This window comes from Paramisgurnus dabryanus, chromosome 1 (genome assembly GCF_030506205.2).
Source record: "Paramisgurnus dabryanus chromosome 1, PD_genome_1.1, whole genome shotgun sequence".
NCBI classification, from domain to species: Eukaryota; Metazoa; Chordata; class Actinopteri; order Cypriniformes; family Cobitidae; genus Paramisgurnus; species Paramisgurnus dabryanus.
Genome location: NC_133337.1, coordinates 55280253 through 55568610, shown reverse-complemented (window position 1 = coordinate 55568610; position 288358 = coordinate 55280253). Strand labels below are relative to the sequence as shown.

General features: G+C 38.2%; 1 protein-coding gene and 3 long non-coding RNA genes across 6 annotated transcripts; 2 read left to right on the top strand and 2 right to left on the bottom strand.

Moving 5' to 3' along the window:
• The first annotated feature begins 22445 nt into the window (after window positions 1-22445).
• Window positions 22446-23938, top strand: LOC141283017 (uncharacterized). Its single transcript, XR_012337975.1, has 2 exons — window positions 22446-22692; window positions 23156-23938. It is a non-coding gene; the product is annotated as an uncharacterized lncRNA (long non-coding RNA).
• A 17318-nt stretch (window positions 23939-41256) lies between these two features.
• On the bottom strand, window positions 41257-46017 carry LOC135720612 (uncharacterized). 2 transcript variants are annotated; one of them, XR_010521318.2, is made up of 5 exons: window positions 45875-46017; window positions 43136-43208; window positions 42647-42771; window positions 42387-42544; window positions 41257-41787 (listed from the first exon to the last, which is right to left on the bottom strand). It is a non-coding gene; the product is annotated as an uncharacterized lncRNA (long non-coding RNA). The 2 variants fall into 2 exon arrangements; XR_010521317.1 differs by lacking the exons at window positions 43136-43208; window positions 45875-46017 and having other exon boundaries at window positions 42647-42849.
• A 7890-nt stretch (window positions 46018-53907) lies between these two features.
• ca10a (carbonic anhydrase Xa) lies at window positions 53908-272653 on the top strand. Its single transcript, XM_065242389.1, has 10 exons — window positions 53908-54083; window positions 54521-54908; window positions 77066-77140; window positions 139847-139989; window positions 239595-239780; window positions 257540-257635; window positions 261571-261643; window positions 265954-266108; window positions 266341-266515; window positions 270577-272653. The coding sequence occupies exons 2-10, from the start codon at window positions 54848-54850 to the stop codon at window positions 270597-270599; spliced, it is 987 nt and encodes a 328-aa protein (XP_065098461.1). The 5' UTR covers window positions 53908-54083; window positions 54521-54847; the 3' UTR covers window positions 270600-272653.
• LOC135720337 (uncharacterized) lies at window positions 67359-70016 on the bottom strand. Of its 2 annotated transcripts, XR_010521268.2 has the most exons (5): window positions 68911-70016; window positions 68482-68579; window positions 68256-68341; window positions 68061-68175; window positions 67359-67922 (listed from the first exon to the last, which is right to left on the bottom strand). It is a non-coding gene; the product is annotated as an uncharacterized lncRNA (long non-coding RNA). The 2 variants fall into 2 exon arrangements; XR_010521269.2 differs by lacking the exon at window positions 68482-68579.
• Window positions 272654-288358: the final 15705 nt, after the last annotated feature.

Genomic DNA, 288358 nt, shown 5'->3' with positions numbered 1-288358 from the left:
GTTGCATTGCACTCTAGGGACGTATACTGTATGGTGAGAACCATTACTTTGAGCTTATTTTGCTAAGCCCAGCACTTTTGCACTTTTTTGATTTAGGAAGAAGGCTTTTCCAGCTGAGTCTTGGTTCCTTAAAAGATTTCTCCTTCATCTTCTCAAACATCATAGGGAGTTTTTTAATGCCACGGCCGCATTTGGTTTGCTCCTGGGGGATTCATAAGACACAGTTCTTTGTAAAGCTGTTTCAGAACAATATATATTGTAAAAAGCACAATACAAACAAATTAATTTAATTCACCTGTAATCCTCTGCTAGGGCTGTGCAGGTACGGTAACATACTTTAATGTGAATGGCCTGTTATCTGGACCATGGAGGGTTAAATTTGTTTCTCGCATGACTGCACCACGAGGACCGGCAGATGAGCCATGCGCTAAAATCTTGAACTCAACAGGGCAATATGTCTTATCCTCTCTGTGCACACCTGCAAGTGAACCTCTTCCTCATTATTTAAACTGTCAAGATCAACCCCGAAAGTTCTGCACTGTATCGGTGAGGAAGGAACAAAATTTCATCACACCACAGTGGCACTGACCTCATTTTCTTTTTATACAGTACATCACTATACACAATAAACCTACAACTACTGCAAAGGCTTTTTCACGATCCACCACGGATGCTTTCCCACACAGAAAGCTTTAATCAGATATAACCCCATAAGAAAATGAGATCTCTTTAATACAGTATATTTCTCCTAGACATCAAAAAGATCAGACGAGATCTCAACAATGTCAGAAATCCAGCTAAGATCTGCCAGAGGTCAGTGTTTTTAATATGTTTCAATATGAACATATCTAACATATAGTATTACATTTACCCAATTTTATACTGTACATTCAATGTTCATTTACACCTCCATACTCTTAAAGGGGTCATATGATGTTGCTTTTGTGAACATTATTTTGTGTATTTGGTGTAATGCAATGTGTTTATGCGGTTTATGGTTAAAAAAAATACATTATTTTCCATATACCAAATATCAGAAGTGCTTTTATTGCCAGATATGTTTTACACATACAAGGAATTTGTTTTGGGGAGAGAAGCTACCACAGCACAAACTGAATGACAGTGACAAGGCACAGATAATAAAAATAACAAAGAATACAAAAAATAAATACAGAATAAGTAAATCAGAAATAATAGTTGTATAAATATTAAAAAATACACAAATTACAAACAGACATTGTTGCTCCTCTATGCCCTGCCTTTCTAAAACCCGTCAATTTGTACAAAGCTCATCGTTCTGAAAAGTCTGGCCCACTTTGATTGGCCAGCTACCAAGTGCATTGTCATTGGCTGAATACTTCAAGCGTGAGATGGAAATGTTAAAGGAATAGTCTACCCTTTTGCCATATTAAACTATGTTATTACCTCAACTTAGGCGAATTAATACATATCTATCTTTTTTCAATGCGTGCACTGTACAGCGGGTCGTGAATGTGTTAGCATTTAGCCTAGCCCCATTCATTCCTACAGTATGGTACCAAACAGGGAAGCCACCAAACACTTCCGTGAGACTGTTAAAGACTGTTACATGAGGAGTTATACCAGTAAGTATGGTGCCACAAAATAAAAGTTTTTTTTGTACCATAGGAATGAATAGGGCTAGGCTAAATGCTAACACATTCACAACGCGCTGTACAGTGCACGCATTGAAAAAAGATAGATATGTATTAATTCGCCTAAGTTGAGGTAATAACATAGTTTAATATGGCAAAAGGGTAGACTATTCCTTAAGCTGTTATCCATATGTGAAATATTAGCTCCCAAAGCCACCTCCTGACATACACTGCGTCCCAAACCCCCTACTTCCATACTATATAGTAGGCAAAGAGTAAGAGAAGTAGTGCTTTTCGCCTACTATATAGTATGGAAGTAGGCGGTTTGGGACGCAGGGATAGTTCACAACGCGACCTCCTGGCGTAGTTGCCAAGGTGCAGCGTGAACGTACAAACAAGGAAAATAAATTGATGAAAAAAGTCGTTTTGGTTTTTTTTGGCACACAATGGTGTTCTCGTCGCTTCATAATATTCTGATTGAACCACTGATGGCACATGTCTTTCTTTCTTTTCTGGGCTTGAATAGTGTCGTTTATACAGCAGTCCCAAGCTTCCTGGTTTTCATAAAAAATATCTAAAAAATGTATCCCAAAAATGATTGAACTTACAAGTTTGGAATGACATGGGGGTTAGTGATTTAGGATAAAATTATTTATTTTGGAGGCAACTACCCCTTTAATTTTAACTTTCATTTGATTTGTATTCTACATTACTTTTAATTATTACTGCTGTTTAATCTTATGTTGATGCTGTATTGTCTTCACAAGTAGATATGGGTTTCTACTGGTCGCCATCTCAATGTTCTGAAACAGTAAATTTCCACTGTCTGTTTTTCGTATAATAAAACCTGCTAAATCTGCTTCTAGTCAGACGAAGTCAGACAGACCATCGAGAATGCAACTAAGATTGTTCAATAAACCATCTTTATTCTATTTAACATCACTTTGTCTCCTGCCTGCTGTTCTTCCCATCCATCTCTGGATCTACATTGTGGTGTTAACTCACAACAAAGTTGACTATCTTTGAATAATGGACTGCATTATTTTTCTCTGACATAAGAGAGATCTAGTGAGCTAGCCCTACTGGAAAAACCAGCATACCAGCAAAATCAGCATATGTTGTGTTTTGGTGCTGGTTTGCAAGTAAACACCAGCTAAACCAGCACAAACCCAGCACCAGCATTAGCACCAGCTAAACAGCACCAAACAAGCACTTGCACCAGCATCCCATGCTGGTGACCACAAGCTAAACCAGCATAATTCCCATGCTGGTCCATGCTAGTTTGATGCTGTTTTTTCAGCAGGGAGATCTAAAGTTGGATTTGTGGTATCTAAGATTTTTTTGGACGTTGCCATAGTTGGATCTATCAGTACCGTACCCGAATATGTTTGACTTTCAAAGTATGGTATGTTTGAATATAGGCAGGTATGCTGTTTTTTTTCAGCAGGGTATGCTTAATCGTACTCTGGTAGGCTTACAGAAGTGGTCTCTGGTACAGTTCAGTTTGGTTCAGGGCAGGGCGCAACAGTACGAGCGATAATTGTGCCAGTGTCATTGCCTCCCAAATGACCCAGAATGCTGCGCTGGGAAACCGATTGATTTATGACATTAAATAACCGTGCAAGGACAATCACAATCTGGTATGGTTCAGTACAGTTAAGTACAGTGTGAGTGCGCCTTAAGACTTCCATATAGATCCATTACACCACTATTTTCATGCATCTTAATGGATTTGTAAACGTATTATTATTTATTAGTATTTCAGAACACATCTGTTAACCTGTCATTGCATTCGTTTGCATACAGTATAGGACTTTTTTTTTCTAAAATACCAACAAGGCTCTTATCGACCCCAAAACAACAAGTCTGTAAAAAGAGATATGCTGTTATAAATCAGTCCAAAAACAGACCCCAGAGCAGTAGGAAGTTTGTCATCTTTAACGCCAAGTCTTTTTTAATACTACATCAAGACCCATAAGTTCCTATTTGCTTTCAGGACAAATATTTACTACCTGGACCGTACAACAAAAGGGTAGCCAATATGGGTCTATTTCATCAGAAGATACCACCTCTGCCAGAATCTCCATCTATGACTCCGATGTCACCTCTGATTGATGGCGAGCACTTAGTGGTCCCACAAGGGGCCTTTGAACACCTGAGAGCAGTGATGTGGCTAGACAAGACCGATGCCTCGTCCAAGCGGATGGATTGACCGCTCAGCTTGCGACATCTTTAACGACACCAAGAAAAGCACAGGGGTGCTTGATTTCACCAGGGGAGTAAAGAAAATATGCCCCCTTGATATCTTTTTGGTTTCCATCAGGGCTATCAGCTCCTTTCCGTCAGTGGTAAGATAACACTTGCCGATGGCTCTGATTTAGCGGGGAGCGTTGGTGCATTGATTTACATCTCTTGTCTGTAAAGCATCCATTAATGCATGAGAGACGCATTATCTACACGTCTGCGTAGCGGACAAGAGCAGGAAATAAGATGTCTTCACGCCTTTTCCTCACGCTTTTTTCCACCTCCGTATTTAATCTCAAAAAACTGCCGGGCCGAGGAAGACCGCCTAGAATATCAACAAGAAACTTGGTAACCTTTTCACGACCCACCCATAATGAGTTTTAACTCGCATCTGTCATAGATTTTGTTGACAGTGACAAATCTGAGAGGTGCACGCTGGGAAGAATTCCAAGCAGCCCGGAGAGGCTGCAAAACGTCCGTGTTTACGCATGGGGTAACTATTATGATTCTCGTGCTTTGGGAAATTCTGGTTATGCCTCCACGCCCGCGCTCTCGGGCTGACGAGATGGCAGGACGAAATGGTTTTTTGACACTTTTTGTGTGAAGTAAGTGAATCGGTCGTGGCTCGGAGTGCCGTATATTAGACTCAGTGGCGAGACAGCAGCGTGTTCCAAGTCATGTTTTTGACAGATGCCGCATTAGCATGATCAGACTGGTCTGGCCAAAGCATCCGCCCTGTCGTACTGGGCACTAGCTTTCCTGTTTGAATGCATAAGTACAATATAAAGCTGGAGAACAACTTGAATAACTGAATACAGGGGCCAGAGTCTTGCTTCATGGCCAAGAAGATGTGACGAACACAGGTCGGGTGAATTATTTAACAACATATTCAATATTACAGTGTTTCTTGACTTTTTAATCTTTTGTTTCTCTTAGCATTGAAGAGTGGCAGTACCTCTTCATCAACACCTGTACTCAGTAATGTACCATATACTTATTCTACTGGCATTTTTAGGTCAGGGTCAATTTATTTTCTCAGTTCAATTTAGTTATTTTAGGGTACTCTTTTTGTGTTTAACAAAGGAAAATTTAAATCTTTCTACACGGTTTCCCCACGCTCCCAACCCCTTTTTGGGAATTGCTTTCGTCTCTGTAGACATCAACTATATTGCCATAATATTGTTGAATTGATCCCCCCAAGATTTTTCCCAAAAGTATTGAATGTTCAGAAAATTGGACACCTGGAATACATGAAGTGAATTTGCTGTTATTGTTCATAAAGCTTAATGGAGTTTTGCTTTATCTAACACCACCCTCTGTTTGTCTTTCATCAGCATTCGTGGCAAAGGCCATTTTCACTCACGATGCTGGTGGTGGCTCTCACTGATGCTCTCTCTATTGTACACTTGTTGTCTTAGAGTCTTTTAAGAGCCCATTTCCACTTAAATTCCCAGTGAAGATAGCAATCTGCAATGTTCCAAGGTGTTAACCCCAGCACCTCTCTTAAACCACGAGTACATGCGCTACAGTCACTTACAGTGTTTATCTAAAATGCAATCACACTCCACCCACAAACACATACTATGTCACAGAGTTTCAATAAATGGGCTATTGTTGCCCAAAATCAATAGTAACTTACAAGCAAGCAAGCAAGCTTAGGGTCAGCAGAAGGCTAACAGAATTTACAGTATAAGGAAAGTTTCTCAGCAAATGAAAATTTTGAATGCGTGTGTGTCAGAGATCAGGGTGAAATTACAAAGTGAAAAGAGTGTGCATCACAATGAAACGCCAAGTGCATTGCCTCCTCTGTCTGCTGGAGAGTATTGGAGGCATTGGTGTGTGATCAGAATTGGTTATTTTGAATGAAATAAATATTCAGAAGGGTCCTGAATATGAAAGTAATGCTTTTATACTGACAAAGATAATTCCTACCAATCACAATAATCATGCTGGTGTTATGACCAACCAAGTTTTAGTCCCAATTTGGGGTTTCAAATACTATTCTCCTTTTTTTGCATCCTGTCTCTTTACTAACCTGTTTTTTTTTTAACTAGATGCTGCTTCATTAGTTATGAAAATATAAGTTTTAAACTTATTTAGATAAGTTAAGTGTGTTTTTAATAGTTTGTGTTTTATTTATTTATTCTTAACGCCATTCCAGCATCTATGGCTGTATTCATGTTCAGCGCAGTAAGTCTATACACAAGTAAATCCACACATGTTGATCTGTTAACTTTAAAAATTGGTCAAAAAGGGTGGAGCCCAGCCGTTGGGTTAAATTTAAATTAAATGTTTATATTTGACCCAACAATAGCTTAAAATTACCCAGCATTTTTGGTTAAAACAAACAGCGTTGGGTCAAAAAAAGGGTGGAGCCCAGCCGTTGGGTTAAATTAACCCCAAAAATGTTTATATTTGACCCAACAATTTCTTAAAATTACCCAGCATTTTTGGTTGAAACAAACAGCGTTGGGTCAAAAAAAGGGTGGAGCCCAGCCGTTGGGTTAAATTAACCCCAAAAATGTTTATATTTGACCCAACAATAGCTTAAAATTACCCAGCATTTTTGGTTGAAACAAACAGCGTTGGGTCAAAAAAAGGGTGGAGCCCAGCCGTTGGGTTAAATTAACCCAAAAATGTTTATATTTGACCGAACAATATCTTAAAATTTGCCAGCATTTTTGGTTGAAACAAACAGCGTTGGGTCAAAAAAAGGGTGGAGCCCAGCCGTTGGGTTAAATTAACCCCAAAAATGTTTATATTTGACCCAACAATTTCTTAAAATTACCCAGCATTTTTGGTTGAAACAAACAGCGTTGGGTCAAAAAAAGGGTGGAGCCCAGCCGTTGGGTTAAATTAACCCCAAAAATGTTTATATTTGACCCAACAATAGCTTAAAATTACCCAGCATTTTTGGTTGAAACAAACAGCGTTGGGTCAAAAAAAGGGTGGAGCCCAGCCGTTGGGTTAAATTAACCCCAAAAATGTTTATATTTGACCCAACAATATCTTAAAATTACCCAGCATTTTTGGTTGAAACAAACAGCGTTGGGTCAAAAAAAGGGTGGAGCCCAGCCGTTGGGTTAAATTAACCCCAAAAATGTTTATATTTGACCCAACAATAGCTTAAAATTACCCAGCATTTTTGGTTGAAACAAACAACGTTGAGTCAAAAAAGGGTGGAGCCCAGCCGTTGGGTTAAATTAACCCCAAAAATGTTTATATTTGACCCAACAATAGCTTAAAATTACCCAGCATTTTTGGTTGAAACAAACAACGTTGAGTCAAAAAAGGGTGGAGCCCAGTCGTTGGGTTAAATTAACCCCCAAAATGTTGATATTTGACCCCAAAATAGCTTAAAATTACCCAGCATTTTTGGTTGAAACAAACAGCGTTTGGTCAAAAAAAAGATGGAGCCCGGCCGTTGGGTTAAATTAACCCCCAAAATGTTGATATTTGACCCAAAAATTGCTTAAAATTACACAGCATTTTTGGTTGAAACAAACAGCGTTGGGTCAAAAAAAGGTGGAGCCCAGCCGTTGGGGTAAATTAACCCCCAAATGTTGATATTTGACCCAAAAATTGCTTAAAATTACCCAGCATTTTTGGTTGAAACAAACAGCGTTGGGTCAAAAAAAGGGTGGAGCCCAGCTGTTGGGTTAAATTTGACCCCCAAAATGTTGATATTTGACCCAAAAATAGCTTAAAATTACCCAGCATTTTTGGTTGAGACAAACAGCGTTGGGTAAAAAAAAAAGGTGGAGCCCAGCCGTTGGGTTAAATTAACCCCAAAAATGTTGATATTTGGGGGTTAAAAAAAGGTGGAGCCCAGCCGTTGGCTTAAATTAACCCCAAAAACGTTTATATTTGACCCAACAATAGCTTAAAATTACCCAGCATTTTTGGTTGAAACAAACAGCATTGAGTTTTAAAAAAGGGTGGAGCCCAGCCGTTGGGTTAAATTAACCCCAAAAATGTTTATATTTGACCAAACAAATAGCTTAAAATCACCCAGCATTTTTGGTTGAAACAACCTAGCATAGGTTAACTTACAAACCAATGGATTGGGTTCGTCCCTTTTTGACCCAACGCTTTTTTTAAGCGTGTACACAAGTTAGGGGAAGGACAATTTGGCATCTCCAATTCACCAAACCCAGTGGTTCTCGCACTGGGGGCTGCGAAGGAATGTGCCGTACACAAGGGGGGCCACACGCTGAAAAAGTTTGAGAACCACTGACCTAACCTACATGTTTTTACCATGGGGAGGAAACCAGAGTACCTGGGATAAACCCACACTGACATGTAAACTTCACAGAGAAAGGCCTTCTGAACTAGCTGGGGCCCGAAAGTTTGTGTTTTAAACTAACTACAGGGGTTATGCGAAATCTGTTCCATAACAGATTTGCTTGGCTTTCGCTTCAGTTTTTTGTATGTGCTTTGTTAAAAATAGAGCTATTATACTCAAGATGCCTTCAGAAAAGCTACCAACGTTGAGCAAAATAATGTCCAGATTGATATCTAAAGGTTTTTACTTAAAAGTTTCTGACACTTTAAAACAGAACAAAACCAAAAATTAAACAACTAGTTAGCACATAGAAGGTTACTTTAAAAGTCATACAATTAGTGCTAAATATCACTTAAAGCTCGTAATCATGAGGGGAACCATTTTATTGCTATATAGCACCTATAAAGCACCTATGAAGAACCATCCGGGGGTGATATAGCACCACTATAGTACCAGATATGGTTCTATATAGCACAATATGATTCTACACAGGTGCTACATAGGTGCTATATGGCACTTAAAATGGTTCCCCTATGATTACGAGCCAGTGAACCACTTTAAGTGCTATTTAGCACTGTTTGTTTTTAGAGTGCACTGCCGTTTTTTGATTTGTCCATGTGACGTTCACCCTGAATCCTTAATTTTCAAGCAACAATTTGTCTTAACATTCAGTTCACTGTTCAGCTACAAATTTGTCCATATAGGCATACTAAAGTGGAGATCACAAGCACCAGCTATGTCAGTGCAGTAAAAGAAAGATTTTCTTTGATCTCAGTCAAAGGTGCACTTCATTACTAATCTTTCTGCTAATGAAACACAATGGATGTTTAACTGGTCTAAACCACTTGAGTGTGTTAACATCCTTCAGATCTTCCTAAACCAAAGTAAGAACAAATCAGTGTCCTCTGCCCGTCTTTCTCAAATAAATTCCACAAACAGACAAATTTCAACGGATAATGACTGTTAGAATCTATATGGTTACATATTATTGCCTTGAACTGGTTTGATAGCCTTTGTAACTCTTTTTTACCCCCTAATAATTACAGTCTGGTATTTAATCATGTCAATAGTTCTCTCACACACGCACACAATGATAAGCCTGGGGTTTTCTGGCCCTAAACAGAGCAAATGTAGATAATTTTCAAGTGCTTGGCACTTCAGACGAGCATCAGTAAGGCAGAAACTGTGAGGCAGGCGAAGATTTTATTACACATTCCTCGGATACACTGCTAAACATTTCCATAATCTTCACCTCAGAGCCGCACAGTAAACAGACTCATTTTCAATCATTTCTCGTGGCTCTATGCAAAACAGGCTGTTATGAATAAATGCATTTTAAAATTGGGGTAAAACACACACCGTACACGCAATGATGGAATTGACAGAGCTCTGTGTGGTGCAGAAGATTCTGGTGTGTACTCAATGTTAATGGGGAGCAGGCACATATGCTACTATGGCAAATATATATGGCAAATGAGGTCTAGAAAGTATATATGTGTGTGTGCGTGCGTGCGTGCGAGAGAGAGAGAGAGAGAGAGAGAGAGAGAGAGAGAGAGAGAGAGAGAGAGAGAGAGAGAGAGAGAGAGAGAGAGAGAGAGAGAGAGAGATTCCTAATGCATGTTTGTTTGCATTTAAATGTTTGGTCTGTCTAATGTTTTTACAATTTTAGTGCTTCATACATTTAAAAAAAAGCACCATATTATTCCTTTCCACCTGAAAATACACATGATTTCATATGATTACACATGATTCGGTTTTTGCTGCATAAAATCGGTCCAGACAGCCAAGCATGACATACGTGGCTGCATTTAGATTACTCATGTTTTTAGGAGATCCTCGCCTGTTGCAAAAACAAACACACTGTGGTTATCTCCCCTCCCCATTCGCAGTCTTTACATTGTAACTCTTCGGTGACAGCGAGCCTTGTTTTCCAGCATTATCACACAGGGGAGATGTTGTGAGCGTAGGCCGCGTGGTTTGGAGTGACAGAACCGGCTGCCACTCAAGATTACAGCTCAATAAAAGCGGAACACGCTATCGTTGACAACAAAACAGCTTCCTCTAAGACACGCCTCTGAAGGATTACAGTGTGCCGGAAAGCTTTCTGATGAGAGAAAAATCCGACCTCTCCAAAGTCACACTCGTGGAGACCTTAACTAGTTTGCATTATACTGTGGTCAGGAGGGCAAAAAAATTATCCAAAACAAAACAAACAAAAACTTCTTCGATTGTCTCTGGGGAACTGAGCTCTTTTCAAAAGTCACTGGGATATACTTCCGAAAATAGATATGATAATCGAAAGGCGTGTGTGTAATGAGAGGCAGTGTTTGTCAAAGAATGCTACAGATGTGCAGATTGAACACTGCGATGTCCCATAACGTCTCCGCTGTAGCAGCACAACAGGTCTTTTAACCTGTCATAGTTCATCTACTCACTAAGCTCATTCATGAATATTGTAACCAAGCAATGGAATATGACTGGGAAGTGCCCTGTGTTAAATCCCTAAGGTTTAACACACTTCTTTCACCGGTTGCACAATATCCTCAAATATCGTTTGACCTGGTGGTCAGAGAAGGACATGGCATGGTTTCTTTGGATCTCCATTAAAATTATATCATTCTCTCCACACAACCCAATCCATATTTGAACATTTCATTATAAAAGAGATTCACATTTTCGTGTAATGGATTAAATATCACTTCTTTTAATACTTACGAGATTTCCAAACAGACACAGTTAAATTCAAAGTGATCTAATGAATAGAACTGGATTATGCATGACAGCCCTCGATACTACCAAATCTACTACTTTTTATAATCCTGTACCTATGAACAGATGTTAATGTGTGCAAAATCCCCAAAACATAATCCTTGAAGAAAACCAGATTTTAGTCACAAAATGACAGGATTATATCCAATTTGTATGATTTGCAAAAATACACTACATATTTAAAAATGTCGTACTGTCAACCTCGTTTACTCAAACTGAAACCACTTTTTGATTTCTGCACGCTATACTTTGGTTATTTTTTTTAATAGGCATGCTTTTGGAATTGCAAAAGCTTCAGAGTGATTCGAATGTAGTCAGTTTGTACAAAGAAAGTGCTTTCTGGATTTACCACAAAGACATTTACACATGTGTTATAGTAACCTAACCTAAACACCACTTATGGTTTTAAACAAGAAATCCTAATTCACTTACTGTTAAACAGGCACAGCTGTTAAAAGGATGCAGATATTATCCAGCATTAATTCTCACCACTAACTGTAGTCCTATCAGGGGAAGAGAAAGCTTTGCCAACACATTTAATAATTGTTACTTTTGATTCCATGCTCTGGAAATTTTGCACTTTATGTATTGTTTCTGAACAGGAATCGTATCAGCTTGTTTAATCTAAAATTTCTCAATTTTAATAATGATAATAATAAGACAAGAGGGAAATTAGAGCTCCCCCTGACCCCGAAACCAATCAGCCAATGGGGTACAAATAGAATAATGTTAAAAAAGTCAGACCGAATGATTCAGTTTTCTTGACTGTACAGGGATTTAATTAATGAATTTGAGATGATAAAACGTTGACTACGGAGGCGCGACCTGAGGTTGGAAAATTAATCGTGCAAAAGGCGTTGAATAAAGTATTTGGTTTCTCCAGTGTGATAGGCTCCTGGTGTAAAGCTTATAATTGTATAATCACCCTGGATTCTTTGATTCTCGCAGGACTCTGCAGCTCGAGTTTGCTTGTAAATGAGTATCGATTTGTTTGTTTCGCACTTCATCTGATCCATTTGAATATTTAGGCTCTGGGATCAAACGAACATGCTTGGAATGTCTCATCATACTGGTGCCTAGGGGCTATGAATGTTTTGCCATCAAATTGGAATACAAATTTTTTGGGATATGGATTTTTTTAAAAACAAGAACAGAGCACTAATAGATAGATTTTAGGATTTCATTATGTGGTAAATAAACATATACCCCTTTGATAATAAACTAGCTGTGTCTGAATTCATTTTTAAGTGTAGACTAAAATGGCTGGGTTATTTTTTAAGCCATGTTGGGTAAATATTGGACAGAACACATCCCGGGGTACAATTGAGTTGTTTAACCCAACTTCTGGGTAATTATAACCCATGGTTGCATAACAACAACCTAACATCGGGTCATTTTTTACCCAGCATGTGTTCTGTCCAATAGTAACCCTTTATGGGATAAAATAACTAGGGCTGTAACGATTAATCGTGCAAATGCGCGTTTTCTTAATGAATGAATTTTAATGAATTACGGTGTCTCGGCACATCCCAAAGCCAGGGGGGACTCTTGTGCAGAAACAGCCTTTGTGCCACAGAAGAAGTAGCATTACAAACGCTATTCCAGGAAATGTCTGCAGGAATATTTATATCGCTGTTCTTCAAATTGTTTCAGGTATTTTCATGATAATAAAAAATATTTTGAATAATTTTGTTTAACGAGTGTTGCTTTTTTAAATGCACGTTATAAACGACTTCGAATCATAATGATTTTAGATTGATAAGGACTAGGGTGGCCATTCGTGTCAGTTTCGCCGGACACGTCCCGAACGTTTTTTTTTTGGGTGCGTTCTCCAGAAGTCGCGTTGGTCGACCGCAGATGTCACGGAGTGACTTTGAAAGGGCGGAACCAAAGTGTGGAGAGAGGTTCCGCCCGGACCGTATACACAAACATCACTCACGTCTGGGAGCTCCATGGCAACCCAAATCAGCGTGTTATGGGGAACAGGTGCTTTGTTAGTGGGACGAATGCCGATTGGATAATTTGGCGATGGAGATGCACATAAAGAGTGCATGAGAAGACATACGGAGAGAACGGCTGACTCGGGACAAATTTACTTCCGCCAAGGGCGGATTGAGAACACAGGCTACCGAAGAGTCGGATGGCCCCGGTGATCCGGCTATCGCGGACGGGCGAGCGGAAAGAGGACGGGGTCAACGAAGACAAAAGGGAGGCGCTGTTGTTCTGCAGGTCGTGTTTGGTCCGGTTGAGTCCGTGGGACGAACTGGTTGTTTGGGGTGAAGCAGAGGTGGAAAGTGAGCTGTAAGACGACTAGAATCTTGGCGTTGGAACGTGACAGAAGGACAAAAGGGGCAAATGGATATACAGGTTTGAAGATAGCAGTGTGGATAAAGACGTTATGATGTTGTGTGCTGATTGTAGGAGGTGAGAACACCCTACCTGGATTTGTTGAGAGATACGGGGCTCAAACGGACGCCATCTTGGTCCGGGCAAGGATTGGCGAAATGACTGCTTTCAGAGGAGGAAAACAAGGATTATTCAGCTGACACTGTGAGTACATCATATATGGATTTAAATTCTATTATCTTACCTGTTTGCGGAGTACTAATCCCTCATTGTGGAAGTTGTGTAACAGCGGCCCCACTGTGGGAGGGACCGGTGTGAGAGCCGAGCGATAAAGGAGGGCAACTGGAAGCGGCTGTGACGTACATTGTGGTCTGCCTGGTGTGCTGCGTTCTGGAGTTCCGGAAGGGAGGAGCCTTCGGTTGAAACCGTATGGTACAGACCTTAAGCCACTGAGTGCGTCAGTGTGGTGTGAGAAAATTGCTTTGAAGTTTGTACACTGGAGCCTTGCTTTGCAGTGCTGTGCCCCCTGTTTGTCTGTGCATACTCCGAGGCCGAGGGGTAAGCCCCGAAGAGAACGAGACGCAACGCCACTTTGGCAGGAGCCGTTTCTTTTATTATACGCCACTTACCTGTTGATACCTACCTGTAAGCCTCCACTGTAGAGAGCCATCATCTGATACCGTCTCAGTGTACTACGTACAGAACGCCACTTACTTGCTGATACCTACCTGTAAGCCCCCACCGTAGAGAGCCATCATCTGATGTCGTCTCAGTGTACTACGTACAGAACGCCACTTACCTGCTGATACCTACCTGTAAGCCCCCCCCCCCCCCCCCGTTGAGAAACGTCGCCTGAACAGGAAATGCCGAAGACCACTTACCTGTAAGCCCCCATGGAGAGACATTGCCCCCAACGATATCTACCGGCAAGCCCCCCGCCGTGATAATTAAGGACTGAGACCTTTTTTTTTTAATTTAATCCCCCCTACTTTTTCTTTTAAATATTTAATAAAAATTGTTAAATTTGAATTCTTTCTCTGTTTGGTCATTGGGGTGTTTTGGGACCTTCCCGTGGTGGAAATAGGGGGAGCGTGACCCGCGACAGCGGCGGTCCGCTTCCCCGACCTGTGACACATACGTCGTCAAGGTTTAATATTTCGGGAAAGCAACTGTTACATTTCAAGGCAAGAATGAAACTACAATGATTGTATGTCTTAAAATAAAAAAATTCTTAATTTTCTAATATATTTTAACTGAAATGTGAGAACCTAGATGATGTAGGCGGTCGAGCAACACGACTTCCGGAGAACGCACCCGAAAACATGTTCGGGACGTGTCTGGTGGAACTGGCATGAATGGCCACCCTGATAAGGACTTCCTACTGACCAAATGCTGTAGTATGCGCACAAGCTGTGCATGAAACAGAGAATCGCAGCCTTGTGATTCATAATTGATTTCAGACAGGCATTTTTAATGGGACACACGATTAATCGTTACAGCCCTAAAAATAACTCAGCCATGTTTAAAGTGTAGTATGAATATACATTTGTGGTGTTTAATGTTGGTATCCTCCAACTGACTCTAGTCTTGCCTCACAATTTATAGTATCAAGGGAAAAGTGATTAGCGAGTATACATCAGTTATATATATTGATTTTAGCAGATTTAGAAAGAAAATGTATACAATTTAATGAGCTTTAAATTTTGGGTTATGTTAGATGTACAGAGGGGTGGGTTCTTTGGTGACAGCGAATGGTAAACTGTGAGAATAGATGAGTCATTGCCAGGTGCCAGCCCAGATTAGCATCTTTCCCTGACCCAGGTGTGAATGCTCATAATTTAAATGAGAACTGATGTGGTATACTGTATTCAAAAAGACTATAGTGGTTAGATTCCCATGTTAAAGAATCAGTCAATTTAAATTCAACTAATTGTTTTTTAATATAAAGGTATTGTTATAAAATGTCTCTCTTGGTCAGACATCCAGTCTTAGATTGTGTGCATTGCAGTCATCAACTTCAGCCTTGTGCATGCAGAGGTTTTAAAATATTAAGTGTTAGGACAGTCCACATTAATAATTAAAGGATGGTATTCTAAGACAAAATGTCTGATGTGTGCAAAAGATCAAATCTGAACAGGCAGTGTACCACCACAATACTCTTGAAAACACTGGTAGAAGACATCTAAAAGTGTATACGGTTTTTATAAACCAAAAACTAATGCTCAGTCAGCGTTGATGACTACCTGAAGAGTTTGGTTGCAAAACACGATAAACGGCATTTAAAAAAAAAACTGTTACCGTCAAAATTAGTATATCGATAATTTGATAATTAGTATATGACCGTAATTCATTTTAATATATTCTTTAAACACGCACACACACACTTATTTATTTATGCTTTATATATTGTATAATTTTCATGCAACCTTTTAAGCCAACATGGAAGTGACTTAAACTGCAAATTTATAGATTGCCCCCTCACCCGTTTAAATACCCAACTTTACAGCAGAAATAAATATATTTACAATCTGGTACAAAAACTGATTTTGGTCTATATAGCTTATTTGCCCTTCATGACAACCGTGAGGGGGTGATTTTTTGTAACTCATCTGTTTAAATTATATTAAGCCTAAAAATTCTGCATAATTCAGGGTGTGGCCATTTGAATGACAGGTGAACTGCCGCTGCCGTCACTACCATCGAGCTAGGTGGGCATGGTTTCAGCAACCAGGCACCTCAGCTCCACCCATGTCCCTCCTCTTTGCCAATTTTCTGTTATCTGCAAGTGATGTGCGCTGACGGGCTGCCAAGATGGCGACGACAGGCCCCGCCAACTTTTGGCTTCAAAAATGCTCTTCACAAACCTACGGGTGACGTCATGGACATGTCCATATTTTTTTTCAGTCTACCTCTCACATCTTTAATCTTGGCACTTTTTGCTCCTACATATTTTCCACATTACAAAATAAACTTTTTGTAGATTCATTTAACACCTTTGGTTAAAATTAAGTTCAGTCATCATAAAGGGCATAATGTCTTTGTGGATTTCGAGAACAAAAATCAAGAAATACTTTCTTTGTACTGGAAATGACTGCTTGATATGTACAAATAGCTCCTGCCTCAAACCAATAAACAATGTTTTATTTCTTTTCCCATTTTACTGAGAACAAATTAGCAGTGTGTTTTGTCAAAATGAAACGGAAGTATATTTGAAAAATTGCCCTCTCTTAAATAGAAGCTTTGGTAAATAGAAATGTCACCAGGAGTTTAGAGCAGAATAAAGGTCATTTGATTGATTCCTCCCAAATCTTCTGGTCTAAAATGCATTGACGTCTTTGCAGTGTGGTATAATTGAAGGGAAGCAATTAACTGATTATGCCGAAGGCAGGACATGATTAGTCTGGAAATAATAATAGCAACCTAGAGAAACAAATATGTTCAATTTCCATTTCGCTCCCAGCAAATAATTACAGTAATGAGATTTTCTGTTGTTAAAGTCTTGTAAGGTGGAACTGAGTCAACAGGCTAGATTGAGTGAAATCAATTACTGAGCATTAGCTGGAAGCTGCATCTCTGGTGGTCAAAAGCTTTTGGTTGTCAAATTGATACTAAACTGATGCTATGGTTTTGTTTTTAGTTTCATCTTGTGTAATTGATGTTGAAAACAAGGCCTGTTTCATCTTTAGAGCGGAGGCGAGTCAGATTTTCACAAGCATTTATTGGTTTGCTTTACATTGCTATCATTATTAACCCCATGTCCTTCCAAACCTATATGGTTTACTGTGAAACAAAAAATACTTTTTTGGAGAATGTTTTTAACATGTGGCGGCCGAGGGGCGTAAATTCAAAATATGTGTTCGGAGTGTCATGTGTGTTGCTCGTGTTTTTAAAATATGTTTGTTGCGTCATGTGAACCATGTACATCATGTGTTTTGTCAAAATAAGTGCCTGCTGTACACGCGTCAAAAACCGTTCATGATAAAGAGACGCTCACGTTCACAAAATACACGCAATACACTCACTTAACATTAAACTCTGATTACACAAAGGGCCCTATTTTAACGATCAATGCGCAAGTGACTTTGTGGGCGGATCTTTGGCGCTGTTGCTATTTTCCCGGCGGGAGAAATAACTCTTGCGCCAGGCGCAAATCAATAAGGGGTTGGTCTGAAGTAGGTTCATTATTCATAGGTGTGGTTCGGGCGTAACGTCAAATAAACCAATCAGAACACTATCCAACATTCCCTTTAAACGCAAGGGCGCAAGTTCCATGGCGGGTTGCTATTATTATGACGGATTTACCAGGCGCAGGATTTGCCAGGAGCGGTTCACAGCCGAGGAGACCCACGTTCTTGTAAGAGCAGTCAAAGACAGAGAAGTTGTTTTGTTTGGGGATAGGAGAAACCCGCCCAAATCAGCGTATTTTAAACAGGCGTGAGAGGAAATAGCCACAATTGTCTCATCAGCTGGCATCCCATCGTTGCGCCAAGCGCTACAATGATGTCAGGAGACGGGGGAATCCCAAGCTTGCCAGCATAAATCGGGCACGCCGTGTTACGGGAGGTGGATCTGCCTCAGCACACAATAAATAAAAACTATCACCACAATGCTCACCACTATAATTTCCCTTATCTCATGTGTTAATATTTTTTATTATAACAAATTTTTTTGAAACTGCAAAATAGCATCAGGGATGGTTTGCGCCGCAACACGCCTCCTTTTTTGCGCTGAACCGCCCAGGGAGCACAAGTTCATTCCCTAGTTTGACGACGTGCGTCTGTGGAGGGAAAAACCCGCTGTGCGCCGGTGCAATATACGAATGATACACGCGTCACTGACAAGGTCAATTGCGCTGGGTGCAAGATAGGGCCCATAATATTATGCGAGTATCTGGCAAATGTGATTTTTTTATCATAAACCCTTTAGACGCACTTATTTTGACAAGACACATGATGCACATAGGTTCACTTGACGCGGCGAACACATATTTTGAAATGACGAACCACACACATGACGGGCTACATACATGTTGTGACGAACTTCGCATCATGCGCCCTTGAAAAAAAAGTCACCGGTCGCCACTTCAATAATAGGGAGTCCTCAAATTAAAAACAATGACTCATTATGTTGTCCCAACCAGTTTTGCTCTATATTCCAGTTGTTTTGCAGTCATATAATTGCTCTTGCGGGAGGAACATACCAAAACCTATTTATGAATAAATCAGATTTATTTTATGAACTGATTATTTTAAACTGATTCATGGTTCATTCATGGCTAATTCTCTCATGAACTTTCATGAACACGCCAAGAAGAGCTGCAGCTGTTAAACTTCTGTATACTTAACTCTTTCCCCGCCAGCGTTTTTAAAAAATGTTGCCAGCCAGCGCCAGCATTTTTCATGATTTTCACAAAAGTTTAATGCCTTCCAGAAAATGTTTTTCTTTAAATATAGAAACAAACAATATATCAGATGAAAGAACAGACCCTCTGCTTTCAAACAAAAAAAACACCTTTTCATCCTTCCTTCATCAGTTCTCCTGTAATCACCTCTCAAACATGGGTAGGTTTCTTCAAAAACACCCAATTTTGAGATAATTCCATTTTTGCGAAGGACTTTTGATAGAAATCAGATGCAGAGCGATCTTTAAAACATACACGGAGTTCTCTCTCTTTCACGTGAGGCGCTACTTCCAGTTTGTATAAGTTGCGGAAGTGCGGATAATAGCGGTATTGCGGAAAGACGGAAAATCTCGTCATTGGAGGGGAAGCGTTTTCTCTTAATTGACGAGATATATTGTCAATGGCGGCGAAAGAGTTAATTAATATCTATACTTAAATGTTTCTGTGAGGCATCTTGGACAGTCCTCATTCACTTTTGTTATGTAATAAGGAGTGCCAGAATTGAAAAAGAAATCACCTGTCCCATCCATCCATCTATCATCTGTCAGCCACCAGAACGCCCCCATTAATTTCACTCCAGACTTTTTTACCCATCATCCTCCACGCTCCCTTACCTGTTTCATGTTTGTTATCATCCTCACCTAACAGCCATCACCCTCATTATCTCCACTTCATTTTTATGTTCCTGTTCCCCTCATCCTTTGCCCGTTCTCAGTTTTATTAAGTGTGTGACGTGTCTGTTTTTCCGTTCCTAGTCTTTTAATTAAAGTTTATCATTTTGATTTATTCTCAGAGTCTCAAGTCTTTTCCATTCATATGCACTCCTAAGATATGATAAATAACTTGTCCTTATTTGTTAATCACTGTGAACAAGTGCCAGCTAAAGAACTGCAAGTAAATGGGTTTTCCTTAACATAGCATGTTATGCCCTGGCTGTTTTATTGTGTATGCTGTCTTGTTCTGTGCCGGATCTGTGTCATTATTTTGTTCTGTATACTGTAGGTGATGGTAAGTTTCGCTCTGTGTGTGTCTAACCATTGGATTGGCAGACCAATCACTGCATGCCTGCAAAGACTGCATAGCAAAGTCAACAGACCATATCATGAGATTTTGTAATGTGCATCTTTGCAATGTTTGTTGTAAATTCTGGTGCATGTTTCATTTAGCAGAGTTTGCTTTATTTCATGATCGAGCAGTTGTATTTATTTTCCTACATATAATTTGCATAGGATAATTAATGTTGTCTCCAACATTTGTCTCTAGTATTAGTTTTGTTTGTTGAATTAGCCTTTTAACACCCTAAAGTTATTGATCGATGATCTTTTGCATAAATGCATAACACCTCTAAATAAATCTGTTTACCTCTCCTAGTTGGAAGCTGGAACTCAAATTCCATTATTGCACCCTTACCCCCAAGATAAGATACAATATTATGTATCATACAACACTAAGCTTGTGATTCGTTCTGCTTTCTCCGAGTCTCACAGCACAGTCCGCAATGCTGCATTCACATCAGACACTCACGGAGGTCAGACACCAGATCTAATGGCCTATCGGAGCTCTTGGTTGACCTGACAGTGTGGGAGTCGCACATTTTTGCGAATCACACCTCTCCCTTTCACACCCTCTCATTTCCTCACCGTTAATCAGGCGGCTGACAGAGCTTGGCGATAGTGACTAATGAAATGTCACTGTGACTCTGATGGAGATGCAGACCTGGAGGAAACTGAGAGGGTGAGATGGACGCCGGTTGCATCCTCAATGCGTCGGGCATCAGCATGAAGGGTCCATCTGTTTTTCACACGTGACTCTGGTGAATAAACCCAACGCAGGACTGAAATGAGATTCATCTGCTTATGAAATCTGATAATGTTCTCATTTGCACTGTAAGTGGGTCAAGATAGTAAACGTCTTCAGTGATCATTGTTTTCAAAATAGAATTTGTGGTAATATTAAATCCAAATGGACTGGCATCACACTGTAAAAAACATCATGTGAATTTCACAGTAATTACGTGGAGCCATTGACAAGTACTTACTTTAGAATAAAACACAGTAGGTTACTTGTCAATGGCTGCCAGTTAACTACTGTGATTTTTTTCCTACATTAAGTTACTTGTCAGTTAACTACCGTGATTCTTTCCACTGTAATTTACTGGCAGCCATTTACAAGATTCTAACCAGAGATGAAATATTGTTAGCTCTTTATTTTACAGTACATGTGGTTACCTTGTACATATGTGGTAAATATGTTGTACTTATAGACAAATGTGTGGTACTTACTTTTGAGTATCTACATATTTAATTTAATTGTTTCATTATTGTACTCAGTCGTACATACTTGGTAGTTAAAGTATAATGTAACTTTAGATAAGTACTGGGTAATACCAGATCTACTACTAGTATAGTATACTGTATACTGTAACTAACAAGAAACACTACTGTACTTATGAATGTACAATATACAAGTAGTATTTAGTACTAACAAACACTACTTCACTTACAAATTGTATGTAGATGGTAAGTGTGTAGTACATACTTCCGGGTGTAAATGAATGACCAGCACATGTAGTGTATATATACTTTAACAAACGAGAAACACTACTGTACTTGTAAATTGTATATACATGGTAAGTGTGAAGTACTTACAGGCCTGTGTAAGTTAATGACAGGTACTTATAGTGTTCATATATGATAACTAATAACAAACATTGATTTTTTGATAACAACAATACATATTATTTTCTGGTCTTACTAGTTAATATTACTCACAGTGGCATATGTATACTATGCTATATCTGGTAGGTCTTACGTAATAACTTTGTAAAATGCAGCACTTTATTTTACAGTCCTGTTTCCATCCAGTTACTGTGGACATACTAGTAAAGCTACCCAGTAGGTAATGCATATAATATTCAATGCTTGGGTTTAAAGGGTACAATAAAGGACAAAGACACAAAGTACAAAATGGCACATCAGCAATGTTTGTTATTAGTTATCATATACGTACACTATAAGTGCCTTACATTAACTTACAAATTACCGTGTATATACACGGTAAGTGTGTGTGGTACATGCAGGCAAGTGTAAGTACAGTAGTGTTTATTATTAGTTATCCTACAGTATATGTACCTGTACACTATAAGTACCTGTAACCTGCACTTGCCTGTAAGTATTAAATATTATATTGTACATTCATTTGTAAGTATAGGAGTGAACCATATACCGTAATGTGTGAACCATAAACCAGGCAAACATATTGTATTATTCAGTACCAAATACACAAAATTAAACGTTGTTTTTAGCAATCTTATATGGACTATTTAAATCAATATGAGGCAAAAGTACAGAATGTCAAATTTGATTAACATTTAATTATGTTTCAGTCCATACATGCTTTACCAACAAAGAACAACAACTTTTCATCCTGACTTATGTGTATTGTCACCAAATGCAAGACTCAGACTGCAGCAACAATGAATCAAACTGATACTACACATTCTCGGCTTTTCATGTGTGAACAATTAATGCATCAGGAGGACACAGTTCATCACTTAACACTTGTGAGCCAATTGTCTCAATATGCTCACATTAGATAAAAGTATTTAAATTCAAAAGTGTTACTCCATTGGGTTGGTAAATTATGTTAAAAAAAGGTGAAAAATAAAATGTGACATTCTGTACTTCTGACTTATATTCACCTTTAATATTTAAACATTTCTTGACAAAGCAATTTTGCCTTATTGTCTTAAAACTTATGGACTTTAAACATTTATGAGAACCTATTCACCTTATTTTTCACGACAACAAGGGCGGCGCCATTTCGCTCATTTTGTCAACGTTCTTCCGGCCGCATAGACGATGAGCAGCTGAGGCAGTGACTGAAGGCGACGTTAGCTCACTCGAGCGCCTTTATGTTTCTTTCTTACCAATTTTAAGCCAACTGAGGAACACCCTTATCCCAAGTAATGGTTCGACTACGATGTTCCGGTAACTTTAAACCACGCCTGGTGTTGAAAAGGTGGCCAGTTTCAGGTAAGCTATCTTAGCTAACTTTGTGCTCGTTCGCCTAAAGTTAGATTTGTGATGTCCGTTCTACAAATACACTTAAGATCAGTAACGTTAGTTTATAAAATGCAACTATTTGAATGGTTTTAATTGTCCACCTATATTTTTATATTTACGATAGTACAACAGTATATTATAGTACATTGCATTCTTACAGTAGCCCATGTGATTCCTACAAGTTACTGAGATTTCAGATGCTAGAATGTCAGTTCATTTCTCATTCAGATATTGATAATGACCTATTAAACAACGTATTATTTAACACTGAAGGTAAAGGTTGTGTGTATAATGTTTCTGTCTCTTTTTAATGCATCTCTCTCTTACACACTGTTCTGTTTAAGTATGGGTGCCATTTATATATTAATTCTCATGATGCAAGTTTATTTTAAATACTAACATAAAACTGTTTATGGTTATATTGTTTTCACAGATGCATTGATGTTTAGTGATGCAGTGGACAACTGTGAGGATGATACAATCAACATGTTCCTAAACTGTGATGCAGAAACACAATGGGAGCATCTATCCGTCTCTGACCACAACTACACTTTAAAATCACAACTCAACCTGAAGCAACATACATCTGATATGGGAAAACAATGGTGCGGTTTCCCGGACAGGGCTTATGCTGGTCCCAGGCTAAAATGCATATTTGAGCTACAATAATTTAAAAACACCTTTTACTGACATACCTCAACATATATGAGTGCCATTGTTTTGTCACAAGATGCGCACCAGTCTTGTTTTTTTGTAGGATTTGTTTGTAAAAACTAAAATGTCCTAATATAATTAAGGCCTAGTCCTGTAAACCCTGTCCGAGAAACTGCTTCAATGTGTTGAGCTGGCACAAATGTACATATCTCTACTGAGAAACAACCATCTTTGGTTCAGCTTTACACAGGGTTGATATTGCATTCATTACACAGTCGCCAAGCACTTTACCAGTACATACACCAACAGCTTCCAGATATACGCTTGGGATCAGCTCCTGATGACTCAGATAAAGCTGTGTCTTAATTTATTGCAGGGTGGTCTTGCTTTACCTGTTGTAAAGTTACATTAAACCTTCATATGTGATCAGATGTCATGCAGTGATATTAAACATTTACAGTGTGATCAGATGTTGTGCATTTATATTAAATCTTTACAATGTGATCAGCTGTTACCTGTCATGCAGTTATATTAAACATTTACTATGTGATCAGATGTAACCTGTCATGCAGTTATATAAACCTTTACAGTGTGATCAGTTATTATCTGTAAGGAATTTCTTAAACCATATGTGAGCTTTGTAGATTCCACTTAAAAGGATTTAAGTCTCATGATTTGAAGGAATAAGTGTTGGCAAGTTTGCAAATGAATTCTATCATGGTACCACATAAAAACGAAATAGTTATTGGCCTGGCTAAGGTGCACATTTGCTATAAAAAAGACAAAATCACTGTGTAAATATTGGTAGACATACTTTTAATAATTTTCAATGCTGCTCCATCAACTCCTGACAGGACGAGGTAATTAAATAAGCCAGGTTACTTGCCGCGGCCGCTTCATATCGTCTAACCACGAGACGATTGATGGGACAATATAAGACTATCCAATCGTCGTATGAAGTTTTAACCGTGCTCCTAATTTAAAACATTTACAGCAGTAGCGATATTTGTCATTTCACTAAAGTTATAGTGAACTACAAACAATCTTCTAACCACCAAACTAACCACCGAATGCACTGTGCCATATTAGCAGCGGAAGTCGGTTGACAAAATGCGGAAGAGCGAAGAATTAAAAAGGGGCGTGGCGGAATAAGGTGAATATGAAACTTTGCAACTTCCTGTCAACTACCTGTCATTAGAGTATTAGTAGACTGTCTGCTTAATATTTGCTAATACTTTATACTCATGAACTAACCACAAATATTCTAGTAAACTGTAATTTCAATTTATTCTACTAACCCTAATCTAATTCTTTAACACTTACAGTCTACTAATAATCTAATGAGTCTCGTATGCGCACGTGTCGGCTCATGTCCGCACAACTTCCTAAGTATACTTAACCGGATATGTGCAGATTGTCTATTGCTTTTGTGTATAATGTTTATTGTGGAGTCTCCTGTCAACATTTTTGTCATGCATGCATTTTTGTACACGCCTACCGTCCATGCAGCTTCAAAACCAGGGAGCTTCTTCGATGCACCCTATGTTCCTTTACTGGATATCCCATGACCTTTTCTGAAGCTGTCCAATCGAAATCGTAAACATAATAATAGTTTTTAGTAAATCTCAATATTACTGTCTCTTTGTAACAAAATTTTAAGATTAGTTTAGGTGAGCATAGGTGTATCTTCAAATCTGCAGTTGATAAGTAAAGATAGCGCCTGTTTAAAAATTTGATGAGTTCCAGGTGATCAGTGGGTGTCAGCGCTTGTTTACCCACTGAGCACAGCCTGATCTTGGCCACTTCAATAATTTGCCGCTGGCTCTGATGTATCTGTGTTTGATGGCCAAAAACTGAGATTTTTTTTGTTTTGTGTATATCAAACTAAGACTGTTGGTCTTTGGTCTCATAAATCTATTATTTGTTTCTTTTAATTTATATTTTAAAGGAGTCATATTATAGGGCTAAAAATCACATTACTTTGTGTATTTGGTGTAATACAATGTGTTCGTGTGGTTTATGGTTAAAAAAAATAATTATTTTCCACATACCATACATTTTTTAGCACCCCTAAGTCCCGCCCATCTGAAACAGGTCGTTTGGTACAAAGTTCATCGTTGTGAGAAAGTGCGGTGTCAACTGGTGTGAACTGATTGGCCAGCTATCCAGTGCGTTGTGATTGGCTAAATACCTCAGTAAGGTAATCGGATATATGACGCTCCTTGCCAAGTTTTGGAAGATGAGCTCCCAAAACAATAATAAAAGCCACGAGATACTATCATATTTACTACTACCTTATCAACATGAGCCTGAATCAGACCCAGAAAACACGGATGGCTAAGCTAATCGATCAACTTTACCAGCGCGATGTGAGCAGAACGTAACAGATGGTAAGGTAAGGATACTAAAACATAAACCATGTTTGCATTTGTGAACGTAGAAACAACAAACAAGCACTAATCTGCACTTCTCAAATCTCGCGTTTGGATCATCATTAGGAAATGCATTAAAACACCGGCGCGTCTCTGCTCAAAACTCGTCTTTAAATCGTTACAATTGCTCCACTTTTTAGACGAAGCCTTTGTGTACATCCAGCGGTTGTACTCCGCGATGTTTAGAAAGTAATCCTCCTTAAAATGTGCAGCACACAATCGAACATTTGGGCTGTACTGTTCTGAAACAGCGTCGTAAATAAAACCTAACCACTGGTTTCTTAATATTTACTCTGTTGGAATCAGGCCCGGATTAAGAATTCGGAGGCCCCTGGGCACAATTTCTTGTAGACCCCCCAGGCACACAATCAAACTATATATATATATATTATATGGTTCTTTTTGTTAGAAACACCTCTACTTTTACAGGATTTACACGGACACATTACAGCCGGTGATCATTACCTGTAGGACAATATCAATACATGTAGATATTTTTGTTGCAAGCATGCAGGGACCAGAGACCTGCACAGGGGGCAGATACTCAAGTGAAAAAGGGCACTTCTCTTAGGTCTAATTCTTTTTTAAACAAAAGATTAAATATATTGACACAACTTCCTTATTTTAATTCCTTCACACACACCCAACTGTTTCATATTCTACAGATTTCTACAAAATACAAAATAATCAGTTCACACAAAGTTTTATCACAAGAACAGAAGACATCAAATGATACTGCCAACAATGTGCATGTTTTCTGTTCTACTAGTTTCAAATATATTTAGAATAAATGACCAAGGCCAATGCGCCAAGGAGAGGGTACAGTTTCACTAATAATGTTTTTGTTTATTTTGCACGTGGTAGTAAATCTTTTTAATTCTTTTGATGTTAAAATAACACATCTTTACACTAAACTAAAAAGGAGGGTTGCTGCTATATTGTTAATTTCACAGGAAAATGCTGCAAAAAAGTGGGGAAAAAACTACAGATAGATTGACAAAATAAAAAATAAAGCACCTGAAACTGTTTCAAAAAGTATTGAACTTTAAACTAAAACCTGTTACTATTGGCTTATCTATCTACACTTTAGAAAACGTCTTATGAGTCATGTTAGCAAGACAACAATTGTCTTTTGGATAATGAGCTGTAAAACTGAGGTACTGGTAGTTATGTCATTTGATCTCCACTGACTTCATAACAAGTCAAAAAAAACACAGCTGGAATACGACCTGTGTGAAGAGCTCCTGCCTACCTGTCTGTCTGTTGGCGATATGTGTTTCACTGTTGCGCACAGATGCAGAGGAGGAAGGGCAATCTGGGCAAATACGACAAACTTTCCCCGTCTGTCTTTGTCGCGCGCGCGTATTCCCGCGCAGCTTCCAAACCACGGACAAGCGCGGACGGCTCCGTTCGACACATACGCAGTACAAATGATTTCTTATACAAATACTTTACCAGGCTGTCAGAGCAGCACTGATTCGCGTCATTTACAGGACATTCACATATTCAGGATAAATGAAGAAAAGTAATGGATTGTCCGATAAATCAACTGTGCACTGCTGCTTTTCTCACTCATTCCGAACTTAAACTATGAAGACTACTGCCACCCACAGTCCGCTCGATTCAGCGCGGGATTATTTGCGCTTAAATAGTTAATCTAAATAATTAACAATTAGATTTTACATTTTATTTTCTCCCGTCGCTTGGGCCCTGACTGCGCGTGGGCCCCTGGGCACGTGCCCATAATGCCCATTGGATAATCCGGCCCTGGTTGGAATGCCAACCAAAGTAGTTTTGCAATGAAACAGCGTCTGCTCGACATGGCGGAAACAGCAATACTACAGCGTGATTGAAAGTTACACCCTCTATCTTTGCGTATATATGAGGACGGTGTTATGAAAATGTTCAAACCAGTATGACGTCAAACTGCATGGGCGTGTTAAACGAGCCGTTTTAGGTGGGTGTGGATGAGGCTTCACGTTTAAAGGGAATATCTCTTTGGATTTGAAACTTTAATTTTTGCAACTTTACAGATCTTTTATGTGCACAGACATCATTAAACACTTTAAAAACAAAGGAAAACATGCAATCTGGCAATATGACTCCTTTAAATTAAACATAATATTAATAACATTTGTTATTATTGTTTTGGTAGAGGTAAAGGTAAAGGTTAAATTAAATAACTTGTATGTACTTATATTGAGATTTTCTACATAATCTTAAAACTATACAGAATAATAAAGTGTTTTTCATAGTGTACTTTAACTAGTTTTTAAAAAATTAAGCAAGATGTCGTTATGCATGTTGCTTATAAATATCAGTAGTGATAACCTCCCAAGACCTGGATATGTGGACACATTTATAAACAAACATGGAAAATTACACTGCTTCATGTTCAAAGAAAAATATTTGGTTATTATATTTATTGGTTCTTCCCAGAGTCGTATAATATACGACTCTGGTTCTTCCTAACCCCAAAATAGCTGGAATAAATCTGAAAGACAAACCAAAGCTCGGGTCCTAGGAGGCTAAAGACTAATGATTGGCAAACATTTATGCATTAAGCTAACCTTTCTTAATGGCATAGGAAAGGTTTAGCAACTTGGACACTTCATTGTATGAGACAACAAACAACATGGAACTTAAACGAGTTACACTTCAAAAGAAACATTGTCTAGAATGTTTATTGTGGGTTTATTTTGAGTTGATACACTATAATCTATTCTCTGTTCTGTTCTGTCTAGACAACGCAGCGTTTTTTATAAAGACTTCAGAAACATGCTTTCAGAAAAGACGTAGGTCTGTTTATTTGAGAGTACAGATAATAAATTAGACATGCACTGCCTGTCATAGCAACTCTTCAGCTGCAATGAGAGCCGATTGTGTTTATAATGCACTTTTCAGTAAGTGCAATCACGGCAAGCTGGAGGTTTCCTGCTATTCTTGTGTTAGATGTTTGTTCCCTGGAGTAAGAAATTTGTACTGTACATTGTGTGCAAATATGAAGGCTGAGTATGCAAATGAAAATGCCTGTTATTCATGTCGATGGAGCTTTCCTCCTAACTTAAGATTATTGAGTAAATCCAACACAAAGTCTGCAAAGGATTTGTCATTTTGGTGTGTTTTGTGAAACTATCCCGATGAGATGCGTAATCGCATGTGAAGGGATGCCACAATTAATCTTAATTACATAACATACATTGTATTACACATATTACAAATCCTGTTTTGGGACACACTGGGAAAAAAGGGAGAAGAAATTAGATGGGGATTAGCATTTTATAATCTCATTAACGTTTGAAAGCGGCGGTAGTTCATGTGAATGTTTTGAACTTGCAAGGCACAAGACTATAAAGAAATGGCTGAAACAAAACCTTTCCGTACCAACACTGTGAGCTATTCTAGTTTTGTATATTTTCTGCAGCGCTTTTTGTATCTTTGAGGCTTTGGATAAATGTTACTGACTAAAACACCCACTGGTTGGCTACTAGGTTGTCTTGGCACACATTTCGTTCAGTGGGTGCATATTCTATCTGTATTTATGACCACGCATTTTCAACATGCAAATAACTGAGACAAATGAGATGATATACGTCACATTAGAGTCACTACATGTTATATTTTGAGAATCTCATAAATGTCTTCATGCTTGTGCCTAATGTGAAGACCCTATTATGTGCTGCTGTGACCTAGGAAAGCCCTCTAAGACAAGTTAATTGAGTTAGTCCATCTAGTAGATTGTGATAATAAATATGTAATGATATTTCTCCGGGGAAAGCATTAAGGCCTATCATCATACATTGGGCAGATGGCAGTCTTGGCTTGGTCAATGAGGAATGCAGATATAAATAAAGCTGGTCTATAATGCATTCTGCTTAACTAAGAAATTAGCTTGGAAAAGTGCTGGGTTCTCCGGTTTCATTTTAGAGAACATCATTAATGCCCTGAAAAATATATTTTTGGCATATTTCTTGAGTCTAAAACAACATTTTGCCTGCTTTTTTAATATCTCAATAGACTGATCAAGATTCTTATGTTCTGTGTGTGGCACCAAGCCAGTGAGGAGCATTAGATTAGCTTTCCCTCTCACATGACTCCCTGTTGAATTACTGTTTTACTGTTACACTATTTCAGTGAAGTCACATTAGAAGCAGACTTGTAAAAATCATTTCAGAAACAGTAAGACAGTTACTAATATTCATTTGATGCTGGCCAAGTTATCAATATTCATTACCAATAATTCATTGTTGTGGACAATGAAATTAAAAAGTAGTAGTTAAGTGACATGATTGTCAAGTATGGTAGCTGATACTCAAAATTTGACCTTTGCATTATCCCATCTCAGTGAGAAATGAACACTTTAACAAGGACAGCTATAATGACAGTGCCTGGGGACCAACTGGGCAAAGGGTGTTTGCTCAAGGGCACCTCAGTCGCTTCTTTCCAGCCATGAGAATCAAACCAGCAACCTTTAAGGGACAAGCCCAACTCTAACCACTAGGCCACGACTGCCTCATGGGAAGTAATCTTGCAATGTTTTTTAAAGAAATGCATTTTTTACAGGAATTCACATTTGATTATATTGGCTTAATGCCGAAGTATGGACCATTTTTTTACGCGTACCCGGTCTGTGCCTCCATACAAGTCAAATAAACAATACTTTGCAATGCTGTGCGACAGGTGACTGCTCTTCCCAAGCGACAAATGGTTTAAAAATAGGAAAAAATTGTGAAGTTACCATCTAGAAGCGGCATGATCCTGCCGATCGTCGCATACATTGACATCGCATAACGGGACGGCATCACCTTCCGGAATGCTCTTTTGTCTATATCCGATGAAAGCAACGGAGTTCCCATTTTGTCGATATAGTGACCATAGGGGCACCCTTTGCATCTTGATACTGACGCTGAAGGCGTTTGAACATGCTTCAGATTTTGACGCTTTGGGGAGTGAGAATTTGTTGGAACTATGAGGTTGAAGTGTCATGTGTGTTGTTTGTGTTTTCAAAATATGTGTTTATTGCGTAATGTGATCCATGTGCATCACATGTCTTGGTAATATCAGTGCCTGCTGCACATGCGTCGAAACCGCTGTGATAAAAGAGACGCTCACTTTCACAAAATACATGCAATACACTAACTTAACAGTAAACTACACATGAGATTATGTGAGGATCTGGCAAACGCGAGCGTCTCTTTTATCATAAACCCTTTAGACGGGTCTGCAGCAGGCACTTATTTTGACAAGACACATGATGCACATATGTTCACTTGACGCGCCAAAAACATTTTTTGAAATTACGAACACATATGACGGGCTACATACATGTTGTGACGAACTTCGCATCGTGCACTCTCGAAAAAAGAAGTCACCGGCCGTCACTGACATACAGTACACTTAAAAACAGACTATACTCCGGCATTAATTACTGTAGCGTATAGTTATCTCTGCCTACTAAACAGGGGAAGTATTTTAATATGCAAAAATGGAGCACATCACCTTAATTTTTATTACAGTTAAATTTATAAATTTCAATTTATCCAAGGCACCTTTTATGCTTAAGCTGATATTAGCATAACTGTGCCTTTAATTAGTTGATAATGTGATTTACCATCATACAGATTCCTGTACGTTAAATTGCCTGATGACTCATAAAACAAAGACGCTTTGTGTTATTTTGCATTCTAAATGAGATCAACTTGAATACCATAAAACTAAAATACACTGATAAAATGAAAGATGATATTAGAATGTACAATGAAATTGTAATTTATGGCAGGTGTTCATATTTCTTTCAGTATATTGACAAATGAATAGTCATCTCACTAATGCAAAAAGTTTGATGAGAAATGGCAGTCGGTCTTCATCTGACAAGAAGATCAGTCAAAGTGAGTCAAAACAACATTTTAAATGAGCTTAACGTTCTGGATATGATTAACAGGCTTCAGTGACATCGCCATGGGTTGTATCCAAGACACTTAACTTGCCTGATATCAAAATAATTGTATTTTGGTGGCTCCTCTATTATCTCAAGGGTTCTTGCTATTTGATAGTGGAAGAATGAAATACCAACAGTCATCTATACTGCATGTGTCTTGTTCTGAATTCCTTACGGAGGGAGATCAGGGAGTGCTTCAGCTGTGAGGTGGGTGAAACACAATCTATTTTTACATGTGAAGTGTTAGGACAATTCACACTTCGAGAAAGCAGAAGACACTTGTCGTGCGACAATATGGATGTAGAATCGGGAATGGCATTTTTATTGCGAGATGCAACATGTGTTTGAATATTTTTATATGAATGCATGCACTGTTACTTAAATAAGGACCTAAAACAGTATGTACCATTTAGGTACAGAGACAGTATACTTTTGGTACCAATATGTACCTTTTTGCTACTAATATGCACTTTTTGGTACCAATATATACCTCTAATATACTAAAATGAAATCTTTAAGTGCAGAGGTGTACTCGTTGAAAGGGTAACACCCCCGACAGCTATAGGGACCATTTATTCACATTTTTCTGACAGTGCAGTTTACATGCTAGCTCTTGGGTATTTGTACAAATTACTTCCACGGTCCTGTTAACCATAGCACATCGTTTCCGGTTCTGTATGCTCTATGCTGACATTGATTTCAGACACGAAACCTGGAGCTACCAAAGATGAGAATAGCCAATGTTCATTGGATATCAGTAAAAGCTAAAACTGAAGTCAAAGAAAATGTACTTACATTTTGATACATTATAGGTTTTGACAAAGGCGTTTTAGATATTTAGATATTCTTGAGCATCGGAAGCAAAAAAAAAGTAGTGCTCAGGCCCTCCAGGGTAAGATTTGGGGAACCCTGCCCTATTGTATTGGATAATTGTAAGCAACACATATAAAAGTCATATATCATTGGGGATCTAAAGCATGGCCCTGTGCTTTTACCCTGTGTCACCCTGCTTTAAGCCTGAATAGCTGGGACAGTCTCCCACGGTACAAGCGGTATATGAATATGCTGCATGTTGAACCTTATAGATGAGTCTCTTCTTGTAGCTCAATGCATAGAACTTTGCATTAGCACGGCTGGCAGGTTGCAACTGTGGTGCCCTTGAGCAAGGCACCTTAACCCTAATTGCTCCCCGGGTGCTGAAGGGATAGCTGAATACTGCTTTGGGTGTGTGTTTGTTCACGACTTGCAGTGCGTGTGTTCACTACTCACTGGAATGGGTTAAATGCAGAGGTCACATTTCGAGTATGCGTTGCATACCTGAAAAGCATTTTTACATTTGCAAAGGTTATGGGTTTGTTTGATTCCCATGGAAAACACATGATTTAAATGCACTGTATTCATTGAATGCACTATAAGTTGCTTTGAATAAAACTGCTAAATGCTTTTCCTGTTCCTATAGTCAAGATTCTTGTTGGTCCTTAAACAACAATTATAACAGCCAATCAGATATTAAGGTTATGTTTTATTAGGTTTAGGCAAAAGAGGTTGGTAGGGGTTTGTGCACCATTCCGAGTTCAAGTTTTTAGTTTCACAAAAGGTTCTTTGTAGTGGAAAAAGGTTCTTCAGAATTTAAAAGGGTAAGAAATAAATGGATATTTTAAAACCCTTTGACTGGATAGTTCTTTGGGAAACAATAAACATGCCTCACTCTGCAAAACCACCACCGCTGTCTTGCATTTTCCTACTAAAACCAAATACCATTGCTGAACTGCTTATTTTTTTAAACACTTACCACTATGGTTTATATTAAAGAGCTGTATTATCCCTTTTGGGGTCTTTATTAACCGTGGAAGGCCGTCTCACTTTAGAGTCCACTTTAGCAGGTCAGCGTAACTGCCTGATTCCCATTATGCCTATTCTTAAGATAATCTCTCTTATATGCTTTTGAAATATGCTGACAGTTGTGCAAAAACACCAGAAATGCTTTTGCATGAGGATTTAAAGACAAGCTTCAAATAAGTTAAACAACTGTAGAAGCTGTTGTTAATTTACAAGTAATGTTCACATATTTAAACACAAAACAAATTGTCATTGAGTGCGTTAACATTCACAGTCTTACGCCGGTTATGCTTAATAAACTGATAACACGTGGGGTCATGTAAACGCGTAAAACTGTTTTCCTTTATCGGGGAAAGCCCATAAACGGCGTAAGCAAAAACCGATCGGCACAGGTAGTTTTTTTGGCCATTACGCCGATTTCGCGTGGCATGTAAACACCTTAACCTGCTTTCTCACGGTTTTGTCCATGTGCGCATGTCTCCGCGTATGAAAGATAAACGTCACACGTGGAAGTAAGTGCAAAGTAACGAATAAAAGTCTCCGCTCGACTAAAGCAGTTGGCAGAGAAACTATGAAAATAGAAGCATATGTTACATTTACAGGTTCTGCACACACGAGAAGAGATACAACAGTACAGCTTAAGACAGATAATGTCGTTGACTTTTTGAATGACTATTGTGTACTATAGGTGGTGACGTCACTGCCTGCGAGAAAACTGATAACTCTTCAAGTCCCATGTAAACGCAGTTGTCTGCATAGCCGGCTTATTGATTTGCATGTAAACGCATGAAAACTGTTTTCTGTAATAAGCAGATTTTTGATAGTTATCCGCTTATTCTGCGCATGTAAACGTACTCATTGGCGCAATACCCTTTAAAAAGGTCCTAATGTGTAAACATTTGAGATGTTAAAGGTATAGCGGAAGATTTTTTTCCGAATTTTAAAAAAGAACCGCCCTCAACACTTTGAAAACCTGCACGAGGTCTAGCATCGCTAATCATAGCTTACATAAACTTTTACTAGCTGTGAATTTAAAGATTTCTGCAAATAGCATGCCAAACTTTACCTGTCGAGTAGAAACTTGGCGACTGAGGCATCAGTGGGAAGCCCAAAATGTGCTTTAAGCGCACGTCATTGTGTGAAATATTCTCCCAGAAACACTCTGGCCTTTCTCTTCTTGTCATACAATTTGTAGACACTTTTTCTTTTGCGACCCTCAGACATTTTGAAAAAACATGGTGAGAATGGAAACCTTAGCTCACCACACACATACACCTGAAATGCGCATGCGCAGATAGGGACGAGCACTTACAATGGCCTACATAAACATATTACCAGAATGCTTGACAACTACGAGGACCAATAGTCTTGAAATCCTCCACTATACACTGTCGGAAATAAAGGTACAAAACCTTAACTTTTCTGTCACTGGGGCTGTACCCTAAGTTACCGTTTGGTACCTTTACATGAATACAAAACAGAATACAATTTTGGGTAGATTACCGTACCTTTAGGACCTACATTATTAGAAAAAAGTCAAAATATGTACAGTTTTATACCTTTATTTCTGAGAGTGTACCTTTAATATGCACTCTTTGGTACCTATACTGTATGTACGCTTTATGGTACTACTATGAACTCTTTAAGTGCAAAGGTGTAATTTTTGAAAGGGAACTGCCCCAATATCAGCTAGGGTCCATTTTATGACAATTTTTTCTGACAGTGTGAAATGTTAAATCTCCCATGGGTAAGAATATCTTTCTGTATCTGTTGTTTGGCACATGAAGTTGCTGTGAAGTTGAATTCACTCATCCTGCTTAGAGGAATGCCACGGAAATTCTGTAGAAACGCAAAGTATTTTAGTAAAGGAACGGGGTGAATTTCTCATGTAATTGTAAAAAGACTAAAAAGAAAGTGTTTGCTAAATAATGAGTCTGTCAGATGAGGTTACAGTGACATGACATCTTGGCTCGGGGATGGAAAAGTATCCTCGTGTGAAGTTCAGAAATTGCATCTGATTATATAATTATTTATTTGTTTGTTTCTCAAGCATGAAAAAATTACTTGGCTGTTCAACAAGAAGTCTTTGTAGGATCCCAATAGCTAATAACCTTGGCACCATTAGCACCTTTTGTCAGATTGGTAAATACTTCAGGGTAATTATCAGGGCAGTATGAATTTACTCTTTTTTTTCTTTTAAGATGTCATCATCATGCCATGGTCACTGTAACATTTCATATAAATAGGGAGACATCATATAATTTCCAGATTAAAGCTAGTCTGCATGGCTAGTAAATGTTTCAATGTTTATCAAGCACCCAACCCTTGAAGATTGATATGCAACATGTTGTTTGGGGAAAAAGTCATTATGCACAACACAAGAATCTTATTTGGATAATTAACAGCATTACAAATATAGCTCAGAGAAAATTACGGCAATAAGCAGCAGGGAGAAAAAATCCTTCATTTTCTTCGCCTTCATCTATTCATCTCGCCGCCTCATTGAAAAGTGTTTGCGACTTTATATTGGTTAGTAAAGTAATTAAGACAGAGGAGTATAAGGGATCTGAGAGGGTGATGGGGTGACGGATACTACGCTGGAGTCTCCTTGCAGAATAGACCAACTCATTACGTACACGCGTCGACTCCATTGTGAGCAATTTCCATTACCACCTCCATGGATTAGAGATGCTTCGAAACATCTTGCATTGAGCGAACCATATCCATTAGTGGGCATGAAAGACTTAATGGACAACGCTTTATTCAGAGCATCTCTGTCTTACTTTATTGTGGATGACATTGACTGATGCTGGATTATATAAACTTGCATCATAGGCAGCACAGAGGAAAGTTAGTCAGCAGTGACAAAAAAATCAGACGGACTGTAAGAAAGGGAAGAAGCAGCATCAAGGCCGCCGTACTCGCATTAGTTCCGCATGCCGTCCCCGAAACATTTGCGGCAGCCGAATCAATGAAGTGCTGATACAAAAGTTTTGTAGATTTGTGGACTGCAGCCTAACAACATCTAGAGAGTGAATGAAAGAGAGTGAGAGAGAGAGAGAGAGAGAGAGAGAGAGAGAGAGAGAGACACAACTAATGCAGAGATGAGAGGAAGTATCCATCTAACGCAATCAGTCTCCCTGTTATTTTTGACACTACCACAGACTAAAAGGCTACATTAGGCAGCCTTCACCCAGTACTGGAGCCCAGATTGTGCCAGCTTTAATCAATAGAAATAGACCTGCCACTGGCAGGCAGACGTGCCTCATAAGCTTATCTGGCAGAAAGGCTGAGCTGAAATGTTAGTGTATGAAATGGAAAAAGAAAAGCGTGTCGGGTGGAGTTGTAGCGTTGAGATAATTATGAAGGATAACAAGATTCCAGTTTAAAGGCTTGTTGTGATCAAATGAGAGAGTCTCGCTATTACAGCTCTTCAAATCTGATGATAAGATAATGATACTGTGATTTTCACCTTTCATTACAATAATAAGATCATACTTTAATTTTGTAATCCATACGGGAGCATGGCGGCATTAACCTGTAGAGTAAAGTACTTATAGGCACACTCAGACATACATTTTACCTTTTAGTTTTTGCTAAGGGACAAGCATTTCTTAGCACATACACTAAAATTACAATGTAGAAACAAAGAGAAATACTATTAAAACGTTTTTGGTTCACCAAAGAACCTTATGGTAAACACGTTCTCATAAAAGACTGTACAAAACATTGACGTAGTGTCGATGACATCATCGTCATTGCCATCTTGACACTTGCTAAAACCACACCCGGCTAGCTCAACGTTAGTGACAACAGCGGCAATCCACCTGTCAATCAATTATGCAGAACTTTAAGGCTTAGGGAGCGTGCACACCAAAGCTTTTACGTTGGGCGTATGTTTTCAACTGTTTCCAATGAAAGTGCAGCGTTTTTGAACCATGCAGAAAGCCGGGAGTTGAAAAATATTTAACTTTAAGGGAAAAGCTCAGCTCGTCAATGTCAGTTCTCACACGGACATCCAGTTATAGTGGAGGAGGGGCAGAATAAACATCACAACAACCAACTGGCGCATCGTACAAGGACTGATAAATATCACAGCAACCAAAGCGCTCAGCTGAAGAAGGCTGGCAGTCGGCTGAAAAAAGCAGGCAGGCAGTGTCTGCCTGGGTTTTTCAGACGTGTTTAAAAGGTTTGGTGTGCAACCTCACTTAGTATAAATGAAAACGGATGAGTTACAAAAAAATTCACCCCCTTCACAGTGGTCATGAAGGGCAAAATTAGCTATACAGACCAAAAATACTTTTTGTACCAGGCTGTAAACATATTTATTTCTGCTGTAAAGTTGGGCATTGTAACATGGGGGATCGAAGGTAGCCAGTCTCTAGTGGCCACTCAATGAATTGCAGTTTAAGTCACTTCCGTATTGGCTTTACAATACTGTAGATATCAGAAGGTTGCCAGTTGATTACAAAGTAGCCTATACATTTTTATAAGTACATGTGTTTGAAACTATGATCTTGTGTGCTGCTAACATAATGCTCTACCACTGAGCAATTTAGGATAGACAGTAGATGAATAGTGTGGTGTAGTAGTTCAGAATAGTGTGGTGCTCAGAGTAGCTTGTAACCAGAAGGTTGCAGGTTCGAACCTGTGCTATCACAACTATGCCTGTGAACAAGGCACTTAACCCAGTGTTCCTCCAAGGGGACTTACATGTTTGTTAAGTCACTTTGAATAAAAGCATCTGTGCACACCAAAACTTTTACGCCCGCGGCCGGCGCATGTTTTCAATTGTTTCCAATGGAAGCTCTGCGTTTTTCAAATAAGCCAGCAGCTAGCGTTTTTTCCGCTCCCAGCACTGAGCGTCGAGAGTTGAAAGGGGTTGTGCACACCAAAGTGCACACCAAAACTGTTAAACGCATCTAAAAATGCTTGGAGAATGCCAAAAGCCAGCTGATTTTCAGCTGAGTGCCAGCTTTCTTTAGCTGAGCGCTTTGGTAGCTGTGATACATCAGCTGTGAGCCGGTTGGTTGTGTGGTAATGTCCCGCCCTCCTCCTCTGTAATTGGACGGCCGTGTGAGAACTGACATTGACGAGCGGAGCTTTTCACCCAAAGCGCTCAGCGCCGAGCGTGGAAAAAACGCTGAGCGCTGGTTTTCAGTGAGGAAAAAAAACGTTAGCTGCTGGCTTATTGAAAACAATTGAAAAACATGCGCCGGCAGCTGGAGTAAAAGCTTTGGTGTGCACGCCCCCAAAGAGATTAAACTTTGGGCAAAAAGCTCCGCTCGTCAATGTCAGTTCTCACACGGCCATCCAATTACAGTGGAGTAGGGCGGGACATTACCACACAACCAACCGGCTCACAACTGATGTATCGGAGCTACCAAAGCGCTCAGCGTTCTCCAGGCGTTTTCAGCCGCCGTTTAAAAGTGTTGGTGTACACAACCCCTAAGGATATGTTGTTTATTGTAGTTATTTTGATCATGGTCACATACCTAAAACAATATTAAATAGAGATTTTCAGCAAAAACAACAACAAAAAACTAACCCTTGGCTACAGTGAGTACACTGTGTTAGACTTGATGATACTAGTTCTAGTGCACTTATCTATTGCTGTTCTTTTTGCTTTGACTGCTTCTGTTGTTACCTCATTTGTAAGTTGCTTTGGTCAAAAGCATCTCCTAAATGATTAAATGTAAATGTAGCATAGTGATTTAGCATACAGTAGTGTAGGAGATCGTAAAAGTCAGATACAGTTTTATGGTCTTTAAACAAAAATATTTACTTGCAGAACCAGCATCAATTTATTATCATCGTACATCAACATGCATCACCTCCAGTGCCGCTGCTAGCCATTTTGGTGCCCTAAGCATAATTACTTTAAAATGCCCCCCACCCTGACCTTGAGAATTTTTTTTGTTTGTTTTTGCCAGTTTAACTTTTTATTACTAAACATATAACTTAATAGCAGAAAGTAAAATCTTCACAGCTTTAGTCAACAAACACTACACATTTGAAAGTGCAAACTTTTATAGAATAGCAAAATAGAAAAAAAATTCCAAACTTAAATAAAATAGCAAAATAAAAAAAAATCAATATAATTCAGACATGTTTTTCCCAAGTAAATAAATTACATTAAATAAACATCAATAAGTAAACAAGAATGCTCAATATTCTTAAATAAAACAAAGATTCAGAGAACTAAGTGTCACAGGAATGTTTGCTTCATATCATACATGGTGACATTTTATATTTTTATATATTTAACAGTCGGGAATTGTTAGCCTACCATGTGCACTGACTGCTGCTAGCGTTAATTTATACTGAGAAAGTATTAACCACCATCACGTCAAAATAAACCACAAAATAAACTACTGCTCAATATCTAAAGAAACGTAGTAAAGAAAGTAACAGCTGGCGTCAGTTATTTGTAAAATGCATATGCATAGGTAATGTTTTACAGTAAAATCTCAATTTAGCTTGCACTGAAGTTATAAATTATAACAACATAGTTTGCCAACATTAATGCCAGCACAGCAAGTTCGAGGCGCATTACGATTAGCAGCAGCTGCAGCCCATACACATTTCCCTTTATTAAGGAATGATTAAACATGATGGACTTACCTGCAAGTGATGCACGGGCATCATCCCGCAGTTTCATCTTTTTTCCGATCATGACTCCTGCTGTCTTTTCGGGGCCATTTCCAATAGTTTACTGTCTGGCCGTTTCTCAATCCGAAGGCTGCCTGCAGCCTGCGCGAGGTCGCATTTGCAGGCTGCATACGTCATCAAGCCTGGTTTATTTCAGTTAACTGAACATTACATTAGCAAGTCATAAGCATATTACAACAATTTACGATGAACTAAGAATAATAGTCAATTTTATAATCGTTAATATTACGAAATAAGAACGTTTTGATGACGTATGCAGCCTGGAAATGCGACCTCTGGAGGCTGCAGCATTCGGATTGAGAAACGGTCTCTGTCAAATTTCGTCAGGCGCCCGCGCGATCAACCTGCACAGACCATCAAAGGCTGGGGGGCATACTTTCTAAACTAGAGCAATTAAATGATCTCGTTCCCCATTTTTTGTAACATATACATGGAAAAAAGTGCCTAATAATATTTCTATAGGCTAATGAAATTCTATCAGCATTATAATTTTTTTTCATTAGGCTATTATTTTGGTGCCCTTTCAGCACCTGGTGCCCCACGCACAGCGCGTGATGCGCGTTATGGGAGCGGCGGGGCTGATCACCTCTAAAGGTGAACTGAACTATAAACAACATTGAAATCTGTTTTTTAAGTGTTTATGACCTTGTGATTTAGTACTCAATAATTTGTTGCATCAGTACCCAGCTAGCAAAAATTGCGCGGGCCGAAAGCGGAACGATTAATGCTGGAACACTCGGCCGATCCTCGGCATGAATCTAGGTCCGATTGCTCTGCGAGCGCTCGGTTTTCACGCGCCCCGAAGACACGGCCGAGCACTCAGTTTTAACGCGGCCCGATTGCGGAACCCCGAGTGAGAGGACGTAAGCTCCCCTCCAATCCTGTTCCTTATTTGGGCTTGTTTAATTGATTGATTTTATTGATTGGTTAATACTAAAATTGCTAAGCAACCATTATGCAACATTAACTGAAAATAAAACACACAAGGAAGAACAAGGATTTCACGTTTAATGCATTTTTTATTCACTTGAACACACATTCTCTCTCTCTCGTACACACAAACAGGTTTCCATGTTTTGTGGGGACATTCCATAGACGTAATGCATTTTATACCATACAAACTGTATATTTTATTCCCCTTACCTACCCCATTCCCTAAACCCAACCATCACAGAAACCCTTCTCCTACTTCACATTTACAAGAAACATCATTTTGTTTGATTTATAAGCTTGTTTCCTCATGGGGACACAAGGTCACAAAAATACTAGTATTCCTATCTTTGTGGGGACACAACGTGATAATTACCAGGTGCACACACACACACACACACACACACACACACAATCAGTTCAAATACGAATTTTCCAAAAATCAACATTTTTAAATTTAAAACATTTTAATTCATTGTCTGTCTATTGTCTGGATTCGGCCACCATCCCTGTCATATGCTAGCACCGACCACCTGGTGATGAGGAGCTCTATCTCCTTTTCTGTGTTATCTTTGGTCAGGGCATTCCGGCGGACTGCATCTGAAAAAAAAACAAAGATAGAAGAGGTCAGCATGACCATGTGATGTTACTCATAAAACCACCAAAACTTATTTTGGATGCAGGGCTCTACGCTTACATTTCTTTTTAGTTTAGGAGCACATTCAAAAATTTAGGAGCACATTCTGATCAATGACAAAATAACCTTCCCATTATAAGGAGATTTTTGACTATAAAATTTTAACCTTATTAAATTTCAAATTCATAAATTGAGTTAGAATAATAAGAGGCAATCAGGAAGAATAAGTTACCAATCAAATGAAATCAGTAGCAACACAATTCATCTTTGCACTGCAGAGGTGGCATATAACAGAAATGTGGGATTTAGTTATATTTACAGACTGTTTAATGAGGCTCAGAAGTAGCATTAATGCATTTCAATTTATGATAATGTTATGATGTTAATGTTTTAAATAGAGTTTGAGTATAGAAATACAATTATGATCAGTCTTGAAGAAAGAAAAAAATGACTAACTTTTAAGACTAGTCTTAAAGGTTTATGCAACCAGCCACTGATCGAGTCAGTCGCACTGTAGAGCCCTGGGATGTCACTTCATGCCGTTTCCAGCACTGACACTCACCCAAAACCACACTTTTCAAAGTGAGCCCTTTGAATGCAGGCTTCAGTTGACCCCACTTCAATTGATGAGTCTCGCCACGAAGAGTTTATTGTTTTTTTCAGGACCCACCCCACGGTGTCTTTAAGAGTCTTGTCTCCGACCATTCCAGGAAAAACAGTCTGAAACAAAAAGACATGTACCTTCTTAGTTATTTAAGGAATATAGCATGAGTGAAAATGAGGACTGACTTTTAGGAATGATCTGATTAAACCATAATTTACCTCACCAAATTCTTCTTCTCATCTGGATTATTTAATGTCTCCTACAAACATTGTAGCTCCTCAATAGTTGAAAGTGGGAGCCCAAAATGTGTTGGGTCTGGGGTGAAGTCTGCAACTGCTGCTCTCTAATAAAATCGAGCTGGATGAGGATCTCCTTAGCAATAGGCTTTATGCCCAGCTGCACTACTTCCTGAATTTCAGCCAGCTCCTTGTTTCCTGTCTGCCATTACTGGACAAACTGATAAATCCAGGTGTGTCTGATTATTGTTGTTGTGACTACTAAGCTGAGGCACACCTGGATTAATCAGTTTGTCCAATAATGGCAGACAGGAAACAAGGAGCTGGCTGAAGTTCAGGAAGTAGTGCAGCTGGGCGTAAAGCCTATTGCTGTAGAACACAAGAAAAAGCAGGCATAGCAGATTACTAGCAAAACATTGTACGTAGATATGTCAGAGTAAACCGAGAGAGATCACTTTGTATAATTCCTACCTGTAGGCACAGCCTCCTGAGAAGACCTGTGTTGTGTGTCATATACTTGTGTGCCATGTAAGGGTGGGGTGTGCTAAAAGAAAAGAAAAATATGTTTTAATCTCATCACATATACCAAATAGGAATAGGCAAAAAAAAGTGAAAAAAAAAAAATTAAATGTGGTCAATTCAATATCAATTCTCATCGTTTTTCTGTATTTATTTTCATTACATTATATCTGAAAAGAATTCCTGTTGAAGGAACTGTCAATGTCCCGATTGGGCCAGTGCTGCATGATCATAAAAGTTTACATTTTGCACGCATTTTTAAGCCTTGTCAATTTAAGCATTCAAGCGAAAGAGAACTTGCATGCGCTATGTGAGAAGAGCACACACTGGAAGCGCTTACAGCTGCGCGACAGCGTGCAAATTACGAAATTAATTCTAGTTCTCTCCTTGCAAATTCACACATTTTTTTAAAAAATTCCGGCCTTTGCGAGTAAACAGACGGTTATGAGAAGAAGTAGAAAAAGAATGCATTCATTGCCTATCATAATTTGATCCGTGCATTAGTCTTAAAGTGGTAGTAACCTTCACCTGTCTGTGTTTTTAAATGTTAATCAAACTACAAAAGAGGAAGTCACTCCCTGCTTTTCACTGAATAACAATTTGTAACTTTGTGCAGATTAAATAAAGGTTAATCCTAATTAGTGAAGATATGCCGTGTTATTTTACATTTGATTACTTTTTTCAATTTCTGTATCTGAAAAATACTGTTAGACCTACCGGAAATGCACAGATTTCTTCATTTGTATCTTTGTTCTATTGTACTTATATTGCGTTGCTTGCATTTAATTTTTATTAACAACTATTAACTTGTCTTTAATCTATGAAATTGATATTAGTAGTTTTAGCTGTAGTATCAAAAATAGAATTGATAATTGTTAATTTTCACTGGTATTTAAAATATTGGGTGTCATAACCTTATTACAAGAATAAATGGGTAAAAACTACAAAAACTATTTCATTCATTTATTACTTTTTTTGTGGTGGGGCCAGTGAAAATGTAATCATTGAATCGAAAATCGCAATCCAATCAATTTGAGATCTAATGTATCTGAATCGATTTGAGACATCTGAAACAATACCCAGCCCTAATACCAAAGTGATTTTTTTCTCTCCATGGGCTATCTCGCCCTTCTTACTTGAAATCCAGTTTGGCTTGATGTCTGACTTCTGCCAGCTGCTGCATGGGTTGGGGTGTCTGTAGGTGTAGCACTCAGGCTGTTGGTAATGGAGATTGAAGACCACGATGGTGGACTAAGCGCTGTGATGTTCGCTGAAAGGGGAGAAGCCCGTGGACCTACAGAATTTCTATGTGTGGGCACAGCCCCCTCACAAGACCTGTTTTGTGTGCCATGTATGGGTGGTGTGCTAAAAGAAAAGTTGTTTTAATTAGGGCTGGGTATTGGCAAGGGCCTCCCAATACGATACGTGTCACGATACATGGGTCATGATACGATACGTATCACAATACAATCAAAAATGTAAAAAATAGAGCTGAACACCTGCAGCTCTTTGAAAGCTGCAGGTGTTTTTACATTTTCTGCCATTTTCTCACTCCCTCTAACTTCTGAGACATTGGCCGAATGGCCGTATATGGCAGACAACTGGACAGTGACAACTACAGCAGCGGTGAGGAGGTCGTTTGACGCACACAGAGGGATTTGATGGTTTTTAAAATATCGACAGTAGAGATCGAAATATCGATACACTATCGATACAGCTAACTATCACGGTAGTTAGCTGTATCGATTTTTTTGCACAGCCCTAGTTTTAATCTCATCACACATATCAGTCATCAGTCAGATCATCGTCAACAAGCTTACTGTCGTTCTTAATATACCTTGCAGAAAATTAGACAACGATTTAACTGCTTTGTGTCTCAGATTAGATTTAAAATAATGCATTTGATCAGCCATTCTTACCTAAGAGCAGTGTTTATTTTAGAACAGCAAAAGCAATATTACCTGAGGAAAAAAGAAAAAAAGATTAGCATTGTACAAAACCATACATAATGTCTTATTATACTAAACCATTACAATTTCCCTTTTTTAGTCCAAGCCCAACCCAATAACCATTATGACATTACCCAACTACCAGCATAACTGCACAGTGCATAAATTAGGGTCCATCAAGACATGTTTAAATTTACACACAAATCTATAATTGTGACATTCCATACACTGGTATATATTAATCCGCGAATCACATGCGAGCCGAACCGTGGTTCGGATCAACTGCGATTTGTCACCGCACTACCAGCTAACATTTTGTTCCACTTAATTTTGTTCCAAAGAACACTATGCTTGTAAATATTAATCACGTAAATTGCATTTAATAAAAATTGCGTTCCATTATTTAACATCCCAGCTAGTCAATGCTAGCTTCGTTCGCGCCATAAAAGTTGGAGCCACTTTCATATTATCCAAAATTTGCACTACTTTTCTCAGACATGATAAATAATTTGATGTTGTCCTAATTAATAATTCTTAAATGAATTATGAATTCTTTATGTTTGTTTCACCTGGAAAAAAAGTACATGAACATGTCAAAGGAACATGAACGAATCAATAATAACCAACATGTAATCAGCAACAGTTCGAAATAGAGTTAATATATGATGTGACGGGAACTCGATTGAAACTATGCTTAGCGTGAATGTTGATGCTTTTTAAGGAAACTGAACACAAGACTTACCTCAAGTTTAACGTATGGCGTAGGATCGAAAAGGGAATGGATGATTCAGTCAGGCGTTGAGTTTTATCTCACCCGTTGTACAGACGTTACTCCAGTGATGAGCTGAGCGTGCTGACGCTTTCTGCCGTTACCGTTGAAATCGGCTTCATACTGGCAAAAGGGTCTGAGCCGAGCACCCAGTTTAAAACAGCCGCCAACGTACGGGATTCATCTTAAAATGAATTTTTTATATTTATCAGCTTACCCCTAGGTCATCCAAGATGTATGTGATTTTGTTTCTTCAGTACAACACAAATGTAGAAACTCCAACCGTTTCAGTCTGTATGCATGTGAATAGTAACAAAATCTCAGACAGTAAAAACATGCACAGACAAATCCAAATTAAACCCTGCCGCTCGTGACGACACATTGATATCCTAAGAAACGAAACGATCGGTTTGTGCGAGAAGCCGAACAGTATTTATATAATTTTTTTTTACCTCTAATACAGTACTATGCGTAGTCAAATGAGCCCGTGCACAGCACCTTCTTCTTTAGTTTTAATGGCGGGTTGCGAAGCAACTTCATAGGTGCATACCGCCACCTACGGTTTCGGGTGTCCCTGTATAGCCCTCAAGCCGTGCATCCGATACAGTAGATGGCAGTATGCAACTATGACGTTGCTTCGCAACCCGCCATTAAAACTCAAAAGAAGAAGAAGGCGCCGTATTAGAGGTATAAATTATATAATACAGTTCGGTTTCTCACAGAAACCGATCGTTTCGTGTCTTAGGACATCAACGAGCAGCAGGGTTTAATTTGGATTTGTCTGTGCATGTTTTGTTTTTTACTGTCTTTTGTTATGGACAGACTAAAACGGTTGGAGTTAAAAATCTACATTTGTGTTAAAGAAAGTCGCCTACATTGAATGGCATCCATTAAAACCATCCTTGATTTAACATAAGCCGAGTCATTTCCAAAAGTGGTCCAGATCATACAGCCAGAGCTGGGTTACCAGTTACGGCGAACATGAATCGGCCCAGTGCTTACAGCCAGAACAAAAATGAATGTGCCAGAGCGAGCTGCGGGGCACAATCGGCTCGGTTAACACACGCCGATGCCGAGTCTGAGCCGCACCTGCCGCAGGGCAGCCGAGCTCGGGCCGATTATACATGCTAGCTGGGTAGTTAATGCTAATCCCCTGGACCCATTGTGTTGACTGCATGGATAGAGGAAGATAATCTGCAATTATTATTTAATCAGTCAAAATGTTAGCAGTTTAACAGGTGTCTCGGCTTAACACTGCTTTGTGTGAGAAATAACCCAAATGAGGCCTGTAGTGAGCAATTTCTCTTTTGATCAATTAGAAAAATTGATCATTGTGCAAAGAAATATTGAAAAAAACTTACTAACTTACTATATAGTCTGAATTCATAAATAGTCAACAATTAAAGGCTCATGGAAGGGCATTTATTGCATATTGATCGATTTAAGCAGTGCGTTGTGCGTGACTGAAATTACCAAGAAAACATAAATAACATGGAACGAAGCAAACTACATCACACTTTAATGGAAAAATGAAACATAGACCATTGTGCTACTTGTTTTCCAAGACCAAATGGTGTGTGGGTGAAGTACATTTTTGTTTGTAGGTGTTGTATTTCTCTAAAAAGCTATGAGCATAGCAGTCCAACAGAGTTTAGGTAAGTTATTCCTGCAAGAAAATTGCACACAGTTTCCATGATGCCTATAGTAGGTTTTTTTATAGCGATAGCAAGCTTTCAGATGAGTATTTTTTATGTTGTTAAAGTGCACCTATTTCATTACTAAACATATTTTGTGTAGTTGGTATAATACAATGTGTTTGCGTGGTTTATGTTTAAAAACATTATTTTCCACATACCGTAACTTTTTTTAGCTAAAGATATACTGCTTCAGCTATGATTTTGTTTAAAGCTCATCGATTTGAAAAGTGCTGTGTCCCTGTTGGCAAGCTAACCTGTATGTTGTGATTGGCCTGAATACATCTCACGTCAGCCGGAAATTTGACGCTACTTACCATGTATAAAAGATTCACTCACAATGCAATGTTGACAGGAGTTAACTTACAGGCTGTGAGTCAAAGTGGGAGGAGTTATGATAATGTTGGTCTTGTCCACGTCAATATAACCAGACCCTGTTGCCTAAAGTCAGTGTGTTTGTTGTAGTCCAAGAAAAGAGATTTACTTTGGAAACGATAATTTGCGTCATAATTTACTTTGGAGTTTGAACCTTTTGCATATCATTAACATGTACTAATACACACCAAAGTAAAATCGTGAATCAGACGATAGTTGCTTTTTAAATAAAAATCCTATTCAGAAATGAATTATAACCATTCATGATCCATAATTAATTCCTTTAAACAGATGCATAAGGCAACAGAACCACTGAAACGGTTGGTTGAATTTCCGTAAATGGATAATTTTTCTTAAAGGGATAGTTCGCTTTAAAATAAAATATTCTGTCATAATTTACTCATCCTCATGTTGTTCTTAACCTGTATGAATTTTTTTTCTCTGATGATCACAGAAGAAGATATTTTGAGAAATGATGGTAAACAAACAGCAGTAAGTGATCATTGACTTCCATAGTAGGAAAAAATATTTTGGAAGTATTGTGATAAATGACTAAGAAAATATTTTGATAATTGATGGTAAGCACACAGGTGACGGTACCCATTAAATTCCATCATATTTTTTTTATTCCTACTATGGAAGTCTATGGTCACTTACACTTGTTTGTTTACCATCATTTCTCAAAATATTTTCTTTTGTGTTCACCGGAAAAAAAAATTCATACAGATTTAGAGTAAATGATGACAGAATTTTCATTTTAAAGTGAAATATCCCTTTAATATGCACTATTGAAAGGTTCAAAAGGTACAAAAGTTGTCACTGGGGTGGTACCTCAGAGGTACATATTGATACCAAAGAGTGCATATTAGCACTTCAAAGGCACATACCAAATGTATACATATCTATAACTACATGGTACATATAAGGACCTATTAAGGGTACTGCCCCAGTGAAACCAAATGTATGGACAATTCTATTTTATCTGGCAGCGTAAAAACACCATATACTTAAACTAAGCTGAAAACTCTAAATCACTATTAGTTAAATAGATTACCACTTAACCATTCGCTTTTACAGACCAGTGACGCTGTGCAGTAAAATGTAGAAATGCCTGTCAATTCAACTGTAGAATAGTGTGTGATATCCCTGAAGGAACCCAATGTTAGAAACGAAAGGTTGAAGTTTATCTGTAACACTCTCTCAGATTATTATAGTCTGACTTTATATAGTTTAACAAGTAATTTTGATATTTTTTACAATATGAAAAAGTCTTTGAAAAGAGGTTGCTGTTGAAGGATGAATCATTACTGAACCTGCAGACACTATTTACTATCACTATTAACTAGTTTCTGTATTTTTCATCATTTATGTTACTCACCAGTTCATATCGAAAGGGCTGAACATAAGATGTTAATGTTTTTGTATTTTTAATGGCTTGTGTTAAAGTTGCAGGTGTCAATGTCACATACGTCACCTACTTAGGGTCAATGTCACATACGTCACCTACTTAGGGTGACCATACGTGCCATTCTTCCCAGACGCATCCCATCCAGGATTTCGGTGCGTCTTCCAGAAGTCGTATTTTTTGACCGCATACGCCATTCAGTCAAAAACATAAGATATACAATCGTAGTTTCATTCTTACCTTAAAATGTAACGGTTGCTTTTCTGTAATAATAATAATAATCCTCTATGACGTATGCGGTCGACAAATACGACTTCTGGAAGACAAACACAAAATCCTGGACGGGATGCGTCCCGGAAGAATGGCACGGATGGTCACCCTACACCTACTGTCTGTGTACATTTATACTGTAACTCTCCCCTTTTCTGTATTAGTTTACAGTCTACTGATTGAAGACTGCCATGCTTACCATTAATGGAATAGGTTTTGATGCAACCGTTTGACATCATGTATGACATTTGTACTGTTTATAATTTCACATTCATATAGCAAATCCCAGTGTTAATCTATTATGCCATAAATGTGCATAGTCGGGGTTCCTTTTGAAGGCAGAGCAGCAAAACAATAATTGATTTTGACCTAAAAACATAAACCCATTTTACATAATACATTTTGGATTCAGGATGTGATGGCATATACTGTGTCTAACATTTGAATTTCTTAATGCATATGGGATCATTACAGTCAATCAGGGTACAGTTTTGTAGGGTTTGGTGGTGGGAGAGATAAATCAAAAGCAAATGGCTATAACCATTGCTGTGATTAAATACAATCAACCCCTGAACATCAGCCAGCCGTATAATTGAGTACCACATGCTCTACCTCTGGTTAGCATTAACTAACTCTAAAACAAAAATCACATAAAACAAATGAGCCATTTGTGTGAATGAAACAATTCCCATTAGAGCCGTTAATCTGATGGGTATTTGGGCCACTAGGGGTATTTTTAAACACAATGCAATTTGTTGATTGAAAGAATGAAGAGTCTTTATTTATTTAAAAGGATTTTCATAAACACTAGAAATATAGGGAGTGCAGAGAGGCCAAACCAACAGACTGGCCATCACTTTAAAGACTTGCAATGCAGTGTATTAAAAGTTTGATGGGAAATATATATAATTTTGCAGTTTGCACACAGAAAAACTTCTTCCCAAGCAAATGAGGTCAAGGAGTGCAATGGAGAACACAAACTTCTTGCACCTCGAGATTAATTTTCCACTTTCTCCTCAAAGAAGAACAAATTACTTTCATTATATAATTTCATTCTTAATACCTGTCAACCCAAGAGAGGTGTCCTGACAAATTCAACCTGCACTTTTATTATTGAAAGCATAACAAATAGTAACAGTGCACTATATTTTTGATTTCCAGTCTGGTCACGTACATCTTGTTTATAACTTCTCCTGCAAATAGGCTTGGTCAAATGAATGCAAATACATCCCATTATTGTGAGTAACATGGGAGATGGGAAGCTAAGAGTGAGTGACATGCAAGGTCTTGGCTTTTGCTGGGGAAGTATTAGACAAAATGAAACATGATGGAGTCATATTGAAGACTTAAGGTAAGTTTAAATAAACACAAAAAGCTAATTGTGTTTCACAAGTTCACTCGTTCCCTTGACATAAGCAAAGGAGCAGATGGGTTGGAGAAGGGGTGCCAGAAGAATAGTAAGCAGTTGTTTGCATACCTGTACCTTTATATATCACTGTGATTGGCAGGGTTATATGAAAAACACTCTTTTGTTTTCTTTGAAGCTCTTATTTATTTAATGAAAAGGATCTCTCTATCTGAGTCACCATAGGAGTTGATTCATCGCGCATGCATGCTGTGTGCTACTAATAAATAGTACATATTGCACATGGCGAAACTGGAAAATAAACATGCTTTTACAGTACATACATTGTGTTTTTTTGGACCCTGTGAATGTGTCTGCGCAGCTGGATGTATGAGGGCCCACCCATAAAATTGTGTCCCAGGCCCATAATTTCTAGTAGTGGCCCTGCTTAAGTATAACCATATTGGATAGATGTTGTGGTGCTTGGCCTTCATTTGCACTTATTACTGTTCTGCTGCTGCCACGCAATGACCATTTGCATCGGAGAGGCTGAAGTAGAAATCAAATCATTTGGCAGTCCTAATGTGTTTTGATTTGTCCATTAGCAGGCCGGCCGTTCTGCTGTTCATGCTAGCATGATCATAATTAGTGTCTTCCATTTGCATTATCCCAGTCAATTGAACCGCCAGAGCATTGATCCCATGCTGATTGACAATACCTGCAACACTTCACAACGCTGATCTGTGTTAAAAGCCAGAGTTGGTTTTTGAACTCTTGGTGCATTAAACTTGCTTGTGCATGTCGCTTTCCATTTGCAGGGCTAATGTGTCCCAGCCTTGGATCAACCTTCCAACATGAGGCTCTGTGGTGTGTTTAGAGCCCTTGATGGTGATGGGAGAATTAAGGTTGACTTTCGATCGATCAGGGCTGCTGCTTGCCCTGGCCTGCATTGTGGGGAGATACAAGCACAATAGGATTGTAACCTATCCAAACCCTTGCAGCCAAACAGCTGTTGAACTTTGAACGGTTGCCTGAACCAGCTCTTTATTTCATGATATTCTTCCTTTTTTTACAATGCCCCAGTGGCCACTGTTCAAACGATACTGTCATTCCTGAAACTTTGTAATGGGCATAGCTGTGCTTATTTTTCTTCAGGAAACACACACAAGTTAGTGAGAACATCACAGGCTTCAACTGCTTTCATAATATGGTATTTATATGTGTCTATTCTCTAAACACAATACGGCAGATTATGAGCTATAGACAATTACACTAGTGAGGTCCACTTTAAATGTTTCAAAAAGATATAATTTTGAAATAAAACGAATGCATTTTCGAAATATTTTGGTCCTCACTTGTGTACATGTATACACTTACAAATACTGCAACAAAAATAGAAAAATGTAACTGGTTGCTTTATTGTGTTTTCTTTTTGAATGTAAGACAAAATGTAAAAAGAAATATTCAGTAAATATTTAATGCCCATTTAATATCTGTGTTGGTGTTTTTATATCTATAATTTGTGCCCATATTACACTGAAAAATATAAAGTGTGGATTTACTTAAAGGGGCCATGTCACAAGTCTTTTTTTAATATGTCAAATAAATCTTTGGTGTCCCGGGTCCCAGAGCACATATGTGAATATTTAGCTCAAAATATCATATAAATCATTTATTATAGCATGTTAAAATTGCCACTTTGTAGGTCTGTGCAAAAATGTGCCGTTTTGGGTGTGTGAAAACACTGATCACAATGATGGTGGTTTGTTGATATTGAAACTCAATTGGCTGTGAATTATTTTCTCTAATGCAGATTAAGGGGTGGTTTTATTAAAATAAGAGCTCCTTATGACATCATAAGTAGAGCCAAATTTCAACGACCTATTTTTTTCACATGCTTGCAGAGTTACTGGGTTGATCTTTTTCACATTTTCTAGGTTGATAGAAGCACTGGGGACCCAATCATAGCACATAAACATGGAAAAAGTAAGATTTTGTCATGGCCCCTTTAAAAATATAGTGCATCATTTTTGCGTCCATTTTTTTTACACTGAATTTTAAGCAAGTGCATAAAATTTCAAGTAAAACTTACTTTAAAAAGTGGATGCAAAAATTATACACTATATTTTTAAGTAAATCCAGCGAATTATTTTTACAGTTTACATTATACCTTAGTTTGATTCATTCCTTATTGTATTATATTGTAATCACATACAGTAATTACATAAGCGGTTGTTATAGTGCAAGCTGCTATTAAAGAACAGACTTAAAATGTCCAAGTAACAGTCTGCACCAAAATACTTTTTTGGCATCTCTGTCATTTTAAGACTGACTTAAAGAAAGGAAAAATTTATATTTGTGCGTTTCAAATTCATTAAATTTCATGGTCTTAAAATGTTATGTTCAGATGCTCTGCATTCTCATTTCAGAGAACCATTTATACTTCCAGACTGGAAATAATGTTAGGTCATTCAAGTCTTACTTTTTATACAGATTATTTTCTTTATACAAGATACTTTAGTTTTTCCTATTCTTCTCTACCGTGTTCGTGCATTGCATAAATCAGTAAGGTAAAAAAAGAGCCTTAGAAATGTCCTAGATATTTTTACATATTTAGACCTGACAGATATATTAACAACAAGATCATTAGTAATGTTGTTTCTAATAGACTCTGTTAGAAACACTCAAATAATTTAAATGTTTTATTAACGCTCTCAATAGATGTTAAATTACCATGTGTATATATGAACAGCAGCATGATCCAATTTTTTTTGTTGCTCAAAGATGTCTCTTGGCAACCTGCCCATCTCTTGTTGCCCCGCCCATCCTTTGCTCTCTGTGGGCGCCAGCGCTCCATCCACCTGTGCTTGGGTAACGTGATCACGCAATTATTCGCGAGAGTGCGCATTTGGTTGTAGTGCTGCACGTATCCCCGGCTCAGTTGAGGCTGACGTACGGGCGTTTACCTTGAGGACCTGAATAAATCTTAAATTAATTTTTCTTTCATAAACCACTAGAATGTTGTACTGCGTTTAATTCACAGGTTGCAAGTTTTGTAGGATTTTAAACTGCCTCGGCTATCAAAAGTAACAGGTAAGATCATAACCCCCTCCACCATTTTACTTCAGACTGTTTACTGACCCGATGTGTTTTTTTTAATTCACCGTTAAAGTTGTTTGTACATTTTGTCCTGCTAAATCTGTGTCAAATGCAGGAAAGTGTTTTGAGAAAGTCATTGCTTTAAACACCGCGGATAGTTCATATACCAGTAGCAGTGTCGGTTAAACTTCCTTCTCACTAATGCCACTACACTATGAATGAAGGTGGATAAATAATGACATTTAAGTCAAGACTTAAGTGTAACGGCACGTCGTGAACACGGGAAGCACGCCCCCTTACAGCACAGCGCTCGCTTATGTGATTTGCGCGTTAAAACCTGACTGAGTTAAAACTGTTACGCGCATATTCCCGACCTTGCCCGATGCGAGGACGCGTCAAATCTTGTTCACAGTTGTGCTCACTCTTTACAGGAACAGATCAACGGAGTCCAACATCATCGTAACAGCCGCGATTCCGGAACGCGTAGGTCATTTATGGAGGCTCGTGGGACGCAAGGAAACATTTCCTAAAGTCTTCGCAATCAGGATATCAGTCCAGACCTCCCTTACTTCGGATCATAGTCTTACTTGGATTTTAGGCTGTCTGAAATGTGGCGTAATGTGCTCGAGATAAATGTGATATGTGTGTGATTTGGAGAGGATCTCGTGGAAGGTGTACAGTGGGAAAGAGCCTGGGTGGACTTATCTGCAACTGATCCCCGTTTTCTGAGCGCAATGGACCTGGAATGAAGACGAACCATGGATATAATCTGGGAAATATTTCTTATCTTTCAAACCAGTCTCATCGTTGGCACCTCAGGTAAGATGTAATATGATTTAATTCACAATAAATGACGCTTTTGATATTCTTTTGATTAATTTGCCAATGTTGAAAGTTAAAACTGTGTAACAATTGATATACAAAATAATGAATCCCAGTGATCGACATTTGTATGTTTGTCAAACTAATAATTTAATAACAATCATATTGTATGAAATGGTGCGTAAAGCAGTATCCAATTCAAGTGAGCTGAAGCATATAACAATCACATTTCCCGGAGCATACACATACAATGTGATTTATGTCCATCAATGTTTATTTTTTACTTTTTTGAATCATTTGTGAAATTTAGGTGAATATATTTTATGCACGAACACCACACTTTATACAGAGCTTGGGCTACTTGGATACTGCGCGGCTGTTTCAGTCACGGTCCGTTTGTCAATAAAATATCAGAAAACTCATTCGAGTATGCTGTGTTTTAAATAAGCGTATAAGCATCTACAATAAAGAATACATTGAATTAGTCATGGACTGTCAAATGGCTCTGATTCTGAAGTAGTACAACCCGTATCAGGTTAATAGAAACCCGAATTAAAGCACGAAGCGCAACTATTAACTGTCGACCAATGCAAATTACTATCACTTAGTCACGCTAATGCGAGCTGAATTACCGCCTAATGTCGATTGTACTGTGGGTAACTTGTCCTTTTAGACATTAGACTGCGTTAAAAATCTCATCAGCACCACATAACTTATTCAGTAGGCTGGAGTCTGAATGACTGCCAAAAGCCTTCCAAACAAGAATAAGGGATATTAAAAATGACTAAACAAATCCTTCCTCTGGTTCAACTTTTACGCGTCCTCCTGGGAGATAAATGGCACGCGTCCAGCAGCGTCGCCCACGCCAGATCTGGACATTGATTGCAACGCAGTGCGAATCGCATCCGTCTCTCTCCTGACGCACGGGACAGACAACGAACACGTCCTTGATCAGTGTGCATGGCGTGTCAAAATGATTACATTATCTGGGGAACATGTATCTACTTGACTGAATTATATAGTCCAGTGTTCTCATATATATATATATATATTTATAATAGTGATAACGCAACAGCTGTAAGACTCTGCAAGACATAGCTACATAGGAACTTTTACTTGCTGATTCTTTAAAGAATGACCTTTTATGAAGTGACACTACATATTTGGTAGAGCAATTGTGTGAGTGATTTATAGGTTTTACAGTGTTCATAAAGGAAAATGCTGGCCAGCATTTAAAATCAGAAAACCGATCAACGATCAGATTAGTTTTATCTGATTCCAAAACCCATTCTTGGCTCTTCTGATGGTTTCTCCAATGTTTTGTTATTATTCTGTAAGAAATATTATTCTCTATAGATGATGAAGAAATTGGTTTTGAATTTTATGAACCTGTTAGTAATGAATCCATTCTCATTTGGAAAATTGAGGTGTGGTAGTACAGAACGTTGTGATCATATTTTTGGATATTTAATGACAATTAATTTTTGTCTCAAAGGACACTTTACTGCATATCTGTCTCTTAAGCTATTTCTGGCTATTTCAAGCTGCATCATTGTTGCAAATTTCAAGCACAGCATTGCTATTTGGGGAGAGATGACTGTATTGGCAATGGCCTTTTATGCACTTTCAATGTTTTTCCCTGCAGTTTTCTTGATGACGTGTTTGCTGTCAGCAGTTGTATTATTTTACGACAGATGGAAGATTCTCCTGCTATTTAAATACGTTTTTACCTCTTTGTGTCTCTGGTGTAAGGAGCTTTCTGTTTCTGCATTTCTTTTAAAGGGGACAGAGAATGAGAAACCATTTTTTCCTTGTCTTTGTTGAATAATGGTAGTCTACCCACATTCACAAACATACAAAAAGTGCTATACATGCTAAACATCTCAGTCTCATAGAAATTACTCTTTTAGAAATGTCAGCCAGAAAACGGCCCAATCTGAAAAACTGATGCTTATGACATCACAGGCATCTCCCTGCCCCTCCACTTTAAAATAATTGGCTAAATTTTTTGAGTGGCAGCAAAGTCAGCCAATCAGTAATGAGATTGCAAGTTAAGCCAGTAGGGGGAGCCAAATAGGTGCAAAACCATTTGTTTAAAATCCCCCACACTAATAAAGCTATTTGAGAGAGGTTTTTAGGAAGCTTCTAAGGCATTACAGACCCAAACAAAAAATGTTTTGTCTACATGTCACATCACAGAACAAGGATAAATACCCCGTTCAATCATTCTATGTCACCTTTAATAGGATTTCAGTGGTTTGCTGTTTGTCAGGACAACATTACATGTTCCCAGAGATCAAAGGGTCCATTTTGTGCCAACCGAAGTCATGATTGGACCTTCCTCAGCTTCTGGTGTTCAGGCATTCTGGAACATCATAGATTTTAGATGACATTTGCAGAGCACATGCATTTGTTTAGTTATGGCAGTTAACATTTGCTTTGATGCAACAATGAATCCTGCAATGCAACGATCGCCTCATGAGCCAGAATCCCAAAAATCACTTTCTGTCAATGTGCATATATGTAAACATTCATGTTCTTTAGAACACATAGTGGGGCCTGAAAGTCTAAATTAAAATCTTGGATTTTAAATACTTGATGTAAGAAGCGAGCAAGAAAGATTTTTAATTGATCATTTTAATTGATCATTGGTCTTTATACAAAAGTCGGATTTTATTTCATTGAAGCACACATGATATTGGATCGTGAGGTTTTTAACTTGTGTGGAGACCATGCCAGGCATGCACGCATACATTAAAAGGAGACATACAAAGTACTAATGAATTTCGAAATTAATGTTAATTTCTCAAAACGACAATCACTCAAATCACAGCTTAACTTATAAATCATAATGAAAACAGCATTTTCACTGTTGGTCTTTAAACCCCAAATGTACAGTATTAGGTATTTAATAATAACTTATCATATTTATACTTACAGTCTTGTTCAAAATAATAGCAGTACAATGTGACTAACCAGAATAATCAAGGTTTTTAGTATATTTTTTATTGCTACGTGGCAAACAAGTTACCAGTAGGTTCAGTAGATTCTCAGAAAACAAACAAGACCCAGCATTCATGATATGCACGCTCTTAAGGCTGTGCAATTGGGCAATTAGTTGAAAGGGGTGTGTTCAAAAAAATAGCAGTGTCTACCTTTGACTGTACAAACTCAAAACTATTTTGTACAAACATTTTTTTTTTCTGGGATTTAGCAATCCTGTGAATCACTAAACTAATATTTAGTTGTATGACTACAGTTTTTTAAAACTGCTTGACATCTGTGTGGCATGGAGTCAACCAACTTGTGGCACCTCTCAGCTGTTATTCCACTCCATGATTCTTTAACAATTCATTCACATTTCTTGGTTTTGCTTCAGAAACAGCATTTTTGATATCACCCCACAAGTTCTCAATTGGATTAAGGTCTGGAGATTGGGCTGGCCACTCCATAACATTAATTTTGTTGGTTTGGAACCAAGACTTTGCCCGTTTACTAGTGTGTTTTGGGTCATTGTCTTGTTGAAACAACCATTTCAAGGGCATGTCCTATTCAGCATAGGGCAACATGACCTCTTCAAGTATTTTAACATATGCAAACTGATCCATGATCCCTGGTATGCGATAAATAGGCCCAACACCATAGTAGGAGAAACATGCCCATATCATGATGCTTGCACCTCCATGCTTCACTGTGTACTGTGGCTTGAATTCAGAGTTTGGGGGTCGTCTCACAAACTGCCTGTGGCCCTTGGACCCAAAAAGAACAATTTTACTCTCATCAGACCACAAAATGTTCCTCCATTTCTCTTTAGGCCAGTTGATGTGTTCTTTGGCAAATTGTAACCTCTTCTGCACATGCCTTTTTTTAACAGAGGGACTTTGCGGGGGATTCTTGAAAATAGATTAGCTTCACACAGACGTCTTCTAACTGTCACAGTACTTACAGGTAACTCCAGACTGTCTTTGATCATCCTGGAGGTGATCATTGGCTGAGCCTTTGCCATTCTGGTTATTCTTCTATCCATTTTGATGGTTGTCTTCCGTTTTCTTCCACGTCTCTCTGGTTTTGCTCTCCATTTTAAGGCATTGGAGATCATTTTAGCTGAACAGCCTATCATTTTTTGCACCTCTTTATAGGTTTTCCCCTCTCCAATCAACTTTTTAATCAAAGTACACTGTTCTTCTGAACAATGTCTTGAACAACCCATTTTCCTCAGCTTTCAAATGTATGTTCAACAAGTGTTGGCTTCATCCTTAAATAGGGGCCACCTGATTCACACCTGTTTCTTCACAAAATTGATGACCTCAGTGATTGAATGCCACACTGCTATTTTTTTGAACACACCCCTTTCAACTAATTCAACTAATTGCCCAATTGCACAGCCTTAAGAGCGTGCATATCATCAATGCTGGGTCTCATTTGTTTTCTGAGAATCTACTTAACCTACTGGTAACTTGTTTGCCATGTAGCAATAAAAAAATATACTAAAAACCTTGATTATTCTGGTTAGTCACATTGTACTGCTATTATTTTGAACAAGACTGTATGTCTAAACCCATTGGAGCTTATTGATTTAATGCTTTGCTAACCCATTCTTTAGGAGCATGGTCATGTATTCCGACCAATCAGCGCAAAGAGGTCTCATATGGCCGTCCCTCACCTCTGTCCTGTGAAAGTTTTTAGCAGCATCCCTTCTCCACCCCATCGCCTCACTCTCTGCTGGTTTATCTATCCCAGTTAAAGGGAGAGGGGGTACTCTGGGTTTGGGTTAATATTCTAAGCTCTGAGCCATCCCCTTGGACAGCATGCCAAATATTTCATATTTGATTATGTTAATGCGAACTTGTGAATTGTTATAGTGGGCATCTTTGTAAGTTTACCCTAAAGACTAAAGAGCAGCAGGGACATGCTGTTGTTGTGTCAAATTACTCACTACATACGACAGACTCAGTCCATCATTTTGGTGAGGACAAAACATTTTGCCACCGGTAATAATCAGACTTCGTTACATTTTTAACTCTATTTGAATGGAACTGTAAATCTATTTTGCAACAGTCAAGATCCTAATCCTTATTAATCCTTATCCAAATAAAAACATGACTCCAGTCAGCTCCTTGCATTCACAGCAGATGCGAATAAATCACGCTATTCGCGCATAGTTAAACATTTTGAGTTTAGTTGCTTTATTTGCCCATAAAATTAAGATCCGAATAGGCTCCATTTACCGGCTTTAGCTAGCTTGTAATCTCAATATGTATCTACACCGATCAGCCATTATATTATAACCACCTGCCTAATATTGTGCATGTCCCCCTTTTGCCACCAAAACACCCCTTACTCGAGGCATGGACTTCTCTCAGATCCAGCATTCACTTTTTTAGCACTTTCAGCTACAGTAGCTCGTCTGTTGAATCGGACCACACAGGCCAGCCTTCGCTCCCCACGTGCATCCGTGAGCCTTGGCCGCCCATGACCCTGTCGCTTGTTCATCGCTTTTCCTTCCATGGACCACTTTTGATGGGTACTGACCACTGCAGACCGGGAACACCCCTCAAGAGCTGCAGTTTTGGAGATGCTCTGACCCAGTTGTTTAGCCATCACACTTTGGCCCTTGTCAAAGTCACTCAGGTCCTTACGCTTGCCCATTATCCTGCATCTAACACATCAACTTTGAGTACAAGTGTTTTTCCTCAAAGTTGATGTTTTAGAAAAAGGAAAAATGGTCCGTGGTCCGATCCAACAGATGGGCTACTGTAGCTGAAATTTCTGAAAAAGTGAATGCTGGTTCTAATAAGGTCTAGTGGAGTGCATGCCTCAACGGGTCAGGGCTGTTTTGGTGGCAAAAGGGGGACCTACACAATATTAGGCAGGTGGTCATAATGTTATGGCTGATCGCTCCAATTGAGTAAAGAGCATTTTTACAACTTACCAGATTGTCCGACCTCCTCTCTCACTTCTTCCAAGCAAGATCCTTTTTATTTCTGTTTCTTTAAAAGTACAAAGATGTGTCGTACAGATCCAGGGGCCTCATTTATCAACAGTGCGTAGAAAATGTTCTATATTTGTACCTACGAATGAAATTTAGAATGTGCCTAAGTACAAAAACTTGTTCTTAAGCATCATGCTCGTGCACGTTCATGATCATTTGCATTCCGAAACGCCTCCAATGAACCATATATGGTGACAACACCTCCCGTTATAAGTCACGTGGTTGTGTTTTTCCCCTCATCGCAATAATGGCAAAGAGAGCGAAAAAGAGGAACTTTACAGACACAGAAATTGAGTTACTGGTGGATGAGGTTAATAACACATCTGTTTGGTTCACTTAGTACGGGAGGAATGACTAACAAAAGAAAACAAATCTGCATGGGAACATGTTACCAGTGAGTTTAATTCCGTTGGGTATGAGAACACTTCTAGAAATAAAAAAGTGGTTTGACATTAAATTATCAGCCAAAAAACAAAAAAACAAAAACGCGTCACAGCACACCGACGTGACAGAACTTTCCTTGGCTGCCGCATAACCAGCATCATCGGCGCAATTTGAAAACGCGCTCCCGGCGGAATGGATGATTTGCCAAGTCTTCCAATAATGCAAGATAAGCCACTGATTTAAGCATTTGACGGAGCTTTCTTATATAGGGTTAGACATTTATTTCATTAATTAACTTCAATACTGATTTGCAGTTACTTTATTAACAGTAATCATTTTTAACACCTGGGGTTGGATAATAGGCAAAGTGTTCTTTTAACGCTGGGGATGGACGGTCCTGTGTAGTATCGCTATTCTACCACTAGATGCTCTGCGTACGCATACTCCGAGGTGTGCGTATATTTACACACATTTCTACATATAAGTACAATTTGATAAATTCTACACTTTACGCACACTTCTCTTCGTACGCACGCTTGATAAATGAGGCCCCAGGTGTCCACATACAGTGACAATGATTTTGTCCTCCATTGTTGTTTCGTATGTTTGCCTCAGCTCGCTACATCATAATCACGTCACTACAAGAGCAGGCTCCTGATTGGGTAATGCAAAGCACATATCAACCAATGTCATTTTTTTCAATTTGCGCAAATCACGTCATTCCTGTCCACAGGATGTCTATCACGTCCTTGAGTTTATTTAACTTGTAAATAACTTGCCCTTAACGCTTCATTTGTGCCTGGTGTGAATGCACCACAAGTCTTGGAGAGCTACATTTTGGAGAATAATAAAATTCTCAGTCCTACTGAGGAGTTTTCTTTGTTTATTGAGAGAGAGGCATGGTGGCACTAAAACAAGAGCTAATGCACTTATTAGTGAGTTCCCAATACTGAGTAAATGTAATCTATCAATACCTAATTTCCAGGATTCTAAAGTTTTTCTGAAACTGTAGGGCTCTTGATGTGAACAGCATGTATTATGAGTACACATTTGGATATAGCCTATTAAAAAAGCAAGTTCAACTTGGGGAAAATATGAGGTAATGTTTCGTAGTAAAAAGTAAATAACTAATGTTTCTAATGTCATGCTTCTATAAATTTACTCCCATGGGCCCTCAATCCAGAGTGATTTTTTTTTTTTTATTTGCCTATGTGATAATTCTGAAGGGGATTGATTGAAACCACGCACACACATAAACATACACGCACAAGATTTACCATGTGGTAACTCATTGGAAGGCTGAAAAGGTCTGCAAAGATGCTAGATCTGTGAGTGTGGTCCTCCCTGACGGGTGGGTGTAGCTAACACTGACTGTCTGTCACATGCATTGGGAACAGCCATTTGTAAAATACCAGTCATGAATCTTGTGCCACAAATCCACAGCGGCAAGACACCGTGACATGTTTGCACTATCTCTCGGGTGCCCTGTGGCACATCAACCACACAGCGCACCTGGCCATTCTGCAGCCTGACAGCGATCTAAACTCCATCTGCGAGGAACGCCGTGCTGCTGATGGAGAAACGTTGTGTTTAATTCCTGGGTGATGCTACAACCGAAAGGCCAGAACATTAAGCGCATGAGAAAGCAGTGATAGCTTTAGTACAGAGGCTTACACTGGCTGGGTGATCCTGCACGGCCACACTGGGCAACACTGTCTCAGCCTACTAATCTGATAATCCCATGCAGATGTGTCTGTGTGTGAGTTTGCATCCATGTATGTAGACTAAGAGAAGCAGAGAGAGAGAGAGGAAGCACCAATGATTTGCAAGATTCGGTTGCTTATCCATTTCCCTTCCGGGATAAGGGGCTTATGTCACAGTTTGAATGCGTTTATGTATTATTGGAATTGCCTACGATGTTGCTCCTGATGAACCTGAAAGTGTAATATGGATACTGCCTGTTTGTGTTCCCTTTGATGAAAGTCTATGTCTGTTCCCAAGGGAAACCAATGCAATTGTTTGTTTCTGGAAAACTGATGATGTTTATATGTGGTACTAAAACTTCCAGTCCCACATTTAGTCTGTTTTGCCTTGTTGCGGAAGTCCATTTCTCAAGGGAACTTATTCTTCACATTTTTTGAATTTTATAATTTTTTTGCTGCCCAAAGCAGTGATTTGCCTGCTGCATAAGGTGAATAAAATGGCACTTTCATTGTGGTGCTGTGATCACGGAAAGGACAACAATGAACCCTCCAATATAAAATCTAAACCAGTGTTTAGCAACAAAGCATTTACTTTAGATCATAAAACATGCAATTTTATTGGCGGATTTTCGATTTTTATGTAGGTGGGACCTGCCAATAGTGATTTTGCACATTCACTTTTCTTTAATAAAAACCTTTTATTTTCATCATAAAAAATGATTAAGCATTGCACTTACACCCTAACTGCATTAAACTGCATGATCTTCTTTCCTTTGAAAGGATCTCAAAATAAAGTGCTCACAAAGGCTCATTGATATTATGTTAGATGTCCAAATATCAGTTGAATAGCCATGATAAGAAACATAGTTCGTATGACGTGTAGACAGTGCATTGTATATCTGTCATTCCATTTCATGTCTTTCAGTTTGTAAACAGAATTAAAAAGACAGTAAGTAGGATTTCCCCAATCTAGTGGTCAAATTGTATTTTGCATTCAAACGAATAGTGCTCCCTAGTGCAGGGGTAGGCAACGTCGGTCCTGGAATGCCGATGTCCTGCAGATTTTTCCTCCAACCCTGATAAAATCTCACCTGCCTGTAGTTTTCAGGTGACTCTTTAAACCTTGATTAGTTGTTCAGGTGTGCTTGATTAGAGTTGGAGGTAAACTCTGCAGGACGTCGGCACTCCAGGACCGACGTTGCCTACCCCTGCGGCCTAGCGCCTCGCTTTTCCAAATGCGTGTTGCAGTTACGGTAGCTGTTATAAACCAACTGATCTCCTTGTCCATTTCAGCTGGTTTACGTGTTCTGAACGAAAACGCATTGTGAAAAAACTACTTGCGGTAGCCTAGTGCTTTTTGTCCCTCTCTGCTTTTATAGTTTTTCAATATGGCAGAACGACATGGAAGCCTCCTTTGATTTACCCGTTTCATGTAAACAAATAGAAGAAATTCTATGCTTACAAAGAAAAGTAAGATCATTGGACACCAATGAGGACATATTTATGAATAAAGACATTGATTTCGACTAATAAAATCCTTAAAAAATACACATTGTCCCTGTAAAGGGCTGTTTTTTGAAAACTGTGCATGTGCGCAGAGCTATGAGCTTTAAGACCCTGGTGAATGCCTGGAATGAGTGACGTAGAAGGAAACTTGCAAATGAATGAAATATCTTAAAGTAAAAAAAACAGAGAACAAAAACACGACAACATAAGCAGTCTTAAGATGCAATGTACATTATTTGAAACAATAATCTGACATTAAATCGATCTGAACAGATTAATTAGTACTCATCATGCGACATCGTCCACTATATTATTGTTGAATCAACATTGTTTAAACAATGGATGTTATGGAATAAATTAATGCAGCTGTTGATTAACGGATCTGGAGCTGCTTCCACTGCAAGTGCTGTCAGTAAAAGGACCGGCACGGAATCGGAATGTCATGAGACTGACCAGCCGGGGACCAGTCCGGCCGTTCATGCGTAAAATTGGCCAATTTCGGTCTCTGACCACTCGATCAGTGCATCTCTAATCATAAACTTTCTGTTTACTGGTCCTTTATCCTTAACACTTTCTTTGTACTACATACAGTTTCCAAGTTTATATGTACAGCATGTCAGTGTTGCTGTTAAGTTTAGGACAGCACAAAATGTTGTCACATTGCAGATGTACATATCACGATATGCATTTAACAAGAGCTTTGAGAATGATTTTAACAAAAGTCTTTGTGCACATACTGCTGGTCTAAAAAGAGCGAGTACAAGGCAACCACTATATCTGCCGTTGATTTGGTGCCAAGGCAAAGAAGTACTTGAATAATATAACAGGCTTCCAAAGAGATGACCACATGCAGACTAAAAGTATAAGTAAATCAAACAATCATAGTGCCAAAGCAAAGAGGAAACCTTTAAATTGATTTTACATATACTGTAAAACAGTTACTATATTAGATACTTTATTATTTAAAAAGTTTATTACTATGCATTTGGGAGATGCTTTTATCGAAAACATCTTGCAGTGCAAGTCATATTTCAAAAAGTAATCAGGAGCCGTGCAAATCCGCAACCTTGGTGCTGCTAACGCAATACTCTACCAGTTGAGCTCCAGGAACACAAATTATTGCGCACTGCATTTTCTTTAATACTATGTATGTAGCCCTAGTCGTGTATTACTTCTAAAAAGATGATCCCATGGCTTTGAAGAACAAGCTCAGAGATCTGTTCAGAAGCTCATAGGAATGATGAAACGCATCAAAGGTTGCCAGGCTTTTTTATATTGATAAACGGTTTAGGATGCTTGATTGAGAGAGTCGAGCCCTGAAACATTATACTGGTACAGCTGGATCCATAACGTGGTGCCACAAACGGCCTGGGTGAAAGACAATTATCTCATAAGTCACTAAGCACAGCTGTTGGCAAGGTCAAGTTTCATTTATGTGCGGCATTTGTGCCTCTTTCTCTTCACCACGAGCCCCACGACTGCTTCAGTGCCACGATGAATACTAATGGCCGCCTCTGACAATTAATTTCTGATGAAGTGTTTATTTACGGCATCACCTACTTTCTCTGGGACTTGTGGAAGTGTAGGTTATTTATCACTTTTGAAATGCTCTTTGGAGTAAACCATGCGAGAATGTATGCAGTCACATTCTCTTCTGTAAAGGTCCAATGCTTTTGTGCTATTTTAAAACAACAGTGGAAACACGTTAATTTGACTGTGAAATTGATATGGTGGCAACAAAATGACTAGAATTTACATATCAGATAAAAGCAGAGGCACAGGTGAGACTCTCGACATAACATTAAATCAAACTTGCCAGGACTGAGTGATCAGTATTAAAATCAAGGTTTTAAAAGTAGCAACTTTTTAAAACCGTATTAAGATCTTTGCATACTGTAGTCCGTAATTTTCGTAGGCGTTTTTTCGTGTTCGTTATCCTACAAATTTGTCATGCACTAAGTGTGTCACGGTTTAGATTTTAAATCAAAATCAAGTCACAACATCGAATGAAAAAATGGAATCGTCGATGCTGCCACGCCCTAATGTCACGCCCGGTCTGCTTGCCAAGCGGAAAAAAAACACACTTGTTGAGTGCTGCGAGTCAACCTACTCTAACTTAGCTAGCAAAAGTCAGTCAAAAGATAGCATGGCAGATCCAGGAGACACCATGCAAGATGCTCTTTACATGGGAAACACACAACAGTGCGGCACCTGTGACAGGACCAGTCGTTTCTCTGAACTGAGATCTGTTTAAGTTTCACAACAACTTATTTCAGTTGCTTAAAAGTTTTGAAAACAGCATTTAAACATGACTTACTGGGCTATAGTCTCGTCGAATCGCGTTTTTAAGGTGCAGTGTACTGACAGATGTTCATCTGACAGGAAGTTTCATTTTATCAGGTATGTGCATGTACCATATTTTTCCACTTGCAGCACGACTAACATGGCAGGGCATCTCCGGATTCAAGGTCAGATATTATATTTCATTATAGTCTACACAGCAAAATCACTGGTGTTAAAATAACACCCAGGGTGTCAAATTTAACACTGGAAAAGTGTGTATATGTGTCCACACTACACTGTGTTAATTTAGTCAAAAGTGTAGTGTTAATTTAACAACACTCATTATATGTTAATTTAACACTCAATATTGTTAAATTTTACACTTTGTTCAACACTATTCATTGTTGTTTCCACACTACACTGGTGTTGGCACAGAAATACAGTGTTAAAAATTAACACTCCTAATTTAAAGTCAACACCGGTGTAATGTGAATTCAACAATGTTAAGTGTTAAAATACTGATTAATAGCCACTTTTGTTGCTAATGGGTTGTTTCTATAAAAGACAAATGACAAGAAATATTGCAAAACCTCTTTTTATTAAAGTACATCACATTTAATATTTACATTGATACACACAACACTTTGCATTTAATACTGCTTATTTAAATACCTCAGCTACAATTAGAAAACAGAATACAGTATGGAATAATGAAAGTTATCTTATACCACAGCGCAGTGACATGAAAACCACTTATTATAAGGTCTTTAATATATCAAATGAGAGTTTTAAAAAAATTAGCCACCCTACTCAAAACTTGAACATTAAAATACACTGCATTACCTTACTGGCAGGCAGAAATGCTTATCCTTCACAATACTAAAGATTTTTCCATAACAAAACAGACATTTCAATTCAAAAGACGTTTCATTTTTCTTAAATACGTTCCAACCTGGTATTTAGTTCTGTAGTTGTTTTACTCATGATGTAGTGGAAGGCTGCATCAGTGGTCTTCATCATGGAGGGAATGGCTTTTTGGTCCAGAATGATGCAAAAATTCTGGATGCAACTTCTGTTCCCAACGCAGTGCAGGCAGGGCTGTGCTGATTCATCCACCTCAAAGCATGGATTGATGCTCATCACCTAAGTGTTTTAAAAGAGTGTATTTGATGAATGTATTTGATGTGTATTTATGAACTTGTATGCATTTACATGGGGTGAACAATGCAAGCAAACTAACTGCTGAATAAATAACTAGAACAAAATACCAAAAAAACTTACACAGCACAATCAGTAGCTTCAGTTGCACATTGACCCTCTCCAGTCTTTCTTCCTTTCACAAATGAAGGCAAGAGGTGAATGAGCCAGGGAAGAGCTGCCACATAACTGTCCCGTCCTAGCAAAACAGAATTTAAACACCATGAGTATACAGTTAAACTTTAAAACCGTAAAAGTAGCAAACCCATGTACACTTACCATATTTAAACTCCTGTTGACCAGACAGAGGGTCATCCATATTGTTGTATGTTGGCTATTTTGCAATACATCACCTCAGCATATTTCTGCAGATTTTCAAAGACAAAAAGAGTCAAGAAAATACCAAAAAGGGTGCAGTTTTAACCGTTATTTGAATCAAAATCATCTCAGTATAATAAATCATGTTAGAGACAGTGTACAGTACAAATGTACTGTGTGTACTCACATAACTAGTTGGTAAACTCTTATCCTCCAAACTGGGTTAAGGAATAACAGTTCCACAATTCATGGGTATGCCGTATTCAAATATAGTCTGGTAGGGTCCTATCACAAAAATGATAATAAAGACTCTGAAAACTCAACATTATTTTTACATTAAAAACAGCACTCAAGACAATATGAATCTTCATTTATACATTTTCAAAATAGTAATCAATTTGATTGCTATTTAATATGACATCAATAGCAAAACGATGTATGAGAAGATAATATATTTTTATTAAAGTTGGCAGCAGGTCATGTGAGTTTCTTTCCAGATTAATAATAATAATAATAATAATAATAATATGTACAAAACTACATATACTAAAAAGATTGGTTAACTGTTCAGTTATGTCAAATAAAATGATTTATATGTATTAATATATAAACTTACCTTCTGTAATGAATTTATATAAGTATTAGCAGTCGTTTCTCATTGGGAGTCATGCATGTCAGGTCTTCTTTAATAAACTGCCCTAAAAACAGCATCTCTTCTGAATGATTTGAAGCACTCAGTGTGAACTTTCACCAAACTAGCATCTATAATGACAGAAAAAAACAAATGTTCGCCATACACGTTTTACACTTTCGTATGTATTTGCCATTTGCATCTGTCTGACATCTAGCGCCACGAAAAGCTTACAACACACAATGCATCCAATCTGTGCATACAAATGATGATATATTGAGAGGTTTTGGTCAAATTAATTGTTGGTTTGGCGATATTTCCCCTGTTTGCATACATCTTAGAAAAACACATGACGATGCGGTTGCGGTTTTCTCCGTGTTTTTCAGTAATTTGAATAATTAACCGATATCCGTGCACTCACGTGCATGTAAACGACCTCGTTAACTCACGGTATCTAGCCTATATGAATACCTTATAACGAGCATCATATGGTGAATAAACGAGCTTTCATTTAACTTAATTTCATACCTTCAATTTGTAGTGCATGTCGCGTTTTATCATGGTTCAATTCTTTCGTTCATATCTCCTGTTAAAATTATCCTTCTTGGTTTTAAACTTTTAGCTAGCAGTTTAACTATATACTAAACTAACAAGGGAACAACGTAACACAAGGTAGCTCTGATTAAACTGAACCAAATAACGAACAAAGGGGAAATAAAATGGGAAAAATATCTTATTTAGGTTTTTTGGCATATGGCTGCGTAGAGTCAGACAGAGAAATAACAGTTTAATTTAGCTAAACCATGTGAATATTATGAGACTGATTTACCTGATCTCTTCAGTCCTCCTGTGAAAGAAAATGGCGGTAAAATCCCTGACAGGATGTGTTTAGTGGAGGCGTGGCTTGATTTACACCGCTCAGAGTGAAATCTGATAACACCCTTGTTTTACACTGACACTGTCGTGAATATAACACTGGCCTAGCAATGGCAGTGTTATTTTATTACCAGATAGTGTTAAAACAGCATCAACACTGTGTATTTAACACCATCCCTGAAAATTTAACACTGGTGATTTTGCTGTGTAGTCAAAAAATGGAATAGCAACCTGTTCTTTCAAAATAAAAATAAAGTAAAAACTGAGAATCGAATCGTGACCTTAAAATTGAAAATGTAATCGAATCGAGGATTTGGAGAATCGTGCCACCCCTATTATGCACACAAACCTTGCACACAGTTTCCGCATGCATATTAATTAATTTGGTGTGGGAAAAAATGTGCAAAACATTACTAAACTAAGTCGCAGAGAAAACACATGATTTTTTAATTGATTTTTTATGATGGACAAGAGTTTGACACAACATGAGGATGTATTTATTTTTTAACGTGCCAAACATTCTAACGACTATTTCCGAGTCATTAGACATTTAAAGGTGGGGAAACTGTTAGAAAACAGAACTATAATTAGAACTCAGGGGTATTTTCAAGGTATGGTGCCTTTAATAATGATACCCTTAATAATCCTTATTAAACTGTATTTTATGATTTGGCTGTCTCTGTGCAGCCTTACCTACTTCTAAACACACTGTTATTTTAGCTGTAACTATTGCAAACTAAAAGTGGAATATTGCACACCTTGTGCCCAGATGCCAGTGTCTTGTTTTCATTGTTTTTTTGTATCAGGGGTACGATTGCATGTCCTCCCCATATGTCTCAAAGGTTCTTCCTGCAACTTTATGTGAATAACAAATGCATTGTAGTTCTTAAAGTCTCTTCCTAAAGATGCTGTTAATAAAAAGCATTTTTTTCTCATCCTCATGTATTTATATAAAATTTATTGTGCACCATTTAGATGCCATATTACCTATAACGAATGTTATTGTACATTTATCTTTTGTAAGGACAAGTGGAGGTAAATGTAGACAGATTTGGGTCTGTGTGCCCTTTTCTGTTGTGAAGCACCTCTTTGAAAGTCCTCAGCGAACTGGGGGTCTCTCATTGGGATTTTGTATGAGAAAATTAGTGTTAATTACTTTTTGATCTATTGACACTTACTCTACAGACATTCAATAGGTTTGTTACCTTAGAGCTGCAACAGCCCTCATCTATTCATTTGATTACTCGACTCTGAATAATGCATGAGCGAGTCAGCTTCTGGGAAGCTGCATCATTTGTAAAATGCTGAAAAGGCAATGCCAGCAGCGTTCAATCATCTGGATGATATTATTAAACCAATCATTTGAATCCCATTATTAAATCATAAAGTTTAAACCCTGTTGGATTTAAGTCAATGCTGTCCCTTGCAGGCAATTCACACTTAATCTGATTATGTATCATCTTGCGGTGCATAGGGCCATTGTCTACTTATTAATTGTTTGGCCCACCTTCCAATTGTGACTAGTTATTGACTGATGCAGTTGTCCAAGCTCCTGACTATGTGCCTGGTCTGTTTTCATACATCACCATCAGGGATATTGCCAGAATTAAAATCAATTGGAGGTGGGCCATAGCCACCAGACACCCAGTGTAACGGGTCGCTCTAACAAGAAGACTAAAGGCCGTGACTTTAATGTCTGTTGCCAGAGCATCTCCAGAGATTAGAGAATGAGGTTAACACAGTGCACAGCTTTTACACGCTTGGTGGTCCCTGTTGCACCTTCCCAGTTGCGGCCCATAGAGGACAGCCCTGACCACTTTTAGGGGGCTTACTGCTCTTATAGTTTTCCAAAAAATTAACAGTTTTTTATGCATCCGTTTAGGCGTTCCTTTCTGCTGATGGCTGTAAATATGTTATTGGGACATCGCCAAGCTGTGTGGCAAGTGGAATAGAATTTAGCTGGTTGCTCATACTGCTGTCATAATGAAATGTGTGATGTCTCATTTTTATGCAGCCCCGCACATTCAACCAGGACACACAAAATCCGGATTGCTGCAATTTACATTTAATCACAATGGTTTTGGTCTCTGTAAGCTTACACCCATGTATACTTACATAGAAGTCTTCAAAACTTTCATTTTAATCACAGAAAACTTAAAAGGGGAAAACGTTCTTGTCGAATCAAATCTGGAGTGCTTGTGCTTTCTGAGATGATCAATTGGAGTTATGTTCGTCTCTCCAGACTCAGTCCTGCTAATGACGACAGCTTTGAGCTGCAGGGACAGGAGCTTTGTTTTTCTCCACTGAGAAGAAGAGAGATGGTCTGATGCAGTGTTCGGCAGTGTCTGATGCTTGTCCTGGAGCTTCCACTGAAGCTCTCCTGTATTATTACTCCAGAGTCCCTCAGGAGAACATGGCTGATGAATTGTTATTGCCTCTCGCTCCATACTAACTTCTACTAGGAGATAGAGTCTGACAAAACACCTGAGAGAGAAAAAAGAGAAGATTGGTGAAGTTCTGTATTTTTTCGATGAGTTTAATGTTTGTACAGTTTCCTAGAGTGTCACTACACCTGTATTTACTATGTAACGTGTACAGTCATGGTGTAATTTGATGTTTGAGAGCTGTTTGACCTCAAAGCAAGTGTAGGCGTTTTGCTGTATTTGAAACAGTATTTGAACAGCAGTTCATTTAAATATTTGTTTTGTCGGCTGCATAAGGATTACACTTCTAAATGTCAAAACAAGTCATTTAATTGAGGAATACATATATAGTATGTTTGTCCATTTTAATCCGCCACCTACCTTTTCATTTTATATCCTCCTAGAAACCAGCAATTCATTTGTTGTCTCTGTAGTGGACATGAGTTTGAGACCTGTAAGTCAAGCACAATTTATTCAACCTGTTTAAATCATACTGTTCTGTCACAATGACATCCTGGGCCTTTTAGTTATACCATATTTGTATGGATATATTTGTACGGAGAACATAAACGTCCTTTTTAAACAATGACAATTACAATTTCAAAATTGTATGGCAACAAGGGAAGTAAGTAATACTTTTATTGCAGATTATATGTTTACTTGATAATCATCAATTGTTTTTTAACATGAGGGTCTAGACTTAAAATTTAGCAGTATTTCAAAAATGTACAATAATTCTGACCCTTTAGAAACACAACTTTTATTTTATGTCCTTTGTAGTGGACACCAGGGCTGTTTCTCAATATGCGTTCTTCAGCGATCTTGCATCCTTGTGTTCTCCCTCTACGTCATCATTAACCGTCGAAGTTTAATTCAAATTCTCAAGAACGCAAGTACAGAGGACGCATGAAAATACCTGGATGTGTTCTTGATATTGAGGATGCATCGAGTGCAGACTTGCATGTGAAATCTGGGGAGGTCAGGTGACCAACAGGAAGATCGCACACATCTTAATTCTCACAGGTGCGATCTGTGTTCTCGCATCCTTCTGAGTTCGTTCTTCCAAGGTTGCCTGGCAAGACCAATCTCCAAGAGAACGCAAATCCGTTCTTTGTGTTCTTTGAATTGAGAAACAGCCCACAACTTTGTTCTTATGATTGTTTTACTTCTTGTAATGTTTGTTTCATTTCTTGTGATGCTGATGTTTTTGAATAAAATAATTATATTAAAATATAATAACACTTTACAATAAAGTTGTATTTGTTAACATTAAAGGGGAAATATCATGAAAATCTGACTTTTTCCATGTTAAAGTGCTATAGTGCTTCTATCAACCTAAAAATGATCAACCCAGTAACTTAGTTTTGGTAAACCATTCTATGCAAGCATGTAAAAAATATGTCATTGAAATTTGCATTTTAAAGGAAGGACACACCCAAAAACGGCACATTTTTGCTCACACCTACAAAGTGGCAATTTTAACATGAAATAATAAATTATATTTATGGTATTTTGAGCTAAAACTTCACATACGTTCTCTGGGGACATCAAAGATTTATTTGACATCTTAAAAAGTATTTTGAAATGTCCCCTTTAATAAATGCATTACAACTTACATGGACCAACAATGAGCAATATAGCTTATCAGCATTTATTAATTTATTAATCTAATATTTATGCAGTTGTTCATTGTGCATTAACCAACACTTTAAAAATGGCTGGGTTATTTTTGACCCATAATGGGTTGTTATGCAACCATGGGGTATAATAACCCAGCAATTGGGTTTCTGTCCAATACTCACCCATTATGGGTCAAAAATAACCCAGCCATTTTAAGAATGAATGTTAACAAATACAACCTTATTGTAAAGTGTTACAAAATAATAAAAGAAAGCCACAGCCAGATGGGAGAATTAGGAAATATGGTGCAATATTTGCTTTAAAAGCTGGAAATTCCCGGATGCAAAGCAGAACATTTGTGTGGTGTAATAAAGGCAACATGTTCCTATGTGTCTCCAAAAAGTCAGAATGAAATATCTCATTTAAAACTCATAACCTTTAATTGCACATTATGGTAAAATGAAATTGAAAACAAAAATGAATGAAAAAATAAATGTGAAATGTGAAAATGGCAAAAACACAGAATCAAGATGGATGTAATTCAGAACACTAAAGTCTCGTTGTCCACTACAGTGGACATGTCATTAAATTAAAATAAGTGTTTTTTATTATTCTTTGCAATGTTTTCTGCATATTTACATTTTACATTATATCTTAAAGGACAAGTTCGGTATTTTAGACTTAAAGCCCTGTTTTCAGATTGTTTATGGTGAAATAGAATGGTTTTGACTGAAATTTCGACATTTGCGGGTGCCCTGAGAATTTTCGCGTGTTTGTGTTTCAGCTCAGACCTCTGCAATGGGTTTAATGGTGCACTGGAACAATCCTCCCTAAAATGCATTAAACTTTCGTTTACAAAGATGTGAAACTCACCGAGTGGTCAGGGGTGTTCACTGATATGCTCACACAAAAATCGCTGCAAAAGATGCTTTCCAACAGCTGTTTTAGCATTCGTTGTTAACTTGTGGACCTATTTTTCCAAACGCCTCACACCCGTACATTCTTCCGCTTAGAGCTTGAATAATATACACTCCAGCCCAGGTGGTGGCGCTAATCCGCCTTTGCCTATTGCAAGAATAGAAACAAAGTTCCCGGCGCGGAGTAATACCGTACCTCACAGGACATCTAATACAAGTCAATGGGCCTGGTAAAAACTACGATAAAACCTGTTGGAATGCGTCTTTTGGAGCGATTTTTGTGTGAGCATACCAGTGAACACCCCTGACCACTCGGTGAGTTTCACGTCTTTGTAAACGAAAGTTTAATGCATTTTAGGAAGGATTGTTCCAGTGCACCATTAAACCCATTGTAGAGGTCTGAGCTGAAACACAAACACGCGAAAATTCTCAGGGCAGCCGAAAATGTCGAAATTTCAGTCAAAACCATTCTATTTCACCATAAACAATCTGAAAACAGGGCTTTAAGTCTAAAATACCGAACTTGTCCTTTAAATGTAGTTAGAGCTACTGTATATTAAAAAAACTTCAAGACCAATGTTGCACAACAATACAGAACTTGTATTGTCCCAAGTGTCATTTGGGCAGATACACTTTAAAGAGGTCCTAATATGTACAATTTAGGTATATTTATGTATACATTTGGTACCAATGTGTACCTTTGAGGTAGTAATTTGCACGCTTTGGTACCAACATATGCCTATGAGCTCTGTAGGTGCTAAGGTGTACCTTTTGAAAGGGTGCCACACCAATGATAGCAAGCAATCATTTGTTAACAATTTTTCTGACATAGTCCTGCTTTCAAATGCTTAAAAAGAAGTGTTGCTCCAGCTAATTTGGCTTCATTTTTTAGTGTCTCTTCTGATGAATGGTTACTGTAGGTTGTGCTGACTCTTGTATTGTAGATGTGTATATGTAGTAGTGGGTTCAACACATTGAAGGAGCTTAGTTAATGCACACTGCAGTAATTGATTATGCATTTACAGTTGTTCTGACTTGGCCAATAAGAACTGCAATCAAATTAAATAGTAGGGACAGCATTTTTAGAGCAGATAAATGTGAGAATCTAATCTGGATTTAGTCCTTTGACAGTGTAAATGTATTAAATCTAAATGTTTATTCTGAAATTAGTTTTTTCTATTGACTTACAGTTTAATTGTGGGATGGGTTAATAATGCATATAATAAGTTAAATATGTGGAACTAGGCAGTTTTACGGTTGTATCCAACTTGAATTTCAACAGCATTAACAGCATTATAGTCGGCAAAAGTAGTGCTCAGTGAAATCATTAGCTTTAGTGTAGTGTTTGATTTTCTAGTAGAGCCCCTCAAAAAAAAAATATTTTCACCTCTGCTGCCACCCTCCACTTTTTGTGAAATTGAACTACTCTCCTGCATTACTTCTTGTCCTTGATGAAAGGATTAACCCTCCTCCATTCCATTAAAAGCCAGACCCTCCACCTTTGGCCCCACAGTCATGTTTTCCAGTGGCAGAGTAAATACAAGAAAGTTTAGGTGTAAAAATGCAATATCCTAAATCTTGCTGTGTAATTTAAGGCCATGACCTCCTCTAGCAGTAGGATCTTAACTAGGTCACTTCAATTAAAAACTACAGCTCTGTTCAATCTTGAATTTTTTGTCAGGTCTACTTAATGCATCTCCATTTAAAGGTTTGAGGAACGAAAGTTGAGGGGTTTACTTTCAGTTTTGTGCAAATACAATGTTTGCGAAAAATATATATATATTTTTAGAATGCACAATTCTACACTGTAAAACGTTTATTGTCAAATTGACAGTAACTTACTAGCAACAATTATCCAGTAGTTCCTGTATTTCAAACAACAGTAAAATTACTGTAGAAAGAATAACAGTAGTTTTTTAAGCATACTGCAAAATGAAGTACAGTATTATACTGTTATTTCTAATATCCGACATGCAGCCTTTTACTGTTATACTGGAAATTTTACTGTTATTTTTTTACAGTGTAAAATATATACTACTGTATTTTTACAATTAAATTAAATACTGTTATTTTATCGGTTGATGTTAAATATAAAGACAACAACTATATCTTTAAAAGCAGAACATTTATTGTGCAGTTTTAACTGTATATTTGTAACAATATTAACAAAAATAACAAAAAAAATTAGATTTTATACAAAGTTTTAAAAAATTAACAAAATCAGTCAGCAATCAATGTATCAAGGAAACAAAATTTATGAGCAAATTAAATAACAAATGTAATTTTCTTCTTCTGTCCCTACAGCTCAGCCAAATCTACCCAAAATCCATGAGGGATGGTGGGCTTACAAAGAAGTGGTTCAGGGGAGCTTTGTTCCAGGTAAGAATTTTACATAATTTTTAATTAAATGTGATCAGCACATGTATTGTAAGTGTTGTATTATATGCTCACACACAGATTTCACATTAGTTATAATATAAGACTAATAATATTTTCTTAATCCTTGATGTACTGTAATGAGTCTAATATTATCCATTTATAATATCTTTATTTCACTTCATTATCCAATGCATTACAACCTACAGTACCTGCACATTTAAACTGTACTAGCTTAACACATCATCTAAGGAATAATGTACATCCAGTCGTTGTTATTGCAAAACAATAAATAAGATCAGAGTGCAACAACTCAATGGATGTATAATATCCTGCTTATTACTTGCCTGCTTGGCACATGAGTAAATAACTGAAAACAAAATATTGATTCCAGAGATAACAGACCTTGGACTGTCTGACCAATCAGAATCAAGTGTTACAGCTATATACATACATTTTTACAGTTATTTATTGTATAAAATGACTATATTAACATTCAATTTATGGAGTCCTTTGAAAGGCTCAAAAGCTCAAGTAAATTTTCAGGAATATGTTCATTTTTTTATAGATCAAGCTTTCCCACACACTGTATTTGTATGTTTATTTGTGGTGGCACATCCGCCAGGGGCATGGATAAAATTGGGTAATATTAGGGAACAGAGAAATCCATATTTGCACTTCAGCTTGCAGCCATATCACCCTAGCCCAAGACAGCTTGCCCACTGAAGCTAAGCAGGGCTGAGCCTGGTCAGTACTTGGATGGGAGACCACTTGGAAAAACCAGGTTGCTGCTGGTAGTGGTGTTAGTGAGATCAGCAGGGGGGTCTGTGTGGGTCCTTACACCCCAGTATAGTGACGGGGACACTATACTGTCAAAAAAGCACCATCTTTTGAATGAGACGATAAACAAGCGGTCCTGACTCTCTGTGGTCTTTAAAAATCCCAGGATGTCCCTTGAAAAAGATTAGGGGTGTGCCCCGGCATCCTGGCCAAACTTACCCATTGCCCTACTAAGCATCGCCTTTAATTGGCTATATGACTCGGTGTGTGGTGGGTGTTCTGGCGCAATATGGCTGCCGTCGCATCATCCAGGTGGATGCTGCACATTGGTAGTGGTAAGGAGAATCCCCCTTTCATATGTAAATTGCTGCAGAAAAGCGCTATAGACAAATTCAAATATCATAAGATCGGACAAATTCAGCAAGAACCGTTCGAACAACATGGTGAATCTTACATTAGTATGACTACATTAGTTACATCATATGTTTCTGTTTTTAAATGTTCAAAACCCCAATGCTGCGTTCATACCAGCCGCGGTAGAGGCATCAAGCACGAGTGAAATCAATGTGAAGACGCGTTTACATGCGTCTGGAGGTCTTGCAGTGCGAATGAGGTGTTTAGCGCAGAGCCTTAGACGCATCTAGTTAGGCGCGTCTAGTATGCGCGAATGATGTGAATTGAAGCGCAAATTATGCGAATTGAGTGTTGCCGCGGGAAACGCGCGAGTTGAAAAATCTGAACTTTGGTGGAAAATCGTGCCGCGTTAACCAATCAGGAGCTTGCTCTGGTAGTGACATGATTACAGAAAGCGAGCGGAGTCGCAGAAGCCCCTCCCATGACCCTAGAATTTCACGCGCGGCTTTCACGTACGAATGAAGCAAGTAAACTCAAAATGTTCAACTGTCCAACTACGTGCGAATAGCACGTTTTGCCGCCTCTACCGTGTTTTGGTGTAAATCCAGAATGAGACTTCATAATCAGGTTTAAAAGTAGACTTTGAACCTTAGGTTTTCCATGTGGATTCAATGGGCACCCAGCTAAATTATTATATTTAAACAGTAGCAGACGCTTTTATCCAGAGTGATTTACAAACAAGGAACACTAGGTTATTAAGACTTCCACATCTCTGCACAACTCAAAAATAATTGCTCCGTTCCAAATCTCAGTGAGCTGTTTACAGACACAGCTTTATACAGAATCCTAGTAGTGATACAGACATGAAGCCTGCTTTACAAGGAAACTGTCTCAATTAAGCTGCACTTGTTTTGGCCAAATCACTTGTTTTCTCCACCAAGAAGGCAATCCCACGATGCACTGTGCCGAGCAGTAGGTATTCTACTGGTGTCAGGGGATTACCTTTTCTTTAGAATGGTTCATCATTTGTTTCATTTCTCTCTACGTCTCTATAAGCTTCTTTATGAGGTGTCGGCCTGGTTGAATTCTCTTGCGGTCTACAAAAGGGCATCAACATACACAACATGAGCAAGGCAGAAGTTCAGGCTCAGCGTTTATGATACCTTATTTACATTCATTGGCTTTATCTGCCCTTTTTATTGTTCTTTAGTGGATTATGGCGTTCAATGTTACGAGGGAAAGCAGGATTATAAAAGATCAAACCTGGAGAACGTTTTTTAGATCCCATGCCTCGTAGTCATAGTCACATCCTGTGGAATATCATGCTGGGCTTAGACGCACACCATCTTGAGCTGAAGAGAGGGCTGTTGGATTGACAATCTGGTTCCTGTTTATTCACCAGAGGTGTTGAAGGGACATCATGGTGAGGATGGGGCAGCTGTATGTCGATGATTGTTTAAAATTATGTGCCTTGAAAACCAAAGCGACTGTTATCTGAGAGCCCCTTAGTTCTGGTACTGTATGCTGCAGCAGTGTCAGGCAGTCTGAATGTGAGAGGCTGGATGAAATGGATGTTGACCCTGACCGCTGCTGACTGATGAGCTGGAATATGTCAAACACTCGGTTGTGCTCTTAACATGGATTTTAATATTACACACAACATACTGTTTTTTGTTGTTGTTGTTGTTGAAGAGAGATCCGTGGCTTTCTGTTTTGAAATATTGAATCCTGAAAGATCAATAGAGGGATCAAGTCGTATCTCAACAACATATAAGCTTTATTAAAAGGACGAGCACTATCACAGCTGTTGGATGGATGTATACTCTAAAAATGGCTAGGTTATTTTGGACCCATAATGGGTAAATATTGGACAGAACACATGCCCCATGCTAGGTTAAAAATTACCCAATGTTGGGTTGATGTTATGCAACCATGAGGTATAATAACCCAGCAGTTTGGTTAAAACAACCCAGAATTGGATCGATTTTAACCCAGTGGTGAGTTCTGTCCAATATTTACACATTATGGGTCAAAAAGAACCCAGACATTTTTAGAGTGTATCATAGGGTGGATTAATACTTGCACATGGCCCAAAATATATTTGCAGGTGATCCAAAAAATAATGCGGATGTATCACTGTTATTTTATTTGCTTTTTATCGGCTGTTAGGTTTCATAAAAAGAGTGTTATTACTTTAACATTCCTTTATTGTCTTTCAGAGAGCAATAACAGATCATTTTAACTTCAAAGATGTCAGCAGCATCTCTGACTTTTGCTGTTTTCAATTACTTGATTTAAAATGATTCTTTACATCAACACAGAAATATTCCCAGAAGTCCCTGCATGGCATTTGTAATGTATATTTAGGTATGTTAATTGCACACTCTCATATGGTGCATGTAAATGAAAATAGTTGTTATTCTTACATAGATGAATTCCTAATCTATTCCTATACCCAGCAAGCAATTTTTAAAGATCTTATAACCATCCAAACACAGATAAGACGTCTAGGCTAAAACAATACAAATTTTGGGCTGTCAAATTTAATAGATGTCTAACCATAGCCCAAAAATAAATGCTTACATGATGAAATATCATGCATCTCTTAAGTTATCTTGACAAAAACATGTAATCAAATTCAAGGTTATTTTGGCTTAACGTGGGTCAGTCATAGCTGGACTATATCGGGTCCATGGTTAACCTAGACGGTGAAATAACGGCTATTGCTTGACAGATATTTCATGTATTTCTTCTTATAATCCACGGCTAGCCATGCTACACGTCGGGTGGTTTTTCACCTCTACGAAGAGAACTGAAAGAAAAGGACCAGAGAGAAAGAGACACACACACTTTAAAGGGATAGTTCACCCAAAAATGACAATTCTGTCATCATTTACTCACCCTTATGTTGTTACAAACATGTATACATTTCTTTGTTCTGATGAACACAAAGGAATATATTTTGAGAAATGTTTGTAACCAAACCGTTCGTGGACCCCATTTACTTCAATAGCAGGAAAAATAGTACTATGGAAGTAAATGGGGTCCACGAACGGTTTGATTACAAACATTTCTCAAAATATATTCCTTTGTTTTCATCAGATTAACAAAATTTATATAGGTTTGTAACAACATAAAAAGCGAGTAAACAATGACAGAATTTTTATTTTTGGGTGAACTATCCCTTTAAAGAGAGACGCACAAACGCATTTCTCTCTCTCTCTCTCTCTCTCTCTCTCTCTCTCTCTCTCTCTCTCTCTCTCTCTCTCTCTCTCTCTCTCTCTCTCTCTCTCTCTCTTCTATTTTGTCTTGTGCCTCTAATTAAAGGATATGCAAAAATCATCCATTTATAACTAAATAAATGTTTACTCTGTTTGCAAGTGTAACTGTGTCACTATGGTTACCAATGTTTATAATGGTGGATACATTTCTAACTGTAATCAAACGGACTGGAACTACCTGTGCATTAAACGGTTTTAATGCACACCATCCAGCCAATCAGAATCGAGTATTTAAACAGACCATGGTATAAGTTATTGTGCTGAATGTATTAGCCTGTTTACACCTGGTATCAAGATGTTTTTGGTCGATCGAATCACAAGTGGACGACATAAAGACCCAGGTGTCTGTTTTCTAATACATTCAGAGGTATTCGAAAACACATTCGAGCGAATTGCTTTTGTGGTGTAGACCAGTGGTTCTCAAACATTTTTTGGGGTGTGGCCCCCCTTGTGTTTGGTGATCCCCACTTGTGCACTTCTTGGCCCCCCAGAGAAAATGTATGACATAAACAATGTAAAACATAAAATTTGAATTAACCATAACTTATTAAAATATACAAAGTAGTGCTGTTGGTTAGTAGCCTTATTTTTCTGAGGTTTAATTACACAGAATTCATAATAAATTAATGCATTTTATAAAATGTCATAAAGCTGGGGCCCCCCTGGCACCATCTCAGGGCCCCCCAGGGGGCAATGGACCCCATATTGAGAACCACTGGTGTAGACGCACATGTGGTTGAATGTGTTCGAGCAACCACATGAAACCGCCTACCTCCATCTACTGATCTTACTAACACACAGTGCACAGCTCTATCTTTAAACTTTCACTGATTAACTAAAGTCGCTGCACTCTGACCTTTTCATTTTTTGTCTTATTTTGCGAACTTAATAAAACTTGTACAAAATTCTTTGTAACATGTTTACTAACAACACAAGCAGTGGACCGGCATAATATTAGTTTGCATCAATTTAAAACCTCTCCAGCTCGCATTTAAACATAAGCAGAGGGACTCGCCCCCAGACCACCTGGGCAAAAGAAACAGATTAAAATACCAGGTATTAACATGAATGTGTCTCTTTTGTCTACTTGTGATCCGATTGATTTAATACCAGGTATAAACAGCCCCAATGTTTTGAATCCACTTGACAATAATAGCTGTTGAGTCAAAATGACGCATCCTTAAAAATAGCATATTATATAGCATTTTTGACCTATATATCCCAGCTGGGTTTTCATGGTTGGGTCTATTGTTTGAAGGCTTGCAATGATTTTCATTGTTGACATCTGGCCTTTAAGTAACAACCATGTTACACCCAGCTGAAACAGATTACCATGCACATATAGCTCTCTATATCAAAAGCTTTCATTTAAGTAGTAGTTAAGCTACACTAAATCAATAAAGGATGCTAATAGGCAGGTGGTTCCTGAATGTCAAGCAGTTACAAGCAGTTTAGAGATTGACACCACTGATCGAAATGTAATTAAGGACAGAGACAAATGTCTGTCGGAGCTCAACTTGAGCTGTGTCTGAAATGGTGGAATTGAACACCTCTGGTCATGTGTTTAGAAATGGCATTTTAATTGCGTATAATTGTGTATTCTCTAAGCATTTAGGTTCTCCTTGTCTATGTGTTGTACGATGTGTCAAGTCTTTTCTTGCGTCGCATATCATGCACACGGCTGGTGCAAAATCGGCAATTGTCACATCTTTCAAGACAGCCAAAACAAATTTTGTGCAATGCCAAAAATGAATCGCATTAAGCCACCTTTCCATTCCTCTGCGAGTTACAGAACAATCTCTGCACATTTGTCGGAGTCAATTCGGATCAACACAGATCTTGCAGCTGATATAGCGATTGATTTGGTTGTGAACGTCAAGGAAAGATCATAAAGTTTGATAGATATACCTGTGGGTTAAATTAAATGTTTCTGTCATTTCAAGGCGAATAGCTTGTACGCTTGTAGGTATCTTAGAATCGAGGCAATTGCATTTCATGACAGATTAGTCACAGATTTCATATAATGATGAAGGATATATCATATGACGTGTCAATTAGAAAGTTCACAGACAGATTCCCCTATATGCATACATCATTGAGCACTAAATGGTCCAATGTCTCAATTCACTTTGAAGTGAATATGCCATCAGGATATTAAAATTGTGTACCAGTCATTGCCTCTTTTGTACAACCCTAGGTAGAATTCATCCATTCTAAAATAGATTTAATAAGCAGTTTCATCAAGATGTAAGATCTTTTTAATATATACAGTACAAGTTATTCTCCAAGGAAGCAAAGTAGGAAATATTAATCATAACAGTTACACTTTTTAATTAAAACCTTAGTATTTAAACTGCAAGTAAACTGTAATTGAACACCCACCTGTGCCAAAATATATGCATGTAGTTTAATATCACTTTTTAATTCTTTCTGCACAGCCTAAAAAAAACTATAGTAGTTATTTTTGCTAAACATTTTAGTTAATGTTGTATTTATTTAATAATGCCATCCAGCAGCTATGGCTATATTCATAGTGAGAAAGGTTAATCTATGCAAGTTAAACTAGTTGATCTTTAGTTCACCTGACCTGCATGTCTTTAGACTGTGGGAGGAATATGCAAACTCACGCAGAAAGACCTCCTTCTGACCCCGTCGAGGGTCGAACTGGTGATCTAAAGTATAGCTTAGTTCTGCATAATTTGCACAATATTACACAAGCATGTAGTTATTTTTTATTTTTATTAAATACTGCACATCTGTTTAAATCCATTTCAGTCAGGACCACTTTGTCAAATGAAGATTTATTAAATGATATGCATACAATTAGTAGGCGGTATGGTTCTGTTCTGTGCGGTATGGTTCATGCCCGTCCATGCGCATGCATAAACAGAGCGGGGAGAGCAGTGACCAAAAAATAAAATCCCCCCCTCAGTATAACAGCAGAACCATTAACTCATCCTCCGCCAGCCTTTTTTTGAAAAATTGCCTGCCTGCATTAGCCTATTTGTGATTTTCACAAAAGTTTCACAAAATTCCTTCCAGGAAAATATTCTTCCAGGAAGATAAATAAACATACAAATATATCAAATAAAAGAACAGACCATCTGCTTTCAAACAAACAATAAACAAACAAAACAGGACAAAAACGTTTTTTATAAATTGGACGTGGATACAATTGGTCTAGTGGATAATCACGGTATTACAGATAAACATAACAATGCTTTTTTTCATGCAAATGTTTTCTCTTAATTGATGAGATAACTCGTCACTGGCGTGAAAAGAGGTTGGTTGTTACAGATGTCGTAACTGGACTGGTGCGCGTCAGGGCTGGACTGGGACAAAAAATTGGCCCTGGCATTTTGGCCCAGACCGGTCCACTACATAGGATCACAAATCTTTGTGCAACCTTGACTACCAAGTAGAAAAGTATAAGAGCTGACACGTGACATTACAAAAATGTTAGCGCTGTAAAAGGCTTTGCAGGTTTTAAAAATAATAGTATTAGCCAGTAAGTGCACAATGTTAACCCTTCTGACCACCTTATGATAACACTGAGACCTGATAAATGTTACAATGAAGTCGCAGTCTCGCGGCTAAGCCACGAGTCTCATTACAGTGTGTGCAGAATATTTGGACAACTTTTTTTCTGAATACCTTTTAACCAAACCACAGTTATTTTAATAACCAACATTAATTTGGTATATATCTTTTCCTTTCATCCTATTTTATGACCTTGCTGCCCGAATCAGGATTTCTTGTATAATGGTCACACCTCAATTTTGCAATTTCCATGCATGGCATACATCAAATATTGAATGTCCAGTGTGTGTGTTAAACATTTTTTTGGCCCTTTTTAAATGTAAAAGAAAATGTGCCTAATAATTCTGCACACTTGAATATAAGGTCCTTTTTGAGATGTATGATACGTCTGTATGATACTTGCTCTCCGTTTCTTGTGTCAGATCATCGCTATCTGTTTCTTGGATGGACTGTCCATCTGACACAAGAAACAGAGGGGGAGGGTTGGAGCTTGTTACAGTAAGCGATGTTTGGGCCAGCCCAGTGTCAGTATTGAAAATGAACCAATGGGCTGCTGTCCCTGCTTTATGGGCCGGTCGTTGGCCAATAAAAAAAATCATATTATATTCACCGGCCCCCAAGAACGTCGGCCCACCGGTATGCCAGATTACCAGGCCAGCTCTGGTGCGCGTCATGAACAGCTGATTATCAGCTGATGCATGCTTGACTAAAGTGACCTGCCTGAACTAACCCGATGCACTGATACGACTTTTCCCATTACCGATTCAAATGGATGCCAATCATCCAATACCGATCCTAATCCAATACTACTGTAGTTTTTTACTGCTGTATATTTATTTTTCTTTCAAATTGCACACACACACACACACACATGTTGGTGTATGTGGTTTACGGGGACATCTCCATAGACGCAATGCATTTTATACTGTCCAAACTGTTATATTCTTTTCCCCTAACCTGCCCCAATCCCTAACCCCAATGTCACAAAAACCTGTTGCCAGTCTTTAAGCTATGAAAAACTACCATTTAGTATGTTTTTTTAGCTTTTCCGTTTATGGGGACACTCTCTGTGTCCCCGTAAACCATGTTTATAGCATAATAAACATGTCATTATACACTATTCATGTCCTCTTAAACCACATAGACCAACCCCCACACACACACACACACACACACACACACACACACACACACACACACACACACACACACACACACACACACACACACACACACACACACACACACACACACACAAACAAACACACACACACACACACACACACACACACACACACACGCACACACACACACACGCACACAAACCCCAATGCTCACAGGAAACTTTCAGATATCATATTTTCAAGAAACATCAGTGTTTGATTTATAAGCTCGTTTCCCCATGGGGACCAAAATGTACCCACAAGGTCAAAACTTTACTGGTATTCCTATCTAGGTACGTTTGAGCAAATAAATAGTCTAAATATATTTTTTGCTAAAAAAACTGTCATACAAAAAAATGCTTGAATGCAGATATTGTTGGGTATGATGCGCTTAAGCATCCTGTCCTTTACACTTATGCGCATCCCAGACGCAGAATTAATGCTCTTGAAGCATACTGTACTCTCACAGGAATGTTGGCTTTACAATGGAAAGTTTATAACCGTTAAAACACAAAGAGAATATATATTTTTTGTGCTCAGCACATAGTGTATTGCATCCATCCAGTGGTGTACTGAGACTTTTATAAAATTAGATTTTTTAAATACAGTTATAGTGTGTTTGAATGACAATTTCATCCAGTTCACTTCTCTAGAGATTTAACCCAGTAGCGAGTACCACATCAGAGTTTCTGTGAACCTTAATATCTTTTCATATCTGTTTGTTCATCACATAAAGCTATTGAGTGTATTAAGATTACGTAGTGCATAAAAATTATTTATGGTGCTTTTATAATACTTTTTCCTTTTAATAGCTTTACAGTAACAACCACATGTAATGCACAGTATCATAGTTGAATAGGTCCGGTTAGTCTTATACCTGATCCAGCAAAATAAGCACACATAAACAACCTACAGTTATGCCACTCATTGAGATGCATCAAAGATGCCTAACTACTACTATCATAAACAACAGGGCTTTCTTATAGCGTCATTACAACTTGGGGCGTATATTACATGTCATGTTTTCATGTCATGTTTTAAAAATCATGTCAGACTTTTAAGTCAAAACACACACATACTGTACACCGCTATATACGGCATAGCAGAATCTCCATGGGTCATCAAGTATAAAACACAGTACAGTAATTAAAGACACAGACAATGCGACGTGAACCTTTTGTTTGTGAGGTTGAGAAACGCATCATGCTGCAGCCTTAATCTCCAGGCATGAGAGGCCTGACAACAAAAATCCTCACCGCAGCTGAATGGTAATTCATCTCATTGACAGTCATACCCGCTTTTCCTGAAGGCATGCAGGAATGCTAAGTTTGGGGAGCAAACATATCCAGAGAAGCTAATTCTCTACGCGGTGGTGAAATACATCACGCTGCAGTTCCTCTTGCGATGTGTGACAGCTGTATGTATTATGAGAGCGCCTGATGGATGGGGGTGCGGTGAGGAAGACTCTCATAACCTGCTCTTTATTTACTGTCGCTTGACTGACAGAGACGAGCACGAGGGGGGATGGAGTTGGTCGGAGACGTGTCTGAGACCGATCTTGGACTTAGAGAAACTGTAGTCGTTCCGTTCTGTCACTCAAGACTGAATGCTTGGTTATCGTCCATCAATCAGAATGGTGTCAGCAAGCTAAAGGGCTCATGGTTTGGAAACCTGATAGCTTTAAATGATGTCTGGAAGTCATGTATGAAATGTCTAAGACAGGGGTCTTCAACCTTTGTTAGGTCAGGGACTCCTTGGTGGATAGAGATAGCAGGGACTTCTTTTTCTGTATTGTATAAAACTAAGCATTGTATTTAAGGCTTGACATATGGATAGTACATATTAATGTACAGTGTTAACATGCTTTATGATGCTAACAGTGGTGAACTAAATTATTAGAAAAATCAAAAAATATTGCCTTTTTTGCTTTTTTGTAGCTTAGAGCACAACAAATATCTGATGAAGTTTAGTGCGGGAAGAACAATGAACCTTTAACTAAACTTTAGCTTCCTACTTTGAGCTTTGTTTGAACTTTTTTAGTGTATTTCATTTCTCTTCAAAAATATGTTTGAGATCAAACAATAACTGGTGAACCTCCTGCGGTACCGTCGCGGACCCCCTGTGGAAGACACCTGATCCAAGATATTCTAATATATTCTAAAGGCATAAAATTGTAGATCAGCACCTGGCACCCTAAATGCTCACAACAGACATAATTCATTTGCATACGAGAATTGGCTCCGAATGAGCGCTCATTATTGAAGATACATCTTCGCTTGATTTCACTTTCTTGGATGAACTTTCATGTCTGGTTCACAGGTGGTGGGTTCTGCTCTATTAGTATTGAGCGTTTACTACTCAGAAAATACGTCAGCATAGTCTACTTGAGATCAAACCAATTTCACTCCAGGAGGTGCCAAAAAGATAGAAGTGATTTCTAATGCCACCCTCATTTATGTATGTATGTGGATAAGTTGAAATCTCAGTGGTGCACTTCAGAATCTTGCAAATTATTTCAAAAGGTTGCCGTTCTGTATTTTTTACATGCGTTTCATTCCCGACTCTTTAAAATACGACCTTAAAGCTATAGAGATGCTATAGATGTAATGGCTTCTGTGAAGATTTTATGTAAATTCTATGGGTTAATTGTTAAAAAGACTGAAATATAGATGAAAATTTATTGATTCGTTGCATAGCTAGATGCTTGCATGTGAGGCTTTTGTTTATATTTGTTTTACATAAGGAACAATATATCAGTTTACATGCATAATTTTGCTTAACATCATAGAGAAGCATATTACAAAGTTTTTTTTTTTCTTGAATATCGTGCATAAATTGTTCTTACTACCTGATGAATATGACTAAATAATTGTCCTCAGAAAAAAATCACTCCTGTCTCTGTGACAGCTCCAGACTCTGTAAACAGAAAAAAAGTGTCAGGGGAGCGCGGCTCGTGCTTTTTATCAGAAACCCTGTCTGCCTGTCAGTCATTGTGTGCATTCATGGCTGTCTGACAGGTCTTTAGAAGGCAGGGTTTGGAAAGATGGCATGTTGTTGAAGGGATGAGGTGGTCAAATTCAATGGCTAGCAGAAGTTTCACTTTGCAGTTCCTTAAAGCTTAACAGTTACAGTGGGACCAACGGATGAGACCACTATGAAAGTCTATGTTTCAAATCTAATTTAAACCTTGAAATGTACAAAATGTAGAGGTTTGAAAATATTTAAATGTGATACGAAAAGTAATCCCAGTTAACCTACTTCGATTCGATTTCGATTCATAAGCTATCAGATCGATTTGGTTTCGATTCTCGGTTCGATTCCTATATTCTCGGACAAGTTTTTATACTCGATTCTCGATTCCACTCAATGAATATAGATTTAATACAAATACTTTATTTATAAAAAAAAGTGAACATAAGTCTACAAAGGGGTAATTAATAAAAAGACTGTATATTACACTTTTTTATTTTAAGTACACTTGGGTACATTAAAACAGAACCCATCTCTAATTTTCAAATGCATACAATTATGTTAAATACAATACAATGTTGATGCAAGATGAAAAATGTATGCTGAAAAAGTCAAAACATTCCTTAATCAGTTATATATATATATATAACTTTAATTTGAGTTAAAGTGGTCAATGTCAATTTACTTTTTGTATCCCATTTAAATATTTTCAAACCTCTACATATATTAGGGCTGGAATATCATTGCCGTAAATTCATTTCAACGACATGCAATTAACGATTTCTCTTTGAATTTCCCTAGCACGTTGTTGGAAATGCTAAAATGATTTTTATTTGTACGTTTTCTGAGAGGTGAACTGTCCTAAATGCTTAATATGCGTGTCCATCCACTTAACGCGTCTGAGATTTTGGTTTCAGTTTTAAAACATGCAGGAATTAGAAAATATAGTGCAGGACTTGCTTGATGTTAAAATAGTTTTTAATAGAGACATGAAAACAATCTTTCCAGTGCTGACTGACACATCTGAAACATGCACACAGGCACCGACCACGATTTATGTACATAGACAGAATTACAGTTTAAAATATCTGTTTTGGCAAGAATTCATGTAGATATAATCGGTTATGTCTTAAATTAATGTTTGGTTAACTGTTGGGGGAAATATCTGATGTGTAACATTACATTAGATACTTGATATAAATGTTATATTTTCTTTACAATGTATAGGTAATAAAATAAAATTAGCATTAACAAAATTGTCCCAGATGTTATCATAACTCTTTTTTACGTCAGCCAAGCTGGACATCTATTTCAAAACTAAACTACAAATGTATTTCAATCTCCTCAACATCCTCTCCGCAGTGTCCTCATCTATAACATTTGTTAGGATTTGTAGAACGAACCCAAACGCAGACAGAGGGATGTACACTGAAGACTTTTATTAATTAACAAAAACAGAAAACAAAACCCACGAGGGGGCAAAACAACATAAACAGGGTAACAATAAACAGATGGATGGTACACTAAACTGGACAAGATACAAAACTACACTAAACAATAAACTTGACTTCACACTAGATATGGAAAAACACTAGACTGGACTTAACAGCAGAACACAGTACTCACAGGTATGGAAACAAATGCACAAGCACAGGACAAGGAATACAAGAGGATTATATAAGGGAGCAAATCAAGGGGGGAACAGGTGACATGAATCAAATGATAATGGGATGATTAATGGGGAAACAAGTAGGCGGGGTCAGGAGACGAGACAGAAAGCACATGGCCTAAATAAACAAGGCCAGTGCTTTCACACAAAACAATGGTCTGTCATGATTCTGCCACAAGACTAGATTAAATAAAGGACAGGAGGGCAGAACCATGACAACATTGAATAATGACCTCAAATAAATGTAACAGAATGACTATATTTATTTACTACAAAATCCTTTCATTTGCACCAAAGCTTGCTCGCCATTTACTGCTCTGTTGGGAGTGTGAACTTTCCCTTGCAGATGGGTATCCTCATGAACCGAGTAACTAAAAAAGCTTCCATTATAATAAATCACCCCCACTGCTCAGAAAATCTTCCTGGCACATTTTAAAAAGGACAAGATGATAGCTTTGTATGAATAAAGTTATCGCTGTAACGATTGTGACAATTGAATCGAATCCTTGGGTTCAGTGTGACGGTCATGGCTAGCAGGATAATACACGGGAATAACACACAGTGAAGATGAGAATTCAGAGTTGGTATACTGTGGAGCTGAGGTAAAAACCATTGACTGTGATGCGTGTGTTATCTTGATTCTCTGCAGGTTTTATTTCTATGGTGGCTTTTGGATTGACCTTTTCTTGTCTCTGCATGGCCAAGTGGATATAACACCATTTCAATACTGTCTAAAGAAAAATCAATCCTTCTTAATTATGAGAAATTGATGGTAAAGTCATCACACGTTGTTTTTAACAAGTTGTGTATTTTTATATATCAGTCAGTCGCTTCAGCTACAAAGGCCAAACCGCTATTGGATTTACAAGTAGAAGATCAAAAGGTTTCATCTTCATTTTACTTAAGTTGTTTTGGCAATGGTATGTTGTGCAAGGCTTCACCTTCAAACACAATATTCAGAAAGTATGAAGACACAGTGCACTTTTGCAGAACACCTGCAGTGAAATCAATAGTGTTTCTGCTCTCTATATTACCTTTAACTTTAAGATTAAATTATAAAATGTGAATGATTTGTGCAGTTGACTTATCAATCTTGTTAACTTTTGCTATTCAGTTCTTTACAAACAAAAACAACTAAATTTAATAACCTATGACATGTAAATTTGTGTAACTTCCTTAAAGGTATAGCGGAAGATTTTCCCGAATTATTTAAAAGAACCGCCCCTCCCGAGAGGTAACGCCTGTTAAACGCGTGCACGTGAGAGAGAGAGATAGAGAGAGAGAGAGAGAGCATAGAGGAGCCTAGTTCTTCTCTTCACTCTGTTTACAAGTTTCTGTCAGCATGTTTACCGTGTCTGTGCGGTTCGTGACTCATGCCAGGGCTAGCATCGCTAATCATAGCTTACATCAACTTTTACTAGCAGTGATTTTAAATGGATTTCTCCAAATAGCATGACAAAATGTACCTTTCCAGTAGAAACTTCGCATGGGAAGCCCAACCTGTCCTTTTAGCTCACGCCACCAGCATATGAAATAGTCTCCCATAAACATTCTGGTCTTGTTTCTTTCTTTATAGTCCTTTCTCTTCTTGTCATACAATTCGTAGACACTTTTTCTCTTGCGACCCTCAGACATTTTGAAAAAAAAACACAGCGAGAACGCGAGCTTCAATGAATGGTTAAAACCGTAGCACAACACACATACACGTGAAAGTGCGCATGTGCAGCAAGCGAACCTAGAGGCGAGCACGTACGACGGTTATACGTCAACATATAATCAGAATGATTGACATCTGGGATGACCAATAGTCTTGATGATCCATCTTCCGCTATACCTTTAATATTTTTAACTGAAAGCACCACAGTCAAAGAATGTCTGAACCTGTTTTTTGGTATATTGATGTTTTTTATATATATTTTCAGCTTTTTAACAGATTTGAATACCATGTTGTACAAAAATGTATCTGTAGCTCAGTTGGTAGAGCATTGCATAAGCAGTGCAAAGGTTGTGGGTTCAAGGGTAACTTAATAGAGTGCCGAAGTAATGGCGTCACTTTGTAGGCTAAAACGCGGAAGTGAGTTAGCATTTTAGCACTACGGGTTCCCTCGCCCTGAAGTCTATGGGTTTTTTGAATGGGTTTTTGCTAAATCGCCTGAAATAAGGTCTGTGGTTAACAAAACCTCTAAATATTTTCACGTTTTGTTCTATGACATAAAATACACCAGTTATAATCTGCTTGTGATTTTTTTAAACTTTATTGTGCCTTAAAAACGGTGGTTGCTAACAAGTTGCTAATAGGGACTACATCCTTGGCGGGGAGTTTAGACGTCATCATGACAGGAAATCTGTCACTAGCCTTTCAGCCTCACGTTCTCAGAAGTTTACCTTTCAGTTAATATACATAACGTTAAATATTTAGTCTTTTCAAATTGTAGTTTTTCCAAATATTGTTGTACTGTGGAGAGACTGTAGTTTGACCTGTTTTGTTTTGTCCGGAGATGCAACCACAAGTCGTCGATGAAAGATGCTCGTTTACCGTCCGATGTTCCCCAGCGGAGACTGTTTGTGCCGTAAGGTAAGCTAACACAACGATGATTTCCATGTGAACACCGTATTTACTGCCTTAATGTGGCCATGCACGACCAAACTTTAATGGTGCATATTGCTCAACACGCGAATGATATGATACTTTGACGGTCAGATGGAATTAAAAAGGCTAAGTTAGCAAGAATAAACGTTTTTCATTACAAAATCAACAGCTAAAATAACTTACCTGTGTGTGTCTTTCTCTTAAAATATCTTAAAGCGTGTTTACTTTGCTGTTTAATAGATTAGATCCGCTGCAGTTTTATTAAAGGCTAACGTTACTTCGAGAAATGTGTTTAATTAAAATATTCAAAATAATACCTGGTTTATTGACTTTTTTTTCAACTTTGCTTTACCCACTAATAATAATGATTGTAGTTATTTGTAAACAGCACTAGTTAGGCATTAGATAACAATGATATTAATCTTTGTTATTTTAGTAGTAAAGTGTGATTTTTGTAATTTTAATTTGTAAAGGTGTAACTTCCATAAAACTAACACTGCTTATTTTGAATTTATCCTTAGACGAGCTGACCGGATGCCCAGTGTCCATTCTCGCATCTGCAGCTGTCATTTTCCTGCAGGGGATAAAATTTCCCCGTTTTGTTTATATCCACAAATGATGTTCCCACTGGACAAATTTTGGAAGATCATTCATACTCCCTGAGACAGGATAGTGCTGATGTGCCTAAAAATGTTCCACCACCCATTTATAAAGAGGAGGAAATGGCTACAATTTATGTTTGACAAAGATGATGAACCATCTCCGGCTGATCAAACCCTCACTATCAATTCTGAGGAACAACCAAATAAAAGCACAACTAAAGAAGAGCTGCAGTCTGGATGAAGAAGAAGAATCCAGCTTGAGATTGAGTTAGAACATTCCATAACAGAGATTCAGCTTCTCAAAGACTAACTCCAAAGGCAAACGAGTAACTGTCATGACAGGTATTCAGCCTTTTAGATGAGTGAAAGTGTGATTCGAATGGAGACAGAATTGCCAGATAGGGATACTTTCAGTGCTGTGTGTGAATATGTTGCTCATTTTGAGGATTCCATTACGTACTTTGCTGGATGGAGGAGACCCAAAGAAATCATCCTTGAGGACCTTGATTAAAATTCGCCACAACTATACACACTTGCACTTGCATTTTCCATGTGGGCATTCACATTGTGTTGCAAAAATACCTTCTTTCCCTGTAGAGACTTGTCATGTGAATTATATAGTATATAGTTTGTTTTCAGTTTACTTATTTTATGAAAATAAAGATGTTTACTACAAAACTTACTGCAATGTTTCTGTGGATCAGTGATTGGAGCATTTTGTTAACTTTTGTTTAATTCCCAGAGAACACGCTGATATCTATAGCTTGAATGCACTGTAAGTCACTTGTCTAACAAATACCAAAATTAAATGTTAAACTATTGTAACTATACACCAGTCAGCTCACAGTAATGTGAGATCAAATTTACTACACAGGCTCTCACATTGGGGCTTGTGGATTACCAGGTAAAAATATATAGAAAATGTGAACAAAATTAGTATATATGGTTTATTTAGGGAACATGTATGGTTTAATTATAATATATTGTATTTAAGCATTGATGCTATTGGACAATTCTCTTTAAATTCAACATATATAATTATATATAACTATTATATTAAATGTTTGGAATTTAACTGTGTTGTAAATAGAACACTTTATTTAACTCCTCTATCTCTCCATAGTTTTACTTAATGAGACTTGATAAACCTTGTCCCTCATGCTGGCCCTTACAATACCGGTAAGTAAACCAGCATCTAAGCTGCACTGTTATGTCCAGATTTATAGTGGTTCTCTCTCCTCGATCTATGGTTTTCTATCGTCTAAGTAAGAAAAAGTACATAAGATTGGAAATTGATACGGCAATAGCTAGGGCTTCTGAGATGTTTTTTTTTCTGGCGAATTAGCAAATGGTATGCAAACATACAATCAAACATAATACAGTGAAAGATAATCTTTAAAGTTTTTTGGGGCACAATGATCATGCATCATAACCTTAATCACAAAGAAAATAATATTAAGGTTTATATAAACTAACGAAATAATAAACTAATAAATAAATAAAACATTAACAAAAATCTCAAGGAGGCACGTGTAAACAATATTTCTAACATTTTTGGAAATAACGAATGGGCAATATTTCTCATGAAAAAGTGGATAAGTGTCCATAAACAGCGCAGATCATAATGAGCGAGCGTGTTTTTTAAATAAAGTTTGAGGAAGCTTGATGATGACGTTGATCCGCGACCGGTGCGCTGTAGTCCGTTTATAGCATACCGTTAGCATTTTATATCTGACGGCTTTATTTAGGCTTCAAAATGTATACATTTTCGTTTAACTTATAAAGATTATCTTGATAGACAAAACGTGTAAGGTTCATAACTCTTTGTTGAACACAGATCTTATTTTTTGCGATTTTCCAAAAGTCTATGGGAAAAATGAATGGCTTTTCGATCGAGGGAACCCATGCGCCGCTCACTTCCGGGTTGGCCTACAAAGTGACGTCATGACTTCGGCACTCTATTCGAGGGGTTTAAGAGCCTCTCATCGCCTCTCAACTTGCATTTCAAGGAGTTTCCCTTTCAGAAGCAAAATTTTTGGGAGGAGATTATTTAAATGATTCAAGCAACATGATTTACTAAGGTTTGTGCGTGTGTTATGATTGGTATTTGCGCCATTATTTAACGTCGAAAAAAGCATGTCTTAAATCATTCGGCGCTTGAAATGGCTGCAATTATTGATTAAAAAAAGAGGCATCACAGAGAGCAGAGAACGCGTGATACAAAGCAGAGGATTTTTAACATGTAACAGTTTATTTGGAATGCCAGAGGAACATATTATTCAAAAATATTGTTTGCCAAGCCATGTTATTTTTTTTTTGCTTTAGTAAATAAAATAGGAGTCACTAGGAGAAGTCACACAATACCAGACATTTCAAAACTTCTTGTAACCTTCATTTTTTGTCCTCAAGTTCTTTTCAGTGTACTCTGGCTTGGTTGGATTACACAACCTGAATGATCCGCAGCGATGTCCTTGCTGCTGAACTCAGGATCAGCTTTGCTTATTTGTGACCCTGAACTAATTTGCACTGCTGTTAGTAGATTGCGTTGGTTGTTATGGAAATCAGCTGCTGCATCTGTTTTATTTAATTTGTATTTTTTTAGTAAATAACCCGCAGATATTACCACTCCCATCTGTGCTTTTTAGGAATTGCGCTCTCACGCTAATTTGCCCAGTTTAGTAAATCTGGCCCTTGGGTGATTCTCACGAAAACTTGGTTTTAAAAATGTCAAGCATGAAAATGTAAAAATTGCTTTTTTTCCCACCAGACATTGAAAAACAAAGTCTGGAGTAAATGGGAACATTAATTTAAACACTTTTACTTATCATTTAACACTTTTTGTAACAATTTTAAAAAATTAGTCCTAAAAAATCTCATTACCACAACAGTCAGAAAACATCACCACTGACATATTTTTAAAATGACATGACAAACCTGAAATAACATAATTTGGAGATTCTGCACATGCATTTAAAATCAAATCTATTAATTAAATTAACATTTAATAAACATTTGTTGCGGTAATGATAATCAAAATGTCGTGTAAGCATTCTGACAAGACAATATTTCAAATTAACTGTAAAAAAAAATTCTTACCTGGTAGCCATCTTGAAGTAGCTGGTCCATGTGCTTGGTCACTCAAAATCAAACTTTATTAAAATTCTGTATGTGTGCTTAAACTGTTCTCAAAAAGTGTTGCGGAGGATGAGAACATCAGGCATGGACACATAATTTTCCTAATTTTTCTTCATTATTATTATACATGAATATTCAGTAAATATTTTTTCTGTCATCTAAAGTAATCTAATAAAACATCTGTTTATTTTTTTTTCTAAATATTTTTGTGTTAATATGATTAAATTACAACATAACGCATGTTCAAACACAGCCGGACACATTGCGGTAATGAGAATTTCAGCAGAAAATTAGATAAAATTGACAAATTATAAATTCTTATGTTGAAATCACACATTGTGCAAGGTAGAACACAGTATTGTGTTAATTCTGATGCTTTTTAATATTACTATATTACACATTTTATAGCTAAAATCATTAGTGCCGTGGTGTTTCAATGGTTTCGTGAGAATCACCCCCTTAGTGTGTTGTCTCTAAACTAACTCTAATGTGTTGTTTTTAACAAATCCGTTCTAAGAATTCTAAGTTGGAACAACATAAGGGTAAAATAATAAAATCTGACATTAAAAGGTATGTAACGCTATAAATAAAATTATGAATACATAATAAAATGCCTTCAAAATTTAATCATGGTATTTATAGGTGTTCAGTGTAAATAAACAACATGCTGTAACACAGTCTATGTTTTTCTGTTGGCGCTGCAATTTGTGATCCCTGGTCCCTGAGGCCCCCATAGTTTAATAGCTTTAAAGGGATTTTGCTTAGCTTGAAATAAAGCACAGGGCTGAACACCTTCAAAACAAACAAACAAACTCATAAACCTCCAATTCTCAGTCAAGTTTAAGTCTAGGGCAATAGTAATGACCTCACACAGTACGAAGTAAAAACAGGATGTAAGCTGGTGCCAAAACAGCACATATGGTTGCAAAGATTATACTGTTTAATGTGATTTTAATGGAGGAACATAGATGTGCGAAGGGCAAGGGCATGTAGAAGGGTCTCATAAATGGCAACACTTGGTAAATTCCGACAAATTTTGGATGAAAGAAATTCTTTTACTATGAGTTGGGATGACTTTACATAGAACCAGGCCAAACGTTTTTTAATAGGTGTCATATGATGGTTTTAAACACATGCATTATTTTGTGTATTTGGTGTAATACAACGTGGTTTAAGATTCTGTTCTAAAACAGTGTTATAAAAAAAACTAAATAATGATTTTTGGCACCCAATAAAGCACATTTGCTTTTGCAAAGAAGCACAGTGTCTCTATGACATGACGGTGGCGTTAAAGCTACAGCGATAACTGAAGCCATGGCTTCTTCCTTTGCATATATATTTTGGTGGCATTATGCAAATATTCCCAACGCATTACCTGTTCATTTTGGGGGCGTGTCTATCAAGCCGTTTTAGGCAGGTCTGCATCAGTGATCTCTTTTAGATAGAATAAATCGTTTAGTTTAAGACTTTAAGCATTGTACTTTGCAAATCATATACATGGACAAACAGCTACATAACACACTATAAAAAGAAAACATTAACCCTTTAACATAACTCCTTTAACTCTACTGTGCATGCACACCGCCAGCAACTTTACTGTTTTTCGCTAGTCTCTTTTAATGAGGTTGTTAGGAGGAGTTCCTTAATATGGTTGTCCTAAACACCTCTAAAGAAATAAGTAACTGTCCTCTCAGTAAATTAAGAAAAAACGGATGACATGAGCTGTGTCCCCATTCAAGAGCTGCGACCTTCTAAGGACGCGACCTAAGAAGGCGAGCACTCAGTCTTTGAAGGTGGGAGCCTCCGAAGTCCATGAAGAGAACTAAAATGAGATGGTCTAGCCTTCGGAGGATCCATAATTTGCCTCACCTGTTGTACGTGCCCACCACGCCTGTCAGCAGGACACAGCGGAGATGCTTCTGACTTAATAAAATAAATCCAGAAACATTTTTTTTTTTTTGAAAATATGACTCGTTGATGTAAATTAAACTAATTAATATCAAAATTTAAAAGAGTGACAATAAACTTTTTCCTGATAAATACACACTTTTTTAATGACGGTTTTAAATGTTTTTTTTCTTCATATTGACCTGTTACAGGCGCGCAATAAATATTGGGATAGCCTAGGTTGGGGGGATCCATTCGTTCTATCCTTAGTATTTTGCAACGCATTTTGAGGCTTTATTTTAAGCATCCTTCGAATTGGGACAGCCTTATAGCCTTAAGTTGCGCTGCTGTGATGCAATCGGTCTCAGAATACGTCCTTAGAAGGTCGGAGTTTTCGAATTGGGACACAGCTATAGACCAAACTACTTTACTCTCATTAGTTGTCGCTCCCAAAATTCACTTGCCATTTGAACTGTTCTTAACTTTGTTGTGTTGCTGGACGTGCCCACTGCGTGTCGCCTGAATGCCTGAAATCACAAAGCTTTCATTGAAATGAATGAGATTTTGTTGCTCCGCCGTTGCTAGTCACTGCCAGTGTGCATGCATCTAAATGTTAAACTTGAAATCCAGCAAGAGGTCAGTTCAAAATTTTTCATTCAAATGACGCCTGATCTTTTGGATAGTTCTGGATTATAAAGTAGTGAGAATATTCACTTTTATAAATAAACTATTAGACAGTAGTGAGCAAAACATTTAATTCTCGTCCATGTGCATATCACACTTTTACTGTCGCCACAATAAACAGAATGCTGTAGGCCTGGTTCAGGCCTTTGTATTTCTTCATCACTTTCCACGGCAGTCCCTGTTGATTAAATGGCGAACAACTAAGATGCTATGCATTCAGTGATCTGAAGCAAACATATTCAATGTATCTGTGTCTGTGTCTGGACAGATATTACAGTATTCTGCAGCTGTTTCACATGCTAGCCGATCCTAAAGCAATCATGAAGCGTGAAATTACTGAGTTTGATGCATCTTCTTGCGGATCTTTAACCACTGCAATAGATCTTCACAAAACATCCACAAAAAAACTGAACGACTGCCATCTATACCGGTTTCTGAACAGCCACCCATGCTAATTTAAATACAAAGTAATTTTGCAATCCTTACATGTTTACTTACCTTGGATCAGGGTCTCTCTGCTATTTATATTAGGATATCTAGTTTGCTCAGCATTTCTATATTGCCTTCAAAGTGCCTTCATGCTTTATGCCTCTATCAGAGATAAAAGGGTCTGAGCAAAACATAGTTGATAATATTGACACCACCTTTCCAAGCTGTTCGTTTTGTGGACGGTTTCGTCTTATAAAAAAAGCTCGCTTTAAAATGTCAACCTATTTTGGTGGTATTTGAGCTCAGTGAAAAGCCTAAGCTCAACAACTTGGTGAGAGTCAGCAACTACCGATTATTGTGTTTAGTTCTTTTCTCACATGCAGCATCTTTTCAGCCACCATGGGCCCTGCCCACACGTTGCTGCGTTGTTTCTCAGATCATTTCAGATTGAAATGGCCGATCTGTTTCACTGTGCAGCTTTTCTGCTAAGATAACATTTTAAAATCCCCATATGAGAGTCAACCAAAAAGGTCATGGCTATTACAATACAAGTAGAATAAAGCATACAAAGTGCATTGAAATCAGCAAAGCCTGTTGGGATAGGAGAAAAATCTAAACACATTGCTGGTGAAAGTGTGCTCTAGTTTTTGTCCATTCTCTGTGCTATATCTCATGTATTAGCATTTAAAAGAGACATGGAATGCTATCAGAACATGCCTTTTAACTGCATACCAGCAGCGTTTGATTCACTTTGGGCTTTATCTTTCCTTTTAACTGCTGCCAAACAACCAGAAGCCCCAAGAGAGGGCCAGACACATCTGCCTCTGGCTCCAGTTTAGGATACTCACTCCACATTCTAATAAGCTCTGTGCCCTTACCCAGATTTTACCGCATTATAGTGCCATAAATCTCGAATATATTCTTGTAGGACTTCAATCGAAAGATGATGATTGGAGTAAAACCCTCTCAGTATGTTTCACAGTCACAGTATATTTAGAATTAGCAAACGAAAGCTATAAAAACATTTAATCTGTGAGTGAGCTCTTTTGTGATAAAATTAGGCTGCGTTTATTTTAATCTGGATAAATTTGACTTGGCTGTTTTGGTTTCACGCTACTGATTATAAAGATTTTACAAATGTTGTTCGTACACTAAAACACCTATAATCACCTGTTGAATTTCGATTCAAAGGTATAATTGAAAATGAAAATGACTAATTGTTTTCAAGAAAAGAGCCGGGTTGCAGCACTGGCAGTATCCAAAACGTTTCCATACCTCTTCCTACTGTAATATGTAACCCAAGCTTAAAGCCCAATCCCATTTACCCCTACCCCTTAGTTTTGCATGTTCATGTGAGAGTAAGGACTATCCCAATTGGGCCTTACTCTCAAGCTGGGTTTTTAAATAAAGTGTCACATATACTGCATGCTAAAGTTCAGTGAACAGCATCTGATGTGGGATACCGTTGTGGATATAAATACCCATAATTAATTAATAATCCAGCGGGAAGTATAAGATTTGTGTAAAACATGTAACAAGAAACAGGGTTTAAAGGGATACTCCAGCCAAATATCAAAATTACTTCATGATTTACTCACCCTCAAGCAATCCGAGATACATACGTCCATTATCTTTCAGATGAGCACATTTGGAATTATTTTAGTAATGTCCAAGCTTTATAATGGTAGAACACAGGGATCAGGCAACAACTTCTGACTTTAAACCCCAAACAAGTGCATTCATTCTTCACAGAGGTGATCCATGTGGCTCCAAGGGGTTACTAAAGGACTTTTGTGGGTAATTAATGTAGTTGTGAGAACGATATTCAGATTTCAAACTTTATAAACTGGTTTAACTAGCTTCTAGTAACGGTGCCATCTTGGACTCACCTGATTTGTTTCCATGGGTATGTTGCACAGTGACTCTCGTAAATAGCCAAGATGGTGTCACCAAAAAATGACAAAAGAAATTCATTGGAAGGTTTGTACTGTAGTAAGGATGACTTAGGCTGCATTTACACTGGTGGTATAAAATCATCTGACACAGATCGGATATTGCTGCAAACTTACTGAGATCCGTTTTGAGCCACTTCCAAATGTGGATTTTTTTCTTATAGATATCTGATATCCAGACATCCAAACTGCGTCTAAACACACATATCTGATTCAGCTTGATTATCAGTTTTCAAAGTCTGATTGCGTTGACCGTCATCATTTCGCACCTGAAGTAAGAAGGGGTTACATGTGGCTGTACCTGGCTGCAAAACCAGTGCAAAATAAAGAGCATTAGAGTCAAGTATTAGGAAGGTAAGGATAACAACAACCGCAGTATTCAGGACAGAACGACTTGCCCATTTTATGAGCAACTGGAATTTTGGGGCGATAAACCTAGCTGCCGACTCCCCAAAGTTCTCGACAGTTTTTCAGAGGAAGACATGATGACAGAGAAAGACATGTGGATGATGAAAATGCCAAAGGTTATTATTAGCAATGGCCTTTACTTTAAATAAGTGATGATGATATTAACATTAGATAGCTAACACTATACCCAGTTAAGCTAGCATTCTGTCTTGGCAGGAGTTTAATGTAAACACGGACATCGGATATGAGGCATGCCTAAAGTATGTGTGAAAAAATCAAATATGGACAAAAGATCAGATCTGTGCATTAAGACTTGAAGTATAAATGAAGCCTTACTGGTGTAATTATAGTACCCCGTATGTCAGGGTCAGCTCGTGACTGCGCCCTCGAAAAAAGGAGTCACTGGCCGCCACTGTCATGTGTGGACCAGTGTTGAAATCCTGACCTAATAATTATCTTGTATATTGCCCAGTATGCATTTTTGAAGTTATGTTGTTGCTTAGTTTTCAATGGGAATACTATGGTGCTTTTCCATTGCATAGTGCCCCACAGTTTAGTTTAGTTTGGGTCATGTCAGGTCAGCTCAGCTCACTTTGGCGTGGTTAGCTTTTCCTTCGAGTTTGGTATCACTTCGTAGTGGGGGGGATTATAGGCGTGTCGTTATATTTGCGCTGCCTAGTGCCTACTGCTGTGACATCATACAAGTGAGAGCATCGTTGTATATTCCCATACATTTATTTATTTCTCAGTCGCCACAAAATTAAAATTGGCCACCACAAATAGATGTTTGCACATTGCGTTTATCACTACCTCTGTATCGCATGACAGTTTCTGTGGCGGCAGGCGACAGCGCTCCCCTGAGCCTCATTGAAGTTGCATTTAAGCATATATAATGCTGACGTGCTCGTCGCGAATGTTCCGCCACAAACTGGAAGTCTGGAAAAAAACTGTTATAGTGTCCCTGATTCTCAACCTGTGGATTTTTTTCATCGCTAAAAGGGAGTTTGGGAACTTATAGCAGAGCACAGATGACAACATGTTTGCTTGAGACACGCAAGCTAGCACTAAAGGTAAAGCTAACATTATAGCGATGACGCTGCCTGGTAGTGACGATTCTCTCAGACCAATCAGGGATCTACAGTGTTTTCGCTTCACTTTTGGTATCAGCTCGGGTCACTTGTAACCCCAACCGAGGTGGTACGAAAAAAAGTATCTGGTACCACGTACTGCACCTAATTGAAAAGCTCCCAAAAGTAAGCTGACCCGACCCAAACTAAACCAAACCGTGGGGTACTATGCAATGGAAAAGCGCCACTAGTGGTAGACATAGGAAGCAAAAGGGAGGAGAAAAAAGAATGAGTTTAAGGCTTTGAATCGAACTGAGGTCCCTCATAAATTATATGATTGTTTAATACTTTTTCCCCAGTTATTTCATGTGTTTTTCCTTAAATTTATATCTGAAGAAATTACAGTTTTTCTCAGTCGCTTTGGTACATTTCTCGAATCATACTCACAATTTGCAAAACAGTAAGTGCATTTCTCACAACAATTTGTACAAATAGCAAAACATCATGGATAACCTGCCAAAGCCACTCTTTTACTCAAAATACTTAGTTCATCTCTCAAAATTAAATATCTGTGTCAATGAACATGTCAGTGACATCAGAATATCAAGTCATTGTGTCATTGTGTACGGATAAGACAGTCAAATTGTTTAGTCATGTTGTCAATATAACAGTTTACTCTGAAGTGATGTTCTGATGTAAACTATGGCTAAAGTTTTGACGACAAGTATTGTAAATTGTAAGTTACACTTAGTATAAGTTATGTGTGAGTTTGATTGCAAGAGACTTGACAAAATTTACATTTACGCTTTTACTGTTTGTACTGTAATTCGTTGAAAGACCATGTCATTGCCATAAAGGAAGATAAAGACAGCACTGCAAGCACTGCATAGCATAAAGAGAAAAAAACAAAAGTAGAAATGTGAACATGATAGATGTCTAAAAGATGTCTAACCATAGCCCAAGAATAGATGATGCATATACTTTTAGAACATGTAAAAGAAATGAAAGCAAACACCTTGAACACACTTTGCTTACATGTTGGAATATCATACATCTTCAAGTTATTTTGGCAAAAATGGCATGTAACCAAATTCAAGGTTATTTAGGGTAGAAGTGGGTTACTCATAGCCAGACTATATTGGGTCAATAGTTAGCAGTCATTTCAACGTCTCGGTTTTTGCTTGCTGGGGACGTTTCTGTCTGTTAGAGAAAGTCAAGATTCACCTGGGAGCAATTTACCAATTCAGGACAGATTTAGAAAAAATGTCTAATGGAAATGCATAGAAATATGTTTGACCATATCCTATATTTTGACAACATGTTCAACCATTTTGCATGTAAAGACTTATACTATGAACTAATGCCTAAATGTTGTGTGGAGTGAGACTATTCAACAGAGACCCATTATAATACATTTTGATCAACATGACATAAGCAACTGATAATGTAGGAAAAAGCAGAGAATTGTACATAATCATTTGCATGGATGTACCAAAGCATTTGCAACTTGTTCAAAGAAATGAGAAACTGCTTTTTTGATGTGCACGAGTGACACAATGATGTGAGAATTGAACAAGCAGTTTTGAGAATTTCAATTCTGATCTGAGAATTGTACTAAAGCGACTGAGAAAAACTGTAATGTAGGATTAATGACTGTACTAATAATGTATTATTTGGAAGTTGTATATTTCACTATTGCAAAGATGCTGTTCTTGTGTGCTAACCACTTCATTAATAGACAGTTTTGTATTTTTCTGTCATGCTATTCCTGTATCTTTCTTGATAGTTCATAATAGACTGACTTATATTTTTCTGTCATTTTCTGTCACCATGCATGCTACGGATCAGCCTACACTTTAAAGAGATTAGGACTACGGACAGTTTCTTCCAAAATTACAGTGAAATCCTGACCAATTAAAGCTTGGCCAACCACCTCCACATTCGCCTTGCATGTACTTCAACCAGTCCGTTTTAGTCTCACCGAGCGGGACTTGCTGATCCCAAAACCGATCCATTTGCCACCGTGAACCTGCCAGTCTCCCCCACAATTACAGCTCTGCACCCTGACAGTCGCTGCATACCACCCTCTAGGCATCTGACAACCTGCTGCCTCCCACACATACATTTATAGCCCTGTCACCAAACAGCGCTGTGTAATGAGGAATATGCTTTTTCACTTGCAGCACGGATTGCTGCCCTGAGTTACGCCACATTTCTTTGTTCTACAAACTTGTAGGCCACCCGGGAGGCTGAGCTGGAGAAAGATGGTCACTTGATCTATACTGTCATGCCTGTGAATAATGCTAATCCAGACCTGGCTTTACTAGTTTGTTCTGTGTTATCGCAGGAGACATCTTTTATGTGCACGTCAAGTGTCAGTCCTGTGTAGGTTGATGTGTTTTTATAGAGGCTGGAGGTTTCGAACTTACAGAATTCAGTGCTGGAAAAGTTGACTTGTTGTAGGAATGGAAAGGACCATCACAACAAATTATTAATTTTTTTTTATCGAAGACATACATAATGCAAATGTGTATTGTTTTATATGTCTTGTTTAAAAAATACTCACAAAAATATTACTTAATATTATTATTATAATAATAATACTTAAAAACTCATCCTATTCTCCAACCCATACGATTTTCAATTTAAACCGCCAGGATTAATTGTATTTTATTACACATTACATTATTCAGTTCTTTGGGGCAAATAACGTACCCATTTATTTATTATATGATATAAACACAGAATACAAAACAGTCACAATTTTTTTTTTACGCTGGCGGGGAAAAAGTTGAGTTATTGTCTTTCTTTTGGTCTTCAACCTATTAAGTAATAACCTTTACACAAGGGCTTTTCAGATGTGCAAATTACATCCAGCACAGAATTTTTGGTTTCCTGATTTGTGCTATTCATGATTTCTTAAGCAGACTTGGGTGGTAAAACCCAGCATGTGCAAATAAATGCTTCTGTCAGCGAGCCACATATTTATTAGAAGATTTAATGCATAAATGTATAAAATAAATCATTGCTTTATAATGCAATGACATTCCAATGCGTTTAAGTGCAGATTAAGTGTCCAAATACTTTTTGGGACCCTGTATATGTGCAACATTGGAACTCGATTTAGGCAAACAGAAAGTTGAGAACTGGGGTTGCTGATAAGCAGCAGTATGTGATGAAGCTCTGCAGGACTCTTGATGTGCAGTCAGTTGGATCTGGTGATAGCAAAGTGGTCCTGGTGGCCAGTCTGCCCTGCAGTGCAATAAATTTGGTACCGTAGATAGATACTGTAGGATTACTTTCGTGAAGCTCTGGCCAATCACAGACCTGCGCTGCTGAGTCTCTGTAGCCACTGAATCGGAATAGCGCTTCTGATTCTGGAAAAGGGCGTCCTGTATGACTGCAGGGGCAATAAAGAGTAAACGACTCACTGATTGTGAAATTGCACCTTTGGGGGGTCTTGAAATTCATTCACTTTCCATCTATTCTGGGACAATAAAAGGCAATTATTTATTTCACGAGTTCACGCTCTCATCTCATCTTTGGGTAACAGTAATCAGCTATTGTAGATGTTGAGATGAAATAAAGATGAATTTAATGTGTTGCAGTGGTGCTGGAAGATTTTTATTTACAGTTATGTACATTAAGCAGACACTGTCATTTATAAGACTAAAGATCCAAACTCCTCCCAAACTTTTATTTAAAACATTAAGTGCATTTTGCGTTTATGCTGGATTTGCGTGAGGTTACAAATGATGTTAGAAATCTATAAAGTCTACATGAGTCAGATTTTCAGCACACTCTTTCCTAATGCGATCATATGTAATGTCTAACAAGAGCAAAAATATGTAGGGCAGAACTTATTTTTATCTTGTTGGTGGCTGTCGGTGCAGTGCAGGCTTTGTAAATGTTCATTCTGCAGCTTTGGCTGACAGCAAATGTATTGTGGGTAGTTTAGAAAATGGGAACAGGGTTTAGGGAGGGCAACTGTCGAAAATGTACCTCCTCACCATCTTTCAGTTTTTTGTTATGTTAGTTTAATGTAGCTTTTATGTGGCAGGTCGTTGAAGGGGCGAGAACTGATACCTGACCTGGTAGACAACAGCAAAAGAAAAGAGGAAAACCAACTTATTACACTATGATCGAATATTACAAGGTCAAGGAACATGCATCACATTAGATTGAATTAAGTAAATTTACTCAATAGTTCACCCCAAAATTAAAACCGTGTCATTATTTACTCAGCCCTATGTCATTTGAACCCCCAGTGTCTTTCTTTGTTTTACAGAACCCAAACACATTATTATATTTTAAGTTGTTTTGGGTTTTATGGTTACAATGGGAATGTATGTTGACCCAAAAGTGTTGAATAACTCAACTCGACTTGTGTCATATATTTTAAGTGTCCTGAAGATATTAACTCCTCTACTTTATTGTTGTGTATATTGCTGTTGTTCCAGTTGTTACACATTATTTAGAAGTAAAAATCCTAAAACTGCCTAAACTACAGTTTAGACACAGAGAATGTGCCTTAAAAGAGAGGCACAGGTCAAGACTGTCATTAGATATTGGATTATATTTTACTTTGCTTTTCACAAAGCTATCTGTATGCCTTAAGGAAACATACAAAACGAGTGGAGTGGAGTTAATTGTTTAACACTTTGGGGTCTTTTTGAAGTTGGAGAGGGCTGGTAATACCCACTCCCATAGTAACCAGAAAACCTCACATAACACTTTTTGAAGAATCTGTGTCTGGGTTCTAAAGAGCAAAGAAAGAAAAGAAAGATATTGGTGGGTCACCATAAGGGGTAAATAAGTTCTTGTTTTTTAATGTCTTTTACTTTTACAGTGGCACTAAACAGGCAAAAGTTTATATCTTCATTACTTTGTGTTATAAACAATGATCTGTTAAAGAACAGCACCACCGTTTTTCAATATTTTACTATGTTCTTCCCTCAACTTAGATAAATGTATACATACCTCTTTTTGTTCAATGCATGCCCTTAATCTTTGTATAGCGCGTTGTGAATCTGTTAGCACTATTCATTCATTAGGATCCAATCAGGGACGAATTTAGAAGCCACCAAACACTTCCATGTTTTCCCTATTTAAAGACTGTTACATGAGTAGTTACATGAGTAAGTATGGTGGCACAACATAAAACGTGGCAATTTTCTAAGCGGATAAAAAATGAGAAATATATTGTATGGTGGAAAAGCACTTAAAATATTATCCTAATGCATGTGATCACAGCAAAATTATACCCCAAAATACAATTTCATACCCCAATATATTAAGTGTCACCTGCTTCCGATAGGCGCTAATTTAGTAAACGCATCTGTTGGTCATATTTGGGGGAATGGACAAACACCCGTAACAATTGTTTGGTTTGGAGGATACAATAGGTTGATAATTTTGCAATTTAATTTAGTGAATGGGTGAGGCTAAAGAAAATAATATTAATGAGCTTAAATAATAAAGATGACTTTGAGGAACCAAAAATGGTTCTTCTATGGCATCGCTGTGAGGAACCTTCGAAGCACCTTTATTTTTAAAAGTGTAGTAAAATGTAAGGACTGACAGTATTTTGTCACTAAACATAATAACATCAGAATTTTTTTTTAATCCCCGATATCTTTAAAGGCACATAAGATCAGCACACGCAATGTTAAGCTGTCACGTTGTACATGTGGTTCATGTGGTAAACATGTGCCATATGGAGAGGACTTTGGATGCGTGCATACCTTTCCCCTCACCTGCTGTCTTTGTATTTATAGCAGACATTTGCCATGGTAAAATGATTACATGCTGAGATTTAAGTTTGAAGACTGCTTCAAGTTTTGCACTTTAGGATTTTTATCTAGTATTTTAGCAGACCCTTTGTTTTGCTTTTGTACGTTCCCATAATGCCTCTTTTCTTGTATAAAATAGCTTTTCTATTCTCTGAATTCTGATGCAGTCACTACAGAGTCTTGTTTACTGATCTTTATCTTCAGATTTGTTTGGCTTTGCAGTCAAAACATATATTGGTATTTCTAATCTATCTGCAGATGCATGCAAGCTTTTCAGAAGGCAAAACACAGAACCATACCAGAGTCATACCACTGTAATAAATTTCACAATTAATTTTGGATGGATGGATGGATGGATGGATAGAGTAGATAGAGTAGATAGATAGAGTATAGATAGATAGATACAGTAGATAGATAGATACAGTAGATTGATAGATACAGTAGATTGATAGATACAGTAGATAGATAGATAGATAGATAGATAGATAGATAGATAGATAGATAGATAGATAGATAGATAGATAGATAGATAGATAGATAGATAGATAGATAGATAGATAGATAGATAGATAGATAGATAGATAGATAGGGTGAACAGTAATCCAGCATTTGAAAAATCCACTAAAGCATGGACTCATATTTCTGGTGAAGTCAGACAGCTAACAGCCCTACTTAAATTGGGGGAAAGATGTGAACTAGATGCAGAGAGGCAGATGGGACAGTACGGAATCCTTGTGGATGTCATAGATGAAAGCATGAGCACTGATGTGCTGCCAAGATCTCCTCTGTAAACTCCACCAATGTGTTGAAATGTAAAAACTAGAGCATTACATATCTTGTCAGGTCACAGCAGCTTCCAGGCCTGAAATAGATGAAACAAAACAATAAAAGGGAAACCCAAATACTGTTGTACACAAGGTAGGATCATTTTAGGTCTGAATGCTTGGTTAATACTACAGATTATAGGAACTTCATTTCACCAGTTTTTCTATCAGCACGTTTGTGATGTTTTTAGTGTTTAGTGAGCTTGAATTGCGTTTAATTTGTTTAGCCTATTATATTATTGAAATAAAAAATTTCAGGTTATTGACAGCCCTAGTAAACACAAAATTGAAACGGTCTTAACTGGAAGCACTTGTCTGTGACACATTTTGAAATGGATTTGTTTTCTGTTCGGTGTCAGATGCATTGGGGATATACCACAGTAATCATTGCATCAAGGAGGCCTCAAAATGTCTAATGTCAAATGTCTTGGGAGGAGACCTGGCCTCCAAATGTGCTTTTTTGGGAGTGGAAAGTGGTTGATTGTTATTTCTCTCAAAACACCTGGATGACCCTAAAGCTGTTTGTGAAGTGTGTAATAGTGTGTGACCATGTGTGACCATGCTTGTTCATGCAGGTTCTGGTCCGCTTGTTTTTCCAGGATCTAGATGACACATCAAGCTAAATATGAGTGATGCTGCTGAGCGAGTGGTGTCAGAGGGCATCTATAATTGATTTCCAGGAAGTTGAAGTGCTGGTGCTGTTCTATTCTTTCCCAGGTTATTAATAACAGAATCTATAACATGTAAGCTGACATGAGCTTATCATAGGGTTTTGTAAGTTTTGAAAATTATGGTAATATCTCTTTATTACAAATATTTTACCAAATGCTTTTTCAGTACTACCACAATTTCTTTATGCTTAATACACTCCTGTTCATGATATTATTGCAAATTCTCTGCTTCTGATATTGTATATATTTCTAGTCTTTGAAAGGGTAATTTCCATGTAACCTGTAAGGCATGTATGGTTCAGTATCATACCTGATATTTTTTATTATAATTAACTAAGGGGCAGTTTCCCAGACAGGGTTTAGATTAATCCAGGACTATGCCTTAGTTATATTATGACATTTTAGTGTTTTTTACAAACTATACCTTACAAAAAACAATACTGGTGTGCATCTTGAGACAAAACAATAGCACTGATATACACTGTAAAAAAATTCCGTAGAAATTGCAGCTGGGTTGCCGGTAATTTACCGTAGATTTACATTGATGTTATTTACTGGCAAGAGTTTGTTCAAAGTTAAATGAACATTAAACATTTACAAGTCTTTGTCTTTACAGAGTAAAACTAAAAAAACAGCATCAAGCAAAACATTCTGGGAAACAAAATCTGAAGCAAAAAACAGAAAAAGGTTGATGATGATTTCTGGTTCCCAGAATGCTTTGCATGAGGCTGTTATTGTATAGTTTTATTCTGTAAAGATAAAGACTTGTTAATATTTAAAATTTATTTAACTTTGAACAAACTCTTGCCAGTAAATAACATAAATGTAAATCTACGGTAAATTACCGGCAACCCAGCTGCAATAACATTGTAATTTCTACGGAATTTTTTTACAGTGTATGTTAAGATATGTTAGTGCAAGATGTTTTTTACTCTTTCCCCGCCAACATTTTAATAAAAAATTTGCTACCCAGCGCCAGTATTTTTTAAATAATTTTTACAAAATATTAATACCACAAAAGAAACCACACGGTGTCAAACCTACCATATCTCGCTCCTGTCCTATCTTGCTCCTATTATATTCAACAAAGCTTTTCACACCACATGTGCACATGTAGGCCAAATAGACTCGTTTTCTGGATAATGGATATATCTCAAAATAAATCAAGAATTCTTATCAGTTGATTTTCTACCATCACAAGTTTTAAAATGTTCAGGCCACATGAATGATTATTGCAGTAACACTATAGTTATATAGGTCCATCTCTTCTAATGAACTCACAACAATATATATGTGACCAGTCACGGAAAGTAGTGACACAAGTCGGATCCGTTGTGGCCATTTGAATATAACACATTCAAGAAAGAGAATGCTGAGAAATTTGAGAAAGAAGAGTTCGCACTTTTCCTGCCTGAAGAGACAATAGGGCTCATTTACATCTCATTTAGCTAAGCCATACCGCCTGTAAAGCCGTTTTGAGTTACAGATGTTCTGGCATCATATGTAGTATTTTATGACAGAAGGCCGGATGAAAAATAAACAGAACTTTTTACCTTTGTGGGGATCACAAGTCGAATCCAGTCTGTTTCAAATGTGTGAATAATCCATTGACCATTTTTCTGCACAAATGCGTGTAATGCATGAAATATAGATTTATATTCTATTGTTTCCATCGGATTTCGCATGACCGTCTGGTAATAGAATATAATATACAATCTGAGGACTATTTACATCGTAACATGTAAGGGTATATGAGATTACACTCCGGTACGTTCCATTAAACACACAAACCCGCTTTCAAAGTTTGTATTTAAAATAAGGAGGTAGTATTATAGATAATCCAAACAGCGCCGTCGAAAACGTGAAGTCCTTTAGAGATGTTACCAATCGCTCGCTCGTTCCTCCATCAGCCAATGACTTCATGGAAAATATTGATAGACAAAACATATAGACAATTATATAAAGAGTTCAACGATCTCTGTGTAGCTTCTGTGTGTTTGGACTCATGCTGGGCTGCAAAAACTGACAGAGAGATGACATCAAAGTACCGTGAGCGCATAAAGTCAGTGACGCGGCTGACGTACGATGCGGCTGTCTGTTATTTGTTCCGCCCCAGCTTATTTTATTTTTCTTTTCTTTTGTGCGCCGGCCCGAGCTTCGTTTACAGTCTGTGGAGACGCACGCTATAAGTTTGAGTTCAGCCGGAAGAGAAGACAATGCTGAATAAAGTCGTAATTCTTGCTATTTTTGGACCAAACTGTATTTTCGATGCTTCAGCACATTCTTACTGACCAACTGATGTCACATGGACTACTTTGATGATGTTTTTATTACCTTTCTAAACATGGAAACTGTACATATATTTTCAATGAAGGGGACAGAAAGCTCTCGGACTAAATCTAATGTTAAAACATCTTAAACTGTGTTCTGAAGATGAACAGAGGTCTTCCGAGTTTAGAACGACATAAGGGTAAGTCATTAATTACATTATTTTAAGTTTTGGGCAAACTATTCTTATTTAGTAGTCACGCTGTTCCCTTTGGGGGCGGAGGCGAAAACACAAGCTTATCCAGTATGTAAATATACACACAGACAATGGGGCCCCCCGCTGCACGCTAGAATCTCCAGAAAAACAAGCTGATTTCAACCGCAAAATGTATACTTTTAAATATACATAAACTGCTATCTCAAACATGTAGAGGCTTCTTCGTGATCTCAACTAACAGATTCTGCTATAAAACGAAAATCACAAATTTTGAAAAAAAAAATTGTTTCTCATTTTCTCGAAACTTGTGCTGCCAACTTGTGTCACTGGTTTCCATGACGGGTCACATATGTATGTGTATATTATATAAAAACCTTTTATAGGATATTAAGGATTCATCAGGCAAGAACATCCACTACCATAGAGCTTTCTGTTTACTTCAATTTCTTTGAACCGTGTATTTCATTTGGATGCTTTCAACATGATTATGAATATATCAGATAGAGAATATACTTCAAAAAAAGGCATAAACAGGAAATGAACGCCGGATAGCTTGTGTGTTCCTTGGAAAAAGGTATACAGAATTTGATTTCATATTTATATACACCTTTCATTTTCTTCCAGCAGTAATATTGTCTGGGTTCATCTCCACTTTTCTACCCAGTGAATTTTTATAGCATGCAGCTGAATTGCAAGTGCGTGCCCCTGTAAAACACACTTTGTATGAATAAAGCAAGTATGATGATGTCAGACACCCGCCAAATTGCATTTTGGTGTGGCGTCACTTCAAGGCTGTGATTATTATGCCAGAGCTTTGCATTCAGGACCCAGTGCGCTGTTCAAACCTTTCATGAGATGACTATAAAATCGGCATCCAGGGACATGGGCTTCAGAAAATCAGCCCAGAATTCCTTCTTCATATTAATTATCCTTCTTTTAAATTCTGAGAGGCCAGTACAGATGATAGATCTGTATAAAGTCTTTCCTGTCCTCTGAGTACATGTGTCATTTCTCTAGGACTTCTCTTTCAATCTCTATACACTACTGTAGAGATTGGTCTCATCAGTGCATTTTAACATGTTGGGCAAATATTGTCCATATTTGGTCTTCAGTCAGCTCAGAATGTTTTATTTTACACTGAAAGGTAACTTTTTGTATAATTTTAAAGTACATAGGTGATCACAATAGGGTTGAGGCTCTAATTAATTATTTTAATGTTCTATTTAGTTATTTCATCCTATTTCTGTTTTGCTATTTATTTTAAACGTTTTGAAAAATTGTGCTGAATCAACTTCAATGCTTTCTGACTAGTAATTGTATTTATACGGTTTTTCCAATCTGGTTTTAAGTCTGTTGAGTCCGCCCTTTTGAAGGGGTTGAATGATAAAGTCCACACTGAGTCCGCCCTTTTGAAGGGGTTGAATGATATTTACCTCTCCACTGATTCCAGAGACTCTGGTTCTTATTCTTTTAGATTTATTGGTTGCTTTTGATACCATAGACCACTCCTTACTATTATCTAGATTATAGTCTTGGGTAAGTCTAAAAGCAAACGTTCTTAAATGGTTTCTGTCATACCTATCTAACAGAAAGTTTTTAGTGAAGTTGGGTAATTTGTCCTCTTCCCCTGCTCTTCTGACCTGTGACCTTCCACAAGGCTCTCTTGTAGCTCGCTTTCTATTTTTTCTTTAAATGTTACCCCTGGGCCCTATTCTACAAAAACATGGTGTGTCTTTTCATTTTTATTCAGATGACACTGAAATCTATCTACCAATCAAGAAAAACAACTCCACTGCGATCACTTCTCTTCTCCAATGTTTAGAGGAGGTTAAATTGCGGCTAGCCCAATTACTCTACTTAAATGAGGGCCGAGGTAATTGTTTTTGGTCCAAATGAGAACTGTCAGTGTTTAAGCCCTGAACTAGAAGGTTTATCCGTTTTTAGATCCTAACGGGTGCAGAACCTAGGTATCACTAGCTATGTTTACATATGTTTACTATATTTTGTCAATCCGATTGAATTTAATACGATTGAAGGTTACTACGATACTGTTTACATGCACCCTAAACATTGCAATCTGATTAAAATGTTCGTTTACATGGACATTCTATAGAATCCGAACCGGACGTCTGCGCAAGCGCACAGCCAGGGTTGCCAGATCCGCGTATCAGAACCATCCCAAAAGGACATTCAAAACTAGCCCAAAAGCATTCTAATGTCTGTCCACAGCCCAAATACCAATAACTAATGAACGAAATACTTTAATCTTTAACCCACAGAAAAAAACAACTGGTCGAAACAGTTTAAACAGTAGCTCAAATCTAAACTCGAAAAAAAGCAGAGGAGTTGGCAACGCCTCGCTGCGGACAACATCTCTCGTCAAGTTCAGGCTTTATCTCTGGATTAAAGTCAAATCGGAGTTGGAGAAAGTTGTTCTTAAGAAGTTTTCAGATATAGGTAATGAAAACACACTTTTCAAAAGTCACAATGCTATTTTATTGCTTTAAGTAGCCTAATGTTTTAAAACTGCACATAAACGTGGCAGAATGTACATCGCCGCATGACGGAAATGTGACGCTCCTTACCATGTTTGAAAGATTCACTCACAATGCAAAAAGAAGTTACAGTTCAGTTCGAAGCAGGAGTAATTATGATAATGTCGGTCTTGTCTATATCACCAATCCCAAGAAAGAAACTGTTGCCTACAATCTGTGTGTTTGTTGTAGTCCAAGAAAAGAGATTTACGTTGGAGACGATAACTCGCATCGTCGTTTACTTTGGGGTTTGTACCTTTTGCATATTGCTAACATGTACTTAAACACACTTACACACCAAGGGAAATTTAAAATCGTGAATTGGATCTTAGGTGTCCTTTAATGAAAACGTAAATATTTTTGCATAAATCACACAAAAGGAATTTGTAAGCCCTGCTAATTTTAACTCTTGTTTTACCATGAGCTGTCAAAAATGCTCCACCCTTTTGACTGGAAGCGCTCTGCAGTTTGAGCTTTCATTGTTTTGGCTGCCCAGGTATAAGGCCATAAAAATTAATATGTTTACATAATGTTCCCCGAATGATCGTCACTTAAAGCTTTACAGATTACAGATGACATCTAGATGACAAGTTTAAATACTAAGCAACTATAATACAAGCTACAAACTCTTCGCCATCTGCAGCAGTACATGCATGTAATATAGTAGCCGTGTCCTCTTTATTTTTTGTTTATTTTTACTGAAAAGTTAGAGATTGCAGATTGCTGTTAATAAATAAAAGCACTATTTCAAAAGTATTGAAGGTAAATGTAGTTTCATCTATATCCTGTAAATATTTAATTATAATCTATAGTCCTCCATCAGATAGAGAAGAGTGTGAGATGCGGGCATGTGATCAGCCACAGATCTAAATACTATTATCTCCCTTTTATCTCTTTAAACCTGCTGAATGTGAGTCACATTGCTGTGTCCTTCGTCACGCCCTGCTCATTTGGTACCGTGTCACTCTTTTTAATGAGAGCAAAAGAAAACAAAGCAGTGGGGTCCATTGAATTATTTGATTAAGTAGCTGCAGCTAATGGAGTTTCAGGACTTAAGAGCGAATGATGTATCACAGAAGACTCGTCAAAGCGTTTAATTTGCCCTGTTACCCATTTATGCATTATCACAGTCATGTACCCATGGAACTTTATTTTTATCTTTGTACAACGGCTCTTCATAGCACCATTTTTTCTTTTGGTCTTATTTGCCACTGTTGAATATGCTATGCCTGTGTGTGATGAGTATAAAGGGATGTAGTCGATCTATCTCTAAAATCCGTTTAGAAACCACACGTCTGTTTATTGCTTCTAAGCTTAAAGGAACCGTGGGGCATGTAATCAGTATTCCAATCAAGACATGAAAACAGCACTTTTTTCTTACACGCAGCTGTTTTCTTGACAAAACACACAGCAGAGCACTGCCTCACATGGACTCGAATGGTGACATATATGACAGACATTGAAATGGATGATTGAATCCCTTCCTTTTTGCCGTCAGTGAGGTCATTCGCTTAAGTTTTATTTAGATCTGCATGATTAGAGGGGCAGCTTAAAGCGATGTTTGGTGTCCGCACCGTGATTGTGGGCTTTGAAGTCTCTTTGATTTGTTTGCATCAGATTGCACAGTATTTTCTGCCATTTTGATTCTTGTTTTCTCAGAGCAATCGGGGTGGATAGATGAAACGGAACCATAAAAGGCGTAATCCATTTCGAAGCGAGTCATTTATCATAACAGTTTGCTTTTGAAAGGCGTTACTATCCCCGTAAAACCATCACGGCCTACTGTCAAAGCTGGATCTACTTCAAGAGACATCAAGAGACTGCTTTTCATAAAATGGCCTCCTCATTCGCCTACTACAGTAGGTCGAACACGCTCAAATATTAATCAGGTTTGGCATGCACGCTGATGGGTTGGAGTCTCCCTGAAAATGAAGCGCTGTACTCGTATTCCCGGCACATAGGTGCTGCCAAATGTAGCCTCGGGCAACCCTCAAGCATTCAATGCCATGAACAACTAAAGAAGGGCTTCAATAGTGATAGATTGGACATGCGCACAAAAGAAAAACAGCGGGCAACCTTGAGCCATGACTCACCTGCTTCTTATCATAGCGTGTTTCCGTATTTTTCGAACATCTCCTGGTTCAATCTGTATGGCAGCGGATGAATAATTCAAGCGATGCTCATAAAACACATCGACAGCTGCACGTGTATCACAGTTAAAGCCACAGAACAAGCCGGAGTTCGAGATTGCTTGGGAAGGGGGTCGTGATTTGAAATGTGTATATGTTGGGTACGGTGGGGTGGGGTGATGATTGTCATTTTTTGTTTCATGAGTACTTGCACATGAAAGAAAACAGAGCCTTTCCTTTGCGACTTCAGTCCACTGTTACGGTTGTCTTAACATTTTTGCATTGGAAATAAGTATGAATGACCTTGCTTTAACACATAGGTTAAACATTTATGTGTGCTTTGTAACAGATGACAATAGCAGCTTGATATGCAAGGCTTAGAGTCGGTGCTTTATCATTGGCAGTGGACGCACTTACTGTACCGCCTTTACCTGCAGTGTTGATAATACGGCTACTTTTTATTTCCATATTATGTACAGCAGAAAGGTTATGTCTCACTTTGCACTGTTTATCAAAGCGGTTTTCCATTAGTTTGGGTGACAACTACATTTCCATTTAAACTTACCAAGCCTTCATCCCAGACATTCCTTTAAAGCTGCATGTCACAAATTGAATGAAGCATGCACGTTCAAAACTAGAACAGATGCTGTTTTTACAACCATGAAAATACACAATAATGTTTGCACTTTGTAAATTAGAGCGTTATTTAAAATTCTTTCAAATATTTTATATTAAACTTCAGCTAATGTTATTTAACAATGGAAAGCTTAAAGCTGAAGCAGCTGCTGTTTTTTACAGCCAATTGATAGTTTTCTGTCACATGACCTACCGGGGGTTTGGCAGGCAAGACACAAGAGGCACCACAAGCCAGACAATTTTCCATCTTTTTCAAGCCTTGATTATTTAAATTACCTCTTCACAAAAGTACAATTTAAATATGAACAAAAACTACAAGTTTTGGGCACTTGTGATTATACACAGCACCCGAGACCATATTTTATAGTCACTTAAAACCATCAGATTAATGCTGCACTGCCATTGCTAATGCTGATGGCTGCCATTGTTTCCCCTCACTGGGGACAGAGGCACATACGTCTATGACACAATATTAATAAATTCCTCTTTTTTGGGTTTTTGTCTCTGACGGCATTCTGTAGAAGCATAGCCCAGGATTTTCTCCTTGGCAGTTAGTGCATTTTATTGCACAACAACTATTCAGTATTTAGGCTAAACTAAAAAAGTGACCCGCTTCTTAACTCTTTCACCGCCAGCGTTTTTAAAAAAAAGTTGCCAGCCAGCGCCAGCGTTTTTCATGATTTTCACAAAAGTTTAATGTCTTTCAGAAAATTTTCTTCTTCAAATATATAAACATACAATATACCAAATGAAAGAACAGACCCTCTGCTTTCAAAAAAAAAAAAAAAACGTTTCATCCTACCTTCAGTAGTTCTTTTGTAATCAGGTTTTGAATATGGGTAGGTTTCCGCAAAAACACCACATTTTGAGCAAAAAGCAGAGATAATTCCATTTTTGTGACGGACTTTTCATAGAGATCCCATTCAGAGCGATCTTTAAAATAGACACGGACATGCAGCAGCTTGCCATAGGGCAATACTTCCGGGTTTAAAAAGTTGCGGAAGGGCGCAAACTAGTGGATAATAGCGGTATTGCGGAAAAACTGAAAAACTCGTCATTGGCAGGGAAACGTTTTCTCTTGATTGACGAGATATCTCGTCAATGGCGGGGAAAGAGTTAACCTGCAGACAATGGCAGATAGCATTGTAGCACTCTCTTTCAAATTAACATTGCCACTACTGACAATCGAATTATTGATATCAAGAATTAACATTTCAACTAGTAACAACTGAAATATTGATATCAAGGGTTCACATTTTTACTAGTAAAAATTTGTAGTTTTGATTTAACTAGGGAAAATACAATTATAAATGAAGAATTTGAGTTTTTACTAGTGGAAATCCAATTCTTGATATCAAAAACATAAAATTGTTACAAGTAAAAAATTCATTTTCTGATATTAAAATTTTAATAAGTAAAAATCTAATTCTTGATATCCACAGTTGCCATTCTTACAAGAGCCCTGCACGGGCCAAAAACTCCAGCCCTAACCCGGCCCTGGCCCATAGTGTTCAAGCCCTACCCGACCCCAGCCCGACAATGCATGCAATTTTTTCAGCCCGAACCCGACCTGACCCGAGACCAATATCAATCACTTTTAAGCTCTCTCTGACGCTCTTTGATGCGTGCTCTCTCTCTCTCGGAAGCGCGTTCTCAGATGCGGGCTGTCTCTGCTACACACACAAACACACACAGACAATGAGGAGAGACGCTAAAATAACCCGAGTCCGACCCGAGCCCGGTCTGTAAAAAAAAAAAAAAAACGCCCGAGCCTGGCCCAAATCGGCTTAGCCTGCCAGGCCCCGACGGTCTTGCAGGGCTCTAATTCTTACCAGTAGAAATCTAATTCCTGATATCAAGAATTAACATTTTAACTAGTGAAAAATTGATTGCTGATATCAATAATTCATATGCTGAGAATGAATAGAAGTCAAAACGGCTTGCCAAAGTTCCTCTAAGTGCGTGACGACACATGAAAACTATCAAGGAGCACAAGGTTTAGTTCATTTAACTACACTGACTACACTGACGTCTAAATCGTAGTTTTTAAATATTACCTAAAGTAAGAGGACGGCGATGACAAATTGTTGCATTTAAAAGAAAAGGGGTGTGTAGAATTCGACTCACACTCTCTTAAATAATTGAACTGTGTGATTAGAATTAACCTTGCAGAAAGGAGTGACAGCCAGACTTTGTTGCACGGTGACATTTTATTATATTTTATTATATAATTTATATATAGTTCAAGCACTGATGATCACGGGATCAGACAATATTTCTAAATGCGTTCACAATAGCTGCTGTCAATAATTCTTAGAGCTCAAATATGCATCTGTTTGTTTCCCTGTGCCGTGACATGAAGCCCAAATTTGTCCATTTCATTTAGATTTGATTAATGTTTTCTCCTCTGGGCTCAACAGTTCCATGTATCCAGTTTCAGAGCCTTGTTTCATTTTCCTTGCAGATTGGGTGTCTTATTTATTTTTTGTTTCTGAAAGACGTGGCAGGTTTTCAATAATGGTTAGGCTGGTTAATTACAAACTACCATGTGCTTTTGGTTCGAGACAGGTATTCTTTGTCACACACTCTACAAATGACATGTTTTGCATTCGTGTTTATTTTCTTTTCATGTTTGTGACCAACATGTTTTCCATGTGCTTTGCCTTCACAACACTTGTATTTTCATGTCTATTTTTGGTTTTGAAGTAAAATCTATTCTTTGGTCTCACCCATTGACCAACTTTTTATTACCACTTGAAGTATAATAAGTTGTCCACCCACATTGCTGTAAATGCCACTCAGTGTTGTTAAAAAGGCACTGTGTTGGTTACAAAGCTGAGACATGTTGCATAAGAACCGTTGTGTGGAGATGACATTTGGTGTTTGATTCACTGTAAGGAAGCAGTTTCGTTTAGTCAATTTAAAACAGAATGACAGTTTCTTCTAGAACATGAGAGTCGACTTATTCAGTCCAGGTTTATGCCATCAGTGATTTGTTCAAGGTACAAGGTTGTCAATGTGATGGTACGTTTTAAAAAGGTCTTAAAATGTTCTATTTTGGTAGGGCTGTCTATTTGTCTGTTTGTATTTTTATTATGTGGGGAACCATTCATCCTATTAACTTCACATGTGGCGGGTATGTTGCTGCGGAGACAGTGGTGTGCAGTGTCGCATTTTGGTGCAATATGGACAAGCAACATGTTCAGAATTAATAACTACAGAATCCTGCAAGCCGGAAGCGCGCGCATCTCGCTGGCATTGCTTATATGCCCCAAGAACGGACACTGCATTAGTTATATAAAACACAGGTCTGTTAAGAGCAATACTTTTAATAATGCAGCCTATCATTTTATTTTAAAACAAACAAATCAGTCCCAAATCAAAAATTAGCTGCCCAGTACTTACACCGTAAAGGGTAAACTATTTAAATAAAAGAAGAACAAAAAATATATAAACAAAGTTCAATGAACTGTAATAAATAAAAAACATATTTTACATACTTTTACATACCTACTTTTATCCAAAAAAAGACTTACAATTGCTGTATATGTGAGAGGTCGCACACCTCTGGAGCAACTAGGGGTTAAGTGTCTTGCTCAGGGACACAATGGTGTGTCACAGTGGATTCAAACCCAGGTCTCTCCCACCAAAGGCTAGTGTCTTATCCACTGCGCCATCACCACCCCACTCTAGCATACTTTCAGTATCAAGTTTATTTACTGACCATCAGGGCATCCGATATGTTGGTGAAATTTTTGTCAGTAGAACAATAAAGAATATATTATGCCGAAACCCCAGTGTTCTGTCATATAATGTAAGTCAACGGATCCACCACTTTGAGAGCTCAAACCAGATATATCCAACAAAAAAAATGATCCTCATGACTCCTGATGACATATTGACATCTTGTGAAGCACGTCTATCTGTTTTTGCAAGAAATTTAATGTTATGGACAACATTAATCTGCCAAGCCTCTAGCCAAACATGAGCGCGATCTTTCTCTTGTGGAGTTTAGTAGCTGTTGCAAACCAACAGTGGCTGTCTCTCAGTGCCACACTACCACCTATACCAGTATGTTCCCCAACCACTGGGTTGTTACCCAGTACCGGGTTGTCGACAAGTTGCCACCAGGGCGCCAGAACGTCCTGAATAAAAACTTTTCTGTTACTTGAACTTGGGGCACGAGCCCGACCTGAGGTTCAAGCTGCCTTTAAGAACAGCAAGTCAAGTTCGTTTACTCTTAATTATTAAGACAAAATGGTCAGGCAAACTCGTTAAACAATAAAAGTAATCCGCCAAAATATGGTTTTACTCGTCTATTAAAATAAAGCCGTTATTAATTTTCCTAACGCATGGTTCTTTGAATTACATCTGTTTAAAAATTTTGCAAAGGAGGATTTTCATCATTTTGTTTGAATAGCAACTCAAGCAACCAATATGCACCTTTTTAGGAACAAAAAGTGTAATTTTTCAAAAGGTACTGGGGTGTGCGATATGATGGTATTTGATAGTAAACGATTAAATTGTCTCCACGATCCACCATTTCGGAAATATTGTTGTATCACGCCTACATCAAGTACGCGACAAGTATGCAACAAACTGAGGCGTACGTGTCCGTGAAGCTTTCTAAGTATACTCGGCTACGCGTGGATGGCCATGTTCGACACACATGCAATACAAATAATTTCTAATTCAAATTATTACTCTACCAGGCCGTAAGGGCAGCACTCATTTGCGACATTTACAGTACATAAAAAAATAAGGATACGTGAAGAAAAGTAGCCGATCCACCATTGAAAACAAAGTTTAGAACAAACATCAAGAAAACAAAGAACATGAATTAAACATTATGGTAGCGAAAATGTTTCACAGCTTTCTGTTCTTGGAATAAGTGAAAATAAAAAAGAGAAAACTATAGTGTGTGCAAATGCGGTCTATTTTCTTTATGTAATTTTTGTATTGGAGTGTCCTGTCTCAATATTTTCTTGCGTATGCGCTGCCGTAAGCATACTGTCCGTGCACTGTCCGCTCACTGTACGCGAATATTTTGTTACCTTGTTACCTGTTTTTCTATGGGTGCATGAGTATGGCTGTATTAAGGCTCAGTAATGGTAAAATAGTGCAACCAACATAAAAAAGACCAACATGAAAAATAGGCGTGATAAAAATTGTGAAATCATAATTTTCCCCTAAAACAACCGTGATTTGATATTTTGCCCATATCGCGCACCCCTTGTACACCTTTTCTGAGAGTATACCAGTTAGGTGTCTGTAATGTTATTTAGTCATAAAAAAAATGCAAAGCAAGACTCCAGAATATTTAGAATAAATTGACAGACAGATAAATCAATAAAGAAATATTGAGAGGTCATCTTCACCCAAATTGTGTCGAAATCCTGTTTAATTTTTTGGCGACTTGATGACACAAGAATCTTCTCACTGACAAGCACATGATAGATAACAGCTGGATGACTAGAGTATTATTTTCAGCTTCAATGAGAGTTTAGACTAAATCCACACTCGACTTGACAGAAATGGTTAAGAAACAGTCAAGGAAAACTAAAGTGATGGAGAAACAAGGACAGAGATGAAGAGAAACAAAACTCTGCAATAACATGCGGCAGTTCTCCAGAGGAGACGACCAGCAGATGTTGGACTTTTGTCTGTTCAAACGTTTATTTACATATTGAACGAAAGCCAGCCTGCTAGTAATTGTGTCCTGCCTCGTGCTTATCTAGTTATTATCCATATTGATATAAGGCTTATAGTTAATTACAAAGAAGTCAATACTACTAGATGAGTTTCTAACCCACTGAGATGTTCCATAAGTCAGTCCTGGCGGAAAAATCGCTAGCCTCCGTAAAGCCATAACGTTTTACGTCAAATTGGTAAATCTGGATATGGATAATTCCTTCGGTTTTTATTACAGATGGAAATTAAAGCCAGCATGCATCCGACATCTTCATGAAGATATCAATAATTCTTTGAAACCACTCAAATAGCTTTTCATTTTGTTCTGTGGCAATATTGTCAGCTCAGAAGTGCTTGAGGATAAAGCCTGTCTTCAGCATATCCTGGGGAGACCGGCATTGAAGGGCTCCTCTGAGATACAAAGCTTCCTAAACAGGCAGGCAGCAATTAGCAAGCAAGAGGAAAAGGTCCTGTGAAGTGGTCTTCTGTTGATGCGGAGAACCGAAAGAAAGCGCGGAGCCGATGGCGACCATATTGCTTTGGTGTATAGCGTTTTAGAGTGTGAATCCAAACACTTATCACCATAACAGGTTTCTTAGCTTTTTCTTCTCATTGGTATTCTGCGGTTAGTCCTCTTTGTTGCCAGGTCAGATATCCCTTTCCATTAAGAAATGACAGAAGGAGTTAAGTTGACTGACATGTTTATTGTTCTCAAGATAGACCGGCCTAATGAGACCCATCAGCTCAGTGTGCAGAGATTACACTGGCATTAGAGGACACGTCCATAGAGGTTTGGCTCTCCTCTACCTTTTTGCCTGTCCTTCCTGATCTGCCACTTTACTCCTGAAACCGTTTACCTCGGCCTTGATGGCTTTTGAAGGATTCTCGTCTCAGACGCTGATCATTACGAGGGGGCTGTTACTCTTGTGTGTGCGCTAATGCTACACCTGATAAAGCCCTGCTTTGATGAACTGCACCAATTAGCAGAGAGAGAGAGAGAGAGAGAGAGAGAGAGAGAGAGAGAGCTCAATTAGTCAGACCAAGACTTTTGTACTGTACATTTCAAAAGACCCCCCAAAATATAATTATTTCTCTCTTAAAAAATGAAATGCTTTCCAGCATTAGTTGGATATGTTTCATGTATACAAAAACCATGTATACAACGTGTGAAAGAACAGTAAGCATTACAAAGAAGTCAGATTAATGGACTTAAACTTGTCATTGTACTTAAAGGGATAGTTCCCCCAAAAATGGAAATAATGTAATTAATGACTCACCCTCATGTTGCCAAACTCGTAAGACCTCCGTTCATCTTCGTTGAACAATTTAAGGTGTTTTATATTTAGTGCGAGAGCTTGTTGACCCTTCATTGAAAATTCGGTATACTTACTGTCCATGTCCAGAAAGGGAATAAAACCATAATCAAAGTATGTGACATCAGTGGGTCAGTTGGAATGTGTTGAAGCATCGAAAAAAACATTTTGGTCCAAAAATAACAAAAATTCAAACTTTATTCAGCATTGTCTTCTCTTCCGCGTCTGTTGCGAGACTACATTTACATGACTGCAGTGATGCGGATGACGTAGGGTTGGGAACCGATAACCGGTTCTTATTCAGAACCGGTTCCGTTTTTTAAAAGGAACCGGAACCGCACGTAATTCTTAAGTTTCGGTTCTAAAAGCGGTTCTGATGCGAGGCACGTGCAAAGCGCTAATGTCTCTTACCTCATGAATATTAATTACGTTGAGCCACTGTTTATAGTCACTCGCGCAACCAAATTAACACAGCTTACCACAGAAAACACTCAGGCTGCTGATGTAAGCTTTGTATACTGCGTGTTAAACATGTCTAAAAGTCAAAAGTGTGGATTCTAGGGCTGTTGATGGTACAGTGCGACCCGCGATGCCGTGCACTTCACAAACTATGAAAAATATAAAGTACAGTCTCACCCAGCGAGATGTCTTCAAGTTCGCGTGAAAGCAAACGGACATAAGACTCAAGAGTTAATGCGCTATAAACTGATATCAGTGATGACCCGCTGGCTTGGGGGCGGAACAATGAGGTAAGATATTCTTGGTCAAGGTTGCAAAAAGTATCAATCTGCACTACCAGTATAGCAACATGCGTTTTCAGCACTGTGCAGACAATATAACCCCAAAAAGGTTCCTCACTTGAACCGTGTGTTGTTTCACGGATGAAAGTGATAAAATAAACACGCACATAGCCGCGCCGATCCCGTGGTCGCTCCGGGGCTCGAGCATCACCGACCGAAATGGCCATGCACATTATGCTCAATTGCTTCACATTTCGCATCTAAACCCACACAGAAAACGTGATCGCGCCACTTTTCTCCAAAGCGCCTGGACGCTCCTAAGCGTCTGTCGTTGCTAAGTAACCTAAGCATTGCTTGATGTTGTGACGAGCAGCCTCTGGCGAAAAGAAGTCAGCGCATATGAACACGCATGTTTGTTAAGAAACGTATATCTGATCCTCATTTACATTTTTATATTTCAAAATATATGTATGCATTAATATAAGTATATGTATGCATTAATATTAGCCTATACGCATGCACATACAAAAATTATTACTTGTACAGCAGCCTTTTCAGGATATATGACAAAACACTTGCTCCAGCATATAAATCTCAAATCATATGTTTGAGAACTACTGCTGCTATCATGTTCACTTCAACAGTTAGGATCTTAAGAGGACTACAACAGGAATAAATGATATATGCCTAGTGACTGAAAAAGTGAAAATATTAATCATTTTACATTTAAAATATTTGATCAGTAATTAATAAACACAAATTGAATTGTTTAAGTATTGTGCATTATTTTTTATTATATGGAACCGGAATCAGAACCGGAATCGTTAGGCAGAACTGGAACCGGAGTCGGAACCGGAAAATTTCTAACGATTCCCAACCCTACGTATGACGCAGCTGACGTGTTATCTGGTGCTCCCCAGTTGTTTTTTGTTTTGTGCACGCTGTAAGTTAAAAAAATACTTCGCAAACATGTCTGAAATTCCTTGATCACGCAATATATTTTTTTCCTATTTCATATGAACTCTTATAAAACTATGATAAATGTGCAGTGGTATCTTTCAGTTTTAGACTTGGTAAGTTAGGCAGGTTATGCGTTGGTTATTTTCCTTTTATTACATGGCTCGTTGGAATGCTTGATTCTGATTGGCCAGTTGTGACATTTGCAGGTTTGTTATTCCCAGATAACAGTCGCTCAAAAACTAATAACACACTCGGATGCTGCAAATCATTTTGACAGGTACAGCTTAATACTACACAAAAATGTAATATAAATATGTCTTTTAATAACATGTATTACATTATATTTACAAATGAAGAGTTTGTTTCCAAAACGTGCTAAACTCCATTTTAAAAAAATGAGTTCTTTTCTGCAGAATGCAATAAATCCGCTCAACAAATCACAGCGCACATTTCCACCCACTGTAAACAACAATGGCGGTGCGTTGAATTCAAACAGAATCCTAGTTTTCCTCATCTACTTTGTACTTCATGATCAACAAACAAACAAAAACAAAATAATACTTTGATAGCATTGATAAACCTGTGGTGGTTTACTGTGACGGGAAAGAAACGTAAGCCATCAAAAACAAATAATTTACGCGAGAGGCACTTGGCATACGAAAAAGTGTTTGCTGTTGCTTGTTTTCCCGACAGCACCAAGCCTCTGTCATGCTAACACATTGACCTTTACATTTAACAGCTAATCGCTTTAAAAAAGGTTCAGTGACGACGTCCCAAGTATATCAGCAGCAATGACAGTGTTGTTAAAGGTCACGTTCTTCTTAATCCTATTTTTTAAACCCTAGTTAGTGTGTAATGATGCTATAATAGCATTAATAATACCTGTAAAATGATAAAGCTCAAAATTCACTGCCAGGCGATATATTTTCTTTAACATAATTCTCCTTTCAAAGACTACAGTGAATGGCCGGTTTGGACTACAGCCCTTTATTTCCTGCTTTAATGACGTCAGCAAAACAGTTTTTTGACTAAACTCCGCCCCAGGAATACGTCAGTCACCAGCTGCTATCGAATCGCAACACACTAAACAAACTACACAATTAGAACTCGATACGTATTTCTAAAGGAGGGACTTCATAGAACAAGGAAGACTTCAGCCTGTTTTTAGGACAGTGAAAACAGCGCTATACAGATAAGTAATGTGTGTCAAAAATGCAGCTTTTTTACACGTGAAACATAAACACGTTATATTGCGCACTGTAAACACAATCAAAGCCTCAAAAACACAGAAAGAACAGGACCTTTAATATGACAATTAAGTGTTTTGATTAATGCCATTAATGTTTTATTTTTTAATCAGTGTATACCACTAGTCATCTAAATGCATATAACATGGCAACAATGAATGCACATTTATTAATCTCAATAGATTTATAGCATTTTGAAAAAAAATCATTTTTTATAATAAATCTTTGAAAATCAAATTATGGATTTGAATGTTTTTATGTTGTTATAACCTAAAAATGCTATGTGAAAGTTTGTAACAGAAAATAGTGGTTTTCATCTTGTCCCTTAAAAAACACGTTTTTACCGAAATGAGTCAAAATGGATTTATTGCGTTTTGGAAACAAAATCTTCAAATGATTGGCAAAAAACTAATGGGTTTTCCTCGTGGATGGTTGCATTTGTTAAAAATTAGCTAATAAAATATTTCAAATCAATATTTAATGTTCCTTACCTTACTCTTGAGGTAAATAGCTTTGTAATAAGTGGGATAATGTACAGGCAGTCAGTTGTTATCGCTTTGCGTCGGGTACTGGGCTGCGTTCTCCGATAACGTTCTCTTAGCGCGCTACGAAGACTCTTAAGTTAAACCTTAACTACAGGTATACCTTTCCTACGTGTGTTCTCCGAACTATACCTTAGGATGTTGCTTAAGGTAAACCTTCTTAAGTTCAACCTTAGCGGGTGCTGTCCATGGTGGAGGTGCAGAATAGGTTGATATCGATTGCTCGACAATCAATTATTCACTTCATGTAATAGGTTTCAAGTGCGCAGTTTATTTTGAATGTTTATAAAGAATATGGCATGCAGTTGCCTCAAAGTTATAAAACATTAAAAAACTTCGATGCAAAGTCGAATTAACATTAATAATCATAATTAGTTTTTTTTGTAATTTTTCCCGATTTATTTATGCGGCTAAAATACTAGCCGGTAGACTTAGATTTAACGGATATGAAATGCACAAATGAAATAGTAGGATTCGCTGTATAGCAGTATCACCAACTCCATCACCCAAAATATATATTTTAAATAGTTTCTTAATCCTGTAGCATTTAATAGTTCGCAGCTGATGACGTCATTTTGGAAAACATAATTAAAAATCTAACAACCATCAATGTAATGATGTCTAATTATGTAAATGTTTTATTCTTTAAATATAAAAATATTTGCCTAATTAAACACGGAGTGTATTGCAACTTTTTTTTTTTTTACAAATATTTAGTCGTATTACATAGACTGCAATGTAAGCTTTTATGAAAGTGATGGCCCCTAGTGGAGTCATGTGGGATAAGGTATAGCTAGTGCTCCAGACCAACCTTCCGAACGTATGACTTACAGAAGGTATACGTAACTAAGAACGTTTCGGCAAACACGTATTAGCGATAAGGTACAGCTTAAAGGGATAGTTCACCCAAAAATGAAAACTGTGTCATAATTTACTCAATTATATGTTATTACAAACCCGCATACATTTCTTTGTTCTGAGGAACACAAAGGAATATATTTTAAGAAATGTTTGTAACCAAACCGTTTGTGGACCCCATTTCCTTTCATATTATTCATTTTCCTACTTTGTATGTGAATGTGGTCCACAAACGGTTTTTTTACAAACATTTCTCAAAATATATTCCTTTGTGTTCCTCAGAACAAAGAAATTTATACAGGTTTGTAACAACACAAGAGTGAGTAAATGATGACAGAATTTTCATTTTTTGGTGAACTATCCCTTTAAGGTACAACTTAAGAACGACGTAGCGTTAAGGTAGTTTCGGAGAACGCAGCCCTGATCACATTGCCGGGGCTTATTTCTGCGATAGAAACCATTTGCCTATACATTATTCCTTACTTAGTATATATTCGTATATTTACTCTAGATCTGTTTGCTATCTTGCTGTATACCTATTATAAACTGTTCATCAACACAACAAATTGTAAAAAAATTATGTTTTCCAAGATTCCCAGGGCTTTGAATGTTTTCTGCATTTCAAAGCACTTTCCTTTGTCTCTCTGCAAAAAAAAAATCTTCAATACTTTCCCATCTTTCATTTGAAAGCTCGTAGCTCTGCTGCAGTCGATTACATCTTGGGGCAGAGGCTTTATGAATTTGTGGCAAGGTCTGAAAAACAGAAATAATTAATGGGTGACTTAATTGGTGCGAGTGTGTCTTTTTAGATCCAAAGTCTGCCTTCAGTCGACCCTGAAGTTTAATAATCCTTGAGGGTGGCCAAAACACAAGCCTTAGCGATTACATAGGGGAAGGCAATAATTATTCTGTAAACGTGTAGTAACCCCGCTCTATTCTTCTTCAGTTTTCATGTCAGATAATTAGAACAAGATTCAAACCTTCTGTTTCTGGGAACAGATGGGGTTCTCTGTCACTGCACACTATTGTATGTTGACCTTTGATTTAATGAATTTGATGTAATTGATAGAACCGTTCTTGTGCTTAGATTGTAAGTGTGAATATCAAATACTTAAAGGCGTTCTAAGCGAATCTGCGAAACGTTAGTTTTTGTTGACGTTTGAATTGTTTTCAAACAGACGGAGCGTAGCTAACTCCTCCCCCTCCCCCTCCCTTCCGTGCTTTCATGAACGCGCCCAACCCCCACCCCCAAATCCTTTTTATCGTTTATTGTCTGGAACCCTTTGTTTTGTTTTGTGGTGCTATGTTTGGCCACTATGTTGATATTGCCGTTTGTGAAGCCTGGGCTGTCTACAGAGATCACGTTTTTTTACAGTTTGATCAGCGGACAGGCAGCAAGCAGATAGTGAGGAGATGTTTGCTGTATGTAACAAAAAAATTTTTTATTGTCTAAAACGCGTCAATTCGCTTAGAGCGCCTTTAATCAGTTTTTGCTAAAGTCTATACAGGAATTTATTGACGAGGAAAACAATTCACATGTCCTTCACATGTGCTGTATAGCACTTTTTACAATACATTTTGTTTCAAAGTAGCTTCACAGAGAATGTGTGTTTTGGTGTAACAATTACTTTACTGCTTGTAATGCTTGGCTCTTTTATAAGTTACTTGAAGTGGCTTTCATTGTCTGATAATGCCCAAGAAAATACAGTAAAACGTCACAATAATGAAAAACTTAAATTAGAGATACAGATGTTACAAATAATACTAAACTATATTTACTCTAAATTGGATTATTTGATTATTTGTATTATTTTGTCATATACTGTCAGAAAAAATTGTTAAATAATCCCTTGCTCACTGACGCGATACGCTTTTAAAAAGTACACCTTTCATATTAGTACCAATATTTGGATCCACTATGTATAAGAGGCAGATAGTGGTTCCAAATATATACATATCAGCAGTGGCGGATTTAGCAAATTGGGGGCCCAAGGCGAAGGTATGTATGGGGCCCCCCATCCAATCTATAAAAGAGAACAAAATATTTTTTTTACTTCAAAATGAAGATAGAAAGCAGAGAACACACTGTACACAAGTGTAGCACTACACAAACCAATAGAGAATAAGTCAATGGGGCAAAAACAGCCACGAACAGTAAATGAGGGAGAAATTTTTTTAATCTGATGCCGCACAAAAACTAGCAATGCATCAAAGCCAATGTTGTTACTAATCTTTCCCATGCCCAATATTTTTTCACATGTGATAAAAGGTAAAAAAAAGTCCACAATCACTTTTTATATTGAAAATAAGTATTTGTATGTGTGTTTCCCCAAATCAGTTTTGAGTGTTTGAAAAAATCATTGGCAATTAAAGAGTAAAAATCCTGGATTTTTTTATTAAACATTTAGCAGTTTTAAGCAGGACTAAGGCTGATTATAAGATTCATGCAAAAAATAAAATAAAAATTAAAACAAATATTTATCTGATTTTTACAGCAGTCTAATTTAGTGGATGTTTTCTTCACGAACATAACGAAAGGGTTGTGAATTTGCCCACAGTGTATTGTTGAGTTTTTGAAAAATTATGTGTCAAAATAAGATTTGTCAGCAAAAATTAAATTAAGACTCAACAGCACCCCATAGTGGACGAAAATATACCAAACATAACATAAGGGTTAAATTCATTTTTTTCTGTAGTAACATTATTTAATTCACCACAAAATAATTTTTATCAGTGTAGGGCTAAGGCTATTACTAGCAGAACTAGGCGGTTGACTCACCAAAGCCCCATTTTCGCATTTATATTTGTCTTGATTTTGTCTCTGTTTGTGTACTTTCCTAGTCCTCCTGTCATTCTGTGTTTATGTTTCGCGCACCATTACAAATTAGTCCATTTCATTTTAAAAGAAGAGGGTGTATGTGTGTAGTGAGAGATAAACATGAACTGGACATTTTAACTACTACTTAAGTTTCAACGTATTTCTTAAGAATATTAATACAATTTACAATGCTTTTGAAGTGTTCATGATAATAAGGGTTTTATTGGGGCCCCCCTAATATGACTGCTGGTAGGGGGCCCCAAGCGGCATATACATATATGTTAAGATCGCCTCTGCATACCAGTACCTAAATGGTATATATTAGGACCATTTTATACTCCCCCAGTGACGGTAGTTAGTTTTGAGGTTTTTGGGTGCATTGAACCAGATCAAGAAGGACAAGTAGTCAGACTCAGCAAGATTAAGTTTGTCTTATCATTTTTACTATGCGAAATGAGTAAAAAATTTCACTATGTCTGTATACTGTAGAATAGGTAATGGACATGATTGAGGTATTTTGATCTGTTTATCTGATTTTGCACTAACTCTTGAAACTAATAAAATACTTTTTGTGCCTGTAAATACTCAGACAATTGATATTTTATTTCTTTGATTTGCTGTTTAACTTTAAATGGGCACTGGGACTTTAAATGATGAAGCACTTGCAATAAAGGAGAAGCTTCAATTTTTAGAGTTTTTACAAGTCATTAAACAGAACAACCTCCTCTATTCTCTTTAAAGACATGCTTAGATGTGTCCAGACGGGACTTTTACTGTCACTTCCCGTTAAGAGGAAACTGAGAGTGTCATTTATCTATGTGAAAACAAAGGATGGTTTAATTTAAAACATCCTTTTAAACCAGCACGGACATGCACGGCATGTGAAGCGAAGATACAGTTTTAGTCTTGAATTATTTGACACATAGTAGAAAATATTACAGGTGGATTGTGGGCCATAGGTGAAAACGTTGCTGGCTTTGGTGATTGTTTCTCAGAACGACCAAAAGGAAATAAGTATTTGACCATTTATGACATGTGACCTGCATTTAGTGGATCGATTTTATACTCTTCCGTTTCCGTACGTTTATTGATTTCCTTTCATTTTGTTGACCGAGGCAGAAGCATCTAAATTATTTGCCACCCGCTTGCCTGTCTTACCTCTTAATTCAACACCACAGAGATGTTTTTCACATAGATTGTATTCTTTTTGGGAAATGAGCTCATGATTTTGAGGAAAAATCGACATGGTGATGAGACACAGAGGTGGGGGGGGCAAGGAGATTTTGTCTCCGTATGCCTATGCCCGTGTTTATCCATGTATAAAAGTGTGTGTACATGTTGCTACTTTGTCAAGTTCGTTTCTCAAGGAGAATTGACGAAAGCTCGCATGACAGGAAACAGCAGGTGGTGCTTGTTCTGGAAAATGCAGCCTCAAATTATGGCGATTCACAAGATGAAAAATATGGTGTGGGTGCCACCTGCCTCCCTCTGCATCAAGACAATATGAACAGTGATTTATGAATAGTTCTTACTTATTTGGAGGGCTGAATAAAGGGCAAAATTGCTCATGCCACTGCAGTGCAATAAACATTAGGGAATTGTGTAGTGGTTACGCACCGTATTGGCATCATATCAGGTTTTCGGCTGATCAATTACTCATTTTTAATTTAAGGTTATGGATTGATATGGGATATTTATCAGCCGATGTAAATACATTTTACTTTATCTGTACTGGTTGATTATAGAAAACATGTCAGCCATTCCTAATAATTTATTCATTATTATCTGTCATTATAAGATACTTATCCCAGGCCCATTTCAACTGCTGTCTTTTGGTCGTACTTCATTCTGTAGCACCAAATACCAGAACAGCCAGACTCTAGCAAACTTTTTCCCTTAGGCCATCTATCTTTTGAACAGTTAAAACTGTCTCCAAGGTCTCAGTACTGTGCAGTATAATCATGTACAATGCCCAGTTCACTCTTTTCTACAATATTTCTACAATACTTTATATTTTATATACTGCTCAGCTTCTACACAATATTCCCCACATATCTGTATATAGTACTGTATGTGTATATAATACACACTAAATATGTGCAGTTTTCGTGTTATGTTGAGTTTTATGCCAAATAATTACTTGAAATATACACTTCAGTGTAGTATTAACTATTGTTGCTTTATTTCAGTTTAGCATATCATAAACATAGGGCTGCACGATTAATAGCATGCGATTGTCATGCGCATCACGTCAGTAAAGCCGGTTCCTTGATAAGTAATAAATCTCCATCAGCTGCTTTCAGATGGAGCGACATATACTACACAGAGCCGTAGTTCACTGACAAGCGGGGAAATATCACATCCATTTCATCCCCGATTATGAATGCAATATTTCCTCGCTTATCTTCTCGCTTAAATAATTAATTGGCATAAAACTCAACATAACACGAAAACTGCACATATTTACTGTATATTATGTACTATATATTGGCTATTAGTTCATGAGCCATACAATTTAAATAATTATCTTTATTTGTAAAGGAAGTTACTGGACCAAAATTATCCAGTAATGAAATTGACTTGATAGAAGATGCAGGCTTAAAGGTTCTTAAGCACACTGCTGACTGCTCGTACATTATTGATAAAGAGTCCTGTTTTGCAAGCTGTCAATCATCTCGTGTAATGGTTTGTCAGCTGGAGGTGCATGTAGCACAACGCTGTGATCCAGCCTGGTCTCCACATGAAAATGCCAAAGAGAACACTTTGTGTAAATCGTTTAAATTGCTTGAAATGTCACAGGCTGCTGGAACTCTGATGTTGAATGTTGAACTCAGAAGGAATGTAGGGTTACTGTAGCAATGACTTTTTCAAATCTTGAATAATTATGCGTAAAGGAAATCTAGGGGCATTTTACATTTGTTTTTTGACTCTCAAACTACAGTACTAATATATATGCGCGCACGTGCACGTGTGTGTGTGTACTGTTCAAAAGTAACTGTAGTTAATTTAATAAACTAATGAGGCTGATTGTAATGAGAATTAATGACAAGAATTAATTCTGAAGTAAAAAGAAAAACACCATTTTCCTTTGAAATTTAAAAATTCACACATGCACTCTAAAAATATTGCTTTGTTAAAAAAAGGCATTATATTGCATTATTTATGGGCGTAGATTTAGGGTGGGATGCCATGGGCATGTCCCTACCAATATTCAGGGAAGACTGAATTGTCCCTGGCAATAATTTCGACCAAACAATTAATCCGTATTTATTCCACTGATGTCCGTCGGGTTCTTGTGTTTTCTATGTCTTTCCTATTATATTTTATTTAGGAATCATTTAAATGGGATTAGAAATCTTTTGCAATCCCTTTCTGTAAAAATAACGCTCTACGTGGTACACAAACGGTTAACAGCTCTCTTTCTGTGCAATGAGTCCCGCCCCCGTAACTTGCATCGCTTATCTGATTGGATTAGCATTTCTTGAGTCCCGCCTCTCTAACTCCATCGCTTTATGATTGGCCTGTCTTTACTTGCGAGCGTGTAATGTAAGCTGCATTGACTTTGTACAATGCGCCAAAGCTCGCTCAACAAGGTTATTATTAACAAGGCATGATTATTTGGGCTACAGGTAAGTGAGGAAGAAAGCATTATTATACCCACTGTAACTGTTTCATGCACGAAATACGGAACAAGTTGCGTAACATAATGACTCAAGGACAGTGTTTTCCCAAATACAAGACAATCCCATGTTAACCTGAGGAGTTGCAAACTTGTGTCAGTATAACTAAGCCTTTTATAAGTGGGATGGCAAGGTTATTTAGGGGGTCCCTTATCCATGAAAGAAAATAATCCCAACATAAAGCATGAATTAATGATTGCTGAATACTTTATATTACTGTATTGTATTCATTACTTGCACAGATGTAGACATAATGTATGGTTGCATTTTAAACTTCAATTTTTTCACACTGATTAACTGTCTGTTAATGAAAAAGATTTAATGTTAACTACAGAAATGTTCATAAAAGTTGTTCAGGAAAGATGATTTACATACACATGCTTCAACACAGTTTTTGCAATGCGAACATTTTATTTATGTCCCCACCAATGCCAGAATCAAACTTACGCCCTTGGCAATATTCCACAAAAAATATTTTTTATTTTTTATTTTATGGGGACATTAATTTTCTTATCACTCTTAAAATGATTTGGTTGTTTCAACCCATGGATTTTTTAACCCAACAGCTGGTTGTGCCCAATTTTTGCCCAACCATAGATTAATTCATGTGCCCTCATAAATTGTAATTAAATTCTCAAAATGCACTTACACCCTCTTGTGGCAATCCTTCACTGATATTGCAGCCTGGTCTCACTGTTAATACATATTTACATGTAACTTTAAAAAAATCTAAACATATTTTTTGTACATTTAAATAGATGCTGAAACGTATAGACTTATTTGCTAAATTTAAACGTAGCATTATTAGGTTTTTTACACATCTTTGTGCGTTAAGCTTTTAACACATTATGTGTAATTTTAACACATTATGTGTCATTTTGTGTTGATTTTGTGTTAAAATATAACACAAGTTATGTTAAAACTAACACAAAATGTGTTGTTTCAATAATAACACAGAGATGGGTGGATTCTGGGACAACGCAATAAGTGTGTTGCCCCAAAATCAACACTAATGAGTTGTTTTTAACACATTTGTTCTAAGAGTGTACAAAGCGTAAAATATTTACAAATCTTTCATACCATGATAATTTCCCTTTAACCATTTTATCGATAATTTTACCACCCTAACCCTACCCCAAACTTTACCCTAAACCCAAACCCTATTTATACAGAATGTTTAAAATACATAATCTATTTTTTATTTTCTGCAACGTCACGAAAAGATATGCATAGGAACATTTTAGTAACAATATAGCATTTAAAAGATATTATTAGCCGCTAATACAGTCATACACAAAACTGTTTATTAAAATCATATAATTTTACTGTTACAAAAAAGCATAACAGACAGACAAGTGTAATCATAATAACTTATTTATTGCAAAATATTAAGATCAGTACCAAAAGTAGTACTGCAGCCGCAGTCCTCTATGAAGTACAGAGAAATATTAAAGTTATTAATCCACGAAAATGTTAGTCCGGCACGCAAAGAGCCAGTGAACGTTTGATATCACTGCACTGTAAAAAATACTTTGCTGCCTTAAAAATTTTAGTTGAATCAACTCGGATTTACAAGTCATTTCAACTTACTATTATTTATCTTGACTAGAGATGAGTTGGTATAACTACAGGTGAGTTGTTATAACTTATAAAATTAAGTTGACTTTTCTCAACTATATAAGTTGTGACAACTCATTTCTGTTGACATGACTTATAAATCTAAGCATCAGAGAAAACTCATTTTTGTGTGTCATGGAAAACAAATTAAATATTACAAAAGTTAATACAGAAATGTTATCCATTTTAAGGTTTTAAAACGTAACAGGTAGTCTTGTTTAATATTGTGTAATTCTCTGAATATCATTAACATTTCATTAGGTAGGTAAGTCTGAAAATATGTCTGAAAACATGTCATGAATATGAGTAAGAAACGTCAATACCTGCAATTTTGATAGTTATGAACATGAATAACTTTCGTACAAATTTGTACATCTGTAAAGCTGTTAATGCGTAAATAATTAACGTATTAGTCCTGTCAAAACGTTGATATTCAATGTGTTTTAAACGTAAGTAAATGTACGTGTGGTACAACCACACTTTACAAAAAATACACACGTATTCTCATAAGATCACGTTGGATATTGTCAGTTTGACGGCTTGTGCAGAAATTCAACTGTCAGTCTGCTGCAATTTTTTATTTCTGTAAGAAACACCTACTTTTGTATATACAATTCACATTTGAAAACGTCCACAATTTTTCTCGTGTGATATTCCGTTTAAAGGGGCCATGACATGAAAATCTGACTTTTTCCATGTTTAAGTGCTATGATTGGGTCCCTGGTGATGCTATCAACCTAGAAAATTTGAAAAAGATCAACCCAGTAACTTAGTTTTGGTAAACCATTCTCTACAAGCATATGAAAAAATAGGTCGTTGAAATTTGGCTCTCCTTATGATGTCATAAGGAGCTCTTATTATAATAATCCAACCCCTTAATCCAACCACAGCACTGCCATTTAGTGCAGAGAGAAAATAATTCACAGAACAATTGAGTTTCAATTTCAACAAACCACCATCATTGTGATCAGTGTTTGCACTTGATCTGCACATGTGCATTTTAGAGGACACACCCAAAACGGCACATTTTTGCACACACCTACAAAGTGGCCATTTTAACATGCTATAATAAATTATTTATATGGTATTTTGAGCTAAAACCTCACACATGTGCTCTGGGGACACCAAAGATGTATTTGACATCTTAAAAAAGTCCTGTGACATGGGCCCTTTAAATTGGAAATACATCACAATACAGAAATAGATCGCAACTTCTTTATTCACAGGGACTTAAACAATCATGTATGAATTTATTAGATAAGTTGAGAAATAGAATAATAGATTTGACAATAATAGACTTTAGTCAAAATAATGTTGCATTACAAAGTTTTTTTTTTTAAGTGGTTTTACTTATAAAAGATGCACTGACTTAAAGTACATGAAGTTTATTTACAGGAATATATTATAGCATTTAAATAGCCTTTCAAAATTATTACTTGGAATAATTTACTGGGCCAAACTATACCACTGATAATACACTGTTATTCTACCCCATTAAGATGACAAAATTGATAGAGGTGATATTTTCCACAGCTCCCCTCTTTCTCTCTCTTTCTCTCTCTCACTCTTTCTCTCTCTCTCTCTCTCTCTCAGGACACATAAATATGACTGTTTTATGGCTGAATATCATAATCATTGAATGTATTCTCCTTACGTTGCAGTTCCATCTTTCTGGGGCCTTGTAAATTCAGCATGGAATCTGTGTTCGGTGGGAAAGAGACAGTCTCCAGTCAACATTGAGACCAGCCATATGATATTTGATCCCTTTCTTACACCACTGAGGCTCAACACTGGCGGACGAAAGGTAAACCGTGTTTTATCTGATGTCTGCATGGCTATAGTATCAGCGTGGAGAGGAGAAAAAGCTAATATTGTTTCTGGTCTCAAACTGCTATGATCTGATGTGAAATACTATTTGTTATGTTGGTTATGCTAGATGCAGAATGGCTATGGACAGTTTATTAAGATGTTTAGTTTGAATTGTACGATTTGTAAAGCCATTAACATTTCAGTCATTTTAGTCACATTGAGTCACTTTGGAAAGATCAGGAACCTGTACCATGTACTGTACTCTGATCTCATGGCTATGCAGCAGAGGCGTTGGTGTTAAAGGAACGCCCACAGTTTAAGATTTAACATCAGTCATGTGTAAACTTATTGACACTGATTGAATATAAATTCAGCACTCAGTATACAGTAATTTAATGTTACACCTACAGTATTCTACAAGTTTTACGAATGTTAACATACAAATACAATATTGTTACAAATTAACATTTCTCTTTTAAAGGAATACTCCACTTTCTTTAAAAAAAAATCCTGATAATTTACTCACCCCCGTGTCATCCAAAATGTTGATGTCTTTCTTTTTTCAGTCGAGAGTAGTTTTTTTTTTTTTTTTTTTGAGGAAAACATTTCAGGATTTTTCTCAATTTAATAGACTTTTTGCACCCAACAGTTAACAGTTTTAATGCAGTTTAATATTGCAATTTCAATGCAGCTTCAAAAGGCTCTAAACTATCCCAAACGAGACATACGGTAAGGGTCTTATCTAGCAAAATGCTTGTCATTTTTGGCAAGAAAAATAAAAAATATGCACTTTTAAACCACAACTTGTTTTTCCCCAGTCATGTAATACTCCAGCGCGACCTCACGTGATGTGTAATGACGTTGAAAGTTCATGCGTTACATATGTGACAATATTACATATTGCTTTGGCTGCTTCTGGTAGTTGAGAGGTCTTGACTTGTCCTTCTTGTCTTTTGATTTGCTGAAATTTTATTTAAGAAATGATCTATTCAACACTGGTACTGTATGTGCTGCACTGGACTGTAGTCCTTGATGAAAGTTTGTTTGATGTTAAAGACCATCCAAATATGCATTTGAGTTTCTGTCAGAATAAAGTTTACATTATCCGACCTTCAAAAGCATGATAAATGAACTAATGAATAGTTAAGGGAAATTAAAATGACCTCAGAATAGAAAACCAATTAATCAAGAGCAGACATGCATCAAGGTTGTGTGCTTCTGATTGAGGGAATCGCAGTTATTAAATTGTCTGTATTAATTGAATATTTGCAGTGCTGTGGATGAGGTGCAATTACTTAAAGAGCTTTTAATGAATTTAATAGGTATTACAAGGGTGGAAGATAATGGTATCTTTCTCTATTGAAGTCTTAGATCAGCAGAAGTGGAGATTTTGATACATGAAAATAATTTCATTTAAAAAAAATTGTTCCCCATGTGATTTGCTTAGGGCTGTATTTAAGATAATGTATGTCTAATTTCTTTAACAAAGCTGTGAAATGTCATTAAGCGCGATGTAGCTATAGTGCATAGCATAACCTCCTGTGTAAGTTGTAGAAGAACAGGACAGAGCCATGGACAGAGACAACCAATGATGGAAACAATCTGCACACAAATTTTTATTTAGTTAGGTGAATAACATATCATTGCAGTTTCATTAGCTTTAATAGTTGACAGTGTGAGATTGGTTGATTTTGTAAACTGATGACAACAGATTGTTCTTCTTGAACATCATGTTTGAAAAGCTAAACGACTTATACATAGCTTTAGAAAAGGTGATGAATAAATGTAAATAAACACATATTTATTTGTTGTGTTTTCTCCTTTTTATAATGAAGTTGCTTGCTCTCAAATGGCAATTTGATCAAATTTTCTTTGATGTTGTGGATAATAGCAGTGTCTTGGGTTGGCCAGTCTTACAGTATACAGTAGTGGCCAAAAGTGATATCCAACTTCGAACAATTGACATCTTTGCTATTTTTTCAAATATTTTATAAAAAATGCATTAAAAATTCTGTATGCATGTTGAATTGGTGTGTTTGGAGTATAAACGGAAGCTTAGCTTTGAAAACATTTTAAGCAAGCTTGGCCAACAATAACACTTAACATGCACTGAACAAAATTATAAAAACACTTTTGTTTTTGCCCCCATTTTTCATGAGCTAAACTCAAAGATCTAAGACTTTTTCTATGTACACAAATATTGTAAATAATGCAGTAAAACTGCACATTTTAAGCCAGAATACAGTGCAGGATTTTTGCACTCCTACTGTATAAGATCATTAACTATTCACACTGTGCGACATGGATCGTTTAAACTTGAGTACGACAAGCATGTAGAATGATGACAAAGAGGTTTCGTCGGCTGGGTAACACGTTAGCGCAACGTCCACAGCATGCACTAGTGGTAAACAAATACCAGTACACAGGTCATAGCAGCAAACACACTGTGCAGTGATCATGCTAAATTTCTGACACTGTCAGAAAACTACCGTTGGCTATCTTTGGACGCAAGACCGGAAAAACGTCCGTCTTTGAACCTCTCTTACTGTACGACATAGGACCACAGATGAAGAGCCACAATCACAGAAATTGCGATGATTGTTTCACAATGGCAATCTTTCATCTGGGACAGCTAAAAATCACGCAGTGTATACCGGGCTTTAGATTGGCCTTTTATTGTGGACAGCCTAAGGCACACCTGTGCAATAATCATACTGTCTAATTAGCATGTTGATATGCCACACCTGTGAGGTGGATGGATTATCTTGACAAATGCGAAAGGCTTATGCTGCGTTCCAGGCAGGTTTTTAAACCCATGAGTTACGACTTCGAAACCACAACTCACGACCCTATGCGTTCCAGGCAGCCTGTAACTTGTGTTACAAGTCAAACCCGTGACTTCCCACCCGTGAACTCGTACTAGATCGATGTACTCCCAGTACAGAGTCGTGAGTCATGGTTTTGAAGTCGTGAGTTACGGGTTACAGGTTGCCTGGAACGCAGCATTACTACCACAGATTTACAGATTTGTGAACAATATTTGGGAGAATAGGCCTTTTGTGTAACATAGAAAAAGTCTTAGTTGTTTGACTTCTGCTCATGAAAAATGGGGGCAAAAACAGAAGTGTTGCGATTATAATTTTGTTCGTTGTACTGTATATGCAAAGTGTACAAAAGACATAGTCCAGGACAATGAAAAAAAAATATTACCACAAAACCGGATTAACACACAACATGCTGGTAAGGCCACATGAGATATTCCATAATGACTAAGCAGAACTTACATCTTAGAGGAACTTTTTATACAAACTACACAGCGAGCGGCCCTGATGCAAGACGAGATCAAACTCATATCATTTCATAATCGGGTGCAATCTAGTTTTGTCACGTTGCATCATTATTCCGAGTAATGTGGCCACTTACCAACCCAAAGCATGTGGAGATTAAAATTTCACACATAAACCAAAATAACTATACAGGTTTTATGATTGAATAATATAATGTTATATAATATGAATTAAAAAAGTACATTTAAATATTTGTTCCTTTGAAATGAATGTGTCTGAGATTGAGGCAAAAAATATGATTACATTTGTTACACAAATAACATGTCCTAATATAAAGACTGTAATGCGTCGACAATATACAGTATAGGCTACATAACTTAAAATTATAATAACTAGAAATGGTAATGGACATGTTGTTGTCTCATATACCAACATTATTTAAAGATTTTGTATTAATATGATAACAGTATAAATGAACAGATTTACCCAGAAAATAAATGTTAAAAGTTTATAACAGGTAAAAAAAAACATTTACTGCATTTTACCAGAGTGCATATACAGTACAGTGTGCTTATTTTTTTAGTGCTATCTCTAAAAAAGAAATTGCTTTTCATGTTTGCAGTTTTTATCTTTTATGTCAGGTGGGACCCATTTAAAAAAAATCTGATCTGCCACAAACCCACAGGCCGCCCATGACAATACCATTTCTCTGTCTTACCCCTTCCCCTTACCCCTACCCCTTAGTTTTGCACGTTCACGTGAGAGTAAGGCCCAATTGGGATAGCCTTTTCGCTCTCATGAACATGCAAAACTAAGGGGTAGGGGTAAGGGGAAGGGGTAAGACAGAGAAATGGGATTGGAATCAGTCAGATAGGCTATAATAATTTGCTAAAGAGCACCTATTTTCCGATTCAAGTGTTTACATTTCCTTTGGTGTGCAGTGTGTATAAGTAACCGTAAAACTTCAAATAATAGCCGAGTCCCAAATAGACGCCTGTCTCTTTTAGACGCCTGGTGTGACGACAGGTTTGGGTAAATAAACGCCTGTCTCAAATAAAGGCCTGGTCTGTTTTTTAGTTTCGGGTTGTATTTAATCTTTAAAACCCATCAGATCGTCTGTTTAACCCAGTTCTATGGTGCAGATTGCACACGCTAAAGTTTTGCTTACCGGTAGATGTCACGTGACAGACGCAGTCGTTCCGTAACTCATCACTATGACAACACAACAAGGTTCGTCGTCAGGTTTGAAGTGATGATGACAGTAGCGAAGTGGCAATCGGGAGAGTCGGGACTTTTCCGCCACACATTGTATTTCTCATGCGGAAACACTATTTATCATATTTAATATGTTGCAGCGCCCAAAATGTATCTGGCCGCACTGCTCTCTCTATCAAGCCCGTCTACCCTGGAGTTCTAGTCCAGCGAGCCACCAAAAAAAAAAAAAAGAGAAAGAGGCTACACAATAGCCAATCAGAAAATAGCAAGATTTCAAACAACAACCAATAAAAAAGCATATCCTTGTTTGCTTTATTTATGCTGCCAATAATTTAAGACTTTAAAATGTTTTTTTTTTTTATGTTATTCTTACACGAACTAATTTATTAAACACATTCAAATTATAGATAAAACGTAATATGTGGTAACCTCCTGCTGTCATGCTGGAACAATTAATTTAAAAGCCTGTCTCTTATAGACGCCTGTCTCTTTTAGACGCCTGGTGTGACGATAGGTTTGGGAAAATAAAAGCCCGGGCTATTATTTGAAGTTTTACGGTAAATGTTAACAATATGCAAAAGGTAAAAACCAAAGTAAATGATGACGCGAGTTATCGTCTCCAACGTAAATCTCTATTCTTGGACTACAACAAACACACGGATTGTAGGCAACAATTTACATTATCATAATTCCTCCCGCTTTGTTTGCAACACGTTTAACAAAATGGCTGGTTTTCATAGCGGCTGCTGCAAAAAAACACCAGTAAAACTGACTGTTATCAGCTTAAATTGAATTTAGTTGGCATTACAGTGACCCTAACAACTTGCCAAACAACCAGTAGTCTGTGGACATTGGCATATGGTCAGACATTGCTTTTCCTGACATATATGTTTGTCTTGCCTAACACTATTAAAACATCCCACCTTTGTAGAACACAAGGCTCATCATAATGGATGTTTTTTAATGAAGACTCACTGACAAAACTTTACAATTACACAGAATAAGAGTATTCATTGGTGTATTTTATAGGATTTTTTATTCAAAAATTTTACATATCTAACATATTGCTACTGCTACTGATTTACTTCTCCCTTTGAGTGGAAAAACATTCAACAAAATGGCTGGATGTTCTAGCAGCGGCCGCGAAAATGTCACAATTTAACTCACAATTATCAGCAAAAATTGAATGTGGTTGCACTTGATAGTGACCCACCTGTGGTCAGTGGACATTGGCATGGACGACCCATTTACTTCTCCTTTCGGTGTTTCTTGGCAGTCTGTAAAACGATAGCTACGAATTCTTGTTAATCTGTTAGTATAGTCTATCGCACAACAGCTTTTTCCAATTTAGACGCGTTTTGTCCCAGTGTTTTTTGTTGATTTCACACAGTACACAAATTCTGCTGCTCTGTCTTTTGCCAATCAGTGGGCGTAACCGCAGTCACTTTCGCCAAAGGTGAAGTCACGTGCATACCCTCTATTATACCAAATACACAAAATAACGTTGTTTTAGCAATGAAACGGTGCACTTTATTCTAAAATGTAGGGACGGGACAATAGTGTCATTTTTGCTATAAGCAGTTCGCTGGGATGAGGCAATTGAAACCATTTACATGCAACAAGCACGTATCACCAGATGGGGAGTTCTACCACAGGGAGAAAACAGTCCTCCAACACTCCTGAATCAGTGTAATTACACAAAGAACACGGTGGAACCTCAAACATGGAGCAACGGGATGACATCTGTAGTCATCTGCGGGGGAGCACGCTTGTTGGAGGTGTTGTTTTACATTTTCAGCGTTTCTGGATTTTATTTTGGCACTGCACCAACATGCTTGGCTGTTTTCACTGTTCGTGATTTTCTATTTCTTGCAAATGTTTGCTCTCATGCAATAAATAGTTCCTTGCTGCCAGTGGTTTATATTTCAAGAACAGACGTTATGCCAAGTCGCTCCTAGACACAAATTTTTATCCGCCTTAATGCTGCGACTATGCAGAACATGCGGCTTACAGGCATGACTGCTTCATTTTTTTTTTGCAAGCCGTTTTGTCTCGGCAAACACTGGGGGAGTATCAACATAAAATGTAATATAATTTTGGATTTGAATTTATTCTTTTTTTCAAATGCTCAAATCATTTGCAAAAAAATGACTCCGCATACACAAGCCATGTTTTTCATGGTTAATTTAGTACGCCACAAAGGACACAGATGTTTTTTGCCGAGGCTGAAATGTCTCCTGATTGTGAGAATTGATTTAGTTATGCAAATTACTTATTCAAATTAATTAGACTCAAGTTTGTGTTGGCTGAACCTGCTAAGCTGTCACAGTATACAAAAAGGTTTGCGCATGAATATCTCAAAGATCGCATTTATGCCTGCCTCGCCGCGGCCTCTTGGATTTAATTTACCACCGGATCACGAGAGCCGAAACCCTGACTCATGCACGCCGCGGCGAGTCGCAGTACGTGCCCCAAGTCTGCGATCACGGTGCGTCCATCTGTGTGTATGAATCGCAAACGTAAACTAGGAGCTAAAAAGGATTAAAAAATAATTAGGAGCGTGTAGGAGTGTAATGAATGTTTTGTAGGGTCCAGGGGTTGCGAGGCAATTTCACTGTAGCATGAGCTACAGGAAATTGGGTCATACAGAGAGAGAAAATATAGGCAGCAGTTTCTAGTCCTCTATTCTTACATCAAAGACAGAGTGCTTCTCTACAGCAGAAGTGCGCCTTTATGTCTGTGCAGTTCGGATCCAACACCTACCAGTGTGAGTTCTCGATTCAGATCTCTTCATTGTTCCATAACCCAGTGAGCTGCCTTCATAGGAAGTTCCCATGTGTGGCCGCGTACTGTACTAGCTGGAATGGGATCTCATAAGGAATTGATTTGGAGTGCCCTAAATAGGTTGCGACCATATTAATATGTGCCACGATGATTGAAGATATAATTTTCATCTGATAGATTCAATTCAATTCAATTCAATTTTATTTATATAGCGCTTTTCACAATTGTTAATTGTTGCAAAGCAGCTTTACATGAGTAGATGTAGAGGAGAACATTGAAAATCAATACATAGTATAAGAAGTAGAATATAGCGGCTAAGGATAAAAAACCGTGTAAGCGAGCATATTAATAATGTAACGTATACAGTAAAGTGCTAAGTTAAGCCAAAGTTGGCTGACTCTCCCTGGGACTAAAAAACCCCCTAGGAGAAAACCCAATGGGAAAAAATCCTAGAAGGACAAAAAACCCTAGGGAGAGATTAATATTTATATTTATAATATATAGACACGGTAGGGATAGGAAGCGTGTAAGCGGATTAAACTGGTTCAGCCGGTGGCCGTTGGTCGCGCATCGGTTGGGCGTCACGTTGAAGGACAGCCAGTTGATTAGTGGTGCGATGACCTTCACAGCAACAGGAACTGGGTCTGTTTGTCTCATTGTCCTCAGAGTCGAGGACGAGACAGGGAGACAAAAACAGAATTCGATTAGCGTAGGGGCCGTTCGCATGTAATGCAAGTGTCATACATTATAGTGGTTTAATTCAGCTCGGTTCCAGACAGGCTAACTATTGCGGCAAGAGTAAATTACCCGTATGAGGTATGTGAGTGCTTTGTTCTAGACAAAATAACTACTGCGGGAAAAGTACATTTACTGGACATTCTATGTGAATGCTTTGTTAAAGAAGAATGTCTTAAGTTTAGATTTAAATTGATCGACTGTGTCTGATACTCGAACATTATTTGGTAAATCATTCCAGAGCTTAGGGGCTAAGTAGGAAAAGGATCTACCACCTTTAGACACTTTTGATATTCTAGGGATAATTAAGTAACCCGAATTTTGTGATCGCAGTTTACGTGGTGGATTGTATTCTGATAGTAGTTCTTTTATATACGAGGGCGCTAGGCCATTTAAGGCTTTGTAGGTGATTAGTAATATTTTAAATTGTATGCGATATTTAACTGGTAGCCAGTGTAAAGATGCCAGAATTGGACTAATGTGGTCATACTTTTTAGATCGAGTAAGCACTCTTGCGGCGGCGTTTTAGAAAGGATATCTCAGTATTTGCATCCTCTCAGTTGTAGAACTCAGTTGGTAGAGCATTGCATTAGCATCGCAAAAAGGTTGTGGGTTCAATTCCCAAAGAACATGCATACTGTGCGTCTGACATGTTTTCTTGTAAAGTAGCATTTTTTTATGAGACTCATAATGGATTCTTTAAAAAATGGTATTTCTGAATGGCCTGAGGGTGGGATTAAGCGGATTTGAAGCAAAAGTATTTGATCAACGTATTTTACGAGAACATTTGGTTTGTATAATTCATTTTTGACGTAAGTGACTTTTAGCGGCTTATGCATTAAAGCTCTTCGAATGTACAACCCCAAAACAGAAAAAGTTGGGACACTGTAGAAATTGTGAGTAAAGTGTCCCCATTATGTGATAGATGTAAGAGCTGAGATCAGGGCAGGCGTCAAGGGGGGGCATTCGTGGGCCGTGCCCCCCAAACAGGTTGTTGTGCACCACTACACAGTTTTTATTAATTTAATATATATCAAGAATAATTAAAATAAATTAAACATTGAGGGCCCTATTTTAACGATCTTAGCGCATCGTCTAAAGCGCACGGCGCACGGTCTGAATGGGCGTGTCCGATGCCACTTTTGCTATTTTAACAACGGGAAAAATGGTTTGTGTGCCGAGCGCAGGGTCGCAAAGGGTTGTACATATTTTCCTAATGAGTAATGGGTGTGTTTTGGGCGTAACGTGCAGTAAACCAATGAGAGACTCAGCTATCATCCCCTTTAAAAGCCAGTTGCGCTGTCGCTGTGCGTAAAACCTATTTAGATAACGGACCTTGTAAACTGAAGAACTAAGCGGAGGAAGAAGGCCACCAGTTTAAGAATAATGTTAAAAAAGTGTTGTTTTCATTTTTATTGAATTTTTTATTATTAAAACCTTTAAAAGCCTTTTTCTTTTTCTTAGTCATAGAAGTACAAATATCAGGCTTTGAATTGCTGTCCTAAATGTATTGATATCTTACATAATCAATGTAATCGCATAAAATGATTAGCAAATATGCAAGAAAAGGTTTGTACTCTAAAAATACAAACAAAAGATAAAGGATTTACAAACACGCAGAGAGCCGAAGCGTTTCAGCACTAGAACAGCGCCATATGGCCGGGATTTTTTACAAAGCATTATTTAAAATGTTTCACATCTTACCATATCCACAGGTACAGTGTCATCATGTACAATAAATCCGTAAGATAGCATTTAAAAACGTTTAAAAATAGATGCATTTGTTTAAAGCAAAGCATTTATTTACTTACCAGGCTACAAGTGAAGCAGCTCTTTGTGCCTTCTAACGTCTCATAATCTGTCCTCATTTATGTCCAAGAGACTCAATAATAATCTTTTACATTCAATTCTTTAATCTTTCATATTTAAAAGCGTTTTTGTGCTGCTGCCATTCATGTATGTGATAAGCAAACCCGCGTTGTCGTCCCGTTTAGGCGCATATTACTAATGCGCTCTTTAAATAACAAAAAAACATATTGCGGCATTGACTTTAGACTTTAGACCAGGTTTTTGTTGGTCAATGGCGTAGTCTATTTTAGTTGCCTCAAAATAGCAACGCGCCAACAATGCGCCTGAACACACCTCGTTTTCAGACCAGAACGCCCATGGGCGCAAAAAGGGGCGCAAATGCATTTGATATTTAAACAACGTGGCGCTAAACGTGAAAATTATAATTGCGCAGGGTGGAAACTAGCAAAAGACACTTGCGTCGCGCATTGCGCTGCATTGCGCCGGGTGTAAGATAGAGCCCTGAATGTTTCATGACTTTTAATGTAATCAAATGAGGAAAATATAATTGATATATGTTTTCTTTAATTAAAATAGACCAGTTTCTCTGATTGGTTGTATTGCGGGGTCTCATGCGTCTTTAGCATATTTGTGACTTAAAGGTTCTCTAAGCGAATTCACGCGTTTTAGACCATAAAACATTTTTCGTTACATACAGCACACATCTCCTCACTATCTGCTTGCTACCTGACCGCTGATCAAACTGTAAAAAAATGCGATCTCTGTAGACAGCCCAGTCTCTACAAACTTCAATATACACACAGTGGCCAAACCTGCACCACGAAACAAAACAAAGTTTTACAGCCAATAAACGCCAAGAAGAATTTGGGGGTGGGGGTTGGTCGCGTTCACGAAAGCACGGAAGGGAGGGGGAGGAGTAAGCTACGCTCCGTTTGTTTGGAAACAGTTCAAATATCAACAACAAGTGACGTCGAACATATTCGCTTAGAGAGCCTTTAATACTAGCAACATGGTTTTTTTGCGGCATTTTATGGATTGTGTAAAATATGGATAGAACATTTAAAACAAACCAGCACCGCCTGCTCCGACTTCATGCAAACACTGATTGGCTCAAACTCGGAGATTAGAGGTCGAGGTGGAAATTTCAAATCTACAAGACACTGTTTTGACTGATTAAAGTTCGTACATGCCGGCTTCAGCTTTTTTTAAAGGTAAGTTAGCATTGTTTTAATTTACGTAAGCTTAAATGTGAAGTGTGGCTATAGACCGTTAACAGCATTGCGACGTGATTATGGTAAAGCGGCTTTCACTGACGCGGTGTGCGTTGCGCTATGAAACACATTCATTTCAATGGCTTGCGCCGCATGGTTTGTTGTTGCGTCGAGGCTTGCGCCACCGCCTACGCCACGGTGAAATTTTAAAATAGTTTAACTTTTGCGCATAGTTTGTGATCTTCTGCACTTTATACGGGAAATGAGCTGACAGTCTGTACCAGTTGTATTAGTGTGTGCTTGCATTTGTTGTCTAAATGCCTTGTTTTTGCTAGTTATTGTTGCTAATTGTTTGCTCCCCCATTGGAAGCCACGTGCCACCCTGTTAGTTACGGTCTGGCGCCGGCTCTGGCAGAGATGACACGCATGCAAACCCTTTTATGTTTTGCCCTGAGATTTCTGAGTTTTGGAAGAATATTTTTTTGTCAGACTTGATTGTTCTGACCTTACATTAGCATTAACATATTCTGAACAATTGTCTCCTATGTTCGGTATGGTGGTAGCTAAAAGGGTGATTTTGATGGAGTGGAAGTCCACTTTACCGCCAAGTTTTCATAAATGGTTGGCGGAGATGGTTGCCGCACTTAAGCTTGAAAAGATTCACTTTTCCAGGATCAATGCTTCTATAAAATGTGATAAAATCTGGGGCCACATGCTTAGGTATCTTTTTAAAAGTTGATTTCGCTTGAGCATTTATACAAAAGGAATAGCTTCACGGATGTATTTCTTATTCCATGTTTACAATGTTTTTTTTTTTTTTCATTGTATCTGGTGCCTGTTTGTGGGGGTGGTTCTTCTCCTTTTTTTTTTCTTGTGTATAATATATGTTTGTATACATTGAGACTTTTATCTGTTTATGTGTAATTAAAAACTGTTATAAATATTTTAAAAAAGAAATTGTTAGTAAAAAAGGAATGGAATAATTTACAAATCTCATAAACTTATATTTTATTCACAATATAATATAAATAATATATCAAATGTTGAAAGTGAGACATTTTGAAATTTCATGCCAAATATTGGCTCATTTTGGATTTCATGAGAGCTACACATTTCAAAAAAGTTGGGAAAGGTAGCAATAAGAGGCCAGACATTTTAAATGTAGATATAAGGAACAGCTGAAGGACCAATTTGCAACTTATTAGGTCAATTGGCAACATGATTGGTTATAAAAAGAGCCTCTCCGAGTGGCAGTGTCTCTCAGAAGTCAAGATGGGCAGAGAATCACCAATTCCCCCAATGCTGCAACAAAAAAAATAGTTTTCTGAGTTTCTTTGAGAAAAATTGCAAAGAATCAGAAAAAACTTTTTTTGATTTGTAAATTTTGAATACACTGTACGTCGTTTGGATAATATCATCTGCCAAATACAAACATATTAATGCATAAATGTAAGCTTGCTGTGAATATTTTAATCCCTAATCAGTAGTCGATCATTTTATCACTTCAATCTAATTTTTTGAGCATCGATTATGGCATATGTTAAAGCATTAAAAGTTAAAAAATGTTAAAATAGCATGAATGTAACTCCACACCCTTTCCTCAGTTAGCATGCCCGGATCCATTAAAATGTGAATTAGTCCCCGCCTCCAATCTATCGCACCAGCTTGGACCATAGATATGAATATGCTAATTAGTCCTAACCTTCACCTAATTGTACCAGTTTAGAGAATAGATATTTGTGTACATAGATGCCACATTCGTCAGTTCCAGACACGTAGCTGCTAAGGCCGATTTCACAAATCATACGTGAGCGTTTGCAGCACTCATTTTCTTTGCCGCTAATGTTAACAGGTTAGAGCAATAATTCTGCACGTGCACATGTGAGCAGCGCATGGTCGCGTTGCCAAAAGTAGACCTGAAGCACCGGTGCTGCATTCGTTTCTGTGCCAAGTCTATGCAGCATCATCATCTATACCGACTGAAGATTAGGATGTGTAACGTCGGTTGTTATGAAACTTAATGGTTCTTATCTGTTTTACATCTCTTTTATATATCATAAGATTGATGCTGAACCACAGTGGCAAAGTTTTACATCCAGTGGCCTACGGGCTGCTGTCTGTCGGCGCTGTATTTCTCCGGGTAGCTCTTTGGCGATCCATAACAGACGCGGCAGCAGCTATGGATTAACCATCAGATGTGATCTGCAGGGAAATGAAACATATGCTAGCACGTTTATGTTTGCCAACAGACTGACAAAAGAAGTGAATGACATACTTAACCAGTAGTGACAAGGGGTGGCTGAGTTAAGCTCTGACTCACTGGAGGGACTGGCATGTTCTCACATTGTCAAGGGCCTATAATAAGGTCAATAAACAACCTGATTTATAAAAGAGCGAATCTCCTCAGGTTTGTATCGGAATGGTTAGCACACAATTCTAAAATCGTATGCATCTGAAGAGCCCCATTTATTTTCATTAGATTTATATTTAGATTGCTGTGATTTGTTTTCTTAACATGAGTTCATTTTCTGAACCGGTTAAATGGCTTATGATACAGCGTAACAAATCATTGTATTTCAAAAAGCCAGTGGCATATATTGAGTTTAAAGTAACTTTAGATCTACTGTGTGCAGTTTTTGACCAAAAAGCAAACTGATTTGCATAGCATCTGGGTTTTGCTTCTAATGTGTCGGGCAGGCACTGCTGAATGTATTTGCCTGGTAATGAATGTAGTGTATTTAAGAGCCATACATTCATTATATGAATACAATAATTATGCACGTATAATTGTATGAGATGTATGGTTTTGATGTTCAAGTAAAATTAGCAAACAGTGAAGCAGGGTGTTGTGGGTTTGGCTTCCTACAGTTCCAGCCGAGCTTTAGGGCCCTCAGTGAAATTATCTAGTAGTGTTTTCGAATGTTGAGCCAATATTTCTAAATGAAAAATCTAATCGTGCAAATGATATGTACACCCGAGGTTTCAGAGGTTATCAGAACGGCATAAAAAGAATTATAATGTACAAAATATGCAAATTAGACTGAATTAAATTTAATTGCTCAATATACATACAATATATTCAGTTTTGGGGCCTATGATCATTAGCTCTAAAAAAAAAAAAATTAATTATACAATATTTATCTAGACCATATGTGCATTAGTGTAGAAATCTGTTCATTTCAAAACAGTTTAAACATAAAATAAATTTTCTTATGTATTGATTAGGTTTGGTGAAACTTAAGGTAAAAACAGAAGGCATTATATTTACTAGATCTTATTGTAAAAACATATAGTATTTGGTAGTATCCCCGCATTATGTTTTCTATGCTGCAGCTAAGCTTTTAAAATGAGTAGCAATGCTGTGTTGCTAGTGGCTTATAGCTCAGTTTTATTGATCTCCTTAATACGTAATCTACACTGTAAAAAAAATCCGTAGAATTTACAATGTTATTGCAGCTGGGTTGCCGGTAATTTACCGTAGATTTAAATTTATGTTATTTACTGGCAAGAGTTTGTTCAAAGTTAAATACATTTTTAATATTAACAAGTCTTTATCTTTACAGAATAAAACTAAACAATAACAGTCTCATGCAAAGCATTCTGGGAACCAGAAATCATCATCAACCTTTTTCTGTTTTTTGCTTCAGATTTTGTTTCCCAGAACGTTTTGCTTCATGCTGTTTTTTTAGTTTTACTCTGTAAAGACAAAGACTTGTAAATGTTTAATGTTCATTTAACTTTGAACAAAATTTTGCCAGTAAATAACATAAATTTAAATCTACGGTAAATTACCGGCAACCCAGCTGCAATTTCTACGGATTTTGTTTACAGTGTACTCTTGCAGCCGCTTGTAATAAAAATATAAACGATGCAGGTGTATGACTGCTAAGGTTATGGTCACTTTGTGCCATATTAGCAGATTACAAGAGAAAAACTAGATAATTGGGATATTAAATAGATAGTTCACTCAAAAATTATGTCATCATTTATTTATCCTCATGTTGTTCTAAACCATTATGAGTTTTTTATTTTGATGAACAAAAATAATTTATTTAGATAAATGATGGTAAGGACACAGCTGCTGTAAGCATGGACTTCCATAGTAGGAAAACAAATATTATGGAAGTATTGTGATAAATGATGAAGATATTTTAATAAATGATGGTAAGCACACAGAAGGTACCCAATAAATTCCAATTGTATTTGTTTTTCCTAATATGGAAGTCAATGGTTACAGTCAGCTGTGTGCTTACCATCATTTATCAAAATATCTTCTTCTGTTCATCAGAAAAAAGAAATTCATAAAGATTAAGGGTGCTTTCACATATGTAGTTTGGTTTATTTGCATCGGACCAAAAGCAAAAAAAATACATTGTAGCTATTTTAGCACTTTTGGTTCCTTTTCACACCACACTGATTGCTCTGGGGTGCGTTTCTCAAACGACGACGTAACTCGCTGCTGAACCAACATGACACGATGCATAGTTGGACAAACGAACTACCTTGTCACGACTGTTTCCCGAAAGCATAGTAACTTTGTTGCACATTTGTCATTTGAACCATGTTGGTTTAACAACATAGTTGATGATGTTACGTGGGAGGTGAAATACTAATTAATCTGTGCAAATCGATGTAATGTTGGATTATTGCTGTAAATAACATATATTGCATCGGAAGACTGATTTTGTTATCGTGATTTAGATATCTGTTGTTTATTTTCAAGATATTTCATTAATGCGCAAGTTCCCTTTTACGTCACTCCTCCCAGGGATTCCCCAGGGTCTTAAAGCTCGTAGGACTGTGCACATGCGCAGTTTTCAAATGCAGCACTTTAATTCTGTTTACTAAATTAAAGACGTAAAATGAAATGTTTATATATTTAGATTGATGGATATAGAATGTACTACATGTTTTTTGGTTATTTTGTTCAAAAGCATGATAAATCTACATATTATATATATAATAACAAGAAACTATGCTTCTAATGAAAACTGAAGGACTGTCAAACCACACAAGTTTGCGATGCAGCTTGCGAATGTTAGTTTGAACTATGGTTTCAGGAAACACAAATCCTTGACCTTCGTCAGTAACGACTGTTGAAATGAACCAAAATGCAGTTATTTGATAACATCACTCATTGGTAGGGATGGGTACCGAAACCCGGTATTAAACTGGCCCCGGGGCTAAATTATAAAAGACCGTAGTATCAGTAAGATCTGACGCTATCGGTTCTGCTTTCGGTCCTGGAGCAAAATAAATAAATAAATGTACTATGTATTCTTGCTTAATAATGTTTTCGTGCACATTTTATCTCACCAAACATTTCTAATTTGCGATTAAGACGTTTGTCTGTGAGATCTGCGAGATCTCTCATGCGCGCCGCGGAGGCTGTCTGTCTGTCAAACACAACCACAACAACGAGCGCGCCGCACGCACACGCATAACAGCACGAAAACTACCGCTTAATACAAAGAGTGACGATGGCGGATAGAGCAAAACATTCAAAAGTGTGGTTATACTTCACTAGAGTTGATGCAGACAACGCTCGTTGTCATACAGGTAAGTGCAACAAGATGTTTGCATGTAAGGGCGGAAACACAAGCAATCTGTCAAAGCATCTTTCAAAAGTGTATTACGTGCAGAAAGAAGCTGTGTCCCAATTCAAGGGCTGCGACCTTCTAAGCATACAACCTTAAAAGGGGAGCACTCTGTCTTTCAAGGTGGCAGCCTCAGAAGTCCGCGAAGAGAACTGAAATGAGACAGTCTAACCCTCGAAGGACCTACAATTTGCGTCACCTGTTGCACGCGCCCACCGCGCCTGTCAGCAGGACACAGCGGAGACGTTTCTGACTTATTTAAATAAATATGGAATCAGAAAAATATTCATTTATTTTAGAAAATATGACACGTTGATGTAGATTAAACTATTCAACAGTATATAAAATTAATCAACCTTAGAAATACGCAACATAAACAGAATAATATTAACACAAGTCACAGCCTCAAGTCGCGCTGCTGTGACGCAATCGGTCTTAAAATACGTCCTTAGAAGGTCGCAGCCTGCAAAATTCAACCATCATCTCTGGTGGTTGCCGCATCAACGTCAGGCATGTATGCTAAAATCATGTTGAATCAACATTGTTCACGTCATTTAAAATAAATGTACAATCTCCCTAATTGGTTTGCTTACCTTACGTTGAAATTCTGTTGATTTCTTTTGGGAGAAATGCTGAACGTTATGCATTCAACATATTTTCTACTTCTTTTTAAAATCCCAAATAAAGAAAAATCAGCATGTAAACATTTATTTAGCCTAAATATCCTATTTAGAGTATTTTCTGCAGCTTTCACGCTGGTGCATTAATAAATATATGTATAATATTTAGAAATGATATCCAGAAATTAATTTGTAATAATGAAATGCAGACACAGAATTAACTTAATCATGTGAACATAGGTTCGTGATCAAATGTTAACATTGGCCAAAGTACCGATAAGAATACCGTTAAAGCACCGGACCGTTAAGCAGTACCGGTAAGAGTAGTAATACCGTTAAAACCTTAACGATACCCATCCCTACTCATTGGCCACATGTCTTTGTACGTATTTCTTAAACTTCTTTTTGATTGGTCAAAAGCAACGTTCGGGAAAATCCAACAGAATCCCAGAAGTAAACAAAAAGAGGAAGATACACCAGACACCATAGACCAGTGGTTCTTAACGTTATTCCTGGAGGCCCACTGCCCTGCATGTTTTGTATATCTCTTTTATCTGACAGACGTAGTTCAGTTCATGGAGATCCCTTCTAATGAGCTGATGATTTGAATCAGGTGTGTTAAATAAGGGAGACATACAAAATGTGCAGAGCAGTGGGCCTCCAGAAATAACATTAAGAACCACTGCCATAGACAGATGACTGTGCGCTGTAATTATGTGGTTGTTATATACTACATAGTTTGTATACAGCACTCTATTCATTTCCAGAATGAAGCGTGGATGCGGCTTGAAAACAATGTTTTAATGCACTGCAAACAGTGAAGCCACCAAATTTAATGCTAATATTGCTAATAGAAACTGGCAACAAACACTTCCTCATCCCATAATGCACAGCGCAGCTGACTACAGCATCTGGTTTAGTCCGAAAATGCACAGTACTTTTGCAGTTAAGTCCGTTCGATCGGGTTCTCACCACAACCTCTCCAGAGTTCATTTGAAATCGTACCGAGACCACCTTTTCAATTAAGTCTCAGTCCACTTGTTTGGTCCACTTTAGGTGCACACCCGGGTTCGATTGCTGCATTCTCACCTGCCCAAATGAACCGCACCAAGTGAGCTATTTAACTGAGGTATGATTCAACCGAACTAAATAAGGCAGCAGGTGTGAAAGCACCCTAAGAACAAAATGAGAAAACAATGACAGAATTTTCATTTTTGAGTGAACTATCCCTTTACGAGAAAGCAGAACAAATATGTGAAGCATCTCTGTTGTGAAGTTAGCTTGCTGAAGTATATTAAAGAAACACTTTTACCCCTTTTGATTGACACATGGCCCACAGTTCTCTGGGCAGTTTTTAGTAAAGCCCAATTTACACCGCCAGTGACTAGCATTAGCAGAGAAACATGATCTTATTTATTTAAATGGTACTTGGCTACTTCCGGTGACATGAGAGACAGCGGCTGATTCCAGCGACGCAAGATAGTATAACTTTATGCAAATGAGCAGCCACTTTAGGGGCGACTTGTGGGAGTAAAATCAGCGGAGTCACGTCATTCATCTCTTGTCAGCAACTGCAGTGGGCAGCAACAGTAATGTTTACAACTGCTGCTGTGATTAACAAGAATTAGATGTCTTCAAACAGCTATAGAAACAGACAGGTGACACACAGCGACAAGTAGGGATGGGTACCGAAACCCGGTATTAAACTGGCCCCGGGGCTAAATTATTAAAGACCGTAGTATCAGTAAGATCTGACGCTATCGGTTCTGCTTTCGGTCCTGGAGAAAAAAATAAAAATAAATGTACTATGTATTCTTGCTTAATAATGTTTTCGTGCACATTTTATCTCACCAAACATTTCTAATTTGCGATTAAGACGTTTGTCTGTGAGATCTCTCATGCGCGCCGCGGAGGCTGTCTGTCTGTCAAACACAACCACAACAACGAGCGCGGCGCTAGCACACGCATAACAGCACGAAAACTACCGCTTAATACAAAGAGTGACGATGGCGGATAGAGCAAAACATTCAAAAGTGTGGTTATACTTCACTAGAGTTGATGCAGACAACGCTCGTTGTCATACAGGTAAGTGCAACAAGATGTTTGCATGTAAGGCCGGAAACACAAGCAATCTGTCAAAGCATCTTTCAAAAGTGTATTACGTGCAGAAAGAAGCTGTGTCCCAATTCAAGGGCTGCGACCTTCTAAGCATACAACCTTAAAAGGGGAGCACTCTGTCTTTCAAGGTGGCAGCCTCAGAAGTCCGTGAAGAGAACTGAAATGAGACAGTCTAATCCTCGGAGGACCTATTATTTGCGTCACCTGCTGCACGCGCCCACCGCGCCTGTCAGCAGGACACAGCGGAGACGTTTCTGACTTATTTAAATAAATATGGAATCAGAAAAATAATCATTTATTTTAGAAAATATGACACGTTGATGTAGATTAAACTATTCAACAGTATATAAAATTAATCAACCTTAGAAATATGCAAAATAAACAGAATAATATTAACAGAAGTCACAGCCTCAAGTCGCGCTGCTGTGACGCAATCGGTCTTAAAATACGTCCTTAGAAGGTCGCAGCCTGCAAAATTCAACCATCATCTCTGGTGGTTGCCGCATCAACGTCAGGCATGTATGCTAAAATCATGTTGAATCAACATTGTTCACGTCATTTAAAATAAATGTACAATCTCCCTAATTGGTTTGCTTACCTAACGTTGAAATTCTGTTGATTTCTTTTGGGAGAAATGCTGAACGTTATGCATTCAACATATTTTCTACTTCTTTTTAAAATCCCAAATAAAGAAAAATCAGCATGTACACATTTATTTAGCCTAAATATCCTATTTAGAGTATTTTTTTCTGCAGCTTTCACGCTGGTGCATTAATAAATATATGTATAATATTTAGAAATGATATCCAGAAATTAATTTGTAATAATGAAATGCAGACACATAATTAACTTAATCATGTGAACATAGGTTCGTGATCAAATGTTAACATTGGCCAAAGTACCGATAAGAATACCGTTAAAGCACCGGACCGTTAAGCAGTACCGGTAAGAGTAGTAATACCGTTAAAACCTTAACGATACCCATCCCTAGCGACAAGTCTGATTAATAATGTATAAAAGCCCCAGAAATGTAAAGAGAAGCAAAATTCTGAACAAACAGTACAGTATTTATACTGCACACTACACTGTATTAGCTCTACTGTGTGATTTATAGTGGAAATGTATGATATACACATTTAGCCTGGGAAGGGTAGATACAATTTGATGCTATCCATGACAGAAAAGTCATATGTATTTCCACTATTAAACTGAATGGAATTGAACATCTCTATGATCTGGTTTTGTGCCAGGTGGCACTTTCAATTTTATTCATGAGAATCTTACAAATATGCGTTATTTCCTTTGGAGTGTGACAAAAGCCAATGTATGTTCATTCAAGAAAAAAATTGTTAATCTTCATTCAAGTGCTGGACCACTTCAACAGTAAAACAAAAATTATAGACCAGCTAAAACCTCAAGTACAGCCACACCACCAACTACTTCAGAGTGGAGAAATTATCCGTAGATTAAGTTTAGAAATAACATGGCTGCTACCTTTAGGCATTAAATAAAAATGAGAACCCAATGAGAGCACCGATGTGCAGTATAACTGCACTTTATAGCACAAAATTATCATTAAAGAGCCCCAATATTTTCTTTTTTTTTGGTGAGTAAATGTGTGTTACTGTTGCACTGTTGCTACTGACTATTCAAACACAAATAGTGTTAAACAGTGTGGAGTGACCCTTGTTGTTTGTTTTTCTAAGATCAAAAATGCAAACATGGTTTTATGTTTTAGTATCTTTATCTTCCCAATCTGTTACATTCTGCTCAAGCTGCGCAGGCAAAGTTGATCAATCAGCTTGGTCATCTGCATTTTCTGGATCAGATTTGGACTCTGGTATTGATAAGGTAGTAAAGACGATATCATCTGCGGTTGGGAACTGATCTTCCAAATATGGTAAGGAGCGCCACATTTCTGGAACATGCTTGATGTATTCGCCCAATGGCAACGCACTGGATAGCTTTTCAGAACGATAAGCTTTGTAGAAATTGACGCATTTCAAAAAGGCAAGGCATAGAGGAGCAACAGCGGCAGGGGTTCGTGTAGGTCGTCTACAAATCGGAGGGTTGGTTGTTCAATCCCCGGTTCCACCTGACCAAGTGTCGATGTGTCCTTGAGCAAGACAACTAACCCCATCTGCTCCCGACGAGCTGGATGGCGCCTTGCATGGCTGACCTTGCCGCCGGTGTATGAATGTGTAAGTGAATGTGAGGCAATATGTAAAGCGCTTTGGATAGCCATCGGTCTATGAAAGCGCTACATAAATGCAGTCCATTTACCATTTATAACAATAATGTACGGTTTGCCGAAAATAATGTGTAAAAATTTCACCAAATACGCAAAATAATGTTCTTTTTAGCAACGTCATACAGGGTCTAAAACAAAATCAGTTGAACACCACTGCATATTTTTGTGTATTGTGTTTTTTTGTAGCATTTCCTTTGTGTTTGAGATGAAATTATCACCCTATATTGTCTTTCTTTTTGCATTGTATGCAATTAGCAACCCATATCACACCGGTTATTTCCAAAAAGAAATCTGCTTTCTATTTTCAACAGTTTTGTTTTCACACTTGCACACCACATAGCAAAAATGAATATGGAGGAAATTAAAATGAATCCATTTGAACAAGTTTCAGAAGAACATTGCACTGTTGTCCTTATCTTTTATATATATTTGGTCATTTACTTTTAATTAAGGAGAATGTTGAACCATTTCAATGAGATTCTGTACAATGGCTTTGTTTTTTTAGTAAAATGAAGGTTATTCAGTTCATTCATCTCCCATATTCACTTTCTCCCTTTTATCGCTAGCAAACGTGCTCTACCTTTTAATATTGCTTCATTTCCTATCCATTTACAGAGTTGGCTCTGAAAAAGGATTGAAATGTCTTGCTCAGAGGCTCTTAAAATTCTATTTCAGATGCCCATCTCTCTTACCTTAATGTCTAAGAATGAAGCTGTGACAGAGGAAGGGCCTTTCATCCATTATGACATATCCTCACGTTGAAATATTAGTCAGATCAATCGTTCTTCTCACCCTCAAATGCGGCTCCCCAACTTCTCTCTTTGTAGTTTCTACCCTTGTCAATTTTCTATCAGATATGTTTTGCACCACTAAGGAAAGTGTTGTATCAATGTCGAGAATGGCCTTTTAAGTGGCCAATGTTGTATGCTTCGACATACATTTATTTAAAATCATCAAAGCATTTGCTTTTCCAACTTTAGTTTAAATAAATAATTGATGTTGCTCATGAGCCAAGTTTGCAAATGGAAGAAAGTTTTAGAAGAAAATTTCTGTTTTCTGTATAAAAGAATGGGAACTTCAAAGAAAGTCCTGTGATTTTTAAATGATCGATTCTGACCCAGCACTTGATCCAATAGAAGGTAGACGAAAAGGCGTGTTACTGACATATATTTGGATACGAAATCAAGCAATTAAGGCCCAGAGAGCCTGTTTTAATGTTTTTTCACACTTTCATTCTCTCTGCCCTCTACGGCGCTCTTAAATTTTTGATGGCACAAGGTGGGTGAGGCGTATTGATCCTGAGAAGCATCAAGAGAGCATTTTCTCTTTCAAAAACAATTAGTAGACACCTTTCTGGAGGCCGTAAGCTAAGGAGTCAAAGTAAAAGGCGTAGACATGTATCCAGAGAGATGCATAACCTTGCATTGAAGCCGGTCTTACCATGACATTTTTAGGTAAACTTCCATCTCGTGTGTTTGATGAAACAGCTCTGCTCCTAGGTTCCATAACTGCGAGACTTTCATGCATATCCCCTGTTCCTCTGTGCCAAAAGATCAATGCAGACCTTGATGAAGGTGTACTCAATGGATTTTTTTGCTTTCGTCTTCATCAAAGAATTCATCTTTCTCTGTGTAATGATGCTTAACCTAAAGTTCTTATCTTTGCTACCTTAATTTCTGTCTGGCCATTACAGACAGGCAGTTACTTAATAAAATGCAAATGGATGAAGAGAGGAATATAAATCATCTCCCTCTTGTTCCATGTGGAATGATTATTATGCCTTCCTCATCATTATCATGGTGCGCACACTGGAAAAATCCATTTGAATGGAATATTGTCTATGCTTCGGTTGAACCTGTAAAGTTATTTTTTAAAGTTTTAAGGAGAGCTGTGTATACTGTAAGGGGTTAATCACACCAAAAGCGCTTTAAACGCTTGAGCAGTGCGACGCGTCTTTTTATATTGCTAGGCAACAACCTAGTCAACTGTCTTGTCACTTAAATAATGAAGCGTGAACGCTCTTTTGCTGTTAACTGTCATATTAGCAGAAACTTTAAAAAGAGGACGCTTGCTCTGACACACAGGAGAGAGTGAGCGAGTGGAGTCCGGTTCTTCAAAGCAACTGTAACCTTCCCTCACCACACCGAAAGGCCCGCCTCTCCCCTCATTCGATTGGACAATGAAAAGACGCGAATGACGTCGGGCGCTTCTCCGCTCTCAGCGCTCCCTCAAAAGCGCATGCTGCGGCTGGCGGCAAAAACTGCAAGGGGCTCGGCGCACTTCCTGCCCATAGAATATCATTCAAAAAAGGTGCCTGCAACTGCCTTAAATGCTTTTAGTTTGATTAGCCCCTAAAAATGTAGCTCCCTTAAATATATACGTTTAATCAAATTGGCTGTTACGGAGCCCCTAAGGAGACATGTGCTCATGTAAAACTTTTATGTGCTCAAGCGAAACCTTCATGTGCAGAATTTTTATTTAAAGTTTATTTTCATGTTCACACGTGAAACTATCACACGAGCACTTGAAACTATCGCGTGCTCACGTGAAACTATCGCGTGCTCACGTGAAACTATCGCGTGCTCACGTGAAACTATCGCGTGCTCACGTGAAACTATCGCGTGCTCACGTGAAACTATCGCGTGCTCACGTGAAACTATCGTGTGCTCACGTGAAACTTTCACGATAGTTTCACACGCGGACGCGAAAGTTTCACGTGCTCAAGGGATAGTTTCACGTGCGCACGCGATAGTTTCACGTGAGCACGCGATAGTTTCACACGCGCACGCGAAAGTTTCACGTGCTCAAGGGATAGTTTCACGTGCGCACGCGAAGTGAAACTATCAGTGTGCTTCAAAACAATGTGTCAAATGTCTAAAACAGGGGTCTCCAACCTTTTTGTTAGCAAAAGCTACCACCAGTGGCAGCCGGTGACTTATTTTTTTGAGGGCGCTCGATGGGAAATTCGTCACAACATGTATGTAGCCCGTCATGTGTGTGGTTCGTAATTTCAAAGTATGTGTTCTGCACGTCGAGTTATTCTATGTGCATCACGTGTCTTGTCAAAATAAGTGCCTGCTGCAGACACGTCTAAAGGGTTTATGATAAAAGAGACGCTTGCGTTTGTCAGATACTCACATAATCTCATGGGTAATCAGAGTTTACTGTTGAGCGAGTGTCTTGCGTGTATTTTGTGAACGTGAGCGTCTCTTTTATCATAAACGGTTTTGACGTGTGTGCAGCAGAGACTTATTTTGACAAGACACGTGATGCACATAGGATCCCTCGACGCGCAGAACATATATTTTGAAAAGACAAGCAACACAGATGACACTCCGAAATACTTATTTTCAATTTGTGCCCCTCGGATGAGCAGTCACGAGCTGCCACTGGCTACCACAATGGATAAAACAATCTGGAGGGCTACTTTTTTATATAGTTTATAAAAAAAAAAGTGTACTTGTTGATTTTATTTAATTTTGCTTGTTGATGTGTTTTAGTATTGTTTAAAATGTAAACATACATTAGCCAAGCTAATATAAAAATATGTAATAAATAAATATTTCAATTGAGACTATTAATAGAATGTGCTTTTGGCACGTTGGAAACCCCTGGTCTAAAATATTTGACATAATTTTACACTTCATCGTCCTATAAAGTAACTGTCAAATGAAATGCTTACTAGAAGCAGAAGCATTTTAAACACTTTTTTTATACATTTACTAGTCCTACAGGCAAATGGTAAATTACACACTATAGTGCACTATGGGGCATAAGGAACGATTTAGACAGTGTAAATATACTGTCGGTTCGGGTGCATGAAGGGTGATATCACGTCAGTGTCCTCCAAGCGGTAGCACTGCACACACACACACACACACAATGTTCTCCGGTCCAGCGACGCAATAGCACAGAGCAGATCATGCACATATTTGTGCTGAAAACATATCCGAAAACAAATCCGAAACATATCTGACCTGTTTAGAGTTGTTAAATGTGTTATAAAATACAGTGATGTGAAAGAGATCAAATTATGCAAACAGTTAGACATCCTCAACATTATATAACACCACTGATGGGTAGAAGAGGAGACAAGCAATGCTGCCAAGCACCAACATAAATTACACATCACTGTTGTTATAAATCTAAATCGAAATGTATTAGACTGAATTTTTATGCAATTGTGTGTCTCATAAGTTGTTAGATGTAGCTTTGCTGGGATGTGATATAAACAAAATACTATTGGTTATTTTGATTTGATGATTTTGATTTGATTTTAGATTTTATTTTATTTAAGTGTCATGCACTCATAGGTGCCCAGCCCACATGGGCTTATATGACACTATCCAGTTATTAGGAAAGATGACCATCAAACAAGAAAAAACAAACAATATAAAACACCACAACATCCTGACATACACACAACTAAATCATATTATCCCAGGATACAAAGTTTTTTGTCTCAATGTCCATGCCTTCTCAACAAAGGTTGCCACACAAAAAATTTCATTTTCAAATAACCAAAACATAATTTCACCTTCAGGCATCCAAAACAAATCCGGGTTTTTCTGTTGCATCATAGTATACAACTCAATTCTTAAATTATTATACATTGGGCAATAAAACATAAAATGAAATTCATCCTCCACCAAACATAAATCACATACGGAACATAACCGATCCTCCTCTGAACCTTCCTTTAAAACGCCCCACTTCCACCTCTAGGGGCAACACTCCCACTCTGAGCTGAGCACATAAAGACCTCTGTCTTTTTTTCAAATTATATTTGACATAAAGTTCGGTAGAAAAATTTTCCTTAAACTGTACATAACTTCTTAATTTAGGCTTCCGTAGCATCTCTAGTTTCCAATGTTCTTTATAAATCTCAAATAATAACTGTCTGATGTCGGGGATCTTGCACTGTATACTGTACTATTAAAAAACAAGTATTGTAAATTTGCTACTGAGAAGATTTTAAAGACCTCTTTGGACCAAGGATGTCCGTGGGCTCTATCCCAGTTAAACACTTTTCATGTGAGCCTTTCCTCTGGTAAACACACAAGGCGGTTCCATAGCCTAAGGACTTCTGCTCTTTGTTTGACCACACAGGGCTCCCAGCCCATGTCCCCCTCTATGGCCGCCCTAGTGGTAAACCTGTGTACTCCAAGAAAATATCTCACAGCTCTGCTTTGGACCATATTACATTCTGGCGCATCTCCAAAGCCCCATACTCCAGCAGCATAGAATAGCACAGATCCAACCACTGAATCGTACAGTTTAGTAAATATATCAAAGCTCAGCTCAGGGCAAACCTTCATCTTATTAACCACAGCTCCAAGTGCCCTCCCAGCAGACTCTGATAACACTTGTCTGCCTTTTGAAAAATTCATATTTTCATGAAAAACAAACCCGAGATACTTATAGGTTACAGAGTACATCAATAGTGTTTGTCCAAAATAAAATTCATAATCACTCCGAAGTACAGAAGGCTTTCTAAAATGAACTAGTTGTGTTTTATCACCATTAATGATAAATCTCCATTTGTTACACCATTCATTCATAATATCCAGCATCTTCTGTAGTTTTGTCTCCTCGTCAGCAACCAAAACAATATCATCAGCGTACAGTAATATACTGAGATTCAGGTCATCAATGTCTATACACAAGTTAGCGCTCTTTATTTCTTGAACTAAATCTTGAACTATTTTAACGAAGGGAAGGAGCTACTCAATATGTTCCCATTGACTTAAAATGAAGTCAACACATTGAAAAAAGCTAGCAACACACTTCAAGACACTTCAGTGGAACTTTAAAAGTTTGATACAGTCATTTCATTTCACTTCCAGAATACATACCTATTTGCCGTTTTTTTGGGGGGGCTAGATATATTTTAGATAAACATATGTTGCCTGACAATATTGTAAGAAGCTTTTATATTTATTTTTCATAATGCATTTAAATGTCACATCCATAACACTAAAATTGCCTTTTTGGTTTCAGAAGTCCACCTCATGCCTGAAACACCAAAAAAAAAAATCAAAATTACCTGCAACTCTAAAGGAAACTCATGCTGGGTGAACAGCCGGTTAAGTGTTCCCCAAAGGCTTTATATTCCACTGCTGTCTGTCAGGCATCACCGTGATTCAGTTTTCTGTTAATAATCCCATCTCATACTGATATCAAAACCACAGACCCCTTCCTGGCAGCATTACATGAACCGTAATATAACATACACACCAATATCAATGGTGGGCTATATTGATGATTATATTGCATTAAGAACTTATATAACCTCAAGCTCATCTAAAATGTTTGTTTTTTCCCTGGTGGGTTCTTTATGTGTTCTTTATGTTTACCGTTACTGAAAGGCTACTGTTGCAGGTCTTTCTTGTGCATTTGTAGTATAATATTTCAAGCTTTGAGGCTGGAAATCCAAAGGTCAGTGGTTTAAATCCCAGAAACAGCCTTGGCACAATATTCAGAGAACTGCTGACTTCTGCTGGACATCTTCAGCTCCTGATCGAGGCATTTAACTTCACGTCGCTCCAGGTGCACACTGCCACATTAGATTAAAAGTGTCAGCTCGGAATGATGAATAAATGATTATTTAACCAAAACGCAATAAACATTGCATCTTTTGGCTTTGCACATTTAATTCAGCCACGTGTTGATCGATGTTTTGACAGTTCTTGGAAATCAAATGCTGGGAGTTGGCAGGTTTAAGACCTTTTTTAGTTCAATCATATTGCAATAACACATTATATGATGCTTATAGGGGGTCAATTAATGAGAAAAACACATTGATGAGGAAAGAATTTGGTGCAAAGAAATTCTGAAACGCTTTTAAATCATGTTTAAAGCTTAAAAGCACTGTTGCTTAGGTCCCAGTGTATGTAACATGGGCTGTTATATACCCATTATTTATAACCTATTAGAGCAGTCTTTATGATTTCCCAGTTGCATTTCATCAACAAGTTTTAGCGAAGCAACTGACGTCAGCACAGTGTATTGAAACTCCTGTAAGTGTTTTTATTATGAAAGCGCCTAAATTCTTTGATCACATGCATTTAAATGATTTAGTAACTGAAGAAAAAGGCTTCCATGTATTAAAAAAGCATAGGAGATCACTGCTCTTCTAAAATGTATATACTAGATCAGGGGTGGGCATTCCTGGTCCTGGAGGGCCACTGTCCTGCAAAGTTAGCTCCAACCCTAATCAAACACACCTGAAAGCCCTGCAAAAAAGCTGCAGGATTACTTAGAAATGACACTTAGGTGTGATTGATTAGAGTTGGACCTACATTTTGCAGGACAGTGGCCCTCCAGGACCAGGAATGCCCACCCCTGCACTAGATGGTCGAGTACATAGTGTATAGTGCACCTTATATAGTGCATCATTTGACATGTGACCTATGTTTTACGGGTACCTGTATGTGCCATGTTCTGGGATTGGATGACCCGGCCAGACGATTACAGGAATATGAGCGCTAACCTGACGTGAGATAATATGCTTTGCCCTTTATGTTTTACTTGCTATGCACGGTGCTATTAAACATTGTCACCGCCTACACAGTCCTCTTAGCTGAGCTCTGTCAACTCGCTTGTTGGATTGTAGCCCTTAGTTTTGTGTATTTAAATCAGTGGTGTGCAGTTAGGCCCTTTAAAGACTTCAGTGAAGGTTTGACAGAAACGTTATTAAATATTTTGTTGCCCCATTTTATGAAAAATAAATAAATAAATAAAACACGTAGTATACAGCCTCAAATTATGAATGACTACCTTAGATGTCTTTGGATTGTCTTTGTAATGGTCCTTAATGGCAAGTGGCCCTTCAGATGATATTTTTAAGGATTATGTTGTATTAGCAAAGTGACAGAAAATTATTTGTAAATAAAATGCACTACAGAGTTCTTACAAAACCTGTTTATGAAGAGGCAGGTGTCAAATCTTCTTTGCTGGTAATCATACTCCTGCAAAGCAAACTATTCACATACTTAAAACCTATATTGTAGAGTAGTGGCCAATACATTTTTTTTTTTTCAATTAAATGTGAGGTGCATGGTACAAAACAGACAAAATACTAAAATAATTTAACCAAAAGGAAACCACAGCATAATAGGGAATCTGGGTTTTATTTAAATATACAAAAATGAATGCATAGAAAAATAAAAGGTCACAGCTAATTAAGCATACAGTACGACTGTTAACTATTTTTTGTAAAGCTGAGCTTTAGTTTATACTTCAAACACACCAATGCAACATGCAAACAACATTTTTAACGCATCTTTTATATAATGTTTATACAAAGAGTGAAGATGTCACTTGTTCTAAGTTGGACATTACTTTTGGCCATTACTGTACAACAAAATAATTTTGCTTCAGCTGGTTATTTCAGCAGGGATAAAGGTATTTTGTTTCATTATATATATATATATATATATCAAGTTCAAAGCATTGAGCAATAGAGCATTTTATAATTGGAAGTCAGATATACAATATCTATTACACATTCTATTATAGCATTAATCTTAAATATGGAACCCGCGCAAACATGGAGAGTAAAGAAAAACTCCAGGTGGCAAAACAAAACCTGGACATTCATCATGCCGCACAGTTGTTTAGATGCAACTTCAAAGGTCTTATTGCATGCCAAACACAATGCTATCTGTTAGGTTGGGTACCACAGGGGATCCAGGGGAGGGCAGTTATTTTGTACGCTCTGACAGCTGAGGTAAATGACTCCATTACTGCGTCTAACACCAGGTGTACACAGAGGAGCAACAGAATGGCCCTCGGTTCCTCAACACAGTCTGGTTTTGCTGACACTCCATCTACAAATAAGCTTTTCGTATCCCTTCTGTTGTGCCTGACACTGTGTCCTAACCTGGTGTGACGTCACATGTCCAGTTGCTGAAGTTGAAACATTTCGTCATTCTTCATTCTTCTTTTTGTGTTATGCTTTTAACACATTATGGAGTGGTTTCCCAGACAGGGTTTATCCTAGTCCCAGACTAAAATGCATGTTTGAGCTGCCTTCATTTTAAAGCATCTTGTACTGACGTATCTTAACATATATCAGTGACATTGTTTTGTCTCAAGGTGCACATCAGAATTTTTTGTAAGGATTGTTTGTAAAACTACTTAAATGTCCTAATATAACTAAGGCCTAGTGCTGAATTAATTTATTCTAAACCCTGGAAACTGCCCCTATGTGCCATTTTAACACTTTATGTGTAATTTTGCATTGATTTTGTGTTCAAATAAAACACAAAATGTGTTGTTCCAATAATGTGTGTATTCTGGGACCACAGGCCCTATTTTAAGCGCATTGTCTAAAGCGTACAGCGCAACGTCTAAATGGGCATGTCCGAATCCACTTTTGCTAGTTTAACGATGTGAAGAATGGTTTGTGCGCTGAGCGCATGGTCGAAAAGGGTTGGTCCTTTTTTTTAATGAGTAATGGGAGTATTTTGGGCGTAACGTGCAATAAAGCAATGAGAGTCTCAGTTCTCATCCCCTTTAAAAGCCAGTTGCGCTGGCGCTATGTCTAATCCCTATTTAGATGACGGACTGGGATTAAGCTGATTTGAACATTTAGGGTGGGTTGCACCAACAAGGATTAGGCCAAAATCTGGTTTAAATCAAAGCTTATTTAAAGCAACACCAAAGAGTTTTTTTTAACTTAAAATAACGCTTCCAAAACAGTTTCAGTCGTTCATCCACTCTAAACAGGGTGAACAGCACTTTCACATTCGCTTTGCAGCCCTCTATCGGCCAAAACCGCACTAAAGAAGTTTCCAAACGTCGGGTAGTGGTCCTGTAGTCCGAGTGAATACTACAAAAACTTGCTTTACGGCAGACCTACAATCCAATCAGAGCCAGCTATGCCTCAGTATTTATGACAGTGGGTAATGGACAATTACGCTTCTAACCTGTAGGGGGAGCAAAGAGCCAAAACTCTTTGGTGTTGCTTTAATAATTCCAAGGCACCAAAGTTTAAACCTGTTTAAAAATAAACAGGTTTAAATTTAAACTGTCATTTTGATCCAGGTTTAAATCTTACAGTAAATCTAGATTATCTTTAATCCTGTTGCTCCATTACTTTAAACTCTGTTTTAAATCTAAGTGAGGGATTAACTTTAAACTTGCATATGATGAGGTTTAAATATGTTTTTTAATAATTAAATGTCTGGCTAAATGATTAGAAACACATATCGCGAGCGTGGTGGCGCTATTCAAAGATGCGTTTATTATAACGTCTCAACAAAGTGAGTTTGGCGGCTCAAAAAGTTACCGATGCTCATATGTGCTTCTCCTCTGTCACGCGCGCTCCAGTCAGACGAAAGACAGTGAATGAACGGACACACGGTGGCGCTTAATGACAAATGCGTCGACACATTTTGTTCATGATATCACAATATCTGAGCTTTGCGATACAATATTTCCTGATATGTTAATCAATACAATTGTTTTAAAAGATTGTCAAATGTTTTTATTTGAATCAGACCTTTAGATTAGCCTACCGGTGTATGTAGGTGATTTATAATACAAAAAATCACATTACATTTGCTTGCATAAACTGTTTATTTTCTTTTTGAATGACAATGTCAACATTGTTGCTGTTTAATTACACCGAAAAATTCAACATGGCGGACAAAATAAATCGCAGATGAAGGGTTTAATACAGTTTAAAGTTTTAATCTAAGATTTGTTAATCTGTGTTTAAATTTAAGTGGTGCAACACAACTTGAATTAAAATTAAACTGAGATCAACAAACCCTAGATTAGCTCTAAACTCTGCTTAATTTAATCCTTGTTGGTGCAACCCACCCTTAATGTTCCGAGACCATTTGATTATTATTATTTTCTAATTTTTGATAGATGTGAGCTCCTTAATGGTAGCTTCTTGTGCATACATTTGTTTGCATTTAATGACCAAATATTTACATTACATGTCTTGTGTTTCTTTAAATGTGCACATTCTGTATATATTTACAGTGCCTAAGTATATTTTTCATAATTTGCTGCTCTGCTGAAGCCAACCGTTAACTGTTTTTCTGTCTCATCCAAGCACATTTCATCATTAGAAATTTTTTTGCCATCTCCCATCAAAGTTTTGGTCAATTCTCATCAAACCTCCCCCCATGGTTTGTTTTACCTCGGCAATGTCAGGAATTTAAAAAATTGACAACAACAATTTCAATCTAATCTGTTTGCTTTACGTAACACCATAACTGCAGGGAGCCCTGTATCCCTGATGAATATTCCAGAGGCTGTACTGTCCTGCTATGAGACACAGCGAGGGGAGTCGGTGTTGTATATCCACCGTGACCTTTGTCTGTCTGTGCCTGCTGCGGTTAGACTTGTGTTAGAATGAAGCCTGACGCCACCTCCTCTGGGGCAGAGACTCACTCCTGGGGATGGGGTGGAAACAGGGCTTAAAGGCCACAAACCCTCGTAGAGTTTTCTGTCTGCTTTCGCTAATGATTATCGATGACTTATTACCGAATCAACATATTCAACGGCTCACATGTCGTTTAGGATCACGAGATGTGTCAGTCTGTCTGTGAGAACAGAGATCTGTTTAAGCCTTTAAGATGTAGAAGGGCAGAGGGCATTGAAGAGAGAATCACACCAGCAGTCAATCCATCAACCAATCAGAGCCTTGCGTAATGACATTCCAGCTTGAACCGATTGTTTCTGGAAAAACTGGAATGAGGCGAGTCACACTTTATTACTTTGTTTCAAGCCTATTCTTGACATTTAACCTTACTTCTGCATATAATAATGAAATAATTATAACACTTAGGACCAGTTTAGTGTCAGCATAGAATGTAATAAAAACTCAATGAGGTTTTAAAGTATTTTATGGAATTGAGTCCTGCTCACTTTGCTTTCTTGTATACTTTTCTTTTTAAGGCCCTGTATTTCTCCACAGTGTACAACTCCACATTTGTCATACTTATTAGAAATCCTTGGTAGGACTGTGTATTGTTGAAGCTGGCCTATCCATTTCTCTCACACTTCAGAGGAGATTAAAAGATTTATACCATATCAGGACCTGTGAGGACCGCAGTTATTTTCACTTACAGCATTCAAGAGTATCGTCCAACATGTCAGGTTGAAAAATGAATCTTGTGTGCCCTTTCGATATGTCAAAGGTACTTAGCAAATGGTGTCCAGGGGCCATAAAATAAAATGAATAAATATAGATCAACAACAAAACAAATGTTTAGCATGCAGTGAATTAAATATGATTTATGAAAGAAATGAATAGTAATTTAAAGCAATACTCCAGCCAAATATCTAAATTACCCCATGATGTACTCACTAGTGATGGGCGGGTCATCTTATAACCCACAGGTAACCCAAGGGTCGAGGTGAATAAAAATTATTTGCGGGGTGGGTCATTAAAAACCACAAAAAAATTGTATGTTGCGTGCTTATAGACTATATTAAATATACGGGGAATATATTTTTTCATATGTGTGATAATGTTAAAATACGTAGGGTTATGTAGCAACTTTCGTGATGTGAGGCCAACGTTTTGGGGACATCACACAAGCGCCAAGCAGCTCGCACTGCTTGCCACAACAACAAAACAAATGAAAAAATAAAAGTGAAGGTGCGTTGAAATTAAGGTCAGGAATTTATGAAAAGATATTGCAAACGTTGCTTTGTAAATGTTGAAAATGTTTATCATTATCTTATCTTGTTAATATGACCATGCTGGTTTCTATGGTTCATAAGGATTTCCCGTTGCCAGTTTAAAGGGTGATGTAATCTAATGCCAGTATCCAAGCAATTTTAGGCTGAAATAAAGCCTGTTTAATTTACATTACAGTGCCTAGTATGTCCTTTTAATGGTCGTGGGTGCGGGGCAGGGCAGGGAGGAAGGGTTGTAAAAATAGATACAGTGGTCTGGGGCAGACAAAATAATTTCATAAAAGCGGGACCTGCAGGTTGGAAAAAACCCTGGCCTTCGCATCATCAGTACTCAACCTTAAGCAATTCGAGATACATATTTCCATCATCATGTCCTTGCTTTTCCATGCTTATAATGGGATAAAACAGGGAGCAGGAAACAACGTTTGACTTTAAACCCCCAAAAATGCATACATCTTTCACAAAAGTTATTCATACAGCTCCAATAAAGGTCTTTTGCAGGTAATTGATCCAATATTGTATGAAAAATATCCATATTTTAAACTTTATAAACTATAATACCTAACTTCCAGTACCGACACCGTCTTGGACTCATATATTATGTAAAGATCATGTTTCATGAAGATGTTTTATAAATTTCCTACCACAAATATAACAACTTATCTTTTGAGTCGATGCAGTTATAGCGACTTCGTTTGGCGCTTTAAAGACAATTTTATCTTTTTTTTTTACCAGATTCCAGATCCTAAGAGGTGTATCTCCGACAAATATTGTCCTATTTTAACAAACCATACATCAATGGAATTTATTGTGTATAAATCCCAGAAAAAATATATAAATACATAGAATAACCTTATTACTGGTTTTGGTTCACATTTAATCCAAATACATACAAGAAAAATAAACAAAACCTTTCAGTTCAGCAGAGCAAAAAGCCTTAAAGCTTAAAGGAAAGGCAAAATATAAAACGGTGTTTGACAATTTCCATAATTTAAGATGCTTGAAGTACCATGAAGTATGAAGTCCAGCTAAGATTGATGTATTATAATTATACAGTGCTCTTCTCCAAAGCAGCGCCCTTAACATCAATAAAAAGCCATCGCGGTCTGATGAGGTAAATGGTCTGCCTTGAAGTAAATTGCGGCCTTTACCTGCTTCTACTGATTTTCTCCTGCTTTATTGTTTGATATAATTAAAATGTAAACCAGCTCCTTCCATGGGTGCTTTCTCAAGCGATGTTCAATCACTCTTTATTGCATTGGGCCTTGTCTTTACAAAAGATTCTCAGAGGAATGCGGGGAAGATTGAATGGGTTGGCAGCCTAGCTGGGCTATTTCCTCTAATGCGTGGTGGGCTTGAAGGCTATCCAAGAGATTAATATGACTTCAGTCTTTTTGGAACAGTGACATTTATTCTTCCCCGAAGTTTCCGCTGTTTGGAGTCACTTTCTCACTTTCATGATTCTCTCTCTCTTTCTCCCTCTCTCCCTCTCTCTCTCTGCTAAATTGGGAAGCATCCAGAATCCTTGCTTTCGCAGATGCACTAGACTATAATCTGTCATTTCTGTCACATGCTTGTTTATTATATATTATATCTCAAAAACAGTGGCGCAGGATGCATGACCAGAATTTAAAACAAAAGTGCATGGCATATTCGGTCCCTTCCAGACAGCTCCTGCATGCAAAACCCCCTGTTGGTATTATTCTACTGTACAGCTGCTCTAAAGCGAAGAGATTTCTTATAAATAAACTCCTGACGTGTATTGATGTCTCTGGACATTGAAGATTTGATGTTCTGTGCAAAGCATGTACTTGATATGAAGAATGTTTGCATTTCTGCTGCCACATCACATCATTCTGATAGATTTCTATTAATCCAATCAGCCACACACATGCAATACACCACGTTTTCCTGCTGAAGCTGCCATATTTGACGTCTTGAGCAATTCATGAAGATCCCCCTCTCCTTATCAGCAGCGGCTGCGGCGGTAACATTGAGTACGGTAATTATTGTGTCGCTCCAGTGAATGTGACTCACTTAGCCAGAGGAAGTACAGTACTACAACAAAGCAATGAAACGATGACTCAGTCATAGACCGTCGGCAATCAAGGATATAGGTAATATTTGTGGGGTCAAGGTTAAGAGCAATCAGACGTCAGTTTGCATCGTGCAATTTTCGCGTGGGGTTTTATGTGTGAATTTACAAACGATTACTAGCTGTTTAAACAGTGAATGGCTTTTATCAGTCTCTGCAAAGGATGTCATCAACTGTGCAAAAAAATAAACTATGGGGTCTAAGGCTGATATCTCTAGTACTTAAGAGAGTACGTTAAAAAAGTACAGAGAACCTCTGATACCCCAGAGATCCTAAGGAACTGAATTAAAATATCACAGGTTCCCTGAATACCGTAGTTGAGGCATCTTCACAAGGTGATGCCCTAGTGCAGGGATTCCCAAAGTGTGGTGCACGCACCCCCAGGGGTACGCGAGTTGCCACCAGGGGGTGCGCGAGAGGAAAAATGTAATGGCGGTCTGTTTCTTTAAGTGGGATTATTCCATACAATAAATAAATAAAAAATGAACAGTAAACATTTCGTTTGTAATCGCTTTTATTTTAAATAAAAACTATCATTAAATAGTATTTGATAGAAACATAGAAGACAGCTGCTGTCTTTTTCTACGCACTGTTCTTCTGTTATGCACTGCAGCCGCTATATGCGTGCCAACTCGTTTCATTCATTCCATATATATTATAAATATGCTTAAAGGTGCCATTTGTCATAATTGAGGTAAAAGATTTTAAAAAATTATCTACATGCATCAAAAGAATGAGAAGAAATAAGGGCAAAGATGTCATTAAAAAAATGACAACGTATAGTGCTGCAGAAATATCAATCTGAATTAGCATGCTAAATTACTAGCTACAGCCCGACTGGTGTTGTAATACCAGTTTCGACCATGGGAGGCGGTATGCGGGCCACGCACATAACCGCCAGCCAAACTGCAATACACGAATAAGTCCGCATGTGTGGGAGTACAGCCATAGATATTAGTACAGCCCTCTACTACTACCGCTGCGTCCGAAAACTAAGGCAGCTGACTTGTTCGCTTAAGATTCATGAAGGCAGCTCAGAGAAATGCAATTCGGACATGCATTGATGCCTTGATGCCTTCCTGCCTTGCAATAGGGGTTTCGGACGTATTTCAGTTCAGGGAAGAGAGCGGAAGAATGGCTAAAGCAAGAGACATTTACCACTACCACAAACATTTGCTGCTGGGAACAACGCGATCGGATTCACAAATAAAATATGATAAATAAAGTAACCGAACCAGAGAAAATACTGGCACTGCTTTTCATCGCTGGAGACAACTAATGGACATGAAAGAAATGAGGTTCGACTCCGAAATGACAACTTTTGTTTACGATTGGTAAGTAAGATGCTGTTAGTATTTGCTAGAAGTTCATTTATAATAGGCATTGCGATTGCTTGTACATGAACTACGGCTTTGTGCAGTAAATGTTGCTCCATCTGAAAGCAGCTGATGGCGATTCACTTTTAATCAAGAAACCGGCTTCACTGACGAGAAGCGCAAGACTATCGCATGCAAATTATTGCACATCCTTAGCTGTTAGCGTTTAATAGTTAGCTCTACCCACGGATCCGATCCGGTTTTCACCCGTAATCTACCAAGCTGATGCTAAAATGTAACATTAGCTAAGAAGCTTGAAATGTCTTCGATTATAATGAACACCAAATGGACGCACGAAACGTAGCGGAAAACATTGCAATTTTAATAACATTGCAATTTTAATGAGACCGAATGTTTTTTTTGTGACTAATGATAACTTAGTTGCTAATGTAAATCAAACTTGATATATGCTGCTAAATTTGCAGCTGCTAAATTAAAATAGACCAACTCACTTTTCTGGACGTATACTGCCCCCGTCTGTTTGGAGTGTGGAGTATGAATTGATTTTTTTTGGGGCGGACATGTTAAATGGTCCCTTTAACTGGCTGAAATCAGGGAAACTCTCAAGTGTGGGACGTCTTATGATAAAGTTGTTAGTCACGAAGGAGGAGAGGGACCAAGAGAGTGAGAGACCTTTTTATGGCAAAAATAGAAATAATGAAATGTGACGAGATTGGCGCAGGATAATGCACAGGTTACGCGAGCAATCTGTTTTCCATGCATGGTAAAGAGACCGCCAATGAATTATATAATAAAATACATAAATACTTACAAAGACACTGTAGGGAACTTATTAAAAGCTTTTGTTTAAAACTTGAGCTGTTATAACGAATCTGCAAACTATACACCTTTTGTGCGAATAGTAAAGGCTTTCGTGAATGATGGGTCTGCACGTTATGCATGCATCTAGAAGGAGAGCGCACTGGTAAACATGAGGAAACTCTCATATATTATCTATTAGCTGACGGCAGTAAGTGTACGTTTTTTCCCATAGTAAACTTGAATGGCATCTAAATATCACAGTGGTTAAACGCATACACGGGGGCGCGCATCATCTACGCTGAGCGTAGCTGCGTCTGGTCGTAGTTTCAGATGGTGCAACGTGTAAATATTTTTCACAATGTCAGACATAGCTAATTTCTTAACGTCCGGCTGTTGCAACCGGCCCCTGGTTATTTGCGCATGATTAAACCTGATTCTTTAAAAACAAATCGTTTTATCTTTGTTTTTTTTGAAGTGGGAATTGGGGGTGCGCCAGCCCGGTTGGTACATAGAAGGGGGTGCGCAGGAAAGAAAGTTTGGGAACCCCTGCCCTAGTGTGACATTCTGAAGAACTGTGAATTATGTCTTCATTCATCATTTGCATACATTACTTGCATCCTGTAGTAGTAATGCCAAAATAAATTAAAAAGTCTAATTCATACTGTCATGTAGATGTTTGATTTGTTCTTCTCTAACTTCATAAGACAGCATCTCAGCCTGCCAAATCATGTTACATCAAACAAACTTTAGACTGCGCTCCATTTATCCCTGGTCTCTTGCTCCATATGGCTGCCTTCTCTGAAATATCTGAGGAGATTTGATAGAGTGAAAAGGCGGTGGATGTGTATCGTCCATATGCTTCTCAAAGTGTGAGGAAATCTGGTGCGTTTCATCTTTAAGTATCCCATGTGTCTTTGCACTTTGACTTTTACTGCAGTTTTTCTTGATAGTCATACTTTATCATCTATATTTTAAAAAATAAGGGTTGAGAGTTTTCTGAAATGTATTCAGTGGCTCTTGATAGCAATACTCGACATAATGATAATTATATTGAAAAAACATATCCTGTTGTTTTAGCAGCAGGCATAACTCTCCAAAGAAAATAAAATGGTCCCTGTTTACTTTCTTAATGAAAAGTGCATTGTTCATACTACAGAACAATTATTATTCTAAAAAAGTTCACATAGATGTGGAAAATAGAAATCAGACTGTGCTAAATGTATTGGGAATGCTTTTAAGTGTTGTTTTTAAGTACTGGTTTATTGCCACGTCACCCTACAGACATCCCCGGTGATGGAAACCAGAGCATGGGAGCCTGAAGCAGCAAGGCCCCTATGCATTGTTGGGAGACTCAAATCCTTGGATTATCTACGTGCTTAAACTGATTCAGGATCAGGGGATGCTAGTCACAGCTCACTAATCTCCCTGTGTAGGGTCAAGGGAAAGCTCTCTGGAGTCAGTGAGCCAGCACTGTTTGGACTCCGTCGAGGGTTATTAATTCCCTTTCTTGCCACAAGCCTCTCTGTCAAGAATCGATTGTACTGAGAAATTGACAGCAAAGGCTTCTCTGTTCTCCCTATCTTTTTCTTTTTCTATGTCTGTCTTTCTCCCCATTAGCTTTCTCTCTTTATATGTTGTTTATCTCCCTCTCCTTTTGTGTTTTGTTCCCTAATTGGCATCTTTGGACTAATTGTTGAATATGCTATACGTTGTGAAAACCCACAATTGCATTGCCAATTTCTTAGTAAAAAAAGGTTGGTAGTTGATTTTGAAGCTGAAAGACAAGCCAGAATGGCAAGTTCTGTTATTCAGCCAATGGGCACTGTTATTCTTGCCAACAACCTAAAAAATGGCCAAACATTAACTAATCGATTGGTCCAACTGATATATAAGCCTTTCACTGCTAATTGGTACACCAGCATTCCTTTTTGTTTAATGTCTGTACCCTTGGCTCACAGGTGATGTGAGAGAAGGGAGGGCCATCGCTGTATTATGTCTGATTTCTCGTTCACTTCTCTCACGGCTGTAATTGGTCAAGGTGAGATGTGTGCGGCAGTTGCGAGATAAGGGCTCCTTCCCTTCATCGATCTCCCCGTTTCGAAGCACACGCGATATGAGCAGCACGTGGCACGGGCCGCAGGAGAACGTTCAAGTGTTTTCATGGCCTCTGCTGAAGTTCTGTTTCCTGTGCAGCTTTTGTGAAGAGTGCCTTGAGAGGAAACATGAATGGAGCTCTCACAAAAGTCCTTCACATGCTGGGCGAATAGAAAATATCACACGCACACTTACGCGCACACAGACCCACGCTCGAACTCGGATTGAGTAGGAATACATCGGGGGACTGAGAAAACCAAGTGTGACAAGTGAAATTAGGACATGAAGTTTGCATCAAAGCGCAGCTGAACAAAGCCTGGGTCTTGTAGCGAAAGTGTCCTTCACCTCTTCAGCGTGGAACATGCCCGAGGCCGCTGTTAGTATGCGCTTTGATCTTCTACCACTCCAAACTTTGTCCTTAGTGACAATAATAATGATGATGTACGGTAAAAATACTTTTGCTTTGTGAAGATCTTTCATGTGCAAGTTAGGATCTAAAGCACTTCACTGTCAAAAAATAAACAACCAGCTAAATCAGAAGAATCTCAGAGTAGGTCCAGATTTAAATCTTGTTATCGGTAAAGAAATGTCATTTTAGGATGGCAGATCTTTAGGTTTTTTAGCTACGAAAAAACTTTGTTAATCATCACCAATGGCGGGTTGCATAAACATAGTCACTAATTTGTCTCTTAAAGGTCTCGTTCTTTCTGTGTTTTTGAAGCTTTGATTGTGTTTACAGTGCGCAATATAACGCATTCATGTTTCACATGTAAAAAAAAACGCTGTATTTTTCACACGATTTACTTATCTGTATACCGCTGATGTCTTTCTTGTTCTATGAAGTCCCTCCTTCAGAAATACGTATTGAGTTCTGATTGTGTAGTTTGTTTAGTGTGTTGTGATTCGATAGCAGCTTAGCTTGCCATTAGCTTAGCTGGCGACTGACATTTTCCTGTGGGCGTAGTTTAGTCAAAAAACTGTTCTAGTGACATCATTTAAGCAGGAAGTAGAGGGCTGTAGTCCAAACCGGCCGTTCGCTGTAGGCTTTGAAAGGCGAATTCTGTTAAAGAAAATATATCACCTGGCAGTGTTGAGCTTTATCATTTTACAGGGATTATTTATGCTACAGTATTATGGCAACATTACACACTAACTAGGGTTTAAAAAATGGGATCAGAAAGAACGTGACCTTTAAAGGGACAGTTCACCCCCAAAAGAAAACTCTGTCATTTGTTCACTCTCATGTGGTTACAAACCCGCATACATTTTCTAATGAACACAAAGGAAGATATTTTGAGAAATGTTTGTAACCAAACAAATCAGCAGCCCAATAGAGGGTTTTCACGACACGTCATCAGAGCGGAAGTCGCCATATTGGAGGCACTCCGCATCACAACAGAGCACAGGCACTGATGTATATCCCGAACGTCATCAAGGAAAATGGTTAATTATTGCCGTGTTTGAGGTTGTACCAATAGGACAGATCGAGAAAAACATTTGGAATATTATCGACTTCCAAAAAGTATTAAAAACCAGGGAAAGGAATGCAAGAAATTATCAGAGGAGGCGCTTGTGGTTGGCAAAGCTCAGGAAAAAATAGTAGTACTTTATTAGAAATATGACTGAAGTACATAAAGTATAAAACAAGTATGCTTCAACTTGTTGTCCTTTATTTAAAGAGAATTTAATATGTACTTTTTAAAAGTATACTTTTAGTGTATGCACAAAATGTACTTAACTCTTTCACCGCCAGCGTTTTTAAAAAAAGTTGCCAGCCAGCACCAGCGTTTTTCATGATTTTCACCAAAGTTTAATGCCTTCCAGAAAATGTTCTTCTTTAAATAAATAAACATACAATATACCAAATGAAAGAACAGACCCTCTGCTTTCAAACAAAAAAAAACCGTTTCATCCTACCTTTAGTGGTTCTTTTGCAATCAGCTTTTGAATATGGGTAGGTTTTTGCAAAAACACCATATTTTGAGCAAAAAGCAAAAATAATTCCATATTTGTGACAGACTTTTCATAGAGATCCCATTCAGAGCGATCTTTAAAACAGACACGGACATGCAGCAGCTTGCCATAGGGCAATACTTCTGGTTTTAAACAGTTGCGGAAGGGCGCCACCTGGTGGATAATAGCAGTATTGCGGAAAGACGGAAAATCTCGTCATTGGCGGGGAAGCGTTTTCTCTTAATTGACGAGATATCTCGTCAATGGCGGGGAAAGAGTTAAACACAACTAAAATTTGCAATGCCTTAATGCCAGTTTGCTTAATTGCTCATAACAAAATTTCTATTGTAATGATAATAATATTTTTAATAGTAAATTGTAAAAACAATTATTGCTTTTATTGTTTTACGGTGTGCTTATTTTACTGTAAAGCACTTTGGTAGGACACTGGCTATTTTAAATTTTCTATATAAATAAAGCTGACATTGACGTACTGTTTGGGCCAGGTAGTTTACTATATCGGGAGATGCAACTGAAGGAAGAATTGCCGGGTCGTCACGGATCCAAGAAGAGGGAGCTAACTCGTAGGGATCTGCACCCCCTATAAATTGTAATTTCTCGAAATATCGTGCCTTTGTTTGTGGTCCAAGTCCTTCCCTATATGCCTTTGCATCTTGGACGCGTTTTCTGTTGTTTAGACATGTCTACATCCCCTTACAGTATCCAAAGCGCACAATACTCCATTGTACCCCGTTCAGTTCTTTACACCGAGTTCCTCCACAATGGCCGCATCCGGGTAACCGCCCAGAATGTGACGTCGGTGAAAACCCTCTATTGACATTCACAGTATTCTTTTATTCTTACTTTGGATGTCAACGGGGCTTCTGATTGGTTTGTTTGCAAACAATCCTCAAAATCCTTTGTGTGTATTTTTTTATACTATCCCTTTAAGAAGTAGTTTGACAAACAAGCAGTTAGTAAGGGCTATGTTTACTTTTTACATTCAAATTAGACCAGTCTACACTTCTGTGTAACTTAGAAAAGTTTTAAAGTTATTTAAAAATTAGATTACTTTTTACACATACGCAAGGGTCGGCGTACAGCGCACATGGCTTAAATTTTGTCATTCAAATAGTTTGCACATGTAAACAGTACTATTTTACTAGTACTTACAGTTTGTGCATGTAGAAGTATTGCAATTCGTAGCAATGTGCATCTGTCAAATGCCTGTGGATGTATACGAGTCAAATGAAGTATACTTTGCAAGACTGTGTGTCCGACCGTGCGTGTACTCTCGCTTACACGTAAAAGAAACAAATCTATGCAACCATACACATTTCTGTGTAAAGATTCTGTATAATTATTTAACTAATATATATCTGGCTGACCCACCAACAGAAATACACTCTCACAAATAAATTTACATGAAGGTACAAAGTTGTCACTGGAGCGGCACCTATTTAAAAAGTACACTTTTGTACCTAAAAGATAAATATTGACACCTCTAAGGTAGATGTGAGTACCTAAAAGGTACATACTGTTACTCCAAAGGTACACTTAATGATTAATTATTACCTAAATGGTTCATGTTAGGACTTTTTTAAGGTATCAACCCAGGGACAAAAAGGTACAACTTTTGTACCTTTATTTCTGAGAGTGTAGACTAACAGTATCAGAGTTTACTAGCTTTCATTCTGTGTAAACGAATTACTGCCTTCAAGCCGCCTTAAACTTGAAATTAATGAGTCTGTTTACCAAGGTAGCGTGTAATTGATCAAAGATACAGCTGAAATATAAGTGATGTTGCAAGTGTGGAGTACATCAGTGAATTGCTCTTTCGAGAGAATGATGAAATGTAATGTTCCTCCTGTCTTGAATAAAGAAACAAACTGGATCTAACCAGGACAAAGAGATATACGGATGGCCCAGATTTACCAAAATAAGAGGACAGATACAACTGTCTCTAATGGCAGCTTCAGTGAACAGTAACACACGAACACCAGTTTTAGTAACAGTTTAAAATACTGTCTGAAAGGTCAGGATACCTAACGCTCTATATATAATACTGTCGATAAATGGAAAGATGTAGAATGGGCTGAATACATTAACATCTATGTATTTGGCAGACTTTCACAATTTTCTGTTGGTACAAAGTTAGAGCAGCTTTTCATGGTATACTTCCAGCTACAGTTTTGCCCTCTTTTGCCTTTTTTATTCTGCGCCCACATGACCAGGGTTTGAAAACACAAAATGCAAAACTTAAACTAAGTTATCAGCATGCTTCATAATATTAAGCAGCCTTAAGTCTTTTGCTATCATTTTAGGGATTAACGTTAGCTGTGTCAGCTCGTCCTCTCACCTGTTCTCGGTCTAGATGTAATGCTCGTATGGCTCTCTGGTATCTCTTGACATTTGATGTTTAAATATGAGATGATAACCCACTGAACTTGGGACGATGACTGGATTTTCGTTTTATCAAAAGTAAAAAATCCTTCTTAACCATAGTGCCTCGACTCGAGATGTGTTCGGCTTCACAGCGTTGTGCGGATTGGCCAGTTGCCACACCAGTTTTTTCCCACCTCCAGATCGGCCCTGTTGATGTAGACGTGTCCCTTTTAAAATGTTGCTGTAAAGTGATGGATTGTGATAGGAATTTTTTACATACTGCACAATCTGCTGGTGTCATCTTTGTTTTTCACCTCTTTGTGTTCCTGTACTCATTGAGGCATTATATACACTTTAATGGTGTAAATGTGTGTGTGTGTGTGTGTCTCCCCTTCAGATTTGGTTTAGTTGACATGCTGAAAAATACAAGGTTAAGTTTAGATATAAACACACCAGCACCTAAATGGAATTGCCATCTCCCATTACTTAGAAACATATACCACTTATACCTAACCCTGATGGAGTAATACATGCTATTTGAGCTACTTTTGTGCTAAGTGTATTATTTCACGCATACTTTCAACATCTCCTGTGATCTCATGAACGTGTGACCTTGATGTCAAATAAAGAGAAATGAAACCAGAAGTCCCTCCTTCTATTCTTTACCGGCCGTCTATGGTTGAAATATGAATAATAGATTCATGTTTCTTGTCCTCTTATCTGCTAAGTGAAGCTGCGCGTCTTACTGTTGTTCCATCAGATAATCTCTGAAACGAGAGTATGTGATGTGATGGCCGATACTGGAAGCGGTTCAATCTGTTGTTTGCCATAAATCTCCTCTTGTAAGTGGTTCCCTTATGGAACTGTAATGCAAACCTTTTGAGATCTCTCGGTGCAAACATAGCGGCATGACGAATTGAAGCAATACGAGATGCAAAGCGCATCCTTGGTGCTTCTTGATAGCCTTTATCCAAGTTTGGAATAAGTGCATGTTCAATGATCAAGCCCGGGCGTGGACATTTTGAGAACAGGGGCATCTGGCAGTAGTACAAGTGAAATGGAAAAACTTTGCGGTTGAGGATGGGGAAACTTCTTTTTTTAAAGGTTAATTTGCTCAGTACAGCTTGAACTATTAATTAAATGAATGCGTTGTTCTAGATGTAATTTGTTAGATTAGAATAATTAAGCAATATTGCTGTGTGCTCATTATTATACTGTAGATCAACACTGTAGCAAAATCCAAATATATGTACTTTACAGTGATTAAACCACCTAAGTTTAATTTTCTTACATGAAAATCTGTGATAATTTACTGACCCTCTATAAACAGTTAAATTGGAAATTGACACCCGCAGTCACCATTGACTTTCAGTGCCTTCTCTCCATACAATGGAAGTTAATGGTGACTGAAGCTATCTTCTTGTTCTGTGAAAAAAGGACAAATTTAAAACAACACGCAGGTGGTTAAATAACAGATTTGGCACTTTTGATTAAAGCACTTTAAATCTCACTGACACTGATATTGTTCCTTTGACTATCCATAATCTCCACTTATATAATAAATCTGCAAGGGTGTCACCTCAGTTCAGTAGACATGAACGCTGTTGATAGATGTGTTGAGGATGATAGATTGAGAATAGATGAATGAAAGACAGGCATTGAGAAAGAGAGAAAGATTGAATTGATAGTAAATTGCCCTTTTGTTCGGCTAAAAGCTTTGACCTTTGAGCCTTCATCGGCGGGCTGATCTGTTGACATCACTGATAGGTTGCAATCATACAAGGAGAGTCCCAGAAATAGCACTGCTGTTGTACTGTATGTCTGCGCTGTGACCCTTCTCAGCCATTAAATGATAAATGGAAAAGGTTGAAACTTGTGCCATACAGATGACCTACACGTGCTATTAAAACAGCCCCGCTTATGGAGCGAAGTTTATTATCTGTGGTGAATTCCCTGGAGACAGCTGTTAAAGCAAAGACAATATAGTGTAGATAAAACCAGTCATCTTTGCTGTCACACGAGTTTTAGTTACTGTACATATATCATGTGTTTCAGTGTCTACATTTATAAGTGCAATTTGTGTTTTTATTTAAATATTTGTTTCCTACACAAGTACAGTTAGTTATTCATGATTTTAATTGCAGATCTTTTTGTTACCTGATAGTAGTCCTATTTATTAATGATCAAATTATTTAAATGATTAAAAACTATAATTTAAAGCATTACAGATTAATAGCATGCAAAATGAATCAAAACTATGTTGTATTAGATCATCATCTTCAATGTACACTGAAAAAAATTATTCATTGAATTGAATCAATTTTTTTAAGGTAAGTGGTTGCAATCAATTTATTTAAGCTACATTTAAACAAAAGTTTTATATTTTATTTTACTTTACTAATATTTTTGTTTAAATGTAGCTTAAATAAATTGATTGCAACCACTTACCTTAAATTTTTTTATTAAATTCAATGAATCATTTTTTTCAGTGTAGTCACCCTTTGCCTACAGCTTAATCTCTAATATACTTGTTGATGGTAATGACAGCAGTTTTGGGGACATTGATAATGTTATAAAAAGCTTCAAACTGTATTCAATTTTTAAATGAATTACTTTTTTCAAATTAAAGGTGCAATGTGTAACTTTAAGAAGGATCTCTTGACAGAAATGCAATATAATATAAATTATATAAATTATAAAGACCCTACATTATGAACTGTATTATTTTTATTACCTTAAAATGAGCCAATTTATCTACATACACCGTGGGTCTTCTTACATGGAAGTCACCGTCATGTTTCTATAGTATAATAAAACAGTTTTATAGAGCGTGTTTTGTCAAGTTGGCCCTGTCCCAAATGGCACACTCCGGACTTGTGTTCCTCCTCAGAGTCCACACTTTGATGACATCATGTAGTGCAGACTTTAGGGACCCTTCCCAGCAAGCAATTTGGGCTAAAACCAGGCTAAATTTGGGCTGTCAGTGAAAATCTAATAGACGTCTACCACAGCCCAAGAATAGACGATACGGATAAGTTTAAAACAAATGAAAGCAAACACCTTGAACACCTGTTGACTTTGTCTACATGTTGGAATATCATACATCTTCAAGTTATTTTGGCAAAAATGGCATGTGACCAAATTCAAGGCTATTTAGGGTAGAAGTGGGTTACTCATAGCCGGTCTATATTGGGTCTATAGTTAGCTGTCATTTCAACGTCTTGGTTTTTGCTTGCTGGGTTGATGCGAGTCCACGTGCGTGCACCAGAGTCGTATTTTGGGACAGACTCAAGCGACACGCCGGAAATACGAAGAGAAGTTGCTCGTCAGTGTGAACTCTTCCCTTTCATTGTCTGATTGGTCTTATTACTCTTTCGCAAGGACTTCTGGGTTGGTAAAGGGCGCGAAGCCTGCTGCAGTGCGGGCTTCACCGAAGACCGCATCATGGGGGCAAATTGGGCGCTGATTAGCACACTTCGAAGCGCAAAAATGACAGATGGGACACCCAACGGACTCGTAGACTAAGCGAGCATGCGCAATTTAATGCCACGACCGAAAGTCCACATGAAGTGCGCCATTTTGGGACAGCTACCGTAGCTTCTGATTGCGTTTTAAAATTGAGATTGGTTGCAGTTCGAAATCTCACCACTACAGGTAGTCTTAAGAAAAACCCATATCGTGCCTTAAAAGAAAGAAACTCTATTTGAACCCACAATGAAAAAACTCTGCCACATTTAAAATGTGTTATAAGTAAAGTTTTTGTAGCTATAGGAAGTTATATGCTATGGGACATAAAGTTTCCTTTATCTGAAGAATCACCAATACCCTGTCTGTAAGTTGTGTGTCTACTCATTATTTGTGAGGAAAATATAAACACGAAAAATTATTCCCTCCTTACTTCCCATACTGTAGTGAAGAAAGGTGAATAGTCTTTCTGAATAGTCAGTAAGTAATATGGCAAGTACTCTCATAAACCTGACAGAGAATGGAGCGAATCTCTTCAGCCCAGTCATCCTTAGAGGAACCCACGCATGTCTTTTGTCTGCAGCCCTGAGTCCAAGGCTGTGTACACCAAGTACTGACTACTAACCCACCCATTGTGCTACAGAAGTAATGCTTGTAATGCTCAGCGTCACAAACGCTCATTCCCATTTGTGGGCTGTCGGACCCGCTCGAAAACTACGGTATTGGCTTTCAGCATATGAGCACAAGCACTGAAATTGCTTTTTTATGTGTTGACTGCTGACTTCAAACGGCAAGCTGATGAATGTGAGGTTGCTTTGCTTTAATGTCTGACTATATTGACAAAAAAATATTGCCGCTTAGTACGTCCATTCTTCAGTATACATAACCGTTCACATCAAAGAAAGCATGCGGGGTCGGATGATGAAACCGTTGTGTCAGAGATGTCACGAAGTCATTCCATTCCACCATGTTTGCTTTGCAGAAGTGCATTTCCTGTCCTCTCTCAGGTCTGCTTGCTTTCTCAAGGTGATCGAGCTTCTCCTTGCATTGTTTACGATGTGTTGTGGTGCCACTCACTCTCCGAGTGACAACTGATTGAAGCAGCTCGGCACTATTTTAGTATTGATGGAGACACCAAGCAGTCAAAGCAAACTATTGAAAGGAATTGATGCGCAAGGTGGGTTGGCCTATGTTACTGGCATCCCCTGTTTGATTTATGTAGGCTCCCCATCCAGTTCTTCAAAGATTAGGTTACGTCAAGTAGCTAAGGTGCATTGAAATCATTGAAGAATGGCCTTGTTTGTAGCTCTGGTGAGGGAAAGAATTATAAAACAATAATGATTTTATGGAGGCGCTCAATGTGCACTAAAATCTGGTGAACAATTCTTGGCCCCCCTTTGGATGCTATTAGTCTACAAATACACATCAAGAATTGTTTGAAGAGGGCCGTGAAAAAGTCGATTGTTTTTTTTAATAAATGTTTCAGAATGGCTGGCTATTAGAGGTGAAATGGCACCCATAAAAATACCATTCACATGGTTTGCCACCCACGGTTCAGCATGCGACCGTGTTTTGCCCTTGTGTTACAACACCGCTGAAAATATAAATATTGTTGAATTGAGTCCATTTCATGCTAATTACACTAATTCTCTGTTTTACTGCAAATGGTTGAAATATTTAACAAACATGCCAATACAAATCTGAGTTTAACATTTTAACTCTTTCCCCACCAGCATTTTTTCAAAAAGTTGCCAGCCAGTGCCAGCATTTTTTGTGAAAGTTTAATACCTTACAGAAAATGTTCTTCTTTAAATATATAAACAAACAATATTTTAAATGAAAAAAATCATTTGCTTTAAAACAAAGAAAAATGTTTTATCCTATCTTAAATGCTATCTCAAACATGGGTAGGTTTCTTCAAAAATACCTAATTTTGAACAAAAAGCTGGAATAATTGGATTTTTGTAAAGAAATTTTGTTATAGATCAGATTCAAAACATTGATCAAAACAAACACAGAGTATTTACTGCTTTTTGGTCCATATATGCTGTGTTGTTTTATAAACTAAGAGTGCCACCTAGCGCATAATAACAGAAATTTGGATTGCCGTAAAACCTCGGCTTAGGCAGGGAAGCGTTTTCTCTTATGTGATGAGATAGCTTGTCAGTACACATGGGACAACATGCAAACCCTTTCACTGATTAGTGATTAGTTTCACTTACATTCAGTATCACTTTTCATTGCACTAGTCTGTGACTAACCATTTTAGGAGGTCACCAGCGATAAATGTTTGTCATAGTAACAGCAGTAACAGTTTGTCCTGCAAAAACAGCATTAAATGTGTAGTTATTAGAAGGCCCACTCAAAATCTGTGCACAGAAGTCCATAGAAACATACCTGTCATCCACAAAGTCATGTTTTCAGCTGCCAAATGAGTATACATCATATATCTATCAGTATGACAATATTTCTGTTTATATAAGTATTATATAAACGTATTATAACGCTATTCTGTTGCAAACAATATTATATAAACGTATTATAACGCTATTCCGTTGCAAACAATTTTAAAGGAAAATATTTTATTTGTTCTTACCTCAACATAAACAATTTATTACATACTACTCCCCCTCTCGTTGTATCTTCTTTAATATTACTGAGCCCAAGGTCGAAGTGCTGCAGACCAGGTGCTCTTCCGCCATACAATATAGTTCTCATTTTTTATCCACTTTAAAATTTGCCACGTTTTTATTTTGTGCCACCATACTTACTCGTGTAACTTCTCGTGTAAAAGTTTTTAAAAAGAAAAAAACATGGAAGTGTTTGGTGGCTTCTAAATTCATACCTGTTTGGATCCTAAGGAATGAATGGGGCTAGGCTAAATGCTAACACATTCACGACATGCTGAACAAAGATTAAGTGCACGCATTGAATAAAAATATGTATGTATTCATTCATCTAAGTAGCTTTAAGAACATATTATAATATTGAAAAACGGTGATGTTGTCCTTTAAGAAAAAGTGTATGATAGATGCATATATCTAAATTATAGATGTTGTTTAGATATATACCGTACATACATAGATGTCATTTTTGTTATGATGAACCCTCATTTTAAGCATTTACATTTAGCAGACACTTTTATCTAAAGGGACTTACAGTGCAATTCTCTCCCTGGGAATCAAACCACTGACCGTGGCGTTTGCTAGTTAATTTCTGTTTATTACTTCTTCTATATAATTTAAAGATGTGGTGGAAAAACTAAAACAGAAATATCTGCAATTACATCAGTATTGGATGATCACAGCATCCAAATTACTCATTGTTATTGGCCTCAAATGGCCTAATAGCATCTGTTATGTGGCCAAATAGTGTTCATGTACCGGTATTAACAAATGGCCTCACGTGAGTGTCTGCAGTTAGTGTTGAGTTTGATGAACGTGATCGTTCCTGTACTTTCATCCATAGCTAGGTGAGGTAATGAGGTAATTTGTCAAAGTTATGGAAAGCAGACCCATCCAATGTGTATTTCTATCCCGCTGAAAGATGTGTTTCCAGACAAATTGCCTCTGAGTGCTGATAACAGTAATCCCTTAAAACAGACATATCTCAACGCTGCCAACTGAGTTCCATTCTAGGCAAAGTGCAAAAGCCATTAAAAGTTTAAAATTTGCCCGTAATGTATATCCCTTCCTCCCTCATAATTTTTCCCTTTAACATGTTCCGTAACACGAGCCAGATTACTCCGTCTCACGCTGTTTAAGATGTCCAGTGCTGAGCAACAAAGCTTGAGACACAAAGAGCTACACAACTCACTTACTGTAAACACCCAGTGATAAAGAGTGGAGAGAAATCAATAGAGGGCAGACACCACAAATCTGTCGATGGAGGGCACTGCTGTTGGGATTAAATCTGCGAAGCACTGCCTGTGTAAAAGGGGCCATAAACACTTGAACAGCATCCATGTGCCTCGTGTTTGTCACTGGTTTATATTCTAAGCTATGGACTTTTAATTCTGCCGTGTCTAAATTAGAGGGATTTATTGTGCAAAGCTGTACTTTATTGAAAGAGTTACCAGCAGCTGTCTTACCACTACTCCATTTTCATGTTGGTTTGTAAAGATTTGGTGCCGCCATCTGTGTTGACGGGTTCCATAGATGAGCAGTAATGTTTTGATACACGAGACACAATAAACTACAGAAGTATTTGACGCCCCCTTCTCTTCCATTCCTGAAGGTTTCCCAGGAGGTGCCACAGGTGACAGCTTCATGTAAAATTCAGTAGGGCTCCAACCAAGCCCCCCCCCCCCATAGCTCCACTCAACCTTAGCTTCTCTTATCCAACCTTCCTGTCTGCCCTCATCACAATAGGCGACTGCCACGAGAGAGACAGTTGCCAGAAACACACCTTCTCCTTGTTGTTCTCCTCTCTTACTCATGAGGCTCGATAAAGGAGCCAGATCCAAAGAGAACAGCCAGCTTCTCCAGATGGCGTCTGGGGGAAGGGAGGAGCGTGAAAAAAGAAACACCTTGTATTTGCTCACATGGCGAGAAAAGATTCAGTCTAGTCGGATTCGATGAGTTGACACCAGATGAGAGTTGGGCTGCTATTATTTCACAGATCAAGGGATTTAAATAGGACCCGCCTGTTTGCTCTGTGTATCTTTCTGAAGAATGTTGTCTCTTTTTTTGTTACTCTGATGAAGGTCACCATCCATTCAGTTACTAGTCTACATACTCCCTCTGCTGGCCGCTCAAATAAAACAAGAAAGATAAAGAAGGGACGTAGAAGCTAGCAACTGTATGTGTGAAGGGCTCACAACCAGCATCTAACTGCTAAGTAGATGCTTTAGATGAGGCACTAATGATAGGTGAATCAGCATTTCCAGTGGGTTTATGGTGGATTCGCAGTCAGGCTCTAAAAGAGTCATTAATATGAGGGTCAAGTGCTCCCTGTGCACAGTCAGTAAATCTCACCGATACTAACCGAGACTTTTGCAAGACCTGGTGAGCGGCCTACATAGGCAGCTTCCTTCTGTGGCAGCCGTCAGACCATAATATACCCTCTTATAACACAAATAGCACTGTGTAGGCACAGAGTATAAGACAATTATTTCCTAATTATTAAGTTGGTTTCATTTTACAAATGACATAAGCCTTATTCTCTTTTTTTACCTTTCATGCAAGCCTCAATGTACATGATGCCTTTTATTGCCATCTACAAAGGCAGCTCGCTAGATGTTAAAATGGGGTGCTTATGTAAGAGCCAGTGCAGTGCAATAACTATCATGTTCTCAGATATATTAAATTAGAAATCACTGATTACAGTGACTAAATGAGTTTATAGAAGAATACTGAAATGTTTTCCTGCTATGATTTCCACCCCGCTTTAGGTGTGGATGTCTTGCGCATCCTCTAATAGTCTGTCATCACAGGCCTGCTCCTGTATTCCCTCTCTGAGCAGACATGAGCATCTGGGTGTCTTTTTGAAGTTCCCAGGCGTGAGCTCACAGGCAGCTGCACTTCCTTTCCCGGTGGTATCTGTGAAACGTAGGTGGATGATGAGTTGAAAGTCCTTCACATTCTCGTCAAGATTTCTTTTTTGCTTTAATTCTTATTCCCGGTCTATCACAGCGAGCCTCACAGAGAGCTACCTTTAAAGGCAGACAGATGGGCTACCCAGCAGGCAGATAAATGCTGATAGTGCACTGACGAGAGCTCAGACAAACCGAGGGGTCGTGTTAAAGAGAGAGTTTAAATGTAGCAAAGCAGCTGCTTCTCTGTGTCTAAGAGAAGGCTTTTTGCTGCTTCCAACATTTGTATTTTAAATTGCTTGTCAGTTCCTGCGTAGAAGCATTTTAAGATGTACTCAACTGCCAAAATGGCAGCGTTTCGCACCCGTGCTAACAACCGGTACCCTTTCTCTTGTGTAATACGTTTAATAGCATTCTCTTCAAATATAATATTAATTAAGAACTGCAGTTCTGTGATGCAGGTAATTAAAAACAGATTAATGATTTAGTTAACACAGTCACTTGACCACCCAGCATTCAGCACCTTGGAGAGCGACGCCTTCGCTGCTTTAAAATGTAGGGCAGCACATTTCAGCACCATGGCCAGCGACTCATTAGGGAGCGTGTGGAGGATCCGGTCAGAGAGCCAGTGTAGTTATTGCCCTGTACTAACTGTCACGCTCAGATGAACTGCTCCACAATCTAGTTTGCGCTCACTTCTCACAGGTACTTTGTCTTCTCCTCACTCGGTTTCTTGGCAAAGCCCTTTGCCTTTCAGCTATGTGGGCTAAGAGTGATGGAATAACCCTCCCAGTGCTATTAGACCACCACGCTCAATTGCCCCATAAGTCTCCGCCCTGACCACTGACTCAGTGTAGCATTGGATTATGTAATGCATCAAAAAAAAAGAAAAGTCTTTGAGCTATAGATAAACTTTTCTCTTCAGTCTAACCCCGTGTGCTCTGGAATGTTCTTGAACGTGTCCTTGACACAGGATCTTTGTCGGATAGTCGCTTTACAGTGGTACTTCTCATCCACTCGGGAAAGAACATGCTGTAGGCTGTTTTTCGTCTGAACAGGACCAAGATAGTGAGCGACGAGGCTTTTGTTTGGGATTTTGCCTCCGGCTCTCTGGGGGCCACGAGAGGCCCCGGAAAGACTTAAGACCGGCCGTGCTGTGATTCAGGAACAATGCGTGCTGAGGTCAAACCATAGCTGGGGATTACACTGGAGAAACGTGCACAGCTTTCCAACCTTCTCAGCATGCCATGGAAGAACACTGGATTGTGACTCGCATCTAATCTTGATCTTCTGTCATGAAAGCATTGCCTATGCATTACATTACAAGAGTGCTTGTTCAAGAACCTTCTCTCCTACTTATCCTGAGTCTGTCAACTGCAGACAGCTGCAGTTATTCCTCTACAGAGCTCTTACAAGCTTTTAGCACCCATCTGCATGATGAAACAGATTGTCTCTGGCAATGTATAGCCATGAGTGTGTACAGTCATCATGTACAACACATCATGTGATGGTTAGTTACAGCACAAACAAGAATCTGCCAATGGTATTCTTCACAATTCCCACTAATCATGTAAACATTTATTGCAGGCTATGAGTTTATTGCATAGACAAGTTGTTTAGGGAATGGTCTGATATATTTAAAATAAACCTAAATCTAGGTTTACATCATATGTTATTTAAATCTTGTCTTTAAATGAAATGCAACAGCATGTTTAGCAGGACACAGCTTTTTTCTGTGGTATCCTATATCAGAACACTATTAAATTTTGTTAGGTTCCACTGTGGTGAAAATCAACTTTTTATTGTTATTTATATGTCTATGTGGTGTTTATTGTTTATTTGGATCGTCATTACCAAGGTAGAGCTGTCCGGTTGAGTAAAGGTGGAGATTGATTCGCATATTCATAGATCCATGAGGGAATTACATTCAAGCAGCATAAGAGCATGTAGAAATGACTGTCACAGGAAAAACTTTTAAATATGCTATTATGATGCTCAAACATGAGTATCAAGTAATAAAATTATCGCCTACAGTGAGACTTTAATGTGGCAACCCTAGCACAGACCTTATCTTGTACCGCCAAATCGGCTAGTCATAAAATGGCAGCATTTCTTTTCACCAGAAAGCATACATGCTGTTTTTTAATGTACTGGGCTTGTCCTGTTATCGGAAATCTGACCGACTGTCAATTTCCAAGTGAAATTATCCTATCTGCTATTTGTGTGCAGCTCTGGGGTGATGGAGGGGGAAGAATGAACAAACAAAATCAATCTGCAGGCCTTATCTGCTACATGATTTTACAGATATTATGATAGCAAATAGTGTCATCTCTCCTCTTTCATTCTCCGAATTGAAGGAGGGGGGTCTGTTGGGCAGAGATGTCAACACAAAAGTGACACATCTGTGCCAGTGTAATGAAATATGTTATGTTCTACTGTGAAAAGCTAAGCCCTCGAACAGATCAGATTAACATCAATAGCCAAGTCTTTTCAAATTGGGACTACATACAACGTTCAGGTGAAAGGTCTCTGGTAATCCTGTCAGCATGGCCATTTTGTTTTCTGTGCTCAGTTGCTAAATTACCATGGTTTAGATTATTTTGATATCCCTAAGGATTGCATTTTTGTTCAATTGGGAAGTCACTCACATTTAGGGGTGTAAATTGGACAGTTCATTAATATTTTTCCCGGCCAGCGATGTGATTTATTTATTTATTTTTATATATATTTATTTGAGTAAATAAGTGCTGCCGTGGTCTCTTTTGAGAGATTTTTCTTTTAAAAAAAAAAATCAACTGATCAACATGTCAGGAGAGAGGACACTGTGTTTTGCATGGACAATATCACCAGCAGTGCTAAGCCCTCGCTCGTCTTCTGTCTCTTTCACTGTGTTTTCGCTTCTACAACCGCTTTGTTGCTCCATTGCATTCACTTGCTGACACTAGAAGATGAAAATAAACAAAAATGCATGCTTTGGGTAGCCTAGAAATCTAGACGCACCCTAGCGGCCGCAAAATATTTTTGCTGCCAGGGTTTAGTCTAGGCACTCACAATACACTTAACAGCTCCAAAAACCAAAATTTGGTCAGGCCAATCACATCGTGTGTAGCGTCTGTGGGGCGGGCTTAACATGATGACGACAGAGCTGTGACGGTTCCTTCTTGAAAACAAAGAATGGCTGCTGCTGCTGGCGAACAGCTTTCTTTTGAAGCGGCTTTGGCCGCGACTCTGGAGGACTTAGACTTATGTTTTTCTTTGAGAGAAGAGCAAATAACCCTACTGAAGTCCTTTTTAAGCAAGAAAGATGTGTTTGGAGTTTTGCCGACTGGTTACGGTAAAAGTTTGATATACCAGTTAGCTTCGTTGCTCTGATTGGTCATAGCGCTATCCTATTGCGTGCAGAGGCATTTTGAGGGACAACCTTATATCCCCCCCCTGCATTGAGCCGTTTGTGTGAAGAGTTGCCAGACCTTACATCTTGATGTAGGTCTGGCTAACCAGGCTACGCTTTGGGGGAAATACGTAGATGGACATTATGTCAAATAATGAAGACGTGGAGAGTGTCAAAATAAAGGTACCTCAAATCGTTTTTTTCGCGTGGAATTGATGCATCGGCTTGTTAGAAATAAAATCGATGTATTGTCCATATTGATATATTGTTACACCCCTACTCACATTCATTATTAGTCAACTATCCTCAACCATAAAACACACAGATGTATTGGTCTATACTTTTTCCTATACTTTTCATTTTCCTACGATCGGATATCAGCTGATTGTTAAAAGGCAACCAATGATCATCAGGGCCTATTATATCCTGGCAATTAAAAGGGGTGTAAAATTGCATTAGAATTTTTTACTGTGAGTCATTTTTAATGGTTGACAATAAAAACAGAATTGCAGTTTGTAAGGGCAATCATTTTTGTAAGCATTTTTGGCAGACACTTTTATCCAAAGCAACTTACAGTGCATTGCAAGGTGTACATTTTTTACCAGTATGTGTGTGTTACTAGGATCGAATACATGACCTTTTGCAACTGCTAACGCAATGCTTTATCACTAAACTATACAGGAGCACATAATAATTTTTTTTTATAAAAAAAATAATACAATATCAGTAAAATTGCATGTTTAAATAGATTATCAATTCTAAAACGCAAATATTCGTACTGCTGAGTCTATACGAGCGGCTATCCTGTCGACAACATTTCGTTCTGTCATCTCACATAGTTCTGTATATTATATTTGGACATCAAGTTACGCCTCCTGCTTTAAGTTACCCCTCTCTCCCCGCCCTGTTGACTACAATGGCAAAAAAATACAACTGCAATGCAATACAAAATAATTCAGTTAATGCAAATTTAAATGTGAAGTTAAAGCTTTAGGCATAGCAATCAGAACTTCAGGTTGTGTAAAAATAGCCACAGCCACAGTTCATTGGTTTTAGATCCAAACATTGTGGAAGGTGTTCAAATTAGAGGAAGAGAGCATGTAGAAAGAAAATCAATGAAGAAGAAAGAGATCGAGGGTATGGAAAGCCAAGAACATTGGTCTGTCAGATCTCTGCTATTCTAGCTGACAAAGTTCTTTTCTATGGAAGTTGTAGGACACAATTCTGCAAAGCAGGAAACCTTGAGGCAATGAAGGTATCTTGTGAGAACATTGTACTGATAGACATTCTCATATCTGTTTAGGTTCACTAGGGACATAACTGACTATATTTATGAACCTTGTGTGCTTTTGTCATAACCTGTGTGCATTTGACAGTTTAAGAACAATAAGACATGAAGTAGAAGTCATTTTAGTACTCAAGCGCTGTGTGATATCCAGCTCTCTGTATGTGTGCATTTACAAAACCATATCTGAAGAACAGCATGTAAGTGAAATTGTTTGAAAGTTTAAACTGGCAAGACTTCAAAATGCATGAATATAATAAACTTGAGCACTGAACATGATAGAAATATATACGCTGTTAAATAGAGGATGTAAATTATTGTTTTTTTTTGTATGTTCACTGTAGCACGATTCTGACTTTCTGTCTGTAAAAGCAAATTGTGGATACATTTTAATCATCCACAATCTAATATAATCATATTGCGCACCTCTACTGTATTCAGGTTTATACAGTTTGGTTTGTATACGTTATGTTATAGTTTTAAGAACATATTATTTTACCTAGGAAATGTGACTTGGCAATCAAAGTGCAATTTACAGTAATTTGTTTTCTCCAACGTCTTCTCTCTCTCTCTCCTCCTTTCTTTCCGAATTGTCCTATTTTTTCCTCTCGGTTGGGATTTGTCCTAAATTCTTCATGTATCTTCTGGTCCTAAAAAATGTATCTTACTGTAGATGAGTATTTGCTATGCATGGATATGCAGGTCTTCTAAACAGCTTGTTTCAGAGTAACTCTGGTCTTCATTAATGCCTCAATGTCCTTATCATGCATCTTCATACATCGAATGAAAATGCCACCCCTGAGACCCTCCACAAGATTCACTTCAGGCTATTTTTCTCCTTTTCTCGGTTCAGGCTACAGCATGAACCCTTTTTCCTTCTGCCACCACAGCAGAAAAAGAAACCTGCAGGGAATAAGAAGCAGAATTAAGATCTAAATCAAAAACCGTGGAGGTTAGAAGAGTAAAATCTCCTATAATGCCTTTTCCCTGTTAAGTATTTAAGCATAATCACGTATGAGATGCTAGGAATGCATTTCTCAGATGTTACAGTATTTTTTTTGCATCAGGACAGTGTGCACTGTAAACAGATCCAGAGGATACATGTGAACAGACCTCCAATATATTGTTGTTGCGGCAACATGCCTATCCATTCTGAATAATCTATGTTCTCACACGAGATTCCTGAATGGAGCTGCAATAAAAATATATATTTCATCAAGATGATAGATCATTGTCAAAAACCTATATTGTCAGCAAAAGTTCAGCCATTTCGCAAAATAGCAAAACTGCAATAGTGGAAGTTGAAGTCTAAAATACACAAACTAACTCGAATAGTCTTTACTTGGCATGATTGCTGCTGACTCAGTTATCATTGGCATGCATTCATCAACTGACTTTAAGAGAAGCAATGATGCGAATGAGGAAATTAATCTGAACAGGTGTTAAAACTTCCAACAATTCACAGACAATTACTTTATCAATGGCTTACTTAGTGCCCATCGTGACCACCCCTTTTAAAATGTTGTGAATGTTATTTCACAGTCATTAAGAGTAGTGTGGCTTTTTTACTCAGTTGACGATGTTACTTGATTGCCTTTGGCCTTCTAGTTGTTTGCGTGTTGTTTATGTAGCGGTGCTTTGACACTTATGTGAAGGGATAGGCAAATAGGAGTGTAACCGGCGTGTCAATGTTTCATAAATAGCTTAATTGTAAGATTTAAATATAGATGCAAGATAATGAAACAAGCAAGAGAAAATAGGACATGACAATCACAGAGTTTTTTATTACTGCGAGTTGGATCCAGCACACTGCATGTATCGGATTCTGTTTGTATTTCATTTGAACTTTTTAATGACCCCAATAACAGCCTCCCCCGCAAGCAGTTTTCTTTGGAAAGTTTGGAGCTATGTGTTTTCGATGACGAGGAAGGAAAATATGTAAATGCTTTCACACTCTCAAGATTTTGGAGTGTTAAAATCGACTGTGCATACATTTTCCCACCCATAAACTACATCAGTTACATACTTAAAGCGATCTGAAAAGTAGGTCATTTGACTTTTCACACAAGCTCTAACTTTTTGTATGTGACCATGCAGATATATCCCCCATATCATTCAAATACATGTCACAAACTACATTTAAGAAAAAGAGAGTCAGTAAACTCATATCAGTACAGCATTATAATGGTATTTTTTAAAGGTGCAATGTGGGACATTAAGAAGGATCACTTGACAGAAATGCAATATAATATGCATAACTATATTATCAGTGGTGTATAAAGACTTAACTGTATTGAACTGTATTGTTTTTATTACCTTATAATTAGACGTTTTTATCTACATACACCGTGGGTCCCCTTACATGAAAGTCTCTGTCATGTTTTTACAGTAGCCCTTAACAGACAAACTGTTCTATAGATCGTGTTTTGTCACTACACTGTCTCAGACGATGACATGTTTGTCCTGTGGCGGCTACTATAGCTTTACTATGCATTTCGAAAAGGGGAGTGAGCTGTGGACTGAGCTGTTGGTCTCACTGCTAGATGCCACTAAAAGTCCCACATTGCACCTTTAACTCCCGGCGGTTCAAAAACGTGGTGATAATCACTAATAATCATACACTTACGTGTAAGACATAACTAATTTGAAAACTGTGAAGTGTCTACTTTTATTTGTGTACATTCAGAATAAGAACAAATATTTGTGTTTTTTCAAATAAAGAAAAAAAACAGGGTGCACTTATAGACGTCTCTATCATGTACACTATTTTGTTATTAAACTACTTTTAAAATCTAAAATTTTACTAACCATGCATCAACATAATTTCCTTGAAAATACATGTTACTCACATATTATTGTAGCGCAGTTTGTGCTTGATACAGTGTTATGTGATATTGGCCATTTATATATTTATAGCCAGTGGTTCTTAAACTTTTTGAGCATGCGGCCCCCCTTGTATACAGTGCATCCCTTCAAGGCCCCCCAAAGAAAATGTATGACATAAAACACTTTAAAATGAATAAATATTCAGTGTAGTTCTGTTGGTTAGTAGTTTTTTCCTGACTTTTCATTACATTATGATTATGATAATTTATTTTATAAAATTTAAGTAATCTGGGGCTCCCTGGCACCATTTTAAGCAACTGAAAAAATACCAAATGTAAGAGCATGTGAAAATCTCTGCCGTTGTCCCAAAATGGCCAGACCCCAGATGGTTAAATAACAAGATAATCACAAAATAGGCCTTGACAATAAACTTGAAATTTATTTTGAACAAAAAACGATTATTATGAGAAAAGTGTGATTATAGCACATCAAATATTGATGAGCAAGCTGCTTCATTAATTCAAGAAATGGATGTGGAGGATTACTACAATGGTTATTCTACGACTGGTCTGGGACTGAATGGGTTTGCTGCCTGCCAACACCTCCAACTGTGGTCACACAAAACTGAATTAAGTGTCTTCACTCCCTTTTGACATGACACAGATCATTGGCAGTGTCACAGTGTGTCATTAAGATCCTAGTCTGATCCTGCTGCTTTAAAATAGCTTCTGTTGACTCTGATTTCTCACCCTTTTCGCACCGCAGTGCCCTTCAGTTCAATGAACAATGAAGTTTGCCGGCATTATTACTGTATCTCAACGAGGAATCAGAAACATCCGTTGAACCCTTTTCCTCATGCTCCTTTCCACTACCATGATGCAGCGCAGATATAGAACGTACAATTTACTAATTTGTGAACCACTTACAGAAAATGGCGCCTGTGATATCTGAATATTCATTGTGGCAATTAAGCACTTCATTGCATTTTGAAGTCAATTTGTTGTTGTAACACAGCAATGTAGAATGATATAAACTCTATTCATTTCATTTTAAAGAGGATTGCATAATAGCCTATACAGTAGGCTCTTTACAATCTAATCTAGTCCATTTAAAGATTTAACTTTTGTCTATTCATTGAAAATCTGCTCTGCTCATAATGACGTATCCTCTATAGTTTTTATTTTATACTTTTTCAAGGCTTTATGATATGAAAGAATTAAACATGTATAGATAAGCAAAGCAATGAAGGATCTAAAATCACCAGATAGCTAATTAGAAACCAGCAGAACTGCTCTATGCCAATTCACACATCTCCTCCACACGCCTGCAGAGGAATGTGGTCCGCCTCACGGACTCCTCGGTCCCATCGCATGAATATGCTAATTTGGTCAGAGCCCACCTTTTCGACTCTCCGTACCTCACTTTACATTTAAATTTCTTCACCTGTCAATGTCATCGCTGTCAACTAGATTGACCGGCCATGCCGGCGAAATGTCAGTACATGCAGACCCTTCATGTTACGGGCTCAGTGAAGTGACAGATCGTTCTGTGTGTTTTAATAGTACAGGGATTTAATGTGGATTTACAGTGAATGAGTAGTAAAGTTTCACACCGCACACAACATATATGTGATGCCGTGACATTCCAGCTTATTTTCTCTCTAGTTGTTTGGAACCAAACTCAATTACTGGTTACGCAACCCTTCATTCAGGGCGCATTTTCGTTAATTTGCTGGTAAATGTTCTGCAGCTTTTTGTGATGGTTTTTCACTTAAGTGCAAATTGGGGAAATTATATTTTAAGCAACAGTTCACCCGATTATGGCAATTCCATCATCATTTACTCAACCTAATGTCATTATGAATGTGAATAGTGACAACAGGGTCATTGTGGGTTTAGTGCCATCGGTTATGATGTGTCCAATCACTGACCAATCATGGTTTAAATTGATATTACAGGATTTTGGAAGTTATGGCAGTTGGTAAGATTTCCCTTGTTAAATTACAGTATTTTCAGACAAAGCTGTCATGTGGCCTTGGAAGACTCAGAATAAAATGACAGAATAATTTCATGGTTGACTTTCACACCTTTCCAACATGTCTCATTTTGTGTTAGACTGCAAAAGAGGAACAGACGACACAGGGCCGGATTCGCGCCGAAGTCGGATGCTTCTGTGCAGATCCGGCCCTAATCCTGCCCTCATATGTATTTCATAAATAATCATTAAATTGTACATATTGTAAATTAAGAACAAGGTTTCTTTATATTCTCTCCCTTCTCATTATGTTCCTACAAGCCTTCTTACTGATAATACTATCTTCAAATTATTGTTTTTCTTAATATACACTCACCTAAAGGATTATTAGGAACACCTGTTTAATTTCTCATTAATGCAAATATCTAATCAACCAATCACATGCCAGTTGCTTCAATGCATTTAGGGGTGTGGTCCTGGTCAAGACAATCTCCTGAACTCCAAACTGAATGTCAGAATGGGAAAGAAAGGTGATTTAAGCAATTTTGAGCGTGGCATGGTTGTTGGTGCCAGACGGGCCAGTCTGAGTATTACACAATCTGCTCAGTTACTGAGATTTTCACGCACAACCATTTCTAGGGTTCACAAAGAATGGTGTGAAAAGAGAAAAACATCCAGTATGCGGCAGTCCTGTGTGCAAAAATGCCTTGTTGATGCTAGAGGTCAAAGGAGAATGGGCCGACTGATTCAAACTGATAGAAGAGCAACTTTGACTGAAATAATCACTCGTAACTACCGAGGTATGCTGCAATACATTTGTGAAACCACAACATGCCCATCCTTAAGGTGGATGGGCTACAACATCAGAAGACCCTCCCGGGTACCATTCATCTCCACTACAAATAGGAAAAAGAGGGTACAATTTGCACGAGCTCACCAAAATTGGACAGTTGAAGGCTGGAAAAATGTTGTCTGGTCTGATTAGCCTCGGAAGAGTCAGAATTTGGCGTAAACAGAATGAGAACATGAATACATCCTGCCTTGTTACCACTGTGCACGCTGCTGGTGGTGGTGGAATGGTGAGGGGGATGTTTTCTTGGCAAACTTTAGGTCCCTTAGTGCAAATTGTGCATGGTTTAAATGCCACAGCCTACCTGAGCATTGTTTCTGACCATGTCCATCTCTTTATGATCACCATGTACCCATGGCTACTTCCAGCAGAATAATGCACCATGTCACAAAGCTCAAATCATTTCAAATTGGTTTCTTGAATATGACAATGAGTTCACTGTACTAAATGGCCCCCACAGTCACCAGACCTTAACCAAATAGAGCATCTTTGGGATGTGGTGGAACAGGAGCTTCGTGACCTGGATGTGCATCTCACAAATCTCTATCAACTGCAAGATGCTATCCTATCAATATGGGCCAACGTTTCTAAAGAATGCTTTCAGCACCTTGTTGAATTAATGCCACATAAAATTAAGGCAGTTCTGAAGGCGAAAGGGGGTCCAACACAGTATTAGTATAGTGTTCCTAATAATTCTTTAAGTGAGTACAGATGATGTTTTCATTTCCTGCCTTACACCTCAAACTCCTCATGTGGTTAAAGTCCTATGTAAAGCTGACATTAATCAAGGATGTGCTATAACGTAATGTTGTGGAATCAATGCAGCGATTATCACTTTTCCTTTTTAGATGAGATGGAAAGTCCCAGTGGCATCTCTACCCCATAGAAAATCAATCGCAGTGCACGCAGGGTTAAGAATACATATGAGTACTGAGCACTGGTCTTAAACTTCAGCCCTGGTAATGCTTAGTCATTACCGTAATTCAAGAATGTTTTATTGAAGCCCAGCATGACGGATTACTGCGAGGCTGGTGGAATGTGAAAATAATACGGCCCTGCGGAAAGTTTGTATGTTATGAAATCGTATAATTACACCACTTCTGGCTCTTATGTTACGCTTAACTTTATTAGAGTGGCTTAATGCAGGTGAAACATATTTTTCACTTCAGCTTGCTGAAAAATAACAACCTCTGCGTTTTCTAAATAGTCCGAATCATGTCACACATGGGCGGCCGTGCGCCCCTAACCCGACTCACGGCACAGCTAACTGTGGCTTACTCGCAACTGTAAATAGGAAAATGATTTTGAACACTGAATATTTCACTCCGTCGTATTTTATCCACTTTTAAACCTTAATAAATGATTTATGCTGCCGCCTTAAAATTAATTTGGCTGCCATGACTTCACACTCAATTAGCATAGTTTGTTTTGTGGAAATATCCCCAATGCTTCACTGTTCAGTGTAATTCCAAAATGAATTTGTAATGCTTAATCTATAATAATAATCAAAATTTTTTATGCCTCTTGACTTTACTGGAATTCTTGTATACTTTTAAAATCTTGTGTATAAAATAGCCAAAGAAATAAGTCTGAAATAAGCTTACACTTGCATTTATGCATTTGGCAATAGTTTTTTATTCAAAGCAACATACAGTACAGTGCATTCAGGGTACACATTTCATCAGCATGTTTGCTCCCTAGGATTCAAATCCATGACATTTGCACTGCTGACACAGTTGATGAGTTGAAATATCCTTAGGTTTCACCAACTGGCGAGATCTGCCGGTTGCAGGCGGGGAGGAATAAAGAGACATCTGTCAGGCCGAGCGGACACTTTGTGCTTTCTGTTGTGTGATGAATCTACGTCCTTCATGGCCGACCACAGGATGTTTGTCCTTCTTTATTGCTGATAAAGTGGATGTGATAGAAATATTTTTTTTGCATAAAGATCAGTACAATGAAAAGCAAAGGTGATATAAAAAAAACTAATTTGTGTAAGTGGGACTGATTGTCTTAGAATAAATTTGTTATCAGAGAGTCTGCTCATAAGAATAAAGCGTGTCATCATCAAAGCTTTAGGCGATTTTGGGGCAACTGCATCGCTGACCTAAGTGATACATGTGATCTCGACTTGCTCTTGTGATAAATGTGATCTTGTGGCAGCTGCATTGCCTGATCAATATCAGACAAATTTTTATGACCAAAATCCATTTCATTTGTCAGGTGGCTGTCGGTCTAACTGCTGCCACATCAAGTCGAACACACCTACACTGTAAAAATTCCTTGTTACACCTACATTTTTAAAGGTGCAGTGTGTAACTTTAAGAAGGATCTCTTGACAGAAATGCAATATAATCTACATATATTATCAGTGGTGTATAAAGACCTTACATAATGAACTGTTATGTGTTTAGTACCTAAGAATGAGCCATTTTTATCTACATACACCGCTGGTCCCCTTACATGGAAGTCGCCATTTTGTGCCACCATGTTTCCATAGTTGCACTAAGGTTGTTTTCACATATGTTGGTGCGCACCGCGGTGCGGCCTCGGAGCGCACCAAAATACATTGTATCATTTTTCAGTTAGTGCGGTCCGTGTTCACATATATATATTTTTTTACTTTACTCGAAATGGCGCACCGTACACCATGTGACAACGGTCAGCGCTGTCATTGGTCTCTGACAGCTCTTACCGTCTCATGACCACCCCCACGTTTCCACGACAGCCAGACTGACAGGGAGAGCGCAGCTATCAAGATGTGGAGATAAACGATGCACGTCTTTGCGAAGTTTCTTTGCTTTAACGCGAAACTGCATAGCTGTTCTATTAAAGCCTTTCTCACGGAGCCGTTTGCTAAAAAGCCCGTAATGTCACTATATGTGTGTGGAGGACAGCTATGCATTTATAGAATCATCAGCTCAAACGTAAAGGAGACAGAATCTCTATGCAACGGACCAGGATTGGCTTGTTTGTTGTTAACCCACAATATAACACCCGGCTCACGTCACAACGAAAGCCCAGTGGCTCAAACATGTGGAGAACTTCCTGTATTTGGTTCGGCCCGAGGTCCAGCACTGTTTACACCACAGGTGGGTCGCCCCAGAGTTCGGCAACAGCCGCTCCGAGACCACCTGTTTAGAGCGGTCTCGGAGCGGCCGTTTAGTGCGCACCCGAGTGCGGCTGTTGTGTTCACACTGACCCAAACGCACCGTACTCGGAGCGACACGTCATTTGGGCCGACCTAAACAGTGTATATGTGAAAACACCCTAAATGGACAAACTGCTCTACAGAGTGCATTTTGTCACTACTGTATTTTGTCTTAAACACCAACATGTTTGTCATTGTGGCAGCTACCGTAGCTTCTCTATGGGTTTCGGTGAACGGTGGACTAAGCCGTTGGTTGCAATTCACAATATCACTGCTAGATGGCGCTAAAAGCTACACACTGCACCTTTAAGTTTAATCAACTTGCATTTACAGTTCATTTAAACTTTCTTTACCAGTGACTTAGGCTAATGAATTCTATTTTTTATAATTTGTGGCAACTCCTCACAAGTCTATAAAGTTTAAATGAATAGTAACTTTAGGTTAATTAAACTTAAAAATGTAAGTGCAAAAAAGAATATTTAACACAGTGTAGGGGAGAGCGGGGCACAACCTACCGCTTTTTGGCTTTGGCTCTATCATTCAAAAATATTTAAGTTAGATAAATCATTTTTTACAAAATTAACACAAAAATGTATTTTACAAATGAACACTTAAAGTTTGTTTGTGGGACCTGCTGTTATACAGTTCATACAGTTACACCGAAAGTGACAGGAGTGCAACATTACAACTCACCCCATAGGTGGGGTTAAAGGTGGATATTGCTTATATATCTGCCTAGATAAATGTGTGGATATCTATCAATCAATAATCCTTCATCTAACCATCTTTGTATTATGCATTAATGCATATAAATAGATTTTTTTTAAAGGGCTGCACAATTAAGACAAAAAGTCATAATTGTGAGTTATTTCCCCTGATATTGTATTAACAGTTGTCATTTTATTGAATAGTATTTACATTGTTTTCATTTTATTGTCATTGTATACTAGGGGCTTAGTTGTAACACTGTGTTTCAACTAACCCCGCTGTGTAAAAATGTTTTTAATCCCGGCTATAAGTTACTAGGAATTGCTCACATGTTTCAAAATTCTGTTATGTTTTAGGTAACAAGACTTTGATTTAATTATTCAAATAGTTCGATTGGTGACTTACACACACAACTTAAAAGTTAAAAACTTTTAAGAAATTTACTTTTATGCCTCCAAAACACTGTTCAAAACACATCAAAACTTTTCACAAATTCATATCATATCATCTTCTGACAGTAAGAGAAAAAGACCAAAAGCACAGATTGCTCGGCCATGTATAAATATGTAAAGTAGCTGCGTTACAATTAACCCCGCATTAGTTTGTGCCCTGCTCACCCCTATGCTATACCTAATTAGCTACACCCACATTTTATATTAAATTTACTTTAAATTTGTGCTGTAGGAACACATTTTTCAAGAACATGAATGCTCAAACAAATCATCTCTAAGCTCTTGGTTGGAAAGTATTTTTGAGCTTCTGAAATTGCAGTTTGGGATAAAAATAAACACAGCTTAGAGTACAATGTGGGCGCAAGTTATCAAGCTTTAAAATCGTATGCAGGCTAACTATTGGCAGTGACTCTCGTTTCAGTTTTTACGACAGCTCCAACTGTGAAGTCTCTGATGATGTCTTCTAGACTCATCTTCTGCTACTGAACAGAAAAAACTGTTAATTCTTCTGTTCCAGTGGTTATGTCGGATTGCACTTCAGGGGGCGAGCAGTCTGCTATCACAAATGCTCATCTACTAACCAAAATTACCATTGTCATCTTGATGTTGTACAGAAATGATGCTTAAAAATCACAATTACAATAAGAACAGGAAAAGCTTGGCAAGGATACTATAGTGATTTGCCTTACGGAATTACCGTACACACAGGGTTTATATAACAGTTTGGAAAATGCTTACTGTCATTTTTTATTTTATCCAGTCTTACAAAAGGCTCAAAATGATTTCACATTCAAAATTAAAACGATCCATTTGTTATGTTTACGGCTCCCTTATTGCATGTTTTGCGCCAAAGTTGCATCAAGCAGTGTTAGATGTTATGTGATGTAGTGATTGTGTAATGGTGTTTAAACAGTTTATTTATTCATTTAGTAACATCATCTAACCCTGTGCATCTTGTGGTTATTTCATTAGGCTGGGTACACACCAAAAGATAATCGGGCTGATTTTGGGCCGATTACCACCCTTCCGAAAATCCTAGCTATGTCCCGAGTATCGCGATGGTTCTACAAATAATTTTATCATATTGTCCCTTCGTGTGAGGTGTGTTAAGAGTGTCCTGTCCGAACCTGCTCGGAAGAACGTCTGAGCCACGCGATCGTGAATCGTAAATATTGAATATTTACGATCAGAAATCCTGATGTGTGTGGGGAATCCTAAGGACAAACGCGAGCACGCTTTTAAAATTATCACGTGAAACAAAACCATATCCAATCAGAAAGTGAGATGAGGGAAGACGGAAGCAGTAATGGCGCAGCACAAAGGCCGCTTCTCAATCTGTAGGTCGCATTTCCAGGCTGCATATACTTCATCAAAACGTCTTATTTCAGAATATTAACAGTTATAAAATTGACTATTATTCCTAGCTTATCGTATATTGTTGTAATATACTTATGACTTGCGAATGTAATGCTCAGTTAACTTGAATAAACCAGGTTTCATGATGTATGCAGCCTGCATATGCGACCTCCACAGGCTACAGCCTTCGGATTAAGAAATGGCCAAGGTGAAGTTGATGTGGACAGCAGAGATGGAGGATCAGCTTGTTGATTTGTGGCAACATCACAAATGTTTATACAAATGTAAAAATTATTCCAAGCACTATCAATGAAACGTCTTCCTGCGTATTGTCCGCCATGCTTATTCTGAAGTCTTGCGAGATTTTGTGAAATTTCCTCTGTTTACAGTCAAGACTCTAGTTAAAAATCTGTTTGTGTGTGGTGTGCTGTCTTTGACACATAATGGCACACCACACACTATAGGAGCAAAACGGTTAAATCTAGGATTTTTTATCGTCATGTTTGTGGCCTATTACATTTTTAAAATCTTATAAGATGTAAAAAATCTTTTGGTGTGTACCCAGTCTTAGCAAACTAGCCTCCTAGAAAAAACTGCCTGTTTAACTCTTTATTTGCAACAGGTTAATGAAGTCCTACAGGTTAAGAGAACAGATGAAAGTAAATGCTTTTTTAAAAGTTGTATCTACTATATGGCTTTCTGGAACAAGATAAATCTTTTTTTGTCATTGGTTTACAATCAAGCAGTGTTGGGGCTAGTTACTCAAAAAAGTAATATATTACGTATTACATATTACTCTCAAAAATAGTAATGCCTTACTTTACTTTATTACTCCCTGGAGAAAGTAACTAGTTATATTACTAGTTATATTACTAGTTACATTTTTTTCTGGACAAGAATGTTTATTTGGGCAAGCCACGGCCAAGAAAATGCTGGCTTCCTTACCCGCTACTGGACGTGGGGCACAGCGTTTTGAGAAACATTAAAGAGTGTGCACTTCACCGTCAAGTAATTTTCCTTCCGTTGAACATAATTAAATATGACAATCTCCACCCGTCGAAACTAGCTTTCTGTTGCTGGGAACCTTCCTCTGAAAGAGCTTGCCGTTGTTGACGCTTCCATTTACCCGATCTGTCTTTGAGTGTGCCGCTGCCGCTCTGTGCTGCTGGCTGCCGGGTGTCGACCAATCGGTGATGGTAAATGATACCTCGTGCCAAACTTAGACCAATCTCTGTTCCATTCAGGCCCTCCTCCCCTTCCCTTTTGTTCTCTGTGTTTTGTGCCTTGTGTGATGAAGGTGCTACTGGCGAATGTAACTTAAGTAACTAGCTCGGGAAAACTGTAATAATATTACCATTTTCAGACGGGTAATGCCTTACACTACTAGTTACTGAAAAAAGTAATATTATTACAGTAACTAGTTACTTTGTAACTAGTTACACCCAACACTGCAATCAAGATATAGTTATGTGACAAAACTGACCAACTAGTCATGAGAAACGCGAGAACCAGAGATTTGATGCGCCATATTGTTCACCATGATTGTAGTTTTTCACATACGTTAAAACACAACATATCAAACACTAAATAAGCTCAAAATATGAATTGGTTTCTCTCAAAAACATACTATTTTGCTTAAAAAATAAAGATCTTAATGGAGTCATATGAATTTGTTTTATGATGGATGGATGCACGTTTTGGAGCATTGATCTTCATTCAATGGCATAACAACGCTAAAAAGAGCCAGGGTATTACTTAACATAACTTCAACTATATTCAGCTTGAAACATTTTTAGTTCTTATCCAAATTCATTCTTAAAAATGTGCATAAAACCTGCACAGATTTGAATACAACTTTTACAATCTGCAATACTATAATCTTACAATGCAGTGCTGGTATTGCTGCTTTTCTACTTTGAGCATCACTGTGACTTTTAGGCCAGGATAACTTTTCCCCACCATATTGCTGACAAATATCCTTCCTACCATAGTGGGAGTAGATCTCGAGAGCATTTGGTCTCTATAATGGGGGTTTAAACGGTGTCAGACACAGAAGCCCTCTATACTCTGTGTTTGACAGCTTGGAGTCCCTGGTGAAAGGCATGTGAAAGGCAGTATGGCTATCCGCATCTGGTAAAGATGGGGAGCAGATAAGAACAGCTGGCTTGGGCTTAGGAAATCTCTGGGACTGCGAGCCAAAAGCTGCATGTACATTTAATATGGACCTTTGCCAGCTTTTCAAGCTGCCGCTGTGGCATTAAAGCTACTCAGATGAACAGGACTGTGTTTTAGGCCATCAAAACATTTGGAGAGACATATGGTGACTTGCATGTCGTAGGCTGATCACATTCATCGTCCTTATTGCGATCAGTTAAACTATGATAACAGTACAATGTACTCATTTAAAACGAGTGAACTGTACTCAAACCAGTGAAAAACGTTTATTCAACTTAAAAGTTTTATGTGTGTCTTAAAATTTTTGAGTTGGTTTACATAAATGTTTTAAGAGATCTGAACTTTTCGGGCTTTACAATGTAAAATACCAAGCTATTTTTTTAAATAACCATAAAAACCATCAGCCTTACTTGCCTTTTCTCTATGCTTGAAAGGGTCCCTTTAGTATTATTTTAAGTGATTATTTCTTTTTTTAAGTAATGTTATATGTAAAAATAATAGTTTGTCTAACATATCTACTTGTTCTTACAAATGAAACATGGGATGTGTACATCTAATGCTTTAAAAATCAATCATGTGAAATGCAAGTCCATTTTTTAATAAAATGTCCCAAATAACATAATAAATAGCCTATCAGTATCAAAAATCTGTTACTGCTTTTTTCTTCAAACCGTTGCTTACTTTCACTTTCTTTGAATGAAGAGCCTGCTCCGTGACATTCCCAACATCTTTTAAATATCCCGCTCTCCCACAGAGGTCGACTCCTATCGCTATTCCGGAGCGCAAGTTCAGTCAGACATTTCAAAGGTTCACTCCACCCCTGGCATTTGAGAATGAATAAAGCATTGCTTATCCATCAAAAACAGCAGGTCACTATCTCCCAGAACCATGGCTTAGAGAGAAGGAAATAGTTAATCTTTCACCTCCCCTGGAAAAGAATGGACACCCATAAACTGATACACCTTCCCGATAGCCTGCACTTCTGCTTTTGTGGTCTATGAGAGTATTGAAGGGTGAATGAAACATTGCCAACAAGCATCGTGTCAGAAAGAGCGGAGGAGAAGATTTCCCAGAGGCCCACTGGTGTGACATCCAATGACCCACTTTTCATGTGTTTTTTTTTTTTAGGTAACAATAGAGCAAAGTGTCAGGTATGTAAGGGGGCACCTGGAGTCAACATCCTGCTCCGGTGTACAGGTTATTGTTTTTTTTCCCAATTTTCGGCTGTGGCTGAATGTGTTGTTATGGTCTGTGGATATATATATAGTATATCAGGGATTCACTATCATATGGGGGTTAGGGTGGATTGATTCTTGACAAATGCACACAATTGTTTTATTGGTTTAGACATTTTACCCAATGTGAACCACAAGGACTGCATGATTTATTTCAGAAAAACTGCAACAACCAGATATCAAAGAGCATTCAGAAGATACTAGGGTAACTTAGATAGGCTAAGGTTTGAAATATACTGTATTAAAGGAAGGTTATGACATTACAATTTAGAATATTATATAGGATTTGCAATGAGACCTAGAGCTGTAATCGGGCCTTAAAAGTTAGGCCCGAAATGTCCGTAGCCCGACAAAATGCAGCCCGAACCCGAAGGTACATTTAGATTGACAGCTATTTAAAAGCCCGAAACCGTTTACAGCCCGACATTATTTAAATGTGCGCACACACACAGCTTTTGTCAAGAATGAGAAATTTACACAGGTTTTAACATTATTTATTCATGACTAATAATCTACACGCCATTTGGAAGTTGAAACAAAGAAATAAAATAAGTCATCTGTAACATTGTAACATCTCATTCTAAATAGGCTTATGCAATACACTATAAATATGCCAATAAAATTATTATTTCTTAACGAATTAAATTAAGATAATATATTCTGAATTAAGATGGGTATTTGGCAATAACGAAATTAAGAGAAAGGCTCCGCGGGATTTGCGTTGGCACTTCTCTCCATTACTGCCAACATTAGTCTATATCCTCTGTCTAAATTATGTATTTAAGACTCGATTCATATTTAATTATACATTGAAAAACCTACTCACCAAAATTAGGCTACATGTTTTTGATGAGGAAAATCATTAAATCCAATCCACTGTAAATGAATTCAGCGCGATCCTGCGCTATTGAACTTGACCGCTCATTTACCTCACAAAGCCGGAGCGCAAGCCCGAGCCCGCCCCGAGCCCGTGTAAAATGTTAGAAAGGAAGCCCGAACCCGCCCGAGCCCGTCGGGTCCCGACGGGTCCCGTCGGGTTCGGGCAAAGATCTTCAGCTCTAATGAGACCATTGTACTTGTATTCTTTTTACTGTACTTTATGACAGATGCTGACAAGTCAGCCCTGTGTTTCAAACATTTGCAATTGGTCAGCTTGTAAAACAATGTTTGCATACTAATAAATTGATCTTTTATCTGTTAAACCATACTGTACAGCTCACTTTACTCAATAATGTCATGTTTAGATGCTTATGCAAAGACCCGGCTATGCCTGGTATTAAAATCTAACTTTTCTGATTGCATTTTGAAAAGAGTCTCTGGTTTTGTGATTTCACACATCACCATGGATGTTTTGGTTCTTTTGGGGATCTGGTAAGGAACCAAACCTGCCCACAAGTGTCATTACAGTGCTCCTGAGTTATGTTAGCATAAACACTTCACTTCCATGCAGCATTTTGTTTGCTCAGAATCAAAGCCTAAGCTTACATAAAACACTATTCTTATGCTGCCTCGCAATCACTGGTTTTCCATTTTGGAAATGTAAATTTGTTTTCAACATCTAGTTCCTAAACCTGAGCCTGTCATCAAAGATAAGCTGTAACAATGAAATTGCTCTTTTTCCTTTTTCTAGTTTTTGCTGCGCTTGTTTTCAGCCGGCTGAGCACGTCGCAAGAATATCGATCAAGAAGAGATTCATTGTCAGAATGTGCTATGTAACATATATCAGTTGAGACCCCAAATTCCACATAAACATCTATTGACCCGGATTACCCCTGGGCGCCACACAAACATGATTACACCCATAATTCCCCAGTATTGATCATCCATTGATCTTACGTAATGCTACCATTAGTCCCTTTCAATTAGACATTTAGTGATTAATTTCAATAATGAAACCGGCAGACATGCATTGGCATAAATGATATTGACCGTTCTTGCTCCTTTAAATCTTAACCTCAGCCCGATGCATTTATTCATTCCAGGTTGCGGCTCATATTATTCACTAAAGTACAAGTGCTTGCACGTCCTACCCATTAAGAAAGGCTTTATCTCGGAGAGATAATGTGGACAGTTGTGACTCACACGCTTGTCTTCTCATGCATGTCCACCTCTTCTAGCCAGCAGCATTGTACTTTAGTTAAAAGCACAGTTTCTGAAGCCCAACCAAGAATCAGATAATGACTCACATCGATGAGCTCAGACAAGCGTGTTATTTTGTTTCTCTTGTTACCCCTGATGAACTGGCTGTGAACTATTTCGTAGAATTTCTTTTAACAGTTTTAGTTTAATGTTAGACCAGAGTAACCTCCGCTTTTAATGCCATTAAACCAAATGAGAAGCAGGCAGATGTTGTCTTTTTCTTGATGTTATCAGTGTTTTATGTGAAAATGAATGGATGAAGCAACATTTTTTTAGAGTTTACAAGGACATATGGGTGTGTATGAGCATTAAAACTTTTTAATGTAAATATAGTACATGTTTGACATGATCTGTCTCAATTGATCTGTCTGTAGCTAAATTGGCATTCCATTGCATTGACAGTGCAAAAGGTCCTAGTAAGCACACATACACTCTAAACCTACCTTGGGTTAAAAAAGGGACGAACCCAACCCGTTAGGTCGTAATTTATCATCGCTGGGTTGTTTCATCCCAAAATGCTGCATTGGTCAAATGTAATAAATATATGGCCGGGTTTGTCCATTTTTGACCAAGCATTTTTTTAGTGTACTGAAGAAAAGTACGCTGTGTAATGCACTATATTAAAGTCGCCTTTCCACTGCACATGACACAACGATACGATTGTGGGACTTCGCCCCCTAGTGGGAGTTGTAATGACTTTTCAGTTTAAATGTAACATGGAAGAGAAGCTCATTCCAGCGCAAGAGGCTTCATTCCAATATTTACCATTTATTTAGTGGAATAACTAAATGAACGCAAATAAATGAAACAATAAACAGCTCTGCATATATGAACAAAAACTACTTATATTTTTAATATGGAGACAAAAATTTAAATAACTATCAGTAATCAATCTAAAGTTTTTTAAGCACACATGCTAAACTTTACATGCTTATATCTTCTGTATGCGAATGTTGATTCATACCAAAATGCTTTTTTTGCATAGTTGTGTTTGACAAACGAAAACGTCTCGGGTTACGTATGGAACTGTTGTTGCCTGTGAAAGGAACGGGGCGCTGCATATCTCTTGCAATACTTCCTGCATCCCTGTAACGCCGTTTTTGGCAATATTTCAGATAGCGATATACTTCCTGGCTCATGCGTCACCCTGTCTTTGCCTCACCTTTGATTGAATTTGATATACACATGCAGATGCACTTTCCCTTGGAGGTGTCCTCAAAATGTCACTGCAGTGATGCAGTGCGAGTTCCCTCGAAAGGGAACTGTAACAATGTATCTTTAAAGGTAACACAATGTTACCTTGCTCTCACTTGAAATGTGTACCCACTTAGTCCTTGATTTTGAGGGTATTGGACCTGGAAAGTCCTTAAAAGGTCCTTGAATTTGAAGTTAACTAAGGTCTGGGAACCCTATGATAAAGTTAAACAAAAAGGATTAATAATTTTTTACTTCACACACTGTTTTTAATTAAAATTAAAAATATATTACTTCTGGTCGGCATATCACATGCGGTGTAGATGCACAAGTTTTTTACACGGTTTCAACACTCAAAACGGATCCAAAATTACGCATCCGCAGATGGTCAGGACCTCATGCAGCCCCTTTTCGATTCTCCATAGGAAATGAATGTCTTCCGGTTTATCAGACGTCGTTTTTCATGTGCAGTTGAAAGGCGACTTAATGCATTTATAGGTGTTTAGCATTCTTTCATTGTAGCCTACTGAATATTTACTAGTTAGTCATCTATGCATGAAAATTAATACTTACAAGAATGTTAAGTACAAACCATCAATAATTTAAAGGTGGTGTGTAAATTTTAGCATCTCTTAGTGGTGAGATTAGCTCACAATTTAATTTCAAAATGCATAGCCGCCACAGGCTAGACAATGTATGGACAAAGCGCACTCTGTAGAACATTTTGTCCATTTAGGGCTACTTTAGACACATGACGGCGACTTCATGTACAAAGGGGACCCGCGATGTATGTAGATAAAACAGCTCATTCTAAGGTAATACAAACAATACAGTTTATTATGTAAGGTCTTTATACACCACTGATAATATAGTTATGTAGATTATATTCAAGAGATTTTTTCTAAAAGTTACACAATGCACCTTTAAACAATTATCTGTCATACAAAAATAGACATATTACAGTATTTTGATTATTCTTGTTGTCAATTATTCAACCCTCAAACTTGCTTGGAAAATATTGAAAATGTAAGTCAGACGAATGTTGTGTTTCTCTGTTGAATTCCCCCTAGATCCGCCACTTTCTCCCACTCAAAACAGCCCACGATACATAGTGCCGCCTCAAAAAAACCCTGAGGCCAAGAATGGCAGTTCCTTGAAGAATGAACTCATCTGAACAGCAAGGCAAATAAATAAATCAAATGTTAAAAAATGCAGACAAAGTCTACAGGCGCAGCAGAAACCGTCTCCACGGTGTTACTAATTTCATAGCGTGTTTATAATGCTGAGCATTTTTTTATGCAGAATATACACCCTATTTTCTTCTGTTTTGCAACTTAACTAAGACTTTTCTTCACTGAATCTGTTGCAGCATCTGTTTTTGTGCAGTGCGTTTTTTAACAAAGACATAAACAAAGAAAACAAACTGTGAAAGCCTTTTACATCAAACCACACCTGCCCTTTTAACATACACTACTGTTTATCAAGAGCAGCCGTGCTGGATTTTACCCCCATGTATATATTTGTGTTATGGCATCTGTTGTATCTCTACACGAAATCACATTTGGCTAAGCCACTTAGCATTGGTTATTTACTCATTAACGTCCCCTGAAGTGTTACTTTGCGTTGTTTAATCATTGGATGACAGCAAATTCACAAGGGAAGTCTTGAGTGCTGGTTTACAGGAACAGCAGAAGCTTCGGGCTACATCCTTATCCTACCCCGCGCTCCCCTAGCAGCCGCATACAATAACTTATACCTGTAAACGTCCCGGTGAAAATGTGTTTCTGCTGTCCCGGCTCACCATGATATGTGGCAAGACATCGGTTTTACAGCTCACCCCTGCTCCTGCATCGTAATGAGTCCGCTGTCAGCAGCAGGGCCAAGATCCTCACGTCGGGCTGCCAGAGTCTCGCGATGTGCTGTCTTAAAGTGTCTCTGCTCTTTAATTGAATTCTCCACCCCCTCCGGCCCCCTTCGACTGCATGCGAGCCAAGGGTGTGTTTAAGTGTTAATTTGTCAACTGCGACAGGGTGGCGTCCGGTTGCTTGTGTTGGCGCTGGCAAGGCAGGCACGCTGTGAGAACAGATGGACTTCAGAGGTGGCTTCTTAATCTTGTGCATAAACACTGCCACAACTCTTGAAGTTGTATTTCATTTGCCTAATTTGAATCCTGCATACGCATTTATTTTTTTAATTTATGTTTTTGTCAAAACAGTTGTCGCTTATTATAGATTGACCTTGTTAAAATGTCGATAAACACTGTGACCCTGACTCAATGAATGCGTCTCAATCAGCTTCCTGGTTGACTATTCTGTGCACTGCATGGGGGTTGGCTGTTTCTGTCCCTTTATCAGATCCTTCCTGTGCACTTTTTGATTTATTTTTTTAATTTAATTATTATAATGATTTTTTTTTTACCTTCTCAGAACATAGCACAAATCATTCAAAAGTCAACACAACACAAAAGTCATTCTTTTAACATTTGATATCTTTTCTAAACTCACTTCTTTTTTGATGTTATCTAAAGAATTAAACCAATGATGGTATAAACGGTGTATTAAAGCTTTTAATTTTTTTTTTTTGCTGCTGCATGCTTCTGGCCAATAAACACACACTTTTGGGTTGTTTATGGGTAGTCCCTGTTGTGCTGGTTAGACCGTATATCAAAGTAGGAGCTAATTTAGTTACCTTATAGTAAAATCGATCCCAGTTCCTGTTGTGCCAGAACGGCAAAAAGCAGGCAGTTACCCAAATAGTTCAGGTTCCTGCTGTGCGAATAGGGCTCATGTTACCAACAGGACTGGTATTGTGTTTTGAACCAACTATTTACTGTACACTCCCTGTACACTCTCCAAGATCCCCCTTACCATAGTAAAGCAGTATGAAACAGGCCTCCTGCTGCTTAGTGCTTTAGTAGATACCCTATACCACATATTCCCTCTCATCTTAAGTCTGAATTGCCTCAAGAAACTAGTCTTTGAAGTAATAACAGATTCGCTTTATCTTCGAACTTCTGTATCACCACACAACCAACACGTGTTTAAATGTCCTTACCAGACCCTGAGACAGTTCACACAACGCCTCCAACTACAGTACCTCCCTTGAGACATTATATAAGCCTAAAGTGATTTTCCCAGCATAGTTTTTAGTTATACACTTGATGGATTTTACCGAAACATTCCGGTTTGTAACTCCAACCTCGAAGAAGATTTATCATTTCTCAATTGGAGCTTAATGTGGAAGCTTTGATCTAGTCATAGTCATAAACTTGGCATCTAAGAGCTAGGATTTAGATTTCATCCTCAGGGCTTTTCCATATGATTCACCTAATTACTCTCTTCTGCTGTGACACTACCCCATAAAGTACCGATGAAACTCATGTATGTCCAAAACGGTTACTTTTAAGGAAGTGAAAAAAACACCGTATTTCAAAAGCAGTTAAATGTAGTGTTGTCATACTTGGTACGGCATCTTTACATGTAACCATATTCTTGCCAGTGTAATGATATAATCCACATTTTACCAAAATTGAGTTTAAATGGACATACGTGCATATTTAAGCAGTAACGGTGGTCAATACGCATTCTTCCGATCATTAATTAGAATGTCCAAGTCGCGTTTTATATTGACAGATGAATACGCTCAGTTTATTAAATAGCCTACGTCTTAGTTTATTAAATACGCTTAGTTTATTTAATATTAATTGTAAATTTATTAAATGTCTCTCGCAAACTATAAAGGGACAATGAATCAATACACTGACATGGTAATGCTATACAGATACTTTGTTTGCACAGTCCTACCGTAATTTTGTCACTCCTAGACGTACGTCTGGCATCAGGGGGGAAACATTTACCTTTCCTTCGATGAAGGAAAATCATTGTCTCACCAGGCTATGTTTATTCGGCTGTCCAGTGCTGAGCTTCGATGAAACTTCACTAGACCGGGGCGGGAGATACGCGGCCTGATTGACAGCTTTGACACCAACTGGATATATGTGAAAATCAGATGACATGATTTCCCAACTTTTCATTGGCCTTTTAGATATGTGAAGCATACTGTATACGGAAATGAACCTGGACATTCAATCTGTCGAAAAATCTCAAAATCGGCAAAATGGACATACGTGATTTTCATCGGACAGCGACGATATGTTACCCTCTCTGTGAAATCCAGGCTGAAAGTCTCATTATCTAATTATTAAATTTGGAGCATTTGAGTTTGATTTCACATTGATGTCAATCTTTGACATGGCCTTAAGGGGGTTGCACACCAGACGGAAAACGTAGTGCTGCGTCGCGTCATGAATCTAAAAACAGAACACATTACTTTCTATGAATGTATGCACATGTGACTGTGACTGTGACTCTGGACACTGCTCAAATCCCTGTCTCGCCACTCACATAGTTTAAGATTAAATAACATCATATTTGTCCCAAATCGTTAGCGATTAACATTGGCTAAAAACGTACGTGCAAACGGTGTATGATACCCCTGAGTTGTCCTAGACGCGACGCGGCACTGAGCTTCTCGTCCGGCGTGCGACCCCCTTTACTCAGTCAATACACAAGGTTATATTTTTGCAAAATGCACTTTACATTATGTATGATTAAAAAAAAAAATCAATAAATCACACAAAAAATGACAGTGGCTTTCACAGGCATGGTCTCAGTTAATACCCATGGGCATTTAAACACAGACTTGTTGCATCATAAGGCAATGACTTCAGCAACATTAGGGCATCTCCGGCAAATGCATTCGGACAGACTTCCTAGGCAGGCTTGGCAGCATACCAGAATTTTGTTTGAAATATAAACGGAGAGCGCCTTTGTAATAACTAATCCCATATTTGAAAACTTCAAGACTAATTTCTCACTAGAAATGCAGTCAAAGGTGTAAAAAAGTGACAAAATTTTGGCTCTAGCCTTTTTTTTGGAAGCCATTTAATTTTTTCAAACTCGACCAGGCTTAAACAATTACATTCCGTGCGCAAGCCACGCATAAAATTATGGGACAATGAATGTATCTCAGAAGACAGGAAGTAAACCAAACATTAGATTCGGACGTGCCTTCATGCCATCGAATGTTGACTCTGAAGGCAGCATTTTAGAGATTTCAAAGTCAAAAGTCAGCTTGACTGCAATTTAAATATTTTAGTAGTTTCAGTATAGCCTCCATATTATTGGTAATTTTAATACTAATTTCTTTAGCAAAAACTTTTGTATAAATCGACTCCATGTTTTTATTTAATTTGTGCAATTTACATTTGTTTTAGTTACACGTAATTGCGTTGGAGTTGTATTGATTTAACATTATTTTAAAGTTCACGTAATGTGTTATTAACCACCCAACCAAATCTTAATGATGGAAAAAAAACAGCTCCAATGCAAAGTTCTTCACAACATGTACGTAGCCCGTCTTGTGTGTGGTTCGTAATTTCAAAATATGTGTTCTGCTAGTCGAGTTATCTTATGTGCATCACATGTCTTGTCAAAATAAGTGCTTGCTGCAGATGCGTCTAAAAGGTTAAGAAGAAAAGAGACGCTTGCATTTGCCAAATACTCGCATAATCTCATGCGTAATCAAAGTTTACTGTGAAGGTAGTGTCTTGCATGTATTTTGTGAACGTGAGCGTCTCTTTTATCATAAACGGTTTTGAAGCTGGTGCACCAGGCACTTATTTTGACAAAACACGTGATGCATATGGTTCACATGACGCACACATATATTGAAAACATCACACGACACTCCGAACACATAATTTAAATTTGCACCGTTCGGATGAGCAGTCACGAGCCGCCACTGCTAGATTGTCATTGCACATTTTTGCAGCATGTCATGGTGTGGCATAAGGGGACCTCTGTGTGATCTCCCACTTAAAAGTGTGTTAGCAATTAAAAGTAGCAACATTGGCATTAATGATTGAATCTGAATGACTATGGTCCAATTATATTGGAATAACATTTATGCACTGGAAAAAAAGTATCTCATAGTTCACACAGATTTGAAGGCATACAGATGGTAGATTTCTAAAAGGATAAATGGAGAGAAATGTTATTTGTCTACATGTGTATGTCATGTTCACTTCCTGTGTATAACATGTTATTTTTAAAGTTTCGACCAAATATATTAGGATGCAAAACCTAATGCATTTCACTTTACTTCATTAAAAATGTTAAGAGTGGCAAATGCAGCTAATTTGTTTTTCTTATCTCCATGTTATTTGTTTACAGGTGTTTTAGCAGCCATCAGTCCGTGTGGCTTCGTTCAGTCTAGGCTTGCAGGGCTTTAGCATAATTCATTCAAATTTGAATAACTGATTTGTTCCTCATGCTGTTCATTTGAGGGCCGATTTGAAGTTTAAAATGTAGCGACTTAATATGTCTTAATGTGGTATGATGATGCTTCACACCCAATATTTTAATGAGAATTCAGTATCATCAAAATCAGTCATCGCAATAACCATATCAGTTGATATAATTGACAATTATGATTTTTGTCATAAATGTTCAGCCCATGGCAATTATCCCAATTAAAATGTAAAGTGTTCTGTCACACATATTTATGACATTTGTCTTTCAGCAAATGTTTTGCTATTTTCATACTGCAGCTTTGCTTGTTTTTCTTCTTTGCTTTGGCAGTTTTTCGTTCTTTGAGGCTCCAAAAGTATGTTGTTGTTACTAAATAGCATTCTGTCACTGCTTTGACTAACAAGTCCTTTTGCAAAAGTAATGCATTTGACAGTTTAGACATAGCATCTAGATATTTTACTCTATAACTCCAGACCCTGAGGGGTGTGAAAATTGTACGCTTCTCACCCAAAGAAACCAAATCTTCCATTATGTTGTATTATTTTATATTTTCTTAACAAAGTTTTTCCTCTGTGTTTAAGAATCATTATCTTATTGTAAAGTTTCTTCAGTGTTTCTGAAAACGCTTAGGTTACTCACGTAACCCCGGTTCCCTGAAATAACGGGAACGAAGCATTGCGTCAGTTAGCTCAGTGGTTTTCAATCTTGTCCTAGGGGACCCACAGCTCTGCACATTTTGTATGTCTCCCTTAACTGACACACCCAGTTCTGTTCATGGATCTCTCCCTTAATGAGCTGATGATCTGAATCAGGTGTGTTAGATAAGGGAGACATGCAAAATGTGCAGGGCAGTGGATCCCCTAGGACAAGATTGAAAACCACTGAGTTAGCTGACGCTATGGGGGAAACTCCTGTTTACTCCGTGACTGAAGCCTATTGGTTAACGTCAGTACAAAGTACAGACCAATGACGTTTGAACCCGCGCGCGGGATGCACACGTCCTTATATAAGCGCGGTTCAATCGTCAGGAGCTCATATTATTCGACTGAAGCGCGCAGCCGAATAACACTCGCTGCGTAGACGTTTGTAGCACGGCAAGAGACGCAATGCTTCGTTCCGTTATTTCAGGGAACCGGGGTTACGTGAGTAACCTAAGCGTTCCCTTTCAATACGGTTCACTTCGCATTGCGTCATTTAGCTGACGCTATGGGGGAACGTAATCCCATCACGCCGTGCATACACAACGTACTGAAGTGCCTTACCGGAGAGACACTGCGTGTGGCCCTATACCCGGCATATTCACAGCTTTAAAACAAATGTGTAAGCACCATATAAATTGTTGACGCGCACACGGTGGGGTTTTAAACGCACCGGGGGCACATAACATGGGGGCGAGGTACCGAGCGCGCCGCGGCTGTGCGAGATAAGTAAATTCAGAGTCACGTTGGTGAGCTCGCTGAGCGCACCGTGGTGTACACATAAAACGCATGAGCGTGCATGATTGAGCCGAGAGAACCTGCGCTCGTAGGGCAGGGATGTCTAAGCTGTACAATCTGACAACGTAGACGGCGAAGACCAGCCGGCCGCGTAGCAGATATCAAATATAGATATAGATACCCCTGTAGACCAAGTTCATGAAGAAGCCAAACTCGCACAGAGTGGGCTCTATATAGGACATAGCTCATAGAGGGGCGTGAGCCAGTGCGATGGTTTCAACGATCCATCTAAATAACCACTGTTAGCAACAGACATACGTAGTGAGTGATCTGCGAAGCTCACGAACGGCTGATCTGACTATAATATGCGGCAGAACGGTTCATAGCGTGGGATTATACAGATACCACAATAGTGTGAACCCAGGTGCGCCCTCGAGCGCATCGGATGCATATAGGTAGTTTTATAGTGCACAGATCGGTGAGCTTTTCAAGCGCGCCGTAAATGTGTATTGACTATAAATTGCACGGGCACAGGTGAACACTTGAATACATTGTGAATGCATATAGATGAATCAGAGTGTTATAATGCACAGGCCGGCAAGATTCTGGAGCGCGCCGTCATGTGTTCTGATAATAAATTGTGCGCACACGGGTGAACCCTTCAGTGCACCGTGAATGCGTATAGATAAATCAGTGCACAGAACGCGCCGTGAATGTGTACAGATATGATTGATGAACGTAACGGTGGGCACCCAACGCACCGTGAACGTACACAGATGAACAACAATGTATGTGTCACAAAGCATAACACAGCTGTGTATACAGGTGAGCTTTTCCAAGCGCATCTTATTGTATACCAAAATGTTATAGCGTGCACATGTAAGCTTCTCTAAGCGCACGGTGGACGCATATAATTAAAAATCATATCGTGCATACAGGTGAGCTAATGGGCGCACCTTTAATGCAACAAACCTCAGTAGTGCGCGAAGCAGGGATGTCGAAGCTGTAAACTGACAACGTGGACGGCGGTGGAGAAACCTCTAAGACCATGCCCATGCTCTAAGACAAGTGAGCATAATTGTCACGGGAGGTCATAACGTCAATGATCCATAAATAACCTGTATTGACAGGTGCTCTAGTGAGTGATCTGTGACGCAGATGAACAGCTGATCGTCTGATGTACGTCAGACGTATCTGTCATACAGAACCTTGGACAGTTCCAGAGCGCTGTACCTCGGGCACCATCCGCATCTGAGAAATGACAGGCTTATGAATAAAGTGAATGGCCAGCCGTAAAAGCATGGTTCGCTGTTACCGCCGCCGTCCGCATCTGAGAGATGACAGGCTTGTGAATTAAATGAATGGTCGGTCGTAAAAGCGTGGTTTGCTGTTATCACGGCCACATAGATATAGGTAGGGGAGAGAGCCCCCGTGCCTCTGTAGTGAGGAGAAAAGTGTTCCACCCACGATTCGCGGGGGGTTTAGACTTTCAAATGTCACTAGACAGAATGGATCAGACTTTGCATAAGGACGCCTCGCGAAAGGGGTCCTAGCAGCTTGTGTCAATGTGTCATAAGGCACGTAATGTAGGTCGTGTCCCACGGATGCCATCTCCGCACGCCCATCGTAATGGGTTAATATTTTGAATCTTGGTAGTTTAAGCATGAGATGCGTATCACTCTGATTGAACATAGCTTATAAAGCGATGCAATGAGTTTATAAAGGAGATGACTCGTCAGCTTGTACAGGGGGCGAGATCTCAGTTTGGTTCGGTAAATAATGAAACCACCGTAGTTTGTCCGACCGCATTATCACAATAACACGGTCGAGAGTGCTGCAGTGCTAAATCATCCCCTTAATGTACCGTATTCACAGTACAAGGTGATTGATATGAGACAAACGGCGTTCCACGCGCCGAAGGCTGATTGCCGTCGTAAAGCGTGTTCAACCCACAGCAGATGCTGGGTTAGCTCGTAATGACAGCACTTCATGCAGACGTGTGTAACTTAAGCATAAGCTTCCTGGCCGTCAGCTCGGGGCGGGACCTTTGCTTAGTCAAACTGAAGTGGACTTATGAACAGAATGCCACGATATTCAGCTTTCTGAGGCTCGTTAGAGGGGTACGTGTGCCCGTCTTAAACGAGATGCCGCGCGCGTCTGACTGTGCGCGCGCTTTGAGCTTTGAAACTTATTGTGGCGGGTAGCAAGCTTACTTGAGGTTGATATTACCCTTAATATCTCCGAGTATTGGAGCGGAGGTGTGAGCGTCTTCGGATCCGCTAATATAAATCAGCTATATGGCCGAAAAACGTCATAAACCGCTTGGCTGTAAGCCTTTGAGTGGCTGTCCGGAGAGGGCGCGATTCAAACGCTTGGAGCCATGCAAAAGTCTGAGGCTGTCGTCTCTCTAGGAAGAGAGAATAACAGCCGTAAGACCGTGCTCGTTTGCGCCATCAGCATCGTAGCGGAGAAACTGAGGTGGGCTGCGAGCGAATTTGGCAGAAAGGTGTTAGAGACACCGTACAGTCGTGGGGTGTCAATACACAGTATATGGCCAAACCGGGTTTTTTTCGGCAAGCGTCGATAGAATTATGGACAGCGGGCCGTGTGTGCGTATTACTGATTGCTTTTCAGTAAGGCGATAAAGTGTTTAGAGACACCTTACAACCGTGGGTGTCAATACACAGTATAGTAAGCACAGAAATTACTCTTTTTAGAGGAATTAAATACCGTTCGCCACTATAGTGAGGTCGCATAACCGACAGTATTACACAGTATGTTTGGATAAACAGCACACAGAAAACATTTCAGGGCAGTCCAGCCGAGGCGCGACTTAACCCCTTTTCTCCCAGACAGTTTCGTTCTCTGTTGATGCAGCTGTGCTGCGGAGACCAGAGCTCAGCCGTTCAGGTGCACAAGCCTCAGTAGTGACGGTGACCGAACGGCTCACGGAGCAGAGCAGTATGTCTAGGTGGTTTAATGTCAGACTGAACCCATCGCAGAGAGGAAGTCTGCCGCGAGGCCTGCGGTTTTGCCATTTATTAAAAGGGCAGAAAAACCGGGTATGTAAGAATGTACCAATATTCAGCGCACTGATATAGGACGGGACTGAATAAAGGGAGGTATTCGGGCCTCAGTATATTATAAACAAATTCGTTCTGCCTCTGATTCCATCTAAACCAGAGAGAAATGACCGGGCAGATGAATAGTGAGCTCTCCGAAGTAAGAACGGCTCAGGCCAGTAAAGCTCTATAATAAGTGTTTTAGCGCTCCAATAGAGGCGTGTACGCCTTATCGAGCAGACGAATGAGATCGTGCCGCTCCAGGAGGGGAGGGGCATGAAGCTCTCTTATAATGAGTGTTCTTGGTGCTCCAATAGCGGCGAATCCGCCCTATCGAGCAGACGAATGAGATCGCGCCGCTCTAGGAGGGGAGGGGCATGAAGCTCTGTAATCGTTGAACACTAGACAGCTGCATTTAGAGGCAGCGAGCTGTAATACCGCGTGCTAACTAAGCCGTTAAGAGACCTCACCACTGTGGGGAAAGGAGCGAGGGACTCCGCGAGCGTGGAGCACGAGTGGCTGTGCTATGACAGAGAACAGGGGCAGACCGCCCGTGTTTGCTTGTCGTATGCATCTATCCAGTTCTACGGTTCCCCGCTTGTTCATCTCAACAAGAGAGGAACGGCAGAGGGGAGCAGCAACACAGACAGAACAGCCATGCGTCGTATGAACGGTATCACCCGATGCACTCGGGGGATTAATATATGTGCCAGAGATCTCGCCACTGAATGTGAGAGGAGCGAAGGGACTCTGTAAGCATGAACGGTTGCGGTGTGACAGAACACAGGGGGGGTTTGTCCGTGTGTGCTTGTCTATGCATCCATCTAGTCTCATGGCTCGCCGTGTGTTCATCCCGGCGAGAGAGGAACAGCAGGGGGAGCACGAAACATGGATAAGACAACCGAAGCATATAAGCCCGGTCCCGGCGTGGGAGGTGCCAGACCGGTAACGCGCTCGGAGGAAATTCATAGCAGAGAGGCTCACCGAGCCGCTGTGCTGGACGCTATTACAACGGCGCCTGCTCTTTTAGCTTATAGCTTTATATTAAAAATATTGATCTTACCGGGCGGCCGCAGGGGAGACCTCATCAGGCATGTGTCCGCTGCACAGGGCTCGTACCACGGCAAGCGAAGGCTATCTTCGGTTCTCGGCCGGAAAGCGACAGGGGAAGACGCTAGACCTGGACTCTGCTATCTTCGGTTCTCAGCCGGAAAACGGCAGGGGAAGACGCTAGGCCTGGACTCCGCTGCAGGGCTTTTGTCAACGGCGAGGTAAGGCTTCTTCTTTTTCTTCGGAGCAGCGAGAGGTTCGCGCTGAAGGAGAAAATAAAGAGCTCCTGACGATTGAACCGCGCTTATATAAGGACGTGTGCATCCCGCGCACGGGTTCAAATGTCATTGGTCTGTACTTTGTACAGACGTTAACCAATAGGCTTCAGTCACGGAGTAAACAGGAGTTTCCCCCATAGCGTCAGCTAACTGACACAATGCGAAGTAAATCGCATTGAAAGGGAACCTGGTTTTCTCATGAGTATGAAGTATTATGTTCTATGAGGATTACATAACTCCTCCATTGACCGACCAGTGTGGTGCATTGGAGACTGTAAAATGAATCGGTTAACATTCTTTTCATCCACATACATGCCTTCAAAAGCCTTACAAGATCTCATAATGCAGATCCCCTTGACAAAACATGTGCTTCTCTAATTTCTTTATTTCACTTCAGTCTCAGTAGAGCATAACAATAACATTCATGATATTGCTTTCAAACCCTGTAATCATTATTACCTAACCAGAGAGAATTACATACATCTTACAAGTGGCCTTTGGTTTGATGCTTGCAGGAGCAATGTTTCCATAAATGTTATCTTTTTATAAGAGTCTTGGGATAGCGGTGATGAAGGATTTTATTGTTTGTAATGATGCACTAACATGAAAATTCTGGGCCGAAACCAATACCGAAACTTCTAGATGCACTTGGCCGATTTAAAGATGTGTTTTTGCCTTTTAATGTTCACGTCTTTCATTATGTTTTTTCATTATGTAGTTAATGTCCATGGTCTTTGTGGCATTTGTGTAACCTCGCCCCAATTGTCCCCAGGTGTGTCTTGTTACCCTTGAATAGTAAGTGTAGACACGGCTGCAGATCAACCAGTTTAATCCAAAATGTCAGGCTGAGAGTTATTGCGCAACTGACATCAGAGAAACGTGAGGCGTTTTCCCGGAATTGTCAGATCAACAAATTAAAGTTCAGCGGAGCATTAACCAGCACGGTTTTGAATTCATCAGTAGAAATTATGAATTGTAACGAAAAGCAAAATAGCTCGATGCACGTGGGAACATTAAAATGCAGGGGTGTTATCATGAATACACATAACTCAGGATTTACTCTTATAATGAACTTCATATCCACTGTTCAGCTTAACCTGGGAGCCTCACACACAACTAAATGGTGAAGTGAGACTTTGTTTTTGAAGAAAGCCATTTCAAACTATGCTGGGTAAATATTGAACAGAACACACCACTGAGTGATAATTGACCCAATGTTGTTTAACTAGAGATGTTCCCATACCATTTTTCTTCCCGATACCGATTCCCATAGCTGGGCTCTGGGTATCGGCCGATACCGAGTACTGATCCGATATCTGGGGGGCTTTTTACACCTGGTCACTTCATGTGTTTCTCTGATCGGATAGCTAAACTTTTCGAGACAGATTTAAATCCGATTGCTCAAATCACTTCAGGAGGTGGTCTGGGACGCATTTCAAATGAAACTGAAACATCTGGTTGATGAAACCACATCTTTCAGTGCATAACTCCTCCCAAACGTAAGCACGTCACCCGAAAGTTAGCCGTCAAAGAGACAAACAAACAAAGACGACACGCTCGTTGCTTTATGGAGCGACGACAGCGGGTAAAAAAGCTTCCTAGAACCAATAAAAGAGTCTATTGACAAACTCAAATGGTATTAAACAAAAAATAAAACTTTGAAAGAGAGTTTTATGAACGATTTTCCCGTTATGGACCTGTACGTTAAACACCGCTTCGTCATTCTCCTGCTGCGCTGTACTGCGAGCTTCAGCTCATGTCAAGCCAGGAGACGCGTGTCCCCTGCCCAACATACAGTACAACAAGTACAAGTTTTTAAGGCGGAGTAATAAATAGTGTATTTGCATTTTGGGCGGGAGTAAAAGATCAGATTCAAATCCGTTTTGCCAAGACGCATTTATGTGGCCAAATATAAATGGAACAGTTTTAACAAATCAGATAGCTATCCGATTAGAGAAAACACATGAAGTGACCAGGTGTAAAAAGCCCCGGGTCTAATCTATTTAAAACTTAAAAGCCCAGAAACAATTTTGTTAAATAAAAGGCATTTCAGTTTTTAAAAACAAAAGCACAAAAAAAGGTCTTCGGGGTGACGTGTCTTCAAATGCTAATAATTTATATTAATAATAATTTGTTACATTTAAATAGCGCTTTTTCTGCAGACCTCAAATAGCTTATATAAAATGCTATAATAAGTTACTCGTTTGAAAGTTATTAATGTTGTGCAACCCATCGAAAATGCAGTATGGCATATAAGACGTCAACATTTTATTAATCTGATATACTGCCAAACAGCGGACATAGGGCTGCACACTTTCATTTCTTCTTTGCTTCTCTAAACAGTGAACTTCCTGGCTTTGCAGCGTTAGCTTTAGTATTAGCTGTAATAGTCTCGGGTTTGATTCCAGGGAACACACATACTGTTGAAAAACGTATACCAGTGTTTCCCATACTTTTATTTATTTGTGCCCACCATAAAATCAAAAGTGACCGTTTTCAATGCCTTACTTTCAGACACAGGTTCTGTACACACACCCATGGAGTCGGTCACCACACTTTGATACAATGCCTGGTTTAAACTTGACATGTCTCCTGTTGTTGCACGTGGTGAAAATTGTAAAATAGACATCGCATGTTAATGCTGAGTGCGCAAGACCCCATTTCAGATAGTGGTGTGCACGGCACTTTTTGTAACTTCACATCTTAAACCTGATTGCATTTTAGTTGCCCATTATGTTACCCCCTGGTACTACAAATGAACTCCAACTCTTTGAGAAACAATCCCTTTAATGCACTGTACTGCATGCTCCATAATTTCTAAAATAAAGAAATCTCTGTTAGGCAGTGGTATGATTCAGTAAAAAAAAGGTCTTATAAATATTGAAATAACAACTGTATTTCTCAGACTAGTCCTGCCCATGTGTATGCGCTCTTCTGTGTAGACTGGTGTTTGATATCAGAAACAAGAACATACAATTTTCAAGTCTGTACATATACAGGGATACAAGGAAGGTCAGTGTACACTGCCTATCAATAATGAAACGCTCATATTCTGGAAACATCCAGCTGAATACTGAGCTTTCGTGATACCGAGGTCTACATAGTGCTGTTGTTGGACAGGAGCAGAAACATCTTGCTTTCTGACATTGGCTTTAATGTCATGTACCGTCAACAGGGTTTATCTTGATTGAAACCACACAACGAGTTTCTCTTCCTCCTTTTTTCTTCTTTTGCCGTCTGTAGTTCATAAATAATTATGTAGCAATGACCTCTACATGGTTTTTCAAATGTCTTGCCCTTTCCTTGGATGAATCCAGCGCCCCAAGGTAACGTTCCAGATTGGTAATCCTTTAAGTGGGGCTACACAATCTCTGCTCACCCCCCGTCCTCTCAGGTTCAATCCCACAGTTTCATTTTCTCTCTTATTCACCTCATCCCTCTACCCTACACAAATCATTGATTTTCAGAGGTTCTATCAAATATTTACGATGTGTGGGCAAGCCTCTTTCGTTGGGAATTCGGAGAGGGAAAATCATTTTGAAGGCAAAGTTGTAAAAAGAAAGAAAGACAGACTGACAGATAGAAAGAAAGACATATAAGACGCATGGAAGTTTTTCTAAAATCGTGTTTAGAATATCAATAGCATACTTTGGTGCAACTCTTGAATATGAATAAATAAGCAGATATACTGATAAAGATTGCTAACCGGGGTTCTTGTATCTCTGTGCTCTCTTTTCAGAGCTCCAGATTTAATCGATTCCAGACAGATTCTTGTCCATATGGAGTAAAGTTCTTTTGTTTTTATTCCTTCATCTGTCACAGCAGTTTCCACAAGTTTTATTTGTTGCAGTAGTATTGAATGTCTCGGAATGAGTTTAGTTTAATTACCACCCACTATTTGTATTTCTGTAAATGTATACTGTGTGTTTATATACACGCATGTACACACATCGTATCTGCAAAAATGGTGTTTCTCAGAACTTTACTTTTGCAATTACTTATGGCCATTTGAAGTCATTTCTCCTTAATGTTCACACGGCTTGCAGAGAAACCTTAGCTACTGATCTTCACTTTGTCTGTGGACATGTTCCAAATTGAACAGCTTAAATATTGTCACTTGAAATCCTGAACCTTAAGTTAAAATCCAATTTTTGAAATGGGGCTCTGTCTGAAATCTAGGCCAAATTCTCATAATCTTATTATGAGATTTGGAACATCAAAGTTTGGTTTTAGTCTTTGTTTTCCCTTTAAGTTCATTATTTGACATGGTCTCACTCTATTAACATTAAAGATATCAATGTTAATAAGATACCGCAGTGTTCTTTACATTATGCAGGATGATTTTTAACACTACAAACGCTAAATCACAAAAATGAGCTTTTTAGCTTATTTAGCCTTATTCATAGACTAGATAACAATTGTTTTGCATGATAAGTGGCAGGGAGATTTATAGACTCACTGGCCCTCATTTATCAAAAGTGCGTACACCAAATTTCCAGCGTACACCTGGCGTACACCCAAAATGACGGTGACTTTGAGATTTATCAATAAGTTAGTGCGGAAATGCTCAAACAATTCCTAACACCACAAAATCCACTGACAAACTAAAAGAAATTATATATTATGACCCACTGTAAAAAACAACAACAACATAGTAGTTATAAACTTCAGTGTTTATTTTTGTGCAACATGGACTTCAATGTTTAATTTGTGTGACTTTACCAAAGCATTTGATTTGTAGGCATATGTATTCCTTCAGTTGTGAGCCTGTGCGCTTTACCTGATGTTTCAGGGCAGAGCATGTGAACGCAACTTAGCGGGAGCGGAGCGTTGAGCGGTTTGGTAATATGACCATCAGACGGGAAGAGCGCCCGAAAATCTGCTCTGCTCGCTCAACCCAGAACGCACTTTGATAATTTGCTAGTTGCTGTGAAAACGTCTAGCAATAAGTTATGGATTCAAGCCTTATACATAAATGTAAAGTAAAAATCAAAGTTAAGATTGAGCAGGGATAAGAAATTGAAAGGGAGTGCACATTGCCAAAAAGACATGGTAATGCATCAAAAGGTAAGCTAGTTACATACCATTCAATGATAAATAAATACATGAATAGGTAAAGTAAGATACTTGTGTTGAAAGGACCACTGCTTGAATCCGATCATGATGACATGCGGACAAAATAATGGCCACGAATTATCTTTAATGCTACATTATGGACACAAATTAACAATTATTTTTCTTATTTAGTCTAAAGTATGACCATAAATTTAGAATTGAATAATTTTGTTGCAAAACAAGATAACTCAGTTTTTTTTATTTTTCAGAAATCTCATTTTTTAGTTGTGCATTTCAGTTAATATCAATTCAACTGCAGTTGGTTTGTTTTGATTTAAACCTTCATAACTTAAAAAATACAGCTAAGTAGCACCATAAAACAAAATAATAACATGATAACATAATAATAAACATGTTTTGACAAAAATGTCTTTAATCCCGCTCTTTAAACTCCCAAATAAAACAAATTTGTTTCTTTCCACTTTCCTGGTTTCTCTTGCCATCTTCCGTGTGTTCATGGCGTAAAATGAGGGCGTGGGGGAGGCGGAGACTTGAATTTATATGGGCGTGTTATTCTAATGACGTTTTCATTAGAAAATCGTTTTCAGTCGCGGCATTTATGAAGGGCAGGTATTGTGTACACCTGAATTTCAGAGGTACGCACAGCTTCATAAATCAGGCGATGAGAGTAGTGTTCGCATAATCTTACGCCAACATATACGTCCGTTTCTATGCAGGAATGATAAATAAGGGCCATTGTGACTTAAGTTTGAGACTTTCCTCCAAAAATAACAACCTAATAGTTTGTTTGTGCACCATATTACGACGTCAGTTTAAGTGTAATCTAAAAAGTATATATTCTAGTTTTAACAAACATGCCTTACTACATTACTTGTGTGCATTGTGAGGCAAAACAAAGGGCACTGATGTAATTTAAGATATATCAGTGCAAGATATATCAGTTTCGACAGCTCTTACATTTATTTTAGTCTAGGACTAGCCTAATCCCTGTCTGGGAAATCCCCCCCATATGTTTTAATTCCCATAAAATTGTCTAAAATTGTACCTATTATATAATATATCCTCTATAGAATCAGCTGTGTCTGGCTCTCTCTCAAGGATTTTTTCCCTCCTAGGACTTTTCCCTCCTGACTAAAAAAAGCTGGGAGTTTTTTTTTCCTATGGGGTTTTTTCAACCCTTTGGGAGTCAGCTGACATTGGCTTAATTTAACATCCTCTTCTATACGTTACATTATTACTATTGTAGCGACAAATGACCTTCTTGTCGCTTAGAGGTGCTTGTAGGGCTATTTGACGCGTGACTCCAAACAAGACGCTTCCACTCCAATACTGCATTTATCTCTTTTATTGGTCTCAGTTCTGATGCTCAAACACATTGTAACACACCAGTTTGTATATCCTTACATGTGGCTTGACACGGTCAAAAATTGTCTGCTTCCCTCATTCATTACACCTGGCTTCTCTTGCTCTCTGGTTACCTATATACCAAGTAAACACACACTCCACCCAGTGTCCCCCAGTGGAACTACAACAGACATTTAAATAGAGCATAATGGCTCTTACACCCCGGCCCCTAATTGTACATGACAGTTAGACATTACAATTCAATACAATATTAATAGAAAGAGCCATCAAAGCAACACTGTATAACACTATATTCAAACAATCTTCCATTGGTTATAGCTTAATGTCTTTGCATTCAGTCCCTTTTACTCCAGGCTGTCATACAATAGACAGAGCTTTGTCACGGGTCTCTCAAGTATATTGGTTTTAGTTTGTACTCGCACAGAACGTACAAGTCCATCTTTATCAGGAAAAACTTCCAAGACTCGTCCCATCAACCAGGATCCACGTGGGGCTGTAGAGTCCACAATGACAACAATGTCACCAGGAGCAAAGCTCCTAATTTCTCTGTTCCACTTCTGTCGCTCTTGAAGCAAAGGCAAGTATTCACTTGTCCATCTTCTCCAAAATAAGTCGCATATATATTGGACCTGTTTCCATCTCCTCTTGCTGTATAACTCTGATTTGTCAAAGAGTCCAGGTGGTAAAACTGGTTTGCCTTTCATTTTAAGAAGGTGATTGGGAGTAAGTGCTTCTAGGTCATTAGGATCGTCGGACAGCTTTGTTATTGGACGATCATTTAGAATGGCCTCAATTTCACATAACACGGTATGAAATCCTTCATCATCCAAAGTTTGCTGATGCAAGATGGAACTCAAAATTCTCTTGACCATTCTGATCACACGCTCCCACACTCCTCCATAATGTGAGCCTCCTGGAGGATTGAAACTCCACTGGACACCTTTCTGAAGCATTGCCTTTTGAATCCTACTTTTATTCCAAGAACTAAGTGTTTCTCTTAACTCTCTTTCTGCTCCAATAAAATTGGTACCGTTGTCTGATCTTATATGAACAACCTGTCCTCGTCTGCAAATAAACCTGCGTAGAGAGTTAATGCATGCATCAGTGTCCAAGGAATAGGCAACCTCCAGATGAACTGCTCTACTTGCCATGCAAGTAAAGATGACCCCATAACGTTTCACAATGGAGCGTCCTCTTTTGACCTCTATAGGACCAAAATAATCCACTCCTACATTCGTAAATGGAGGAAGGTCAGGAATGAGTCTCTCTTTTGGCAAGTCTGCCATCTTCTGCTCACCAACCTTAACTCCAAGACGTCTACAATGGCCACAACTAGATATGATCTTCCTAGCAGCTGCATTACCTTTAATGATCCAATATTTTTTCCTCAGTTGGGAAAGCATATGGTTTCTTCCACTGTGACCTAATTGTTGATGAATATGCCGCAAAATGAGAGTGGCAATATGCTGATCTTTAGAAAGAATAATGGGATGCTTCCTTTCCTCAGGCATTGCAGCATTCCTCAGTCGTCCTCCAACTCTTAAAAGACCATCTTGAAAAACAGGATCCAACTTATACAACTTGCTGTCTCGTTTTACCTTTAAAACAGATGAAGATGATAGAGCAGCAATTTCCTTTCCAAACTGTTGCTGTTGACTAAATGCAACAATAACTGTTTCTGCTTCAGTCAAGTCATCCAAAGTCAAGTTCTGTGTAATCGTTGAGGATGTTAGTTTTTGAAGCTCTTTCTCTATCTTCTTGGATGATGGCAATACACCCGAAGAATCTAAAGAGGCTTTGATTTCTTTCCGCCCTTGACTCCGTTGCCTCAGAACTTTTTTTAACTTCAAAAACCAGGCAACAGCAACTTTCAGCTTCATCCAGTCTGAGAAGTGTGTAATCAGTCTATGAGTGGCATTTGTTGTACTTGACATTTCATTTAAACCAGTGGTGTTTACACTCATGCTCCTTTTTACCTCAGGATCATCGACCTTAAGAGTAGAATCAACCATTTGTGCTGGCCACTCTTCCTGCGGTTTCCACAAATAATCTGGTCCATTGATCCATTCTTCACTCGCTAACAGCTGGTCTGCTTTCATACCCCTTGAACAATAGTCTGCAGGATTTTGAGATGTAGATATGTATCTCCACTGTGACGGTCTTGTAACTTCTCTTATAGAAGAGATTCTGTTGGCCACAAAGGTCAAAAAGCGTTTGTCCTCATTTCTTATGTATTTTAGGACAGATGTACTATCTGTCCAAAACACAGAGTCCACCAATGGAAATTGTATCTCTGCCCTCAACATTTTGTCCACTCGAGCAGCAAGTACAGCAGCTGTCAATTCAAGACGTGGAATGGTTACATGCTTCAATGGTGCTACTCTTGACTTGCTAAGTAGGAAACTAACATGGACATCCTTGTTTGTCTCCATCCTAAGATATGTTACAGTGCCATATGCAACTGTACTTGCATCAGTGAAATGATGCAATTGGATGTTGGTAAATTGGTCCAATCCTGTGGGCTTTAAACATCTATTCACCTTAAAGTCTGCAATCCTCCCAAGTTCTTCCAACCATAAAGACCATTGTCTTTGAAGATTTGAGGGTAGCTGATCATCCCATCCACATTTTGCCCTACACAGCTCTTGCAAAAGAAGTTTGGCTGTGAGAGTGAACGGTGCCAAGAATCCTAAAGGATCATACACAGAGCATACAATTGACAAAACACCACGTCTGGTGCAAGGATTAGTTTTGATGGCTCTTTCTATTAATATTGTATTGAATTGTAATGTCTAACTGTCATGTACAATTAGGGGCCGGGGTGTAAGAGCCATTATGCTCTATTTAAATGTCTGTTGTAGTTCCACTGGGGGACACTGGGTGGAGTGTGTGTTTACTTGGTATATAGGTAACCAGAGAGCAAGAGAAGCCAGGTGTAATGAATGAGGGAAGCAGACAATTTTTGACAATGTGTAGCGACAAATGACCTTCTTGTCGCTTAGAGGTGCTTGTAGGGCTATTTGACGCGTGACTCCAAACAAGACGCTTCCACTCCAATACTGCATTTATATCTTTTATTGGTCTCAGTTCTGATGCTCAAACACATTGTAACACACCAGTTTGTATATCCTTACATGTGGCTTGACACGGTCAAAAATTGTCTGCTTCCCTCATTCATTACACCTGGCTTCTCTTGCTCTCTGGTTACCTATATACCAAGTAAACACACACTCCACCCAGTGTCCCCCAGTGGAACTACAACAGACATTTAAATAGAGCATAATGGCTCTTACAACTATGTTTGCTAGTTCGGTTTAATCTTAACCGCTGTATTCTGCTGCTTATGTTTACCATCGATTTTTCTGTGTTTTCTCCTGCATCTATTAATGTGAGGCTGCTTTAAAGCAATTAAACAATTGTAAAAAGCGCTATATAAATGAAATTGAATTATAATCAATTAGTGCCCTCTAGCGGCTGATACAACCTGTGGTTACGTTTTAATGTATTTTGCCTTAAGAAGTACTTCAGATTAGACGCATTCATTTTTCTGCATTTGTAAATGTAGAAACACTTTTATAAACATTTATATTGTAAAGATATTTCCCCCTTTCACCATTATCCTAAACCCAACCAGTTCTCAACCATATAAAACACAACACGCAAGTAAAAGTAAAGTCTCGGGTATTTATTGCATAAATTCACAAGAAACAACAGTTTAAACATATTAAAAGCAATTCACATTGCAAATCTTGCTAACTGAAGCTTTACTATTACCTTTTATATAAAAAAGTTCATGAATGCAAAGCACAGTTAAGTCTCATTCAAACATACAGTAAACGGAAAAGTTAGAGCATGACGCAATCTGCCATGAGAGCCAATAGCGCTTCACATTCTTAGCTAACGTAATTGGTCACGAGTCCAAGAGAGCAAATGCTATTTCATAAATCAAAGATGAGGTATAATTTGTGCTTCTAGCTGTTTTTAAACAGGTGTATACCGGATTTGATATTTACAGAAGGTTGTAATCACTTTTGCATCTTCTCTTCATAAAAAGTTATCATTTGACCTTGGTACACTTGGAATATTTTAAGAACTTTTTAAAAAGGTTGTAACTGTTTTGTATGCTGTGTTTTATATTTATTGGTATGTTATTTGCCCTAAAGGGTTAGGGTTAGGTTAGGGTTAATGGACAAATACATTTTTTCTGATGTAATTATTACTGCAATTCAACAATTTTAATTTGCTTTTTTAACCGTTTTGCCCTTATGAAATTAGTAGTGCTGTTTAATTTCTCTGTAACCATTTGATCCATTCTCTTTTTTTTCTAAAGGTGGGAGGGACAATGTACAACACCGGCCGCCACGTATCCCTCCGACTGGACAAAGAGCATCTGGTCAACATCTCGGGTGGACCCATGACATACAGTCACCGACTTGAGGAGATCAGGTTACACTTTGGCAGTGAGGATGGACAGGGCTCCGAGCATCTCCTGAATGGCCAGGCCTTCTCTGGAGAGGTGAGCTACTAAAACCTGTGTGTTCTGCAGTACATCATGAGTGGTATCAAAGGGTCCCATAGGTGCTACTGGTTGATCTCTTAAGGTCACAGCCAATGCAGTGTCAAGAAAACTGGCCTTAAAGGTCAACACCAGCCTTAGGCAGAAAACAATGCTCAGTAAGCTTACAGAAAAGTTTTGCTGTAATAAAAATAATTTTGATGTTTTATGCATCGGTTAATAGTAATAAGGCATCTATTTCATGAAATGTTTAATAGGGTTTGCATCAGATAAAATACTAACGAAAAAAATGTAAGCCAGCCCCTGCTGACATTTTATGAGCAATACTGAAAGATGTTTTGGCTGAAATATTCCTAATTGTATTGGTAATGCAAAATGACTTATTATGCTCTTTCTCTAATTTTCCCACTAACAGAGCCATAATAGCAGGAAAAATGTGTCTCAATTATGCTCCTGTAATTTTAGCTTGCACAGCGCTGCAGCCTTTATCATTTGATATAGTCAACAGTCAGTAAAGCTCTGACATTTCTTTCTGAAGGTAATAAGAATAACGATTTGTGTGGCCAAAAAAGAAGCTTGAACTTGACAGGCAAATCCGCAGTAATTAATGATTATAATTTCTTTTCGCCCTTGCGGCAGCCAGCTGATAATCCAACAATAATAAAACAAAGTGTCAGCAGTCTATCAGGACAAACCGAAGTGTGACCCGGGTGGCAGAAGGCCGTCTCTGCATCGCTCTTGTGTTTAAAGCATTACTTTTCTTGACAAATGAAGTATATGAATATTAATTCATTTCTCAACAGAGTTAGTTTTTTGCTCGGCCAAGAAATGCGGATTGATTTTGCAGAAAATTGTAAACAGGAATTGCAAATTTGTACTTATGTACTAAATTTTACATAATATTTTTTTACATTGTATTTTAAACTGTATTGCAAATTAAATATAGAAGTCGAGTGTCAAGAAGATGGGTCGTAACTTGTACATCATGGCATATACAATTGCAAGTGGACTTAACTTTTACATTTGAAATATGGCAGACATTTTACGTTTGTGTAAATTAATTATGTCACACTATTTACATGCACAGAGAGATAAATGCAATTGCAAAATCATTTCATAGAGAAATCTGATTATATATACACATAGAAATGTCTGTGATATATATTCTTATATATATATATAAATGCTACCTACCTAGTGTACATTAGTTACAGAATTGAATCTGTTTTAGGAAACATTATTTGTACTTTCGCATTTTTGCCTGTTTTTTCCATCTGACATTAGAAAATGCTCATAATTGCCATTGAAGCATAGGGGAGAACCGAGACAAAAGCGATTCCAAACTATCACAGTGTCTTTAGCGTGCAACCGTTGACAGAGCTGACAAAAATTGCATTATTTCGTCATCATTTCCCGCTTTTAGGTCTGGAAATCTGTTTTCGAACATGCTAAATAAATTCCTAAAGTGGTAATTTTTTTTTAATAACACATTGTGTTTCTCGTTTCATGTGTTACAGTACTGTACTGATCAATCTATAGGTTATTTAGTGCTGTAACACGAATGAAAGTAAATTGGGTTTAAATTTCAGGAGTTCCTGTCGGGCTGAAAGTAACACTTTACTTTTGTCCCGCTGCTAATACTGTTGCATTATTTTGAGATTTTATATTATGTCTATTTAATTTCTTAATATGCATACTATTGAAAAAAAATTATTCTCAACAATTCAAGTTTGAACTGTTGGGTTGCTTTTAAAACATTTAAAATCTGAAATTTAAAATGCAATTTCATTATTTAAAATATGTTTGCAGTTACATTAACAAGGTCATAGTCATGTATATTTACAAAAAAAAAACCCAAGTGCAATACAAAAATCTATCTCGTTCTGTTGTGTTACTTTTGATCAATCTGTGTGTTACTTTTGTCCCAGCTGACAGGGTCGAAAGTATTAATCCTCTACTTATGTCCGAACATTTGTTCAAATTTCCTCATGGTATTGATAGACCACACTTGTGAGTTATTGACCACGGCAAAAATATATTTCTGTCTAAAACATTATCTTTTAAAATCATTTTTTTGAAAGATGTACTTTTGCCTCTGCTCTCCCCTAATAAGACCCACTGAGGAACCTCGAAATAAGCAGCTTTGTATTTAGACTAAAACAGGAAGTTAGGGTGGAAGATTGATTGGTTTCTTCTTCCTTTGAAATAGCCAGTAGTGTTAAGTTTACCTCACAGCCTGGAATCTGATGAAAAGCTAAAATGTAGAATGATATCCTAAAGGAGACATTTTTAAGATGTTAAATAAATCTTTGGTTTCCTCAGAGTACATGAAGTTTTAGCTCAAAATATCATAAAGGTAATTTATTATAGCATATTAAAATTGGCACTTTATAGGTGTGAGCAAAAATGTGCCGTTTTTGGATGTGCCTTTTAAATGCAATTGAGCTGATGAAATGTAAACACTGATCCCAATAATGGTAGGTTGTTGAAATTGAAACTCGATTATGCTGTCAATTATTTTCTCTCTCTCTTCATCTCTGCACTAAATGGCAGTGCCGTGGTTGGATAGTGCCGATTAAGGGGCGCTATTATTATAATAAGATCACAAGGGGACCCACATTTCAATGACCTATTTTTTCACATACTTGCAGAGAATGGTTTACCAAAACTAAGTTACTGGGTTGATCTTTTTCACATTTTCTAGGTTGATAGAGGCACCAGGGACACAATTATAGCACTTAAACATGGAAAAGTCATGTTTTCATGATATGTCTCCTTTGAAAATGGATCTGTATTGGCGGAAGTGATTTTTGAATGCATATATTTTCTAAATTTTAATAATGCCAATGTTTTGGATCACACTAGTTTTTAGATATCCTTATGTATTCATATAGATTTCACAGAGGCATTAAAACAATAAACATCCCATCTTTTTAATTCAATTTCAATTTTATTTATATAGTGCTTTTCACAATCGTTTAATTGGTCCAAGCAGCTTTACATTAATAGATGCAGGAAAAAAACACAGAAAATCATAAAACCAACCCATTCTCACCAAAAAGCGTACAAATGACACGCAGTGTGATTATCGTGCAATAGATACGCCAAATTCCGATTTTGCGTGCATATGATACGCCAGTCCTTCCCATTCACTTATATGGCGAATCGTTTCGTGTCGTTTTAATTTATTGTTTTCTCATTTGTTTTCTGTTTTTTACCATTTTCGCTTGGGTTTAGGGTTAGAACAACTTTTTGTTATATAAAAATGACACCCTAACCCAAACCCCAACTCTAACCCCAACTCCAAGCGACCATGGCTTAAATATAGACAAAAACATAGAGAAACCTGTATATTAAATAACCTACTTAAACAAATCTGAAATCTAACCCTAAACCCAAGCGAAAATGGTTTAAAAAACAGAAAACAAATGAGAAAACAATAAATAAAACGACACGAAACGATTCGCCATATAAGTGAATGGGAAGGACTGGCGTATCATATGCACGCAAAATCGGAATTTGGCGTATCTATTGCACGATAATCACACTGCGTGTCATTTGTACGCATCTTGGTGAGAACGGGTAGCATAAAACATAAGCAGCAGAATACAGCGGTTAGGATTAACCATACTAGCGAGCGTAGTAAAAATGCAACGTATGTAAGAGGGTGCTTAGTTAAGCCAATTTCAGAAGAATCCCCAGAGGTTGAAAAAACCCCTAGGAGAAAATCCCTGTGGGCGAAAAGTCCTAGGAGTGGAAAAACCCTTGGGTGAGAGCCAGGCAAAGCTGATTGTATAGAGAATATATTATATAATAGGTATGATTTTGTAAAATTTTATTGGGATTAAAACATAATATATGTATATATACACGGATAAGTAGACTAGATGGGGGCAGCTGGTGGTCGTGGTCTGACATCATCTCGGCATCGCGTTGAAGGAAAGCCAGTAGATCAGTGGCGTGATGACCTCCACGGAAGCCGGAAGTGGGTCTGTTAGTTCCATTGTCATCAGGAATGAGGACGAGACAGAGAAAGAGAAACAAAATCCTATTAGCATAGGGGCCGTTTACATGTAATGAGAGTGTCACACAGTATTGTGGTTTAATATCCGCTCGGTTCCAGACAGGCTAACTATATCGGCATAAATATATTACCCAGACGAGTTATGTGAATGCTTACTATTGCAGGAATGCTTTGTTAAAGAGAAATGTCTTTAATTTAGACTTAAATTGATCGACTGTGTCTGATTCCCGAACTTTTTTGGCAAATCATTCCAGAGCTTAGCAGCTAAGTAGGAAAATGATCAACCACCTTTAGATACTTTTGATACTCTAGGGTTAATTAAGTAACCAGAATTTTGCGAGCGCAGTGTACGTGACAGATTGTATTCTGTTAGTAATTCTGTAAGATACGAAATACTTCTCTAAGGTCTTGGTTAAACATAAAGCAATAAACCATAGAACAGTACTAAAGATTTATCTAAAGTATAGTCCTGACTCCACAGTTCTTAAACTTTGAAGAAATCCAGCTTTTTATAATGGTTACATAGGGGTCTGGAACCAAACGCATTCAAAATCAGTGTTTCAAGTTGTAATGCGTTTGAGAGACCATGTTCTGTACACGCTTGCGAAGCTCTGCAAATGGCTGAGAATGTAAATTAAATCAAATGGGCTGAGACTGTGGCTGTCCTTGAAATGAGAACAGAGAGAAAGAATATTAAAACTTAAAACGACAAACACATTCGCAATATCTCCCAACCGCTGGCTGTTTTGCATTTAAAAGCAACCAAGCTTTTAAGCTTTATTTGGATGTATGTCTCTGTAACATTCAACACATCTTCACCTCTCTCTTCTGAAGATTACGTTTCACTGATCCCCATGGTACCCACGGGAAAGTTGCCTTGCTGTAGATGCACTGCAACACCTTTCAGTTAATGCATTCTTCATTCCCCCTGATCCATGAGGGCAGACTCATTCACAGACTGAAAATGAAACACCACTGATGAAATTAATGCTAAAATATGCAGGCTGTTTCTTAGAAACTTCTCTTGAAAGCTGCATTATAAAACTTTAGACTCGCTGTTGCCACCTGTGGTTGCTAGTTGCTGTGACTGTGATAACGAATGACCACTGTAAAATATTCAATTAAATAGATATATTAAAGCTGCATCGTGTAATTTTAAGTAGGATCTCTTGACAGAAATACAACATAATATACATAACTATATTATCAGTGGTGTATAAAGAGCTTATATAATGAACTGTATTGTTTTATTACCTTAAAATGAGCCATTTTATCACCATACATCGAGGGTCCTCTTACATCGAAGTCGCCGTCATGTTTCTACAGTAGCCCTAAATAGGCAAACCATTCAACAGACACATTTCGTCCCTACGTTGTCTCAGATGATGACATTTTGTCCTGTGGTGGCTACCATATGTGTTTTGAAATTGAGGGGTGAGCTGCTGGTTGAAATTCATAATCTCACCACTAGATGCAGCTAAAATTTACACAAACACCACCTTTAAATAGTGATGCACCGATGTATCGGCCGCCGATGTTTATCGGCCGATTTTTGATGAATTTGAAACCATTGGCATATCGGCAATAGCACGAGAAAGGCCGATACCGATTGTTTATGAATTAACTGTATAAAGAAATCCATTATATGTAAAAAAAAAAAAAAAAAAATGAGTTAATGTTGTTAATAAAATAAATGCTGAATAGCAAAAACCACCTTTGAAGGTTGTCATGCTGTCTTATTATATTTGTTTTAGCTTAATTTGTGCCTCTCTTATTATGTTGGTCAGTTGAATGTTAATTAGATAAAATCCATGTTCAGTAAAAATAATTTGATGCAGAAATAAACTAGCTAATAGACCAACTGTATAGTATTGTATACAAGTGTTTAATATCGGCATCGGCCAGAAGTTGTCTGTTTAAATTGGTATCGGTATCTGCCCAAAAAATCCTATTGGTGCATCCCTACCTTTAAATATATAATATTTAAAGGGACGATAAGTAGGATTTACCCCCATCTAGTGGTGAAATTGTATTTTGCATTTAAACGAATAGTGCTCTCTAGCGCCTCGCTTTTCCAAATGCGTGTTGCATCTACGGCAGCCGTTATGAACTCACTGATCTCCTTGTCCATTTCAGCTGGTTCACATGTTCTGAATGAAAATGCTTTGTGGAAACACAATGGTAGGCTAGTGCTTTTTTTCCCCTTCTGCTATTATAGTTTATCAATAGAGCGAACGACATGGAAGCCTCCTTGGACTTACCCGTTCAATGTAAGTAAAGAGAAGAAATTCTAAGCTTATAAAGAAAAGTCAGATCATTGGCAGAGGTAATTTGACACCAATGAGGACATATTTATGAAGAAAGACATTGATTTTGATTAATAAAACACTTAGAATCCTACTTACAGTCCCTTTAAATCATCTATAAAATAAATAGAAAGGATAATGCACAAATACAGGGAATATTTACAGCAATGATATGCAATTTCAGGAAAAATCTATCATTGACCACTTTATTGAATGATAAACAATATGCGCCAAAAATATCCCTGCTGTGATGTATTATGCATTCTTATAAACTTCTTTAACTCCTATCCCGCCATTGACAAATTATCTCGTCAATGAAGAAAAAAACATTTGCATGAAAAACATTAAAAAAACTGAAGCACATTTTTTAAATAATTTTAAACTCTGTGTATGTTTTGATAATTGTTCTGAATCTGATCTCTTACAAAATTCCTTCCTTCAGCTTTTTGCAAAAAAAAATATGTTTTTTCCAGTTTTTTTTTTTTTTTTTTAAAGCAGAGGGTCTATTCTTTCATTTGTATGTTTATATATTTTCAGAAGAACATTTTCCTGGTAGGCATTTTTTGTAAAACTTTTGTGAAAATCACAAAAAAAATGCTGGCGCGGAATGAGTTAAAAGCGACATTATGAAACTTTGGACTCGTTGTCGCCACCTGTGGTTAAACTGCAATTGCAAGTTGCTGTTACTGCAATAATGAATGACCATTGTAAACTATTCTATTTAAATTGATATATTAAATATTTAAATAATCTATTATAAATAGAAAATGGGTATGCACAAATACACACAGATAAAGGGGGAATTTACCTCAATGATTTGCAATAATTAGTGATATTGATAAACAACTTTGTATTTTATCTGGAAGAATCTATCATTGACCACTTTATTGAATGGTAAACAGTATCCGCCATATATCCCTGCTGTGATGTATGCCTCTGCAACACAGCTGGATAGTTTCATCAATAGATACTGATAGTAAGAAAAATAATGATGCTGTTTCAACATGCTGCATATCTGCCTCTGCAGTAGTTGAGTACACATGAAATAAATCATTTTGAACCTAAAATTTAATGCCAAATCAGACCCGACTAGACAGAATTAGACCAGTTTTTAAAATTCATTATTATTTGTAAGTATCAAAGACCTTCTGTAGTGCAGCTTTAAAAACATGCAGATGAGGTTTCACTCAGCTCTTTATTACACTTTAGTTAATCTTGAAAGCATGGACAAACAATTTAAAATCTGTCCATGGTGATTTGATATCTGTAAATTTTATGTTGCCCATTCCATTTTGCATGCTTCAGTCCTGCTCAATAAAGTCAATAATCATGCTGGTTGAATAAATGTGTTTGGTATTCAGTCTGAGCCATGTTCTGTTGATAATATTGCCTGATACTGTAGTTTGTGTACTCATAATGCACTCAAAATATTCATCCATCTACCTATCGATCCATTTATAGCAGCCTTTCTGCATGGACTCTGATATTGCATGAAATGATTGCATCATTATGAGAAAAATATTTGATCATATAATGTTCAAAGCTGTTGAGATATAATATGATAATGATTTGCATCTGAAAATAATTTCAATGCATTTATTTTCCCAGACTTTTAGAAAAAGTTCACAAATGAATAACCAGGACGATCTAATAAGTAAACATTAAAGGGGACATTCCAGAAGACGTTTTTAAGATATTAAATAAATCTTTGATGTCCCTTGAGTACATATGTGAAGTTTTAGCTCAAAATACCATATAGGTAATTTATTGTGGCATGTTAAAATAGGCACTTTATGGGGCTGAGCAAAAATGCACCGTTTTTGTGTGTATCCCTTTAAATCCTAACGAGCTGCTCAGGTGGGCGGAGTCTCAAGCGCTGGCGCTGTAGACAGAGCATCGAGGGAGATTCTCTCACGAAAGAAGTTAGTGAGCGATGTTAAGCATTATATATTTGAACATGTTTAAAAAGTCAATTATCTGTTTTATGCATACTAAATACATGTTTATCAGCAGATGGGAAACATTGTAGAATAAAAATAAAGACTTTTAGGTTTCATGCTGCTTTTAAACAGGCACAATGATTTTCAGCATGTTACAATAAATTACACTTCCACAAACACTCAGAAGTTTACTTTTTGACCAAACCACATGAGCACATTTAAATGATCTGTAATAAAACAACACGTTTAATGCTTAAACTTTAGAGAAACAGATCAAATGACATGTTTAAGTTTATTGTGTAACTTACACATATTGAACACATTCGCGTTTCTGTCAGCCTCTCATCTATTTTGTAACTCCTCATTCATTTGAAACTTCAGAGAAACATTAAACAACATATTTACTTATTGTGTATGATAGTGAATACGCGTTGTTCTCTCACTCTGTCTCGTGCAGTGCATTAATCCTCGTGTTCATTCATATAAACTTCAGAGAAACACATTAAACAACATAACTTACTTGAAAGCATGGGCGTAGATTTAGGGTGGGACGCTAGGGACATGTCCCTAGCAATATTCAGGGAAGACTGAATTGTCCCTAGCAATAATTTCGACCAAACAATTAATCTGTATTTATATATAACCACTAATGTCCTTCTTATTCTTGTGTTTTCTATTTTTTACTTATTATATTTTTTTCAGGAATCATTTAAATGAGACTAGAAATCTTTTGCAATCCCGTTCTGTAAAAATGACGCTCTATGTGGTACACAAACGGTTAACAACTTTCGTTCTCTGCAATGCCCGCCTCCGTAACTCACATCGCTAATATGATTGGCTTTGCATTTCTTGAGTCCCGCCTCTCTAATCTTATTGCTAATATGATTGGATTAGCATTTCTTGAGTCCCGCCTCTCTAATTCACATCACTTTATGGGCTTGTCTTTACTCGCTACGTGTGATAGGATGGTTTCACTTTGTACAACGCGCCAAAGTTCACTCAAGACGCGCGTGATTATTCGGGCTACAGGTAAGTGAGGAAGAAAGTATTATTATACCCACTGTAACTGTTTCATTCACAAAATACGGAACAAGTTGTGTCACATAATGATTCAAGGAAAGTATTTTCACCAATACACGACAATCCCATGTTAACCTGAGGAGTTGCAAACTTTTGTCAACCTTTTATAAATGGGGTAGCAAGGTTATTTAGGGGGTCCCTAATTCCTGAAACATCCCCAACATGGTAAAAACATGAATTCATGTCATGATTGCTGAATACTTTACATTACTGCACTGTGGTCATTACTTGCACAGATGTAGACATAATGTAAGGTTGCATTTTAAACTTAAAATTATTTTTTTTCACACTGATTAAATGTCTGTTAATGAAAAGAAGATTTAATGTGAACTACAGAAACGTTAATAAACGTTGTTCAGGAAACAGCATGATATACATACCATCTTCAACACTGGGACTTTTTTGGCAAATTTAAATTAAGAATTAAATATTAATTGCATATTCTTCAATGTTATAAAGTAAATATGGTTATATCTTACAATGTGATTTTCTTTTTTTTTTTTGACAAAGACTTAAACAGTTACTGTTTATTAGGCTCTAGGACATAACGAATTGTTTATTATAAATTTGGGATGGCCGGGGGTGGCGAGTCAGATGTTACTGAGTAAAGTGCATACTGAGTTGTCTGTTGTTTGTGTCAAGTAAACGGTGATAAACAGTTTTTGCAATGCAACCATTTTATTTATGTCCCCACCAATGCCAGAATCAAACCTACGCCCTTGCTTGAAAGCGAACCATCGCGTTGCTCTCTCTCTCGTTCGTTCGCTCACTCGCTCTCTCTCTTGCACTAAGGTAACGTTAATCCTTTAGAACGTTAATTCAATCTTTAGAAAGATTATTAAAACTACAAGTTATAAGATTGTAGGCTCCTGTTTGTGTTTGATGGAATACAAACGCGTCGTGCTGTCAGTCATTCTTTCCCTCTGTCTATAATCGCACTCGTGAGGCCGTTCATGGTTGGATAGCGCAGTTGAAGGGGCGGTATCAATATAATAAGAGCCCTTAGCTACGTCATGCGGGGAGCGAAATCCGCATGACCTATTTATTCACATGCTTGCAGAGAGAGCCTTACCAAAACAAAGTTACAGGGTTGCTATTTTTCATGTTTTCTGGGTTGGTAGAAGCACTGGGGACCTGATTATAGCACTTAAACATGGAAAAAGTCTGATTTTCATGGAATGTCCCCTTTAAACAGATGACACTACACCCAATGATTTGTTGAATTGTCTACGAGCCTACACACTAGTTTTGCAACTCCTCCCTAACCCTTTCATTAATTTCCAATTATCAATGGTAGGAAAATAACACATTACTGTCACTGTTCACTTCTCAGCTGCCCGAGTAAATTTGGCCATTAAAATCCCATTTTCACAAGCGCTAAATATAGCAAAGTGCTGCGCCAAAAAGTACGACAGAGACCATCAAACTTTCACAGGAACAAATTTCTTCTTGGTTTATGTTACAAAGTCTAAACTGCCTCTCTTCCTGCTAGACAAAAAATCACCACATCGCTAAAATCAAAAGCCCCTCTCTTTAATTAAATTGTGTAACACTTAGGTAAGATCCATTTGGCCCATTCCCCTGAAGTTATGCCTTGTGTTCCGATCCTCTCGCCCAGCAAGTTAAACAGTCTACATACTCCGTCTTGCGGTAGCTTAACTCAAACATAATCAAATCAGATGGCTCTTTGTACTCCCGGGCTTTCAGTTTATTTGCTTTATGAGTGCACGCTCTGATTCATCTGCTATTGGATGGCGGTTCCAGGCGACTGCTTTTCATTTGTCCAGTTAGCGCCGTCCACCTTTCTTTCTGCTATCGACTTGCTGTCTTCATATTTCGCCCATCGTAGGCCTAAGCCAGCTATCACGCAATAAAGAGCTTGTCAGGGAGCCCACCAGAGGCACAGGCTGTCTCCTATCATAGCAGAGACACCTCTCCTCAGTCTAACAGATCTGTCTGGGTATGTGTGCGCATTCTGCTGAACATTTCCTGCTGCTGTTCAACACCTTCCCTCTGTCGACAAATAACACAGAACCAATGGATCTAGTAAGATAAGCATCTTAGCTGTATCTCTTTGAGAAGATAGAAGAATACCTAGACTTTTAAGGACATTACAATGTCTCAACCCTCTGGGGTCTAAGGGGTTTTAAGGGCCCTGGGGAAGTTTTGACATGCACTGACATTTGTGCTTTTTTCAGTTGCTTGAAAACATATTAATGGCAAAAGTCTCATAACACTGTGTTCATCACAAACTGGGCTTCAATATCATATAATCAACATGTATGTACATGTTTGTATTTTTGAGAGAAAAATGTTTATGCGTGGTTTTTGAAAAAGCAAAATTTTTAAGTCACTGATATAACACCACAAAACTCATTCTTAACATGTTTTCCCAAGACTTTTCAAAAAAACATCTAGTAGTCTAGAGTTTTTTCTTCAAAATGATGTGAAAATCATATGGCCTACTTATTCACATAAAGCAAGATATTGATTTACAATTTCTAAGACACTTTTGCTTGGGAAAGGCTGTATGCGTGGAGGCGGGAAAGCTCCTGAATAATCAGTGATTGACAGCTGAGAGACAAAAGAGTTGAATAATGAGCCACTAATGAGCCTTGTGGGGATGTTCAACAGGAATGTAACCCTCAGTAAAACCATGATAAGGTTTACTTTTCAATACAATGTAAACACACACACACACACACATTATATATATATATATATATATATATATATATAAAGAAATATTTTCTATTAATATCACAAGTATAAGTTACCCTTTAAAAACCATAGTAGCCTAATCATGGTAAAGGTACTGTTTGGCCATCATAAAGTGAACACAGGGTTTGTGTTTGGTTGGCCAGCCAGAGGTTTACTTTTGTGCAGTAAAAAGCTCAAAAGAACAACTGCCTATCGTTGTCTGGACTCCTATTTGTGTTTTTGTAATCATTATAGTAGAAACACAACCAGGGACACGCGTGATAAACTTATCAATGTTTGTTTACAGCCGCAGCCATTACATTACCTCACGTGTTGATCATGAATGCAAACGTGTGCACATGCAAGTGATCCTGTGTTTAATAAACTTGCTGTGCGGAGATATGCGCTTAGACACAACTAAATAAGGATTGTACTGTTTGCAATCGCGTATTTTATAAGAATACCAAAAAGTGCGTCGAGTTTCCTGACTCGCGTGTTTGTGTATGTGCGTTCCCGTCGCCTCAGCTGTTTGACGGAAAACAAAGAAAACACTCGCGTCTGGAGATACTGACACACATCCGCAAGTAAATAAGGATTTATATGTCGGACATCGATCCCGTCACACTGACGAAGCACACACACTCGCGTCTGTCTGGAGATTTAGGCGCGAGTAAACAAGTATGTGATGTGTGCAATCGCATCTTTTATAATGATACCACAAAGCGCTTCAAATATGAGGCATTGTGTGTTTGTGTGTGCGTTTGGACGTCGATCGAGTCACACTCGCGTCTGGAGATAACTTTAGTTACAGTCACGAGTAAACAAGTAGATGTCATGTTTCCAGCACTCGGATTAAAACTTAACACAGCAGTGAATGGCTGCAGAGACGGAATGTCCATTGACTGTGGGGTTGACTAATGAATATGGATGATCTCTGCTCTTTTCTTCAATGGAGCGGGGCGTGGCTCATTATAGATAATGAAGCAACAGAAGAAAGACGGTACATCTCTCTCTTCTAATACAGTTAACAACGAATTACAATATTTGTTTTCGATTTCACTTACATCTTCCAAAAGCAGACATTCCAAGCATTATGTAGACATTTATATTTTGTTTCTATGAAAAATATTCGTTAAGTTAGAGTTAATTTCTCTGACGTGTTTCTGAAAGGACTTCACTGAGGGAGAGAGAACAAAACGCGCATCATGTTTATTTTCTTAATTTTGCGAAAAGCACAACATGCTGTTTTTATTGGGAGTGGACAGAAAAAAACTAGACAATTTAACGTTTTAAATGATGTATAAATCATATCTGTATGTCCAAAATCAGCAGAGTTATCTAAGTCTCTTTGGGGAGTGATTTAAAAATAAAGAGTTTGCGGCGCCCGCGCCACCGTCGACCCCAGAGTGTTAATTTGTAAAAACAATATATGTTTTAGAGTTTGGGTAAGGGCTTTAGTAAATACACACGCATGTGGGGTAATTGTTTGGTCCACACACCCACTTTCCACTCATTTCCATAGACATAATGACTTTTATACTGTACAAATTGTATATTCTGTCCCCTAGCCAGTGGTTCTCAACCTTTTTTTACTTCAAGTTCCCCTATTGGCCACAACAATACTTAAAGTACCTCAGTCCCAAATTTGACCAAAAATATAAAATAGCTAAACAATAAGAAATGTGTTGGTATTTGGTTGATTGGTTCTTTTGAGTCATATTGGGCCCCCTTGGAAATTAGTTGGGGCCCCCCGGTTGAGAAACACTGCTAAACCCAACCCCCTAAACCTAACCCTCTCAGAAAACCTTTTGCTATTGTAGATTTAAATATTTTTGTTTGATTTATAAGCTTCTGCTATTGCACCCATGTAAAACCATACGACTCAACACGTACGGTTGCTCATCTACACAGGTGCTATATTGGTGCTGTGTAGCACTTAAAGGGATAGTTCGGCCAAAACTTATATTAAACCAATGATTTACTGACTCCCCAAGGTGTCCGAGATGTATATGTCCATCATTTTTTAAGACGAACACATTTTCAGTTATTTTAGAAAATGTTTTAGATCTTAATCAAAGTTACGGTGTCCGCATCCTAAAGTCCAAAAAATGAGAGCATTTATTCTTCCCCAAAGAAATCAAAATGGCTCCAGGATGATAAACAGGATGATAAATGCGGTGGTGTTTTAGATATATCCATATTTAAAACTTTAAACGAAAATAACTAGTTTTTGATAATGCCGCTATCTTAGACTCCTCTGTATTCAGGAGAGAGAATCATCGTAGTGTACGCACTTTTCTTAGTGACGTATGACAAATTCGGAGAGCAGGGGCACAGGGCAGCAGCACAGAACCCTCCGTAAACTGCGTACGCTCTCATTTTGAATGCGGACCCGATTTAGATGGTGGTGTTATCGGAAGCTAGTTATTTTCGTTTATAAACAGGGCCGGGTCTACGGGGGGGCTGGGGGGGCATTGCCCCCCCAGATTTTCCTTCTGCCCCCCAAAAATGTCCAGCCAACCTTAAAATAATGGAGTGTCTTTAAACAAGAATGTCTTCTTTAGACAATATCATGACATATAAATGGCCTTTTATTATAAGACATATGCAAAATAATATTGGATTGAAAAAACATTCATAATTTTAGTGTATGAATCATTTTAGTCGAGAAATGGCTGCCCACCCAAAAATCCTGACTGCCCCCCCAGTCCAGCAAGCCTAGTACCGGGCCTGTTTATAAAGCTTTAAATATGGATATTACTACAACAACCCGCACGGATTACCCTCATAAGGCCTTTGTTTATCACCCTGGAGCCATTTGGATGTATTTTGTGAAGGATGGATGCACATTTTTTGGACTTGAAGGACGTTGATCCCGTAACTTAACATTTGATTAACTATACATCTAAAACATTTTCTAAAATAACTGAAAATGTGTTTGTCTGAAAAATGATGGACATATGCATCTCGGACAGCTTCAGGGTGAGTTTAATATCATTTTTGGTCAAACTATCCCTTTAAAGTAGTTCTCCAATGATTACAGGCCAGTAGACCACTATTTAGCATCAATTTTTAGAGTACTTCTTATACCGCTCTTCAAAATATATCTGCACTCGGACATTAATTTCCCTAGGAGGTTAATTTCTCGAAAAAACACTGATTAGAAAGTTTGGCTTTAGAAAAATATGTAATCAAATAAACATTTGCATTGTAAGCGCATTTCTCCACATTTGATTAAGTTTATACTTGATCTGTAAAGACTGCTTTTGAATATTTTATAATCAGCCATTTAATTTTTCCTTAACAAAAACACAGCCGACTCTGTGGGGATTGGTAAAAAAACTTTGAGTTTTGTTAACAGTGTGCAGTATTTGGATAAGAAAACTAATCATACATTGAATGCATTTTTAATAGTTTTTTTTTTTTTACAAGAAATGTTCTCAGCTCAAAGTAATCAAGGAGTTTTGGCACTTCTGTCTACACACTAGTAGTGCTCATGGACAGACCTTTCCACCCATCTAAACCTCCTCTAATTTAAAACTCTTTCATAGAGACTCGAACGGTTTACAGAAGAAAGATTACCTATGCCTCACAATGAATTCAAATTTAAATTTGACAGACATGTTCAAACAAAGGCAGAAGCACCTGTTTACCTGCGATTATGATATGCAGCCATATGTAATGACTAAAACTTCGGCTGTTATCCAAACTGACTCTCAGCTGGGCAAAAGACCAACTCATTCAAACCGATGCGTTGGCTTTCAGTATTTGTTTGGGATGAAAACAGGATTTTTGGTAATTACCAACCAAATTATTATCAATGAGTAATTATTTCTAATTGAGCATTTCATATTCCATAAAATTCACAAGCATGGATTTAATACCACCACGTCTGCATAGCTGACACTGAATCAACATAAATTAACTCGACTTTTGTGGAAAAAGAGCCAAGACAGTCATTGTTGAAGCTGTATTGAAGCTGACACTTTCTGTAAAGGGTTCTGATGGTAAGCAAATCACATTTAGGTTTGGCAGATGCATTTATCTAACAGTGTACTTAGTTGTTACATTTTATTAGTGGATGTATGCGTTAACCCTTCAGAAACTGATGCTATTTTTTTGTTACTCAAATTCTGACACAATGTGTTATAATCAAGTGTAAGGTACTTATTTTCAAAAAAATAAATGGTTTTCAATAAATAACAGTTATTGGTCATTATTGCATGTTATAAGCGAGGGGCAACATTCCGATCTCTCTGATGAAGCCAATACAGAAGAGATTTAGACTGCAATTCATGGACTGGCCGCTTGAGGCTTGCTCCAAAAGGGAGTTTATTCCCATAGACCTCCATGTTAAAATGCCCAACTTTACAGTAGAAAATAATATGTTTACAGGCTGATTTTTTTGGTCTATATAGCTAATTTTACCCTTCATGACAACGGTGAAGTTGAATTTTTTTACTGTAACTCATCCGTTTAAATTATATTAAAGGGATAGTTCACCAAAAAAATGAAAATTCTGTCATCATTTACTCACTCTTGTGTTGTTACAAACCTGTATAAATGTCTTTGTTCTGAGGAACACAAAGGAATATATTTTGAGAAATGTTTGTAACAAAACCGTTTGTGGACCCCATTCACTTCCATAGTAGGATAAAAGAATACTATGAAAGTAAATGGGGTCCACAAACGGTTTGGTTACAGACATTTCTTAAAATATATTCCTTTGTGTTCCTCAGAACAAAGACATTTATGCGGGTTTGTAATAACATATAATTGAGTAAATGATGACACAATTTTCATTTTTGGGTGAACTATCCCTTTAAGCCTTAAAAGTCTGCATAATTAAGGGCGTGGCCACTTGAATGACGTTGAGCTAGGGGCGTGGTTTCCGCAACCAGCCATCTCAGCTTCACCCACATCCCGTCTCTTTACCCATTTTCGAATATCCGCGAGTGATGCGTGGTGACGCTTGACCAAGATGGCGACAGCAGGCAGAGCCTACTTTAAGCTTCAAAAACGATCAAACCTATGGGTGACGTCACGGAGACAACGTCCATGTTTTTACAGTCTACGGTTATGAGTTTGTAAATAAAATTTAAATAGGCAAACATTTAAAAAACAGAAGTTAATTAACCTTTTTTTATCTAGAAATAATAATAATACTAGTGAACAAAGGAATCTAAGACTTTAGACTTAAAAATATAAAATAAACTGTAGTACAAAATACAAGTCTTGTACACATATTTCATTTAGGAGGTTTTTTTCTGTACTCTCCGGGCATTTTCAATCCATTCAAATCCGGTGCTCTCTAACCTAACCTCTCCATCACTGTTCAAATCCCCTTCCGCTCTCTGTAATTACTGAAATGACCCATATATTGTCAAAAAGTGCAATTTGTCTACATTCAGGAGTTCAAATTGTTGAAGAGTTATTGTAAAATTAACACAGCTTCGTATAATGTGTCGGCAACAACACATCGGTTTAATAGGGTTAAGAATTGCACCAATACTGTTTTTTTTTTAACAACCATGGGTTAAAACAACCCCGCAATTGTGTTGAAAGAGCCCAACTTTGGGTATTTTTTAACCCAGTATATATTCAGCCTTTTTATGAAATGCATATTTCATGATTTCTTCAGTAAACACTGAGCAAAATCTGAATCACAAAAGGATAATAATGTCTATTTTGTCTATTTCATTCACACAGGTTCAGCTTATACATTACAACCATGAACTATACACAAACTACACAGAAGCTGCTAAGAGTCCAAATGGATTGGTGATAGTGTCTATATTTATGAAGGTGAGTACAATATAAGACTATTAATGCAAACATTCAAAATTGACATGAAAATAATAATTTTCAGATTGCATAATTTGCATTGCAGAGGAAGGTGGACACTGATTGACATGACATTAATATGTATTTCGTTTTTGTGAGGAATACAAATTATACTTAATTTGATTCTTAGTACATTCAATAAATAAATAAATACTTCAGACACAATTAGCCATGCAATTACCAGATTGTTGGCAAACTCCCTGTCACTCTAAAAGGACAAGGTTAGAAAATAACTTCCCCTACAATGTTAAATGCCTGTGAAGAGAGACGTCTGGAGAGCAGTTATAGGCCATTACCGTATTTTTCCCTCAGGACAGGAGTTCAAGCTAAGCTAATTAACCCATTCAGTGTCAGTGACAGGTGCACTCAACTTTGCCCTGAATGTGAGTCTAAGACAGTCACCTCTGCAGACCGTCCATATGGAAAGTGCCTAGATCATGCACTCGCTCAATCATTCCTGATTATACCCAGAACCTCTCTCTTGCCCAAAAGCCCTTTGAAGAAAGGTTCTTTATGGAACCACAAAAGTTTTCCAGCACTGTGCGATTTAAAAATTTTTTACATTAGTTTGAGTTTATGTGTTCGCCTACAAATAGTATGAGAGGAAGACATCTTTCACCATCAACCAAACTAACAAATTTGAAATTAAAAATCTCAATTTATTTCATAAATATCTTGCAATATTAACAAAAAGAAAGAATGTACCTGTAAAACCTTATAGTCATTTATGTTTTTAATCTTTCTTTGAGGACATACTGTAGTAAAGGTCATTTTGAAGGCATTGGTTGCTTAATTCAATTCTATTTTATTATATTAGTACTGAGGCAACTACAGTGTTTTGTCATAAAAAGCGTTTACAATGTTAACTTTTTATAAGGATTTTTACAGCAAAAGGAGAAATAAATGTATAGTAGTAAATAATAAATGTGCTGTAAGACAGCTTTTGAGGGATTCGCCCCAAGTGGGCTGTCTTTATATTGTTGTTCGGGATCATTTCTCATTGGCTCACTCTACAATACAAGACCTGCGTTTGGTGATTTTCACTGTGGTCACATCTGTCACAGGCTGCCCTCCCCTATCAGTAATAAGACCGAGAACAGGAGCATTGTGTTTTCCCTCATATTTTTCTTCGACCCAGACATGACTCATTCCCAAAGCCCATTTTTCTGTAGAACCGCATGCTGTGTTCCCTGTTGTGGCGTCACACCCCCAAGAAGGGTCCCATCCTAGTCTAATAGTTCCAATGCAAGGGATGCCAAAATGTGCATCATCATGCCAGAAAATTGAGGAGGCACAGGGTGAACCAGACATTTTGCTTGTGGTATAAACAGGTGCATGTAGGGATAAATTGCTACATAAGCAAAAGTGTTTTTGGTAAAGCAAAACATTGATCGTGAGGGATAGCAAAAGCTAATCTTTCTCATAGCCACATTTCTTTTAACACGCTGTGCAGTCGACCATAATTATTTCTTCGAAGAGATAATGGCTCACGGCAGCCTCCGGTTATATCGCAGAAAGTCTCCAAAATATGTGACCAAGACTTTCAGCATTCTCTCAAGGAAGAGGTCAAAGAGAAGTCGTTTGTGTTGTAGTCGCAAGGCACATTTCTTTTTTTTCCTGAAATTGAAAGTGTTTCAAATTATCAACCAAAGTGGAATCAAAGAAAAGAAAGATAACTTGTCCGTGTTGGCTCTGTCAATGGCGTCTTTCTAATGGTTGCTAAAAGCAGTCTCAACTTTGGAAAAACTTTGTTACCTTCCGGGGTCATGAATGTCAGGTCATTTAATTCATTGTCGGCTACCTAAAGCCATGCTAGTAACTTAAATACATTTTCAATAGCATGAAAGTCTTTTCACCTTGTTTAGTGCATGCAGCTCAAGAGTTGAATGAACATGCATCTTTTGTATAGAATGGGCTCACTCATTGACAGCTTTTACATTCACATTTACACATTTTGGAGATGCTTAATACAAAGCGACTTGCGGTGCATTCAATGTTCTTTTCTATCACAGGTGTTTCACTCTAAGCCAAATGTCAAATTCCCTGATTATCACTGACTAAAAGATGACCTACTGTTTGTTTGAGATGCCGTGAGCCTGATGATTTAGTGTAAACTGTGAGTTTATTAAAAATTGAATGCGTAAAATGACAGCTGTTTAGATTATAGTTTTACTTGAAGGGACAAACAATATCCCTAATATTCCGTGACTTGAACAAAAAAATATAAAATTCCCCAACTTTCAATGTCTGGAATAATCCTTTTAAAATTCCATGATATTCCAGAAATTCCATGACTTGTGGGACCCAGCTATCAGCAGTGGTTAAATTGTGGCGGAACAGACCAAAACGGCATTCCAGCACCTATGAAGAAGGGGAAAAACAACCCACATATATAATAAAGATAAAATGTTATTTGACATCATCTTTTCGTTGTACTTTTTGTCTGAACCAGTGCCAAGGCTTTAAAAGCCAGGGTGGTCCACCTAGTCACTAGAGACACAAAATATTTTTTGTGGGAAAGCAGAAAAAAATCATGCATATAATAATCGCTTTAATGGTAATCAATGAAATTCAAATCATAAAAATTCGAATTATATAGAAAGTTTATGATTTGCATATGCTTCTCTGCCTTGCAAATAGAGAATAGAAAAATGAATGTATGCATACACATACTCAAATGGTCACACAGTTAAAAGCGCACAAACGGAGAGGCGCATTTCAAAAAGTGTGTGAACACAGAATCCCCTTCGCGTGACAGGAAACACACACATAAAATGTGATCTCGAAATACTCTCGAATGTCAAAAACTGTCTTGAATGAACATAAACAGAAAGTCTGTAGGCTATCTGGGTCCGTGCTTATCCGGTCTTAAAGAGACAGTACATAAATCATACCTCTGCTTATGTTTGTGTCTTATGTTAGTCTTACACAGACGGCAAAAGAAAAATCACTTCTATAGCTTTAAAAAAGATACATTATATTTAATTTATAAAATGAAAACAGTGTTATTATTCATTTGATTCTATTTCTGTACATAAATAGTAATGTTAGACCTTATTTTATTTTTAACATTGTTCTTTTCTATTTTCATATGCTTGAAATTTCTTGATCTGTTTTTATTTTATTTTCCACCCTCTTTTTTACTGATCCGATAATGATTCGATCCATAAATTAAAAACTATAATGTAATCCATTAAGCATTATTTTATTGTAAAATTATGTCATTTGCCAGTACAGTAGGTGACGGTGAGGTAAGTTTACTGTGTCCACACAACCAAATTTTTATAATAAACACAATAATCTTATGTTCGAGATACAGTGTACAGTAGTGTCATCTGAGCCTTTACCCTGATATTAGGCTGATATCAGCCTTCTGCTGACTTTCCACTCCTGTTTTATTTTAAGATGTCTTATTCCCATGTAAACCCTGGCTGTCAATATGTGTGTTCCCTGGGATCGAACTCATGACCTTACAGTAGCAGCCATTTGTGAATCGTTTGTCGTCAGTTCAATTCCTTTTAGCATTTTGTAACTGTAGTCTAATATTTGATAAAATACTGCAGTTCGATACTGTTAAATAAAGTTTTATTAGTTTTATTTTTCTGTTATAGTTTAGTAATGTAACCCAAATTGAGATAATGGTCTTTTTTGTGGCAGGTAAATTAAGCTTTGATTGCAAAAACGAAATTATATGAGTTATACACTTCTCAAGAGATATTGTATCTCCTGTTTCTTTTACCTCAATCATGTTGTCTTTCTAGAAGAAATTAAGCTGTCCCTACTAATCTCTTCTCCCAACCTTCTTCCCACATCTACACCTCTGTTTCTCTTCTATCTATCACTCTTCTTCTCACTTGTTCTTACTCTGCTTTGCTCTTCCATCTGATCCAATTCAGATATCTGAGACTTCAAATTCATTTCTGAATCGAATGTTGAACAGAGACACCATCACAAGAATAACATATAAGAGTAAGTAAAGCACCCTGACATCTTGACCACATTAATTGTTCTCTCTAACACACTGTGTAAATAAATTACTTCATTTTAGTAAGAGAAAGTTGCACCAAGCTCTACACTTAATTTTGGCAGTGTCCGAAAGCTATAAAATGCTGCTTTCAAAGGCTGCATTCCAAGGCAGGAAGGCATCAAGGGATGCCTGAAGCCAATGTTTACTTTACTTCCTGTATCCTTCGCTGCATCCTATGTTTCACAGTGCTATGCGTGTGCTCCCAAATCATTGCCTGATTGGGCAGCGAGGCAACAAGTCAACTGCCTAAGATTGCTGTTTTTGTTACTTAAAACTTTTTTTTATTTTTTATTTTAATGCCTTCCAGAAAATGTTCTTCTTTAAATATATAAACATACAATATATCAAATCAAAGAACAGACCCTCTGCTTTCAAACAACAACAACAACAAAAAATATATAAAATGTAAAATATAAAAAATATAAAATCTCAAATATGGGCAGGTTTCTTCAAAAACACAAAATTTTAAGGAAAAAGCTGAAATAATTCCATTTTTGTGAAGGATTTTTGACAGAGATCAGATTCAGAGCAATCCTCAAAGCATACACGGACATACGGCTGTTTGCCCTAGGGCACTACTTCCGGGTTTTTTTAGTTGCGGAAGAGGAAGCTTGTCATTAGCCTCTTTCACACAGTAATACTGGTAAATTACCATGAATTTACCAGAATTAATTTACCAGTAAATACAAAAATGTGCTGTTCACACACGCAGTTACATTCCGTCTTTTTACCAGTAAGACATCATTCACACATCAGTATCAAAATACCGGTAAATTCGTTGAGAAAGCGGAAGTACCTGTGGCGCACGCGAGCTCAGTGTTGTATTTGTAAACAATCCACGTCGTTCATATCCACGGTCCGTATTTTGTTGTTTTCACGTCTGTGGTTAACTCTGACAGTCGCGAAGTTGCTTATGACCAAACAACATTGCATGAGGCGACGTCAAACCGATGGCATTTTAAACAACAGTACTTTTTGCACATTAGGCTTCACATAGGGTGTGCTAAGGACATCGGCAATTCGGCAAGTAGGTGGTAAGATGTTTTAAACAACTTTGGTGAAGAAATGTGGACGTAAACTTCAGGTGTGCTCGACTCTCAAGCACCGCATGTGTGGAAAAGTCCGTAAACAGTCTGGGCGTAAACGCGTCATCTGTTTTAAAATCTGTTGTTTGATTGGCCCGAAGCTGTCAGCGCGGTCTGACGTCGTCCGTTCTAGATGCCGGTAATCCTATATTTTTCGTTCACACATAGCGCTTACCGGTAAATTACTGGTAATCTTACAACCTGTCTTACTGGTAAATTGGGAGCACTAATTTACCGGAAATGTTCTGTTCACACATGATCTGTTAACTGCAATTTACCAGTAAATTACCAGTAAAAACTGTATGTGTGAAAGGGACTATTGTCAGGGAAGCGTTTTCTCTTAATTGAGGAGTTAACTCATCAATGGCGGGGAAAGAGTTAAAAAGGAAGGGAAATTGTTGTTCACTGAAAATATTTTTTTGTAGAAATTACAGTATTACAGGCAGCTGTTTGCCAGTAACTTGCTGTAGATTTAAATGTATGTTATTTACTGGCAACAGTTTGTTCAAAGTTAAATGAACATTAAACATTAACAAGTCTTTATCTTTACAGATCAAACTGAAAATAATAGCCTCATGCAAACAGGGGCGTCATGCACCAATTTTTTTTTAAGGGGGCACAGTGTGCACAGATACAGAAATGTATGCATACACGGACATCAAACGAAATATTATAAAGCTTTCAGTCTTTTCCATGGCACTATTTTGAGCCTTCCTGCCTTCATGACAAAAACCTCCAAAATAAAAGTGTTGACTAACTTTCATATCAAATACTATTCAATCGGAATAATGACATTGGCATTTACATCTGGAACGGCATGTTTTGTTTATTCACGTTTTGGTTAATGACTTGTTTAATTGTGTCAATACATTTTGCACAACAACTGCATAATCCTATACAATTAATCTTATTTTAAAACCATAAAGTTTATAAACAACGAAAATTACATAAGTTATAGCCAGATTGATTTTAATGTTCAATAATGATTCAAAAAATTTTTTAGATACAAATTATTAGAGAAATTGATTTTTGCATTCGACTTTACCTCATGTGAACATGTGTGATATTCCGCGTCCCCGTGAACTTTGGCGAACTTTGGCGTTGTACCAAGAAGATGAATCTAAAATCTCTACTAATATAACGTTGAGACGGTCACATTTTAAACCATACAACCATACACAGAGGGGGTTAGCTGCACATTACCGTACTGGGGTTTGGAAATGTTGTGAACGTTTCTTCCACGTTTTAATTCCTCAGATAGCAAAATGCAGCAGCAACAGCAAAGAGCTCGTGAACGCGCTCAGACGTTGATGACATCATTGACTGCGCTGAATGCAGCGCCTGCCGCCAGCATAAAGTAATGTAACACGATCAAAACGGCAAAAATCTCCGAAAAGTGACAAGGATGCAGCACATAATTAATAATATTGTGCATATTAAACAGATTAAAAGACAAATAACAGATTAATGGACGCTTCTTTGATTTTGAGGCTCAAAAAACCAGTTTGAATGGGCATGACGCCTCTGCATGCAAAGCATTCTGGAAATCAAAATCTGAAGGAAAAATCTGAAAAAGGTTGGAGGATTGTAGGTACCCAGAATGCTTTGCATGAGGCTGTTATTTTATAGTTTTAATCTGTAAAGATAAAGACTTGTTAATGTTTAATGTTCATTTAACTTTGAACTAACAGTTTCCAGTTATTAACATACATTAAAATCTACATTAAGTTACTGGGAAACAGCTGCATAACTACAGCAATTGTACAGTGTTGTTTATTTACACTTGTATACACTGTAAAACATTTCTGTAGAAATTACAGTATAACTGGGTATTACATGCAACTAGCTGCCAGTAACTTACTGTAGATTTAACATTTATGTTATTTACTGGCAACAGTTTGTTAAAAATTAAATGAACATCAAACATTTACAGTCTTTATCTTCTACAGTAAGTGACTGGCAACCAGCTGCATAATTACAGCACATTTTTTAAAGTGTATCCATCATGGCGTTAAATCTAAATTAATCAAAGTTTAAGGTTTTAATCACAGGTTATAGTTTTATTCAATTATTTGTTAAGTCCTATTTAAAATTAAGTGATGCAACACAACTTAAATTAAAATCCTGTTTTAGCATTTACCTGTTTTGAAGGCATGAGATGTCTGTGAAAGCAAAAAACTGCGTCTGTTTTACAGAACTTAAACCATGCCATATTACTTCTTCCACACCATATTACACACTAAAGGGATTCTTGAAAAAAGGCCTTCATAATTAAATTAATAGGAGTGTAGATGAATAGATAAAATGTCCTAATTGGTGCATTGGTCCTAATGGTGTCCTGGTGGCTGGTGCGTATCTCCCAGTCCGGAGCGGTGCATGGTGGAGCTCAGGGAAGACTCGACCGCCCTACCGAAGAGGGCAGAGGAGCGTGGGCTTAACATCTGTCAAAACACCCCTCTACTGTATGTCTCCCCGGCCTCCAGCTCTATTCCCAATTGAATCTCTGAAAACACACTAGCAACCCTCGCTTCACCTGTAGTGGTGCTAGCGCATGTATTTTTCAAACCTATCCCCCTCCTTCCCAGCCAAAAGGAATTATTAATGCCACCAAAGTTGTCAAAGTTCTGTGCGATGATGCCGGTGGAATTGTACACATGCGGGGATTTTTCACAGCCCCAGATAGAGTGGTAATCAATGGGATAGAGGCAGAATAATGAACTATTTCCTCTAGCTGACGTGAGTCGGAACCCATTACTTGTCTGTTGTCAGCGGAAGGTGAGTTCAATATGTCCTGCTCCTCATAAATTCAGCAGCGCATTATCTAATGCATGCCCACTATTGTGAAGTCAAAATAAGACGAGCTGTCACCGGCCATTCGACAAATCAAAGACGAAGCGTGAAGAGAACTGAAAGGTTGGAGTGTTTGCGAGCGAAAATGCAAATTTGTAAAATAATCTATAGAGGGGTTTTTTCTCTCTACAATTTGCTGTACTGCTTGGATGTATTTATATAATACTTATCATTTTATTTCTTTAAGACGTGCCAGGAAAGCACATGCATTTGGGTTAGGGATTTATTGTGATTACTTGGGGATTTATAAATATTGGCTTTCAAGATCAAAAATAACTGAATGCCTATAACATTTTGTGTTCCCTTGTTTTGTGTAGATGATGCATATCTTTTGGCGGGGCTAAACATCGAGGAGGTCTATCCAGAGACGTCGAGTTTTATCACTTACGAAGGATCTATGACAATCCCACCCTGTTATGAGACCGCGACGTGGATTTTGATGAACAAGCCGATATACGTCACAAAGATGCAGGTATAGATCTGGCTTACGCTGGACTACAGAGATCGAAACACTTATTAAACATTTCCGAAATAATCTTGAGTTGGATCTGGTGGTGGGTCTAATGTAATTAATAGGTTTTGGAAACTCCAGGTCCTTAGACAGGTTTTAATGCGAGTCTGTTAGGATTGGATTGACTGTGAGATAATTGCCCGATCTGCCGGAGAGCCAGCATGCAATCTTTGCTCTTGTGTTATTTTGCCAGATGCACTCCATGCGACTGCTAAGTCAGAACCAGCCGTCGCAGATATTCCTCAGCATGAGCGACAACGTACGTCCGGTGCAGCCACTAAACAACCGCTGTATCCGCACCAACATTAACTTCAGCATGCAGGGCAAGGACTGCCCCAACAACCGGGCACAGAAGCTGCAGTATCGAGGTCAGGCTCTGTTTCTTTCACATGCTCAGTCTTCTTGAATTACAGAGAGTTATTAAACTTAAAGTCTGTTTCTGCAGCCATGTCGTAATTTTCAAAGACAGCACAGATCCCCAGGCAGAAAGGAGAAACTTATTACAGTGGTTTCAAAGAATAGATTAAATGATGTTATTGTGGAAAGCTCATGACATCTTTAAATTCACATTAATGCATTTGGCAGTAGAGGTTGGACAATATACTTGTTTAATATACCTGTGGCTAATTTTACAGTAAAAAAAATCACATCTCTTATGTGAATTGTTTAGCATTAAGTATAGTCACTTTATCTATAAACACAAAGTTAATATATGGACACACAACATTGTAATCTTAACACCCGTGCCTTTATCGGGGAACAATGTGTGCATGCATTTTAATAAAACTAACTTTAACAGTTAACATAAAACATTAACCTCCTTGTTTATAATAGGTTTTCAGCAGTAATAACAAGGCCAAATTGGATCTTTATTCAACCTGTTCTAAGTAGATTTTAAAAGATTTAAACAATAAGTCAAACTCATCTGGTTTGCTTTACAAGCGAATCGACATGAGAGCAATGCAGGCTTGATCTTTGCGTTTTGACGGTGTCACCGGCCAAGTAACAAATTATTTTACCTGGATATTGGTGGCAGAGACAGCAAGATATGACAATGGTTAATAAGTACAGTAGTTGATTGCCTGACCAGTGGTTGAAATACTTGACTAGTCTATGCAAGTCCTATTGATGTTTTTATACAATTTAGTGAATAAAATTTTATCAGTTCATGTGGGCCTTGTGAATCAACCCATGACCTTGGTATTATTAACACCGTGCTCTGCAGGTACAGGAAGTGATTTTGTTAAAGAAATTAACTGAAAAGGAGTCACGTGTTTTTCATTCTGTTCACTTTTCACATTTGTGACCTTTGCTGTGTTTCATCAAATGTAAAGGCAGTACCAGCATGTGTCTATTCAGGAAAAAATAATTGCCATGCCAGAGTACCATAGTTCATACTTAAAAATAGACCTGGAGCACAGAAATTGTTTTTTCACAATCTAGATTTTACATTAGCCTACACATAAAGTGACAGTGAATTTAATCATGCATAAATTAAACACTGAGATTGTTTCAAATGGATGGAATCCAACAATATGCATTAATAATAATATTAGCATAATTTGAATAGGATAGGATTGTTTAGTTCATTTGTAAATGCATAAATAACAGCAAGAATTGTGATTTAGCCTAACACATCAAAAACCGCTGTTAAATATCATATACATTATAGCCACATTACTAGATTAACTTATGCCAAAAATATATTTGAATGCCTTAGACATCAACAACAAAATATATGGGAAACATTTTCTCTAGCTTTTAGATAATATCTTTTTTCTTCACATACTACTATGCCAACATGATATCATGGAGATTCGTGTAATAATAAAATTTTTTATTTAAATTAATTTATTCGTGTCCATGGCCGAAATTCACCTTTTTTCGTGCCTTGAGCATGGATGTCTTTTTCGTGTCACCTGTACAAATTTCTGTAAATAGTTTTTCGTGTCCATGGCACGACTTTCTATTTCGTGTCATTTTATGTATTGGTTTCACTTTTTAATCCACTATTTTTAAATAAATGTCGCTTGGGGTTGGGATTAGATTCGGGGTTTGTGTTAGGATGTAATTTTATGTATTGGTTTCTACATGGTTTTTTTCTGCTTTTAAAGCTATTCTCGCCTGGAGTTTGGGGTTAGAGTTGAGGTTTGGATTAGGATGTCTAAAAAGAACTAACAGAAAGTGATTCTAACCCCAACCCCAAATGACAATGTTAAGAAAACAGGAAAAAACAGAGAGAAAAAAATACATAAAATGAAACGAAAAATAATTTTTTTTTATAGAAATTCATGCGAGTGACACAAAAAGACATGAAAAAGGCACGGAAAAAGCAGAATTTCTTGCCATGGACACAAATAAATTTATAACAAATTTTCGTGACTGTAACACGACTTTCTGTGAGATCAGTCTGACTATGCATGATTATGTTTGGTTGCATTTTATTATTTGCATTTAGCAGCACTATCAGAACAGATGTAACAGACAAATAAATGCATAAAGAAGCAGTCCTTCTAGAAAAACGCGATTATGCAATTGCATGATTCAACGCATAATCAGCCAAAGTCCGCATATGTGAGGGGGCAAATTTTTTAAAATAGGTTGCACTTTCGCAGCATAAATTGCAGATTTCTGTGCGCAAAATGCGGGGCTTGCATGATTTCACTGCCCAGTCTCACCCCATGGCATCAATATTTGACGACACTTGACCATGCGTCAATATGTTGACGCGGAGGGTATACCTTTCGCGTCACTTTTTGACGAACTGGGGACTTCAATACTATCAGGTACGCGAAATTCTCTTTCCTATTTTCTTACCATTTTCTACCATTTTCGCGTCGGTTTAGGGTTAGATTTACATAATGACATCCCTACCCAAACCTATCCCTAACCCCAATGTCAGTTGACAACTGTTTAATTTCGCGTACCTAATAGTATTGAAGTCCCCAGTTCGTCAAAAAGTGACGCGAAAGGTATACCCTCCGCGTCAACATATTGACGCATGGTCAAGTGTCGTCAAATATTGACGCCATGGGTGTGAGACTGTGTTGGATTTCATAATCCCTGCATTTTTGTAGCAAAAATCACATATATATTAGCAGAAAGTTGAAAAATTTAGCATTTACTTCACACAAGCGCAGCCATGTCCCCTATTGCCATGGGAACATAATGTAATGACGTGAACATCTTTGAAAAGCTGCAAACAGTTTATGGAAGTCCCCACAATTTTTGCAAGTTCCCGCAATTTCATCGCATAAAAATTGCATAAATATCCAGCATATTCCATCGCATTTTTTTAGAAAACGTGCCACAAGATCAAGGTTTTTGGCCACAACAATTACAAAAAACCTATGCTTTTCTAGAAGGACTGAAGACCCTTAACAATATTGTGAGGGTTAAAGATGATGGAAAGGGAAAACAAGAACATTTTAGAGTACCAACAGAAACCAAAAGAATTACTGTGTTAAAAAGCTGTCATCCAGCAGAAAATCTTTAAATAAGTCCGGGTAATAATGAACTAAAGTAACTTATGTATTGTCTAGATCTAATCATAGCAATTAATTACGGTTGTATCTTAATCTGACTGGTCAAACTCGTTACAGCACTCATTCGAGTGGTTGAATTTACCATCCGGATGATGAACAAGCGATTCATAACAGATTTTTTCCTTTTTTACACTGAACTTAGTTTCGCTTCCTACAGAAGGTCTGGGAACCATGGCAGCTTTGAATGGCCAAGGACCGCCCAAGAGGCCATATGATCGACACGTAAAGCAACCATTCATGTTTCGCTTAGTGTCACATTACATCATGGCTAAATGTCTGATGCATTCAAAGATTTCTTGATGCAGTTAGTGGACTCTAAAAGAGAGATTTTAACCTGTTTGCCATTGTTGCCATCAACTTTAGAGACGTTCGTGAATGATGGTTGCACACTGGTTGGTGGCGACATTTTCATGCTCTTAAACATGACCTTGGCCACTTTGAATTAGCGGCCATGATCCCCGAGACTACACTGAACTTGTTAAAGAAATAAATATCTATAGGGTGAGGAAAAGAATTATGCATTTAATTAGCATTGGTTAGGTATCTGAGGTCAAGCGTCTTAAACGTGGAGATGTATTCTTTTGTTAAACCAGCACACTGAGATGTCTGCAGGCTAATTGAATGTTAAATTTTAGCGTGGGGTGATTATATGTTAAGTGCAAGAGAAAATTTAAGTCAGGGAAACTGCACAATGAAATGTGCATCTTTAACAACCTAGCTTTTGGAGGAGTTTATTAGAAATAATTGCCGTTTTTAGAAGGCGGCCTGGCATTTTTAGCCACATTTAAACACTTTGGTGGGCACATGGCGGTTAAGAAGTGTGTTAGGGGCACCTAATATGTACCATATAAAATAACACAAACATTTCATTTTCCCATTTCCAGTGAATGAGTGGCTGCTGAAATAAAGCCAGGATGTGGATGAGTCCAAGAACACTAAAACAAGCAAATGAATGATGCAAAAAGGAAATGCTGATGGGACAGTACAGAGTCAAGACTGACATATATCCTGCCAGAAAAAGTCATGACGTTGTAAAGAATAAAGTAACCCCAGGAGAGACTTTGCACTGTTGGCAAAGAGATCCAATTTCATACATCCAATCAAAACTAGTGACATAAAAGTATAACAACTACTCAAATGTTTTGATACCTTTTTTGGGAAGAAAAACACTAAAAAGAAACATTGATTTCATAGCCTCTTCACAAGTGGAACTGGAAGTTTTTAGCCTTTGTACATATGGACGACAAATCCGGTACAAAGGGACAGGACATTGAAACGCCTAACCTAAACTGGACATCTTCAAAATCATCACTGCATCTTTATTTTGTGGGGGCAGCTGACATCATCCTAAAGAAGAATGTGAGGTGATACTGTCTGTAAAATGAGTGTCTTGGCCTTGTAAATATAATTATTCATGCTGAAAATGAATATGTAAAGATACAAATATCATAAAAAATATCAGAGGGAAAATAAATGAAAAAAGTTAAATATTTTACGCTTGGCGCACTTTGAATTTCCGGAGCAGAGCTGATGCCTTTTTTTGTTTTATTGTTTACAATGGTCATACACTGTGTTTGATTAATGTTATCGGCCCAATAAATGTGTTTGGAAAGTTAATATGTGTAAATATTTTTCAATATGTCTTCGCCGAGTGTTTTTTTTACAGAATATGTTTTGATGTTGATATCTTACAAGCTACTTTGAGGTATTTGGTTTTATTTGGTCTGAAACACATTAAATTGGTCTGAGCGCAAAAATGATTAGTCTGAACAGCAGAGTTTAATGAGGCAGAATCTAACTGAGGAATCGTCTCAGCTTTCTCCATGTTGATTTGCTGTGGACTTACTTGCCTTAAGCAGATGGAGGCAGAATTGAACCCCCACCTTTTGTTTTAATTATATCTCAATCAATGAAGCATGCCTGTTGTTTTAACCCCGGTGTGAGGAAAAAACACGGCCTGGGATTCTGATATTTTATCTTCGCACCTTACAGATGGCTAATAAAAAGATAAGGGAGGCAGAAAGTTTCAACAGCTATAGCTGATGGTTATTGCGACCATTTTTCTATCAAGCCCGCAGTAGAAGAGGCAGAATTGAACCTTTTGATAGATAAATACTCCCAGTGTTTCACTTCTGACAAATAATCACCCCAGGCCTCCAAGCACCTGTGATACAGTGTATCTCACTGGAACAGACTCACTTTTTCTCTCCGTGATACCCATTCCTGCCAAGGACTATAAATATCAGGAAACCGGAAGCGTGGTGCTCAGATGTTCAGACGATATTAATTACATTACATTAAAAAGGCAATGAAAAGGTCTCTGGATCTCTGGGAATTTAAGCGCAGCACCAGCTGTGTGAAATGATGCAGGACTTTTGTTTAAAGAGTCTGTGGAGAAGCAGATGTCCAGATACTCAAAGGGTCAGTGATTCGGTCAGACAGCAATTTCAGGACAAAGAGGAACAACCAATTATAACATTTTTTTTGTTAATTGCCATATTCAAATACGCAGCAAATGCATTTATTATCATCCAATCCTTTGTCTTGTTAAAACAGTGGTTATTTGGTCAACCTCATTTTGCCAAGTGAGCGATGTCATCAGGGCAACCTATTGTTTTTTGTAAATAAAACCTTAACCCACCTCTATACAACCAGCTATCCCTGGTTGTAAGCTTAAGCTTGAAAAAAACTTCTGAATTACTAAAATCTGGTTGGTTGGTTGGTTGAATGAAATGTTGTCACAGGGTCAACTTAATGTTGCCATGAGGACATCAACCACTTGGCAAATCCAGGACAGCAATGGTACTCTTCAATCTAGCGTTGGGTCAAAAAGGGACAAACCCAACACGTTGAGGTGTGATTTAACCTATGCTTGGTCATGCACCCCGCCTATAAGGAAACACTGTAAAACCTAGCAGTGTGGCATTATTTTATAAAAATGATTGAAGCTTAAAACAATGAAAATATACATGGCTATTTAATTTCAAAATTGTATGAATCATGTTACTATTTGTTGCAATCTTTTTATTATTATTTTTTTACAGATTACATTACATTCACAATCATTGTATTGCAGTTACTTTTGGTTGTAATAGGAATCGATTGCTAAAATAAATAAAAACTCCTTAAAGGTGGAAATAGGCTTTTTTGAAAATAGGCTCATTTTCCAGCTCCCCTTAAAGGACAAGTTCGGTATTTTAGACTTAAAGCCCTGTTTTCAGATTGTTTATGGTCAAATAGAATGGTTTTGACTGAAATTTCGACATTTTCGGCTGCCCTGAGAATTTTCGCGTGTTTGTGTTTCAGCTCAGACCTCTACAATGGGTTTAATGGTGCACTGGAACAATCCTTCCTAAAATGCATTAAACTTTCGTTTACAAAGACGTGAAACTCACCGAGTGGTCAGGGGTGTTCACTGGTATGCTCACACAAAAATCGTTTCAAAAGACGCATTCCAACAGGTTTTATCGTAGTTTTTACCAACTCCATTGACTGTATTAGACGTCCTGTGAGGTACGGTATTACTCCGCGCCGGGAACTTTGTTTCTATTCTTGCAATTGGCAAAGGCGGATTAGCGCCACCACCTGGGCTGGAGTGTTTATTATTCAAGCTCTAAGCGGAAGAATGTACGGGTGTAAGGCGTTTGGGGAAATAGGTCCACAAGTTAACAACGAATGCTAAAACAGCTTTTGGAAAGCATCTTTTGCAGCGATATTTGTGTGAGCATATCAGTGAACACCCCTGACCACTCGGTGAGTTTCACGTCTTTGTAAACGAAAGTTTAATGCATTTTAGGAAGGATTGTTCCAGTGCACCATTAAACCCATTGTAGAGGTCTGAGCTGAAACACAAACACGCGAAAATTCTCAGGTCAGCCGAAAATGTCGAAATTTCAGTCAAAACCATTCTATTTCACCATAAACAATCTGAAAACAGGGCTTTAAGTCTAAAATACCGAACTTGTCCTTTAAACATTAGATTTTTACCATTTTGTAATATCTTCAGCAGATCTCCAGGTCTGGCGGTACCACTTTTAGCTTAGCTTAGCATAAGCCATTTAATCTGAGTAGACCATAAGCATTACACTCAAAAATGACCAAAGAGCTTCAATATTTTTCCTATTCAAAACTTGACTCTTCCGTAGTTACATTGTTTAGATGTGCAGATATGGCTAGGAACTATACTCTCATTCTGGTTTAATAATCAAGGACTTTACTTCTGTAACATGGCTGCAGCAGGAGCAATGATATTACACACCGCCCGAAAACCCTTGGTAACTTTCAATACCCGGGGACTATTTTCGGGCACTGCGCTTTTCTTATTTTTTATAGGAAAAATATTTAAACTCTTTTTTGAGCGCGATGCTAATGGTCTAACCAGATTCAATGGATTATGCTAAGCTATGCTAAAAGTAGTACCGCTAGGGTGGCCATTCGTGCCGGTTCTTACGGACACGTCCCGAACAGGATGTCGGGTGCGTTCTCCGGAGGTTGCGTTTACGTCATCAAAATGTAATATTTCGTGTTCAATTTCAGAAAAGCAACCGTTAGATTTCAAGGTAAGATTGAAACTACAATGATTGTATGTCTTAAAAATTTATAAATCTTAATTTTCTAATGTATTTTAACTGAAATGTGAGAACATTGATGACGTATGCGGTCAAGCAACGTGACTTCTGGAGAATGCACCCAAGTTCGGGACATGTCCAGCGGAACTGGCACGAATGACCACCCTACAGTAGGTACCACCAGACCCGGAGATCAGCTGAATTGATTCCAAAACGGTAAAAGTCAAATGTTTAACTCTAGGGGAGCTGGAAACGAGTCTATTTTCTAAAAAAGCGGAGTGTCCCTTTAAAAGAAAACATACAGATGCACTACTGTCACTGAAATAACATCACAATGCAAAATCGTTTAGTGGCTGTTTACACCTGAGTTTTGGTTGATCGGATCACCAGTGGATGACTTTAAAGACCGGTATAAATGGGGTGTGAAGTGTTTTCAGATCGTCCACTTTTGCTCTCATTTAGAGGTAGTTGAAAACGCATTCGACCAGATTGGTGTAGATGCGCATGTGGTCGAATGTGTTCAAGCAGCCACACAAGACTGCCCACTCTCCGCCTATTCGTTTTTATATTGTGGACTCGCCCACAGACCATCCCCTTACAGTAATCAGGCCAAAGGTGGACAAAAGAGACGGATTAAAACACCAGCTGTAAACGTAAAATTGACTCTATCGTCCACTTGTGATCCAATTGATCAAAACGCATCTTGATACCTCATAAAAACAGCCCCTTAGTGGTCCTAAAAATTGGCTTATTAAGATTTTTTTTATCTGAAAGGACATTTTCTCTCTCTCTCTCTCTCTCTCAGTTACTGTTTAGGTTCACTCTGTAATCCAGTAAAAACAGCAACGCGTGAAACCCCTGTTAGCAGTTTTAGGAAAAGTAAATGTGACTTTAAAATGTTGGGGTTTGTTGGTGTTGGTTGTTGCCTTTACAGTAGACACACCACAAAACTTCCCTGAAAATCACATTGTGAAATGTACAGAATGAGGACGGCCTGAAAAGTGTTGCCCTCAACAGCTGCGTGGAGGTTTATATTCTCCACTTTTTCTGTCTTATTAATCATGCTTTACAAAGGTCAAGATTCAGCTTCAGCTGTGTGGTTTTGATCTGCTGTTTCACTTACTTCTGTCCTTTATATAGCTGTAATATCTCACAAAAACTGACCACCTCCTTACTAAACGTGTTTCACAAAAAAAAAGTCATGGTAAAAACAAGTCTCAGATTCAAAGTTTATTATGAAACTGTATGTGAGCGTGTATCAAACTGCTCCTTGTAGTTCAGTAGTCAGAATTGGCCTGGGGGCCTTTGGGATCTTTCACTGTTAAAATCACCACTTAAAAACTCCCAGAATGCACCACAAAATCAGAAAGATATTTAGAGATGCGTTCATGGTTCTTAATTTTCTTAAGTTGTCAGTGAACAAAAGCATGTGTCTATGTATGAAGACAAAGTCTAATTTTGTATCTTAACTGATTTTGTAATGATCTCTTATTTGCAATGTGCATGAAAGAGAAATAACCCTGCAAAATAATAATCCTATTTACAAGAATTAGAGATATACGAATATTAACACCCCCCCACCCATTATGTATTTGTTTTTTATGTCTGTTTTGCAATTATATCTTTTTTATTATATGATTTAATGCCTGAATGTCATAATGTATGTACTTTAACTGTTTTGCTTAATAAAAAATGTCACTGTACTCTTTAACGCCTACAACAAGATGCATAATGGCATGTTACTGTATAATCTAAACATCAGTTACGTTTTAATGCGCAACATTATAATCGTGCCACGGGTAATTGAGTCATCAGCGTTTTAATGTTAAGTACATTAAGACTTTTGCCTGCACCCTGATTCGTGCTCACAGTATGGAGATTCAGTATGGAGTGGAATGAGACACAGCATGTGTGGTTATAACTACAGTAATAACTTCTGCACAGTATTATTCTTACTCTCTTGATTTTAACACTTCTTTTATGAGTCAACAGATGGACCGCTCTTGCCTGCCAGTATGTTGAAGAAATTTTTCACGAGAGCACGGCTGCAAATCTTTCTCTGCTGTCTACTGGGATTTTCCTTTATTTTACAGCCCAACACAACTCAAAATATATGTTCTCCTGTTTATCTCCTCTACATCTAGATGCAGCTCTCTCTTCAGTTTGGCTTTCTCCCGAAGCTCTCATGGCTCCCCTTTCTCTCCGCCCACTTACATCCCTCTCTTTGTACGTCTCATTATTTTACCCAGACTGCACCGCTCCAGCCAAAGCAAGCAACACAAACTGCATCTATTCAGAGATGTAGTGGGCAGAGTCGACTCCAGGCTGATTTTCTTAAAGTTAATTCCCAGGCATTACATCTGAGAGCTTTGTTATCCTTCCTATTCAAAAGACTGGGTCTTAACAGAAGCCTCGATTCCTTTTTGAGTGTGACGCAAATGGGAAAAAAATCAAGCGTTAGTCATAAGCTTGAGCAAATTAAATGCAACATAATGTAAAGGAGGTCAGACGGGAGAGAGTTATCACAGTTCGGCATTTATCCCAAAATGGCCTTACCATGCCAGGCCTTAAAACATCAAATGCTGCTGTCTCTAACAAGTTGGCAGTTAGATTAATGAGCAGGGTGGAGGGAGGGGGTGCTATTATTCTACCTCACCGACCGTTTCGGCGCACACGGGCTGAATAATAATATTTCATCCCTCACTCTCTTTAAATCCAATTAGCTGAAAGAAAGTGCTTTGTGGCACCACGCCGCATCAATTATTCATTTCAGTTTTTACACCCAATCCATGCGGATTCCTGTGCATATTAAACGGAGGGAATGCCGCAGCCCTGCCAGATGTGCTGATCCTGGTCATTTTCATCTGGTGCCTTTCTAGAGAAATGAAAGCCCATCATTCTAGCTCACAAACATAGACATCTACTGCCCAATAGATCCGTTATGCTTATTGGTAACATACATATCAAATCAGAAGATTGCATGCTACAATGTTGGACAAGGGAGCCTGATCAAAGTCGAGGGAGATATGGTTTCTTGCTGCCATAAGTGGAACAACATACACTTCATTTTTTTGTTAGCATTTGCTTTAAAGAACGTGTGCTAGGGTGCGTTTCACAAATGAATCGTTAGCCAACTATGGTCACAAGTTCTGTCGTTACAGTATAGTTCAATAATTTGAGTGTTTCCTGAAACCTTTGTTTCGGCAGACATTATTGTAGACTTACAAAATAATTAAGCAACATGCAGTGCATGTTATATCTATCACTGTAAATATATACCAATAATATTTTACATGTTTTGTTTGCAAACAGAATAAAAGCGCTGTTTTTTTGCGCATGTGTGCAAAGAAACAAACGGTGGTAAATAGCACTAAAAGTGTTATTGGGATGTAATCATAGAGGAACCACTTTTAGTGCGGACGTTCCACTCAATTGGCCAGCAACGAGGGCGAGACATCTAGCCTTTATACATATCTATGTTTTTTTCTCTGAATAAGTTTAGGTAACTTGTAAAGATAACAAAATTACAAAACCAGCAAATTATTGCATGCACATACGGTACACCATGATTATTTATTAAGATTTCAGAATGAGCACGTTTGTCATTAATACTAAATATGCTGCGGTCTGTCTGCTGATCTGATACTGTAATAAAGATGAATGTATAGTAATTTACTGTTTAAAAAGCAAAATGTACAACATTCAGTAAATAACTACATAATTAGGATGTTTGCATTGTAATAGTGTACAGGGAGACTTTAGATATAAAAACAGAGAGTAGTAAAGTGATGTTTTATCATTAAAATCTGATAACGTCATTGATTTAATAGAACATTTGGGCATACCAATATGGCGGCGCGGTGGCTTCACAATTGTGACGTCATCCGCAATCCAGTCATTTATATAGATCAGTGCTTCAGAAGCAATGTATGTTATAAACCTGTACAGCAATAATCTGGCATTAAATCAATCTAAAAAGATTCTTTAGTAGGCATACTGCACCTCCTACATGATATCATCTACTATATTGTTGAACCAACATGGGTTAATTAATGGTTGTTTTTGTGTAAATAATCGTTATTAGCTAGTTAGTTTCTACATCTATGCATTGTACTCTAGTGGTTCAGCAGCGAGTTATGCTGTTTTTTCATATGCTTAAAGAGAATGGTTTACCAAAACTAAGTTACTGGGTTGATCTTATTCACATTTTCTAGGTTAAAAGAAGCACTGGGGACCCAATTATAGTACATAAACATGGAAAAAGTCAAATTTTCATGGTATGTCCCCTTTAAGAAATTAAAGTGTTCGGTAGTAGAAATGACTTGGATAAATAAAGAAGAGTCATTCAAAATCTTTAATCACATATACTGTAAACAGAAATACTTTTTTAAGATAATACATTATAAAAATTCCCTGGAATGTCAGAGGCCACAGGAAGTCATCGATTGGCTGTTCAAAGTGTATACCAATGTTAAAAGTATACCACCACTCAATGAATCTATACAGTACCATCACTTAAGATGAATCTGACCATGGGAAATGAAAAACCTTTGCCCAGACAACCAAATTAAAAAGTTTAATTGCTTGAGGTGGGAGGAGGAAATCTGTCACTTTTGCCTAATTGGGTTTTAACTCCTGCCAACTGCCCCACTTTCAGTCTCTCTGGGAAGTTCATGGAGTAGAGCGTAAGGTTAAAGCTCAGCTCCATCACTTGGCTCCAACCAGGTAAACTGTGTAGGTAGAAATCAATCTGATATGTGGTCATATCTGCACAATGTATATCGTAATGGTGGAACCCCAAACTATATTATATCAGCCATTTGATGCTATAACTGATGTGCTGATGGTTTTAAATCGATCAAAAACGATTGAATACAATACGATACATTGGCGCATCTCTGTTAACTACTACAATGCATATGCAATGCAATGCAATGCAAAAAAAAAAAAAAAAAACTATTTTACTTCATCAGACACCTTGTTCTTGGCCTATTACACACAAAGGATTGTGGAATATCATAATCAGATCATAACTGAACAGTTTAAGGCATATTAGTAGACAGGATGTTTTCCAATTTGGATTCTTTGTAACTCCCCACATCTGTACACTGCCGGCAAAAGCAGTTTTTTTATGTTTCAGACAAAACATTTTTCCCTTGAAACTCTTTCAACAGATCAAATCCAGCAACTTCAAACAAATTTGCTCAAATGAAAATCTAAATTGGCAAATGCAAAACAAACACGTGTCTGCGCTGACACTGTATTATGACTGACAGATGCGAGATGGGAATGAAACAAGAGGTGTCTTGGTAATTTAAACAAATATGTTTGTTTGAAAAATATGTTTTTATTATGCACCTTCCAGACAAATTAGGACAATGTTGTCAGACTGATTTCGGCATAGCCATGTTTTGCCTAAAAGCAGTCTCTCTTGCTAAAAGCTTTTTTTTATCCACATCTGGAACACACAAGTCTATCCTGCTGATCATAATGTCACTGTGCCCTTGATCATAAGGCTTAAACTCCATTAGAAGCAGCACAGCAATATAACTGAATCTGAACTCAAACCAGTCTCTGACTGTGCAACTGTGTGTGACCAGACAGAAATCCTCAGATTACAGGTACAAACAATGCAATAGACCTCTTACGTAAAGGGCATTTTACACAGTATGAGGTCTTAATGGTGGTGTGGTGTACTGGATAATGCTCAGCATTGATAAATGGAAGGTTGCTGCTTTGATACTTGCATGAAGAGGGAGATCAACATTTTGGTTTTGAGCAAATCACTCAATGCCAAATGCATAACTAGTATAGTAATAATGTATAGGCAGCAGGTTGTTATCGCAGATATAAGCCTGACAGTGTGATCAGGTCTTGTATCACACTGAAGGGGCTTATTTAGCGATAACAACCAGCTGCATGTATATTATCCCGCTTCCTACGTAACTTTTTACCTCATAAGTAAGGTTAGGAACATTTAATATTAATTTTTAATATTTTATTAGCTAATTTTTAACGAATGCAGACGTTCAAATGTCAAGAACACGCTATTTGGTTTGATCATTTGTAAATATAATGTCATACGTGTTATTTTAAGACATATTTATCAATAATTTTGTGTACTATTAAACTGTACCTGGATTATCGTGTGTTATTAGCTTTAAATGGTTGTTATCTAGGTAAAACAAACCTGCAAATGTCGCGACTGGCCAATCAGAATCAAGCATTTTAGAGTGCCGTGTAATAAGTGTTTCTAAAGTATCCTTTGGAGACTGTCCTTCCAAAATATCGGCTTTATAGGTTGTTTGCACAAGCAGCTTATTAAAGCAACACTATGTAGTTTTTTTACCTTTAAATAATGTCTCTAAAATTATTTCAGTGATAGAACAACTTTTAACTGGACAAATTGTACTGTTGCTGCAACCTGAGCAGCCTCCTAGCTGCTACAAGCACACTCTGAAAGTGGCGGTGGAGGGTAGAGGACACAGCCCCGCCCCTCCCCCTGCCTGCAGAAGAGTGTCTGATACCAGGCACTGTTGCGCTTTTCAACCACATGGGGGAGCTGTAAATCATTTTTACATGGAAACTACATAGTGTTGCTTTAATACGATGTACAGTTATGTTTTAGAGATAAGCGCCCTCTATTTATTGCCTTCAAAGGTTGTTTCCCTTATGCATCAGATTAGACACATTTATTTTTCTGCCTTTGAAATGTTTTTTATAAACATTTTCTAAATACATTTCCTCTGCTTAGTTTTAGCCTTTCTTGTGAGTTTTCACACCTCAGAGATGCAAAAATGTAAATACTTATTTATGTCCTTGATCTTAAAAATCCACTATAATAAACATTAAGAAGATTCATGTCTAGTGAAAGTAGCTCTCTTGGAGATGGTTGCTTAGCAACACAGCCCGAGTAACAAGAGCAGTACAGAGACATACATGTAACCGTGTAGCACGAGATTTTCTCATATCTATTTATTTTATTCTAAGAACTCACAGTTACGTCAGAAATGTTTGCATCTGTTTCTAAGGACGCTCATAAATGTTTTCTCTGTTCTAACACATTTTAGGCATTTTAGGTGTTTAAGTAACCGTAATCTAGGTGATACATTTGCTTGTAGATTCATGTGTTAATGCAAACCTAAGACTTCAAAATTAAATGAATGCAGAGTAGGGGAGAGCAGCGGCGAAAGTACTATTTTTCAGAAAAACTTAATTTTAAAAGATAATGTTATAGACAGAGATATATTTTTGCTGTGGTCTAACTCACAAGAGTGGTCTATCAATACCAAATGTAAAACGACTTCAGTATAATTTCACTTTAAACATAAGTAGTGAATTGTTACTTTCAACCCCACCTGCAGGGACGAAAGTAACACACAGGTAAGTAACACAACAAAACAAGATAGATTTTTGTGTTACACGTGTTTTTATTAAATATAAAAAACTGTGCCCTCATAATATGTAAATGCAAACATATTTTGTAATTTATCTTTGTAAAAAATAATGAAATTACATTTTCATTTTAAAATGTTTCAAAAGCAACCAACAGTGCAAACTTAAATTGTTGAGAATAAAATATTTTTTCATAAGTTTGAACACTATGAAAATGAAATTAAATCAAATTAGAATAATACACATTTTCAACATATACAATAGTATTAGCAGTGGGAAAAAGTAGTGTTACTTTTTTCCCGACAGGATCTCCTCACATTTAAACCCGATTTACTTTTATTTTGAAAAACTCTGAGAAGTCAAAGTTGTGTTAGAGCGCTAAATAACCTGTAGATTGATCAGTACTTTAATACATGAAACGAGAAATACAACTTGTTATAAGAAAAAAATGACTGCTTTAGGAATTTACTTATCATAGTTGAAAACGCCTTTCTGGATCTACACGCGGAAAACGATGAGTGAATAACACTATATTTGTCAGCTCTGTCAAGGGTTTGTGTGCTTTCGATGCTGTCATAGTTTGGGAGGCAAATGTTAGCAGGGCTCAGAGAAAATCACTTTCGTCCCGCGTTACTTTTGCCCCAGTTCTCCCCTACTGTACATTGGTTTTATTTAATTAAATGTGCGGATGTGTGCACAATTAAACAAACAAGACAATATTTGTAGCGGTAAATGACGCTCATTATCCGTGAAGCACGGACGATATGATCTGTTCTTAATTATTGTGAGTGCAACACTTCACAGAGCAATAAGTTTGTGCCCCCCAGGAGTGAATTGTTATTCAAACCAAAAGGGCAAGCTTTGACATCCTGCCTGATATACTAATGAGGCCATAAGCATTGATTTGTGAATAATACTTTAATCCAAGTGTTGGCAACAGACGCTTACAGACAGGGCCCTCTGTTTTCAGAACAAATCTCAGATTGACCTGATGCAGGAATTAAGCAGCTACAAATCCAGAAAATTCTCTTTAACCCTGCAAACTCATTAGAGTTATAATGGGTCCTCCCAGACGATAAGTGTATTGCTCAGATGTTGCGCTCAGGGTATCTAAAAATGATAGAAAATCAATGTTAAACAATTCCGCTTGCTTTTATAAGTTATATCAACACAACTCAAAAATATTAGGTTGAATTGACTTGCCAGCTGTTTTTACTTCATGCTGCCTTTTTTACAGTGTGGTTGTGTTATGGCCAATTTCGAAACACCTCTTTATGAATCCTCCAAACATTTACAAATATTTTGTTTCGAATCAGTGTTTCGGAGCATGTTTTAAACAGGTTTATTATTTGTTTGCCCTAAATAAAAAAATTTAAACACAATACATTTTATTTAATGCCTTAATTAAAGGTAGGGTACATGATCTCGTAAAGCCAATGTTGATATTTGAAATCACATAAACAAACACGCCCCTACCCCAATAAAATCTGGACCTTCTTTTGATAGACCCGCCCCACACATACGCAAATCAGGCAACGATGTCGGTTAGAAGACACGCGCCTTACTGCTGATCGGATACAAGTGTGTTTTGATACTTGGCCCAACTCCCTTTTTCAAAGTGTTTTTGACAAATCATGCACCCCGCCTTTAAAATTAATGGTTGGACTGAGATCTTCTTGCTTTTTCAATGTTTTCACCAGCAGGTGCCAAAATATTTAGGCACTTTGAAACAGTGAATCAATTTTCAAAGCAATTGGTTCTGATTCGAAGCTTTGAAAAGACCTGTACTGAAACTGTAAAGGAGATATTATGTGAGATTCTCTCTAGAGAAATATCTGAAATTCAGGATACCTTAGCAACTGTTCTACTTTGCCCTTCATGTACATGTAATCTCATTGATGTCATGAATTCGGTCTCATTGGCCGCTTTGTCTTTGTTTCACCATGTGTTGTGTTGTGTTTATGTTTTGACAGCTCCACACGTGCGCGCCTTCCACCTGGTGACCTCATTATCTCTGACTCTTCTCACCGGCGTCCCACACCTGATCCATATTTATTGCCCATCCGGTTTGATTTAAATTCCCCTCGTTTCCTCTGTTCCTTGCAAGTTCGTCTTTGTATGTTCGTGCCCGCTAGCCTGGCTAGTTCTAGTCCTGTCGTGTCGAGTAACTGTGTGTAGTTTGTTTGGATTATTTACCGTGCTCTCTGCTGCCTTATCCCTTCAGATTCCTCGCCCCACTGTCAGTCTCTCCCGAGTGGTGTGTTCCCCGCCTAGCCACCACTTACACTCTGTCTGCGGATTCTCTGAGCGCCGACTACATCTAGCGCTGTCCAGCTGCAGTGCGCTCTGCGCATAATCCTGCTTAAGACTCGGACGCCTGCTGTGCGCTGTCCAGCACTTTTCTCTGCTGAAGACTCAGTCCGCCTCTCTCTCTCTCTCCTGCTGTGCCCCGCCTGGAACTCTCTCTGCCCTGTGACGGGTTGTTTCGAGTGTGGACGGAGGGTGGATGTCCTACAGCCCTGCTGGGTTTCCCACCGCGAGTGCCTGCCTGTTCCTGACGTCACAGAGTGTTTTGCCTTTCACATTTACATTTTTCATGAAGACATAGAGTGTTATCTCCTATACATACCTGACATTGAGTTTCTTATTAAAAACCTCTGCATTGGGATTCCTGACTTTTGTGGTTCCTGACAGGACGAACTTGCCAAGATGGATCCCGCGGAGGTTGATGCTCTCCGGTCAGCACTCGCCCAGCAGGGTTCATGGTTAGGACAACACTCGGCTCGCCTCACCACCACTTCTCAAGAGGTTGAGGGTTTATCAACCCGTCTGAATGACCTTTCCTCTCGGCTTGACCAGGTCAGTCATGATGCCACCCAGCCCAGTCAGTCGTTGCAGACGGAACCTCACGTCACAGCTCCACCTCCATATCACGGCGATCCCGCCTCCTGCCGGGCTTTCCTCTCACAATGCTCTCTGGTTTTTGCCCTCCAGCCCCGCCGCTATGCCTCTGAACGCACCCGGGTTGCGTATGTAATCACCCTTCTGGTTGGCAAGGCGCGCGAGTGGGCTACGGCCGTGTGGGATGCCAGCGACCCTTGCTGTCGGTCTTTTGATGAGTTTAGGGAAGAGATGGAGAAACTCTTCGACCGATCGGTGCGCGGGGACGCCGCTGCAGCTCGCTTGGCACATCTTGTTCAGGGCAGACTCACAGTTACTGATTATGCAATTGAGTTTAAGACTTTAGCGGCTGCCTGCCACTGGAATGAAGCAGCTCTCCGAGCCCAGTTTGTAGAGGGGTTGTCCGACGATCTGCAGGACGAGATCGCTCTTCATGACCTTCCTCCGTCACTTGATGCCATCATTGATCTCGCTCTCCGGATCGAGGCTCGGAGACTGCTTCGTAATCAGCGACGCTCCATCCGTCAGCGAGTGTTTACAGAGGAGACCACCACTTCCCCTTCTTCACCTTTACCATCAGCCGAGCCTGAACCCATGCAGCTGGGGCGTTTGCGCCTGTCACAGAGAGAGAGAGAGAGGCGCATACAGAAGGCCCTGTGTTTGTATTGCGGGAAGCCCGGGCATTTTGCAAGGGTCTGCCCGTTAAAAGCCGCTGCCCATCAGTGAGTACGGGAGTCCTGGTGGGCACTTCTTCAAAACTCTCCCCTGTTTCCAGTACCCAACTCCCCGTCATTTTGTCCTTCGCTGGGCGTGATCATCCGTCCACTGCCCTTCTCGATTCTGGTGCGGAGGGCAACTTCATTGATGAAGCGCTGGCGCGCGCTTGGGGTGTTCCGGTTGTTCCTCTCCAGTCCCCCTTGGATGTCTGGTCCCTCAAGGGGCAGCAGATGGCGCGGATTACACATTGCACTTCTCCTGTGAGTCTCTCTGTGTCTGGTAATCATCGTGAGGAGATTGTGTTGCACGTCCTTCATGCGTCTCTATCCCCTATTATTTTAGGGCATGGATGGTTAGCGCAACACAATCCTCACGTTGATTGGCAGCATAGTATTATCTTGTCTTGGTCCCAGTCTTGTCATGTGTCATGTCTTGGTTCTGCTGTTTCTGGTTCTGTTCTTTCTCTTCCTCAGGTTCCGGCGGTCGATTTAACCGGGGTCCCGGCGGAGTATGCGGATATCGCTCAGGTGTTTAGTAAAGCCCGGGCCACCTCCCTGCCTCCTCACCGGCCATATGATTGCGCTATTGATCTCCTCCCCGGCACTTCTCCGCCTAAGGGTAGACTTTATTCGTTATCGGGTCCTGAGAGAGAGGCTATGGACCAGTATATTAATGATGCCCTGCGTGCCGGTCTCATTCGTCCCTCCACCTCGCCCGCAGGGGCGGGGTTTTTCTTTGTTGGCAAGAAGGACGGCTCCCTGCGCCCTTGTATTGATTATAGGGGCTTAAATGACATTACGGTTAAGAATAGGTACCCCCTTCCCTTAATGTCTACTGCGTTTGAGCTCCTGCAGGGGGCGCGTTTCTTTACAAAGCTAGATTTACGCAACGCCTATCATCTGGTGCGAATAAGAGAGGGAGATGAATGGAAGACAGCCTTTAACACCCCTACCGGACACTTTGAGTACTGCGTTCTGCCGTTTGGCCTTTGTAACGCCCCCTCTGTCTTCCAGACTCTGGTCAATGATGTGCTGAGAGACATGGTTAACAAGTTTGTCTTTGTGTACATAGATGATATTCTCATCTTTTCTCCCTCTATGCAGGAACACACTCAGCATGTTCGCCGAGTCTTACGCCGGCTGTTAGAAAATAAGTTGTATGTCAAGGCGGAGAAGTGCGAATTCCATCGTAAGTCAGTTTCGTTCCTGGGTTTTGTTGTTGCCCCCGGTGAGATCCGTCCCGACCCTGCCAAGATCAAAGCGGTGGCCGAATGGCCAGTCCCCGACTCCCGTAAGGATTTATTAAGATTTCTGGGTTTCGCCAATTTTTACCGGCGATTTATCAGAAATTATGGTCAGATTGCTCAACCTCTTACTGCTCTCACTTCCACTAAGGAGAGGTTTGTCTGGAATTCCAGTGCTCAGGAGGCCTTTGATATTTTAAAGTCCCGGTTTATCTCTGCTCCTGTTCTCTCTATTCCAGATCCGGCTGCTCAATTTATTGTGGAGGTGGATGCTTCGGATGTCGGGGTAGGCGCCGTTTTGTCTCAGCGGTCTGCTAAGGATGGCAAGGTGCATCCCTGTGCCTTTTTCTCCCATCGGCTAAACCCAGCAGAGCGAAATTATGACATAGGCAATCGGGAGCTGCTGGCGGTCAAACTGGCTTTGGGTGAGTGGCGTCACTGGTTAGAGGGGACCTCGGAGCCCTTCCTGGTCTGGACGGATCATAAGAACCTCGAATACATCCGTTCAGCCAGGAGGTTATCTTCTCGGCAGGCTCGTTGGGCGCTCTTCTTTGACAGATTTAACTTCACCCTCTCGTACCGGCCCGGTTCCAAGAATACTAAGCCCGATGCTCTCTCTCGTTTGTTCGAAAGCCCCGGTTCCGCTGGAGACGAAACCATCCTCCCGGAGGGGCGGGTGGTGGGTGCCTTGCGCTGGGGAATAGAACAGCGAGTGAGACGGGCCGGCCGGGAGGGGGAAGTGCCAGAAGGGTGTCCAGCGGGTCGATTGTGGGTTCCGAATGCGCTTCGCTCCGAGGTCATCCGGTGGGGTCACGAGTCCAAGTTTGTTTGCCATCCAGGGGTTCGGAGAACGTTGGCTACCGTTCGTCAGCGTTTTTGGTGGCCCTCTATGGGCCCCGATGTCAGACAGTTTGTGTTAGCCTGTCAGGTTTGTGCCCGTAATAAGGCCTCTCATCAAGCCCCTATTGGTCTGCTTAAACCATTACCCATTCCCTCTCGTCCTTGGTCACATATCGCCATCGATTTTGTAACCAATTTGCCTAGTTCTAAGGGAAACACTGTAGTTTTGACCATTGTCGACCGCTTCTCCAAGGCGGCTCACTTTGTCCCTTTGCCCAAATTGCCCACTGCCAAGGAAACCGCCCAGGTTATGATCGAACACGTCTTTCGCTTACATGGTCTGCCCACAGACGTTGTTTCAGATAGGGGTCCTCAGTTTATTTCTCGTTTCTGGCAAGAATTTTGTAGACAAATAGGCTCCACAGCTAGCTTGTCTTCAGGGTATCATCCTCAGACCAACGGGCAATGTGAACGGGCTAACCAAGATTTAGGTAGAGCTCTCCGCTGTCTGACATCACAATATCCGAGCTCCTGGTGCCAACAGTTACCCTGGGTTGAATACGCCCATAATTCTCTCCCTGTTTCTTCCCTTAACATGTCCCCTTTTGAGGCGTCCATGGGGTTTCAGCCCCCTTTATTCCCATCACAGGAACCCGATGCGGTGGTTCCGTCTGCGCTGGCTTTTGTCCGTCGTTGCAAACGCACCTGGAGGAAAGCTAGATTTACATTACGTCAGATTTCCAGACGAACCAAAGCCGCGGCCGACCGTCACTGTAGAACTGCGCCCCGTTTTATCTGTGGGCAGAAGGTATGGCTTTCGTCCAAGGATTTACCTCTCCGTGAGCCTTCTCGCAAGTTGGCTCCACGGTTCCTTGGGCCATACAGCATTGTTAAGGTCATTAATCCCGTGACGGTCAGGCTCAGAATGCCCCCAGCTCTCGGTCGGGTTCATCCAGTTTTTCATGTGTCTAAACTGAAGCCTGTGTATTTTTCCCACATTAA

Excerpts from the sequence above, each read along its gene's own strand:
- ca10a (XM_065242389.1), top strand. The coding sequence starts at position 54,848 with ATGGATATAATCTGGGAAATATTTCTTATCTTTCAAACCAGTCTCATC. Across the intron at positions 54,909-77,065 it reads TCTCATCGTTGGCACCTCAG|CTCAGCCAAATCTACCCAAA; the intron begins GTAAGATGTAAT and ends CTGTCCCTACAG. Across the intron at positions 257,636-261,570 it reads TAGTGTCTATATTTATGAAG|ATATCTGAGACTTCAAATTC; the intron begins GTGAGTACAATA and ends GATCCAATTCAG.